This window comes from Desmodus rotundus, chromosome 7 (assembly GCF_022682495.2).
Source record: "Desmodus rotundus isolate HL8 chromosome 7, HLdesRot8A.1, whole genome shotgun sequence".
Classification (NCBI taxonomy): domain Eukaryota; kingdom Metazoa; phylum Chordata; class Mammalia; order Chiroptera; family Phyllostomidae; genus Desmodus; species Desmodus rotundus.
In genome coordinates, this window is record NC_071393.1 from 126,393,538 (window position 1) to 126,681,895 (window position 288,358).

Below are 288,358 nucleotides of genomic sequence, written 5' to 3' on the forward strand. Positions count from 1 at the left end.
TTCTGCCTGGCTGTTTAAATCCTGTATAATCCCCTCCCTGGAGTGTGGGCGGCACCTGTGACTTGGTTGTAGCTAATGACTATGGCAAAGACAGGGGATTTTGCAGATTTAATTAAAGCTCAAAATCAGTTGAATTTTGGAGTCAGGCCCTGGGTGGTCCTGGCTTAACCAAGTGAAAACCTTTAAAAGAAGGACCCGGTCTTCCCTGAGCCCAGAGGCTCTTTGAGGGCATGGATAAGTGTGCAGCCATTGGAGAAAGAGCCATGGCAAGGAACTGGGCAACCTCTGTGGCCTGAGGGTGACCTCCAGACAGGAGCCAAAAAAGAGCTGGGGTCCTCACTCATCAAGCTACAAGGAAATTGATTCTAACAACCTAAATGAGCTTGTTCCTCAGTCAAGCCTACAGGTGAGAACACAGCCTGCCTGACACCTGAACTGCAGCCTCCTGAGATCCTGGGCTCAGTTAAGCTGTGCTCAGATTCCTGACCCATGGAAACCACAAGATGATAAATGTGTGTGTTTTAAGGTGCTACCTGTGTGGGCATTTGCTAGGCAGCAGCAGATAACTAACAAAGACCACTTCAGGAATTAGTGGGTATGGGGGAGAAGGGAGACCTCTCTCTATGCTTATTCTGATGCCAAGGTTGTGTGTTTAGGAACAGGGGGAATTAGCTGCCATTGGCAGAAATAGGGACGTGGGGAGTAAAAACCAATTTGAGTGAGGTAAGGGGATGTGCTGAATTTGGAGAAAACACAAATGCTTGTCATTATTGGTAATTTCGGAGTAGGGTTTAGGTGAGAACTCAGGGATGATGGAAAATTTGGATATTTTTAGCATAGAGGCAAGAGTTGGAGTCCTGAGAATGAGTTCTCCAGAGAAGGTGATTCAAAGAGAGAGAGGAGCAGGAGGATGAGGATTAGGTCTTGGGGAAAGGCCACCAATGAGCCTCAGAGAAAGAAGTCGGAACTAGACCCAGGGGAACTAGGGCAGTTGTGGAGTCAAACAAAGGACTATGTGTGATGTATTGGTTCTATTGCACTGGATATTCTATTTTTCCTCCAAGTGTAATGATAATGGCAACCGCTAGGAGGCAGTCTCTATTTTACAGGTAGAAAAATAGGGCTCAAGAGTTTAAATATCTACAGGGAGATCACTTCGTAAAGTATACAATTGTTTAACCACTATGCTGTACACAAAATAATATTAAATGGAAACTATAATTAAAGAAAATAAAAATGTTTAAATATCTAGACTAATACATACTAACAGTAAATTGAAGGCTGGATTCTAATTCCAATCTCACACCAAAGCCAGGGATCTTCCCGCTTCACATTTAACTCATCTGTGTTTTCCAAAGGAGAGTAAAATTAAGTGGGACTAAGAAAAGGGAAGAACGAACAGCTCTCTCTGCAGGTGCTCCCCGGAGAAGCCGTGGTCCTACGCACGCCGCTGCTCTCCATGCTGCCAGCAGAGGGCGCCGGAGCGCAGGCTCTGCAAACCCTGGTGCGCGCAGGCGCAGGCACAGGCGCAGGCGCGCTTCACTCAGCTAGCTCGGGTACGCCGGAACGGTGGGGGCGGGTCACACAGACCGCGCAGCCAGAAGCGGTGGTGGCTGTGGCTGCTGGGCTGCGAGCTGGGAACTGGCTCCGGGTTCCGGCTAAGTGAAGAGCCTTGCAGTGCTGAGCTCGCTGCCCGCCCTGGAGCCATGGAAATCGGCACCGAGATTAGCCGCAAGATCCGGGTGAGGCCGGCGTCCGGCGGGGGCGGGAAGCCGGGCCTCGGCGGGCTCACGGTTGTCAGGAGTAACGGGGCTGGTGGGCCCGGCCTGGACGCCGCGGCCTGGTCGCTGGCGAGTCGTGCCTCCTCGGGCGTGGGGGCAGACGGAGTCGCGGCTGAAAATGTGGTCGCGGGGAAACGGAAGGGGCGTGGGGACCAGCGAGAGTCATGCTCAATTCGCTGTGAGCCGCTTTCGGGTGGTTGCGGGAGGGGGCCCCCGAGTACGGGGAAGGTGGTCGGGGAGACGGGGAAGGGGAGTGGGCTGGGAGGTACGTGGAGAGGCTCGGGGGGAGGGGGTCGGAGAGGCAGAGGAAGGGCCGCTTGGTGGCCTGGGTTTGGGGGTGGGGGCTGGGGAAGGGCAGGGGCCTCGGCGCCTACCGCCCCAACCCGGGCGCCCAAGGGGCAGGGGGTGTGCGCACCTTCCCAGTTGCCTCAGCGGTGCAGACTAGGTTTGTTTTCCTAGGGCTTCCCTTCTCTCACGCACGTTTGCCTTTTTTCCTCCTCAGAGTGCCATTAAGGGGAAATTGCAAGAATTAGGAGCTTATGTTGGTAAGTTGTGTTGCTGTTGTTAGTCTAATGAATTTAGAGTTTGCGGCTAATTAAGTTTCAGGGAGTGCATTTTTCCTATTATGCTTTTTGACTTTGAAGAGATCCTTTTCTGCTTTCAAATGCGATATTCCCTGCTTACTTCTTTTCCTAACCGGCTTTTTTTTTTTTAATCGAAAGCTTTGTATGCAACCTTTTTTTTTTAAACTCCCCTTCCCTTGTGATGTTTTGAAATTGTTTAGCTTCCTTTGTTGGGCACTGTCGTATTTTTCTTGTTTTTCCTATTTTGTTTACTTTTTTCTTGATCTTCATTTTTCAGAATTATTTTGCATGTGGGTTGCTTAATGTTTTCTGGCATTTGCTTCTGCCATGGTTCAGTGAGTTTTATTTTCAGATCTCTTTTTTTTTTTTTCCCCCTGTTTCTTTCTGTTTTACCTCCGACAGTAATGTGGAGGTAGAAGAATCCTTCTTTATTCCTTTGTGATTTATATAATTTGAGTGATTACTCTGGGCTGGGCACTGTGCATAACCCTTGTATATGCCTTAGGTAGTGATAATTCTCAGGAGGACACTGGAAGGTAAGTAGCAATATCCCCATTGTACAAGCAAAGAAACTGAGGCTTTAAGTGTTTACTTGAGCAAGATTGAGACCTGGGATGTTTGGCTGCACAGCTGGTGCCTCCTTTAAAAGTAATTGCTGTCACTTACGATAGTGGTTCTTAAGGTGTGGGAGACTCCAAGGGTCTCTGAAGTCAGAATTTTTTTCCTATTTTGCTGATGGGGCACTTACCATTTTCACTGTGCTGACATTTGGATTGTGCAAAAGCATTGGTGGGTGAAACTTCTGGTACTTCAGCCTGAATCAAGAAACAAGATCTCACACCAAACTCTAAGAGAAACCATCATAGTTCTGTGTCAAACCTACACTTGCAATTTAAAAAAAAAAAGAAGCCCATTTCACTTAAGAATGTAACTGATGAAGCGGTAAAAATATATTTTTAAAATCCTAGCCCTTGACTACAGTTTTAAATATGTAGTGTGAGGACATATGAAATACCTATAAAGTGCTTCTGCAGTATACTGAAACATGATGGATTAGCCACCTTTTTCACGGAACATCGTTTTTAACTTACAAGGACTAGGCTAGTTAGAGACCCTTGAGTATTTGGCAGACGTTTCCTTGAAAGTGAGCACAGGAAGAGAACGGATAGACTGCTGCCAGTGACATAAGTTGAGGTTTTCAAGGAGTTTGGAAAGTTTGGGCCTGCCTCAGTAAGTTTGACAGCTTCCCAGTACTTCAGAGCCCTTCTGATGAAATCAGTGGTGATGCTCACAGATGATTCTTTTATATTGTGTAATGGAATGCATCAAAAGGTTGTGTATAGCGCAGTGAGCTGATTTATTTTCAAATGACCAATGCGTGATGTTACAAAATCAAACAAAGGTAAAGGATCCATTAAAAGTCTAGGATGAAGCAATGGATTTTCCTGTAACAATGCAAAAAGTCACATCATTTTAGTTTTGATATTACTACTAGCCTTTAAGAAACTACCACTTGTTGAGTTTTGATGTAGTATCACAAAACAGTGTCCACATTACCTGCAAAAGCTGTTAAAATACTTGTTTTTCCAACTCCATGTATAAGATTTTCTTCATAGTCTTCAGTTGGAAAGACATAGCACAACAGGTTAAGTGCAGAAGCAGAAATTAGAACCCTACTGTCTCTTAACCCAGATGTTAAAGAGATTGATAAGAGCATAACTTATTTTATATTTTTGCTCTAATTTTTTGTTTTGGAATATTGTGTTTCACTAAAATATCTGTTAATATAAGTGGGTTTATTATTAACATTTGATAGGTGTATTTTAAATGAATTAGTAAATGCATTTTTTAAATTTTTTCATTTTTGAAAGAATTTTATTTACTGATCTTTTTTGGAGAGAGGAAAGGAAGGAGGGAGGAGTAAATGCATTTTTAAATTCTCAGTTTTAATTTCCAGTGCGGTAAATACCAATAGATAAACTCCCCTAAACGAAACCTCTTTGGTGGTCATCGGTAGTTTTTAAGAGTGTAAAAGGTCTGAGACCAGATAGTTAGAGAACTGCTGGTTTACCACGTGCTGGCCACCTTACATAAATGGTCTGTTGTTGAGACTTTTAACAGGTGAGAAAATTGAGGTTCACACAGTTAAAGATGAAGCTGAACCAGGATTGGTTTGTTATTTTATTCATTCAACACTTAATGGATGGCAGCTATGTGCCAGGAACATGTTTTGGGTTAAAAAGAAGTCCACAGAAGGTGTACGTTGAGAACTTCTTAATTCTGTCATGAGAAGTAACAGACATGTTCATGAGTATAAATGCAGTCTTACTGATGGTTGTTACCATTTATGAAAGTCTCAAGCCAAGAATATTGAGCCTTTTGCAAGTTTAGAGAAATTCAGTGTGATATGTAATTGTAGCCCTGACTGGTGTGGCTCAGTGAATTGAGGTGTCATCCCACAAACGGAAAGGTTCCCGGTTCGATTCCGGGTCACGGCACGTGCTTGGGTTGCTGACCAGGTCCTGGGTTGAGGGCGTGTGAGAGGCAACCAATAGGTGTTTCTCTCGCACATTGATGTTTCTCTCCGTCTCTTTCTCCCTCCCTTCCCCTTTCTCTAAAAAATAAATCTTGTTTAAAAAATGTAATTGTAGTAAAAGTATCATGTATTTTATTGTAGCTTTCAAAATGGTCTCTCACAGTTTAGTGTGTTCTAAACATGATGCTGGAGTGGGATGGCAGGTAGTGGTATTTCTCCCTTTACAGGGGAGAAAGGGAGACTTGGGAGGGCAAATGGAGCTGATGGGTGGCAGATTTCAGTGTTCTGGGTCCTTGATCATTTCTATTATGCTAACTGCACTTTAGGAACTAGGTGGGCTGTTAAATGGGTGGTGGTCACTCCTTATGCCCCACTAGAACTCTACGGAAATACATCCCGACGAGTAACATATTAACCCAGCTTCTCAACTTGTCTGCTTCTTGACTGGAAGTTTCTCTGAGGGTAGAGATTTCATATTTGTTTTGTCCCAGTGGCCTACCGGAGAACCTCGTTTTTCCATAAGTGTCTATTAAGTGGGTAAACAGGTCACCATTAATAGATTCTTTTTGAAATAGAAGTGCATTGTTTATGTTTACAGTTAGCTGTCAAATTGTTTGTACATTGTCGTCTTTCTGAAAAGGGTACTTTCTAATCCCTTTCTTTGTGCTAGAGAAAGTCCTGGAAACCTTTAAGTTTATTGAAGTTATCCTTTAATGGTGGGGACGTAAGCACAACATAGGGGATGTATTAGTGACATTGTAATAACTATATGGTGTCAGGCGGGCCCTGGAACTACCTGGTGATCACCTCATGCATGTCTAATCTTTGGGTTGTACACCTGAAACCAATATATTGTATGTCAACTGTAATTTAAAAATGACAAAGCATTTTAAAAAGTAAATATTTGACTACCTATTTTCAAGGCATTGGGCAGGATGCAAAGATGAATAGCCCTTTTTGTTAAGAGTGATATGGTCTCATTCAGCTGTTTAAAATGGAGCACTTCAAAAAGGTGGCGATTATAATTTAGTACAGTATTTCATTCACATTTTAGAGGTATGAGCTTACAGAAAGCTTCAAAATTTTTAGTTTTTTATCCATCTGTAGATTTCCAAATGAACTTGAGAAATCCATTAGAATTCTGTAAAAATGTATCGTGAACACATTAATTTTTCATTAGAGTCTTATTTCCTGTTTTGTATGTACTAAGAAAACTGTGTAAACTGCTAATAGTTTGTTGCGATGTACTGGCTGTACATTAAACTGCACACGTTCGAAGCGTGCAATTTGTTATGTCTTCACACGACTACATAATCAAGCTAGTGAGCATATCCATCACTCTCCAAAGTTTCCAGGGCTCCTTTGTATCCCTTCCTCCACCTTGTTTTCCTGTTCTCACCCTGTACCCGCTCAGGCAACCACTGATCTCATTTCTGTAACATTTTAGAAAATGCAAACTTAACATACAGTGACAGAAAGCACAGTCTCCGTTTTCATCACCAACATTATGAGGGAGAGAAACTGTCACACTGCCGAAGCGTTCCAATTTCTTTGTTGACTTTCCTGGGTTACCAGTGGTGGCCCACAGCAGGTACACTTTGCATGAATAAGCTACCAGGGTTATTTACTAAAGTTTTCAGAAAGCAGTGGGGGCCTTTTGATACTCTACAAAGAAAATAATCAGTGACTAGCTGCTTGTCCTTGTAGTCCCTCGCGTCATATCGTATGCTTCCATTGGACACTGACTGCTGTCCATTGGTAGAGCGGGGTTTCTCAATATAGTTGTGCTTTTGGTGAACTGGATTTTTGATATTTCTCGAAACAAATGTCTGATAGTACTTATGAAGTGAACCAGCATTTCTGCTTACATAGAAATATTATGAGTATTTAAGGTATTAAATCGAAAGAGTTTTTTGGTTAGAGATTAGAGTCCTAATAAACGACTTCTGCTTCCTTACCTCACTGTGGTGGGTTTTGTTTTTGCTGATTTGGGTCCCAGATCTCACCCTCACAATCACTGTGTAGGGGAAGGTGTTAGTATAAAACAATGAGTTGAAATCATTTAATCCTAAAATTGAATTTTTAAATGATGTAGGGTTTTTTGGTTTCAGTTTATTTGATGTTGCTGCAAGGCTGCTATCCTGAGGAATTGAAATTTACCAAGGATAAAAGTGTTTTCTTGAGTAACAAACATGAAACTAAACAAAACTAAGTTATTTTTGAGGAATGTCCATATGTTTTCTAGAAGCTTCTCTGAAATGAGCATTGTCAAAAAGATGAAGGAAATGTATGCACTCTAAGTTTGGTACTGTAATTCAGAATATCTTGTTTTGTGAGCATTCGTTATTCCAATTACCATCCTTCTAGTAATTTCAATACTTATAGAATGAAGGGGAAAAAAGCTCTACTGTCTTATTCAACATAATTTCACTAGAGCTAAGATATTAATTCTTAGAGCTGCATCTGTATTTTCAATCATGTCAACTTTAAATAGAAGAAAATATTGAGGAAAACATAAAGTTTTTATGTACTTTTCCTTTTAAATAGATGAAGAACTTCCTGATTACATTATGGTGATGGTGGCCAACAAGAAAAGTCAGGACCAAATGACAGAGGACCTGTCCCTGTTTCTAGGGAACAACACAGTTCGATTCACCGTATGGTATGTTTTTGAGTATTTACCCCTTAGACCAAAGCTCGGCGCAAGTCAGAGCAGGTGTTCTGTCTGAAAAGAGGTTCTTGATGAGCAAGTCAGATTCAGTGTGGAGAGGCAGGTTGTGAGCAGTGAGAGCACAGCCTCTGGAGCCAGGCTGCTGTGGGTGAATCCTGGATCTGCCTCTTGTCTTGGTTTACCCAGTTGTAAAGTGGGAGTGGTAAATCACCTTTATAGCATCTCAGTGAGGGTTAAGTAAGCTGGTGCATGTAATGTGCTCATAGCAAGTCCTTGGTATATGTTAACTGTCATTACTGTGTTTCTCTTGTAAACTACATTTTGTCATTGTTTTCCTCCAGTCTAAATCAGTTTCAGATGGGGTTTGTGTGTGTGTGGGGGGGGGGGGGGGGATTGGGGTGACTTCCTAAATCCTAAATTGCTTTTTTCTTAAGTTGAGAACTTTTTGAAGTTTGGAGTTTTATTTTTCAAAATTTTTTATTTTTAAAGAGGGAAGAGGAGGGAGAAAGGGAGAGAAACATTCATGCGTGAGAGAAACATCAGTTGCCTCTCACACACCCCGCAATTGGGGACCTGGCCCATAACCTAGGCATATGTGCTGCCCGGGAATCGAACCTGCAACCTTTCAGTCCCCAGGCTGGCACTCAATCCACTGAGCCACACCAGCCAGGTCTGAAGTTTGGAATTTTAAAATAGGCAACTTTGTGTTCATATGTGAGTCAGTGTTACAATTTTCAATGTCCTTTTTCAAACCACATAGCCCTTGAGTTTAGAATGCTGACTGAAAGCATAAGATTCAATTTTAGAAGGCAGGTCAGGTTCTGGTACTGGGTTTAAGGTAGACTGAGGGGTAGGGGAGGGCAACGATGTGGCTGAGCAGGAAATGTGGTGTAAGGCCTCTCACACTGGGAATGGCCGGTCACAGCACAAGTGGGTGATGGAGCAGAAGGCAGGGGAGCAGAGTGGCCGGCTTGATTTGAATGGCAGGAGACTGGGACAGGGAATGGGAGACACTAAGGAGGAATGTAAAGCTGGTTAACTTCCTGCCTTTAAACCAGAAGCTTGTCTTGAAGGTGTTTAGCCCAGCAGGTTAAATGTATGCATTATAGCTTTTTAGAAGCTTCCTTGAAATCCTCACAGAATCTGCTTTGAAGAACATGGAGTGCAGTGGTCAATCCTCAGATGTTTTGGTACATAAGTGTTTAGCACATAGTGTGTGTGACCTAACCCACTTGTTACAGTTTGTCCCCAAAATGTACCCCACTACTCCCCTCCCCCCGAAAAATATCCTAGTGTTTTGACTGGGGAAATTACTATTATCATCAGTACTTTTTTTTTTTTTAAGTCTTCAGCATTTCAGAAGTTTGTTTTATGGACATTTTTATGACCTGACTTCCTGGTTCAACCTTTAGATCACTTTAGTTTGAGTCCACTAATTTAATGTGGGAGATTGAGCCAGTAGATCATTTCTCAGATAACTTGGATGGAATGTGTTAGGCAGATTTCTTACATAAACAGAATGCTAACTGAATTTGAATTTAAAATCAAGTTAATTCAACTTTACCTTGCCATAAGTTCAGTCCTTACTATTGAGTGTCTGTTACATCCTATGGAGAACTTAAATCAGGCCACAGTGTTAAGAGCGCCTGGGTTTTGGTCCCATAAGCTCTTTCAAATGACCTATTAAATTCAGTCCTTTAACGTGTACTGATGCAAGTGACGGTGTCTCTGTTTTGGCACCGTGCTTTCCTGAGTTAAACATTCGCTGACAGCAGTCCCAAACAGACTACTCCTGATCCGTTGGAACCCTGCGGTAAGTGTGTCCTAGGTGACAGTGGCATGTGACTGCACTCTGGGTGGAAAAGAATGCGCTATTTCTGGTGTTTCAGGAGGCATGGCCTCTTGGAAGCATTTAAGGTAAATTTGCCTTGTGTGTAACTACTCAAATAAAATAGGTTATATTATAAGCAAGATTATAGTCTGTGCTTGTATACAGCATTAGTTTTGTAAAGAATATTTAACAGTGAAATGTGATAGGATATTTTGAGATTTTTAAGTTTTTTCACCTCAGAATGAAGTTTTTTCAGAAACCGTATGAGTAAATAAAATTAACTTAAACTGTACCTAAACAGTTATTATAGTAAGCTGTAGTACACGTTTGTTATATTTTATATTTTACCATAGGTTACATTGCATCTGTAGTCCTTATGAAACAAAATAATATTCTTTCTAGATAAGACTGTATGGTTGGATCATAGTATTGCTCTTATTTTTACAGAGGCTAGATGTTGAAAATAGTAATGAAAAAAATATGATTTTTGATTGACTCTTGGAGTATCCATATAAAGTCTTTTTTAAAAATGTGAAATATAATTTTAATACCATGTATCCATTATACCATTTAGTACCATTTATCAATATTTATCTGGAGATTGATTCTATAAGGTCATGAAGTTAAAGTGACAATTGAAATAAAATCTTCCGTGATTAAAAGAAGCTTTACATTTTTTTGTTTTTTTGTTTTTTAGGCTTCATGGTGTATTAGATAAACTTCGCTCAGTTACAACTGGTAAGATTCATAAAAATGGGCTTTTTTGGAATTTGCTATACATATGATTATTTTCTTTCTAAAGCCATTTAAACTGCTTTGGGGGAAAAAACCGTAAATTTGAAACCAGTTCACTTAAACACATTTTAGGAGGCACATATTTTTATGATTTTAAGAGCAAAAATTTTGGTATAATTCAAAGATAATTTAAATGAGGGAAGGAGAACTAAGCAATTTCCCTAAGGAAGTAATAGAGACTGCACAACAATTTAGTCTCAACAATGGTTCAATATTTTATAATAGAAAATTACTTAAAAGTCCAGTGATAGTAAAACTAATAAATTATGATATTATGTATGGAGTAATAGCCACTTAAAATGGTGTAGAATAACATGATTTGCTTTTAAATTGGTGGTGAACAATGGGAAGGATCAAAGTAATAAAGACAGTTGTAAAAGATCATGCGTGTTTCTCTCCAGACCCCTCTAGTCTAAAGTCTTCTGATACCAACATATTCGATAGTAACGTGCCTTCAAACAAGAGCAGTTTCAATAGGGGAGATGAGAGAAGGCACGAAGCTGCAGTGCCACCCCTTGCAGTTTCTAGCTCTAGACCTGAGAAAAGAGATTCCAGAATTTCTTCAAGTTCACAGGAGCAGAAAACCAATAATGTCAGGTGAGAGTCCTATGTAGACCTTCTGTGGGCAGATGGGCATGTATATGACATTCACATTAGTTTTTGTATCTTTAAATGGCCATTTTCAAAAATTTTTGGTCATGAGTAAATTTTAAAATAAAGAATGGACCCTTGCCCTGACCTGTGTGACTCGGTTGGTTGGGTGGTGTCTCACAAAACGAAAGGTCGTTCATTCGATTCCTGGTCAGGGCACACTGCTGGGTTGCGGGCCTGGTCCCTAGTTGGGGTGTGTAGGAGAGGCAGCTGATCAGTGTTTCACATATTGATGCTTTTCTCTCTTTCGCCTTCCTTTCCTCTTTCTAAAATAAAATAAAATCTTAAAAAAAAAAAAAGAACAGGCCCTGGCCTTGGTGCTCAGTGGTTGGAGTGTCATCCAGTACACCAGAAGGTTGTGGGTGTGATCCCCAGTCAGGGCACAAACCTAGGTTATTGGTTTGATCCCAGTTGGGGCATGTGCGGGAGGCAACTGGTGGATGTTTTTCTTTCATGTCAGTGTTGATTTCTCTCTCCCTCCCTCCATTCCATCCCTCCCTCCTCTTCTCTAAGAATCAGTGAGCAAAGATATCCTCGGGTGAGGATTAAAAAAGCAGGAAGAATGGATGAGACCAAAGTATGATGGTGTATCACAAATGCAGTAAATCAGTTTCAAAACAAAATGACATTTCAGAGTAGATTTCAATGCAATACATAAAGGGAATATTCAGACTTTTTAATTGCAACTTAAGTTTGACAATTTGAACGGGTTCCTCTAAATTGGTTATAATATGTGTCTTGTGTGTGTGTGTGTGTGTTTAATAGACAGACATACGATGATGGAACTGCAACCCGACTAATGTCGACAGTGAAGCCTCTGAGGGAGCCAGCGCCCTCTGAAGATGTGATTGATATTAAGCCAGAACCAGATGATCTCATTGATGAAGACCTCAATTTTGTGCAGGAAAATCCCTTATCTCAGAAAAAACCTACAGTGACGCTTACATATGGTTCTTCTCGCCCCTCTATTGAAATTTATCGCCCACCTGCAAGTCGAACTGCAGATAGTGGTGTTCATTTAAACCGGTTGCAATTTCAACAGCAGCAAAACAGTATTCATGCTGCCAAGCAACTCGAGATACAGAACAGCCGGGTATATGAGACAGGACGTTTGTGTGAGCCAGAAGTGCTTAACACCTTAGAAGAGACTTACAGTCCCTTCTTCAGAAACACCTCAGAAAAAATGAGTATTGAGGTTTGTATATACTTGTAAATCTTGGCTTGGTAGCTGAGAATTGGCAGTTCCTTATACTAAATGGTATGTGAATTGATTAAATACATATTGCAAGTTTATTTTAAACTTATTTCTGTGCTACTCAACATATTGGGTTGGCCAAAAAAGTTTGTTTTTTTCTGGTACGATGGCTGTAGTAGCCCTTAGTTGTCTTTAGGTTCTTTTGAAACAATTTTGTTACATTGTATTGTGACAGCTGTCGTATCAGCATGCATTTACAAAAAACTGATCAAAATTGGTGAATTGTGTAGCCATTTTAATGTTGAAGATGGAAGAAGATACGCAACATTTTAGGCATATTGCTTTATTATTTCAAGAAAGGAAAAAAGGCAACTGAAATGCAAAAACAGATTTGTGCAGCATATGGAGGAGGTACTGTGACTGATCAAATGTGTCCAAAGTGGTTTGTGAAGCTTTGTGCTGGAGATTTCTCACTGGAAGATGCTCCAAGGATAGACCTGGTGAAGTTGACAGCAATCAAATAGACATTAATTGAGAACAATCAGCGTTGTATCTTGCAGGAAACAGCGACAGAATATCCAAATCAATAAAGTTATTGGTCAAAAATGAAAAATGTGTCTTATTTTACAGAAGAAAAGTACAGGCTTTTTGGCCAGCCCAATATTACACCAATTAGACTTTCCTCTCCATGACTGACTTCTACAGAAATTTTACATTTTCTTTCCTGGGTTGCCAACATTGAGATAGTTTTAACCTTACATTATAGTTTTGGTGGGATTTTAGGTCAATTTTAGATTTTTCACAGCATTAACTAGTAAAATGCTTTATTTCCTCAACCGTGCTATATGCTGCTGTTTATAAATGAATATAAAGCACTAGTTTTTGTTTTCACTAAAGGTTGGCTATTAAGGATAATCATATTTTTATAAGAAACCAGGAAATAGCCCATGAATTTTCAATATGCCTGGCTTTTTCTTAAAATTCTGTAGTAAAACTTTGCTATTTTCTGAGACTAGGTAAGCATGAATTTATCTGATTGCAGGAGGAAAACTTTCGGAAGAGAAAGTTGCCTGTGGTAAGTTCAGTTGTTAAAGTAAAAAAATTCAATCATGATGGAGAAGAGGAGGAGGAAGATGATGACTGTGGGTCCCGGACAGGGAGCATCTCCAGCAGCGTCTCTGTGCCTGCAAAGCCCGAAAGGAGGTAACTGGACGTGTCCGTGAAATAATATTGAATTGATTGGTGGAGTATTCTGGGTTTTTTGAAGAGGGTATCATAAACATACAAATTTAATAGAGTATAAGACTTTTCCATTAGTTTTTGAGAAGAAAAATTTTTTTTAAAGATTTTATTTATTTTTAGAGATGGGGGAAGGAGGGAGAAAGGGAGAGAAACATCAGTTTGTGGTTGCTCCTTGCACGCCCCCAACTGGGGACCTGACCTGCAACCCAGGCATATGCCCTGACTGGGGATTGAACACGTGACTAGTTTGCAGGCTGGTGCTCAGTCCATTAGCCACATCAGACAGGGTGAGAAAAAAACATCAATGAAAGAAAAATTGCTTGAAATTTGGAGAATTGTAGAGGATATTAACTAATACGAGTGGAAGAAGTTGAACAGATTGATTATTGTTAAAAGTTAATAAGGTTTTAGTCTAGTTAGCCTTTCCTAAAATCTACAGCTGTGTGTTCCAAACCTAAGAGGAGGCTGTAGTAAAGGCATAATGGATGGCTAAGCATGTGAAGAACTCAAATCTATACTCAAAATATGTTTTTTAACTTTTTTAGACCCTCACTTCCTCCTTCTAAACAAGCTAACAAGAATCTAATTTTGAAGGCTATATCTGAAGCCCAAGAATCTGTAACAAAAACAACTAACTATTCTACAGGTAATTTAAACGAATTATGTTTTTATTAAGTAAGCGATTGCTGTAACCCTTGAGAAAGCTAGAAATGATTGCTCCCCGATGTGGTAAAATAAAGACGCCTATGCAATGCCAAGACCAAGATGAGGTGCAAAGAGGAATGGTTTTAACAGTAGATTTGACCAGTTTGAGAAACTTTCCCAACTCTCAGTGGAATTTAGTTCTTCGAGCAACTACAATGTCATTTACTCCTTCTGCCCAATGTGCATGAAATACATAATAAATATAAATTACTGTCTGTTTTAAAACAAAGGCGATGGGTCAGCTATAAGCTGACGATACAGAAAGCTCATTCTAAAATGCAAACCACATCATGGGTGCCGTGCTATTAAATTCTTTATTCTGTGCCCCACGTGCTGGAGCCATCGTGTGAAACTTCTGTTAATAAATTGAAATGATCACCCACTTTAAAATTTATTTTTGCTACATATTCTATGACCACTCTTTTAGTGTTGTTCTGCTTTTCCATTATTTTTTGCGTCTTTTTGTGGCTCCTTCCTAAAGTGAACTAAAAGCCATTGACTTTTGACCCTAATAGCCATCTTTGCCCCAGCTTCTCCTCATCCTGATTTAACCTGTGAACGTGAAATTTAACAGGTTTTGGCCAATGGGATAAGGGTTATTGGACCTGTACTTGACCTAACAATTCCTCTACTTTTATTCCCTTTTTTGCTCTGTCACAGTATTTGAAATGATAAGAAATTTAGAGAATTTTACTCACTGTGACCTTGAAATTTCTTGCTTGCCCCCTGGAGATTGCCGGGATCATGAAGCAGAATTGCATTTGGTTAAAAATGAGTACATACATGCTTCAGTGTACTTATGACGTGATTGAAAATGTATAGATGTTTAAATACGTGTTGGTATTTAAGTCAGGTTATCTTGAGAATATTGTGAGAAAAATGAGTTGGTATCTATGAACTGTTTCAAACTTCTTATGTTCAGGAGTGAAGGAGGTATTTACATTTAATATGACTGTTGAGTTTGATGTACTACTACATTTGCATTTCCATCTTTTTTTGCTTTTTTTTATAAAAGTCTCACAGAAACAGACACTTCCAGTTGCTCCTAGAACTCGAACTTCTCAAGAAGAATTGCTGGCAGAAATGGTCCAGGGGCAAAACAGGACCTCTAGAATTAGTCCCCCCATTAAAGAAGAGGAAACAAAAGGAGATAACATAGAAAAAAGTCAAGGTAAGAATTTAAATGAAATTTCATTCTTTATTACACTTTCTTCATGAGGCATTAAATACTTTCCAGTGAGTATTTATGAGGTGTTATAAAAAAAGGGCTCACTTGCCCCAAAACAGAATAAGAAGGGACCATGAGGAATCTCTGCCTACACTTTTCAGAATACTGGGAACCTTTCTATTGTGGAAATTTTTAATGTTCTCAAGAGTGGAAAGAACAGTGCGGTGAATTTCCATGAACTCTGTCACCCAGCTTTAATATCAAAATTTTGCTGGTCTTTAGAAAGTGTCAGTTTAAAGATTCATAGATACCTACATTACATCTTTACTTCTTTTTGTTAATTCTACCTCTGTTCTCTCAGATTTGAAATCTTACCTTTAAATCTCCCCTTTCTCAGCATCCTCTCTCTGTGACCTACCAGATACACCTTACTGTCCCAGTGACCCTGCTTTCTCCCCTAGTGCCTGACGTGCTATGTAGTTAGCTCCCAGCTGATCTGTGTGCTGCTTTTCTCTCAAATCCCCCAGCCTGAAGCCATCAGCTTGGCCTTTCCCCAGCATCCTTGTCAGGCCATGGGTCTGGCCAGCCCTTTCCCACCTCTCTCCACCGTTTGTTCTGGTCCCATTAGGAAAGATTCTACTATGATCTGAATTTGAAAGCCCCACCGAACTTACATGCTCATCGTGTTATTTCCAATTTATACCTTTCTAACACTAGAATACATTTTATTATTCCTCTTCTACTGTGTCCTTTAAATTGTTCCAGGTTCAGCTTAGGTTTACTTGTTTCATAAAGCTTTATGAGTTCATCCTATATGTGTCTCTTTGTTCTCTTTAAAAAAGATCTTTGACTGTATTGTGCTATTTTCCGTGTCAGCATTACGTGCAGTTCCAATAAATGTTGGACCTGAGTATAGGAACCCCAAAAACAGCCAGTAGCTAGCAACTGGAAACAGAAAAGCAACTGGGTTTGAGCTTCAGTAAAAGGGAATAGAGTGGATTGGAGCCATGATTTCACGATGATACTTTTATTTATTTTTACCTTTTTTTTTTTTCATGATACTTTTAAAGAAGTTGACCCTTATTGGCCACTTTCTGGAAAATAATAGATACTAAACCAGATAAATAATTGAGCATTTATGTTGTCTTTTCTGTGGTACAGGAGTTAGCACATATTTTAATAAATGAAGTTTTGTCGGAACTATGCCATGCTTATTCATCATTGAATTGTCTCTGCCTGCTTTTGTACTGTAACCACAGAATTGAACAGTTGCAACAGACCGTACAGAACCTACAGTAGAAGGTGTTTGCCAACCCTAGGTATAGATGAGGGAAGCATCTTTTAAACTCTTTCTAGCTAGTAAGTAAAAACAAAACGATAGAATTACAAGGTTTTTTTGTTTTTTTACAACTTATAGTGAATTAAAGAAACTGTTAGTTAATAGGTACTAAAACTTTTTAAAAAGTAAATACCATCCATTTTGTGTGTCCTGATGATGAAAATAAAACATTACCTTAGTGTTGCCAGAGGATTTGAACCTGAGTGAGCAAATCTCTGATTCAGCGTGCAGGAAGTGCAGTGGCCAGAGGACTGTGTTGGTTGTACTGTGCTTGTGCAACAGGCACAGTACAGTTTCTGGGAGCTCTGTAGGTCAGAAAGCCCCAAAATTTTAGATTAAAAGACTTAAAAGACAAATTAAAACAAAGGCAAAGTTAAGCTCTAGTGTCTAGAGGTTCCTGCTTGCGTGATAAAACCACAAAGAAACTAGGTATTACTATAAAAGGCAATGGTGATTGTCTTTGGAGAGGACTTATTAGGGTGGAGCTCAAGAAGGGGCTTCGGGGTGGCTGGCGTAGTTCTGTTTTCTTGTTTTTGCCTTACGAAAATTCATTAAGCTGTTACTTGTTTTGTGTTGTTTTCTGTATCATTGTTTGGTTTTAAAGCGGAACAGTTGAAGTGGTATCCAGTACCTCTACTGATGAGGACTATTACTACCCTTACATGGATTCATTCACTCGCGCACACACAGTGACACTGCGAACTGCCATCAGTCAGTGTGCTTGCTCACTGCTCTACAGCTTTGTGACACGTTTGTAAATTTAAGTATGCACATGTATTGGCACAGTTGTCGATAGTGTTCACTCATCTTTCTGGCCTTGTATTTTTACTAACCTACCCCAGCACCTTACTGTATTTGTGTTTTTTCTCTCTCTTTCTGAGATTAGTCTGTCATCAGAAGTTTTTTTGCCAGGCTTTTGGAAGACTTAATAATTTCGGCTTTATTGATTCTCTTTTGAGGGAGGGAGGTCAATCCATTTTATTGAAGGCCTTCTTAGGGGTAGTGTTGAAGGGCTGGGAGGACGAGATCCGGTGTCCTTGACTGGCTGGGATCTCCCCAGCTTCACAGGCAGTGAAAAGGGATTTTCTTTTGTGTCATTATTTTTTCTTTTTCATTAGTTTCTGCTCCTTTTAATATACCCAATTTTTAAATTCATTTATCTTAGTCTTTGTCTTTTCAAATGTATATATTTAAGTTATAAATTTCTCTTGTGCCAATTTTACTGTATTATCACAAATTTTGGTACATAATGTTTTCATTATGATTCTAAGTATCTTGACCTGTGAGTTATTGGGAAATATTTTTAATTTACAGTGTATGGAAATTTTGTTTTTGTCTTTTAAACTTTTTCTTTTTAATACTCCTGACTTAATTACTCTGTGATCAGATAATTTGGGATGTATTTTTGCAGATTGTTAAAGACTTAAGACAGTCGATTTTGTACATATTCCATGTGCATTTTGGAAGAAAGTGGATTCCAAATGTTGGCTTGAAAGTTTGGCATCTAGTAGATAAAGCTGTACACTTATGTGTTTCAGTCTTGACTTTGCTCAGCCCTTGGTCTGCTTACTAGTAATTGAGAGAAGGTCTTTAGGTTGTCCATCAGAATTACATGTTTATCTTAACTTCTCTGTACTTCTGTCAAGATTTGCTTCGTTTACAAGTGCATGAATGTTTAAAATTGTTACATCTTCCTGATGAACTAAATCTTTTATTGCTAACATTCTATACAAAATGATGCTTTTATCTTAAAGTCAGTTTATTTTTTATTGTTTATTAAATTTATTGGGCCCTGGTTGGTGTAGCTCAGTGGATTGAGCATGGGCTACGAACCAAACGGTTGCGCATTTGATTCCCAGTCAGGGCGCATGCCTGGGTTGCAGGCCAGGTCCCCAGGGTGGGCCACCTGAGGGGCAACCACACATGGATGTTTCTCTCCCTCTCCTTCCCTTCCCCTCTCTCTAAATAAATTAAATACATAAATTTATTGGGTGACCTTGGTTAATAGGATCATACAGGTTTCACAGTGTACATTTCTGTGGTACCAGATCTGTATATTGCACTGCGTGCCCAATGTTCAAAATCAAACCATCTTCCGTCACCATCTAATAGGCCCACTCTGTCCCTACCTGTAGAGTCAGTTTTTATTCTGATATTAATATTGCCAGTTAGTATTTGCCTCATCTGTTTTCCATGCCTTTGTTTTCAGTCTTTTCTGTCCTTACTCTTTGGGCATATTTTTCTCTTAAATGTCATAAAACTAGATTTAGATTATCGGGGTGTTGGTTTGTTTTTTTTAAGATTGTATTATTTTTAGAGCAGGGGAAAGAGAGGGAGGGAAACATCAATGTGTGAGAAGCATCGATCAGTTGGCCTCTCCCACGCCCCTATGTGGGGACCTGGCCTGCAACCCAGGCATGTGCCCTGCCCGAGAATCGAACCGGTAACCGTTTGGTTTGCAGGACAACACCCAACATGCTGAGCCACACCAGTCAGGGCTAAATAATTTTTTACTTGATCTGAGTTTGTCTTTTATTGGAGAGTTTGGACCATTCACATTTATTAGAATTATTATTTTAACAGAATAATATGTGTTTTTAATTCTTATCAGAAGAAAACTTGCTTGATCCATCTTGTAAGGGCACTTGAAATACACAGGAGTAGACAAAAGTAGGTTTACAGTTGTGAGTTGCAAAAAAGTTTATTTTTGTATTATTATTATTAACCTACTTTTTGCACTCCTGTAGTTACCAATAATACAACCAACATTCTGCTTTTACTTTTATTAGCATTTATTTCATGCCGAATATACTCCCAGGCTATAAATTTTCGTGTCTTCATTTTTTTCTGGGACATCTTTCTACTCTGTGCAACCTCTTCTTCTGGCTTAGGAACAGTCTGCTCCTTTTCAGTGAGGATCATCTCAGTGTGGCAGGAGAGCTCCTGAGTGGGTTAACCCGCCCACAAGCTCTGTAAGTTCTGCGCTGCATCTTGGGAACTTTGTTCACCTGGATTGCTCTGTGACTAGAGCATCTACATCTAAACCATTAAGTTCGTCATTACACTCTGCATTTTTAAGCATGTGCAACAAAAATTCAGCACTCTTTTGGGGATACTGACCCTGCATCCAGCCCCACTTTTGGCCTGGGCACACCTCCCAACTCCTCCACCATTGTAATGACAGAATGGCACATGTTGCTTCCGTAAAGTGACATCCTTCAGATGCTTGGTGGCTTTTCGGATATGCATACCCTGAAAGGCCTGGGCAGTTTCATGAGTTTTCTTAAAGTGAACTCAAAGATTTGAACCTCTCTTCTTATCTCTTAAGTATTTTTTTAAAGATTTTTATTATTTTAGAGAGGAAAAGAGAGGGAGAGAAACATCGAATGTGTGGTTACCTCTTGCACGCCCCCTACTGGGGACCTGGCCTGCAACCCAGGCATGTGCCCTGACTGGGAATCGAGTGGGTGACCAGGTGACAGCTTGGTTTGCTGGCTGCTCTCAGTCCACTGAGCCACACCAGCCAGGGCTGAACCTCTTGATTTGCAAGATTTTGTGGGGGTTTCTGGGTCAAGTGACTAGCAAACCATTTTCAGAGGTCACCTCAGGCTGCTTTTAGGAAGAGTTATTAAAATTATTGATGTAGTTGGACTAGTTACTGTCATCTTTTTATTTGTATTTGTCTGCTTTTGTTTTTTTCTCTTTTGCCTTTTTTAAAAGATTCATTAAGTACTATTGTTATTGTTGATTGTCCAGCTCTACCTTTTTTTTTTTTTTTTTTTTTTTTTTTTTTTACTGGTTTAAATTTAAACACTCCATTTTCTTTACTGGTGACCACTGAAATTTTATCAAGCAAATTTAATTGAATATTTCCAAAGTTAATATTCTGACCCCATTCCCAAATAGAAAATGAACTTTATTTAGGATTCCTCAACACCAGTCTTTACTCTCCTAACTTATGCTGTGTTTGCTCTTTCTAAAAATGTACAAATGGGGCACTGTTATGTTACTTTACCCAGGCAGTGTTTTTTTTGGACACACCTATGTTTATCATTTTTTGTTCTCTCAGATATCTCTGGAATGTTATTTGAGGATCATTATTTCCTAATATTTTTGAAGTATATTCTTAGGAAGTTTCTTTAGAATAGGTCTGTTGGTAAATTTCCCGAGAGCTTATTTACCTATAAGCATTTTTGTTTTTCCTTGTTCTTATGCAGTAGTGTTGCTGGATACCCACATCTGGATTAACAGTAGTTATTTGCTCTTAGTGCCTGGTGTGTCTTACCCCATTGTCTTCTGGCTCTTGTTGTTGAGTGGACTTTTGTCATTCTAATTGTCGTTGTTCCTTTGTAGGTGGTCTGTTCTTTCTCTGGCTGCTTTCAATATCTTCTCTTTGTCTTTGATGTTCTTCAGTGTGTCTAGGCATGGATTTCCTTTTATTATTCCTATTTGGTATATGTTGTATAAAAACATTTAAAACAAAATATTTTACATTATCAAATATATACTGATAGAATATTTGGAAAAATAAATAATTGTAATGCCTGCTGACAAATTAGTAAATAATCAAGTAGTATAGAGAAATTTAAAATAAAAAGCAACATTCCTTGCTTCATCCTTCTCACATTAGACCTCCCTGGAGGCCACTGCTTTTGAATTATTCTGTTTATGGCTTTCTTGTATTTTCTCCTGAAATAATTTGTTATACCACTGTTTCTTAATTCACCAACTACAGATAGTATCTTTTGATTACTTGGTATTTCAGGATCTAACTCACTTTTTCCTCCCTTCAAGTCTGAACAGTAAAATCACTATTTTTAGTTCATTTATTGGTTACTTTTACAGTGTTAAGAAATACAACTGAACGTTTATTTTTTGTCTGATTAACTATATTTCAGTATGTTTTGACTCCCCAATTTCAGTATATTTTGGCTCCCAAAACATAAAATATGTATGTCTTTTCATTTTTATTCACCTTTTCTCACTGCCACCTGCTAGATTTTGTCATCTCCTCATCACATGTGTGTTTGGTTCCGTTTCCGGGTTGAGACTACCGTTCTTTTAGGTTGACTCTGAAGATTGAGACCCAACAAGCATTTGCATTCTTAAAACTATGTAAATACTACTCATTACAGGGCCAAATTAATATTTTGTTCTCTGGTTCTTTGTATAGGGTTCCCTAGAGTTGTTTATTCCCCCGCCCCCACCCCCAAACAGTGTTTTGATTTCTTTCGGTTCTGTTTTTTTCCCCTTCTTGCTATTGCATACCTGTATTACAGCCTAGAGATCTGTCACTTTGTACTGTTAAATCTTTGGGTTCCCCTTTTTTCTTAGGTCCCTTCCCCCTAAATCTACTGTCCTCTCTCGCTCAGCTGACGGGGTTGCTCTCTAGGTGTGCTTCACCGCTGCCGTCCCAAGATGTTCTTTTCCTGAGTGCTCTGCACCCCCTCAGTCCATTTCCTCTTCTCAGTGTACCCTTCTGTTTCCTCACTGCGTCCTGAAGAAAGTACGAGAGCTGTCCGAGTGCGTAGAAATCTGAAGGTACCTTCGTAGTTAACTGATAGTGTGGCTACTTACAGATATCTAAGTTGAAATTACTTTCCTCAAAACTTTGAAGACGTGGCTTTATTATTTTGAGGCTTCCTTAGTTCATTGTAGAATACTTGGGAGTTTTTTCTCTGGAAGTTTTTCCTCTGTTCTTGATGTTTCAGGTTTACTGTGGTAAGTGTAGGTGCTAATTAGTCACTTTTGGGCTGGACACCTTATGTACTCTTTTAACTTGAAAATCCATTCTTTCCATCTGAGAAATTCTCTTACCTTACTTCTTTACAGATTGTTCTCTGTTGTCATTGTCATTTTCTTTTGGAAATTCTGTTAGTTGGATGGTAAACTTCCTGCTTTGATTTTGTCTCCTATCCTTCTTCATTTTGGACTTGATATTTCTATTCTGGAACATTTTCTTGCAATCCCCCTATTTTTTCCTTATTTAGACAAGCATATTTTTAAATTTCTGCAAGCTCTTTCTTGTTCCATTTTTCATAGTATCTTGTTTTATGGATATAGTATTTCAAGTTTGTTTGAAAAACGTAATCAGAGGCTTTTTTTTTTTAAGAATTGTTTTTTGTACCTTAATTGATGGTTTTCCTCAGAGAATGCTTTTTTGTTTCAGCCCTTTCATTTGCCCCTCTTTCCAACAATGTCTGCAGGCAGGTGGGTCCTAGTTAAGAAGAGGGTAGTATAGAGACTTACCTAGAATTGTGATGTGGGTTTACTTAGGCAGGCTTTGTTCTAAATAAAGCAGATAAGAAAGTGGTGCGATGGGCCTTGAAATTGCTGAGGAACTTTCCTGGGAGTGCTGATACTCCCACTGTCCACATTCTTCCCATTTGCTGAGTTTCTTTAGAAAAGAACACTTTTTAATAATTTTGTAAATTTTGTCTTTTAAATATCTATGACTGTAGCATTCCCAAACCTTGATTTCTGATTCGTATCCTTTGTAGTTGTCTTTGCTTATTGCTCCAGTCTCTCACAGTTGGATTTCCCTTTGCTCATTTCATCCATGTCAAATGGCATCTCAGCCTGCCAGCTCCCAAATTTATACCTGCAGCCTGGACTTCGTGTCGGAATTCCCGATTCCCATTTAAGCGCTTACTCTGTATTTCTTCCTGGTTATAAAATAAACCATTTTAAACTTGTCTGAAACCTAACCACTAACAATCTTTCCCTCCAGTCAGTTCTTTCTTCGGTTTTCCTTATTTTAATTAAGGCAGCTCTTACCTTTCTAGTTGCTCAGGCCAGAAACCTAATGCTATTTATTCTTCTTCCTTTCAAACTTAGGGCCATTCTTCCTTCTCTCTCTCCTTTCCTTTCTCTTTTTTTCTCTTTTTACCTCTCTCCCTCTTTTCACCTTTAGTAAACGCTGTCAGCTTTTATCTTCAGAATATATTAAAATTCACCCACCCCTCATCACCTCCAGCTCTACCATCCTAGTTTAAACCATCATCCATGACTTGCCTTCATGATTGGAACAGAGTTCTCGTGGGTCCAGGCACTTGCCCTCCTCCTACAGTCTCTTCCACACAGCAGCAGAGTGACCCTTTTGCAATGTAAATTAGATCCCTCACACGCCGAGAACCTGCTTGTGGCTGTCCTCTACACTCCCAAGTGATGTCAGAGTTCTCCCTGATCTCTTCACCTACCACCCTACCTCCCTCCTGTGTCCTCCTCGCTCTGCCTCAGACAGTGTTGGTGTTGCTCTCTCAGACAGTAAAGGCGAGCATGTCTGAAATGCTTTTGCCTTCTCCCTGAAATGTTTGCTTTCTGATGTCCACATAGTTCACTCAGAAGCCATCTCAGTGAGGCCCTCCCTGGCCCCACACTCCCTAATTCACTTTTCTGAGCTATAGTTTTCCCCATGGCACTTACTACCATCTAGTATAAATTTTATGTTACCATAATTTAGATATTTTTATCTAGACTCAGTACTTTAAATGTCACCAACATAAAATACGTTGTATTTTAATAAATCTGTGTTAGTTTCTGAGGTCCATCCTCTCCCTCCCTTCCCAACCAAGAATATAATATCTTTGGCCAGGGATGTATGTATGTGTGGTGTTCTTTTCTTTTCTTTTCTTTTTTCTTTTTTCTTTTCTCTGGTTCATTTCTTTTATTGAGCACACAGCAGTGCGTGGCATGGGTAGGAGCTCGGTAAATATGGGTGTTACTCCAGCCTTGTGTCTCACTTGCAGTTTTCCCAGGGTCTCAGTGGTGGTGGCCTTTCTCCTCTGCCTCACAGTCAGTATTTGCATATTTTCTGGTTTTCCAGAAGCTGGTTGTTGAAATCTCCCCTGCTGTGATCCCCATCTGTAAACCAGTGACGACCTTATTTTTGGCCATACAATTACAGATGTCATTTTAATCCTCACTGAGGTTCATGTTTATTGATTTTAGAGACAGAGGAGGGGAAAGAGAAACATTGATGTGAGAGAGAAATGTCGATTGGTTGCCTCTCATACATGCCCTGACTGAGAATTGAACAAGCAGCCTTTTTGTGTAAGGGAGGACACTACAACTGAATGAGCTACCCAGGCAGGGCTTGACCGTACAGTTTTTTGTATACTAAAATCATTTTTCTGCATGTACACTCAGTACATGTATTTTATTTATATGTATGCACACTGTTATTAGTGTGTGTGTTAGAACATGTAAGAATAGAACTGGGAGGAGGATGGAGACAATAAATACTTTTACTGTAATGTCATTTCTGATACTTCTGCATTTTAGTGGGTAATCTCAGAAACCTAGTTTGGAATCCACTGCTGAAAGTTAAAGATTTGTGCCCTTTTTAAGTTATTCACTCCATTTTTATGGACTCTTAAGAAGAAGAGACTATAATTGCATATACTGGATACATTGTGTTGGGCTAGAAGCACTGTGACAGAGTCTTAGTAAAGGAGGAGTTTTACTATTCAGAGAAGACTAGAGAAATCCCTCCCTTTGCTCTGTTCACTATCTTTCTTAAAGGTAAGCACTGCACCTGAAACAGTTCGGTGTGTATCTGTAGTGTTTTGGGCTTTTTTTCGTATGTATTGTATATGTGCACCTTTCCATATAAAGTAGAATTATATATATATTTATGTGCGTGCACATTATGTGTATGTAAAATAGGAATTACACCATGTGAATTTCGCTGACATGTTTTATTCCGCTTGATGTATCATGGAAAGAAGTATAACAAGATTGTGATTGCTTAGGTATTAATCCAGGTTCTGCCACTTACTAGCTAACATTGACCTGTCTGTGCTCTAGTTTCCTCAAAATATGTAAACTTCCTCTCCTGATGGATATTTGCATTGGAATCTATGGAAGGATCTTTGCTTATTGGGCACAGTGAGTGATAACAGGAAGCTTCAAATGAACTCTCTTTAGGCACCTTGTTTCTTGTGACATCCTCTGCTTTCCTGCTTTTCTCATTGAACTTGTCCACCCTCTAGTGAGACAGTGTTTTGCAGGTGGTACATGGCTCTTCCCAGTGTTTTCTATTGATGGCATCCATCATCTAGTACTCTTAAAACATTCTGTGTGAATCCAAGTCTTGTAAATTCTGAAAATTATTTTCTAGACAAAAATTTTGAAGAATTAGATTAATTTACAGATACAATAGAGAAATGAATAAAAATTCTTTCATAAACTTAAGCACTTTTTCCTCATTCTGTTGTGATCACCATCTATTTAACCAGGAAACCAAATGTTACAGTTCTTTTATTTTTTAAATTACAGTTTATTATTTATGCTGTTACAGGTGTCCCAGTTTTTCCCCCTTTGTCTCCCTCTACCCAGCCTCCCCCCAACTCCCTCAGGCAATCCCCATATCATTGTCCATGTGCGTGGTGGGGTTTGCATATGTGTTCTTTGGCTACTCTGTTCCCTATACTCTACATCCCCCTGACTATTCTGTAATTACCAACTTAGGCTTTTTAATCCATTCATCTTTTTTACCCTTCTCCCCGACCCCACTTGTTTTGATCTAGCAACCGTCAAAACATTCTTTGTAAGCATGATTCTGTTCTGCTTGTTTGTTTGTTTGTTTTTTAGATTCAGTTGTTGATATGTATAGATTGCCATTTTATTGTTAATATTTTTTATCTTAAAGAAGACCCTTTAACGTTTCATATAATACTGGTTTGGTGGTGTTGAACTCCTTTAGCTTCTTCTTGTCCGGGAAGCCCTTTATTTGTCCTTTGATCTAAATGATAACTTTGCTGGGTAGTGTTACCTTGGCTGTAGGTCCTTTCTTTTCATCACTTTGAATGCTTCTTGCCAGTCCCTTCGAGCTGCAGAGTTTCTTTTGAGAAATCAGCTGACAGTCTTATGGGAGCTCCCTTGTAGGTAACTAACTTCTTTTCTCTTTGTCTTTAACTTTTGGCATTTGAATTATGATGTGTCTTAGAGTGGGCCTCTTTGCATACATCTTGTTTGGGACACTCTGTGCTTCCTGGACTTGTATGTCTATTTCTTTCATCAAACTAGGGAAGTTTTCTTTCATTACTTTTTCAAATAGGCTTCCAATTTAGTGCTCTTCCTCTTCTCATTCTAGTACCCCTGTGTTGCAAATGTTGGTATGCTTGAACTTGTCCCAGAGGCTCCTTACACTGTCATTTGGGGGGATTTTTTTTCTTCAGGTTGTTCTGATTGGTTGTATTTTACTTCTTTAGGTTCTATATCACTCATAGGATTCTCGGCTTCATCCACTCTACAGGTGATTCCTTATAAATTGTTCTTTATTTCAATTAGTTTATTCTTTGTTTCTGACTGGAATTCTTTGCTGTTGAGGTCCTCACTAAGGTCCTTGAGCATTCTTATAACCAGTGTTTTGAACTCTGCATCTGATAGATTGCTTTTCTCCATTTTGCTTAGTTCTTTTTCTGGAGTTTTGTTCTGTTCTTTCATTTGGGCCATGTTTCTTTGTTTCTTATTTTGGCAGGCTCCCTTTGTGTGTTTTTATGTATTAGGTAGAGCTACTATGTTTTCCAGGTTTGATAGGGTGAATAGAGTAGCTTAATGTAGTAGGTATCCTGTGGGGTCCGGTGGCACAGCCTCCCCTATTACCCAGGCTGGGTACTCAAGGTGTGCCCACTCTGTAGGCTGTGTACACCCTCTGTGTAGTTGAGCCTTGATTGCTGTTAGCACATCCAAGGTCAGCCACAGCCTGTGTTCTGTCTGGGGTCATGCTGGATAATCTACAAAGTGAGCTGCAGGTGGCTGCAACTCATGCTGGGCTTGGAGGTGCCAGGTGAGGCCAAGCTGTGAACCAAGGCTGGTTGCTGCTAGAGCTGGGCCTGGGGCAGCTTAGTGAGATGTAAGGAGCTCCCTGAAGCCAGACGCTGCTTGTTTGAGAAAATTTAGGAAAATCTGAAGCATGAGCCAAGACAAGCCATTCGTATTGTAAAGCCACTGGAAACAGTTTGGGTGGGCCCAAAAGTTGGGAGAGGCAAGGCCTTGAATCACCAGGTCAGGGCAAACAGTGTGAGCTAGATTGATGGAGTCTCAGATATGACACCCGCCCGCTGGCCCTGTGGCTATGGGGCGGGGAGGGCTCAGAAAAGGATCAGTGGCCTCTGCCAGCACTTCCGCCTGGGAGAAAGCTGCCCCCCCAGCTCTCACCCTGATGCTGGACACTTCAGTTCCTCCCTGTATGTCTCCCATGCCTTTCAATCTGCCACCCTGGTGCTGGAGCTCCAAGGGAGTGAGTCCAAGTCAGTCTGTGTGCAGGCCCCATTAAGAAGAACTACCATGAATTCCAGCAGTTTCTATCTTCCACAGCATCAGTGTCGCTGGTTTTTACAGCCGTAGTTATGGAGACTTACATTCCTGGCACTGAAACCTTGCGCCGGGGGGCCTGGTATAGGGCTGGGACCCCTTGCTCCTGAGATATCCCTCCTGATTTTTATCCACCACATGTGGGTGTGGGACCAGCCCATCTGCATCTCCGCCCCTCCTCCCAGTCTCAGTATGGTTTCTTTAATTCCATGGTTGTAGGTTCAGCTCAACTTCTGATGTTCTGAATGATGGTTGTTCCATATGTTGTAATTTTGATGTGGTTATGTGAGGAGGTGAGCATGTTTACCTACCCTGCCTTTTTTTTTTTTCATTCAGTTACAGTTGTATGCCTTTTCTCCCCATCCCTCCACCCCACCCTAGCTGAACCCACCGCAACCTATGCTGCCATCTTAACTGGAAGTGCTACAATTCTTTATAAGAATTATCATTTTGGAGAGGCTCTGGGAAGTTGTGTCCACCATCTTGAATCTTTGTATTTTGCTTTGATGTCACTTTATATAGAACTGATGGATCTAATTTTTGCTTTTAGTTATGACATTTATAGCTTCCTAATTATTTTCTTCATCCTCACCTAAGGACGTTTTTTCATTGCTTTTAGAGAGAGAGGAAGGGGGAGAGGGAGAGAGAAATAGGAAAACATTAATGAGGGAGAAACATAGATTAGTTGCCTCCCGCACGCATCCCGACCATGGCTTGAACCTGTAACTTAGACGTGCACGCTGACTGGGATTGAAACCACAGCCTTTCAGTGTACAGGACGATGCTCCAACCAACTAAGCCACACTGACCAGTGCACACAGCTTATGTGTTGATTGACGAGTAAAGAAAACTAGAAATGGCCTTCCCCAAACTAAAGCCGTGGGAAGGCGTTCTCTGTTCACGGATTGGAAGACTTTAATATTTTTATGTTGGTGATACTCCCAAATTTACCTATGAATTTAACTCAGTCTGTTAAAATCCCTGCTGGCTTTTTTGCAGAAATTGACAAACTTCCTAAAATTCATACGGAAATGTAGAGGACCTAGAACAGCCAAAACTATTGAAAAATTTTGTCGATGGTCTTATATTTCCCCATTTCAAAAGTTGCTATATACCTACAGTAATCAAAACTGGTACTGGCATAAGAGCATATAATATAGACCAATGGAATCAAATTGAGAATGCAGAAAAGTACCAGTACAGCGATGATCAAATGATCTTTCAACAAGTATGCCAAGACAAAAATTCAGTGGAGAAAGAATAGTCTTTTCAGCAAATGATGCTGGACAACTGGATATCCACATGCAAAAAAAAATAAACTTGGACTGTTTGCTTTACTACGTATTTAAAATTAACTCAAAATGGATCAAAGACCTTAAATGGAAGAGCTAAAATCGTAGAACTCTTAGGAGGAAAAAAAAATAGGTGTAAATCTACATGAGCTTGGTTTAGGCAGGCAGTGGTTTCTTAGTTATGGCACCAAAAGGCAGACAACCAAAGAGATAGTAGATCATTTGGTCTATATCAAAGTTTAAAATTTTTGTCTCTGGCGCGGCAGTGGTCCCGGCTGCCACGTGCCACCTGGGTGTCTGGGCGATCCATGGGCAGCAGCGAGGGCCACGATGACAGATTACAGAGAGGAGCAGCACAACGAGCTGGAGGCTCCGGAGTCAATCTAACCCGACTCCTTCACAGTATTGTCAGAAAATCCTCCCAGCTTCACCATTACTCTGACATCTGAAGCTGGAGAAAATGATGAAACTGTCCAGACCACCATCAAGTTTACATACAGTGAGAGATACCCAGATGAAGCCCCCTTTATGAAATATTCTCCCAGGAAAATCTAGAAGATAATGATGTTTCAAGTATTTTAAAATTGTTAGCATTACAGGCAGAAGAAAACCTTGGTATGGTGATGATCTTTACATTAGTGACAGCTGTGCAAGAAAAATTAAATGAAATAGTGGATCAAATAAAAACTAGAAGAGAAGAAGAAACAGAAAAAGAAGCAGAAGAAGCTGAAAAGCAATTATTTGATGGCACTCCTGTTACAATTGAGAATTTCTTAAATTGGAAAGCCAAGTTTGATGCAGAACTCTTGGAAATTAAAAAGAAACGAGTGAAAGAAGAAGAACAAGCAGGAAGAAATAAATTAAGTGGGAAACAGCTATTTGAAACAGATCATAATCTTGACTCATCTGATATCCAGTTCTTGGAGGATGCTGGAGACAGTGTGGAGGTGGATGGGTCTTTGTCCCAGGAGATGGATAACTTGGAGCTGGACGATGAGGACGATCCAGACTACAGTCCCACTGACCCAGAGAGTGACTTGACCGACTAATGGACCGTCCCCATCTGTAGAGAGGCGTGACTGCCACAGTATCTGTGACTATGCTGAGAGGGTGTTGATTTTCCTTCCTTTTTTCTAAGAAAAAATAAGTTTCAGGAGAATATTCTTCTGAAAGCTTTCATCAATGAACTTAATAAAACTGACCTTAAAATTTCAAAAAAAAAAAAAAAGTTTAAAGTTTTTGTGTTTGGGAGAATACTATCAAGAAAATGGAAAAGACAACACACAGAATGGGAGAAAATCATATAATAATGGTGGTATATCAAACTAAGGCCAACTCATCATTTCCCTATCTTTAAATTTCCACTATATCTTTTTTAAAAATATTTTATTTATTTATTTTTAGAGAAAGGGAGAAAAAGAGGAAGAGAAATGTCAGTGTGTGGTTGCCTCTCGGGCACCCCCAACTGGGGACCTGGCCTGGAACCCAGGCATGTGCCCTGTGACTGAGAATTGAACTGGTGACCCTTTGGTTCACTGGCCAGCACTCAGTCCACTGAGCCACACCAGCCAGGGCTAAATTTCTACCATATCATATCAGCACAATTGAATTCTGTTATTACTACGCTTTTAGATTTGTCTGTAGTCATTATGGTCACGGGTCCAATTACCCTCCCTGCCCTCTGCCAACAAAGGCCATGCTACATAATTATCCTATGCCATTTTAATGGGAAATGAAACCGAAGATATAAACAGTGTAAGTAATCTGAAGGTTAAAAACTGTGGTTTAATAGGTGACAGGACAAAAGTATGCTCAGTTCACATATTCTGGTATAAAGTACTTAATGTTGTCATATTGCTTAATGTAGGCCCAAGATCTCCAGTACTCCTTGTCATGACGTAAATAATAGAAAATTCTTTGTGTGTCACGTGTCTGGTTTCAGCCAATCAGAAACCAGAATTCTCTTCTATGTAATAATAGGGCTTATTGTTTGGAGAGGAGCTGCAAGTAGGAATTTACTTTTGAGTTTTGACTCCAGAAATATATAACCCTGTCATTTAGTTACAGGCTTAAAAATGTTATTCACTCTCAATACTTATTAAAGTAACAGCCCTAATCAGTACTTTTACTCTTGATGAAACCATTTAATGGGCTGTGAAGGAAAATTTTTTAAAAATAGGAGGGAGAGAGAATTTTATGAAAATGTCTTCAAGAATTTCATCACCATCTTCACCAATTTTCTTGTCACCTGAGCCAGTTGATTTAGGTTCTGTATCAAGTTCCTCTTGTTCATTGAATGAGCTAGACAATATTTCCCATCTTTTAAGGAAAATATCAACTGATATCAATGAAATTAAAGAAATGAAAACAGCAATTTTGACAGTGGAAGCAAATATTTTTGATCTAAATGTTAGAGTGTCACAGAATGAAGCAAAAGTATCATCTCTGGAGGTTAAGATGAATGAATACGCAGTGTCAACAACCGAACGCAGCGGAGACTTCAGAGAGCTGCAAGAGGAAGTAGATTTTGAATCACAGTCCAGGACTACTGATTTAAAAATAATTGGCTTCCTTAGAAACATTGAGAAAGGTAAATTCTTAGTGTGTGGTATCGCTGTATCTTTTCCTGTAACTTGTTCTCATGATGTCAGTTTTCCATCGGCCTTCATGACAGGTTTGGGCTCTGTGTGGCTTAGCTTATCTAGGGCTCAGAGAGCTCCGTCCTCTTTAGTGTGTCTCTAAAACAGTGTTTTGAAAAGATGGGTGAGCACAGAGAGATGAAGCAAAATTTGAAATGGGAGAAAATGATCCCTCGTATCTTTCTTGTAAAATTAATTTTTAAAAGATTTTATTTATTTATTTTAGAGGGGAAGGGAGGGAGAAAGATAGGGAGAAAACATCAGTGGGAGAGAGAAACATGGATTGGTTGCCTCTGGTATGTGCCCTGACCTGGAATCAAACCTGTGACCTCTTAGCCCTGTGGGATGACACCCAACAGCTGGACCACACCCCTCAAGGTGTGAAATTGTTTTAAAATGTTTAAGTCTTTCCTTGTTCACTGTTTATGTTAAGGTGACCCGTGGTATTGGAATTGGGAGAGCACTTTTCCTGTAACCTGACACAGTCAGTTTCTCAGGCCCTTCTATAGGAACACTACCTTGACCAAAAGACGCGTCATCTTTCACATTCAGGGCCGCTCCTGGAGATTTACTGTGTTTTACCATGATAGTTTTGGAAGAAATTAATTTTTGTTTTGGCACATCACTAAAGAGTAATGTGATGTAAGTTATATTTTTAAATAGCTGATAAAATTTTGAATTAAGTATAGCTTTTAAGATTTAAAAACCCCTTTCAATGAAACTGGGTAGTTTGACAGTTGCATATTTGTGCTGAGCAAAGGTGGTCCTTGTGAAACGCCATTCATAGATACCCTGAAGTTAGCGTGTCAGCCCCTGATTAGCATCTCAGTGTGTGGAGCCCTTTCAGTCACATCGCTCCGTGACCGTGCTGTAACCCCTGTTTTAACCCTTCAAGTGAATGATGTGTGCTGACCATCGGGCCTGGAAGGGCCTCCGGTCATCCTTCGTAGTGCTCACCATCCAGCTGAAGACAGAGAATGTTGGTCAGTTCCATGTCGGTGCTTTGTTTTGTTTTGCAGTTTGACTGTAAAAAAATTGTGAGCCTGTTCTTAGCTGAGCATCTTCTTCTGGGAAATCCAAGTGATTATTTTCGTGCTTTGGTAGGACCTGGACTGCAGAGTGGAGAGTTGTACTTGTTCACCGTTCTCTTTTTTTCAAAAAAGAAGATTTTATTTGTTTATTTTTAGACGGGAAGGGAGGGAGAAAGAGAGGGAAACATCAATGTATGAGAGAAACAACTGGTTGCCTTTCGCATGCCTCTAACCGGGGATCCGGGCCACAACCCAGGCATGTGCCCTCACCGGGAATCAAACTGGTGACCTTTCAGTGCATAGGCCAATGCTCATTCCACTGAGCCACACCATCCAGGGCCACTGTTCTCTTTGTAGCCACCCAAGCCCATAGTTAGTCTTTTGGGAGCTCTGTAGCCAGATAACTGGAGTGTTTTGTTATGCAGGTCCAGGAGTGAGTCATAATGGTGAGAGCCCAGGTGATGGAGGGAGATGCTGCTTATGTTGGTCTTGCAGTTGGTGCAAGCTGTGGTACCATGCAGCACCTGCTGTTGGCTTTTCCCTTTAACTCCAGGCTTTACCTCCAATCCAGGAAAACTGGCCTCCTAACGGAGAACCAGGAATGTTGCACATGCCACTTCTGGTTTAACCCTGAGTACAGATTTTTGTGTCACAGACATTTGGTCTATAAAAATATTATGAAATTATATTATCTGGTTAGCCAAAAAGTCGGTTAAGTTTTTTCTGTATGGTGGTTCTAATAGCACTTAGTTGTCTTTAACTTCATTCAAAACAATTCTGTTAGGTAGTATTATGACAGCTGTCATGTCAGTGTACATTTTTTAAAAAACTTAGCAAAACTGATTTTAATATTGAAGATGGAAGAAGATATGCAACATTTTTGGTGTATTATGCTTTATCATTTGAAGAAGGGTAACAGCGCATCTGAAAACCCGAAAAAAGATTTGTGCAGTATATGGAGAAGGTGCTGTGACTGAATGAACATGTTGCAAGTGGTTTGCGAAGTTTCTTGGTACAACTGACATTTTTTGGCCAAATAGTTCTTTGCTGTGTGGGGCTGTCTTATGCATGGGAAGGTGTTAGCAGCACCCCTGGCCTCTACCCACTAGAGGTCAGTAGTGGGAGATAGCTGACATACTCAAAATACCCTAATCAATAAAGTTATTGATGAAAATGAAATATGTGTCTTTTATTTTACAGAAAAAAACATAATGGGCTTTTTGGCCAACCCAATATTTAAGCTTTATCGTATTTTGCCATATGTAATGCACACCCACGTTTTTGTGGGCATTTTGAATGGGATTGTTATGCCCATTATGATGCCATGGTAGGTAATCATTAAACCCACATATAATGCGCATCCTTATTTTTCCCTCAAACATTTGAGCAAAAAAGTGTGCATTATGAACAGCAAAATGCGGTTTGTTTAAGACTTTTAAGAACCCAGAAAGATTATTTTGGGCTTAATTTCTGGGACAGACTCATGCTGGTGCTGTATTTTTAAGCTTAGTTGAACTTTAAAATTTACGTTCTAGGAACTCCACAGAGACAGTTGTTATCCCGGCTGCAGATTGACCCAGGAATGGTAGACACTCTGGAGATCAGTCCAGGTTGGTAATAATCTCATGTTTTTCAATGTAACCCAGCATTTTTCAGTTGCTATTTCCATTCCTTGCACTTCATTTAATGTATCTTGTATCTCTTAGATCCTGCCCTAAGATACTATATGTAGATCTGTGAAAATATTTTAGGAGCAGGAGACAAGATCTGCATTTTCTTCATGTTACATGGTTTTTGTATTTTTTACCTCATTCAAAAATTCTCTTGTTGCCGTTTCACCTGGGACCCTGGAATTTGTTGGCTGCTCACTCCCCTGCTGTAGGGATGGCTTGAGTTCCTACCCTGCTCTCCTCTCTACCTGGCCTTTGCCATTGCCCCGAGCCGCCCTGAGTTTCCCGGGCCTGCTGAACCTGGTCCTCATTTTACTTCACTTTAAAATCTCATTGCCAGGGACACGCCTAGAACCTGTCATTCTTAGAGGCACTGTAACTTAATTGTTTAAGTTTCTCCCAAACACACACATGCGCGCGCACACACACACACACACACATGCACGATAGCTACTTCAGGACTGGGGCTGGTGCTTTATTTATCTCTCTGTTCCCAGTGTCCTTGCCAGATGCCTGTGTAATTCCTAATCAATGCCCGCTGAATACGTGGTGGGAGCCATTGGATACCTGCAGTCTTAAATTCAGAAATCTTACCTTCTCTGCTTCCTTCTCTTTCCCCTCAACCTGCCCTTTGTTGGAAGCTCTGGTGCCTTGACTCCTGCTTGTCAGCCCCTAACTGAACTTTCTTCCCCTTAGTCAGAATTCCACCGTCACCAGCCGTATTCCGACTCCTCCATGCCTCTTGCCTCAGAAAGACGTGCTCACGTGCTCTGAAGGCTCCCTTCCACCTGGGTGCCAGCTTCTGCCCCACTGATGAGCAGTCTCGTCGCCACACTCGCGTGGCTCAGTCTCTGCCACTTGTCCGGCTTCTCCCTGCAACCTAGACAAGGGTTTCGGGAGTCTCCATTTTTTATTTTGCCCTCTCATCTCCCAGCATTCCATCCTGCTTTCTGTGTAAGGGTATTTTCTTTCAAAATGTTTGGCAGCTAAGGTCTGTGTGTGTTGTATATGCTTAATCAGCTGTCACATACTCTTTTTGTTGCCTGTTGTCTTTATCTTTACCCACAGAGCCCGTACAGTTTGAATCATCAAATAGTTCTAGGAGGCTTATGAATGACTATATCCTTTGCCTTCTATAATTTGTTTAGAAACTTCCGAGAGCCCTTTTATATGTGTATATTTCCCACCTCCCCTGCCCTCTTTTTTTTTAACTTACTGGTTTCGGTTTTGTTTCATGTATGCAGTACTTAACTCTTCTCTGAGGATAGTAAAGGTAGTTCTAGACGTGTGTTTTTTTGTTTTTTTGTGGTCTTATTTTCTCCAAACTGTTTGTTTTGATCACTGTCTTACATGAAAGAGTTTTTCCTCGTGTCTGAGGGACCCTTGGTTGCCTTATATGTAAAAGTGTGGTGCTTAAGAAGCTGATCGTGTTCTGAGTTCACTAGTTGTGGGGGCTTTTGACGTCACATTTGAAGGCAGATCTGCAGTGAAGAGTGTTTTGTCCTGCCTATCTACTTTGGGGGCACCCTGACGACAGGGCCTTTAGGTCTTTCTTTCCTCTTAGGTCAGTTTCTCCAAGCGAGGTCTTTTAAGTAATGGATTGGCTGGGAGTGAAGCGGGAAAGGGGACTGGGGAAGCCTCCTCAACATTAATTACTGTATATTGTGTACTCAGCAACCCCCTTTCTGGGTTCAGTGTGGTGCTGCTTTCAACAGGGTTTGCATCCCTTGGTCCAGAGACGCTCTCTTTAGTTTTCAGGAGTCTAAAGCTTTGATTTCTCCAAGGGAGAAAATGGAGAAAGGTTATCAGGAAATAAAACTACTTTTAACAGTTTTAATGGTATGCATTTAGTTAATACTGTGGTAGCTCCTTTCTGTCAGAGACCACGATGCTTCATCCATAGGCGTCTCCAGCAATGGTGAATGTGAAAGCATATCTCCAATTATTCTAGGTATCTTCAGTGTGGAGGGAGGGGAATAGGTGCTGTAAGGATTAGACGCGAAGGAAGTAGAACTTAGGGAGAACTAACCGCGTCTGAAATGGACACTGAAACGCCCCGTCTGTATTGCCCTGTCCTTCTCTCCCCCTTGAAGGCCCAGGGTCCCCTGTGCTGGCTGACGGGCAGCCTTTGGGGAATCTTGGGATCCACTGTGGATTGCTTCATTGTTGGCTTAAGACTCAGCTTTTGAAGATCTGCTGTTAGTTTTTCACTTGTCAAATACGGTTATATCTCCTTTCACAATTATTTTCCATGTGAGGTTTTTTAAATAAACCCTCTATTGACATTTTAGTGGGGTTTCAGGAGGAAATAGAACATGGCCCGTGTTCTTTACCCAGTGTCACCATTCCATCTGTCTGATTCTGCCTGACCCGGGCTGCTAACATTAATCTTGCAGAAGTGACCAGTGGCTTCTGTGGCTCTGTTTTCAGTGCATACTTTTCTAAACTCCAGTCTGTGGCACTTGAATCTGTCTCCTCTTCAATCTCTGATCCTTTGGCTCCCAGGACTTTACTGTCTGTTCTCTGTTAATTCCTTTTCATTCTCCTCTATCAACTCCTTTCTTCCTCGACTGTTCCTTAAATATTAACTTTACCCCATGTCTTGCCCTCAGCATTATTTTCATCTCCTGTATTCTCCCAAGAGGCAAAGTAGCAGAACTAGCAGAACTAGCAGAACTAGCAGTTCTGCTATTAAGTAGTAGTAGTAAGGTGCAGGGCGGTGAGAAGGAATACAGCAGCCCTTGGCCTCATTTCTGGACTCTGCCTTTGCTAGCGTGAGACCTCAGTGAATTGTTAAGAGCCTGGAGTTACAAAGTGGTCATCTGTCACATGAGTGGATTCCGTGAGAAGATGGCATTAATGAATATGTACAGTTTATTGAACATTCTTATTTCCCCTTTGGTTTCGCTTCTCTCATCTGTCTCCCCTCCCTGCTACTGGTCAAATCTGAATGGCCAGCTTCTTCCTAAACGTGTGAGAGCCCCACAGAGCTTCAAACTAACGAGATCTGAAATTGAGGTTTGCCTTTGCCCCCTTTTGTTTTTATTTTATTACATTTATTGAGGCAACATTGGCTAATAACATTATACAGGGTGGGGCAAAAGTAGGTTTACTATTGTGAGTACATAAAACAGTTTATTCTTGTATTATTTACTATATTATTTTCCATACGAACAACTGTAAACCTACTTTTGCACCACCTGTATAGGTTTCAACTGTGCAGTTCTGTTGGGTTGGCCAAAAAGTTCATTTACTTTTTTCCATAAAATAAAAGATATTTTTCATTTCACCAATAACTTTAGTGATTTGGATATTTTGAGTATGTCAGCTATCTCCCGCGTGGTAGAATGTTGATTGTTCTCAATTAATTTCTCAATTTCATCGTTATCACCTTCAACTGGTCTACCTGACTGACCATGGAGCATCATCCAGCAAAAAAATCTCCAGCACGAAACTTCGCAAAACACTTTTGACACATTGGATCAGTCAAAACAGCACCTTCTCCATGCACTGCACAACTTCTTCTTCTTTTTTTTTTTTTTAGTTGTGTTTTTACCTTTCTTGAAATAATAAAGCATAATATGCCCAAAATGTTGTGTATTTTCTTCCATCTTCAGTATTAAAATGGCTACACAGCTCACCAATTTTGAAAAGTGTTTTTTACATGCACGCTGATATGAGAGCTGTCACAATACAATCTGACAAAATTGTTTCGAATGGAGTTAAAGACAACTAAACACTACTGGAGCCATCTTACGGGAAAAATGAACTTTTGGGCCAATCTGGTATATATCATCTGTATATTGCACTGTGTGTTCGCCATCCAAAGTTAGGTCGTCCCCGTCACCATATATCTGATCCCCCCGTACCCTCTCCTGCCTCTCGCCCCACTTCCCTTCCCTCTGGTAACCACCGTACTGTTGTCTCTGCCAGTGAGTTTGTGTTTGTCTTGCTTGTTGGTTTGTTGGTTTCAGTTTCACATCCCACGTATGACTGACATCATAGGGCGGTTGACTTTTTCCGTCGGACTGAATGTCACTTAGCATGATACTCACCGTGTTGTTGGAAATGACAGCATTTTGTCTTTTCTCGTGCCGTGTAGTATTCCGTTGTATACGTGTACTTCATCTTCTTTACCCAGTCATCTGTTGAAGGGCACTTCCATTGTTTCCATGTCTTGGCTGCCAGTGGCTTTTCCCCCTTTTAAATTGGCTCTTTCTCCTGTCCTCTGTTTCCTGTGTCAGTTTCCTCTTCCTCCTGTTCTCACTCCTAGGCTTGTCTTTACCCCTCCCACTGCCCCTGCTGGGGAGGGCAGGTGTGCCTCCTGGGATGGTAGTTGAAACGCAACTGCTGTGAGTGCTGGGGCTGAAGGGAGTGTGGTTAGAATAGGAAGAGGGGTGAGGGTCTTTAACTCAGAGCCTCGCCATCTCTCCTGTGCATCAGCCTCATACCTGAGTTCTGGTACTCCAGTCCATTCTTAACATTGTCCTTTTTTTTTTTGAAAATAAGTTTAAACATGTTACTTCCCTACTTAGAAACCTCTGTTGGTCACTTACTACTTCTGGACCAGAATACAACTCATTGACACAAGGTCCTTTATACCTCAGCCTTTCTTGCCACTCGCCTACCCAGCACACCACACACAGCCCTCTGGCCACACTGCATTTCTCACTGTGTCTCAGGTTCCTTGTGCCTTACCACAGCCACTGCCTTTCTCCACGCGGTGCTCTGTTCCCAGCTCTCTCCCCTCCTAGTTTATTCCCGTTGCCGTTGTTCATCCTTTGTCAGCTTTCTTCTCCCAGCTGTGGTGGTTCTGTGTTCTCCCAACACCTGTTTATACCCCTTTTAGGTCACCTTTTGGGTCATAGGGCTGTGAAATTGTATATGCATCTATTTTCCTCCTTCGTGTATCTACCACAGTATTCTCTGGTGTTCAGTTTTTTTAGTGACTGAGCATGAATGAAGAGTTTGTGAATTTTGGTCTCTGTTATTTGCCTGTTGACTTTAAGATAAGTGGACCTCATTAGCTCTAGTCAGTTGATTAGCAGCTGATAGGTCAGCCATCTCCATTCTGGGCTTCAAGGCTTGGTATATTTTATAAAGTAGCTGGGCCTAAGAAGTGCATTGCAGGTGATAAGAATTGTGGTTATTTGCACTGAAGGTCAGTGTGTTCCTTGCTGTATTTTTTAAAATCCCTATTCATCTTAAAATTCTCAAAGTAGTCTTTACAACCAGGCAGAAATTATGGCAGTTGAATACTTAACCATCAGGATGCGTTCATTGCTCTAAGTGGCACGCTGTGCAGAAAGAACAGAACAGATTTTAGATTTTTTAGCAATCCTTTTATCATGATTCTAGGGAACATGAGGACTTCTTAGTCTCCGTGTGTTTAGAAAATAGTGTTGTACTTAAAGTAAGTGCATGTCGTTACTAGTACCCAGTAGGTGCCTCACTGCGAACGCTTCTGTACTGCAGCCGGGGTGCTCATCAGAACCCCTTGGTTCCAAGTGCCAGATGAGGGAAAGACGCTGCTTTGAACGGATGCTTGGCCCAGAATTGCAGCCCTGTTCCTGAGTAGAACCACTGTGATTTTCCTTTGAAAGTAATTATAAATATGTAGACGATTGACGTTCTTCTCACATTTGTGATGTTGGGAATGAAGGTATATTCCAAAGTAAACATTTGTGGCCAATTTTTTTGGCTCAGATTACTATGACATGGAATCCATGGTCTATGCAGACACAAGATCATTTATTCTGAAGAAGCCAAGGCTGTCTGAGGAAGTAGTAGTGGCATCAAACCAAGAGTCGGGGATGAAGACTGCAGATACCCTTCGGGTACTTTCAGGACACCTTATGCAGACACGGTAGATGGTTTCTTTTTCTTGTGTAGCTAATTTGTGTTGATTAGACAGTGCAGGTTAACTGTTAGTTCCCAATTCCCTCCTCCCCATCCTAGCCCTCAGTGTAGAGTGCTTTTATTGATTCAGTAGGCCATATACTAAGCCAAATTCAGTTTTCAAATATTCCAGTTCATCCTTCTTGATCAGAAATCCATTACACTACACAGTAAGTCAGCATATGATTTAGCTGTTAATCAGATTCTTTTCACATGTACACCCAGGAAATGAGATTGCAAAGGCTAGGTGATCAAAATCAGGAAATCTTTCCAGAGAGAGTTAGCTAATTGGGTTGGGTTGATTCTTCACTTAGAAAATTGACCAAATGTTCTAACAAACATACAGATAATAAAGTCCGTGTAAATGTAGACTGCTGGCTGTTGCGGTCTGGGAATAGATGCTGACATTTCAGCCTATTTCCATGTGACTCTGTGGGGATCTAATGGATGGTGGGGGCTCAGGTTGAGCAGAGACTGTCCTTAGTGCAGCCTAGAGGGCGCTGGCGAGGATGCCACAGTGGTGGCGCAGCCATGGTGTGGTAGCAGGAGTCCACTGACGCTCACCTGGAAGTCCTACAGAGTCTGGTCTTTACTGAAGACACACACAGCCAGTTAAGGGAGTTAGGGATGGTTCTGCTGAAGAGCACATTGGGAGGCTCAGCTTTCTGTGTTTGTTCCCTAATTCTATGGTATTTTCTATCTATCTGGCAGAGATCTTGTACAACCAGATAAACCTGCAAGTCCCAAGTTTATAGTGACGCTGGATGGTGTTCCCAGCCCCCCAGGATACATGTCAGATCAAGAGGAGGACATGTGCTTTGAAGGAATGAAACCTGTAAACCAAACTGCAGCCTCAAACAAGGGACTCAGAGGTCTGCTCCACCCACAGCAGTTGCAGTTGATGAGCAGGCAGCTTGACGACCCAAACGGCAGCTTCCCTCCCGGTGCTGTCCTTGAGAAGGGAGTCCTTGCCGTGCTTGTTTCTCTGCTTGAGTGAATAGTGGTTGGAGGCCTTGCTTTCATCTATTATTCTCTAGTGGCCCTTTTTCTTTTTTCCAGACATAACAGCCAGTTACATTGGAGAGTCTCTCCTGTGTGTGTTGTGTAGATTGGCTGTTATTCCAGTCTAAACGGTGTTGAGCCATGGAAACCAAAAGAACACCTCTTACTATGCATGTTAATTATGCATGTTAAAGGGTGAACCATTGTTCCTGATTTCTGTTTGCCTGTTTTTAAAAAAGAAACCACTCATTACTTTCCTCTTGTACCAGCAGTAGTCTCTCGTAATTAACTTGACAGAAAAGTGAATTTGGATTTTGATGCTATTTCTACTTCACTGTAATTCCCTTGAGTGGAGTTCTTCACCTAATCTGTCAAAATACTTAATTGGAGGTTTAGAAAAGACCTTATATTTAAATTAATATTTAAGCATAGTATTTAGAAGTCAACTCAATTCAGGTAGCGACATGCTTTTAGGCGGATGAGCCTTTCTCCTCGTGGCTTCTTCTCGCTGGGTCCCAGTGGCGGGCACAGCCCTGCTGATCATTTTCATGTTCAGGATAGAGAAAAACCACGCTCCTCAGACCTTCTCGCATTCCTAGAAACACCTTCTTTGGCAGGGGAGACAATTACTGAATCTCAAAAATGAACAGTATTAAAAAAACACAGGTTTTGAAATTTTTCCAAATTTCTTGGCAGTGATAGGAAAATATATTAAATTTCTTTTTAGTAGCTAAAAATAGAATAGCCCTTGGGGACTTGAGTGACTAGAGATCATTATCATCTTGAACTGAAGGAGACAGTACTGTTTTGATTGGTGGAGGAAGTTGAAAATGTGACCCTGCTGAGAAAGGAAGAACAATTTTGAAATGGTAACGAAGGTGGTAAGAACTGCAATAGGCACCTTGACCTTGTGTTTTCTGTCTAAAAGTAAGAGAAGATGCTCGTGTTTGACTACTTTGGTTTTCTGCTTGGTAGCTTTATTTTTTGGTATGTTAGGGTCTAGTTTTATCTAAATGTAGACGTCCGTGTTAGGCTTTATTAATGTGTATGTCATAGCGTGACACTCCAGATACCATGCTAGCAGAAATTCTTGCCAAGGTTGCCCAAGTTACGGAGACAGCTGTAGTGAGTGGGAGCCTCTCTTGCCAGTGCTTTGCCCTGGGGCCCTCCATATTTCGCTGCTGCTGGAGGCTGAGGCCGGAGAGGGTCCTGAGTAACGGCCACAAAAGTCTGTGGTCTGTCTTGCTCTCCCCCTCCAAGCAGGGAGTTTGGAACTTCGTCATTGCTTATGGTGGCTTTCTGTTTAGTGTTTCAAGGATGGTGCCAACAGCAGCAGCCGCCGTTTAAGCCACCACCACTGGCCATTATATGGAAGTACAGATGTTATAGCTCGCAGTAAAAAGCGAATTTGCCTCTTTAAAACATAAACGGGAAAATTTTTAATAGCTTATGAAGTAAATGTGAGGGAAAACCAGTCATAACCTTCGTATATATGACTTCACATTTCTATTCAAAAGATATTTTTCTTGTAAAGAACTTAACTTCCTTAATATGCTTGTGAGTCTCTAGCCACTTCACTTTCCAGCCAGCCTGCGCTTGGCTGTTCTGTTGCCTTCTTTCATTGGCCTGGGTCGTCGTGTGTATACCAGGCTAAAGTCTGTTCTGTAGGAAGCAGGTAAGACAGACACATTTTGTCTGCAGGGGTGACGCAGAAACCATTTAAATTCTGGGAAAACAACTCTGGCCCCACCAGATTTTATTTGAGACCAAGGATACTTTTAATAATGATTTATTCATTTTTTAAAGCAGCATGGAAAGTTTATATATCAGGCATACTCATAATACCTCCCTGACGGTCCTGACCAGGCATCAGGATGGGACTTGTGCGCCTCGTTGTCCTGCACCGAGGACTGGAGTGGGGTCACTGGTGCGACAGTGCTCAGAACACCGGCTGCTGCATTGTTAGGTGTTGCATTCTTGTCTACCTTTAACCATAAACCCGAAGGGAGATGTTATTTTCTCTTTGCATAAGAGAGGAAACTGAAGTACAGGGAGGTCAGCTACACTTGCCCGGGGTGTCTGCCTCCCTCTGCCAGGAAGGTGCAGAGCCAGCTTCGAGCACCTGGCCCGGTGGGGCCACGGGTGTCATCGAAGGGCTGTCAGCTTTCGTGAGCACGAGTGTGAACAGTGTGGGTAATGCCCACGACGCAGACATGGGGGAGGCTAGTTGTCTTGGGCCAGAAGATAGGCAGCTCCTTAGGCCTATCAGGTGTCATTTTATTTGGTTTATTGTGTGTTTTAAATTTGAATTGGTTGCCAGCATTTAAAATTTAGATGTCGTGTGAAAAGGTTTTTGGCTTTCCTAGTCAGGAGACAATCTGGCACCAGGGGTCCCACTTTCGGAAGCCACAGTAACTGACATCACAGTTGGGTGGGGCCAGATGAGTGGGTGGCGGTGAGCCCGTGGATGGTGTGGGCATTGTCTCCAGTCAGCTCTCCCCCGTACCTGTTTGCTCCACGCCAGGGCTGTCTGCTGCTGGTCACCTTTACACCAGTCAGGCGCACTCTGTCGGGTGATCTGCTGGGTAGTGACATTTGTGGCCCATGTCACACAAAAATCTTTTCCTCGCTCGGTAGACATTGGTGTGGGTTTACCACCTGCACTTAGAAAACCGTGTGTGCCTCAGTGAACGGGGAGACTTTGTGTCTGGACCGCTGATAATCTTGCCTGAATGAGAATTAGTTCATATTCTTTATCAGCTTGTGCTTTCAATTGCCTTTCATTTTATCGGCTTGCTAGTTGACATCTTCCCTCTCCCGTATTTACTTCAGCCCCGAGGTGGCTTGGAGAACGGGAGTGCTCTCTGGGAGCACCTGGGCTTGAGCTGCAGCAGCGCCGTCCGCCTTCTTTCGCAGTGGGAACCGCAGTCTGCTTCCTGGGCATCGTGTGCGGGCTTCTGTTGCCCGTGTTGATCTGATTATCTGGACACATTTATTTCATAAGACTGTACACATAGAAGATAAGATTTTAAGGCTGGGTTTTGAGGGAAATTTACAGTTAATGAGATACTTCCAATTTCTCTCCCTGGGTAGCCGAGATGAGCGAACTGAGTGTGGCACCGAAACCAGAGAAGCTTTTGGAGCGCTGCAAGTACTGGCCCGCCTGTAAAAATGGCGATGAGTGTGCTTACCATCACCCCGTGTCGCCTTGCAAGTGAGTAGCAGCAAACAGATTCTGGTTCGCAGCCTAATTCCTGTTACTGGACGGCGTATTTTGTTTGGTTTTAATGGTCCTGAATGCAGTGGCACTGGCCAGGCCCCGCCCCCAAACAGCCTGCTGGTGTGTGTGTGTGGTAGAGGGTGGGACGGCAGCTGGAGTCTCCATGCCTCAGACTCAGGATTCTGTACATTTAAGGAGATGAGTGTATGGTGACTACCCGGTTTCTGTGTGTTGTTCATACACACACGTTTAAAGCAGTGGGGCAAACGTGTGATAGGAAGTGAGCAAACATTTTGGACTTGGGCATAATTTCTCTTTACCAGCTGGCTGATCAGTGGAATAAGGTCTGAGGGGTGGCTTTTAGATTTGTCCCGTTGGTGGCATCTGTCCACGCTTTAGGAAATTTTGATGTGACAGTCATTGGGTGTATATAGGGAGATCATGGGTGGGCCTCTTTTTTTGGTAGCGGTGCTCTGCACATGTATTGTGCTCACTATAGAGTTTACTTCATGAGGTATGATAAACACGCACCTTAATAACAGAGTAAGTGGTATGATTCTCATCAGGTTTGAGTTGAAAAGCTGTTAGAGCCCCAGGCGTTGGAATAGACAGTTGTGTCCTGTTTTGTTATATGGCCTCATTTAAAACTGGGGTTTCTTTTGTTACTTGTCTCAAAACAAGTAGTGATAGAATATAAGTATTAGGAGCCCCTCTACAAAAAACAAACGCAGCCCCGGCCAGGTTGCCAGGTGGGTTGGAGCATTGTTCCTGTACATCGAAAAGGTTGCAGGCTCAGTCCGCAGCCCGGGCGTGTATGGGAGGCAACCAATCAGTGTTTTTCTCTCTCACATCAGTCTTTCTCCACCCCATCCCCCCCCCCCCGCCCCCTAATCAATAAAAACATCCTTGGGTGAGGATTTTTTTTTTTTAATTATTTTATTGCTGTTCAAGTACAGTTGTCCGCATTTACCCCCCCCACTCCCCCCCCCCCCCCCCCCCCCGCTTCCATCCCCTCTTTGGTTTTGCCCACGTGTCCTTTATAGTTGTTCCTGATGGGTAAGGATTTTTTTTTTATGTTTTTTTAAAATAATTCATTGAGAATATTAAATGTGACTATGCTTTTTTTTAGAGCTTTCCCCAATTGTAAATTTGCTGAAAAATGTCTGTTTGTCCATCCAAATTGTAAATACGATGCAAAATGTACTAAACCAGACTGCCCCTTCACTCACATGAACAGAAGAATTCCAATACTGCCTCCAAAACCAGGTTAGTGACTTTGCACACTACTGTACTTGGGTAAGAAAAAATTAAATACGACGTTTTGTGACTATAAACTGAATTAAAAAGAAACAGGAATATTTTCAAAACTGTATCAGTTAATGTAACCAGTCTCCAAAGAGGAAGTGTACACATACTATAGTGTTTTTAAGTATTTACCTTGACTCAATGAATATATGTCTCCTCATTGTATTTTAATTTTAAAGTCCCCATAAAAACATCAGAATTCATTAAAAATCATTATACCAAGTAAATTTGATCAATGTTTGCCCTTATTTTTGTCAGCAGTTCTGACACCATCACCATCTTCTAATAGTCAGCTCTGCCGTTACTTCCCTGCTTGTAAGAAAATGGAATGTCCCTTCTATCATCCAAAAGTAAGAATTTTGATTTTCCCCAAAATGAATTTAGTAACGTCAGTGTGAGACCTGGAAGGTCCTAAGCAAATTGAACGTCTCCCCTGCCCCTCCATCTCATTCAGCTCCTTGTTTGTCAGAGTTAACTTGATGGTATTGAAGATCTTTAAGTTACTCCTCAGTGGCACTCAGCCCAGGTCCCCTTAGGCCGAGGGGTATGAAACTATTGAACGTTACTATCCTAAGCTCCCAGGAGAGTAGAGCTCACTTTTGCTGGTCAGTTTCCATTGTTCTCTGCCCCCTAAGCACGTGGGCGGGTTTGTTTGGTTTGTTTCTGCACCTCAGTTCCACAACTGAGATGATGAAGTCCAGTGGTGCTGCGTCCTGCTTACTACCACCCGGACTGACACTGAGGATTTTAACTGTCTGTGTACTAAAGGCTGGTTGATGTTCAGTTGCTCGGAGTGAATCATCTTCTGAAATAGCAGCCTGAAGGCCATACAAAGGCCTTCACTTCCCCGACTGCAGTTGGGCATGGAGGAGGGCACTCAGTGGAGAATATAAGGGTGTTAGGCAGGACATGCAGGGTGACTGTTGGCATGGATTAGAAGTTTATTATATGCTAACGTTCTTTTTGGAATTTGACTTGAGATTATTTGACTAGGATTGTGTGTGTTGGGGGTTGTTCATTTTTCCAGGTTTCAGCAGTAGTAAAATGAATGTTATACACCCTGTCTTTTGCCCCATTAATGTCAGGGTGGGCTGGTCATTGTCATCTCAGGTTGCTGTTTTTATCTTTATTAGCCTTGCACATGTTAAAACTCTGTTCTCTCTTCTTAGCACTGTAGATTTAACACTCAGTGTACGAGGCCTGACTGTACGTTTTACCATCCCACCATTACTGTACCACCACGACATGCCTTGAAATGGATTCGGCCTCAAACCAGGTAGTTAAAATTAGTTTTCCTAATGTCATCTCAAATACTATGCTCATGTGTCATTTCTTAAATTTATAAGCATACAGATTTGGAGTAAACTATCACTTGATTTTTCATTGATGTTTAATTTTAAAAGGGTCCAAAGGACCCTTTTTGTTTTATCTAGCAGTTGCTATTTCCCTAGCTCATCTCTGGATCTGATTTCTTTTATAACTTCTTAATATACAGTAAGGCCTTCAAGAGTTAGACTGCTTACAAGTCTGACGCCCCCTTTCTCACACATTAGTAATTGCACAACATTGAAAGGAAGTTTCAGGGCATTTTAATGTGGCCTGTAAGTTTAGATACATGGTATCTTTTATGTATCTTACATAATTTTTCTTTTAAAATCTGATATTTATATAATAATCTGTAAAACAAGTATTCATTGTCTGAAAATACTTAGTTAAGGTATGTGGTATATAGGGATGTAAAGCAGTTAATTAAAATTGTTGGTTTTGTTTATTTAGTGAATAACACCCAGTCCTACCTGGCAGAAGATTGTGACGTTTGAAAGTTTCCATCTACTGATGAAAGAGATTCTATAGAACTTGTCAAATCTTTGAAACTTGGAATATATTGCTTTCACAATATGAAGTTTATTGCCTCTCTGAAGTATCTAATTTTTCAAGTTTGTAAGTTTATTAAGTGGTTTTAACATTGGGTGTTTTGTTGTTGTGTGCCTTGTTTTTGACTACGGAAAGACAGTTTAAGGAAAAACTAAATTCTATTAAAATACATGGTGTGTTTGTACACTGCTGTTTCTAGTATCAGCATGTACAATGTGGTGATATTGTCAGTACTGAGAATCCAGTTTGGCCTCTACACCACTCTGTGTGCGTGTGCATGTGCGTGTGTGTGTGGGGGGGGGGGGGGAGAGAGAGAGAGAGGGAGGAGCATCCTTATTCCGAAAATTGGATTGCTGCTTTCACTTTTTCCAGGGATTAGAAGCTTCCATAGAAGCTTAATAACCCACTAAAAACAGGAGTGGCAAGGAGTGCTGAGGTGGCAAGAGTCCATCCAGCTTTTTAATTTTAAGTGATTTAAGTTTAAAAAGCATGATAATACAGGCTCCTCAGGTTGCTTGTTGCTTTGGTCAGTGGTTCCCAAACAGCTTCCTTCACCTTCTGGGTAAGGGAGTGAGGTGGGTGGGGAGGGTGAAAATAGCTAGAATGGCAACAGCAAAAAAAGAACAATTCCTTAAAATGTTTTCATTTACTGTTAACATATGCTTTTAAAATAAGTATTTTGGGGAACTACATTATCACAAAATTATACAAATTTTTTACAAGTATATATACATAAGTATCAGAGAACAGACTTTAAACTCACAGAATTATAGATATATATATTCTCCCATTCTGAAAAACAACATTCTCAGAAATAACTCCACAGAAAAATATGGTTACTGAAGATAATTTTTAAATGTAGAAATTAGATTTCAGTAGTGTATTTTAAATGACAGACTGTAATTACAGAGATCAGATGGATAAATTGCAAAATAGGACTAAACTTTTGGACTACTGAATTAAAACAGTTCTGTATGTGTGGTTTTTAAATTTTTTAAGGCAAGAAGTGTCAAATACTTCAGAATTAAACAGATCACTGATTTTAAAGCCTCAATGTATAGTTTTTAAAAAAGTAAAGCTAAAAGTTGTTTAGAAAAAAGATTAATGCAAGGGATAATAAAGACTCAAGCATTCTGAGGATCAAATTAAGCTGTAAAAAAAAACTCAGTGACTTCTGCAGTCACATACCTACCCAAGAGATAATAAAACCACGTGTCTGCTAAAGTCCGTGTCTGAAAGCCTGCAAGCAGCAGTCTGGTTTTCTATGGCGTTGCCTTTCCTTTGGGAGGAGGTTCAACCAGTCATTACACGGTGTTGTAAGGTGCACTTGGCTGTGCCGTTACAGGAAGGACAAAGTGCAGAGGGCTGTTGTGGGGTGAGGTGCCCATCCCACTGCGTCCTAAGACCTGTTCCATCGAATGTAAGGCATTTGTTCATTGCAGTGTTAGTTACTAGAGATGCTTTACATTTCTGCCTAAGAAACTCATTTTAAAATTCTATTTCCGGAAATTTAAAAAGACTTTTAGTATCGTTTCTACATGGTATATATAGCTGCATTGTCATAATTACACTATAAAGAACAGAAATGGGAAAACAAGGGTTCATCTGTTTTACAAGGGAATAACCTGCTAAAATTGAATTGTTTCTTGCTATTTAATAGACATTGCCTGGAAACATGTTTAAGAATTAATCTTTTCTTTCAGTTACTGAAGTTGACTCTAAAACATCTGTTGGGGAACTTGGTCTAAAATGAACCACCATCAGAAAGCGTCACAGGAAAGCAAGGGCCTGGCAGTGCAGTAAGACTGGAGGTGCTGGAGCGTCAGGTTACAAACTCAGGAGCCTTAGTCAGATGCTGCTCGCAGGGGGTCAAAAAGATCAACGAGTTACATGCTTTCCCCTAGTTTGACGGCAACAAAGCAAGGTGGTCGTGGGATGACTCCTTACATTCAAGGTGACCTGCACTTGTCAAAGTGACAACAGTGATTAAGGCTAGCGTATGAAGGTGGCTACTTGGAGGAGCAAACAGGCAATGGAAACAATTTTATCCTATGTAGTTTACTGGCTTAAGGTTAGTAGAGATTCTACCTACACTATAATGGAAATGGAATTTCTCTTCAGCCAAAAGCTAACAAAGTTGACTGCCAGCAGTCTCAAAAATGGAGGGGGAGGGAGAGGGTGTTTCAGGGGAATGTTTTTCCTTTAATTTATTGACTACCCCTTTATAACACACATGAAAAGAAATGTAATATTAGTGTATTCTAAAATTTGGCTTTATTTAGGAGAATATAGTCATGTGAATAACGAAGGAATATGATCTTATGTTTCAGGCTTCTTAAACACTTTTAATCAGTCCTGCAGACACAGCTATTCAAAGCTTTAAACCGACCAGGCTCAATCACTGGTCAGGCTTCCTGCAACATGATTTAGCCATTTCTGTTTTTAGTATTTACAAGGTATTGGATGTAGAAAACTGAGATTTCCAGAAACCTGAAGGGGTGTATTATGCTACAAACACATTAAAATAAATATTTATAGGACCAATAGAGCATCTTAAACTTCTTCACACTTAGAAAAATATATTTTTAAATATCAGTCTACATAATTGCCAGTCTTCAGGAAACTACAGACAGCCTAAGCGGTGAATTCCTGAACGGCAAATACCGATCTTTGGCAGCACGGTACATGAGTAGGAGTAAGGGGCTAAGGGCTCGGCCTCCGTCCACCGGAGAGGAGTCAGACCAGTTTTCCCAGTGGACTTGTGTGCACTCCCTCTGGAAGGTGGCCTATGGGGCGGCACACCTCTAACTCGATTGTGTAACTCTGTAAACCTAAGTCTTTACATGTTAAACAAACGTTTGAGACTACATCTTTAAATACTCAGTACTCTCTCCCAATTAAATACTATTGCTATCTAAAACCTCAAAAAACTGTACACAATTGAAAATGATTGTTCATCATACTACTTTTCCATTCATGAGGCTATAATCATTTTATTTTTTCAAATATAGAGATGACTTCTGAACATAAAGCTTGACAGCTCAAAAATGAAAAGTAGCAATCACGCACTACTTTATCAGTACTGGGAGAAAACTGCCCCCTCTCTACAGGGCTTTTGTTAACGCCTAGGGAGTAGTGGATCCTCCAGGGAAGCGTGTGTGTTTCTGCAGGGAAGACACTTGTTTGCCATTAAAAACATTCTTTAGGGTGATGGACTGTTTCTTTCCTTGTGGAAACACAGGATAAAGTATTTCATTAAACCATGACACTTAAAATGTAAATTCTAAAAGTTTTGCTAAAAGGATGATGAAAATTATCCAAGTTGGGTTTTTAAGGTTTTTGTTTTTTGAGGAGTGCTGTACCCTAAATAAACCTCCCTGGCAGGTCTGCCAAATTTGCACACTCCCCACAAATGGGGGTTGGCTCTCACGATAGAGTATTGATTCAATCCTTCCTTGAAATGTAGTTATCTGGCAGTGTATGGATCATAGACAGTCCTCCAGTGCATATAATAAATATCCTGAATGTACCAGTCTTCTATTTAGATGATTCTGGCGTATATCCCTGTTACCATCTTAAATTAGCACCACTTGACTTTTCCTTCTTCGGTCTTCTTGGATTCTCAAGGCTGTCGGTGTACTGTCTTCTCAGCATCCGTATCCTTCAGTGAGGCATATGCACACATCTCCACACAAATAAACTGCAACCAGAGGGAGAACTGCAGTGAGTTCATTACAGTGCCAGGTTCTCAGTCTTCCAGTTGAGCTTTCAAACCATACACATACAGTTTTCCTTGAACTCCTTAGCCTGTATTTAAACAGTATGCGACTCCAAGGAGCCACCTGGCTATGCTGCCGTACAGTGTTGGCTGAGTCCAGAAGCTAAAGCAGTAGGACAGTTAAATCTCTGAGTGATTAAGGCAGTCAGCCCTTCTTGGGCTCAGAAAGCTCTACTAACCTGCAGTCATCACCTCCAGCACTAACGACATGTCGATCACCACTGGTAAATCGAATATTTGTCACATGGGGTGAGTGACCCAAGAACCTTTTGTGCTTTGCCTAAAAGAAAAGAAAAGCTCAAGGTGTGTGATGCACACAAAAGTCGAAGGCTGCGGTGAGGACCCGTGAGCTCCGTCACCATGGTGTGGGGAGGGGCAGTAAGGGTCAGGCCAGTGGACCACTGCTCTTTCAGAGTGAGTAACGGACCTGCACTGAACACAAACCAGGGGTATTCCTCTCAGGAAAAGCATTTGAAACTTGGTAATAGATTGATCAAAGGTTTGCCGAAAAACAAATAGCTTTATTAGAATAGTTTGCAAACAGGGTTACTTTAGGGGATGTAATTTCTAATAGCTGTTATTTCCGAGTAAATAGGAAGTTTGGAAAAAATTTTAGGAACACAAAGTACTTCTAAGCAGGAGACAACATTTTAGCGAATATGTGGGGAAAAGTACTAATGATCAGGCATCTCAATTGGGAGTATAATTATATAAAGTACTAAACCAAACACTTACAAATTTTTCAGGACATGGGAAGTCAAATAACTTAACCATGCCAAAGTCATCTCCCGTTACGAGGCTGATTCCTGAATGAGACACACAGGCGCAGTTGACGTCGGCTTTCTCGGCGTGTCTCGACCAGATCCCCAGGACTTCATTCCCTAGAATACTGGGGGAAGGAGTGAGAGAGAACCCACCGTGGCAAACACAGACAGGTGTGCCACACTGAAAGGGCTTCTTGGTAATTAGCCTGTAAGTGGCTAACTCTTTATACAGGTTATACAGGGAGTACGTTGTGGCAAGGTCAATTATCTGGAGTCCTGAGTTTCACCTGGGATGGTAACCCTTAGCCCTTGGGGAAATTTTATAATTTTAAGGGTATATACACTAAATGCTTTAATAATTAATACTGTATCAGAGCTGGTTATAAAATAGATCCTTGTCCTATAGGAATTTGCTGGCAGTTTTCATTCACGTTGACGAAAAAGACGGATATGCGTGGTTACCTGTTCTACAGCCAGCAAATTTGAACACGTTTTGTAAGGTTTCATTTCTAACAGCTGCAAGATAGCATTCATTTAAGATAGAGAAATAATACAACTGCCTGACAGTACCCAATCTTTTTATTGCCTCTTATTAAACCTACTAAGTTAAAGGAGATATCAGGGTATCTTTGGTCATAACTTTGACTTCCTTTCAAAGAACTGATAGGCAGTCCCAGGGTGAGTGTAAGGGAAGAATTCAGGATACGGAGACAGAAAGGTAAACCTCAATTACTATTCCCTCGTGGGATGACCTGTTCAGAAATAGGGTTTTCCTAACTGCCCGTCAGGCACTCCCTCCCTTCTGGATATAGGAATGCTCACCTAGTCCATGTAGCCCAAGTAATTCTGTCGATGGCAGCCGGGTCCATCAGGTGTCTTCCTGAAGGCACTTCGTAGACATGCCGTTTATAGCAACCAGTGGAGACCTTCCATCACATGTTAAAGTGGAACAAGAGCTCCATTACGTGGGAGGCAAGATCCAGAAGTTCACAGTGCACTAGCAAAGTGCTACTTGGTTTGTATTTCTAACGTTACTAAGAATGTAAAAGATGACTACAAAACTTGTACAAAAAAGGGAGAAAAGGCCTGAAGATGGGATACTAAAGAATGTGGAGACAGTAAATAATAAATGGCAAAAGTTGGGAAGCTCTGGAACTTGAGTTTTACGTACACACTAACAAGATGTTGAAGAACTGAACTGAACATACAGTGCTGGTACTGTACCTGGAGGTACCTACTGTCTGCAGAGAAGTCCATTTGAACGACGAAGCTTGGAATGTCCCTGCAGTAGCTGATTCTGTTAAGAGTGGGGCCCAATGATAGGTCATAAAAATCCACTGAGTTCTCACTAGAACCCACTGCCAGAAACCGGGAATCTGGACTAAACCTGAGTATGTAAAAAAAACCATGTAAAAGATGAATTAGATGACATGAAACAGTATAAACATTTATTTGAAGACCTGTGACTTTCTAGCTCTCCAGTGTGTGGTGGATGGTTCTCGGGGTGCAGGGCCTGACAGGAAGCTTGCTGGCAGCGCTGCAGGGTCAGAGCCTGGGCCTTGGGCCACGTCGACAGACACTCACTTGCTGACAGCAGAGGACAGGAACCCAGTGATACCTGACCTTAGAGAGCAGGATGGGCAAAATGAAGAGGTGCCATCTACAAAGAGTTCTTCAGAAATTTTAATCAGGCATTGGGCTGTATGTCCCAAGCTGCTCCAGAAGCAGAGAACATGATCACCACCTGGGACGGTGCGGTGTGTACAAGGTCCAGGTAACGTTCGCCTCACGGGACTGCGGTCAGCTAGCCCAGAGAGACATGAAGCTGGCCAGCTATCAAAAAAGTAGCTGCTTCGGTGTGATTGATTTCAAAATGCATGAAAGTCTTAATACATCTCATGTACAATATATCTTGAAGGTGATTTACATGAACAAATTAAGTTGTAAATTGAGTTCATCATAGGATTTCACTGGTAACATGGAATCTAATGAGCAAACTGAACTAACAAGCCAAACAGGCAGGCTCAGAGCGGGCTACCAGATCTGGGGTAGTTAGCGGTGTGGGGGGACAGCAGTGGTGGCTGCTGGAGGAGGGGGTGGGTAGACGTAGAAAAGGGCATGGGGGGTAAATGGTATTGGGAAAAGAAGAAGATGATACATCAGTGCTTAAATATAATTTAAACTGAAAAAAAAACCGGCTCAAGCAGATTTATCTAATAGAACTGATTGTATATACTGAGATATTTATGTTACATGAAACAAATTTGTATTTTACTTCAATTTTAAATTGTTCCTGAACTTTAATTTCCTTTTTAAAAAATGCTTAAAAAGAAACACAATTACGTAAGTTTTAAGTTAAATAACTCCCTAAGATTCTCTCATCTGGAAAGATCTTAGCAAAAACACAGACCAGCTGAACTCGGGCAGGTTACTCGGAGCTCGGAGGACCTCACGAGGCAGAGCGCGGCTGCCCCGCGACCAGGGGACCGACCAGGGGACGCAGCGCTCGTCCGACACGCCCGAGGGCTGCTGAGGCGGGCGCCACCATCACTGTAGCGCCCTGGAGCTCCGGGAGCGTTCGTTTGTGGAAGGGTTTTGACAGGCCTGGGATTCAGTGATCTAACTCGATCACACAAAAGCCCTCAGTAAACAGCAGCCACTGCTGAAACAAGCTTAAGTGCTGAAAGGTTCAAGAGAAATTGCAGTTCAGATCCTGGGTCGTTGTGGATGTTCAGAGAGACGTGCACGAATGAGCTATACATTCGGTTGAAAGGACAGACGTTGGGGTCGGAGCGTTAGTTTTCCTGGCCGACAGATCATTCTTGGCAGGACGAACTCACTGGCTTGTCGCTCCTACCAGGCACGGGGGTTGGTGCCCAGTGGATTCATAATTTAGCAAGAAGTAAGTATACAGACAGCCGTGTTTCAGCATACAACTTACGATGTGAATTAAGGACATTTTCTCAAACCCAAACTGGGCCATTTGAGAGTGTTGGTGAAGAGATTAGCCCCCAAACAACACAACAGGAACAGACGACAGTGGAGCGGCAGCCAGAGGAAAAGGGGTGAAAGCAGGAAAAGGGGGACGGGGACAGAGAGACTGCGTGGGCAGGTGGTATTTGACTAGGTTTTACACTTGAAACCTGTACGGTTTTGCAAACCAACGTTACCCCGGTGAATTCAATAGAAAAGAAAAACAGGAACATAAGGAGCGCACTAGAAATACTAGGTTTGCCGACTGACCTGATGTCGTGAACTGCACATCGCCGGTCTCTCTTCTTTCCCCATATTTTCAGAGAGCTCACCAGTAAAATAATAAACTCTCCGTTTTTCATTCCAATAGCCACCATGTCCCCCTCAGGGCTGTAACACACAGCACGAGCAGCGTGTCCCAAACTCACTCTGTTCAACATCTTCTGCACAAGAACCGGAAGGGTTGAGAACTACGTTAGCTGGAGTACTTACAAAGTGAACCGATTTCTTCTCAAAACTCTCAACGTAACCCAGAGAAATTACAGCATCTTTTAAAAAGCTGTACTTACTTTATCGGCGATATCCCAGAGTATCACCGCCCCGTCTTCGGCAGCAGAGAGGAAAAAGTCCCTGGACGGGTGCGTCGCTAGTCCCCATATGGGTCCGTCCACGTGACCGTTGACCAGAATACTGCACGCTGCGTTTTTCTCTCCAACTTCAATTATTTCAGCATTCTTTGTCCCAACTAGTATCTTGCCCTGAAAGTGGGACCAATATATTTAATGTAATACTGCAGTTGCTCTTAAAAATATAAGAACCACCTTCTTGACCTGCATGTGGTTCTGCGATTTTCAGAAACTACATACTTGACGCAAAGAGCCGAAAACCCTCGGAATTTACTGCGCGATGAGAGCCACAAAGGTGTCTTGTTGTGTTAGTGAGATGCCCCTAGGACTCCGCCTGAGGATGGGGCTGGTTGCTAGGAGCCCCACCTTGTGCCCAGAAGGTGGCGACTTTGAGCTCCTCACGCCCGCCCGGGAGGGGCAGAGGGGCTGCAGGTTCGGGCGGCTGTCAGGGGCTAAGGACGTCGTCTGTCCTGACTGCGAAGCCCCCACAAAAACTCGAAGGTCAGGGTTTGGAGAGCTTCCCGTCGGTGAGCACACGATGTGGGGAGGACGGCGGCCGGGGGAGGGCGTGCGAGCCTCGCCCCGTGCGGTTCTGCACCTGGCTGGCCAGGAGCCCCGTCCTTCCACATGGTCTGAGATCTCTGGGTAAATGTTTCTCCGAGTTCCGTGAACCGCTCTAGCAAACCGACCGAACCTGGGGGGGGCTGTGGAGGGCCCCACAGGCAACCACCTGGACTTGAGACGGGTCTGGCGGGGGAAGGGGTGGTCTCCTAGGACCGAACCCTCCACCTCCCGATGCTGACTCACTCTGGGCGGAGCTGAGCTTTCAGACACCTGGTTGGTGTCTCAGAATTGCCCGAGCCGTGCGGGCTCCCTCCCACCCCGACTAGAATCGGTCCAGAAACAACCCACTTTCAGGGGGTCTTCTGCTCTCAGTCAACCCAGCCCTGGCAGTTCCCAGGACTAGGGGCACGTGAGTGTTTTACAATACGCTGGCTGGTCCAGCCATCAGGCTTTGGCTCTTAGGACAGACACTTTGGTCTGAAGATCTCCAAACGGGTGTAAATGCAGTTACATATAGTAGGAAAATATTGGATTTTAATTAAAAATAAGTATAAATAAAAGTAAGCTTAACTAATATTTAATATACAGACTGACAGGATATAATGACTTATAAATACATTTTTTACAAGTACATGCATGGTGAAATTTTTTATAGAAACCTGTGTTTTTAATAAAAAGACAGCGGCACAGTCAAAATGAGTCCGTTGGAAAGGGAAGCCCGTTCTGTCTACCACAGTTGAACCGACAGACTCGGGGAAACCGGAGGCTTCCACACAGCGCTGAGGCCGGAGGCGGGGGGGGGGGGCGGGGGGGGGGGGGGGCCTCCCAGCCCTACGCCCGGCCCGGTGCAGGGAGGCGCCTGCGCAGAGAGGGCGGCGGCCGGAGCCCGCGGAGCCCCGCCCCGCACGGCCGGGGTGAGTGCTGCGCTCCTCGCCTGGAGAAGGGGACGGGATCGCAGGCGCGAGGGCTCGCCCTGCCGCCGCCCCACAGGGGCCCACGGAGTAGCACGTACTTTGCCTCTGCACACGGAACGGACACAGTCTGTGACGCGTCCCGTCTCGAGCCGGAAGGCGCGGCACCGCCTCAGCTCCTGGTCCCACAGTTTCACGGCTCCTCCTTCTTTAGACCTACATAACCCAAACCAGCAGAAAGCATTTATTACTGGCTATTACAAATAATTCTTATTGTAACCAAATGCTAGATTATAAGCAGGATACTAACAATGGCCCAGGTTGTTTATAATTTACTTCGCATATTCTAAACTTTTTATGGCAATTTTAAGATACACTGGATCTGAGGCAAACATTCAGTTTAAGCAAAGTTTATTTTATTTTATGAAAATTCATTTTTCTGACAGCATAATTTTATTTAGCCCCACCCCCAAACGTATCCTTTCTTATCACCACCTCTTGATTAAGGAAATGCATAAAATGATTTGTAGTGTGAAGAGGATGATGGGAATGTAAGGCTAGAGAAGGCGATTACAGTCGTGCTATAGAGCATACTTTAAGGAACAAAAGAGAAGCACATTTTTTCTCTACCATTGTTTTTCAAATAGCCACCTGGAAACAAAACCCAGGAATAAACATACCTTTTATCTAATAAGCTTACCTACACACATATATTTAAAAAATATTCAGTCAATTGCATTTTCCTTTGATTTAGAGGCATCATTGAAATGTTCTACGTTAGTTTTGGCATTTGAGTAAGTTCATCCTATCACCTCAGTTACGAAACTATTAAGATTTTAAATACCCCACTGAAACAAGTCTGTAGACTACTAATGAGTAGGGAGGGGTTTGCAAGACTTGATGCCTTGTGGAAACACAGGTGTCAGAGTAACATTTTCAAACTATAGCTCTGGCTGGTGCGGCTCAGTGGATTGAGCGCTGGCCTCCGAACCAAAAGGTCGCTGGTTCAATTCCTGGTCAGGGCACAAGCCTGGGTTGCGGGCCAGGTCCCCAGTAGGGGGCTCTCCAGAGGCAACCACACACTGATGTTTCCCTCTGTTTATTCCTCCCTTCCCCTCTCTTTAAAAATAAATAAAATCTTTAAAAATATATAGCCCATTTGTGGTTTTTCTCTTGGAAGAACTGGGAAGTATATTGCTGTATTTTCTGTTAGGTGAACTGCTTGTCTTCGGGGGACAAAACATTCTCTGGCACCATAATACAACCTTCAGGAGGAGGGCGGAAGCTGCGGCCTCTGTGTTTGGTAGATGTGGGATCTTTCAACCCTGGACTGAAGTGCACTTAACTTCATGGTCACCTGACACGTTACCTTTTAACATGCATATGAGTATGTTGGTAGGAAATCAGTGACAATCTGGTTTCCACTGAAAGATTTGAACATCACTCGGAAAAAGGCCTCTCCTCAACTTAAATTTTGAGGTCTCGTATCAAACAGTTTTATCTAACAAGTCTGCCTTGGGCAAAACGAGCAAGGCAGAGTTTGCTTCTAGCATCCTCTCCCCCTTTTCTAACGCACCAGTGTGCATTTTACCCCTCAGTATCCAGTCTGAACAAAAAGCAAGCAGTCAAGATGATCCTGGGTTCAATGGCAAAGATTCGCCCATGAGTCACCCGGTAGTCAGCAAAAAAGACATCAAGAATGCCCGGCATACAGACATCAAGAAAAGCAATTCTTCCCTTGCAGGGTAACTACCTACCCATACCTCCAAAAAATTATCACCCCAGCTGTTGGAGTTTATCTACAATGCAAAATGAAAAATGGAAGCCATTTAAATCAGAAATAAGGAGCAAAAAGAAGGCATGTATAGGCAATAAAAGGAGGAGCGTATAACAAGGCCAGAGAAGATAATCCACATAGCCTAGAAATAACTAGAATAACTTAACTGCGAACCACAGGCAGATCACGATTCGTAAATATTCTGAAAGGCTATGAAGAGAGAGGACTCACGGCCTTTCCTTGCCACCCGTGACAATAAGTCCGTCCCGCAGGGTGGTGTACATGGCAAACACGGGCCCGTTGTGCGCTCTGGCCACGACTCGACACAGTATGTGATCTTTCCACACACACACATCTCCACTGATGGTACCTGTAAACGTCAAGTTACTCTGAAAAGGAGCGGGGAAGATAAACTCATCAAAAGTTCAGACAGAGTTCGAACATGCAATTCTCTATGTGAGTGTGCGCCTGTCTCACCGCGGACACGGAGCCCCTGCGGTGGGAGAGGCAGGGGGCTCAACATGCGGGAGGCCTGGAGTGAGGCTCGGCTCTCTCAGGGCTCTTCCCTTTCCTAGCTCTGCTGCTTATTAGCTGGGCAAGACTTTTAACCTCCACCAGTATCAGTTTTTTCACGTGTAAAACGAGGGAATTCAGTCTCTAAGCTGTCTTCCAATTATAAAACACTGTAATTCTAGTTCATATCATCCTTTTGGATTGCTTCCTTATAACTGCCCAAGAGATAAAGGCCAATAGTTAAAAAAGAATAAAAACAGGAAGTGAAAATAACTTTTTATTAGGTTTGATATTTTGTCATAGAAAGTAAAACTATTATCTATAGCAAAGTTGTCATTTTTTAGATTTCACTAACTCATGAAGTTAAAAATGAAGTTAACACCTGCCATTTCTTAAAATAGCAAAAGTTAATGCATTTCTGCAATCCAAAGTAAGATAAATTTGGTAAGGTACCAAAAGCTTATTTAGGCCACTTTGAGAATTGCAATCCTGCTATAGTTCCTTCTGCAGAAACCGGAGAAATCGAATCCTGTACCTAAATCCTGTGCTACTTTCATCCCATTTTAGCTTCACTTTTAGAGCAACTCATGTAAGATCTTTCACCCCAAACAATACGGAAAGAACCAATAGGAATATAAGACTTTAAATGATAACAAACTGAGATTTTCTTTTTTCCGCGATAAAGAGGTTTTTCTTTCATCTTACTGAGAATACTAGTTCGCATGTTTAATTTCCCTACAGTGTAATGTTACTGTGGATTCCTCAGCATTCACACTTACTTGCTGTAGCTCATGTTTGAGTAACAATTGCATTTGTCATCTGGGAGCATCATTCATTCATGCCTTATCTGCAACTAGCACGCAAATGCTTCTGGTGTAAACACCACTATTCTACTCCTGCTGCTTCCACAAGCCCCCAGCACACAGCTTCAAAAGGCTCAGCCTGAGTAGAACCCACCTCGCCATGAAACGAACGTTCTCCCTGAACGCACTCCTGCTTCAAACATAAAAGTCACCTAGGAACAACACTATAATCTTCAAGTTTATCTTCTATTGGGAACGGGCAACTAACTGCGTAAGGAATTTTATATATAAGAAGAAAGTTAATCTAAATGGGCAAATTAAAGGCCAAAAGGATTTGAATGTGGGCTTTCTTCTGGACAGGAATTACTAGTCTTATATTAAGAATCCCCAAAAGATTTAAGTTTGACATGGCCTAGTCAACATTTTCAATGGTGTTTTTCTCAAAACTGTAAGTGTGCTTAAAGGTTCTAAACTTATAGTTTTCTTCAAGTATTACATACCCCCATAAACACTTTAGTAAGGAAATCCACTTAGGTTTATGATGAACCAAAGGATTTAAAAAGCCTGGCCAGGACAGACCATAAAAGCAAAGCGACGTGGATTGCAAAACACAATCCCAGATGGAATGGGAGAGGGAGGAGGAAGTGGCTCTTGAACACTTTCTATTAAGACCAGGAGCTGTGCTCTCTCCCGTGAACGGGAGACACTGGCCCACAGGACTTCCAACTACGTGATGCGCAGTGTGCTAAGATGATAGAAAGCAAAGGAAATCCTAAATCTGTGTACTACCTTTTAAACACTGGAAAGCTACATTTCTTGTGTTAATCTCTTTTGACAACATTTTTAGGACCTAGAAGATTTAGGGTGACAATTATAAAATTAACAAAGACTTTTGAGAATGGCAATGGCCCAGGGATTCAGATGTTTCATTATAATCCACCTCCCTTGTTAACTTGCCCACTCCCTGACTTCTGAAAGTACCAGATTTGAAAAGATGAAATACATGCATGCCAGGACATATGTAATGACCAGCGGATTACAGTGCCATATAAATAGCATTAATGTGACTTAGCTAAGGCAAGAAAATTCAAAGGAGTCCAATCTCGGTAACTCAAAGTACACCACCACACGCATTTAAGAGACATACTGCACCAAACGCAACAGCGAGCATGGTCTGCATCCGGGCATCTTCCAGTGCGCTCAGGAGCCCTTTCTTGCTAAGCAGAGCCCTCCCTGCCAGAGTCCAGAACCTCACGTGTTTCACCCCCACAGAGACGAACTGGGAATCTGAGTCTGGTCGGAACTCTGCCACAAAGATACGTTGGTTATGGCCAGCCTTGCTGGCAATTTTGGCACCTGGTAAAAAAAGATACGACAAAATGATGAAGGTTAACATGAGAACTGAGCTAGTTTTTATAGGATCAGTTACTCGAAATACATAGTTCAAACAGCAAATGCTTATTTTTAAAAAAGAGGGTGTGCCCTCTGCTCTGCTACCTAGCACTCACATGGCAGGCAACTGCGTGCTTGTGCAGGGGGTCCTTTGAACAGTTTTGCAAGCGCTGTGTGTGGGAGCTTCTTATCATTTAAGGGGCGTTTTATTTATTTAGGGTTTATAAAAATTTATTAACATCGACAGTTGCTCGTTCTCTTATCCCATGAGCATCCGTCCAGCCGCCTTTATCTGGCTGGCTGAGGGCTGCTGTCCTCATTGAAGGGGATTTGAGACTTCATAAACCACACCTTATTTTTCTTCTAAGTAGCTCTAGGAATCTCACTTTTTCTAGTAGCTATGTATCTGAAAAGTTGTCTCTGAAGTGTGTAGGACCCTGGTGATCTTCCATTGTCACTTACAATACACTTCATTTCCATTCTTTTTTAATTTTTTAACAGTGGTTTTTAGACAGAGACAAGAGGAAAGGTAAGAGAGACGGAGAGAGAAACATCTGTTTGTTGTTTCGCTCATTCACGCATTCACTGGTTGAGTCCTGTATGTGCCCTGACCAGGGACTGAACCCGCAACCTTGGCCTATTGGGTCAACACAACGGAACTACCCAGCCAGGGCCGTTTCCATTCTTGATTAAGATCCTCTGTAACTAATCAAACATTAGCAACACACTTACTGAAAGAAAAGAGCAGCAAATCACTTATACTATTAATAACTTTCATTTACATTTTGTGAGCTTACAATTTCACTGGGTTTTTTAAGTGGGACACACCTACAATAGCACCAGCTGAGTACTGTGTACCGTGCAGGGCTGTGGGAATAATGACTTCGCTCGCCAAGTTAAGGCAAATACTAAATAGAGGATTCATATTACCATAGTATTATTTTTTTTAATCACAAAGAAGAAAGAATCCTACCTTCCTGCCATCTCCAAATGGTAATAGTATGTTCTGGATCTAGTCCCACAGACAGCAAGAGTTTGCCAGTAGCACTGAAGCTGACTGAGCACACTCCCTTTGAATGGTAGCATCTTAGTATAGACAAAGTCTGCTTGTTCACTGCATCCCAGATGTGGATAGAAGGAGCTGTAGCTAGATAAAGATAAAATCCAAAAGTTGTGATACACCTCTTACAAATGTTTCCATTTCTAAAGTTGAGGCATACTCATCTCTGAAACATGGAAAAACATACCAAAGAAAGGCTGTGTACTTGATTAAAAATGGTAACTATGACTACATTAAAAAGAAAGTAAAGAGGGAAAAAAAATACAGAATACTTTTCAGTCTATAGTCCAAATTGTACTTTTGAGAAAAAAGCATTTAGATAAGCAAATTAGGTAATCACAACTTTAAACAACACAAAAATAATGCATGTTTTAGATACATGTTAAATCTTTATATACTTATGTGAAGAAATCCATAAATATTACACAATTTACACAATTAAATGTCAGGGTACAGTCACTGCTTAGGTTACCTGAAGGAGAGAGAAAAAGCAAACGCAAACTGCAAAAAGCAACAGGCAGGAAACCCCGTGAAAGATCTCAAAGAAATCGTTAGCCATACAGACAGTGGCAAAATGCTGTGTCCGTATCACTTTCTAAGACGGTGTTTTTAAAACAGGATTTTATGGAAGGAACAAAACTAATCTTTTTTAAAAATTACATTTGTTGCTATTCATCTTGTGATAGCCTGTTTCTACTGCTTTAAAAATTTCCCAGTTCTCTATATTTTCTAAGTTTAAAAAAATCATAGTCTTGTATTGTCCTTTTTTTATGAATGACACCTTCAAGAAATGAGTAAGTTAATTCAGCAGCTAATTCAGTCTCAGATCATAAGTACTCAAAACAACCAAAATACTAATGTACATTTGCTTTCAATTACAAATCTGCTACAAATGCTGTATTGTAAAAGTAGAGAAATATTAAGTAAGACAAGTTACCTTAAAACCATTTGGTGCAGAAAGGAATTTTGGTCTCTAAAGAAAATATCCTGATAAATTTAAACTATATTGTACATACCATCTGCAATTTATGTTATACAATGGTAAATAAAACCTGATAGTTCCTTAAAGTAGTTACAATACGTTAAACCATGGATTTAAATTTTAGTATCATTAAGTAGAAATTGTTCAAAGATTTATGCAATTCTATTGCTTTCAAGCCATTCTTTTTTAACTTTTTTCAATGACAGGTGATATAAAATTTATACGACTTTATGTAAAAAAATCAAAACTAGCCCTGGCTAGTGTGGCTTGGTGGATTCAGTGCTGGCCTGTGAACTGAAGGGTCGCTGGTTCAATTCCCGGTCAGGGCACATGCCTGGTCATGGGCCAGGCCCCCAGTTGGGGGTGCATGGGAGGCACCTGATCGATGTTTCTCTTGCACATCAATGTTTCTCTCCCTCTTTTCCACCCCCCTTCCCCTCTCTCTAAAAATAAATAAAAATAATAATCTTTAAAAAAAATCAAAACTACATGGAAATAGACATAAAAAAGGTTTCCATGTTATAAAATAAGCTACTTAGGTGTTAAAAACTGACAATAATTTAAGTGTGGGACTAAAATTTGAGTGTTCCTCATTCATTAACAGTCAAAGGATATGGGAACTGTAAACTTAATACCAGGAAAGGTGCGTCATATGGTCCAAATTTAAAATGTAAATATTTACTGGTAGATCACGCTAATGTCTTGCTAGTGCTAAATATTACATGGGTCTGCTATCATATAGAAACATCTTTATAAGTTTACAAACAGCACCTCTGGGCAATTCATATACTATTATTTGCCTAAATGTTACGAGGTAGATAACTGGAATTTCAAGGAACATCACACAGTTATTTTTATCTCCAAATTTAATGTGCCATAAATTATAGAGTCCCAGCTGTCTAAAATTTAAATAGTGAGTCATCTTAGATAAGTTGAATTACTGAGCCTTTCCAACACTGGCAAAGAAGTAAATGAGACGGGAAGAAACTTCTACCAGGAATCTGTGCTCGGAAACATGTAATGTAACTGTGACCGAGTCACGGGCTGCTCCACAGTTACACTGTTGCAAACTCGGGCACCGCCAGTTAAGATCTAAATCACTGGAAATGCTCAAGGCCTAATTTAATTTACTAAAGAAGGATTAAGTTATGTTTATCAAGTACATTTAATTTTCTCCCCTACAGCTGTCATTCGGTTTCTCTGGAGGATTGGTACCCAAACCCAGGATGTTCTCGTCCCTCATGCAAAATGGCACAGTATTTGCATATAACCTATATTTGTATGTAGGCTACCCCAGTGTCTGCGTACATTGTTTTATCTGCGCGGATTCGGCATAGCGCTCAGTGTGTGGTAAATTCAAATTCTGCTTTTTGAGATTTTTCTGGGATCTTTTTTCTGGTATTTTGATCTACCATTGGTGGAGCCCATGGCTACAGAGGGCTGACTGTAATCGAAAGTCTGGGCTGCAGCCTGCCAGTGTCTGCCCTGGTGCGTGCCCGCCACTGTCTGCCCTCCTGGTGCGTGAGTGCCGGTGTCTGCTCTAGTGTGAGACCAGGAGAGCAAAGCCCTTGCCAGTTGTGTTGAATGAATTTGTAACTGAAGAGTCAAATCACAAAACCATGCTTTCTGCTGGAGGAGAAGAGGGCAGGGAAACAGATACAAATTACTTGGGAATGTTGTCTTATCGGACCACTACTTCTCACTATATTATGTAAACTGAGAGGTCAGCTGAAAGCCTAGTTATCGTGTATCTGAAAACAATGGACATACACTGTTCATCTAATAGCTTTTTAAACTCACAAGGCCATGGTCAGAATCACTAATAAAAATGATCTGTTGACCTAATATGGCAAAACTGGCATAGTAAAATTTAAAAAACATTTGTTTTCAGGCCGTAAAGTTTATTGATTAAGATTTAGTCTCAAACCCCCTCCACTCTTACCAGCTCTACGACCCGGCACGTTCATGCCCACCGTGAGGAACTCCCGTGACGACTACACAGGTAATGCCTGTACAGGGCTTACAGCGTGCTGGGCACACGAAGAGGTCAGAGATAGGTATCTGTACTCAAATACCGTTACTGTCAGAGACGGGCGCAGTATCATGGCGTTAAGATGATGTGTTCTTCCTTCTTTAAAATCCAAAATAGGTTCAAGTATCTTCTTATAAAAATTTGGACTATAGTCACTGAACAATATAACTAAAAGCAAAAACTGATTAGTTTTCCTTACCTGACATGTCTGCTGAATCACCTAAAATGGAAAAGGAGCAGAAAAATAATTATCCATGAATTAACAAATACTAAAAATAAAATCTGTAAAAACTCGATTACCATAAGATAGTGGTAATTTAAAAATAAATAAAGTGTCATATACAAAGTTATTTTTATGTGAAATTGAGTAAACTGTAAGTGAAGCCAACAATTTAAATTATGCATCATACAGATTAACATTCTATATATACAACCTTGGATCAATACTTTACTTTCTTTGTATTTAATAAGTTACATAAAATTTTAATGACTTTAAAATAATAAAAATGATATCATTAAATTGCCTCATTTGGGTTTACAAATGAATGTTAATAGACCCTTTCAGGTTATAATGCATCTCTACTTGAAGGGAAGCGTGATATCTACACCTACCGAGGAACAATGGCAAAAGTCACCACATAACTCAAGAAAGAAGCAGTTCTTAATTCAGGCCAGAAATTACCATATTTTGCTGTGTATAATGCACACCCATATTTTTGGCCCAAACTTTCAGGAAAAAAATCTTTTGTTTTAATTTTTTAATTCAATTTTTTACTTATTTATATTCAGATACTTGATTTTTCGTATTACAAAGGAATTTTAGCGTTTATTTTTGAACATATTATGGTACAAGAAATTTTACGTAACAAATATGAAATGTTAAGAACAGTTACAAGGTATTTCAGGTACTACCCATGTATAATGCCCATCCTTATTTTTCCCTCAAAAATTTGGGCAAAAAATGTGTGCATTATACATGGTAAAATACAGTAACAAATTTCTTAATTTTTTCAAACAAAATATTTTTTTATGAGTAAAAGATTGCCAGAAGGGAAAATATGAAAGCCTATGGCTCATTATTTGTGGTAGAGATACCTATGAAGCAAAATTTAGAAGCATAGGGTTTTAGCAAGAAAGAAAGGAGTAAAACTGTAGAAATCCTTTCAACACAGATGATTGCTTTGGGAGAGCCTTGCATCCCTGGGAAGTAAGGACTCGAGGACAGACGGAGAATGCCGGCCGCACGGCCCGGACGTGGAACGTGAGAGAGTAGCTGGCTCTGCTGCGCAGACTACTCAGGCAATCCCACTCGGCGTTCTGAACACGCTGTTGTAACAATCGTATGGAGAGAGGACTTCAAACTATGCCACACGAAGGATGGTTCAAAGACTCAGGGTGCTTTGTTTGGAAGTCGGGTTTGTCCCTGAATACCTGCAGGACCTGGGACAAGGTACAAATAAAGACCTAAACACTACAGGCCTAAGTACTTTCAAGTTATCAGTCAAGATAAATTAAAATATTTTATCTTATCTTGACAAGCACCCCTCTAAAAAACCCTAAAGGCCTGGTTTAAATTTAGAACTCCTCAGAATTTGGGTGGCAGGAGACAGCCTTAGCCTAGCCCCTTCTCTTCCCACTCCCTGCCTTATCCCATCCCACGAGAGCCATGGAAGCTCGTGGGGAGGACCAGCTGTGCGGGGGCAGGGTGGTGGTGCTCTGAAACAGGGTCAGCAGCTGTCCACTGGGTGTGCAGGCCCTGGGGTTTCCTAGGCGGTGCAGGCCAAGGTCAGCCCCCACCTGTGTTCTGCCTAGGGCCACCCTGCCTGAGCTATAAAGCAGTCTCAGATGGCTGCTGTTTGTGCTAGGCTTGGAGATTCCCAGGCAAAGCCAAGCTGTGAATCTAGGCTGGTTGCTACTAGCACCTGGCCTGCGGCTCACTGAGGCCAGCTGTTGCTTGTTTGAGAGGATTTAGGAAGTTGTGAAGCATGAGCCAAGGCCAGCCATTCACATGGAAAAGCCACTGTTAACAGGGGTAAGTTGGATGGGGCTGAGCCTCAGGGGGTCTCCAGGGCGTGTGGGGCAAACGGTGGTAGCCAGCTTGATGGAGTCTAAGATAAGGCATCCACCTGCCAGTGCTGGGGCTCTGTGGGAGGACGGTTCAGAAAAGGAACAATGGCCTCTACCCCCCTTTCTGTTTGGGAGAAGGCTCTCCTCCAGCTCTGGCCTTGATGCCAGCCACTTCAGTTCCTCCCTGTATGCCACGGGCAGCTTTCAAGATGCTACCCCAGTGCTGGAGCTTGGAGTGAATCTGAGTAAGTCCATGTTTGGGTTCTTTAAGGGGAACTGCTTGGGACTCCAGGAGTTTATTCTGCTGACTCAATCCCCCCTGGTTTTTGCAGCCAGAAGTTGTCGGGGCTCGTCTTTCTGGCACTGGAACCCTGGACTGGGGTTCCTGGTGTGGGGCCGGGACTCCTCAAGCCTGAGATGTCCCTCTTGAATTTTTATCCACATGTGGGTGTGGGACCAGCCTGTTCTGTGTCTGCGCCCCTCCTACCAGTCTGGATGGATGCGGTTTTTGTAATTCCGTAGTTGTCAGGCTTCCATTCAGCTTCATTTCTGATGGTTCTGAGTGATGGTTGTTTTAGAATTTAGTTGTAATTTTGATGTGGTTGTGCGCGGAGGTGAGCCATGTACCCATGCCGCCAATCCTGACCGTAAGTCGATACACCTATGATCTGTGCAGTTTTTAACAAAGAGAACCATAAACCCGTCTGGCATTGTTCTGTGCTTTGTGGGTAAACAGGCTTGGCGGGGGAAGTAACTACTCACTCAATTCTCTTTAGGTTCAGAATTGAAAAAGCCCCTCATTGTTTGGTCTCCTCTTGAATCTATCTTACATTTAGTAAGTCATCAGTAAGGAATTTTTGTTTTCTGTTTTGTGGGACAGTAGAAGTGGGGCAAGGCCCGGGGCTGCCTCTGTACTGCCTGGACTTGGACTTGAAAGGAGAGAGATGGGGAGGTCAATAGTCCTTCCACGTCCCCTATGGTGGCATCATTTTGACGGCATCATTTTCAAAATAGAAGTCTGCCCAGGGCCCGGCACTTTCAAAATAGAAGAGTACAAATATTGAATCATTATGTTGTACACCTAAAACTAGTATAGTATTATATGTCAATTATATCTCAATTTTTTTAAAAAAAGAAGAGTCAGATTTCATGAAAGATTAATTTGTCACCACATTTCTTAAAAGAGAAAACTAGAGCATTAATAAAGTTGCTTAACAGAGGGAAAGAAGGGGAAAGAAAAGGAGAAGGAACAAGGTTGGAAAATGAAACAATCATACCTTCTAGAACTTTGCTCACAGAATGTAAATTCCATTAAAAGAGGGGTGTTTTTGTAAGGTGCTTGAACCCCCAGAACCTAGACCAACACCGCCAGCAACGCAACCTAAGTGTGTGCCGAGAGGCACTGAACTGGGTGCTTTAGTGACGAAATGGTCGTAACACGGTCTCTCACTGCGTGCAGAGTAAAAACGCAGTTCAACTTCAAAAACTTGGCAGAAAAGGGGGTTAGACCTATCTATTTATATTCGAAGATTAGAATATTCTGTATTTAACAGGTGAATTGTCGGTCCACTTTGTTCCAGAAAGTAGAATACTTTACAGAAGAAGAATACAGAGGTCTTTGTAGCACAACTGTAGAACTAAGCAACCCAGAAAATAAGTATCTAGCAGATCGATTTAGTACTTGTGTGAAAACAAACATATTAAAAGCATAAATTGTTTAAGAAGAAAAAGACACCTGAAAAGCTGGCCTAGCAATTGAGGCCCACTGAGACCCAACAAACCCCATGGTGTCAATCATTTTTAACAACTGTACCAGAGTTGGGAAGGTCTGACTGACAAAATCTGTTACATGGTATTCATGGTGATTGCTGATTGGTAGACATGTCCTAAGGAGACCTGCTATGCTCTCATTTTCCTGGTGGAGTTACAGCCTTTGTTGAAGTTACAGTTCTACTGAGTTAGAGACAGCAGTACAGGTGAGGATTTCAAAGCAGCTGGCGAGTTAGAGTAATTCTAAGAAAAGAGAAAGGCTGAGGGGATTTAAGAGCATGGAACACACTCGGCTCCTTTCCAGGGTAACCCCTGCTTACGCAGAGGTTCTGCCCCCCTCCCCCGGCCCAGTTATTTCTTGGCCCCTCTTATTTACCTGGCCCTCCCCAAATTCTTCCTCTCTGCTTTACATGCTCTTAAATCAAACCTCTTTGCTGATCAGAAACATCTGCTAAAGGACTAAATCCAACTAATTCAACCACCATAAAACAGCTTAAGCTTATTCTTAATTCTGAACTGTTTGAATCAACTCAGATAACGGAAGTGAGAAAAAGCTACCTGGAAGTAAATATGGTAAAATTGGGTGTGTGCTTTATATGCAAATACATTCTGAACAGTACACAAATATATTTTAATTTTCACCCTAGGATACTGAATTAATTTGAACATGACAGTTACTTAAAATTGTTTCTTTTAAAATATACAAACATACCTACTTGGCCAGTTGCCACTATGTTGATAAACTTGGGGTGCTGATTTACAGTGAGGCACAGAATATCATCGTTATGTTCCTGATAAAAACTCTGAGCTCCTATGGAAAAAGAATTTGAGAATTAAGTGTGAAAACTTTGTAACAGCCCAGTGCACTTAACCACGGCAATAAACTGCTCTGTTTAACGTGCCCAATTAAACAGGCATTTTCGAGCATTTAATATGTGCACATCATCGTAAGGATGGGAAAATGACTCAGAAATGTGTATTTAGCAGGACGGAGCCCTGACAGGCATAAACTAAAGTGATACAGGACTGAAGGGAGCAAGTGCCACAGAGAGTTGAAGATCAAAGTGCTATGGGAATTCATAGCAGAAAAGTCTTCTTATCTTGGGCATATGACATTCCTGGATGGCCGGCAGGTTGTGTAAACAAGAAGGTGGGTGGGGAGGGACATTCCAGGTAGAAGAGCAGTGTAAGTGAAGGTACAAAGGCGGGAAACTACTGTGCATACAAATGGCTAGCTGGTCTGAAGTGCAGGGTCATAAAGCAGCAGCGTGAGCAATGTGGTGGACAGGCAAGCTGAGACTAGAGTTACAGAGGGTTTCAAATGCCATCCTGCTAAACCGCATGGCTACTCTGTCGTCAGTGGGGAGGTGCTGGGGAGTTGTGACGGAAGGCGGTGTGCGGTGCACCCAGTGCCGGTGCAGTGCCGGGCCCTGGGCAGACTGCGGCTGTGCAAGCGCGACGGACAGGTGGGAGATGCGGTCGGGATGGCAGGCCCGCTCCAAATTATAAAGCGTGATCAAAAAGCAAAGGTCCACCAGAAAGCAAAAAACAAAACAAAACAAAACCCCAAAAATAACTCCCAACAATTTAACAGGTCTAATATCCCTTTCATATTTCTCAAAGTGAAACTGCTTCGTATTTTCCAGGGCTGAGAGTTCAGTTAAATCAGCTAAATTAATAGATCTAAAGACCGAGGCTTCCTAGACTGTGAATGTAGCAACGTGTCCCCAAATTGGTGAGAGGCCAGATAAGTGTCCAGCCTCCCCTCGGCCCTGTCTTTCTATACCCATCACTAGAAAGGCGACCGATTACAAATCAAAAAAATTAAAACAGTAACAAATAAAGGGTAGTCAAACGTCGGACTAACGGCTGGGCCAATGACAGACTGCACACAGACAGCGAGCGGTTCAGCCCTGGAGGGCGGCTCAGCTGGTGACAGCGTCATCCCCATAGGTCAGGGTACACACAAGAATGACTCAGTGAATGCATAAATGAGTAGAGCAGCACATCAGATGTTTCTCTCTCTCCCTTCCTCATTTTCTCGTTTTCTAGGAACCAACAACAAAAAAAGACAGTGGTTCCAGACTATAATGAGCTTAAAAATTCCTATCGCCAACTGACACTGTAACATAGTGCAAGGCATTACACACGTGTGTGCTGATGCTGGTGTAACAAAGCTACAGCACTGCCGGTCATATAAAAGTATAGCACATACAATTACACACAGCACATAATAGATCGTTGATAGTAATAAATGACTGTGTTACTGGTTCATGTATTTACTGCACTACAATTATTGGCATTTTAGAGTGTATTTCCTACTTCCAGTACGTCTGCTGTGAAACAGTGTGCCATATTACAATGGCAGCAGCCTCATCAAGCTCACGTTCACTGGTTCTTGACTGCATCATTTTCCTCTTGTGTAGCCCAAGTGTACAGTAGTTTGCAGTGACGTCCTGCGCCTTCACGCTCACTCGCCACTCACGCACCGACTCACCCAGAGCAACTTCCTGTCCCACAAGCTCCATTCATGCGAAGTGCTCTATACAGGTGCATCATTTATAAATCTTGTATACTGCACTTTTTACTGTACCTTTTCCATGTTTAATGTGTGTAGATACACGAATACTTAGCACTGTGTCATCACTGCTTACAGTATCCAGTACAGTAACATGCTGTACAGGTTTGCAGCCTGGGAGCAGCAGGCCATAGACCACACAGCCTAGGTGTGTAACAGACCGTACCACCTGGACTTGCATGGGTGCGCTCTCCGGTGTTTGCACAGTGACGGAATCACCCACTTAAGCCTTTCTCAGAACGCACCCCCACCACTAAGCAGTGCGTGTCGGCACACACAGGAACGTGTATTTACACATTCGTCTCTCTCTAGCTTGTCTTGTCTTATTCTTCTCTACTCCCTTTGAAGGGTACACGAAACCTCACTTAAGCAGGATTTTCTTTCTAAGCAGTATTTTTTAAGTGACCCAAATTATTAAATTAAAAATTGGCACTGATTTCTGTGTTATCTTGGTGAGTCCTTTTCTTTAGGAAACCAGAACAGAAAAAGTACATGAGCGATTACTACTGACTACAGGAGTAGGGAACTCTGTACCTATTAAGAGTGAAGTTACCAGGAGGAAAAGTCAGAAATGTTTGAACTAGATAATCTCTATTTTCACTTCCAACTTTCAGACGTTATGAAGTTAACAATTTTTGTAATAAAACCAAATTCAAAATTAAATACTGAACGTCACTGGTAGTATTATTACATCATTGGTCTTCAGATGATGCTAAGAGAACTTTATTCGCATTTCAAAAATCCAAAAAGTTACATAAACATCAAGAAGTATTTTCTTACCTTCCTGAATCAAACGAAGGGCCATCAGCAGAGTCACAGGCAAGCCACGTTCGTAGCTACCTTCAGCGTCTTCCCAAAGCCTCAGTAAGAGCAACGCCCACCCCTCCCCACCCCACAGCAACTCACTCCCTCAACATGCTACTCTCAGTCACTCTCATGTCGGGGTTCGGGGAAACAGAATACAGTTACAAATGGTTTCACTATAAAACAAGGTTTCGACATACGGTAAACCTTCATGTCTAATGGAGACCTAGAAGCACTTTGCAGTATGAAATCCTTTTCTGCTGTTATGCTCTATGAAGACTGTAAATTTGGTTACTTGAAATATTAATAGACAATTCTACAGTATGAAATAGTTACATTCTGGGCTCACGCATTTTAAATATTTATAGTCATAACTATAAAGAATTTTAAGATACTAAATAAAAAATCCTAAATTTAAAAAAAGTAGGGATGAAGGATCAGGGCTTCCTACCTGTAGCAACATTGTGCAGAATCCCAATGGATGCAGTGTGATAGATGATATCATCACCATCATTTAAATAGTGAACATTATTTCTACAGTCTCTGCCTCGATAGCCAAGAACAAGCTCCAACACAAGGTCCTACAGTGGGGAAAAAACCATTATACAGTGCCTCATGTCCACATATGCACTATTTGTTGTTGTATACGGTACCGGGGTCTTCAGACCAGAGAGACGATATATTTTGGATGTTTTACAAACTGCAAACACAAAATTAAGCTAGATATACTTCTTTATGTAACCTGTGTTGGACACATTCTATGCTTTTCTACATAAAGTTCTAAAAAGAAAAAGGGAATTGCAAGGTCAACTGATTCCAAGAATTTCAGTTCTTAAGTTTTCATGTTTTCAAGTTTTCAAGTTTTCATGGACAAACACTGAGACACTTTTGTCCAAGAATATTCCGATTTGTGCGTATTAGTCAAAATATCTGATCTGCGTACGAAACTCAATATAAATTATAGCCGAGTATTGTACTTTTAAGGATCCAAACAGTACGCCGACATTGGTGCACAAAATGCAGCACACCGCCTCTGACGACTCACGCTGCAGTGTGCACCGCTCGCCCTGGCCTTGTGAGGCCGAGGGGGGTAGGGAGTACAGCAGTCACCCGCGCACAGTTTAACGGCTTGGTTTTGACCTGACTTAACAGTTTGCTTGTTGCTGCCGATACTGGGATTATGACATGCCTGGGAGAAGCACAGGATGTCAATCTAAACCTCAGACTTGACAGTGAAGCAGTCAATTTTTACAGCCAAACAAAAAAGATTATTCAATATGTTTATTTTCATTAAAAATAATGACAAGATTTGGGCATTTACAAAAGAAAACAGAATGAACTCAGGATACATTTTAAAGTCAAGTGAACAGTGGAGAACGGGTTTTCCTCACCTCGATGGGCCTCTTTTTCTTGCCAACATTGTTTGTCTGGAGTTTCTCTGGCTGTGGCGGGGCCCTGCTCACGGGGGGCCTGGAACAGGGAAGTGGGAATGAGGCGGGCACCCACCACGGGCACCCTCGCGGGGCCTCCCTCACCTGCCCTCTGGAGAGAAGTGTCTAACACACCTTCATAAAAGTCTACCCAATCTGTGCTGCTCACTACACTGTGCCCTCTGTATCTGGGTATCTTCTCAAACACGAAGGTAGAAAGAAAATATCAGAGCTCTTACTCATTTTACTTTTACTTTCTTTGGTGTATGTTTCACCATGTAAATACTCTACTGGTACAAGAGCACACTGCTCATAAAAAATATGCAAATGTTAGTTTTACATACTCAGAACCTTCTTGACGGGGTGCATCATCAACAAAGCCTGGGTTACTGCTCTAAAGTATCTCTATCACAGTCTTTCACACACAGCGGGTTCTCAGGATTCTTCTTGAAGTGAATTTTGAAAATTTCTATGAACTTTCTATACTGTTGGTGACAAAAATCATGTTCTAATCTAAGTTCCAATTTGTACTCTACCTGCAACTCTGTGCCCTCTACCTCCTCCTCTTCCACTAGTCCCTAGCACAGTTCCAGCATCACCATCGGTCAGGCGAGACGCCTTCCAGTGACAAAGCACGGTAAGCCACACGGCTCTCTGTAAAAGCTGGTCACTATTGCTATCGCCTCCAACTTCCCTTCCCGTAACCTCGCCGTTTCCTAAACACTTACCAACTTTACCTACATAGTAGTTCTCAAAAATCGAGGCCCTCCTCCTCTGTTCCCACTACTAGTTCAGCATCTATTCATCATGTTCCAGTTGGTGGATCGAGTTCCCATTTTTGAATCATTTAAATGTGGAGGCTCTTTCCTAACCCCTTTTTAAAAATCCAGATCATTTAGTTTTAACTGAGATAACCATTATTCAAATGTTTAATAATCTTAACACTGAATCTAAATCAATCATTTATCAACTTCCCCCCTCCAAACTTTAAGCTAATATTCAATTTTTAAAAACTAAATCGGGCCCTGGATGGTGTAGCTCAGTGGATTGAGCACAGGCCTGTGAACCAAAGGGTTGCTGGTTTGATTCCCAGTCAGGGCACATGCCTGGGTTTCGGGCCAAGTCCCCAGTAGGCGGCATGTGAGAGGCAACCACGCGATGATGTTTCTTTCCCTCTCTTTCTCCTTCCCTTCCTCTATCTTTAAAAATAAATAAATAAAAATCTAAAAAAATTATTAAAAAGTTAAAAAAAAAAACTAAATCGGGAAATGATACACATGAACTTTCCTATGAAAATTCCAGCATTTATGAATAAGTCCATAAAAATAAAGGCATAATACATTTCTATTTGCAAAATGATTTTCAGGGTATTTATCCATGAGAAGTAAACGAAGTGTGGCATCTGGAACATGTAATAGGAAGGAAGTGTGCACTCACATGGAGCAGTGGGGGAGTGTGCAAGCACAGCTGGTTGGTAGCACAAACCTTAAATGCCCTTACAAGACTAAATAGAGAACTTTGCAAATTACCATAAACTTTTTGGTTTCAAACCATTTTTGTATACTTTTAAAAATGCATGTAATTAACAAATCTTACTGAAATTTATGATATTTAACTCCACAATATTTCGGCTAGGATCATGTCAGAGAAGGGTAAGCAGCCTTGGCTTTGCTTCCCAGTCACTTTGCTGAACTTCAGTCAATGCTATCATTCAACAGCTTTAAGAAACAGGAAATTTTAAATCTATACAATCCTGTGTAAATTAAGCATATTTTAATTTCTGTAAATATAATTCATATAAGATGTATTATTGCTTAGATATATACAGCTTGTAAAATTACACAGGTTAAATGGCTAAAGTTTTAGAGAAGCAGTTACTTATGTGGTATGTGTGAATCCAGTAAGATGCTATTCATTTCAGAAATATTCATTTCGAAGAAGAAAAACATGAAAAACTGATAGGAGGTAAAGAATACCAAGTAACATAGCTCATTAATGGGGAATAAAAAAGAAGATAAAAATGCAAAATTAGGCCTCATGCAATAGCAAAGAAAGAGGATTACCTGGAACCTCTTTTTAGCAGCAGATTAAAAAAAGGGAAAAGATTACAACACAGACTGAATTTAAAACACTTGTAAAATACTTCCTAGAATAAAATATTTTTACAAGTTTAATGCAGATAAACTTCATTATACATGTTAAAGACCTACTCTTTTCATCTATTACTGCATATAGGAAAAGGCTTAAGTTACTCCATTAATGGCCGGGAAATAAGACAGACTGTGAAAAAGAAAAATAAATGAGAATTCAACATATTCTATGTTATAAACATTAAAAGTTGCAATTTTAATTTTTTTACTGGGCAATCTGAATTTCAAGCAAAATATCAGAGCTTATCTTAGTTCTTAGAAAAGGGCAATGAAACATTACCATCTAACTCAAAAGGCTGGTAACACTGGAGCTGCCATTAGAGAAACTGTTTGCAGTCTCAGCTCCCCCAGTGTGTGACCCAGGACTTCCGTCCAGCTGAGTAGGCGAGTGACTCACTCAGGACCCATGTGGGATTTGGCATTTTGATTGCAAAGGAGGTTAACTTAAAAAAAAAATCCCCTTAATAACATAATGACCAAACAGAACTGGAAGGGGTCACACAGGTCATCTGGTCCCCCCTCCCCATGAAACCAGGAGTCCTCTTTGCACGTCTAGAACAGCCCTGCAGGGCACCAGGGACAAATGGTCATCTAAACTCTGCACAGACACTGCTTGTGACAGGGAGGTCACGAACTGTTCACGTCCAAGGCAGCAAAAATCCCCCCACTTAGCTTTTAGTCTGAAACAAGTGATTCCTACCACAAGGAATTATTCCTCACGTGAAGCGGCCTTCCCACTTTCCTCCATCCTGAGCTTCCTTCTAGACCACTGGAAGCTGTCCACATGCCTTAAAAATGCTGAGGTCAGTCCTAAGTAAGCTGCTCAGATCTGAGGCTAGACCTGAATGTTTTATGTGTTAAAATAGTGTTAACAGAAGTATGAGGGCCTTTTTAGAAATTATATCTCACACTAGACTCATCTTCACACATGTCACCCCCTGCAAAAAAAACCCAGGTAATTGCTGCTGACTGCAAATTAAGGAGTGCCTAGTATTTGAATTTCTATACAATCTGGTTTCAAATCTACTTTTTTCATCCTTATCCTCCAGCATTTTCCTGATGATACCTTTTTAAAAAACTTCTAAACAAGCCTTGTCCACACTGTCCTCTCTCAGAAACTGAAGACATTTTCCTCTCACTAGAAGTAGCTACAGAAGTACCCCAGAGTCCTTTCCTGCACGTGTTTTATCAAACATACAAATACCATCATTGCCCTATGTTAATGTTTTATAATTAATAAAGCTATTAAACATGCATTAAATGACACCGGTTTATAAACTGAAAGTTCTTCCACTGATAAAAAGGTGTGGTTAGCAGATTGTTTTTATGAGCCTCTGAAACTTAAGGAAAAACTGGAACTATCTTAGCACCGGAGTTTGTGAAAAGCCGTTCGTAAAGCCAATGATCATAATAAAGACCCTGGTAACCACACTCGCAGGTGTTCCCGTAAAGTGAAGCTCTTTCATGGGACTTGTCCTGCCTACTCCATTTCCTGATTCTTTCATGACAAGTGTGGTTCCGTGTTGTACAGGGAAAACATACGCTTTTAAATACTCTAAAGACCGGGGTGGGGTGGAGGGATGGGGAGAAAAGGCACACAACTGTAATTGAATAACAATTTAAAAAAAAACGTAAAAATAAATAAATAAATAATAAATAATAATACTGTAAAAAAAAATACTCTAAAGACCAAAAGTCAATTTTTGAGTAAAGTATTTTCTTTAATAAAATACTTACCTTACAACCCCCTGCCTTCAAAAGGAGCGGAAGGGAAAAAACGTAAGAAACATATATGAAAACTAATGATGAAGAAAATGTACCAGTTTAATAAGCAGAATAAAAGTAATATGACAACTTTTAAAGAAATAAAAAAGTACTGAATTTTATGTCTCATTGTTTTGAATATTTTTATTCAAAAATATTAAAAATTTAATTGACAATAAACTAAATACATAAGATCTGCTTCACAAATATTTATAGAAAAAGAATAACAAAATTATTAAAGTCATTTAGGAAAAAATATCCCACAAAAGTATCAACCAACTAGACTAGTAATCAAATTGTTATCAGAAAAATTTTGCTTTTAAGTGGATATTTAAAATGTATTTAACTGTTTATAAAGTATTTTATTTCATATTTAAGTAGCAATATTTTATTTAAAATATGAAAGCAATTATACAGAACATTTTCTCTCCTTACAAATATATTCAAAATTGGTAAAAAGAAATATCTGTTTATTTTTATTTCCTTTGATTCTTTCACTTCATGAAAAGGAAGACTCCTAACCATGAATAACATCACTGGCTTCTGCCTCGACGTTTTTAGAAGAATTTACTAGAGCTGTATTACAATTTAAGAACAATATGCAAAGTAATTTCAAAAGCAACTCTAAGAGGTTAGTGTAAAAACGCAAGCCAACTGCACAGACCACAACTACGACACTGTCCCTCTTCACGAGCAGTCAGGTATTTCACCTGTCAGAACTGGGTCAGGTCAGTAACGAGCAAGGACATGTGCGTGTTTTACCATGAAAGATGGCCCACAGATTAAAATTAGGTCACACTGACATACCAACTTCATGTGATAAATGGTACTATTTTCCTTTAAAAATCAATATAATAAATGAAAAAGACTACGGAAACAGCAAGTTCCTTCTCCTTTATGAGACACTTTTCATGTTCCACGGCCTGGGAAAAATAATTTTCTTTAAGTAATACTAAGCAATATATTGCAGACATTCTAACTAGGACTATCCACATTTGCATTTTTAAATCTATTACTTTAATTCATAAGCATGTATCGTGTCCATTACTTTGTGAATATATAGTTTCGGAAAGTGTTTCTGTTTAACCAGAGTACTCCTCAGGTTACTTTGTCTTTCATTCCATGGGAGGGATGTCATCGGTAAAGACCTACTATCTAAACTCTTTATATACATCATTTCGTTTCGACCTTCGACCTTGAAATACTCCGTAAGTTAGAGATATCACGATCATTCTACCGCTGAGGAAACTGAGGCTCAGAGAGGATGAACGGGTTTTCTAGAGCACACTCTGGTGAAGGGTAAAATGAGTATTTTAACCCATTTGTTTGACTCCCAAACCACACCCTGTGCTCAGTGTGACTGCCTCCTCCCGAGTAGCTTGGACCTTGGACCCTGTGCAAGCATTCAGATTATGGCTCGGCCAGCTTTCTTCGAACGTTCTCTAGCTTTGTACTTTGCCTCTTTATACGTGATGACAACACTGGTTATCACCCGTGACGTGACTCACAGCTGCTATATTTGAGGTGCACCATCAGCCAGCAGGGACCTGAAACATGCTGTGAGGCAGTCTCCCCTCGACACCCACCCAGAACCCGCCTGAGAACTCGGGGTAAATGGCGAGTTACCCCCTTCTCCACCACTGCCATGCCTGCTACCCTCCAACTGCGCCCTTTCCTGAGTGTCAAACCACAGTGCAGCGCAAAGCCCTCTGCCAGGGCTTCCGTGCCGCATCCTTCCCCCCGCCCTCACCCACCGCACACTCGCTCGAGCCTCCCACAAGCTCTGTCCACTGTGAGGCGTTCCCTTTCTTCGACTTGCCCCTCAAACGTTCTGGCGAACTTCTCACGATCAAGTTCTCCTCGCCACGGCTTTCTACACAGGAGGTCACCGTTGTTTCCGCCCCGCACTCCTTGTTCCTCACTGCTGCTCTGGTTAACTTGTCCTTCGCCAGCTTAAAACCTCTTTGCTTCTGAAGTCCATACCCTTCACTGACCCATATGCCTCTTTATTGGTTTCTATCTTCCCTAAGGATTTTTAAAGCATCAGGTTCACAATTTCTCACTTGATCTGTCCCCAGCTCAGATACTTTAAAGTTTTCTCTCATAAAATTATTTTGTACATGTCCTTATTTTTTATTTGCTGATTCTAGACAAAGACCAATAATTCCCATTAAAAACAAGCTATAGTTTAAATTGCCTTTTGGACAATTTTTTGAAATAATGATTTTCTATCCTTGATTAAAGGCACATGGCTCAAAGGCCTTTTCAAAATCTAGTATCTCTGTTCACGTGCTTCCTAAAAAGTACCTGACATTGGAGTCAATTTTTCTTATCTCCCTCAACCCCAATGCATATGTTTCTAAAAGTTAGCAAATAAGATTCCTTTAATTGTGTAGACTTTATATGTGGCATCATTCCCTAAACTACTTTCAAAAACCACTGTCACCACCAAAAACTATTGAGGGAAAAATGTTTTCTAAGAGGTGCTGCAGACAGTGTAATGAAAGAGTGCTCGTGTCAGTGTTTGCACAACTTCGTTCCGTTAAACAATAAATTCAATTTTTAATAACAGTATCTTGTTCTTCATCTAGTTTTAAACTTAGCTGTTACCTCTCATCGACTGAAGGTTCTTTTTGTTGCAAGTGAGGCTTGATTCCAAACATTGGACGAATGTTTGTTGATAAGGCTCTGACGGTGTAACTGATCTCATTCTCCCTTGTAACATCACTGTCATAACCTATTAAAATAGAAGAATTATTTGTTAAGTGACAACAAGAGACCAAGTATGATTTTATAATTTGGATACAAGGATGTTCAACAACATGAAATAAGTTAAACTATATTATATCCCAATTATAAAATAATATAAAGCCAGCAACAATGATGTACAAGAATATTTAATGATATGTAGCAATGTTTTCAAAGTATTACTAAGTGTTAACAGCAAGCTACAAAAAAATAAGTTCAGTATCATGCCATTTTTGTTAAAAACATACTGGGTATATAAAATGCATATTCCCTTAATAATAGACTTCAAATGTTAATAGAGGTTGCCCCTGAGTGGTTAAATTATGGGTAATGTATTTATTATTTATGTAAAATGTGTTTTCCAAGTTTTCTATAATGAACTGGTATTACTAGTATATTAGGGATTATTTTAAAACATGAGGTTAGATACTGTAATTTTTTAACAGTACTTATTTAAGGATGATTATCTTACACTTGTAGATAAAGACTATCTAAGTCATCAGTACATGACAGTCAGTTATTCCTGAGTCACAAAAATAATTCTGGTGTTAAATAGAACAAATATACTAAAACCACCATCATTCAAACATTGTTACTATGCTTCGATTTCTGCAGTTTAAACCAGTGGTACTATTTCTTTCCATAGTTAAGATACTGTAAAACGACATACCCCCATCTTCTTCAGAATCTGCATCGGACTCTTCACTGTCACAAGGCCTTCTTTCTCTATAGCCCTCCATTTCATTTGTCCACACCATTAAAGACATATCCGCACCTCCTAACGTAACCAGCATGCTGTCATCGTAAGTCCAGCGAACATTTGTGACGTGTGCACTATGAGCCACGTACCTCTTAAACTTCCCAAATTTTCCCTGAAGATAAAAAGGTAAAGTATTTCTGAGAAAGTTCACTACTTGAAAACTCAGTTATAATTTTGAATTCCTTTTTTTAATACATGATTAGGAATTAATCATGATAAATGCAACTAATAAAAAATGAGAAAATACTGAAGTTCACTAGAATAAAAAAATAACAATTCCCAATCTGGTGAGGGCAGGATACAAGTAGTAGTTTTACACATTGCTAGCACCATGGACACAACTTTTTTAGAGATCAACTTGGTATTCTGCATTAAAAGTCTAAAAATGTTCTGACCTTTCACCTCCCAATCCCCGTTCTGGAGATGTATGCTAACAACAGGCTATGCACGACAAGGTTATTTACCACAGCATTTACTTGCAGCAGTGGAAAACTTCAAGTGTCTTAAAAGTTCATAAGAGTAATGCTCCCTAATTATAGTGTATATCCGTGGAACAGAATATATCTACTAAAAACAATGGCTATGTATACATTGTTAAAAATAGAAACAATGATTTATAAATCAGATTATAAATAGATATGTACAGGAAGGTCCTATTAGCAAAATTATCAATCATTTTGGTATATGCCCATGTAAATATCTTTTATCTTAATTCATTAGTGTTTTTGTTTGTAAGCCCCACACATGAGAATGGAGGGGCCTCAAGGAACATGTAGAAAGGACCCATGGACAAAGCCAAAGGGGGGCAGGATTGAGGGTGGGGGGTGGGGGTAGGTGGAAAATGGAGACAACTGTACTTGAACAACAAATAAATAAATAAATAAATAAATAAGATTAAAAAAGAAAAATACAAGTTCTAGATATGGGCAACTTTTAAATTTAGAACACTAGCATTACCAGATTACAGAGATAAATTTCAGGGTAATATATCATAAGCGGATTTCTGCTGGACATCTCCTCAAGGACGTTAATATAAGAAATGTTTTAAATATACAAAACATAAGGCTAGCTAAATCAGCGAATACGCTGGGAGTGAAGACTCTGAAGAGTTAGCTGAAATGACATGAAGATCTGCCAACAAAACACTGCAAGAAAGTAGCTTCCCAAAGAGTCTGGTTGCCACCGAGAGGTGGAGAGGAATCTGCAGACCAGTATCCCAGAACCTATTCTTAGGGCATTCATGCCATTTCAAAGCTGGAGTTAAAGTTTCCGACTAATAAATGTTTTACTGAAACACATTCTTATCAACTAAAGTTCTACCACTTGTGTGTATCTAAATCAGATACACTATTTTCTCAGGCACGTGAGTTGTCTATGAGACTTTTTAGACATGTGTTTTTACTTTAATGATCGAAAAATAGTAACATGAGCAATTAAGATCATCATGAACTAAGTGTCATAGATGATTTCAGAGCCCTATTTCAAACTGATGTTTACACTCGTAGAGGTGCCAAATTATATATATGAATTTGGGAAATTAGGAACAAATGCATCTAGACTTGATATATGAATTTGTCTTTTGTGACGTTCCCCAGTGGTTTGAGTATAGGAATGCAGTGAGAGAATCGAGTGATCACTCAGTAGCACAGACATACAGTACAGTACTCCAAAGAATTTGTACCCTTTGGTTTTAGCAAAATAACATCATTCATCACTTTAAATCAATGTTTAATTTTGTACGTGTATTTATAGCATTTATTTGATTAAAACAAACATTAAAGCAGTAAATATAAAGTTTTTAATTTAAAATAAACTTTATGTTTACTGCTAATGGTATATATGTAATCAAAAGAATACTAAAGAATACTGAAATTACTTAATATTAGGGATAAAAGGAGTATTTCCTTTAAAGGGATATTTACATTACTCAATACTGAGCAACACTGTACAATATAATATACAACGTAAGGCGTGGAATCATAAATTGCAATACTTCTAGATAAAAACTGTAAGTGTGATGTCAAGAATAGGAAACACAATTCTAACCCTTTCATATAACAACTTAGGTATGCAATATTCATATTTCATTGTTGCAGTGAGACAGCACATCACAGCTATGAAGGGCAACGAAGGGACATTACCTTAACCAGTTTTAATTATAATCATTAGGAAAGTTAAAGAAAAACACATACTTTAGCAGGGTATCTAAATAACTTCACAAATCCCAAATCATCCCCAGTAGCTAGAACCATTTTGTCATTGGTGAGGCAACAGGCAGTTACATCCGTGACTTCTCCAATTACTGGCCAAATTCCCTCACAGCATAAACCAAGCACACCTGTCCATGATGCCCAACTGATTTTTTCTACCTAAAAAGGAAAAAAAAAATGCTGTAAGTTTGTAATATCCAAACCTAAAAATTAATAACTAAATCTTAATATTTTTCTTTGTAATTCTATGTCATAAAATTTAAAAGTCAGTTAAAAATTATTAGTTGTCTTAGTTTTGTAGCTTCCTAAGTTGTCCAGTTCCTGCAGAAAAATTGTAACATAACATTATTCAAGATTATAGATCCAGTGTGTTCTGGATATGAGCACACTGATAAGCATGCAGTGATAAGAAAGAAGCAGCCTATTTCTGCTCTTCCAATAATCAAAAGACTCGTTCTTACCCTTCACATCTACATTGCTACTAACACATGATAAGCATGTTTTCCAATAGTCATTTTTGGAAATTACAGTCCCTTCCTTCTTAAGCCATTTTCATGTTACAATTTATTTAACCTCTCTTCCTCGGCCATGTCATGTCAGAAATTGTTGCGAATGTCAGCCACAAAACTGAACACACTTTTTTCCTTTTCTTTAAACAGGTATGTACCAATAAGTACTTCAGGCATATGGGTCCCAAAAGATTTGGCCAACATGCTGTTCTAATCTTAGATGTCATGTCATCTTCTTGCTATTGCATGCTTCTGTTGTCCTTGAGGAAAGTAATTGGAGTATATAAGTAGACATACATGCACTTTATTCCTTTTCTTTTTTTTTTAAATCCTCACCTGATGACATGCTTATGGATTTTAAAGAGAAGGAAAGGGAGGGAGAGAGAGAGGAAGAGAAACGTCAATGTGAGAGAGAAACATCACATTGACTGGCTGCCTCTCCTACGCACCCTGACCAAGGATCAAACCCACAACCTCAGCATGTGCCCTGATTGGGGATTCAACCAGTGAGTTTTTAGTTTATGGGATGATGCTCCAACTGAGCCACACTGGACAGGGCTTATTCTTCTTAACACATTGTCTCTTTACCCATCTATGTAGCCTGACTCAATAAAATAAATACCCAGAATGTGACTAATCCGAGAACAGGCTTCGTGTGTAAGCAACTACAGCGGGCATCAGTTTTGTAACCCCTTTCAGCCACATCAACAACGGTACGCGCGCTACTGTCTTCCTACCTCCGCACTGGGGACGGCTTGTCTTTTCCCCCGGGGAGCTTCGAAGAATAACTGCTCCTTAGCACCAGTGTTAACTTGTAAAAGCTTTCCTTAAAAAAGTGAACATACATACCCATATGTAATCTTACATTAATAATTTTATACTTTAATAATTTTATAATCTTAAAATAGGAAACATTATAAACATAACATGAAAACCTGAAGTTCTAAAGAAAACAATTTATTAAAATTAACTTTTACTGTATAAAAATATGAACCTTGTATGCTAAAAGAAAAACTACAAGTAGTTAATAAAAACTACAAAAGTCTATGATAACAAGTAACTTAGAAATGCAAATCAGAAGGGAGATGTACTTATTCACCGAACCATGGCAAAAAGTGAAAAAGATTTAACAGATCCCGTTGCTGCCGTGGTGCGCGAACCCTGATGTCGGGCACGCACCCTGAAACCATTGTTCTAGAAGGAGGTTTGGCATTTGAATAAACCTTTCAAATGTGAAAAAATTATATATATGTATATGAAATATAAATACATATACACATAGTATTATGCTTAGCTTTTATGGAAAAATTAAGCTTAAACATAAAAATCATTTTTCTCTGCAGTCAACATCTATTAAGAGCATTTGATTTTGTTAATTCTGATATAATTAATTAAATTAATAAGTGGTTTAATTTTTGTATATGTATACAAATAAAAACTGTTCCTATTGTTATGCATATAAAAAGCCCTAGACACTAATTTTGGGACTTTTAAAATTTCATTCAACTGTACTTGGAAAGACTTTAATTTACAACACTAGATGTACAGAGACGAATATGTGAAACAAAAATCCTTAAAACGCATTTATCCCAACTTATCAAATACCGTCACATGCCATGCATGGTGTAAAACACGCATATTCATTACCGACTGTACGTGAGGCAAATGTGACTGCAGTTTTAGGGAACGTATTTGTATCAAACATGGGGAAGTCACTTCAAAATTCTAACATACCTATTTTACAAATTCTCAGTGACTATGTCAAGCTTTTCTGACAATAACCAGGACAAATGATTAAAAATTTTTGTATAATATTCAAATTAAATTACTTTACCAATTAAAGAATTTGCATGTAATATATATAATTGGAATCATACTAGGAGAAATACTGAGAAGTCTAAACTCATGACATTCATCTTCAACTGTGAGAGCGAGCAGTGAAAAATAATTGAGAATGGTTTCTTTTCACAATCCTTTTGAACTCCTCTGTTGAATCACTTTTGATTTCTCTAAATTAGCAATACTAAATCCAATGACCACTCTATAAAATAGTAAGCTATTTAAGCTCTCACCTCTCGTGTCCCAGTCAATGTGAGTTATAGAACTCGCAGCCCCTTTGCACACTCCCACTCGCTTGCTGCTCGCGACATTGTAGATGTCTATGAAGCTGTCCTGGGACGCTACTGCAAGGTATTTTCCCGAACCTGGAGCAGGAACATATTTGCCTGAAATTTTCTACATTTAACAATATTTTTTACACTGTACAACTAGAGTGAATTTCGGTAATATTTTTTGGAAGGCACTCAGTCATTCTGTGAGTTATAACAAGATGTGTGTGTCAAACCCACGGACAGGGACAATGGTGTGGGGCTCAACCATGGGAGTGGGGGGAGGGCTGGGGGGGAGGGGAACAGAGGGGAAAAATTGGGACAATGTAATAGCATAAACAATAAAATATTTATACAAAGAGGAAATTTGATGAGGCAAGGACAATCAAGTTACCTGTACACAATAAAAATGACTTGTGCAAAAAAAGGGATAGGTTTGTCCAATGGTACAAGAGAAGGTAACATTTTAAAAGTATACTCTAGTTAACAATGAAATAAATGTTTTAGTAAAGTATAGTGGAAAACAAATGTCAAAAATTATATACAATGTAATTTTGAAACACTGTGCATTTAAACAAACTAAACGCTCTCTAAATGTAGGAAAAATAGAAATAAACCAACACAGGTTTACTTAACATTAGTTAATTCCTGTATTACAGTAGACTCTGTTATAGATAATCAATACTTAGAAACTGATGAGACAAAATGTAATTTCAAAGCTTTAAGATTAAAATGAAGACAATCCATCCAACCCCTTTACATTATAAATGAAGAAATTGAAACTCAGAGAAGTGCCTGGGCCCAGGTCACACAGAAAATCTAGTGACAAAATTGGCACTAAAGGTACTTTGCCACTGATTTCACACAGGACTTTTACCTCTCACCTTACTGCCTCTTCTAGCCAAAAAAGTAAAATTCTGAGATAAAATAACAGATAATAAAAATTACACATTGATATGTGTACTCGCTGCCAGACCCAGGTTCACAATCAAATGTGTTTTCGATGGAATCGTACCTGGTGAGAATCGAATATCTGAAACAGTGTCTTTTCTGTGGTGAAAAGACACAAGGTCCTCAAGAGTATCTGCATTTGCCAGTAAGAAACTTCCATCACTGAGACCCACCGCTAGAGCTTTCCCATCCGGAGAAAAACAGCAGCATCGCCCGCCTAAAAGAGAAGGAGAGCCTGTGTCAGGTGATTTTCTGTTATTAAAAACAAAGTATGTGTTTAACAAACCTTTAATTTCAAAGAGGATTCCTATATTTATTATACCCTCAAATCAATATTAAAAAGGAGTCAGAGATCCAGAAAATAAAGTTTTCTATTGAAATCAGTGGTATGGAATTCTAAGTAATAATTCATACAAACCTTTCCTCTTCTGAAAGTAACAAAAGCAAGTACTGATATTCACCTTCAAAAAATTAAATTGTTGAAAAAGTGAGTTTTTTAACTAACATAAAAAGCCAATGACATACACAGCAATTTTTTGAGGGGTGGGGTAGCTACCTTTATAGTTTCTACCCAACAAATGAGAAATTTAAGATATAAAGTCATCTTTAGGAAAACACTTTCAAATTTTTAAAAATCTGAAAAGAGGCAATTACTAGTTTAAGCTAGGAAGATCTATCTATGTATGTTGCAAACCCACACATGGAGAAATAATAATGTCACATTGTTAATTTTTAAAAAACAAGGGTTAATGCTGCATTGGCAAACACACAGGAATGGGCTTCTCCTGACAGCAAGGGATGCAGCCAGCATATTCAAAAACTCTAAAACTCTTGGCATCTTAAGATGCAGCATAAAAGGGATGCAGCATAATATTTGGAAAGGGAGGGATGGGGTACAGCTGTTACACACTGAGAAGTTATAGAATGGATTAAGAACAAGTGGTCCTTTAATTATCAAACATACAACAGAGAAGTCTAGATGTGATTTCTGAGACTTAAGAGCCAAGAGATGACGACCTGGAGCGGGGTGGCAGCAACAGAGGTGATGGGAAATGGCAGGATTTGGATATATTTTTAAGACAGAGCTGGCAATACTTTGATGAACTGGGAGTGGACTAAGAAAGATAAAAATCAAGGCTGCGTTTTTGTTTGGATGGTGATGCCCTCTACTGAGATGAGAAAAAACTAGAAGAGATACAAATGTTTGACTCTGTATCCATTAGGTTAAGGATGCCCACGAAAAATCCAAATGAAGACAGGGCAGAGCCAGTTTGCACATTAACACTTCTCTGGAGCTCCAGGGAGAAGAACAGGCTAGGGATATAAATATGGGACGTAGTAGCACACAGAGAGCAGTTACAACCAAGAAACTGCGTAAGAACTTATTTATTGCCTCTCAGCCCCAAATCCACCCCTCTTTTTCCTGCTGTGTGATACTGGAGCTGAATGCTGTAGACTTTTTTCCTTTGCCAGCTGACTTGATTTTGGCCAGCAGAAGTTGCTGAGGGGCGCCTACAAGGCAAAAACAGAAGGAAGGGTCTTCTCTGGGGCACTGAAGGGGGTGTCTCTGCCACCACAGCAGATCGGCCCCCTGTCAAGTTTCTTTTCCAACAGCAGGCTGTACCGCTCCTGTGGTGGCCACGCCCTCTCCAAAGAGATCTGAATCTCAGCCTGGGGGGAAAAGGGAAGGGTCCATCCTCTAAGTTCATTCGTTGTCCACTAGTCCTATGGGTGGTAGCAGCTTTCTGCAGCTGCTACTTCTATGCCCCTTAAGAATTTTCTTTTACCCAGTAATCACCTTTTATTAGCTAACAGTTCACATTAAATTTTTCCCGTTCAAATTACTGGGGTAGTTTCTGTCTCTTGACTGATACAGAATCGGTACTGATGTGGTCACAGAAGACAGACCACTGACGACCGGGTCTCTGGGATTAGTCTAGTCACATCTTAGGCTTGAGCACTGCGCTAAGGCCCGGCCAGAGGGACGTGGGATGCTGGTAATGCGAGGTGTGGACCAGCCTAACAGTTAGTTACCTCCTGCGGTTGATTATGACAAGTATGTACTGGAATAAGCGCCTTGGAAGTCCAAGAGGCTGTTGTCCTCGACCATTTCAAAAATAGTGATGGCTACAAAGACTGCACCATGCCAGTGAGTGCACAGAAGGGTTACACACAGAAGTAGTGAGCTCGGGTTCTTAAACTCTCAGCACGAGTCATAGTCTGGATGGAGAGAGAGCTTCCATGGCAAATCTAAAAAAACAAAATCTATGACAGGACTGATACTGCTGAAAATTAAATATAAAATTTAATTGTCAGTCTAAAATTTACAATTTAAAACCACAGTCTCATCAAGTGTCTTACGTGAAAGTTAGGGCACTGACTGAGAAGAACGGGAACGTGGAAACTTGGGAGTGGGAACACCTGGTTGAAATCAGACATAACTGAGAATCTGGAACTCATGCATTATTCCAAGTGTCTGGCCAGTGCAAACAACTTGCTCTCTTGTGAGGAGAAGACTGGCTTTCTGAGGCAGGCGCCTTGGCCAAGGGACACTTAACCTTCCCAAGAAGCGGCACAACTGCTCCTCTGCTGTCACTAGCCCCCCAGCTTGGATCAAATCTCAGCATGCTGGAGGGCAGAGGTTGGGAAACTCTTCCATAAAGGACAAGATAGCAAATATTTTCAGCTTTGTGGGCCCTATGGTGTCCTCAAAACTACTCGGCTCTGCTCTGATAGTGCAAAAGCAGACCTAGGCGATACATAAATGAATGAGCATGGCTGTGCTTCAGTTAAACTTTACCTACAAAATCAGGAGGTGGGCTGGATCTCGCCCATGGGCTAACACCTGATATAAGGAAAGACCCCACAGCTTAGGGAGGTAAGAATGTTAAAGCAGATTTTTTCACATGCAACCTACATCCCCTCAAAAAGTCTGGAAAAGAGTCCCTTCACAAAGGCACTGGGAAGCACCTTCACTAAGGGCAGCATCTGCCCCCTTGAAAAGTTCTGGACCTGCGCTCCTGTGCAGGTCAGGAATGGGGGGTGTCACCATTAACAGGGGCTCCCTGATTCAACCAGGATAAACCTGGAGAAGCAGAGGCCAAGAAGCATCACTTAACCACGTAAGAAAAGACGAGGTGGATTACTGATAACCAGAACATTTTGGCCTGTGGGGATTTCTGTTGGTGGCTAGTTTACCATGACGTCTCCGGAAATGAAACAGATGAGTGGGCTACTAGACTAGTGTTAGATCTATGTAATAGAAACAACTGCACACTAGGTATCAAAAATCCCTGACTCAAATCACCACAATGGAGAGTCAGACTCTCAACCACTCTCAGACCTGAGCCAATTCATATACTCCGAGCCCTGTAGTTAAAGGGAAGGCCAGGTGCCATTGAGGAAGAACCATGAAACACTGCCACAGGTACATAAAGTTTCTTCTAAGCAGCTGTGGCCACTTGTTAGAGTGACTGTGACTGATAAAAGGAAACATCCAAACTTCCAGGAATGACCACACACAAGCCCTGAGTTGACACTAATTCTGGAAAATGCAAAATGCTGCTGTGGTGCGCCAGTGGGGGCGGGGCTCAGGGTGACCCTGTGGTAGGCGGTGTGTCAGCCCAATTCTGAACCACAGCAACCCAGGCGGCCTACGGACCCTGCCCAATTCCTGAATTTGCATAAACACACTCGGCAGCTGGCTCTGGGATCCATGGATGAAGGTCATCAGGACAGGAAAAACAAAGTGAAAACTCTGGCAATTCATCTCTCTACCAAGACAATAAACCGGAAGCCAAACTGCAAGCCTGAGAACTCTAAAAATCAGAGACCACGACTTGAAACAGCAGGAGAATACCTGCCACACCATCGTTAAAACTTGCCTGTTGGGTCTGTGCTGAAATCGAAAGGGTTTTAGATCATAACTATGGACAGTAAATGTATTCAGGTAGTGACTCGATTTGAAGCTGCTCTTGCAGGTGTAGTCTTCTAGACCTTTACTAGAACAAATTAACACAACCCCTAGCACTTCGCATGCAGCCATCACCCTGGTTGGTGCTTTTTCCTCCACACCGATGTGAAGGAGCACCAGAAGCAGTTTGCTTTTACCTGGCTTGTATCTTTGACACCTTCAAAGCCTTGCCTCAGGGCTATTTCAACTCTCCTGTTCTTTGCCATAACACAGTCCACAGAGATCCTGATGGTCTGGACACGCCACAAAGCATCTCAATGGTCCACTACATTGGTGACATTATGTTGAATGGATCTGGGGAGCAGGAAGCAACAGTACTTTAGATGCCTTAGGAAGACATGAGTCAATCAAGAGAGTGGCAGACAATCCCCACAGAAATTCGGGGACCTGCCACCTCAGTGAAATTTCCGGGAATCCAATCATCTGGAGTATGTCAAGATATTCCCTCCAAGGTGAAAGCCAAGTTGGTGCACCACCCATCACCTACCACACGCAAAAGGAGCAAAATGCTTGGTAGGCCTTTTTGAAAGCAACATATAACATGTCCCAGTGAGCTGCTTCTGCCCATCTATCAAGTCACTTATGAGGCTTCCAGATTCCAGCAGGGACCAGAACAAGAAAAGCAAGCTGATTTTCTGCTTGGGCCTTACGACGACGCAGCAGATCCAAAGATACTCAACGTGTCTATGGTAAACAGGATGCTGTACGGGAGCCTTTGGAAAGCTACCAAAGGAAAATCATAGTGCAGAGCTCTTGCATTTGAGAGAAAATCCATGCCCTTCTTTACAGGTAACTATTTTCCTTTGAGAAGCAGCGTCCGGTTTGCTACTAAGTCTTGTCAGAGGGTGAATTCCTAACTGTGTGTCCAGAGCCTCCTATTATGCACTGAAAGTTCTGTGACCAACCTGACCATAGGTTGGGCGTGCACAACAGCAATCTATCAAGTGGAAACGGTGTATACAAAACCAGGGGTGGACAGACCTGGAAGTTACAAGTAACTTGCATGTACAGGTGGCTCAGAACCCTTCAACAGTAATTCCCTCTGCAATGCCTCCCCCCTGTCTCAATCTATACCTAGGGCCTCACAGGTACTCCTCATGATCAATCCGTTGGCTGAGGAAGAAAAAAATCCGATCCAGACTTACAGATGTCTGTACACAGCATGTCCACACCCATCTAAAAGCATTACAGCCCCACTCGGGGTGACCCCGAAGGACAGTGGTAAAGGTAAAACTTCCCAGTAGGCAGCACTTCAAGCAGTACATTTGGTTTTCCATTTTTACCTAAGAAATGACCAGATGGACAGATTTACACTTGATTCATTAACAACTGTTAATTGTCTAGCCAAGCAGTTTAGGACTGGAAGGAACGGGTGAAAGACTGGAAACAAGGAGATCTGGAAAGCAGATGCATGCATGAACCTCTCAGGGCACAAGCTGTGAAGACTTCTGTGTCCTAAGCATGCTCAACAAAGGGATCCTCTGCAGAGGAAGCTCTCAATATTCAGATGGACAAAACAATATGCTTTCTGGATATCAGGCAGCCTCTTCTCCTAGCCAGCCAGCACTTTCTCAGTGGGCCCATGGGGGCAAGAATGGAGTCTATGCTTGGGTTCAAAAACATGGACTTCTTTCCAAGGCTGATGTTGCTACCACTACTTCTGAGTATCTAACCTGCTAACAGTAGAGACCTACTGAATCTCTGACAGGGCACCCATCCCAAGGAGACCAGCCTGGTGCATGCTGATCACACTGGGCCTCATCCATTATGAAGGGGGCAAAGATTTATCCTCACTGGAATAAACATGAATTCCGGGTTTTTCTTCCCTACCCATATGCTTCTGCTAGCACCACCATCCATGCTTCTGATCAAGGAACTCATTTCATTGCAAAGAATGTTCAGCATTAGGCTCATGCCCATGGAATTAGCTGGCTTTATTACATACCTCCATAACTCAGAGGAAGCTGCTAAGAAGATGGAATGGCTTACTGAAAACTAATTTTTTGGCACCATTTGGGAACCAACATCCTTAAAGACTGGGGTTTCTGTCTTATAGGATTCAATATATGCTTTGAATGGCAGACCATTTTATGTAGGTGCTGCCCACCTCACAGCCAGCACCCATGGGTCTGGAAACCAAGAGGTGGAGGTGGGAGTGGCTCTTCTGTTACATCTAATTACCAGCTTGCACAATTTGTTTTTGCATCTTGGCAACTCTGAGCTTTGTTAATTTGGTTTTAGCTCCCAAGAGCAGGGAGAATGCTTTCACCAGGGGACAAAATGTTTCCACTGAATTGGAAGATGAGACTGCCATCTGGTCATGTTGAGCAACTTATGCCACTGAACCAACGGGCAAAGAAAGGGGATGTTACTCTCCCTGCTGGAATGATCGGTCCTGATTACAGAGCGGAAAATGAGTTACTGCTACGCAATGAAGGCACAGGGGACTATATCTGGAAACCAGGGGATTCACCGGTTTCCATGATAAAGCTTAATGGAAAACGACAGCAGCAAGAAAAAAACCAAGCAGAGATCCTGAGATTTCACATCATTCAGTAATGAAGGTTTGGGCCACCCTACCAGCTAAGTAACCCTACCCACCTAAGGTTCTGGCTGAGGGAAAGAAAGCATGGAAGGGGTGATGGAGGAAGAAAGTCACAGATAGCAAGCACAGCTTATAACCACTTTAGAAACACGGACTATACATAAATGCTTGTTATATGTATATATACACTAGCTACTTCCCTCTCCTTTTTCCCCTTAACATTTTATGCAAGCTCGTTGGTAGTTACCTTTCCTGTTTAGTCTTAAGGTAACAGAATATTTAGTAAGGCTGTGACTGAATTTCAGAGTAGTTACCATAGTCAGCAATGGATGCAATGACTGTTGGGACTAGGTGTCTTCTCTCTTTGGGGAGAGGGTGAGAACTCTTCACGTGTACCAATGGTAGCTGAATCTCATGCGGCAGAAATTTTTGGTAGAACATAAGCATAAGGTCAGTTCTGTGATTGTACTGAACTTCAAATGTGTGTATAAAGATGTATATGGATGCTGATTAGACACAGGGGTAATTTGGGCTAGTTATTAACTTATTACCTCTGGTCCAAATCTGCCATTCCCTGGGCCTTGTAGAACTTCTCTCTTCGGTCAGATGACTGATACCAAGCTTTGCCAATCTAGGGGGCTAGAGAGACACCACAAGTCCAAAGCAGGGAAAGGGGCTCTCCTTTCTGCTTCAAGGGCCAGGGCACTGGTACGCAGGGGACCTGGCCGCATTCCCCACAGTGGTGGCCCCTACCGAGGCCTCTAGCAAGTTTCTCCCCATCACTGTAGTGGACTAATGATTCTGACACGATCAGCAGGCTCCAGCAAGATGCTGTGCCCAGACAACAGCCTTTGGCCTGGGTTGTTTTTCTCCAGGCAGAGGTCCTGCCATCCAGCTCTGGCCTGTGCCCCCGGCAAGCTTTTCCTTCGCCTGGTGACCACTCTCACTGCCCCACTGAGGACTGCTCCCTCTGGCAAGCTCCCTTGCCACTGACAGAGTGTTCAGAGGGCAGCCGTGCCCTTCCCCAACTAGGCCCGGATCTCCAACCAGTTCTTTGTTCTCTCTCCCTCAGCTAACAAGGGCTAGTACCTGCTTCCATAGCTTTTTCAGCAGGTAACCACCTTTTACTGGTTAACAGTCCTCTTTATTACATTTTCCCAGTTTGCACGACTAGTATGGCCTCTGTGTTACGACTGGACAGCGACTGATACAATCACCTGAAGTGTGAGTGTGCATACAATAAAAGGAAACCCGGGGACAGATCCCTGGAGCATTTGTGCATGTAGAGACAGGAAGAAGAGGCAGAGCCATCAGAGGAAACAAAGAAAGACGCAGCAGATGGGAAAACCCCAGTATTCATAGTTCCTAGAGCCGAGTGAGGGAAGTATCTCAGAGAAGAGGGAATAATCGATTACGTCCACAGCTACTATGAGGTGACTGAAGTGAGGAGTGAGAGCTGACAGAGAGACTGGCAGCAGGTTCAACGGAAACAACCTAAAGGTCCACTGATGAATGAACGGATAAGGAAAACGTTTAACAACCAGTGGGATATTACTTTAACAGCCATAAAAAAGAATGAGATTCTGCCACATGCAACAACCCGATGAACCCTGTGGGCACAGTGCTAGCTAAAGTGAGACAAAGAGAGCCAAACACCACATCATCTCACTTACATGTGGCATCTAAAACAAACAAACAAACACACACCCGAAGCTCACGGACGCAGAGAAGAGACTGGCGGTTGCCAGAGGTGAGGGCGTGAGGGTGGGCAAAATGGGTGAAGGGAGTCAAAAGGTACAGACTTCCAATTACAGAATAAGCCCTGGGGGTATGGCGTACAGCGTGATGGCCGCAGCTAATGGTACTACATTCCATATTTGAAAACTGCTCAAAGAACGGAGCTTAAAAGTTCTCAGCACAATAAAAAAAAAAATTTTGTAGCTCTGGTAGTATGGTGATGGATGTTAACTACATTTATTGTGGTGATCTTTTTATTTACACATATAAATATCAAATCATTATACTGTACACCCAAAACTAATGTCATGTGTCAATTATACTTCACCTAAAAAAAAAAGGAAATCTGATGAATATTAAAACCATGTATGTTACAAACTTGACTGGTCGGGACTTCCAATGGCCCTGTGAAGGAAAGAATAACTGGTAAGATAGTTTTCTGTGTACAGAGAGGTGTGGCTGTGGTTTGGAATCCTTTTTAACCTTTGACATTGACAGTTCCAGTACAGAACCACTGAAATATTTGGTAAGTCTCTCTAATTTTCACCAACAAACAAACAAAACACCAGAGGCTGAAAAGGCTGGACACCAATAACTTTTAAAAAAGGGAGGGCAGGAAGGACAGTGAGTGGAGTTCTAGAGATTATGACTAGCTTCAGATTTTTAGTTAAGTATACATGGTAAAGTTTAACAGTAACCCCAGAAGAAGAGACAGACTCTGTAACTCAGTAGAAGGAAGTAAAAATAAATTAAATGGTTGAACTACAAATCCATGTTACATAACTTCAACCTGGCCCTTAGTCCACTAGACAAGTCCTTTCCTTCATCTGCTGATTCTGTCCCGTTTCTGAGTCACAATTCCCCACTGTTTCTGCCAGGGCTCCTTCTACAACATCCCCATGCCATAAAGTAACATTTCTTACCACCTCACTAAGAGATCGGAAGCTATCTGTGCATCCTCATCAGCCCCGGGACACAGTGACAGCCTTGCTCCAACTGAACCCTCTGCCCCTCCCAGGCTAGTCCCGTCTGCCTCCTACAAATGTGCCCGGCTGTTTCGTCCTAGAAGGTCCTCCTCCCACCAGCCCTGCTACCCTGTTTAAGTAAAGGCTTTCTTTCTCAGTTTTTTAATTCTGAACTACACACAATCCATAGTTATAACGGGTAGGAAACTTTGTTTTCTTCCTATGTTCTTTCTTCCAACGTGAGCCAGCTGAAAACTGGCTCAGTCGAGGCACGGTCACGGGCGGTCCCGTGAAGTGAGGAGTGGGCATCATTAGTGTCATGCATGTAGCATCATGAGCAAGTGACAAGGAGTGAATATTCAGTCTTTTTTTATACACTGACTATTGCTTTGTCACATCTGTGAGGGTCTTAAAATTGTGACAATCTATGTTCAAGTCCGAGAGCCTCTTACCCTTCTTCAGTTTCCGGACAGCCAACATACAGTGACTAGGAGACAGATCCCATATTCTTAAGGTTTTATCATCACTTACAGTAGCACAGATGGGCAGATAGGGATGTGTAGCCAAACCCCACACCTCTCCTTCCATGTGTCCCTATAAAGAAAACACAGTTAAGGTCGATTTAACCTAAAGCTATGTGTATTTAGAAAAAAAACTGGGAACGAAAACAGGGCCACATACTAAACCTGACCCACTCAGGGGAGGCCTGCACAGAGGCCTATGAACCCAGAGACCGAAAGTAGAACTTCCTGAACTAAACGCAGTTCATGGAGGGAGTCATGTGCTAGGCTGCCATCTTCCCCCAGCAAAGGTCAGTCTTTGCCTTAACTGAGCTTTTTTGCATATAGCATAACATACCTGATAACAGTAACTTTGGAATGTCAATTGCCCTTTTTCCAAACGCCTCAAAGCCCCACGCCAAGAAGAGACTACAAATGCCCTCACTGTTATTATGTTAAATGTTAAATGTTAACTATACTATACCCACCTACGTAAAAGAAGCATTCCCACCCTTTTGCTTTCTCCAGCCTCCCTAATACCCATTACACCTCCTCCTTTGATCGTAATGTATAAAATAAGGTACAAATCTGCCATTCTCTGGAGCATTTTCTCAATCCGTTGAGATTTTGCTTCCCAGCAATTGTTGTCAGTTTGAATGAAATAAACGCATAAAAATTCTTATAGGTTGGGTGTTTCTCATGTTGACAAAACTAAACACAACTTTTGATAATATATGATAATGACAGAATAATGCATAATGAGTAGGTCTACTGAAATTTTTATTTTTTGGAATGTACCATAAAACACCCTTGTAACAACTTGATCTCCACAATTAAAATATAAGCAAGCTACTGTTAAAATTAGCTTAAAACCCTAACACATTCACTGGGTGGAGAGAAGGAAAGCAGAAATTGGCTGCCCTGGAAGGTTACCAAATGCTGTGTAGGGGACCATCCTGCAGGACAGTAAGGAGCGCCACAGACCCCTCACCAGTAAGTGTGGTGAGAATAATATGTACGTTTATTTATTTTTTAAAGACTTTATTTATTTTTAGAGAGAGGGGAAGGGAAAAAGAGAGGGAGAGAAACATCAATGTGTGCGAGATTCACAACTGGTTGCCTCTCACACGCCCCCAACTGGGGTCCTGGCCTGCAACCCAGGCATGTGCCCTGACCGGGAATCGAACCAGCAGCCTTCTAGTTCACAGGCCAGCGCTCAATCATTGAGCCACACCAGCCAGGGCCAATAATAATATATACAGTTAAAGAAACATTTAAAGTCTCTGGAAATGGTTCCAAGGAGAAACAACAAGTGAGGAACCATTTAATCAAGAAAATATGAACTCGTTAAAAACAGCAAAAAGTCTGTGGTGTTTGAGCTGAAATCCACCCCTCTTCCCCATCTTCCTTTCTCATCAGTGTGGAAGCTCCAGAACGGCCAGATGACACCCAGAACACTCCTCTTCCTACCCACCTGGCTATAGAGGCTACCTTCCTAGAAGGGGCAGGCAGGTGCCAGCATTTCTCATCTGTCCCCGGCACCTGCTACTGATGCTAAATTCTTGGGGGATCTATCTCCCTTTTTCTGCCCACCCTCGTTCTGAAATGTTTCCTCTACTTTGGCTGCAGTGCCCCTGACAATACTGGGGCCTCAGTGTCAACCCAGTAACACCTGAAGCTACTGTTTCCTCCCCCACACCAAGCACGCAGTTTCTAAAGGAAGGTACACTCAGAAGGAGCACTCCACTGTCCTCACCCACAACTTGACAGCCTTAGATCAGAGGTTTTGCCTAGAGGAAGAATCAAGCCATAACTGTTCCTAATTCTTTCTCAAAGGAACTGACTTCATTTACTGAACAAATGTGGAAAAGTTCCAGCCCAAAGGGCTCTCAAAAACAAAGGAGGTGGAGGTGAGAGGTAATTGGGAGGCAACTGGTAGACCCAAGGGACACAAAGGCTAAACTGAAAGTCAGCTAGTTTGTCCAGGAGAAGCAGAGAAATCCCAGGGGTGGCTGGGAGAAGACTGCTTAAAAAGTCAAAACAAATCTCAAACACTAACCTAGGGAACTGTTCCTTTTAAGGAGCCTGAATTTAATTGGTTTAGTCTGTGGAGCAACTTATTCTCCAGGAAAATGTTGAAAACCATAGAGCTTTAATGGCTGGTGGTGATCTGGGAAACAGGCCATCAAAGAGGAGAGAACACTTCCTAAATCGTTTTATGAAGTCAGTGTTACCTTGATACCAATACCAGAGAGACATCACAAGAAAACTACAGACCAATATCCTTTATAAATATGGATGCTAAAATCCTCAACAAAATCCTAGCAAACTGATTCCATTATAGGATTATACACAACTAAATGGAATTCATCCCAGGAACACAAGGTTGGTTTAAAATCTGAAAACCAATTAATGTAACACACCACTGTGAGTAAAATCAAAAACTAAAACCACATGATAATCTCAAAAGACAGAGAAAAAGTATCTGACAATCTGACAAATGCTTTTGAGAAAAACATGCAACAGACTAGGAATAAAAGTGTAATTCCTCAACCTGACAAAGGGCATCTATGAAAAATCCACAGGTAACACTGACTCCTAAAATTAGGAATAAAAAGGATGTCTGCTCTCACTACTTCTAGTCAACACTGTATGAAGAGTCCAGTCTACCAAATTTTCGGCTTACTCTCTTGAACAGTCACTGTACACAGTTATACTACCTGCAGCACCGACAGTGCTGTTTCTAACACTTACACTTGCTGTCTGGTTTGACTACACTGGCTGACACCTCACACACACAGTGGATGATAACGGTGCGAAGTGGTATTCTTATCTTCTTCCTGATGTATAAGGGACAGTAGCTTTGAAATCTTAAACTCTGTAATAAATATAAAAATATGAGGATGTCATACATGACTCTTAAAAGTTTTAAAACTGTGAAATTGGGTGTGTTTTCAATGGAGCCATCTATGGATCCCGCCTTAAAAGCAGACTTGTCTAGTATTTCCCAAGAGACCCTAAACATGGTGATAAACGCCACGACTCCATCATCTCTGTAGTTCAAAGGAATATTATGTGGCTGAAATGAAAGAGCAGGACATGAAGTCTGACAGCTCATCTAATGTAAAATGTGTTATCTGCTTGCCAGTTCTCCTTGGTGCATCAGGATACTATACGCACACTGAAGTATGCGCAATGTCTCCATCTAAGTGTCCCCTTTGGTATCTGAGCAGGAGTGGAGTGGGGGGTGGAGAAAAAATAAGTCTGCATTAGAAAAGAACGTAATTTTTTTTCAGGGTAAGAGGCAAGCCCAAAATTGGTGTTACTGTATAGAGCTGCATGAGACAATTTGTCATGAGGGTAGACCAGCGATTTTCAACCGGTGTGCCGCAGGAGTTTTTAAAACATGCAACACCTGACTATTCAGCCAGAGACCTCTTTTCCCTTAGATTGCAAAATAAAAAAGTGACAACAGCCAACACAACAGCCATCCAGTGTGAATGAATCAAAATTACACCTGTTTTTTGGGTCAGATAGGCAAAATATGTATTTTTGGTATGCCGCAGAATTTTAGCAACTAGCTTGTGTGTGTTGCGAGATGACAAAGACTGAAAATTGCTGGGGTAGACCCTGCCTCACTTGGCGTGTTTTACACTATCAATTTATTCCCCTCCCTACTCTTCAGGAAAACATAACACACATAGGAAATTACATGTGAAAAATTAACACAGCATTCCCTGCTGTTTCATTGTACATTTCCACCACACAAATTTTTTGTATTTCTGGATATTTTGTTTTATTACTATACAGGGCAGGGCAAAGGTAGGTTTACAGTTGTGAGTATGCAAAAGTTTTTTCTGGTGTTATTACTTATTAATTATTGTATTATTTCCATCTAAACAACTGTAAACCTACTTTTGCCCCACCCTGTGTTTTCTTGGATGTTTTCAGCAATGAAGCTTTGAGATGCATTCATTTCTAATTTTTCAAGGTTAGCAACCCGAGAAAGAATGAAATAAAGTGCAGAGTTTCACAGAGAAACGATGGCCTTAGGCTTCACAAACGTACTTCGAAGAAATAAAATTAAATATGAAATAAATGGACTGGGTTAAATTAATTACAAATGGTTATTCTTTCTATTGGTTTGTTTTACAATATGAAATTGCTTAAAATATTGCCTATTATCCACATGATATCATGTACATTTGTTAACTGAAGCTATACATTTAGCTATAATAAAATTTAAATTTTCTGGTATACAGTAACATTAACAAATATTTCCCTACTCAATTTAACATTATTTTTCATCACTATCAACTTTGGCTCTTACGTATTGAATCAACTGTATATATACAAAGGGGGAAAAAAGAACATTAATATTTGAAATTACCTGGACCAGAAGTGTTACTGGACCACTTTTATCCACTTCTAGTATTTCACCATTCTTTGTGCCAACTAAAATATGGCCATGCCCTAACGATATGGCTCGTATAGACGGGTTATCTTCCAAGAGAAGACCTGCAATGTTAAATGGAGATGTTCTTCTAGGTATGCAGTTACTGTAATACAAGGATATATGTATATAGCCAGTGATGCTTTTTGGTAACGAAAATCACACTGCAAGATTGCTTTCTCTTGTATTTTAAGTATTCTAATAAATGCACTGCATTTTCCCCATTCAATTTACTAATCTTAAAAGTGCGTACCACCTGTACACTACCAGTGCATGATTCTCTGCAACCCCAGGTCTCCTACCACCATTCTGAAAACTGCTTCTTCTCTTATTTGTACCTCCTCATCCACCTCCTGACCCTGGAAGAGCATGTGCAATATTCTGGCTAGTGATTTTAATTCAACTCAATTTAAGATGAATTCATCTGTGCCTGCTGTGTCCCAGGCAGGCTTCAGAAACATGCTGGTGAGCATGCTCGAGCCGGCTCCTGCCCTCGCAGAGCGTGCAATGAGAACAACAGACCCTGTCTGTATGAGCAGCACACTGAAAATGAAGCACACAGTAAGGGAATTTCAGCTTTCCTTAGAAGGAGAATGGGAGGGACAAGAATCATCCCAGAGGAAGCAACGTTTGAGATCTGAAAAGTAAATATACGGTCAGGTACCTGGAGGGAGTTGGAGAAATGAAGGGGAGAATTCCAGGCAGAAGGCCAGTCGTGCCCCCTCCACAGGGGCTGTGTTCCACGACCCCCAGTGGATGTCTGCAACTGCAGAGAGTACCAAACCCTCTGTATGTATCGGGGTGCATCCAGGGACCCCAACCAAGACAGACTAGAAAAATACAGGCATGCTGGCAGATGTAGCCAATTGTGGGAGAAGTTGGAAATGAGGTTCCAGAGGAAGACTCATGCCAGGATTTAAACCCAGGCGAGGCAGCCATGTAGGTTGGAACCATGCGGTTTGGGGGGCAGAGAGGGGGAACCTGTTACCACATGGCTTAGGAAGCAGGAAAGCCAGATGTAGCAGCCATGAACAGCTCTCTGTTAGCAGTTTGGAAGAATGCAGAAGAGGCATTCAGGGAAGGAAAGAAGTGAAAGGACTCTTGCTGGTGGGCCAGGAGAAGGTGCCATGTGGGTTTGCATTAAGAACCGGAGATCCCAGCAACACAGCCGATAGTGCTGGGAACCACGGGAGGCCTGCCAGCTGAGCACAGATTACTGGGAAGAACCAGGGGCAACCTGAGCCATAGACTTCTATTTTTTTTCCTGAGAAATAGTACCCCTGACTGGTCTGACTGGGCAAGGGGGGTGGGGGGAGGACTGACTGTGTGTTTGTGGGTGTTTTAAGGGACTCTGAGTATTTAATGGCTATGTTCTCCCATTACTCTAAACCTGTACAACTTTTTGAATAAATAGTTCCTTCCCTTTTCGCCAAACTCTGGCATTGAGAGCCATAATTCCAATTCCTAAGGGTGGTGGGCAAGGCGAATCTAGTAGAGAGGGTCCCCAGGGGAGGGTTTCCATTTGGTAACAGTATCTGGTCCCCCACCCCTGACAGGTCCATTTTGTAACATATGTACTATATTTTTTCCTACACATACATACTCACAATGAAGTTTAATTCATAAATTAGGCACAGTAAGAGGTTAACAATAGCTAGTAATAAAATAGAACGACTATAACCATACACTGTAATAAAAGTTATGTAAATGTGGTTTCTCTCAAAATATCTTACTGTACTGTACTCATCCCTCTTCTTGTGATGTGAGATGTATAAGATGCCTTATTAAGTTGGGAATTTTTGCCTTTTCACTCAAAGGAAGCACTTTATGGCTTCCTTTAGGCACATCTGAATTGCCAGCATCACCGCTCCTGTGCTTTGGGGCCGCTACTAAGTAAGATAAGGCTTACTTGAACACAAAAACTGTCAAACCACAACCATAGATTTGATCGCTGTGGAGGCTAAATGACTAAGGCAGAGGGGCGTATACAGCATGGATACTCTGGGCAAAGGGAAGATTCGTATTCTGGGCAGGACAGAGTAGGACAGCACGAGATTTCATCATGCTACTCAGAACAAGACGCCATTTAAAACTTAGTAAGTGTTCGTTTCTGAAATTTTCCATTTAATATTTTCAGACTGCGATTCACCACAGGTAAATGCCACTGCAAAACTATGGCTTGGGTTGGGGGAGGAGGGCGACTATTAAAATAGCATACAGAAAGGCCTGGAGGTCAGGAAGCGATTCATTGTCTTAATCTGCTGAGGGGAAGGATAATGGAAAGAAAGGCCTGAAAGACTAGAGAGGCCGGATCGATAAAACACTAAGTTTGAAAACAAACTCCTGATTGGTGGTAAATGTGAGGCTCACATGGCAATTTTCTTTTGAAAACTATAAATGTTAAAAATTAACATTATGCCCTGGTTGGTGTAGCTCAGTGGATTCCACGCTGACTTGCGAACCAAAGGGTCGCTGGTTCGATCCCCAGTCAGGGCATGTGCCTGGGTTGCAGGAGTGTGAGACGCAACTACACATTGATGTATCTCCCCCCTCTCTTTCTCCCTTCCTCTCTCTCTAAAAATAAGTAAATAAAATCTTTTAAAAAATTAACATTACTAAACTTGTTCTTGGTTAATATTTTACCATGTGTATCACAGAAAATAGACTTTGAAAGGACAGCAGTGAGTCTAGCATTCAGTTAAGTAGCTTCTCCCGTTTAACTCTGATGCCTGTCTGGTAAAGAAGAAAAAATATATTTTACTGGTTCCCCCTCACTGACCACATGTGTTAATGAGCCATTAATCTTTTCTCCTACAAAGTGAATTAAATATCAAATCACCTTTAGATCCTGGGGCCAAAGCAGCTCTTTTTATAGCATAGGTCTTGAGACATCTTTCAAAGGAGTCATCCCAAAGAGCTACTATACCATCTTTTCCTCCAGTAACAAATCCCTACAAAAGTAAAAGTTTCAAGTTAATAAAGATCTAAATATTTTTAAAACAATAAGCTTCTTTGTATTGAAAATTCTAGGGGAAAGAACATTTATAGGCAAAAGTTACTGCTTGTAATGAACAGAAATTAGTATAAGAACCCATTGCATATTTTTAAACATCAATATGGAATCTGTAAAGATATTTACAATGACACTAAACACTCTACTTTTCGGACAGGACTTTAATAACCCAGTTTGACCCTGACCGGGTTGCTCAGTTAGTTAGAGCATTGTCCAAATACACCAAGGTTGTGGGTTCGATCCCCAGTCGGGGCACATAAAAGAATCAGTCAATGAATGCACAGATATGTGGAACAAATGAATGTTTCTCTCTTTATCTGTTCTTCTCTCTCTCCCCCTTTCTCTCTCTCTAAAGTCAATAAATTTTTTAAAAACTTTATAATTTGGAACCATAAGGCAGCTCCACTACTTTCAGCAAGTTACATATATTCTCCTAGAGGCTTCATAATCCCATCTTTTAAAAAGAAAGGATAATATCCGTAGCTACCTCACAGGACATAGTGATCATACATAAAGCACTTAAAACAAATTTTGACACATAGGAAGTGATTAACGAATATTAAGTGAGACTTTATTTTTTAAGCAGCAGACGCCTCCCTCTGGGTTCAGGAGGCTGAAGGGAGAACGAAGCAAGGCCAGGAAGTCCAGCGTATCACGGAGGGCTCGGCTAACCGATCACCAGTGCCCCAGCACTTCACAAAGTGCTCTGCCCTCCGGGATCTCACTGTTTAATGTGAATTATCTTTGCGCCACTTACTTTCTCCAGTGCGTGCATGCTGAACACTGGCCCATCATGTGCTTTAACTGTTTTTACAAGGAAGATGTCTCTCCAGATACACACATCTCCTGTGGACGTTCCAGAAAAAGCCATCTCTTCGGTCCAGCCATACACGGCACACATCATTGTGTCATTTTTCCCCAGCGCGCCTATGTAGCCTTTTCTTCCAATTAGTCCTCCCCCTGGTTCATAAAAAAGACTGTGAACGTACCACTCTCATAAGATATAAAATTACAAAGCAGTAAAACTTCTTTTCCACTGTTGTTGTTTAAATAGAAAGACATGTAACAGTAAGAAGAGTTAAAGAGAAAAACACGGTTTCGCAATGAGTGACTTGGGCAACACCTTGCCTGGCTGAGGCAGCCATACTTCAGGTTGCTCTCAACCTGATTAACAGCTTTTTGAATAAACAAAAGCATATCATGTCTTAAAGCAGTTTTAAGCAGTCCTCAGCATTTTATATTGTTTTTCAAAATGTTTATGATGACATTTTTAAGGTATTAAAAACAGCACAAAGTACACTTATATGTCTACTATCAACTCACATTAAATGACTAAAACAACTGATATGAGGCCAATCCCATCTCCCATCTTCACCCTCCTATTCTGAATGTGTCGATGATTCTCATGCATTCTTTATCATATCTTACAGCTTATTTATGAACTCCTAAGCAACACATCATATTATTTTTCTTGTTTTAGAATTTTCTGTAAATACCATTCTGTATGTATTTGCAACTTGCTTTTTTTCACTATTTGTTTTAGAGTTTTACACATGTTGATTTGTGCCTCTAGAAAACTCATTTTTATAACTACATAGAATTTCATTTTCCTATTAATAGGCACTTAAGTTGCTTCCAAGTTTTTGCCATTGAAAACAATGCTACTTTAAACATTCTTGTAAGGGCTTCTTCTACACAAGTGCAAGAGATTCTCTAAGAAAGCCTGGGAATGGCTTTGGGTATGTGCAATCGGAACAGCACACAGATGAGCCCAATTGCTCTCCAAAAGCGCCACATCAGCTTACACTCCCATTACCAGTAGAAGGAGCTCCTTCCTGCTGTTTAGGCACACTTGGTATTCTTAGACTGGGGGATGTGAAATACCAACTGAATTTTATTGTAGTTTTAACTTACACTTCTCTGGTTATTAATGAGATTTATCTTTTCCTATTTTTATTGACCATTCATTACCGATTGATATCTTTTGCCCACTTTTCCAATTGAACTCATTATTTATTTACTCATGAAATATATAATCCAGGCACTATTCAAAGTACTAGAAGTAGAGCTAGGAACAAAACAGACAACAAAATTCCCTTCTTTCATGGAACTTCCTGGTGAGAGGCAGTCAATAAATACGACAAATAAGTAAAAGGTACAGTATGTTAGATGCTGATGGATGCCATGGAGAAAATGTAGCATAGAAAGGAGATAAGGAATTGGAGGGGCCCATTTTAAGTAAGGTGGTTAAGAAAGGCCTCTCTGAGAGCTGGTATCTGAAAGAAGACCTGAAGAAGGCAGCAAGAGCAAGTCATTCAAGAAGAGTGTTGGAGGCAGAGAAATCAGCATGTGCAAAGGCCCCAACACAAGAATGTGACTAAGAACACCCAGGAGGCCAGTACAGAGTAGCAAAGAAAGGAAGGAAGGCAAACCAGAGACGGGATCAGTGAAGTCAAATGCAGCATCACAGACTGTTGTAGGAATTTAACTTTTACTCTACCTGAGATGAAAAACACTTGGGTGTGGAAAGACAGGATACAGCATATCATTTATTAACAGGTTCATTCTAATTTCTGGATTGAGAGTAAACTGAAGAGCAGCAGGGGTGAAAAAAGTTGGAAGGCTACTTCAACCATCTGAGCTAAAGACAAAGGTAGCATAGGCCAGGGTGGGAGTGTGGATGAAAAGTGGTCATATTCCGAACGCATTCGGAAGATGGTGTTTTCTGAACATGGCAGCCGGAGCTGTTAGTGAACCTGGAAGGGTGATTGAGTGGAGTGGGAAGGAAAACAAGAATAAGAGTGAGTTCTCTCAAGAGAAAGAAGGCAAACATAAATTTCCAAGTGAAAGGGTAAACCACTGTTCGGAGGTGTTTTAGTACATAGTAAGAAAAGAAATTAGTAACTGGAGGGTAGAGTTGAAAGGTGGTTTTTGTTCAGTTGTATTTATTTAAGACGGAGAAGGAACGCCACTCTTGTATGCTGAAGGGAAGGAGTCAGTAGGGGGAAACTGACGATGAGGAAAGAAAGGGAAGAAGAGTGGGAGTGATGTCCTCGAGTAAGTGAGAGAAGGGATCTGTGCAAATGCGGAGGGACTGGCCTTCCCTAGAGCACAGGCTGCGCATCTGGGCCAGTTGGGCAAACTATGGGCTGAGGGCCAAATCCTGCCACCATGCGCTGGGGCACCACACCCACTGCAGCAGCTTTGCACTGTGAGCTGCGGAGGCCACACCTGTTCCCTTCTCTGTTCCCCGAGCCTGCCTCCCTGGCTGGCGGCTGCCTACTAGCAGCTGCCCAGGGCTTCAGAAGGTGATCATCTGCAAGTGGCAAACTCTGCTAATGGCAACTGCTGGGCATCTAACAGTGGAATCACGGTCCAGGGGTTGCCCTGCCTCTGGCCAGCTGCCCAAGTTGAAAAGGTAGGACTCTCCAGGAGGAGCTGAGTGCAGCTGACCATGGTCCCCTCACCCCAACCTGCCAGTCTCCTTCACTGCAGCAGGCTGATCTTGGAGATAATGCCTCCAGTTCACGGCACTGGATGCAAACTGGTAGCGCAGGGCAGGGGTTCTCTCTCGTTCTGTAAGTACCAATGTAATACTTGATTTGGGGCCTGGAAAGTCTAATATACGAGTATTTACTCTCTAGCCATTTGCAGAAAGAGTTTGCCACCCCTGGTTTAGATACTCATTAGGTGGGTCTTCTGATCACACACAGAATTACAAGGTCATGTTGCTGTTGCACTCGAAAAGCTTTCAGTGGCTCGTCCCACCAGCCATGGAAGAGAGTTCAAATTCTTCAGAGGAGAGAGCAGTAATAATAACTTGGAATCCTCAAAGCCTACATGTGGAATAGGAGGTAAGAATCTCCGTCCCTTTTACCCTCAGGCTTAAGTCATCTTTAACTTAGTTCACATAAAGCTAAGCATTTAGAGGTTTAAATAACACTTAGCCTAATGAAGTGGTTACTTATTTCCCAGGTGGCTAGTAAACTCTGTGGACCAGAACCCCAAAAGTGAGGGAGGTTGAAATGCACACCAAAGTCTTACCATTTATCCTTTCATGGTTCAATTTCACGTCTACTATGTCTTATCAAACTTAAGGGAAAAAGTTAATGAATTGTAAACCTTGTCATTTTAAGACTACTTACTTTCAGCCCTGGCTGGTGTGGCTCAGTGGATTGAGTGTCAGCCTGAGAACCAAAGGGTCGCTGGTTCAATTCCCAGTCAGGGCACATGCCTGGGTTGCAGGCCAGGTCCCCTGTGGGGGGCAGTGTGAGAGACAACCACACATGGATATTTCTCATCCTCTCTTTCTCCCCCTCTCCCCTCTCTAACATAAATAAATAAAATCTTTAAAAAAAAAAGACTACTTACTTTCAGTCTCTTATTTCAAAAAAATGTTATAGTCTTTCCAATACAGAAATAATAAACATTACTTGCTTGGTAATTACAATTCCAAGTGACTTAGATATTCAAATTATAAGTTTTGTTTAAATATATAGGAATGAAAATTACAAATGTGAAAATGGTGCTCTTTACTTTGTAAATGTGTATACAGTATTATCTGGTGAGTTTGTGATGAAGTATTAAATCCAAGTCTGAAAACTCATTTGTGTCTTATGTGGTTTACAATTTGAAAGTGAACTTGAGAAATGCCTTCAAAAAGACTATTCTTCTCTAATATATGTTTCACTTCTTCTACGTTTATGTATTTTACCTGAAAGCTTTAAGAATACTGAGACTTTGATGTCAAATTGCTGGAATTTACAAGTACACTAATTGTGTGGAAAACAGACATTTTCCTTTTAATTATTATTTTTTAAAGATCTTATTTATTTATTTTTAGAGGGAGAGGAAGGGTGGGAAAAGAGAGGGAGAGAAACATCTATCGCAGGAGTGTCAAACTCATTTTCACCGGATCAGCCTCACAGTTGCCTTCAAAGGGCCGAATGTAAGTTTAGGACTGTATAAATGTAACTACTCCTTAATTAGGGGCAAGGAGCTCAGCGCTTCCACTGGGTAGAAACAAGGTGTCAGGCTGGATAAAACAAGGTGGAGGGCCAGATTCAGCCCGAGGGCCTTGCGTTTGCCACCTGTGATCTATCGGTTGCCTCTCACACACCCTAACTGGGGACTTGGCTTGCAACCCAGGCATGAGCCCTGACTGGGGATTCAACCTGAGACCTTCTAGTTCGTAGGCCAGCGCTCGATCCACTGAGCCACACCAGCCAGGCCTTAATGATATTTTCTTAAAGATTTTATTTATTTATTTTTAGAGAGCGGGGAAAGGAGGGGAAAGAGAGGGATAGACATCAATGCACAACAGAAATATCAATCAGTTGCCTCTCTCAGATCCCCCCCAGTGGGAACCTGGCCTGCAACCCAGGCATGTGCCCTGAGAATCGAACTGGGGACCTTTCAGTCTGCAGGTTGGCACTCAGTCCACTGAGCCACACCAGCCAGGGCAGCCATTTTCATTTTAAAATGTGAACAACTTCCACAGTTATTAATTTATAGTTAAAAATAACTAAAGTCAGAAAACATTCCATTTCTACATCATTTTATAACATATAAAATTTTTTTAGAAAATACCTTTAAGAGAAAAAAGGAGGATGGACATCACGTGGTTAATTTCATAAGTTAAATCCTTTTGCAAATATGAATACTACATCAATACAGCCAATAGATGATGATAAAATAAATTTTATATTTGTTTAAAATATAAATGTACCGAGGCAACTGTGAATCACTTTTTAAAAACTTTTTATTTTGAATAATTTTAGATTTTCATAAAAGATGCAAAGATAGCACAGTGATCTCATATGGTACTCCTGACTCAGTTTCTAACATTAGCATCTTACATTTTCACAGACTACCAAAGCTAAGAAACAAACGTGTAATAGTAACATATTACTACTAACTGCACTCCAGACTTTCTTCAGATTTCACCTGTTTTGCCACTGTCTCTTTTCTGTTCTGGGATCCACTTTACAGTATCACATTGCACTTAGCTAAATCACTTTGAAAAATAATTTCTTAAATTTCAAAAAAATAAAAAGCGCTATCTTACCTGCTCTACGCCAAAATTTCATGTGTTTAATTCCAGCTGTAATTAATTTATCAGGCACACAGGGGTTCATCTTTACAACAAAAATCTTATCCTTACTTCCTCTGAAATAAATACCAAAATGTTTTAATTCCTTTTTAAATTTTTTCAGAAAATAAAAGCATATTAGTGAAGACATGTATAAAAAATATAGTATAAATCTGCTTTCAAATCATGTCCAAAATACTTTGTTTTTGCTTTCAAACCTTAGATAGCTTTTTTCCACATTTTTAAATTGTTGTTCAAGTACAGTTGTCTCCATTTTCCCCCCACCACTCTCCCCTACCCCTACTTGCTACCCTTGATCCTACCCCTCTTTGGTTTTGTCCATGTGTCCTTTATACATGTTCCCAAAAACCCTTTTCCCTTTATTGCCATTATCCCCTCCCACCTCCCCTCTGGTTACTGTCAGTTTGTTCTTTATTTCAATGTCTCTGGTTATATTTTGCTTGCTTGTTTGTTTTGTTGATTAGGTTCCACTTAAAGATGAAATCATATGGTATTTGTCTTTCACTGCCTGGCTTATTTCACTTAGCATAATGCTCTCCAGATCCATCCATGCTGTTGCAAAGGGTAGGAGCTCCTTCTTTCCTTCTGCTGCATAGTACTCCATCATGTAAATGTACCATAGTTTTTTGACCCACTCATTTACCTGATGGGCACATAGATTGCTTCCAACACGTGGCTGTTGTAAATTGTGCTGCTATGAACATTGGGGTACATAGGTTCTTTTGAATTGGTGTTTCAGGGTTCTTAGGGTATAATCCCCGCAGTGGAATTTCCAGGTCAAAAGGCGATTCCATTTTTAGTTTTCTGAGGAAATTCCATACTGTTCTCCACAGTGGCTGCACCAGTCTGCATTCCCACCAACAGTGCACTAGGGTTCCCTTTTCTTCACAACCTCTCCCAACACTTGTTGGTTGTTGATTTGTTTATGATGGCCATTCTGACCGGTGTGAAGTGGTATCTCATTGTAGTTTTAATTTGCATCTCTCTGATGGCTAGTGATGTTGAGCATCTTTTCATACGTCTCTGGGCCTTTTGTATGTCCTCCTTGGAGAAATGTCTGTTCAAGTCCTTCGCTCATTTTTTAATTTGGTTGTTTGTCTTCCTGGAGTAGAATTGTGTGAGTTCTTTATATATTTTGGAGATCAAACCCTTGCCTGAGGTATCATTGGTGAATATGTTTTCCCATACGGTTGGTTTTCTTTTCATTTTAATGCTGTTTTCTTTAGCTATGAAGAAGCTTTTTATTTTGATGAGGTCCCATTTGTTTAATCCTTCCTTTATGTCCCTTGCTCTAGGGGACAAACCGGTGAACATAGTACTGCATGGAATACCTGAGATTTTCCTGTCTATGTTCTATTCAAGGACTTTTATGGTGTCACGACTTATATTTAAGTCTTTTATCCAACTTAAATTTACTTTTGTGTATGGTATAAGTTTGTGATCGAGTTTCAATTTTTGCATGAGCTGTCCAGATCTCCCAACATCATCTGTTGAAAAGGCTATTTTTACTCCATTTTATGCTTCCGTCCCCTTTGCCAAATATTAATTGACTATAGAGACTTGGGTTTACTTCTGGGCTCTCTATTCTGTTCCATTGGTCTATGTGTCTGTTCTTATGTCAGTACCAGGCTATTTTGATTACAGTGGACTTGTAATACAGTTTGGTATCAGGTATTGTGATCCCTCCTACTTGGCTCTCCTTTCTCAAAATTGCTGCAGCTTTCGGGGTTGTTTATGGCTCCATACAAATTTTTGAAACGTTTGCTCTAAACTGTGAAATATGTCATTGGTATTTTAATAGGGATTGCACTGAATCTATAAATTGCCTTGGGTAGTATGGACATTCTGATGATGTCAATTCTTCCAATCCATGAGCATGGTGCATGCTTCCATTTGTTTGTGTCTTCCTCAACTTCTTTCTTCAGTGTTGTGTCGTTTTCTGAGTACAGGTCTTTTACCTCCTCGGTTAGGTTTATTCCTAGGCTTTTTTTTTTTTTCTTGTTGCTACAGTAAATGGGATTTTCCCTAGTTTCTCCTTCTGCTAGTTCATCGATGGTGTACAAAAATGCCTTCAGCTTCTGAATACTGACTTTGTAGCCTGCTGTTTTGCCAGCTAATCAGTTAATCTGACACTTGACTATTTCCTACTTCAAAGAAATTGTTAATATTTTCATCATAAAAATAACATGGTCACTGTAGAAAATTCAGAAAATAAAAAGTATAACAAAAATCTATATAGTTTCTTTGTGATACACAAGTATGTATGTATCTTTTTTCACTTAAATATATAAGCATTTTATCATGCTTTCCAATAGGTATGTAATAGCTTAGCATATAGTTAGAATTCTGCCTATAAATGGATAATAGCTATTTCCAATAGCTGTTTAGTGTACACGACTACAATAGTCATATTGTAGTTACATTAAAAAGTGGTTCTCAAGGATTAAACTTACAAGTGAATCCTGGAATCATTTGTCTTTTTACCATGATTATATTACTTATTTAGTGATAAATACGGCAGCAATAGAAAAAGGTTACATGTTTGCTTGATTTCAAAACTCTTTTAATTTTTTTAAATTTTAAGTCAAAAGTAATTTCCGTGTTTTGAAATGCGATACCAACTTTCCCCTACCTTGTTACAGAAAGTTTCTCTCCTTTCTTCCAGTCCCACAGCACAATGGTGTGGCCATCGTCTATTCCCACCGAAGCCAGACGTTTCCCATCCGCTATAAAAATTGAGACATACTGACCATTAACATTCAGAAGATAAAGCCATTCAGTGCATATTATAAAACCACAGCACCATATTTAAAATTTTATAAAATAATATTAAATGTTAGGTGTGTATACAGCTATAAAAAGAACCAGACTTTATAGGTGCAGGAGAATTTTTTCTCAATGAATCCAAACATATCTGCTGACATTTTCTCTGACTTTATTTACCTGATTTCTGATATCCATCAAGCTGAGATAGGGGAAATGAGAATGATCAGAATAATAGAAAAAAGAGATTTAAAAAACAAAAAGAAAAAAACTAAGAAAGAAAAGATTTACTTTAATTAATTTCACCTTAAGAAATCTACTGTGATACAAAAACTCACAGTGATTATGAAAAGTTAATCAACTGAAAAAGACGTAGGTTACAACCACATATTGCTATTAATATAACTATTTTTAGTAAAGGCCAATTATTTTGTTACTATCATCAAGCAACAAGTAATGAACGTATCAGACCCGTGACTGAGGTCTAGTCACGCTGACAGGCGTGCATGTGTCTATTTTAAGTTATAAAGGCTGAAACTACAACAAAAAGTTTGTCACTCTGCCATGCTTTTTGAAAACCCCAATCAGTTCGTTATCATGACCAGTGGTATGTTTCTTGGTGACTCCCTTAGTTTGCCATTCATTCTCTTGTTTCTTGAGTTTAGCAGATCCTTGAATGCATATATACATTTTCCCCCAAAATCGCTACTATGAATAATTCACTACCACTTCAATGAGAGGAGACAGCACAAATTTACACTTTCTTAATATAAAATTCTCTATTAACAGTATTTCCCATTTCCTGATCCACACCCTAGCTTTCACTATAGATCTGCTCTTGTATTTTGACCTATCTGTAAGTGTGAAACTTTCGAATGCACAGTGAAGAGCTAACATGATCTGAAATTACTTAGATAAGACGGTTTGAAATTGTCACGTCACAGAAATGTTATAAAAGAAATATTTCAGGTCTCACCGTTTTCTTTCTTAGCTTTCATCCTAAACATTTTCAAAGTTTACTCTGTGGCTCTAAGACACATTGATCAGAATTTGCCCAAAGTGGGAGCTATATACCACATACAATAATTGAGGTGACTTTAGATGTTATGTAGACAAACATTTTTTATTTTAATATAAACATATTTATGTTAATAGGTATCAAAAACTACACTCATTGCCCTGGCCAGTGCGGCTCAGTTGGTTGGAGCATCATCCCCAAAACCGGAAGGTCGCAGGTTTGATTCCCATTCAGGGCACATGCCTAGGTTGCAGGTTTGGTCCCCTGGTTGGGGGCGAATTCAGGAGGCAACCAATTGATGTTTCTGTCACATCAATGTTTCTCTCTCTCTCTATCTCCTGTTCTCTATCTGGAATCAATGGATATATTCTCAGTGAGGATTAAAAAAAATAAAAATAAATAAAAATAAAACAAATTTCTAAAATTACACTCATCAAATTACAGTTATAAAATAACCATAAAACCCACATTTACACAGTCCCCATGTGTTAGGCTAAGAATATGTACATGTGACAAGTCTAGGCGACACTCACGTAGACTAAAACACTGAGCACCGCCTCTGCATTCTGATCATTCCTGCCGAGCCAGAAAACAGCCTTACCTGAGAAGTCAACAGCACAGACACCATACTGGTGGCAGCCCTTTAATACAGACAAAGGTTTAATGGTCTCTGTGTCCCATATGTGAATCGAGGGGTCCCTACCTACCTAAAATAGAAGAATTACAGAAGCCATTTTATACAATTAAATCATTTATTTTTATATCTTTTAGAAGAAAATAAAATGGATTACATAGCCCTTTTTTTTGTATTTGCCATTGACACTTACCAGTGAAAAATATAAAGCAGACTGTATATGTAACTGACTGGCTTTCTTGCATTTGTTGAAAAGCTAATGAGGACAGGCTCAGTGAGCCTAGAAACATGGCAGAACTATGTGACTCCCAACTCTTACCTTATACGTCCTCAGTGAAGATGACGCTTACCAAGCACCTATTACTGGCAGTATTCCTACGCTAGAGATAATGAGCACTGAGACATTAAGATAAATTTTGCAAACTCATTGGGAACAAGATGTTTTTAGTTAAATAAGAACATCTGGAGGAAATGGTTTGTGTCATTCTCCTTGAGGTGACATGAGAATACAATAATTATACATTAAGAAACTAGTCAAGTGCTGACAAACAGTAAGGATCTATAAACATCGGCCCTTGCCATCCTTCCCTCAGACTATCCATACGGACAGGTATCACTTAAGATTTCCTCACTGTTCTCTGTTTCGGTACCGCTGCTTCGTTCTTTGGTAAACCTGAGGAGGCGTCCTACCATGGTTATAAAACAAAAACACAGTCATTCTTTTTGTCACAGAACATTTGTTGGATAAGTTATGTTATTTTACACCACTTGAAACTGTATTTCTAGTCTTTGTTTTCTGTAACTTTTACTCACAGATTTTTAGTTAATATTATCCTCACAGAAAGAAGTCAGAGCTCTTTAGTTACAAAGTCAAATTAAAATAATAACAATAAGAAGAAAAACTCTAGGAAAGAGTTGTGGTAAATTTTATTTTTAATATGAAAATTAAATCCCACTCTAAAGAATTCTTTACTCCTTATTTCCTAGAATACAAAACATATGCATAGATTTTTTTAAAAAGTGGACTTATCTAACTTTAAAGCCAAACAAAGGTCAAACCTCTTTGGCCTGTTACAGTTTTTCAAAGGACCTACCTGGCCTGTTGCCACGTAGTCTTTCAAAGGATGAATAGCCAGGCAGAGGATATCATCATCATGACCCAGGTAAAAGCGCTGTGTGTTCTGCTGTCGATTATAAATGACACCCACCGCGGCCACGTGGTACACAATTTCACCAATTTGAGTATAAAACAGATTACTCCGACAGTCATAACCTCTGTAACTAAATATAGAAAACATATATAATATGAACTTTGGCCTTTCACCTGATAAATATGGACGATATAGAGGAGAAGCAGGTACCTTTGGGGTCATTCAATGTCTAGTTTTACAAGATACTAAGCCATTAAAACAAAATACAAAATCTCAAATCACATAAGCTTTTATGAATTGCTCTCATTACAAAGAGCTGAATCCAAGCTACCCTACTGAATGAAGAAAATCAAGGTGCGTATAAAGGTATGGAGCACCCTACCATTCGCATCTAAGCACAGTACTAAATCTATACACTATAAAACAGAAACAGGTGCTTCTTGTAAGTGAAAGGGCACGGAAAAGAACATATATTTGTACTTGTCTGTATATGCATAAGAATTTCTGGAAGGAACAGTGATTACTCTTGGTGCAGGGGAAATGATGGCTGGAGGGCAGAGGTGGGGACAGGGCTTTAAAGGGTGGCCTTTTAAACACACTGCTGAACTATGCGAATGTAAGACACAGTCCAAAAATACGTTTAAACAATAATTTAAAAATATTGTACTCATCCAGGAAAAAGTAGCCAAATCTTCTAAAAATGATGACTACAATTCCATTTATAGCAACCTTTCTTTGTACTTCAAATAAAACCAATTCATATAACATAACTGCATAGAAATACCACCTATTAATACTGGAGAAAAAAATACTTTTGCTAAATAAATCCTTTCTGAAATTCTTGAAAGCATTATTACCCAGGTAAGAAAAGATCACTGGGTGAGGAGAAAAAATTGTCAGACTGGAGAATCTGTTGTCCCAGGGTGATATGGGAGAACTGTATTGCCAAAAGTTCCAAGACAATCCAGAAACTCTATTTTACTGAAATTAAAATACGAAGGCAAAATGAATACACAATATCATTCCAAATTAGACAAACTTGTATTTAGAGGAGATGATAATCCCTTACATTTTATGTATTCATTTGTTTAAAGACAAGCAATCCAATTCTACAAATATAAAACTTTCATATGACAAACTAATTTTTAATTTAATTAACATCTATATAGTGCTTAGCACGCACCAGAAAATATTCTAAGTCACCACGACTATCTACTAATTTACTCCTCATCAGAACGCTGTAACGTAGGTTCTGTTATTTCCATTGACAGATGGGAAACAGAGGCACTGACGGGTTGCGTGACTTGCTCAAAATCACACAGCTAATAAACGTAAGGCAAAACACAAACATGGAAAAGAAAAGCACGTGTTTCACACCCATGAACGAAGTGTAATCGAATACTGTTTTCCGGAGCCCGCTCTCTTCTTTTAGAAGCGTCACTTTTTTGTTTCCCTTTGTATTGTTCTTTAAGCTGAGGTAGATCTTCTTTGTAAACCTTTAAATGATGTAGAGATGTTTTTAGAATACATATTAACAAAGGTTTCCACAGATTCCTAATATAACTTTCAGACATTGTGTTTACTAATGATCACTAAAGTTTTAACTGTCTTCAGTAGGAAAGTACTTCATGAAGTTTACTTCCTTGGACAGAACAAACTAATTTACATTTGCATTTTCTATGTATCACACTGACAAATATGTATTTCGTGTTCCATGATATTTTTGTACTTCTTAAGAGAGTATTTTAAATGGAATATAAATAGGAGTGTACTGTGACAAAAAGCTATGGACAAATAGAATACAGGCACACTTAGTATACCAAACACTTACTATCAAAGAACATTTCACAAAAGTGTACTTTAATTCAAAGCGGGAAATGAATGGCCACGTGTTTCTTAGAAAATTAAAAACCACAAAAGATAATAGATGAGTAAACAGCAGGGAGAAAGATGAAGAAGAAACTAGATTTTTTTCAGGGAAACATCATGTGATAATAAAAATTACCTGCCGGCGGTAAGTGAGCTGGGTCTCCTGTTCAATTTCAGAATCCAGTTCTGGAACATCAGACAGATCTGAATCTGATTCATCACTGTTAGAGTCAACCAGGCTCTCTGCGATTTTACAACATGAAACATTATTTGTTTAAAGATCCACTTTCAAAGCAGTGCCGTAAAATTAATTATTAAGAGCCGACTGTGCCAACTGACATGGAGACACGCCATAAAACAATCAAATGAAATTGCCTAGTCAAGCGACAGAGGTGTCACTGAGCTGCACCACCGATCATCTTCCTCTCCTCCCACTGCAAACTCAACAGCTCCTCTCCATCCCTCCACCGGCTCCCCAACGACCGCTACAGCAAATTATATGTCTGCACACATGTGAGTGAGTATAACCTATAATTAACATGAAAAATAGCTAGAAAATACTATGACTAATAGATGAATTAACATAATTTTCTTTGTCAAAAAACCCATATACGAAACCTAGATACTCGTCTTCCATCAAATACAGTAAATGTCTGCTCTGTTAATGTAACTGTTTGTTCATTCATCATTTGATGAATTAAAACTCAACCAAAAGTGACATCTGACTTTAAACATACAGACCTGATGTTTTAACGTAAAATTTCCACTAAGAAACTATACAGTTCACTTACGAGGCTAGACTACATTTCAACAGTAAAATTTTATTTGGGGGTTACTGAAGAGTTATTTGACAGAGAAATGATTTAGGGGACGCGCACCATGACTCACCTTGGGGCGCTATGTGAAGAGCATCTTTCAGTTTTCTTTCAGGAATGAATTTCCACTGGAAGACAGAGTGATCTGCTCCTCCAATAGAAATAACCCACTGATAATCATGTGACCATCTGACATTAGTTACATGAGCCGAATGGCCAATGTATTTTTTAAATTTGGCCCCTATAACAAAAAATATACTTTAAGTTCATACACAAATGCCAGCACACAAAAATACCACCTCAACAAACAATTCCTACACATGAACCAATGCATCCTGCTTCCACTATCTCAATCATGATCAAGGGGAAAACGTTAATTCAAAAATTTGTTGGAGAAACAAATGAATGAGTCCACATCGATGGATGTAAATTTTTGTTCCACTGACTCACAATATAATTTAAGAGGAACCACAAGGCTGTGAGGGAGGCCATGGTCTTACTGCTTTGAAAAAAGCCTGGGGGACCAACTGGTTTCTTATTAAGATATTTGAGTGCTTCGGTTGGAGGTCTTTGTTAAGTGACATTCCACCAGTCTCCTCCACCCCCCACTAGTCTCAGCACCAGGAGCCACAGGATCCTTTTAAAACTTTAGTCATCAACAAAATACTAGCACACTTAATACAGCAACATATAAAAAGGACTACGCAACGTGACCAAATGGGATTCATGCCAGGAAAGCAATGGTTGATTCGACAGACAAAAATCAATGCAATATGCCATATTAATCAAAATCAAATACACCCAGTGGTTGTCTCAACAACCGTCCTTTACAGTCGTTTTAAGATCTCTACAGTTTGTATAATGCCTTCAATATGCGTTTGCCTGATGTTTCTTCTTGATTAGATTCAGATGTGTTTTGGGCATAGGTGATGTGTTCTTTTGAGTACACTGCTTTAAGGGGTACCATTCCTTTTTTTTTTAATATCTTATTTATTTATTTTCAGAGAGAGGGGAAGGGAGGGAGAAAGAGAGGGAGAGAAACATCAATGTGTGGTTGCCTCTCACGTGCCTCCCACTGGGGAGCTGGCCTGCAACCCAGGCATGTGCCCTGACTGGGAATTGAACCAGCAACCCTTTGGTTTGCAGACCAGCACTTAATCCACTCTGAGCCACACCAGCCAGGGCTAAGGGGTACCATTCTATCACTAACCATGTTAGGCTGTATCATCTGGTTAAGGTGGTATGCACCAGACTTTGTCAATTGCAAAGGAATTGTTTTACTTCATGGTTTTTTTTTAAATCGGTGTGATAGCAAGCATTTCCGTAGTTCCAAGTTCAGAATACATTCTCCATGTTCTGCTTAGATAAACCTGATATTTGGCAACATATACACATCCCCGTTAAAGTACGCTGGATATATAATATTTGGCCTAATTTTGATAACATTTTTAAAGTTTTATATTAAGTTATAGAAAGCCTGCATGTCAGGATGACAAAGCTCCCTCTGTCAAAATCTGGAGAAAAACTCACCTTGGCCATGAATTTAGGGATAGCCATCTTAATCTAAGCATAAAAGATTTGACCAAAACTCATCTAAAATTACAATTTACTGAGGCTTAAGAGTAATGCTATTATTTTAGACACATCAATATTTTTTGTAGCTTAATAGAAGTCGGTAACTTTCTAGATGGGTAACTTGCCACAGTTCACCAAGCAAAGTCCGATAAGGTAAGATTTAGTCCCATCCCTCATCTATAAGAAGGAGTCACTTGCCTGCCAAGAGAACTCTGGCTACTGCTTCCTTCGATGGGGCCCTTTAAGGACTCTTCGACATTCAGAGAGTCTTTAAGAGGTAAAGTCAAAAAGTCCAGCAAATTAAACTCTAAGTTTTTAAGATGCACTAATTTCGCTATATTTAGGGCAAATGAAGAAGCATGATCTGAGCATCTACTCTAGCTGACTACATTGGGTGACAGTCCCAAGAGAGGTGTAAACTGTTCCGTAAGTCCCTTCCAAACTGTTTTCTCTGTGACTTTGCAAAGATCAATCCTTCTGAAAGAACTCAAGCAGCTCCACAAGAAAGTTGTGGAGTAAGACTAAGGGAAGCCAGTTATTCCTAATCAAAGAGATTGTGTTAATAACTATTTAATAACCAGCACTGCTTATCTAACCATGATAAATGGTATCTTCCACTATCCCATCTCTCATAAAAGTGACCCTGCCTCACCAGGACCAAACATACCTTCCTACACGCTTCCAGAATTCCCTGTAATTACCCGCCTTGTGATTATACTTACCATCCTGAAGTGTAATAGCCTATTTACTGGTTAACTCCTCTCATAACTGTAAGATCCTTGAGGATGGGGGTGTTACTCTTGTTTGCTATACATCCCTATGCCTGGGACACTGCAAGCATTGATTAGGTATTTGAAGAGGGAAAGACAGGAAAGCAAAGGAGAGAGACCACATTCCCCCTTTACTCTGCCTGTACACGTGGCCTGAAATGCTAGATTGCAGAGGACTGAAGAACAGTAATGAAGGAAACTGAGAGCACGAACACGACCCCAACCCTGGTAACTAACAAAGGAGACAGAAGGAAGATGCAAAGATATGAGAGCTGAGATCAGGAGACCAGAGCTGGAGTGTCAGCCTGACTGTCAGCAGAGGAGCTCGAGCAGACCCTTAGTTCCCTAGGGCTCCACCTCCACTTCAACCTAAATGGATCATAAGCTCTCAGAGTCCCTTCACTATGAAAACTCTGACCTATGACAGAAAATGACAAAATATTTAAGGCCTAAACAGTATGTTATCAATTGACTAGTATCTCAGAGAAAACATTTACCAATGCAAGCTGAAAGGGTCAGAAGCCTTCCTAATTTAAATAAGAGAATGATAATTCTTGTAGGATAAAGCAGTATACTAAAATATTAAGGTTTTGATGATCTCATTTATTTTCTTACTTGTTTTAGGGTATATTTTAACACAAGTTAATATGAGATAAAGCTCTTCAATCAATTGTACCAATATGAAAAAACATGTTTCCCATTTACTATGTTTTAATGTCCTTAAAACTTCTAGATATAATTCTTCCTCCCCAGGTATCTTTCTGACCCTACTAAAAGAGTTTCAGTAACACAACTTAATGTATTAAATAATATATATCTTCATAACCAACCCAAAAGACAGTTTTCTAGTAACACTGTTAAGTTTATGCAAGTATGTAAAGTCAGTAAACACAGAATCTTAAAATACTTCTATTAATCCTTTAAATAGGCAGTAGGACAGCCTAGCTTCTGTTCTAATTATCCACCCATACTCTCACGGTGACTCACAAGTGCCTAGAAATAAAAACCCTTACCATAAAATAAATTTCTAATACAAAGGAATAAAAGAGAAACAGTTTATACTTTCATCACTGAAGCAGTGACTGAACAAGACGGATTTTCCTAGACTCTGGAAGAATATTCCCACAGCAACTCAGAAGACTACTACACATTTTATAAATGATATAAGCCCTGGCTGGTGGGACGCAGTGGATTGAGCAACTGGCCTGTGAACCAAAGGGCTGTCGGTTCCATTCCCAGTCACGGCACATGCCTGGACTATAGGCAAGGTCCCCAACTGGGGGCATATGAGAGGCAACCACACACTGATATCTCTCCTTCTCTTTCTCCTTCCCTTCCCCTCTGTCTGAACAAAAATAAGTAAAATCTTAAAAAATAAATAAATAAAATAACCATGCAATAAAAACAGTCTTCCCTGTTGCAAAAGACAAAAATTGTCAATAAAACCCATTTGCTTCACTAAGAAAACTCAGAAAATGAAAGTACTTTTGGTTTTACATAGAGGTCAGTATGTGAAACAGTGACAAGCAGTGTCCAAGATTAAAATCATCACTGTTAATCTTACTGAATCTCACACCTTCTAACGGGGCAAGTAGCAACTCGAGTCACAACACGATGTGTGCCCTGTGCCTGGGGACTCTCGTGTGCTGTCTACGTATGCGGTGGGATCCAGAGGTGGGGTACTTTAATCACTAGAGGCTGAGCGAGCCTTGTTTAACTCACTTAGCGTTACTCACCGATGCACTTTCACACGCACCTAGGGAGCTAACACCGCACAGGTAGGGATCAGCCACATGGCGGGAAAACTGGGTCCTTAAGTCTGCCACCAATGGACTGCTTCTTTGAATAAAACTATTTCGGCTGTTTCCATAATCACCTTTTACTGAACTGCATTTTAACATTTGCCCAAAGCTTTTATCAACGACCATTCGAAAATTACTACTGCATCTATGCAGGTGTTGATGCTCTATGAATACCCTCACTGCCCCTAACCTAAAGCGCCATACTAGAGGAGAGAGCTCTTTGAAAACTAAATCTCTGCAGAAATGGTGATTTCCCTGAGTAGCAAGTATGGTTTTTAAAAAATTAGCTAAAATTAAAATTATTTTGTGCCCTGCTTTATTTTATTTTTGGTTTCCAGGAAGCTCAGATTTGATTGTGAGGTTTGATCACTGTTGTTTCCTTTTTCTAGTTTTAACACTCTGGTATTCCCCCGGTACTAATTCTCTATTCATGCAATTATTTTAGAACTTATGGACCTGTTATGAGCTGACTCAAATACTTCGTGTAACAAAGCATGAAATAAAGGACTAGTAGACCATTTTATTTATTCCCCAGAACTATTAACAGAATGAATGATATCATCATTTTAGAACAGATCCAAGAAAAAGAGGTTGATACATAAAATGTGTAGAAAAATAGCCCCTTAAATCTAAAAAACAAAATAAATGAACACACAGAACAGAAACAGACTCACAGATATTGAGATCAGACTGGCAGCTGCCAGAGGGGAAGGGGGTTCAGGGGCTGGTGAAACGGTGAAGGGGTTAAGAAGTGCAAATTGGTAGTCACAGGATATTCGGGGGGATGTAAAGGACAGCACAGGAAATACTGTCAGTAACACTGTAATAACTCTGTACCGTGCCAGGTGGGTACCTGAAATATCAGGGGGACCACCCTGTAAAGTACATGATTGTCTACCCACTATGCTGCACACCTGAAACTAATATAAAGTAATACTAAGCGTAAACTGTAACTGAAAATTTTTTAAATGACTCAATAAATGATGCCTTCAAAAGTTAAAAAAAAGAAAATAACCCCTTATATTTTCTTAACCCCATGGTTATAGAAAATAAATAAATGTTAAACATATATTCAGGATTTAAGCAAAAACACAATTCTCACATGTGAAAACAACCAACAAATGAATAGATTCCAAACTATGACCGGAACTTGTACAGCTCACTACTTCATCAGAATTATTGAGAAGGGACATTAGAGAAATATCACCTAAAAGGTGTATGTTCAACAAGTTAAATAATTGAAGACAACAAACCATAAGGAAAGTATTACTATCATTGCACAGTCTGACTATATGAAGTGGGGAGAAAAATGATTCTTTAAAAAGAAAGAGGTAAAATCTTAGTCCAGAATAATTTATGAATTCAGAAACAACTGTCTAATAAAAAGTTCATGTCAAAAATATAAATGTAACATGACAATTTTTTACTTAGCAAAATAAAAGTAGCTAATTCTGTTCATTTTCATGAAACTCTTTACCAAATAATCAATACATATATTTTCAAAAATATAAAACCTTTATCTCAAGACTAATTTTTGCAAGAACTTAGCTCCTTTATAAATAGTACTTTGAAAGAAAAGTACCTTTTCTTAAACAAGGATATCGAAATAATTTTACAACTCCATAGTCGTCAGCTGTAACTAAAACTTGGCCAATATAGTTTCCATCTACTGAATTTATATCATTGACATCTGAATACTTGGGCCAAATTCCATTTACTTCAAGGCCTGAAACACATGTCCATGAAGCCCAGTGAACACCTTTTATTTCTTCTTTATTTGTCACTTCTTTTCCTCCTAAAAATAAATCAGTCTTAATTTAATAAGTTATTCATTTGGTTTTTACTGAAGTATAAATTGTACTGCCAACATGGTAAACCCCCAAATTTAAATAGCTTCCTACTCCAGTTAAAATGGAATACATGAATAGGTAGGTAAATATGGTAAGGAGGGAAGAAAATTAAATGCTAGAAATTTTTTAAAAACCACAGTTACACTGATTCAGAGACACACAAAGATGTGATTATGATGTAGCTTAGTAGGTTCACCATGTGCTGAATAAAACTGAACCCTATTAAAATCAGGCTACAGATTAGTCACAACAGGGTAAGTTAGAAGAAAAAGTAAAAGCTATAGGCAAGTGGCAAGTGAAGTATTAAAAAAGAAACCTAAGAAGATATGTGGTCGACAAAAAGAGAACTTTTGAAAAGGACTGAGAAGGAAAGACAAGTGAGAAGTTATACATTTACATTAGGTAACAGGACTTCAGAGTTGATTCAATCTTTGATACATACAGATTGTTAATAAAATACTTTTAAGGAAATGTATTAATTTATGTATCTACTCTTATCAAATAAAATTATTAGAAAACAGTGACTAAATTCACTAAGAATCATTCCAAATAAAGTACTAAGAATATTTTGCTCTGGTTTTATTCTTTCTAAATCTTTGATGAAAACTTTCTCAAATTTAATTTGTTAGCTGTACTATTAATATTTGCAAAGTTTATTTGGGATAACCACAAAAACCCTAACACCTTATGGTCAGATATTTGTAGCAATTATATTTAATTAGTTCCGCCCATAAAAATGGCATTTTTGACTTTCTAACACATACATACAAGGACTTTACCATACACTACTCACATGATATGGAATTCAACATAAAGAAGGTTTTAGATCCTCTAAGCAAAGAAGTTTTAATTAAGACCTAAAAGGACTTCAATATAACAGGGCAGCCTTATAGAAAAAATCACAGTGCCCAAAATATTAGCTCAGATCTTCACTGATTTCCTGTTATCAAATATAACTTACTCGGCTTCTAGCGAAATCCTAAAATATTTTATAGGCACTAAAAATCTGTAAATTATAAATAATGTACTAGAACCTTTTACCTGGCATCCTATAGAAAAGTCTTCTACCATCTCCATCATTTGTCTGTAGACATCTGCTGTCGGAGGACCAGTCCAGGTGAGTGATGAAACTAAGGGATCCCACACATTCCCCGATTTTTTTATAACGCTGAGCTACTCCATAAATATCAACTGAGCCGTCATTGCATCCAACAGCAAGGTAAGTTCCATCTGGTGAGTATTTTAACTCATGAATTGCTTCCTTCCTATCTTTAATATGTACGACTTCTGTCATATCTCTGTAAAGAAAAAGAAATAGACCATATGAAAAAGTCACTACAGAATTAATTAAAATTCCAAATGTGTCCAAAATGACTGTGAGGCTATATCAAGTATTTATAAACCATAAAACAAATATAAATGAGACAAGTAGCATTAATTAAGAAATAATTATTTTTGCTGAACAGAAATATAGGAATATGTGCTGGAAATAGGGGAAAATGCTAAATTTCAGTTCCTACATTATTTCAAGTAGTTTAGAGATTCAGACTAAAATTTATGGAGCCATACAATATAGGAAATAAGTCTAAAATACTGAGTTTATGAAAAATGCTTCATTATTAACACCACAATTTTCAAAAAAAAGTATTTATAATGAGCCAAATACGCAAAATCACATTGAGGGGGAAGAAAAGGAAGAAATGATTTGTATTATTTCGGTAACACATTTGAATATATATCTTTATATAATTACAACTAGTTATTTTTATTTCAACCTCTTTGACCTTTTTTAACAGAATGCAAATTCTTCCCAATTAGGCACATGTCGACAACTGAATTTAAATATTTGTTCAATGATGCCTTGTAACTGAGTTTCCAAAATAATACAAGTATTATAAATAGCCACAAAAATGGACACACTTAGTTTAACACCAGTAAGTTTCCAAAGTTGTGGAGTTGGTGGGGAGGGGAGAAGACAGAGGTAGCCAGGGAAAAAGGGCAGGATGAAGCAAGAATTCCTACTTTCAATTAATGCCAGGGTCTTTTTTTTCCCATATAAATTTTGCATTATCAATGTGAAAAATTCCAAGTAGACGATTTCAAAACAGAAGAGTGAATGGACATTTTTATAATTTTTAAAGTTTCTAAATGGACTATTGAAAGCGATCAACCTCAAATTTCTTCCAGTAACACTAAGTGCTTACTTTGTTTTACACACATAAAACATGAACCCATCTTCTGTGAGGGATGGATACAAAGGAATTATACTTTATAACTGGTCAGATGTGGTGAGTGCTCAAAAGATACATGTGAAGTTCTATAGGAAATACTGAAAAAAGGGTTAAAGACTAGATTAAAGGCAGGTGGGCACTAGGAAGAGTGATAGATATGTTAAGTGTAAAAGCTGAGGAGTTGCCTGGGTATGAGAGAGGAGGGAAGGTCTTCCAGGAAGAAGACGCAGCATGAGCGAAGCATGCAGGCAATTGGCACAGAGTAGACATATAACGTGGACACAAGAATAAACAGGAAAGGTAGCAATTGTTGGGGTTAAAGAGAGATCAAATAAACTCCCAGAGTTTGGGCTTTACCGTGGTGTTAATCATGTAAAGACAGAGATGAGCTAGCCCTTTAGCTAGAGGAAGGATGAGATTACCCAGGGACAAAATACAAAGTGGGGAAAAAGGAAAAGCAGAAAGCCCAGGTCTGAGCTTGGAGGCATTCCAGTATTTATTGGGTAGGCAGAAGATAATTAGCCTACAAAAAAACGGAGCCAGAAAAGTAGGCTGAGGAAAGCAAAGAGAATTAATACCCAAAGCCAGGAAAGAGAATGTTGTGAGAAGGAGTAAGTGGTTAAGGGAGTCAAATACTGCTGAGAATTTTAGAAGAGAACTGAAAAATGTCTCCTGTCTTCAGTAACAGGATACTTATTAGTGAGGGTTTTTCAATGGAAGATGAAGGCAAAAAACTGTATTGGAATGGGGATGAAAGCTGATAATTGGAAGAAAAGAGAGTAAATTAGGAAGTTTTTCGAGACTTTTACTGTGAAAGAGGGAAAATGTGACATAACTGGAGAAGGACTTAAATCTTAGGTAGGAATTTTAAGATAAAACTTACTTGAACATTTTTTCTGGGGGGGAAGAGAGACAAAAAAAATTTGATGTCAAAAATAGACATATACAGAGAGTTACTTTTGTAAAATCAGGAAACAACTTTTGAAACTTATTATTCCCAAGAAAATGGGATAAAATATAAATAGGTTGAAAAAATTTTTTAAACGTGTGTGATTAGTTAGGGAAACCTATCCCAAACCTTTTAAGTTAGATATAACACGGTAGTGAAACTGTCGAGAAGAGACAAACGGCCAGCCACTGGTAGAATCTCAAATGGCAACGTTGATGTTTTTACAACTAGCCTACCCTGAGCCCCGCAGGAAACCTCACTCCATCTCCAGCACACTTCATTACCTGCTGCTTCTCAATCTCTTCCATGGAAGCCTCCCTAACTACTCACAGGATGAATGAATGAATGAATGAATGTCTCCAAGGAGCTTGATGTTGATAATGCAGCTCACCACAAATCAGTTTCGTGTGTCTGTCTTCTAATTTGACTCCGTGATATTAGTGTTTCATTTACTATAAACTTGTTAACATTTTTTACCACAAGGAAAAGAGATGGTCTGGGAAGTTATGTGACTTTGCCCTGACACATCACCTTGTACCCAAATTTAACCACCGGTGTGTTAAATTCTCATCTATTTTGTGTCCCTCCACTTGCAACATAACCTTTCCTGCAGGGGTACTTTATTGCTGCTATACTTAAGAACCAGCTTTGTGTTAAGCAACCTCAGGAGAAATAGTGACCAGGTAAATTTAGAAGGACTGAGACTATTTTGTGAGTTAGAATTTTGTGGTTGAACTACAAAGGCATTTGACAGTCGTCATAACTATTCCAATAATCCTGTCAGCAATTTTGGACTAAGTTGCTAAAATATGGACTTATTATACGTAACAACTAGCCAAGTTCTTGCAAACAATAATTAAAAGGCTAAGTCTTGAAAAAAATAGTGACTTTTAATGCAACAAGCTATATGATGGAGCTCTTATGTGTTTCATACGTACATGAAATTCCTGGTTTCAACACAAATGTACTTGATGCCACTAAATTTCACACTTTTAAAAATGGTTAAAATTTTATCACAATAAAATTAATTTAAGGGAAAAACCGCAGCAGATCTCACTCTAAAATCTTGTCCCAGAAAGAGGAGTCAGCCTCTATAGAAACTAAGAAGTATAAGAGAACATGATGTGTCTGAAAAAGCAAAAGATATTGAAAGAAAGAGCTTGAGGTAGAAATAAATAGGCTGGAGAGATGGGCACTACAGGCTATGTTAATTAAGAATTGTGAACTTTACCCTAAGGACAGTATAAGGCTTTTATCATCCTTTAGAAAGAGGAGGGATGAAAATGAAAGTGTTTTAAAAGGCATCACTATAGCAAGGGAGTGAAAAAGGTTTTGAGGAAAATAAACTGAGAGGTAAGGAGACCAGCTGAGATGCTATCCCACCAATCCAGTTAGGAGATGGCAGAAGCCTACACAAGAGTACAACTGTGAGCACAGAAGGAAGTAGATTAATTTCAGAGCAATTTAGGAAGTAGACACTTCAGAACTCTGTGATTAACTAGACAAAGGAGGCAATGTAAAGAAATGAATTAATGGTTTCTGGATTGGACAATTGGGTGGATGGTCCCACCATTCACTAAACTAGGAAAGAAAGATTTTATAAGTACTTATCCTTGGAAGACATGTGGATGTACACCAATTTTTTTTAATTTTTAAAATTGATTTGAAAAAGAGAAAGAGACAGGAAGGGGAGAGAGCGAGGGAGGGAAGGGGGGAAGGAAGAGAGAGAGAGAGAAACAACCACTAGTGATCCACTCATCCATGCATTCATTGGTTGACTCCTGCATGTGCCCCCCCCCCCCGGGGATGGGACAGGAAACCCTGGTGTAGTGGGGTGATGCTCCAACCAGCTGAGCTACCTGGTCAGGGCTATAGCAAATGTTTTAATGCCTGTATAAAATTCAGTTGAATGTACTGTATTATAATTCAACACTAGATGTTAATTGCTTTAACAAATTTTTCAAACTTTTGCAATGACCCAAAGGAAGAAAAGTAGGATTTTTTCCCCAAAATATAAAGCTACACACAACAAAATTAATGACCCATTTTTAAAGCCTCAGTGTCCCTCCACCCTAACCCCTTCAATGGCAGAGGATCATTACTGAAAATCAATACCTACCAAGGGAAGTCAGGACCCAACAAACTTAAAGTTCAAATTTTAGCCATAATCTACTAAGCATTCTTAATCACTAAACTAGGGTTTCCGAATTAATGTAATTTTCTGTCAAAGCCATTTTTATAAATATATTTCCATATTTAATAAAAACTAATATACATGTTAATAAAAAAGAAAGTGGGTAAAAGCAATGATTATATCATCTCACTTAGAAAAATCACTGTTTCTGTTTCTACCCTAATACCATACCTTACTCTAAGTACAGTGAACGAGCCATCCTTCATTCCAAGGGCAAGATGGATTCCATCTACATTTACAGCTGCACAACGAATCGGTTCTTCCATATTACACCTTGCTATTAATGCATGATCTACTAGGCTCCATATCCTGTAACATTTAATTAAAATAAAAGAATGGTTAACTAGTGTATGCTTAAAAAATGATAAGACTCTGAAAAGATTTGGTTAAAATAATCTCATTTTAAGATAAATCTAGATTTTTAAATGTATGCTTCGTGGCAAAGAATTCTTTTTTTTTAATTTTTATTTGATTTTACAGAGAGGAGTGGGGAGAGAGAGGGAGAGACATCGCTGTCGTTCCACTTATTTATATACTCATTGGTTGTCTCTGGTATGTGCCCTAACCAGGGATCAAACCTGCAACCTTGGCACATCTGCATAATGCTCCAACCAACTACCTACCCGGCCAGGGCCAAGGAATTCTTACCTGTGAGAACAGAAACACTGTTCATACTTAGTATGGCAATGGTTGACAGAACAATGTAATGACACTAATTTTTAACTTTTTCCTATCATTCACCTTAGGTAGATGATTTCTACCCTGATCAAAGGGGAGATCCAGATGTAGTACAGTGGAATATGGCATATACTACGTATATAGTCCTTTGAATTAAGACTGCAAATTCAGAGTCTGTTTCAGACTCTGATGTTAAACATTAAACATCTACAACAAAAAGGTGAAAATACCCATTGTTTGAAAATTAATATTATACTTCCGAATAACCTAAAACTAATGAAAACTAGTTAATATTTTCAAGTAAGCTATAACAAAACTGTTCATATCAAATCTTCTGGGATATAGCTGAAAAAGTACTTAGGGAGAACTCTGCAGGCATTATAAAATCAAGCTGACAACTTAATGAACAGGCAAAGATCAGTAAAACTACACTGATTCTTAACCATTTTTAAGGCACTATTTTTTTTGTTTGTTTGTTTCATTTTCCTTTTTGTTTTTAAAGCCTCTGAGTTCTATGGCATCCAGGAAGCATCAGAGAGACAGAAACGCCGTGTCTGTACACGCTGTAAAGCAACACCTAGAGGCACACCACCAATGAATGCCCCAGCAGCTCCACCAGCCCGACTGTGCCTGCCTGGCCTCGGCCGCACCTGTGGGCTCAGACGGGCTTTGAGGCGCTGGTCTCCTGCAGCTAAGCAGCACTGAGTGCAGACACAAGAAGCCCCCACAATGGGCACAGTCATGTGGCTGCCCTGGCTCCAGGGGGAGGTGTGGCAGGAGCCTGGCAGCAGAGCCCCATAGCACCACTTCAAGAAAATGGCTTTTGGGTAGAGGGAGACAAGCCACACTTTATGACACTAACAGGGTGAGTGGGCTGGACCACGTGGGTGGCGGAGGCCTGCAGGTCACACTACTCGTTTCAGCAGACACGGCAAAGTGGGGAGGAGAGCACAGGGCAGGTGGCCACATAGCAACATCTTCCAAAAAAACTATTGTGTATGTTGCTGTCTTATAGGAAAAATGATTTTGTATATTGTTTTTATATCCAAGAAAATTGGCTAAGTTCTTTTTAATTCTTTTAAGATTTTATTTATTTATTTTTAGAAAGGAAAAAGAGAGAGAGAGAAACATCAATGTGTGGTTGCCTCTCACATGCCCCCTACTAGGGACCTGGCCCGCAACCCAGGCATGTACCCGGACTGGGAATCGAACCAGCAACCCTTTGGTTCGCAGGGCAGCAGCACTCAACCCACTGAGCCACACCAGCCAGGGCAAGTTTTAATTTTAGTAATTTCTCTGTGTCTTCCTTTCAGTGTTACATATACAGTCATACAACTTGCAAATGACAGTTGTTTCTTCTCTTCCAATCCAAGTATCTATGTATCTCTTTACATGTAAACATACACATATCACATATAAATAGTATTTGGCCGTACTGTGCTGACAAAACTTCTAGTGTGTAGCTGAATATAGTAGTGAAAAACAGAATGGTGAAAGTGGAAATCATAGTCTTCTTCCTGATTTCTAAGGAAAATTTTTCATGTTTTAATGTTTACTGAAGACTTTCTATGCTCTCTCACAGGGGTCAGCAAACCACAGCCTGTGGGCCCAACTGGGCCTCCTGCCTGTTTTTCAACCATCTGCAAGCTAAGAGTGGTTTTTATATTTTATTAAAACAATAACATTTTGACACATGAGAGAATTCATGGAACCCAAATACATAAACCGAGCTTTACGGCCACACAGCCGCATTTGTCTGTGAGCGTATTGTCTATAGCTGCTTTTACGCTGCGGAGGCACAGCTGAGTCACTCAGTGAAAAACAGGAGGCAGACAGAGTGTGACACTGACATCACTTTGCATTGTTCCTTCGGCACACTAGATTTCAGTGACACACTGATATAACTTTATAGAATTTTGAGTGCCACCTGTGTTATATGGGGACATTTTATTAGGTTCTAGTACATACCTATCATGCCAAAAGAAAAAAAAAAAACAAGAAAAGTACATTTTGAATACTGTATCTTTTAAAGCACAGCAGAAATGAAATTACAGTTATTAAATGAGATGGTAAAGCCTTGTGCTCAGCATGCAATGACACTTTCTCTGTCCTAAAAGAATACAAATAGGCATTATCACCAGACTAAGCACTCGTCACAATATTTTCAACTCACAGGAAAGCAATGGTCAGAAAAATTAGGAAATTTAACACAAAGTATCTCATTGCAGCAGAATTTCTTTAAAATTTAAAAATTAAAATGAAGTTTCAACAAAAGTAAGTTTCTGGGTGGCTCATTTGTTAGCCAAGCGAACAAGGCTGTTTATTAGTAAAGGATTAACTAAGTTATTTTGAATTTCAGCAACTGAAGAAATATGTTCAAAGAAACTAAAATTTAAGACTATTAGCCTTTCGGTGAGAACAGCTGCTCAAAGAGCTGAGAGTACTGGGAACAACACCAACAGCTGATTAAAAAACAAGGCAAATAATTTTGAGTGGTTGGTTCTTCTTGAATCTTGATGAGTCAACAGATGTTATGGATAGTACTCAGTTGTTTATTTGAGGTGTCAATGCCAAGTTTGCAGTGAAGAACAAATGGCTTCTATGAATAGTCTGTGTGGAAAAACTACAGGCTAGAATATTTTCAAAGACATCAATGAGAAAGCACTAATCTAATACCAGGTAAAGTGAAATCAAATTGTGGTAAAAATATGTATGGGGAAAATGCCTCAGGCTAGTTTATAAAGCCTGTGAAAATGTAAGGTGTGGACCTTAACTTAAACAGACAGCCAGATGTTTCTCCAGGAAAATGGGTTTATTTGGAAAGAATTGCAACTGGGGATGTATGGTCTAATGGCAAACCACACAGAAGTCCAGACAAACAAGGGAAAGGGAACTCTTTAACAGAGAAGTTGGAGGAGTTATTAAAAAGAGTTCATCCTATCGGCCTCTGTGACCATAGGGCATGAGAGCTCCCCCTTCTGGCCTCCTGACTTCATTTTAAATGAGGTTTCTGTTGACTAATTTTTTTCTTAAAGATTGTATTTATTTATTTATTTAGAGGGGAAGGGAGGGGGAAAGAAGGAAGGAAAGATCAATGTGTGGTTGCCTCTCTTGTGGCCCCCACTGGGGACCTGGCCTGCAACCTAGGCATGTGCCCAGACTGGAATCGAACTAGTGACTCTTTGGTTCATAGCCCATGCTCAATCCACTGAGCTACACCAGCCAGGGCTCTGTTGACTAATTTTTATAAAGCCTGTGAATTCACTGCATTATTCTTATGTAGGTATTCTACTAAAAAAATATTAAATCATGTTTTTGAATCAACAGTGTTAACTGTGAGCTTCAATAGCTCTTGTGGATTTAATCTCTGTCAGTTCTGAATTTTTGACAGTAATGGAAGTTAAAAATTCTAACTTGCCATACTAAAAAGCAGTTCAATGGCTTAGCAGTAGTAAAGTTTTTTTTAAATATTTTGCTCTCACAGTCAAGAATAAAATTTTTCTGAACCATAGCTGCCCTCAACAACTATTATTAAGCACTGAACAGCTTTGGAAATTAGCTTTTGCTACAGACTTGATACTGTTTCTTTTCTTAATGAATTCAATCTAAAATTATAAGGCAAAAGCAGCCCTTTTATGTGCAACTAGTATTGTGATAAAATTACCTGGACAACAATCAATGCTATTTGAATAACAACATCAAGCTGCTTTATACACTTCCTGCGCTAGCAAAACTTGAAGCAAGAAACAAGATTTCCATTCCCACACACATTTGCAAGGGATATATTTTCAGAGCCTGATCTATAATTCTAGCTGGGTGTATTGGACTGCCTTCCGTGGGTGGGCCCCAAGTCCTAACTTCTCTGGCCCCCTGCCCCTGGAGAGAGTCATAAACAAAGCCCAAGTCTGTTCAACGGAAGAAAAATGCCGTCGGGGCAAAAGTGACTCTGGCCCACTGGTGGTCCTAAATTCCCATTTACTTCCATAATTTGGCTGACAGTTCCTTACTATCTTGACTGTTCCTTGAACATTTTTAAGGTGATTTGCATTTTAACCAGCATTCTTAGTTGTTTTCAATGGAAGAGTTCTTTCCCAATAACTTGCTCATCAATAACAGAAACAGAAGTCTGAGCAATTACTTTTTAAAAGACTAATTCCCCTTTTTCCAACAGCAATGCAGGAGCTGGTAAGAGCAGTCTGTCTAACATGAAAGGAATCACAGGATAGTTCACAGCAAAGCATACGGGTGAGGGTAACCCCGCAGCACCTCGCCGTAGGTGGACACTGAGCTATGGCATCTCCCACCCGCTAGAACTGGACAGGCACAATGGCAATGAACAGCATGACTGGTTAACGTACCATTTAAAAAATACAGTTATCTGGAAAGAGTTAGGTTGCATCCCCACCTTACGTCCTACACTAAAGTAAACTTTACACAGATCAGGAATTAAACATAAAACATGAAACTACTAATACTAGAAGGATATATTTTTAAAAATTTTAACTTTGAGGAAGATTATGATAGAAAACTCAAACATCATAAAAGAAAATATTGATAAATTCAGCTACATAGAACAAAATAACAAAAAAAGAACTTTTTGCATGGTAAAAAACCAACTAAGCAAACTAAAAAAGCAAGTAACAAACGGGTGAAAATTGTTTGCAACTTACATCACAAACAAAAGGTAAATAAATATCCATAATATATAAAGATCTATTAAAAATAAAGGACAAAAGATCTACAACCCTACAGAAGAAAATGGCAAGAAATGGGAGCAGATCAGGGAAAGAATTCTAGGGAACCAAATAATTATTTTTAAAACTATTAAATGGGAAAAAATTAAGCACTTTTCTGCTTTCCTGTACAAATTGTACCCAGGATAACCAAATAGATGCTGAGTAGAAATTCTCTTTAGAGAAATATGCTAGCTAAGAAATGAATAATGGTTAATGAATGATAAAGTTATAACCAAGTAACACATCTACATCATGTATTCTCAACAGGGGCAATACTACCTAAAAAGGTTAAAAATTAGTTCTTAGGGATGAAAATCTTAAAAATTACAGTGGTTTGTGGTTCTCTAAAGAGCCACAGTACAAAAATGAGTGTACAGTTCTTTGTGGTGTTAAAATTTCAAGGGAGATGTGATTAGGGAAAAATATGTCTAAAAAGTGTAAGAAAACAATAATTTAAAAAAGAAGGTTTAAAAATACTGATCTAGATAATAACCATCAATGGCTGCTAAGACAAAAAAAGAACTAAATACAGGGTGGGGCAAAAGTAGGTTTACAGTTGTAAGTAGGCAAAATACTGTTTATTCTTGTAGTATTATTTATTATTTATTTTATTACTTTCCATATGAACAACTACAAACCTACTTTTGCCTGACCCTGTATTACACACCATCAAGCAGGGATACACATTACCACCTATAAAGAATCTTAGTGCAAATTCATAACTGCATCTCATCAAACCTCTAGATCTAACTGTGCATTACAAAATACAGGCAACAGAGAAGGTGTTAAAATACACTATGAGTATGCAATTAACCAAATTCAGCACGTGAGGAACTCTAGAAAGCACATATTTTCTTCAAGAAATAAACTGTAAGAAAGGAAAAAAAGGAAAGGAAGCTATGCAATAATAAAGATTTAAGGGATCAATCAACAGCTGGAATCTATGGACCTTATATGGAGCCTAATTCTAAAAAGCCAAAGGAATGCTGTGTGGTTAGAGTATTGTGAAGATGTTTAGAAGTACCTTTCAGAGATATAGCTGGAAGTAATTACAGATGACATGGGGAACGAAGACAACAAAGTGGAAAAAATATCTCAACTCATGCCACTGACCAGCGGCGCTCAAACTGCCGCGTAAAGCATAGCCATCTACCTGGAGGGCCTGCCAAACCACACATTGATGGGTGTCTGACGTTCGGCCCTGGATAAGGTATGAGGATTTGCACTCCTTACAAGTTCCCTGGTAATGCTGATGGTGCTGGTGCAGGAACCACACTGTGGGAACCCCTGTCAGAGACAATGGGCTGATTTTTTAACATGCAGAAAGATTTTGTTAGACCCTATTTTAGAATAATTAGAAAAAGACCAATGAACTAATAGAAAATAGGCAAAGAGCTTGGAGAGGTCAGAGGAAAGGAAATACATATGTCCTCTAAACATATGAAAACATACTCACGCCCTTCAATGTGAGAAAAAAATTCACACTTTCAAATAATAGCACGACGTTTTTCACCTTTTGGAGTAATAGCGTTGGCAAGGGTATGGAAAATGCATTGCCATACACTGCTATAGGTACGCAAATTGTTACTGCCTCTAAGCAAGGCATTAGCTATCGAAATTTAAAATGCACATGTTCTTTCAACACTAAGAATTTATCAGAGATAATCATATTTACACAGGTACACAATGGCATAGGTATAAGGATATTCATTGGAAGTATTATATTTAATAGCACAAAACTGGAAGAAACTAAATTTACATCAATAATGCATTAGTTGAATACATTACAGCAATCTATGTAGTGGAATATTATAGGATTTTAGAAAGGTGGAGGTAGCTTGTACATTTTGATATGGAACAAACTCCAACTTAATTTTTAGTAGGAAAAAACAAATCTTATAGATAGTTAATTCTAATTATATTTATTTGATATACCACAAGTTGATAAAATTTAAATCTATGTATTTTTAAAAAGTTTTTCTTCTGTTTATCTAAGGACAAATTCCAGCCTACACAATTATTTTATAATTTGCTTACCTGACTGAACGATCATCGCTTCCGGTCACAGCCAAAGGCTTAGTAGGATGGATGGCGAGGGCCCAAAGTTCGCCTTCACAGTGCCCTTGCATAATTAGGAAAGGTTTACTTCTTTCATGCACCACGATTTCAAAAATTTCACTGTCCTGTGTTCCAACTAGAATGTGGTCACCACGCCAACACACACTCCTCACAGACAAACCTAGTCAAAAGTGAATTGTATTTAAGAGCAGTGCTGTAGTAACAGAATTCCAACGGCCTAAATCAATAAAAAGAATCCACAAGTCTGTCATCCACGTATCGTTTTTCAATTCTCTGTATTGTGTTCTACGTGGAGTGATACTTCTTTTTATACACCCAATCTCTACACATTTGTTGATACGCACTCTTCTTCCTCGTTGGACAACTTGTCATGGTTAGACCACTCCTCTCAGCCAAAATCTTCCAGCACAGTTTGCATCACCCAAAAAGTCAGTACTCAGCAACTACCTTTACAGAACAGTATTTATTCATCTCTTACAATAACCCAACTTTCCATGTGTCTATACTTCATTTCTTCAATCTGCCCATAAAATCTTTAAGAAAAAAAGACTTCTACTTTATCTCCATACTCCACAATTCCTTTTGGGAAAGCTAGTCTCTCTCAGGTTTCTTATCTATACAATCCAACCAACACAGAGGTGCTGTGTACAAAGGTTCCTCCAACACTCAGCACACTTGATTTTCACCAGTTTATTTGCTCCACTTACATCTAACATTCTAATAGTAAAATATTTTCAAGGTCCAAGGTTATCAAGGAAGTGCCCACCACCTCACCCCCTATAACAGTCATTAGACAAGCGACAGAATCCTTGTTGTAACAGGAAACCCCGTCTTTACACAAAATTTCTCCAGTTGAAGAGTTTCAATTAAGTGTACACAGTTTAAAGGGGCAATGTAAGTCTCATTTATATTTACAAAACACACGTTTATTTTTACTGAAACAGAGATAATCCTTGATAAATTTAGAATTTGCCTAGTAATGTGATATTTGTTTTATTACCTTTGTATCCCTGGTCTGTTTCCCTGAGATCAATCACAGTAATTGGTTTAAAAGTTAAATCCCAAAGACGAATACAGCCATCTCTGCCACCAGTAGCAAAGCCTTCTTCAGAAGCATTCATGCTAAAAATCCCTGCCTAGAAGAGGAAATAATTTAATGATATATACTTTTTAAGAAAATCTACTATACGAAGATAGAAACCCACTTTAAAAGATTTCGATATGACACAGGAATAAACAAATGTATCATAGAACACCAATGAAAATCTAGAAATAAGTCTATATAAATATATAGGAACTCAATATATAACCAAGCAAGTATTTAATGGTATGGGAATCACATAAAAGATAATAAAGTTAAGCTTTATACCATATAAAAATAAACTACACATAAGCATAAAATTCTAAATGTAAAACAGAAAATAAATGTTAGAAAAGAGGCAGAACACATGTAACCTTGGGCTGTGAAAAACCTTTTAATGCACGGCAGATGATCCACAAGCTATAAAGGAAATTTTTTAAATTTTCATGTAAGATATCACGAGCAAAGATGAACAGATTGGGGAAATACCTGCAGTGTATATGACTGCCAAGAGGTTAACATCCCTAATATACAAATGAATAGAGGAAAGAAAATCCAACAAAAACAACAAGCAAAGGATATGAAAAGCCAGTTAATAGAAAAGGAAATTAAGTAGTTGATAAACACAGGAAATTTCACAAATAGACAGGAAGCAGATTAAAACAAGAGGTTACTATAGTTTACCCAGTAGACAGGCAGAAATGTACAGAAGCAGTCACAGCCTGTGCTGATGGCCATGAGAGCAAAAACTACTATTTTACATATTGATGGTAAAAATGTGAATTGCCGCAACCTTTGTGGAAAAGAATCTGGTATTTCTGGTCTTTAGGCATTTTGCTTAAAGCAAGTTCTGTGTAAATGCTTCTTTACTATATTTAATACATAATGTATATTTAATAGTGTATATTTAATATACAATGCATATTTAATATGTAATGTATACTTAATGTTAATATTGGGTTGACCAAAAAGTTCGTTTAGTTTTTTCCATAACATAAAAGACACAGTTTTCATTCGTACCAATAACATCATTGATTGGATGTTTTGAGGATGTCAGCTGCTTGCCTCGTGGTAGAATGCTGATTGCTCTCAATATCTCAGCTGGATTGCTATCAATTTCAGCTGGTCTACCCCCCACTGTGGAGCATCTCAGCACAAAACTTCGCAAACCACTTTGACACATCTGATCAGTCGCAGCACCTTCTCCGCACTCTGCACAAATCTTTTTTTTTTTTTTTAATTTCAGTTGTGTTTCTACCTTTCCTGAAAAAATAAACCATGACAGGCCAAAAATGCTGCACATTTTCTTCTATCTTCAATATTAAAATGGCTACACAAAAATTCACCAATTTGGTAAGTTTTTAAAAAATTCATACAGATATGACAGCTGTCACAATACAGTCTAACAAAATTGTTTTGAATGAAGTTAAAGACAACTAAGTGCTACTGGAGCCATGTTACAAAAAAAAGCCAAACAAACTTTCTGGCCAACCCAATATACCCAATAGCTTTTCTGCGTGAGACCTTACTGCTAACATGTAGTGGCTCTGGGCGCTCCAGCTCCCTTCACACTATGTGAGGGACCTAACTACTAAAAAGCCCGAATCAAAAACACTAAAAGGTTTTAACAACAGATTTTTCCCTGACTTCATTATTTGTTAGTATGACAATCTCATGAAGTACAAAAATTCTTTTGCAACTCACTTAATGAATTAATGATATTAAAATTTTAAAGTTGTATTTTTTTCTACCCTGGCCAGTGTGGCTCAGTTGGCTGGAGCATCATCCCATAATAGGTTGCAGGTTCAAACCCCAGTACGGGTGCGTATGGGAGGCAATCAACGCTTCCCTTTCACATCGATGTTTCTCTCTCTAAAAGCAATGAAAAAATATCCTCAGGTGAGGATAAAAAAAAGTTGTTTTTTTCTAGAAGTACCCCAAATTTTCCACTAGTAAATTAGCCACAAGAGCACTAGTTTTATTGTAATGTGGTTAACTGAGAGTAGTTTTAGGTTGATTTTAAACAAGCTTTTCTCCAACTCTACTCTGAGAAAGACACTATACTAAGGAAATGGTTTGAACAAGATACTAATTATACTAATTTAATAAATACCCATGTGTGTAATTGCATAATGTTTCTTCATTGAAATCTTGAAAACAAATTCAGTTACATTTTCCAAATAACCGATTAGAAAGTTTGCTATATTATGTAATCTTTTGTTCTAAGATAAAAAGATAAGCAATTAACAACTAAAAGTGTTTGAAGTACTTAAATACTTACAGTATGGGCCCCCTGTATTGTTCGTATGAGATTGATTCCTTTCCACACATATATATCCCCACTGAGCGCACCAGAATATGTCAGTTCATCCCTTGCACAGGCCAGGCACAATATTGTCTGAAGGTCACCAGTCTTACCAAAGACCCCTCGTTTTGGGGTCAGAGCATTTCCACAGAAACTCCAGAACTAAAAGGTACACAGTACAATTAAATCACCAAAGGATGCTTATAAAATAAAGTAAAACACTCCTAATTCTTCAAGGCTGTATTAGAGCAGCAGACTAGACAGTACCTAAAAAATTCCCTTATGATACAATAGCACTCAAGGTTCACATCCTCACCCTAGTGTTGTCAATAGCTACGTCATATCAGGTAAGTCACTGGTGTCAAAGTCCTTAAAGTCCTTAAAGGGGGAACGAATTACATTTAAAATATGCTATGCTTCCATTAGGTTTCTGAAAAAAATCTACACAAAACTTGGGTTGAACAGTTCAGAATGAGTTAGTAATGAATATGAGGATAAGATACCATACACTAATAGGAAAAGGGACCAAAACTAATGTTCAGTCTCTGATAAAGATAGCAAAGACATGGAAAAATGAAAGGATTAGTGCACTGCTCTCACTGGTATTTTCAAGGCCAAGCAATTCCTTTACTTTAAAGCTTAAAAATAAGAAAGATACACACTTGGAATGATTGGTTCATTCTTGGGTAAACACAGGGAAGTCAAACATAAATCTTTGTGACCAGGGTTTTTGTTCTTTTATGTGGATTCGGGTAAATTGTAAAAGTTTGCAAAAACAAAAAACCAAAAACGGGGCAAGGCAAGAATATATATATTAAATACTTAATATACATATTAAATAGCTGTGCATAAAGAAATTAGGGCCTGAGAATAAATTCAACTTTATATTAAGTAAATTACTATTTAATATAATTTGTTGATATTATATACTTGAAAATCTTACCTGATCTTCAAGATCTTATTTTAAGACCCAAAGATCTTAATTTAAAACATGAAGCCTCAAAGAACTAAAAATTATGATGCTGATCCAACTCAAATAACTAATGAATGTTTTAATCAAAGAAATTTTATGATTTTTAAATTTAAAAGTTCCATAATTTTGTGCACAAGGGTAGCTGGTTCTCTTTCACCAAGTTCCAATTTCAATCTATTATTTTCTTTGAGATTAGTGATTCTCAATTCTGGCTGCACATTAGTATATCCTGGGGGAAATTATAAAACGTAGTATACCTGGTCCTCCACTAAGATAAACCGAGACAGAATCTCTGGAGAGTGAAGAAGCCCAGGCATCCAAATAATTCTAATGTTCAGCAAGAGTCAAGAACCATTGTTCTAGAATCCAGATCAGTGCTGCCCAATACAACTTTCTACGATGATGAAAGTATGTGTGTGTGTATGGTAACCACTTCACACAGGTGGCTCTTGAACATACTGCCAGTGTGACTGAAGAAATGAGTATTATATTTTATTTAATTTTAATTAATTGAATTTAAATAGCGACATGTGGCTACTATACTGGCTAGTGCTGTTCTAGATCATCTTTTGCCTGCAAAGACAGCTACCATGCTATTCGTTGCCTCTATCAAATGTAAAGAAAGATATTCATAGTAAAAAAATAGTTTGCTTAGTTTAATTGAGAAGATAGGTTTTCTAAAATCTTGAAAGTGGAAATTTCAGCTTTATTTACAATATAAAAGAGCAGTAAGGTCTCTTTGCGTATCAACTTGCCAACAATTTGTTAAGAATTTAATATAAACCAGCCCTGGCTAGCGTGGCTCAGTCCACTGAGTGCCAGCCTGCAAACCAAAAGGTCACTGGTTCAATTCCCAGTCAGGGCACAGGGCATGGGTTGCAGACCAGGTCCCCAGTTGGGGGCCTGCGAGAGGCAACTGATCAATGTTTCTCTCGCTCATCGATGTTTCTCTCCCTCTTTCTCCCTTCCTTCCTTTCTCTCTAAAAATAAATTTTAAAAATCTTTACAAAGAAGGATTTAATATATATCAAACATCATCTTGTTCATCAAAGATGAACAAGACAAAAATTTCTACCTTCCCAGTGCTTATACTACATACTTTAAACCTAGCACAGAGCCTTTTGCTATTAAATATTTACTGAAAAAGTAAAAATTTAATATTATCCATTATCAAATCAGTACCAGAATATGAAAACCAGAATTGCAGCTGCAGCTAAACACACTTTGGAGAAAATGTAGATGGAAGTGGGAGTATCAAAAGAATGTGCACACAAAACCTAATTTACGAGGAATTAACAGGTATAGGAGCTGTTACATCAGGGAAACAAGCAAGCATTTCCAATCTGCATCAGGGATTTAAAAGTAATGACAAACACAGAGTGACTACCACCGCTGACTACATGGGCTTTCCTATGCAAAGTACGCAGTGTCTATGGAAGGCTGAGAGCAAAGAAGAGAGCAAACCTGCAGAGAAGAAAAGATCACACTTTGAGAAAGCTGACCACGTGCTCGGCACTATGACACATGTGCTGCCTTACTTAATCATCAGCTCTGCCAGCTGGCAACAGCAGCCACAGTGTTAAGATGGGAAAGAAAGCTCAAAGAGGTTAAATGACTCATCCCAGTCATTTGGCTTTGCCACCAACTAGCTGTTTTACTAGCTGTTTGTTTATTTTCTATTCATACCTACCTCCCTCACATAGGTTCCTCACACACATAGTAAATGTTTATTAGATTGAACATTAAAAGTTTAAAATGCTGACATTTAAAAATAAGTACTGTCAAGGTCCTAACCCTACCCTGGATTGTAAATAGTGTGGTATGTACTCAGTGGCAGAGAAGAAAGATGACTATTACAAAGAAAGAACCTTCCAGTACCTTGATATGTTTTACACCACAGCTGACAAGTCTATTTGGCTGGTACAAATCCCAAGAAATGTCAAATATCTGTAAACAAATCAGATTCATGGTTAAAATACTTATTTTCTAAATCATTTAAGAATGTTGTCTGAAAGACCAAATAACCCCCAAACCCCACTTATCACAAAGTAATATTCCTCAACAAATAACAATCAGAATCCTACACTTCAAAATCTTATGGAAAATAAATACATAAATGAAAAGAAACAAAAACTATTTCTTAGTTTCTACGAACTTATGAAGCTACTAGTAAAATGACAATAAACAACTCTATTTTTAATTTTTTTAAAGGCCCTAAATAATAAGACTGGCTCAACACAACTAGGGTATGAGGCAGGAACCTGCATAATTTCTACAACAGCGAAATCTGAATGGAACATCCACTTACCACATACAGCTACAAATAGAGAACATTTTTATAGCTATCATGCAAAACTACTTACATAAAGAATCCAAACATTTATTTCACAGTAAAAATTCCATATTTTTTAGCTTTCTTTATTCTTTACAGGTCAAACAAAATTAACTTATACTGAAATTTTGGATATCCCCAGGCTTTGTTCTTTTCTAAGATTCCATAAATTCTATGTACACACAAACCATTTTTGTTACAAAAGCCAACAAGAAAAAAAAAGATGAAATCAAATAGTCATTAGAAACATGTACTTTAATAATAACTAAAAGAAAAATATTTGAAAAATAATTTCATAACAGAAAAGAAATCTGCTACCTGGTGGCCTTCGCCACGTGTCTTTGACACCTGCCAACACAGTCATGTAAAATGCTTACTTCCTCTAGACATGTACAAAGTGACACTCTTCAGTGACAAAGAAGTTTCATCTTATTATGTTTAACGACTCGCCATAAAACAGATTATATGAAAAACACACTGATACAACTTTAAAATACTAACTACAAAAATACTTTTAAAAGTTCCAATGGAAAGTCAGCATCATTTTTCGTAATAATCAGCGCATTTACTAAATGCAAAGGACTAATGTATGAAATTCTTTGCTCTCAGTCAAAATACACAACTGATAAAATATACTTAATACTTTAATTATCTAAATCATATCTATGTGTGTATAAGAGGCCTCTTTAAGAATCTGGTAGAAACCAAAACACAGATTCACACAAATATTTTCATACAATTTCTACATATTCATTCCCCGCAGATAGAATCAATAACTGTACCTCCTGTGCTGGTTTAGGATTTTACTACACACAAAAAAGCTCAGACATTTTTAAGAGTTTATGACAAAATTCTGATGTATGTTTATGAAAGTAGTATAATATTTAATTAAAAAGCTGACTACAAAATTTTCTTTATGTTAATTTTAAACATGTTGGAATATATTTAAAAATTTCAAAAGTAAAAATGTTAGGTTCCTAAAAATATTAATCCTAATAGATAATTTAAAATTCACACACAAAATATTTTTTTCACCTTAACTATGATACATAGGTAACAAATCAGTGGTAAACCAAACTAAACAGACCCCAGGCATGAACCATTCAATTTTTAAATTGAGGTTTCAATAACATAAAATTCACCGTTTTTGCTGAAGTAATTAAGGTAAGTTTTGTGCTAACAACACTATACCTACTCAATCTACAATACATATGCATTACATATGCATTCCAATTACAACTGTACTTTAAATGTTTAATTACATATGAACTACTTGTCAATAACAAACACAGAAACATAAACCCCCTGACACCCTCTGGCCCTTTCCCATCCTATGCCCATCAGAAGCCCCAAAGGGGAATACTTACTCTATCCGTGTGACCAGGAGCCATAGACAACATTTTTCCCCTTTTCCAATCCCAAATACAAACTGCATTTTTTGAATCGAGTCCAACTGAAACCAAGCGCTGATTTATGTCCAAGAAGTCCAGAAGGGAATAAACAGGCAAACAAATAAACAAGGAACCAAATTATACATGGCAAACAAATTCTACTCATGGGTATTATAAACATCAGAACTTGCACAGTCATATTTTGTAGATCTCATAAAGACAGACTGAATATATTTCATCTTGCTAATATTTGCACATATGTGTAGTTAATCACATTAAGAAACAGAAGATCGGCTTCCATGCCTAACAGTAAGACTGACAAATACCCTAAACATCTCTCCTGTCAAAAACTAAAAATGTTAGATAAAAATGTAAAAACATCTTTTAAATGCACTGCTGCGCTGCCAAAAATTAAGAAATCTAAACAAAAACAAAGTGGTTTCCTACGGGAATTTTGAACTGAAAGAGAGCTTCTATATCCACTTTGCTCTGAAGGCATCAGCTAAACCCTGGAGGGCCTGATTGTGTTCTGTAGGCTGAACAGGAGTAGGAGATGAAGTTTAGAACACGCCTGAGGTAGGGATATGAATCGCACACCTCTAACGAAAGCAGTGAACTCCTCAGAGAAGGGAAAACAAGAGACCACCCTTTTTAAAAGAGGGGTGGCAATGCATGAAGGGGAGAAAATCGACCCCGAAAACCTGTAGCCACCAGCAGCTTTCTTGTGGCTGTAAGGCCTGAATCCACATTAATCATGAATTCCTCGAGTGGAAACACTTTCATTCACAGTCCTCAGGACTGCAGAGCCTTCAAGCATCCTCCACAATGGTGCATGAGGCAAATATAAATCCTGTGCAGAGGACTAAAATTTCTATCCTCAAAGAATTCCTAAAGGTAGCAATTGACAAAAATAAAAAAATAAAATAAACAAACAAACAACCCCCGCCCAGTAACCACAGGAAACAAGGGACCTGAGTGAGAATCAGAAAGTCACGACAAACAGCAAAATCAGTCCTGCAAAACACCAGACACTGGAATTATCACGTCATATAAAATAAGTGTAGGACTTCAAAATACCTTCATATGAGCAGACAGGAGACCATAAAAAGTCAAGCAGATTTGAAGAAGCCAAGGCAATTTCCAGACATGAAAAGAGAAGTGAAATTTAAACCTGGTGGAAGAGTTAAACAGGCGATTTTGGAGGGTGGTAAAGAAAGAGGTGAGAAGGGGAAACGGTGAGATGGAAAGCAAGAGAGAGGTTCGGAAACAGGAGAAATGAACTCCTGGCTAGGAATGCGTATCAGGCTCTGAACTATTGCCCCCTGGAATAAACAACAAGAAAACTGTTCAAAATATATGACACAAATGTTTTCAGACATTCATAACAGGAAGTGAGTAAATTTACTCATGAATGAGGAGCACCCAAGTGGTAAACAGTTTGGGTTTTTTTAATAGTTTGCTTTTAAAACTAACTCTTCTAGGAAAAAATAACACATCATTATGAGATTTACAAAATATGTAGAAATAAAATGAATGACAACAATACAATAATAAACAAAAGGAGCGAAAGGAAACAGAAGAACACGTGTATTTTTCCATACCCTTTTCAAGTGCACATGATTCTTCATTACGATCACAAAATTTTGAATTACAAAATAAGCCTAAACAGATTTTTAAACATGAAAATAAAAAGTACATTTTCTGTATTTTCAAAAACAGAAATCAGAATAACATGAAGTTATTACCCTATGAGGTACTTTTATTATCCCCACTTAATATTAGTTTCTGATGAAAACAGAAATCAGGCTAATATGAAGTTGTGCAGAAAATCCTCTAAATACTTGGAAATTAATAATACAAACACTTACAAGTAACTGAAGGGTTAAAGAAGAAATTGCAAAGACCAACCCACAACACATACTTTGAAAAGCACTGGTGTCCAAAGCAGGGGTTGCAAAGGCTAACTCTCAGGCCAAACTGGAACACAGCCACACACTCCTTTACAAGCTGGCTACGACTGCCTTCACAGTACAATGCAGGGCTGAGTAGCTGTCATGGAGACCACATGGCCCCCAAAGCATCCGACTCGTTATAGAAAGTGCACCGATCTCTGCTTTAGATTCTGGTACCTGGCTGCCTAGATCTGAACACCAGCTCCACCTCGCAATAACTGGATGACTCTGGCCAATTATCTAGCCTCTCTGCACCTTAATTTCCTTACCTATTAAGTTGGGATAATATAAGTACCTCGTACGTAGGACCAATGTGAAAATTAACATACATACAGGATGGGACAAAAGTAGGTTTACAGTTATGAGTACACAAAACAGTTTATTTTGTATTATTATTTATTAATCATTGTGTATTTTCCATACGAACCACTGTAAACCTCCTTTTGCCCCACCCTGTATATAAAGAAGTTACAAGAGTGCCTGGAATACAGCTGTCGTTACATAAGTGTTTGCTACCATCGCCTTCATCGGTTTACCACGACCACAATCGCCCTGTCCGAATGAGAAATGCCATCTAATAGCCAGTCAGAAACAGTTTCTGCGAAGTGTAGTTACTATTTAAACCCCCAAACAGGTAGAATGAATGGCTCTCATGAAAAGACAGAATAGTTTATTTGGTTCTCCAGCAAATCACACTAGCACAAAGCTCAAAGGAACAAGAGGAGATAATCTCCTGAGGATTTGGGCACTAGAGGGTATCAGCAAATATCTAACTAAAACAAAGATATCTACCTCCTGCTACAGCAAACTGAGTAGAGATTAAAATCTCACAAGACAATGAGTAATAGAGGGGCTCCTTTCTACCAATGCCTCTTCTCTCTGGCTCAGCTCATCATTCGCACACAGCAAACCACAACTGGCCAAAAGGTTTAAAACTCCGTGTGTCTCAATAGAGCCTCAAAGCATCGAGCTCTGTACAGGTAGTAACTAAACAGACATGGGAGCACTTCCTCTGTAGCCATGATAAATATTGTCATGGCCAAAATCAACCTCCCTAAGCATACGTTATACAACAGCAGAAAGACAAAGCTAGAAACAACCAAGCAAATACTATCTCCTCTCCCAGCTTTTTATCATTTACTTTATCACTTCTTCTCACACTTAGCCCAGCCTATGTAGGTGAGGAAGAGCATTAAAGTTTTCCAGTGAAAGCAGTGCTTGAACCATATCCTGGAAGACAAGGTAAGAGACAGTTGGGTAGAAAAGTAAGAGAAAGTGCATTCCAGGCCAAAAACACCAAGATTAGACATATCACGGTGCTCTGAGGGAAGAGCCACTAAGCCAGTGCGGCTGAGGGAACGGGTGCCAACTGGGAAGTGGCAGGAGACAAGGCTGGAAAGGCAGGCCAGAAGCCAGGGGAAAGAGGTTATCTTTCTAAAATAGAGTTGGAATAGAGAGAGAATTCCGTTTTAAATGTGCAATGTATGGTACCTCTACATGACATTCAAGGAAGGTCTGTGGGGTTGAGGGAGAAGCTGGGGCCACTGTAACTGATGTGGGAGTTAAAGTCATGAATCGGGATAACCACCTAGGGAGATCAAGTACAGTGAAAAGACGGCTTACAGACTCCTAAAGAACACTGACCTTTAAGAAGCAAACAGAAGGAAGGGCTCCTTTAAAGATAACTAAGAAGTACAGTGAGAGAGGAAAAAAGAAAAATGAATTTTAAAAAAAGCGCCTCTACCCAGCTCCCCAAATTCCTCCCTGATTCTATTCCCAAACAAAATCTTGGTTGTGTCTATCAACTGAATTGGAAGTATTTAGTAAAAAGTTCTAGCATACTAAATAATCAAATAAGAAAAATATTCCAATGGCCACAACTAGACACACCCCATGTGTTCCTGCAACCGTGAAACATTTTCAAATAATGGACAATTAAACTTCAAAAAGACTATAGTTGGAGGATCCTTGTGATCTCAGTATTTATTATAAGAACTAATTGTTAGCTCTGGCTGGTGTGGCTCAGTGGATTGAGTGCCGGCCTGCAAACCAAAGGGTCTCCAGTCTGATTCCCAGTTTTCCAGTTTGATTCCCAGGGAGGGCACACGCCTGGGTTGCAGGCCACATTGCCAGTAGGGGGCACGTGAGAGGCAACCACACATTGATATTTCTCTCCTTCTCTTTCTCCCTCACTTCCCCTCTTCCTAAAAATAAATAAATAAAATCTTTTTAAAAAAAGAACTAATTGTTATAATGCTACAAAGTAAAAATCACTAATTTTGCAAAAGATGCAGAACTTAATGGAGTAAATATTGGTCAAATCATGCAGAAAGCCTTTAGAAGTTAGGATCTAGAAGAGCAATAGAGAAAAAAAACCCTCAAAAATAATGCTATAGGCAATTGAGATATGTCTGGATATCAAGAGATTACAGAAAGGCCCTTGAAAATAATCAGTGAACTCCTCTAATATTTTTGTAAAAATGACCCTCTTCACAATCATGTGCCAAAAGTCAATGGTAAACTAAAGCACATTTATTTTGTACCAGTATATAGTTGACAGATTAGGTTAAAAATATTAATACTTCATTCTTGGTCCATTCTATAAATTATCGAGTTGTAACTATAATTTAGATTTTGTTAAATATGGGAGATGTCCTTTTATCATTTTAAATCATGGTTATATTTTCAAAAAAAAGTACCAGCCTGATTCCCCTTCCTCGTATTCTTCCCCCATTTACTTTTAGTCTCTGTTTTATGTGGATTTACATAAATAGCCTTTTTAGGCCCTAATTATTCTCAATGAGGCAGACTTCCTTCCAGTTTTAACATGGATATTCAATCCATTCAGAAGAACCTCTGTAGGAAAAGAACATTCAGCATTACTACCAACAGGGAAACTCATTCATTGGATGAATCTTAATTGGTCATTTATAGTTTCAATTATAATAGAAAATGCAAAAATTATACAGTATTTCCTAGTTGGTATCTCATAGTTTATAGATATTAGTGGGCCGATATGTTCTAAAAAATATTTTAAACTAAAGCATTTTTTCATTAACATAATTTCACAGGTACTCTTAACATAATCTTCAATTGGCAGTGTTCCTTACAAGCTTTCACTGTACTTAAGATGGATAAATTCCTTCTGAAATATAAACAACCACCTCCTAAGTTCCATGTTTGGGGGGCAGTCGAGCACTGTGGTTAAAAACATGAGCTTTGGAGTGTGAATGACCTGGGTTCCTGCACTGGTCCCATTTACTAGCTGTGTAACCTGGGGCAAGTTATTTAACCTCTCCAAGCCTCAGTTTCTTTACCTGTAAAATAGAGACAATAGCAGGAGCTATTTCATTTTGTTGTGAGGATTAAATGAGATAATGTAGGCTTAGCACAATGCCTTATACTTAGTATGTGCTCAATGCCTTAGCTATTATGTTTTTTGTAAGTTTACATTTTTAAGTAACATGTTCTCATGAAGATCTGTGACAATAAAATACTTGTACCCAAGACTTTTCTTATAAGTTGCTTAAAATAAGTGACATTAAAGGCTTTCAACTAAGAAAAGGTATGGGCATAATTTCTCCATGTACATGTAAGAGAAATTCCTCAGCAATGCAGCATATTACATGTAGAAAAAGCAATTTTAAAATTAAAAAGAAAGCATCTATATTTAAAGTATACACAGTTAAAACATCTTGGACTTCATAATACCTTTCCTAAATGATTTTTTAAAACAACTTAGTAGTTTTGTTTCATAAAACATAATCTCCTGTAAAGTAGGTAGAATACAACTCTCTTCTTTTTAAAAAAGAGAATAAAATTCTGATATGAGGACATTGAGGGACTTGAAAAATAACAGCAAAAGTGCACACCAATTGAAGTTCTGTAACTGCCAATCACTGCTACCTGCACTATTAGACCAAGAAGCACATTTTCCCCCAAATTGGAGGTTCCAGGTAAGTCTTTATAGATCCCTTACCAGACTCTTATCGGAAAGTCGTATGTATCTATGCTACTCAAAGGAGTTATTCCTCAGAGTTATGAATAAAACATCTATGGCTACCATTTTCAAGGGAAGACAACACAATGTAATCTGTTCCTGTTAAATCTAGATCTGTGAAATTAAATTTTATGAAGTGCAGATAATTAAAATTTTTCCTAAAAGTGAAAATAATTTTTAAAGTCTAATTTTAACATCAAACCTTTAAAGACTTACATTAACCACATCTGCAAAATCCAGCTTCTTAAATATGTTTTAGGTATAACAAAGTCCACTAAAGCACCAGAAAAAAAGCCCTTGCCTTGGTTAATTTTTAAGAAATCACTGACTAAAATTAATAATTTGGGAGCTGATTAGTAAAATTAGTGGAATGATAATTATATCCTTTGTTTTGATCTTTGATTTTGTATAAAAATAGTTCATATAGGGACTGCCTCATTATTCTCAGTAAAAATTGTAATTTTAATAGAAAACTTTAAAAATTAAAATGTATGCAACTCTCCTTAGAGAAACTTAATTTCCCTAAGGTGTTTTCCATTTGTCTTGTCAATATACACAACCTGGAAAATTCTCTAAAACAACTAAGTAATAGTCCACAGAATCAGAATCTCTTTGGCTTTCATGGTAGTAACTTATTCAATTGAAAAGTTCTTAATAAAATAAAGAAAAGCTCCTTATTGTTCTTATTTTTTTTTCCTCTTACTTTTTATTTGAGGCGGGAGATGAGCAGTCAAGTATCTCATTTTGTGTTGATCTGTCATTTCACCCAAATTATGCAGGTCTGTTCTTATTTTTTCTCAAATACACCAATCACTCATTCCATCTACCCACCTCCCTGCTTGAACAAATATTTTTCAACAACTGTTTTCTGAGTTAATATTTATAGACTTATAATAATTTCTTGCAATACACATATTTAAAACATAGTTTAAAAAATTATCACATACCTGTCCATCTAAGTCAAACGCTAGGCAAGCTATCCCATGTGTATGAACATCCTTCAGAACTGATATGGTCTGTACAGTGTATGAATCCCAAACACAGATATAAGGCTCTTTCCCAACTTGTCCTGTTGCTACCAACACTCGTTCAGGATGCAACGCAAGGCTGCAAAACAAACAAACACTTAAAATTACTCACAGAGCTTTTGGAGTATTTTGCATATGTAACATATATCAATGTGTAAATAAGACTTTATCCATTTAAAATAATTTGGATTTAAAATAACTTTTATAAAAATCCATGCTAGTAGTTACTATTACAATTGTGTATGTGCCAAACAGTCAACGACAGACTTCATAACCCCTGTACTATGATATGGGGTGTGTTAAACTTCTCCAACAAAGGAGTCTGCACAAGGGTCAGCTGAACCACAGCAACCAATCAGCAGCAACCCTGCCACGTTCCATTTTCTCATTTGGTGTTCATTTGTTTTCAAGCCCTCTTTCCCATTTTACTCTTTTAGGGGATAAAGTTAGACCAAATATTAGTGTCCAAAAATAGTATTTAGTAGCACTCCCACATTAGTATTAACCTTAAAGTACAAATCACATTTTAACAAGCAGAAAAGTCACTAATAATTCATAAAAAATAATCTGTGAGTCTTTAAAAACAAGACAAAGACCTAATAGTAAGAATTTATGTACATCAGCAGAAGGCAGGGAATGAATATAAATTTTTCCTTGATAAATTTTTCTACAAGTAGATTTCTACAAGGGAAAGAGCGAAACATTGATGGGAGAGAGAAACATCGACTGGTGCCTCCCTTGCACTCGGACCAGGGATCATACCTGCCGGGACGGGGATTGAACCTACAACCCTGCTATGTGCCATGACCAGGAATCAAACCCACAACCTTTCTGCTACAGGATGATGCTCCAGCCAACTGAGCACACCAGCCAGGACAATGCCCAAAGTTTTTAAAGGGGTTTCAACACTTAGCAAAGTATCCACATTGTTACATTGGGCTGGCCAAAAAGTTCCTTTCGTTTTTTCCGTACCCTGGCTCTAGTAGTGCTTAGTTTTCTTTGACAATTTTGTCAGATTGTAGTGCAACAGCTGCCGTATCAGCATGCATTTAAAAAAACTTAATCAAAATTGGTGAATTTTTTAAAAATATATTTATTGATTATACTATTACAGTTGTCCCATTTCCCCCCCTCCACTCTACTCTATCCTGCCCACTCCCTCCCTCCCACATTCCCCCCCTATAGTTCATGTCCATGGGTCATACTTATAAGTTCTTTGGCTTCTACATTTCCTATACTATTCTTACCCTCCCCCTGTCTATTTTCTACCTACCATTTATGTTACTTATTCTCTGTACCTTTCCCCCTCTCTCTCCCTCCCACTCCCCTGTTGATAACCCTCCATGTGATCTCCATTTCTGTGGTTCTGTTCCTGTTCTAGTTGTTTGCTTAGTTTGCTTTTGTTTTTATTTCAGGTGTGGTTGTTAACAACTGTGAGTTTTCTGTCATTTTTACTGTTCATATTTTTATCTTCTTTTTCTTAGATAAATCCCTTTAACATTTCTTATAATAAGGGCTTCGTGATGATAAACTCCTTTAACTTGACCTTATCTGAGAAGCACTTTATCTGCCCTTCCATTCTAAATGATAGCTTTGCTGGATACAGTAATCTTGGATGTAGGTCCTTGCCTTTCATGACTTCAAATACTTCTTTCCAGCCCCTTCTTGCCTGTAAGGTCTCTTTTGAGAAATCCGCTGACAGTCTTATGGGAACCCCTTTGTAGATAACTGTGTCCTTTTCTCTTGCTGCTTCTAAGATTCTCTCCTTCTGTTTCATCTTGGCTAATGTAATTATGATGTGCCTTGCTGTGTTCCTCTTTGGGTTCAGCTTCTTTGGGACTCTCTGAGCTTCCTGGACTTCCTGGAAGTCTATTTCCTTTGCCAGATGAGGGAAGTTCTCCTTCATTATTTGTTCAAATAAGTTTTCAATTTTTGTTCTTCCTCTTCTCCTTCTGGTACCCCTATAATTCGGATGTTGGAATGTTTCAAGATGTCCTGGAGGTTCCTAAGCCTCTCATTTTTTTGAATTCTTGTTTCTTCATTCTTTTCTGGTTGGATGTTTCCTTCTTCCTTCTGGTCCACACCATTGATTTGAGTCCCAGTTTCCTTCCCATCACTATTGGTTCCCTGTACATTTTCCTTCGTTTCTTTTAGCATAGCCTTCTTTTTTTCATCTAATTTGCGACCGAATTCAACCAATTCTGTGAGCTTCCTGATTACCAGTGTTTTGAACTGTGCATCTGATAGGCTGGCTATCTCTTTGTTGCATTATTTCTGGAGCTTTGATCTGTTCTTTCATTTGGGCTTTTTTTTTTTTTTTTTGTCTAGGGCGTGCCTGTTATGCAAAGGGGCGGAGCCTTAGGTGTTTACCGGGGCGGGATAACACTGGTCCCTGTGCTGTGACGCTGTACGTGGGGGAGGGGCCGAGAGGGAGCAATGGCACTTGCTCCACTCTCTGCTGGACTTCAGTCACTCCCTCCGCCACCCACAATCAAACTGGGCCCTTCTGGTGCTGATTCCTGAGTGGGTAGGCCTGTGCACGCTTAAGGCCCCTGTGGGTCTCTCCAACAAACTCTCCTGTGAGGCTGGGAGTTTTCTCCTGCTGCCATATTAACCCCCACGGGTGTTTTCAATCAGAAGTTTGAGGCTTTATTTCCCCGTGCCGGAGCCCTGGGTTGCACAGTCTGCTTTGCTCCCCTGCAGTTCCTCCCGGTTTATCTATGCGCGAATGTGGGGCCTCAAGGTCTGCTAGCTGTTGCACTCCCCGTTCCACAATCCGCCACCTCGCTGGGTCTGCCAGCCACCACCTTGCCTCGAGTCCTCTCCATCTCGGCTGCGTCTCTGCCCCTCCTACTGGTCTGGATGAATGTTTCTTCTTTATCTCCTTGGTTGTTGGGCTTCCATACAGTTCGATTTTCTTTCAGTTCTGGTTGTTTTTTGTTTTTAAATTGTTGTTGTCCTTCTTTTGGTGTGGGAAGAGGTACAGTGTGTCTACCTACGCCTCCATCTTGGCCAGAAGCCCAAAATTGGTGAATTTTTATACAACCATTTGAATACTGAAGATGGAAGAAGAGATGCAACATTTTCAGCCTATTATGTTTTATTATTTCAAGAAAGGTTAAAATGCAACTGAAACACAAAAAAGATTCATGTAGTGTATGGAGGTGTTGTGACTGATCAAATATGTCAAAAGTGGTTTGCAAAGTTTCTTGGTACTACTGATATTCTGGCCAAATAATCCTTTGCTGTGGGGCTGTCTTATGCATTGGAAGACATTTAGCAGCATCCCTGGCCTTTATCCACTAGACGCCAATAGTGGGAGATGGCCCCCTCCCACTACTGGCTCCCGCTATTTGAGACATACTCAAAATATCCAAATCAATAAAGTTATTGGTGAAAATGAAAAATTTGTCTCTTATTTTATGGAAAAAACTAAATGGACTTTTGGGCCAATCCAATATTTATGCAACAGTAAATGAATAAATTTGGCTAAGCCCTGAGTTTTTTAAGGTCGACTTCCTAGCCCACCAGCTAAACATGGATTACTACTATATCTAGAGTAGTGTTTTTCAACCCTGGCTGCATATGAGAGTCATTTGGAAAGCTTAAAAATTAAAAACAGAAGGAAACAACAACAAAGAAACTATACTTGAGACCCACCTTAAACAAATTAAATCAGATTTGTAGGGATGAGACTCAGCCATTGGTGGTTTTGTTACGTTTGCTTTGTTTTAACTGTCCAAGTAACTCTAACATGCAGCCAGGGTTGAGAATCAGAAATTTAGGGCAGTGGTTTCAAACTTTATAATACATCATTATCACCTGGAGGTGATTAAAATGATTGATTATTGGGTCCCATACCCAGAGTTTCTGATTAGATCTGGGGTGAACTCTGAGAATGTGCATTCCTAACAAGTTTCCAGGGGATGCTAATGTTGCTGGTTAAAGGGTCACACTCTGAAAACCAGTGATCTAGATAGAGTGTGCTTTTCAAACTTCAGTATGTTTACAAATCACCTGAGAATGTTAAAATTCAGAGTCTAATTTAGCAGGTCTGGGTGGGGTTGGAGAGCTGTATTTCTAAGGAGCTGCCAGGTGACAGCTGAAGCTGCTAGTCTGAGGACCATACATTTATGTAGCAAGGCTCTAGCGCTGCCAGCCACGTGTAATTTTTTAAATAACCAAGCAAACTAGAAGCTGCTGGGACAAACCTTAAAGTAGGTCAGTTTTGTATACTAATAATAACGTGACTCATTTTGACGACATCTTTCTGCTCCCCCTGTTCACTTGATCACCTGAGCATACAGTCTCCTGGAGTGTCTTGTGATTATAGTACATATAATTATTGCAAAACAGCTAACATCTCCACTAAGACGAAACACTCCTCACTTTACTTAATACAGCTGATTACTTCCTTCTCCCTGAAATACTCTTTTCACTAACTTCCATGACCCCACACTCTTCTTTTTCTCCTCCTGCTTCTCTGGCCACTTCTTGTCCCTTCTTTTCCATCTCCTCCAGATTCAAATGCTAGCATGCCACAGCAACTCATTTTTTAGATACTTTATCTATGCTGCCTCAGTAGTCCCATCCAGATTCAAGGCTTTAAAAACGATCTATATAAGCTGATAACGCCCACATTTATAGCAGCTCAGATCGCTTCCCTGAATTATAGACACTGATCTTCAACTGCTTAATTTACAGCCCCATTTGGTTGTCCACGAGCATCTCAAACAGAGCACTTCTAAAACAGAGCTCAGGATCTCACCTCTCTGCCACACAGGAAACTTGCTCTTCCTACAGTCTTTCCCAATTCAGTCACTGGCAACTCCATTCTTTCAGTTGTTTTGGCCAAACACTGTGATGATCACTGACCTTTCTTTTCTGTCACAATTTACATCTGATCCACCAGTAAATAATGCCACCTCTATCTTCAAAATATATCTGAGCCTCTCTCACTACTCCCACGGTTACCTCTCTGGTCCAAGCCACCAATATGTCTTGACTGGGTCACGTAACAGTCTCCTAAATGGTCTCTGCTTCCACCCTGCCCCTCTCCCTTATTTGTTCTCAGTAGAGGAGCCAGAGTGACCTTGTTAAAACATTAAGTCAAATTACATCGCTAATTTGATTAAACTGTTCCAATAACTTCCAACCTCACATAGATAGGAAGGCTAAAATCCTCTGAAGAGCCTATAAGGTCTGACACTGCCCCCACACCACCAAATCTCAGTTCTTATGACTGTCACCCCAATTGACTACACTCCGACCACAGCAACTTTCAACTGTTCCTCAAACACCCTAGGCATTCCACTTCAGGGCTTCTGCGCTTCATGGCCCCTTTGCCTGAAGTATCCTTCCCTCAGATATCCATCCACAAAGCACACTCCCTCACCCCCAAGTCTCTACTGAAGTGTTACCTTCATCCTGTACAGTGAGGCCTTCCTGGCCTCCCTATCCAAACACCTATCTAAGCTCGTCCCAACAGTCTCTACTCACTCTCCTGCCTTTCTTCTTGGCCCTTAGTTATACATGGTGCAAGAGCTCTTTTCTTTTCTTCACCTGTGGCAGGCAGGTGGTGTTCTTAAGAAAGAAAATTGATCAAGCCTCACCATAATCTGCTAAAGAGTGGTTTTTAACAGCTCTGTATTTATGGTGTGGAAACTTCATTTATTCAACACAAGTCAAAATTTTAGCTGGAAAAGCATTTCAAAATGTATGATGTTTCCATGGTGGGTCAATATATTTTGTGTTAAATGGGTTCACGGTAGCAACTTCTTCGGGTCAGGCAGGAATTAATGTAAACTGACTTATCTCCTTAATGTTTCCAGATATATGGTCAATATTTCCCAAACCTGGCTGATAATCAGAATCATTTAAGGAGCTTTTTGCCAATTCTAGGCATTTCCTCAGATTCACTAAGTCAGAATCTTCTATGGCTAGAGCCCAGAAATCTGTTTTTTTTTTTTTTTGAAATGCCCCAGATGATTCTATTTGGGAAGCACGCTGCCAATCTGTATTCTAAAGCGCGCATCCTAGAATTCTTCTTAACGTAAGCAGTTTGAGAAACGTGTATAAACCCTCCCCTCTAACCTAATACCAGAATTTTCTTAAGCATTGTTTAATATCTAGGAGCAGTACTTCAAAAGGTAAGAGAATATATTCAGATTTAGTAAAATGTCCCTGTGTTTAAGTAACTAGAATTAGGTGAGCTTAACTTTCACAGACTATATAATTCTATTCCATGGCATTTCATTTTGTCTGAATATAAAAATATTATCATTATTTGTTTTTGAAATACTGCATAGTTTAAGGGATAAAATTAACAGATGTTTTCAGGGAAAGGTAGGAATTATCTAGAACAGTTTACACTGTCATAAATGTATATTAAATGTATATTTATTACTTAATTATGGAAAAGACAAATATTTAGATTTGTATTGTAATAACTATTTTCATTTTTTTATTTTTCATGTTGAATAGATAATAAAATACTTTGCACAGTAATTAAAAATAATATGAAATAATAAATTCTTAGAAGCTATTAGGAACTTACTGTTCTATCAAGGCCTTTTCACTCATCAAAGAAATACTTATTGAGCATCTGCTTTGTGCAAGGACCCCTGCCTTAAAGTATTCAGAGTTTAAAGACACAACTGGTCTGGTACAGAGTCAGTTAGAATACTACGTGTACTAGGGACAGCACTGGTGTACCTGTGGTGTGGTACAACATGGACACATAACAGTTCACACTGATGTTTCCTACTGAACATAATACCTCATCTGGGTCTTTAAGAAAAACAGAGAGAAACAGTCATCAGACTAAATGAGTGAAGGTATAGCATCCTGGGAAGAGGTAGCATCATATGCAGTGGCCTCTTGTTAAGAGAGAACACTTGAAAGAGTTGTCTGCACTATCTTTAGCTTCCCCCCCGCGAGTCGTGGCTCTACTCTAGTTCACCACAGCAGCTCTTGTCAAGTTCACTAATGACCTCCACATCTGCCATATCCAGTGGTCAATTCTCTGTTCTCATCTCTTTTCATTTTTTATTATCATTTGCCATAGGTGGTCACTCCACTTCTTAATGTGCTTCTTTAAGTGGTATCTGGGACACATGTTAGTGTAGAAATAGGCGTTTCTTTGTTCACTTATTCTTTCATCAAATATTTATTGATTACCTATTATTTGCCAGGGACTATTCTTAGCACTAGAGGTGCAGCGATGAACCAAACATGAAACTCTGAATCATCATGGAACTTGTATCTACTGTGGGGCAATAAACAACATAAATCTTATATGGATATATAAATTATGTATATAGTATGTATATACGTATTATATATACAAGGAGGGACCAAAAACCAGAATTTATTTATAAAAAATTGTGTATTCTTACGTGTTTAAACTTTAGTCACCTTCAAAGTACCCTCCATTTGATGTAATGCACCTATCAAGATGTTTTTTCCATTGCTCGAACAGTTTTTGAACTTGTCGATTTTGATGCCTTTTAGTGCTTTCTGCTGTTTTTGTTTCACCTCTTCCACATTGGCAAAACGTTCCCCTTTGAGGACATTTTTCATCCAAGGGGGAAACATCACTCAGGGCAAAGTCAGCTGAACAGGGAGGGTGGGGCACAGGGCTCATGCCCTTCTGGGTCAAAAACTGCTGACTATTCAGTGCAGTGTGGACAGGTGTGCTTGTAAATCACCCATCATAAAATGAGCAAACATGCTGAAAGTCTTCAAAAAAATTTCACTGAGGCCGAACACAGCCTCTCACAATGCCAGTGGGTCCACTGAAAACAGATGGGTTCTAGAATGCTCACCTAGCTGGGGAGGCCTGTAGTACAAGGGGTCCCGTCCTCCAGAAGATAATTCTGGGGTCTTTTTCATCCCCTCTCATATAGTACATATAAATATGTACTATATGTAAATATAAATATATACTATATAGACACATGAGTTTTCTTTCTTAAGAATATCATCTACCACAACTGAAAAAAAGAGCTACACCTTTCGTTTTGTCTAAAATTAAAAAGTCATATCTATTGTGTTGGCCAAAAAGTCTGTATGGTTTTTTCCATAAAAGACATTTTTAATTTTCACCAATAACTTTATTGATTTGGATATTTTGAGTATGTCAGCTGTCTCCCACGTGGTAGAACATTGATTGTTCTCAATTAACGTCTCAATGTGATTGCTATCAACTTCAACTGGTCTACCCGACTGTGGAGCATCGTCCAGTGAGAAATCTCCAGCACGAAACTTCACAAACCATTTTTGACATGTCTGATCAGTCACAGCACCTTCTCCACACACTGCAGAAATCCTTTTTTGTGTTTCAGTTGCAGTTTTACCTTTCTTGAAATAATAAAGTAAAACAGGCCAAAAATGTTGCATATTTCCTTCCATCTTCAATATTAAAATGGCTACACATAAACTCAACAATTTGATAAGTCGTTTGAATGCACGCTGATATGACAGCTGTTTCAATACAATCTACCAAAACTGTTTTGAATGAAGTGAAAGACAATTAAGTACTACTAGAGCCAGCTTACTGAAAAAAAACAAACTTTCTGTACCACCCAAAAGAAGCAATGAGTATTATTCTAACCTGCAACCATATAATACAGTTTACTTTACAAGGTAAAAGATGCCATATGGTTCAGATTTTACTATTCCATGGCAAATTTTCAGGAAACTCTTTTATTGTCATAAATTGTTTTAAGGGTAAATCCTTTGTATAAAATCACAACATGTATCCATGCATTGTCATTTAAGCTCATCTCCACTTGTGAGATACTTCCGCCATGTTTAGAAAAAAGCAACTTTGAATTCCATACCTCCATAATACATAAACAGTGGGCTCAGGCAGTTCAATGCGGAGGTTCACTCACCTAAGACAACCAACTATATTCCATCAATGGGCTTGACTGGTGATAAACGATTTCAAAACTGTCAATAATAACCACTACTTCAAGAACAAACTTTCGTGCCTCGGCTGGTGTGGCTCAGTGGATTGAGCATCAGTTTGAGAACTGGAAAGTCACTGGTTAAATTCGCCATCAGGGCACAGGACTCAGTTGCAGGCCAAGTCCTCAGCTGGGGGTGTGCGGGTGCGGGGGCAACCAATGGATGTTTCTTTCTCTCCCAGAGGTCTCCCTCATAGAGGTTTTCATCCCTTTCTTTCTCCCTCCCTTGCCCTCTCTCTGAAAATAAACAAAATCTGAAAAATAAAAAAGTGAACTTGTCAAAAATGTGTTGATGGGCAGTATCTAAAAAATAAATAAATAAATTTTAAAGCTATCATATCCTTTGCAAAAACAACTGGCAAAAGTTTCAAAATACAGACCAAGCTATAAATGTGCATCTTATACTAAAATCAGTAAGTAGTCTTGCATATTTTGTAAGCTAGTGTTAAACCTGTAATAAACGCTGAGAAATTAGACAATTTCATCTTTGCAACTTGCAACAGAATACAGGGTGGCACAAAAGTAGGTTTACAGTCGTGTGTATGTGAAACATTTAATTCTCGTACTATTTTCCATATGAACACTGTAAAACTACTCCCCCCCCACCCTGTAAAAACAAGAAAAAGTCGTCAATAAAAGTCCTGCATTATTTCTTACGGCAAAACTAATTTCTATATAAATCAGTACTGACAGAAATACAACTAAAGGCTAAATTACTAGAGAAGAATAGAGATGCACGGTAAAAGGAACAAGCAACATGGACAAAATGGTAAGTCACAAGGCACCATTAATTAGCAATACGAGATGTATTAAATTTGTGCCACCAATTTCAAGATGCCATATGATTCAGATTTTACTATTCCATTGCAAATTTTCAGGAAACTTTTTTATTGTCATAAATTGTTTTAGGGGTAAATCCTTTGTATAAAATCACAACATGTATCCAATTATGCAAACATAAGAGTAATTTGCCATTCTGTAATATTTTGAGACAGTGTACGTGTAGTGCAACTATATATATCAAAGGAAGGCAAAAGCACTACCTTCTGTAGAGTTCAATGACACAATGGTAAAAATTCAAGCAGTGTGACAAGTGACAGAGCTTCTAATTACTGCTGAAGAACAAAAGCATAGTTTACACCAGCAAATGAATCATATCTAGATTTAAAAAGCCCCCATACCATACTGCTCTCAAATACCAGGGAGTACGAACAACAGAAATACACTCTGAGAAGACCTCAAAATCCTTCACGCCTCCCCCACCCACTGAACTGGACGTAATAGACGACTAGAGGAGGGCTGCTTTAACCAGGTGCAGCTACTACCCCCCGCACTGTGGGCAACCTAACACAACACGTGGGCAATAAAGAAACTGGCAAGGATTTGTGAAAAAGACAAGAGAATTGGGGTCAAGTGTACTCTTGGGGTTAATAACAAACAAATGAACCCAAAACACCCAGACTCCCTATTCTACAACCTCAGTTCTCACTCAGCTTATCTTTACTCCACCTTACCCGACCCCCTGTGTGTCCTAGGCCTCCTTTTCCCCCTTACAGATCACGGATATGCAGACACACAATATTAAAAAAGAAAACAACTTTGTTATTTAGGGAAGTTAGGCTTCTTGCCTGTAAGACACCAAACTCTAATACTGGATTTGAAATGCCCAATTTAAATCCTGTGAAACATAAATAAGGGAATAAAATGGAGTAACCAAATCCAATCACAGAATTTCTGCTAAAAATCCAGAGGCAGCACACAAACACATTCTCAAAATATTTTACATATATGCTGCTTCTGTCAAGGACAAGTACGCTGTGCAGGAAGCAGTAATCAATGGCGTGGAACAGCGATTTTCAATCTTTTTCATCCCATGGCACACCAAACAATACATTTTTTGCCAGTCTGACAAAAAAAAGGTATAATTTTAATTCACTCACACAGGAAGGCTATTGTGGTGTTGGCTGCTGTTATTTCTGTATTTGACAATCTAAGGGAAAAGAGGTCAGTGTCCTTGACTAAGGAGTCAGGTACCGCATGTTTCAAAAACTCTTGCGGCACACCGGTTGAAAATCGCTGGCCTAGAATAATTTCTGCAGCTTTTAACTTTATTCGCCACAAAAGTTCTGCTGAAGCACTGACTGAAAAGTCCATTTCAAAGACAGCATTCACTAAAGAGATGTCAACGAGCACGAGGACCAACTTTAGGATACCGCCCAAAGGAGAATTATATAAAATGGGGAGAAAAATATGATTTAAGCAAGAAATACAAAAGTAAACTTATTTAGGAGTACTTTAAAGAAGAGGAGACAAGGGGACTGGAAAACGGTAGAATTGCTTTTAGCAGCTTCTTTCGGGTGAAACCTACCCCCAAAGTGCCTTTAGGAGTGCAAATGTTAATGTCCAATGAATTGCCTGAAGGCTGCCGGGGTTTCTTTTCTATCTGTTGGTAACAGCAGGCGGTGAAACCTGAACTAATTATTATGGTCCAGAGGTGAGTGCCCTCCACGATGCCATGGGGGCGCGCTCCCCAGGACCAGCCTACAGCGGGCGGTACTAGGTTTTGATCAGTTCATTAGGTGAAGAATTCCCCCCTGGCGCCCTACGAATTCGTCTAATGAGAAATCTCGGGCGGGACTGAGAGTGAGTGCATTGCTACCCGAATAACCTTTTTGCAGTACCATAAATTTGTTGGAGGAAGAAAGGTACAAAGACAAAAAACCGAGCGCCAGTCGTGGACTTGGTGTCCCGCTCCGCCCTTAGGGAGACTCTAGAACCCAAAGGTGGGGAAAGGCGTTCGTAGGGGGTGAACAGGGTGAGTTCCGGACAAGACACTTGCGGGGCTCTCTCCGGGGCGATGCTTCCTGCAGGACGCGGTCACCGCACCCAGAAGGTCGGGCCAGTGCAAACTCCGAGAACTGCGCGCAGCAGGGACCGCTGCCGCCCCCGCCCCCCAGTACCTGATGATGTCGTCGCTGTGGCCCCGGTAGAACTTCTGCCGGTGTTCCCGCGGGCTGTACACCACGCCGACGCCCGCCACGAAGTACACGATCTCCTTGGCCGCTGTGTAGTAGAGGTTGTTGCGGCACTGGTGGCCCCGGTAGCCGTACACCCACTCGAGCCGCAGGTGGCAGCTCGGGGCGCTCCGGGCCGCCATGACGGGGCGCCCACCCCGCCGCTCTGGCTCGCGGCGGCGGCCGCCAGCGGCGGCGGTCGGGCGAAGAAAGCCCTCCAGCTGGCGGCCGGGACTTGCCGCCTGCCGCGTCCTCTAAACCGCGCCTGGCAGGTGCATGTCGCTTCTTCTGGCCGCCGCCGCCTCAGCCCACGGGCGGGAGGAAAACCTTCGCCTCGCGAAACATGCTGAGAGCAGCGGGCGCCGCCAGCCGTCAAGTGGGTGCCGCGCGCCCTTCGCCCGCCCCGGCGCGCTCCGTCTCAGCCCGCTGCGCTAAGGCGGCCAGCGGGGTGAGCTAGGGCCCGCCTCCCGCCTCCACTCCCCAGCGGCCGCCCGCGCACCCGGCTCCCAGCCCGAGCCACCTGCGGCGTCCGCCCTGCGCCGCAGCCCCGTCCCGCTGCCCCGCGAGCCCGCGCCGCGCGCCTCGGGGCCGAGAGGAGCAGCCTCGCGCGGCCCCGCCCACTCGCCGGCGCCGGCGCGCTCGTCCCGCCCCTCCGCTCCCAGCGCGGGGCCGTGAGAACGCGGCGTGATCCCGGGAGCCCTCGCCGGGTCGCCGCTCCTGCGCCGTCGCGCTCCTCCGACGTCGAGCCCCGCCACCTGCGGCCTTGACGAGCTACCCCTGCGCCCAGATGGCGACCCTCCGGCGCGCGGGGAGCTGAGCCCTTAGGAAGACGACCAGGTCGCGGGCGGACCCTCGGCGACCCACGGCCCCTATTGCTGGGAGTCCTCGCTGGGGAAGCGCCTGCTAGTCTCGCAAGGTCTCGCTCCGGGCCAGGACTACATTCATGCCTGGGAGAATCAACACCAGGATACTAACCTCATTTTTTTTTTTTTTTTTTGAGACCGTGTGTGTGTTTCTTGCTGTTTCAATGTGCTCGCTACACCAGACATTGACTGGGGAGAACACCTGATTTCCTGACCATACATTTTTTCATTTATGTAGGTGACCTTCAAAGCTAAAGGAATTTAGACCGTAAAATGACATGCCAAATCTGATTTACTAATTAATAGCCATGGTACCTGAATTTTTAAAAAGTATTATTTTGAACGCCAATAAATTCTTGATACTTCTTGCATTTTAGTAATGGCTTGAATATTTTGATCCTGCAGAATGCAATGGATTCCTGGCTGTGTCAATTCCCCTGCCACTCCGTTTCCTAGGAGTCCCCTTCTCATAGAAATATGGCCAAGGTTAACCAGTACCTGGGAAAAATAATTTGAAATCCACATTTTAAGAGGTTTTAAGTGCAGGGTGGTAGCCACAAGGTTTACAACAAGAAATTCTAACTACTAACATGAATCCTCTGTGTCTAAAAATCACTGTTTTGGTTTCCCTGAAAAATACTAAAACTTGGAAATCTGAGAAAAGCTAGAATAAACTAGCATTCTTTTAAGAAAAGGTGACTGCTCAAAAGTGATGATTCCTATATGGTACCCGTACCTTGGAATGGATGTTGCACAGTCTCCACTTCCACGCCAATTACCAGTTTCAGACAGGAGGATACCTTTTCAGTTCTGGTTGACTTCCAGTATACATGGAGGGGAGAAGGGCCATATCAGAGGAAGGAATTTGCATAAATGTCATGAAAAGCAACTCAAAAGAAGTGAGATTTGGTGACCTCTGTTAGGAAAGCTGAAAATAGAAATCCAATTCACTGGAGTTCGCTGTTTTCATCTAACAGGGTAGTGAGGAACTATGATGCAGAAAAATCTGTAAGGACTTCATAAAATTCCCAAGGTTTCGGACATCCTCAAGTTTATTATTTTTGCAATTTTCAGAGTGATTAGTCATAAAACTCTTGTAATGAAAAGGGTCCTTGTCCTAATTTTCAGAAGCGCAGCCAAGAATTAGAAGAGGGTAGGGAGCAAGAGTGAGGGAAATACGCCCGACTCTACAGTTTGTCTTCCGCTAGGGATAACAAGAATCTTAGCAGAAAGGAGAGAAATGCAGATTGTGTTTCTGGTGGAAAGAAAATAAACTCAGGCCTGAGAAGTGGCTCCGCAGCCAGAAGACCATGGTGCCATGGTGTTTGTCACCTATGTTTGTTTTTTAATAAGGTTATATTTGCTAACTCACTAGTGAGTTCCTTAAACACCCCTGGTGAGAAAAAGAATAATTTGAATTTAAGCAGTGACTTTAGAAAAGATGAGTATTTTGTTGCTATACATTTGTGGTACATTAATTGCTGATTGGTTACTGGTACATGTAATTTTTATGAGATATAGGACGGTGAATACTTTTTTCTGTCTTTTAGATTTTTCAACACAATGTGTTCTGAATCCCTTGATACACATTTAAGTAGTCATAGTAATAACAGATTTAAATATTTTTCCACTATCATATTTTCCATTGTGATTTTTAATGACCCAAGGGTGGAGTGTGAAGCAAAAACATTCTTAATTAAACCATCCGCAACTGACAACCCGAGACCAAAAGAGACAGCTGAGGCACAAACGTGGCTGAAAAATGGAACATTCATGAATATTAGAGGAAAAAAACCTGATTAGTTCTTACTCCTACAACTTTATATAATCTATTACTAATGTCACATCAGAATGCTTAATCAAGTTTTTATTGCTAAATGAGACTCCACCATCTGTACTCTTTGAAAGTAATGGAAATGAGGATGCAGGAGGAAGACCCCCAAATTCTACACATCAGTAAGAGGACATGGGTTACACATTTTACATATAAGCTACAATACCCTTTGCTAATCTTTATCATGAAACTTGAGTTCTTAGGATGGAGTTTTCTCTTCCAGACATTTGAAATATCTCTGAAATTAAAGCAAATAAATTATCTGCTGGCTACTGATTTTAGCTACCCTTATATCTAGAAAAGAGAAATAAGGCAAAGTACATAAAACCTAAAAGCCAAAATTCACACTAACCTAACTAGCTAATTTGGCCAATTTAGGATTGTAACGATATTTTAATAAGCTCTCCATAAAACTATTTTTGTAACCACAGCTTCAATTAACCTGTTTTGTGTACAAAGCCTAACCCGGCGCCTGGCACTACAGTAGATGTTCCACACACCTTTGTCAGCCATTAAATATAAAAGAGAATACTCGTATGGTTATAATAGGATTCCTCTCAGTTTTACCTTGAATAGCTGAAACTCTTGAAAAGTTGAGACTTTTTCTGGTCTCCAATACTGTATCAGCCAGGACTTCTTTGGTTGTACATGACAGAGGCTCACTCAAATGGCTTAAGATAAAAACGAAATGTTAATACCTCATGGCACTGAAAGTCCTAGAATTGTCATCAATGTGTGTGGATCCTAGGGCTTAAGTGATGCCATCAGAACCAGGTCATTAGGATTAATTCACTCTGACTTTCCTTAGGGTTGACTCTTTTGCCACACCAGCAAATCAACTGCCAACGGCTCCAGGTCTGCGTCCTATCCTCTTTGCAATTCCCGTGGAAAGAGCATTTTTCAGCAGTTCCCCTGGGAACTCCTAGACTTCAGCCCCATTGGCTCTGATTGGCTGACTTGAATTAGGAGCACTAAGGCCACACAAAGGGGGAGTGGGAGAGGGGTGAACCTCCTAAGGAAAACTGAAGTGGGAATAGAAGAGTAAGAAGGAATGGGTGCCAGCAGTGCCTGCGTAGGGCTGGCTCTGATAATTTATCATTCTCCGACCTCGATTTATATAACCAAATATGCATAAAATCTAAATTTAAAAAACAGGTGCCTGCTACATAAATGTAGCTTTAAGACAGGACTTCTAACCACAGTGCCACCCAAAGACCCTTCTCTAAAAAAAATGCTAAAGCTAGCCCAGATGCAGGCAAGCCAAACAAAGAAATCGCAAACCAAATGATCTCCTATACACTTTACTATCTTCTGTTTCTATACAAATTTCCCCCAAATAGGCAGGTAGGAAAACTAGGCAATTGTCTTTGGTTCCTTACTGTTTCTCACCTCCCAATATCTAGTTGCTAACTCCTTTTGACTATTTTAGAAATATTCCTCAACTCTACCTACCTCTCTACGCTCACACCCTCGCAATCCTGATTGCTATAGCTCAAGTTCTAGTCATCTTTTCCATAGATTTTGCAATCTGAGTTACCTGTAAAAATCATGTGTCTTGATCTTACTGTCCCCTTTTCAAGAAACTTTTCTAGAAACAATTTAGCGCAAGACATCTTGAGCCTTGAAATATCATCCTCTGACTCACTAATTTCTCATCTAATTACCTGTTATAATATAATAATTAAAAATGCAGATCAAGATTTTTTAAAAGATTTTATTTATTTATTTTTAGAGAGGGGACGGGAGGGAGAAAGAGAGGGAGAGAGACACATCAATGTGTGGTTGCCTCTTGCGCACCCCCAGCTGGGGACCTGGCCTGCAACCCAGGCATGTGCCCTAGACTGGGAATCGAACAGGTGACTCCCTGGTTCACAGGGCAGCACTCAATCCACTGAGCCACACCAGCCAGGGCCAGATCAAGATTTATGTACCAAAATATTTATTATGACATAATTGAGGACAATAAAATTTAAAAGGAAACCAAATTGTTCAACCATAGAGAAAACTTTAAACTGATGTCAGCCCACGTGAAAAATATTATAAAACCATTGAAAATTAGGTTTTTGAATAAATTTTGGCACATTTTTAAAAAATCAGTATAAAAATGAGCCTCGTTATGAAACATATAAAGACTGGGACAAAAACTGCCAATGTTAACAGTTTTGTAATATGGATAATTTCATACTTTTATTGGTATGTTTCTGAGTTCTTTCAAAAATAATCATATAATGAGATAAGAAAATTTTATTTATCAGAATTCCTCATGGGAAGGCAATTACATTTGTTTGAGAGGGGAAATGTCCAAATATGTGCTTGGCACAGAAAATAAGATCCCAGAGGAGCCAAATGTAGACAGAACTGTTCTGCATGAAGATTGAGAAAGAATTTGTTGCTCCAGAAAGATGAGGAAGGAATTAAGTCAGAAAGATGGCAAAGCTTCAATTTGGGCATGCAACTGTCTTCAAAACCTCTCAAATCTTAAAATTTCTAAACTCATGAGAGGGTAGGTGGTCTTTTTTAAAAAATGGAAACTAGACAAGTGGGGCTTCTCATCTAGATTCCTACTATAGGAAGCAATACCCCAAGAAGAGATTTCCCTATATGGGCTGCAAGGACAACTTATGGCTTAGAGTAGTTCATGGAAGGAGGAAGAAAGCAGTCAGGAGAATTTGTTTATGCAGCACTCTCCCCTTCGCTCCCCACCACCCCATCTCTTCATTCCCATTGGCTAATACTGGGAGTTGGTATTAATGTCCACATTTCCAGGTTGCATCATCTACAATAGCTTCTTCTGTGATCTCTTGGTCACTGGCTCCCTGAGCCCCAATTCCCACAGGGTAATGCAAAGAGGGCCAGATAGTAACTACACACAATGAGCTCCATTACAGGAGAGGAATCTCAACAATGGTCAGGGAACCCAAATCTTTTGTAACGGGCAGGAAGCCGGACCTGAAGGACCTGAAGGGAGACATCCTCTTTATTATACTGGACAATAAACAAACTCCCTTTATCTTCCAAGGTTGTTCACTACACAACCATCCTAGAAAAGATAGGAAAAAAGGCAGTCCAGTCCTCTGCAAACAAGACATGCAGAAACAGGGAAGACCTGTGGAGCTGTCTCCTAACACAGATCCCACATTCAGCAGCCATGTGCTTTTTCCTCATTAGAAATGCTACCAACTTGTGATCAACATGTAAATTTTGTTTCTGCAGCCACTGAGAATATTGAGTTAAGCAGAAAATGCAACATGCTATTGTCAAAGGCTAAGCTGGACATTAGTTGAAAAAATGAGGACAGATTTTATTCAGTAATACTATATGGCAATAGGGAGGAGGGTCCAGAGTTAACTAAACTCAACTTCCCTGAAGCAAAGCTCTGGAGACCTTTTATAAGCTTGGTGTGCTAAGAGAAAGGCACCGCAGGAGTTCAGGGGCATTAGCCCATGTGACCAGGGCACCTGGATTTGTTCATTGGCGCTTATCCAGCGGAGAAATAAACCTCTCCTCTCTTTATCACAGGAGGCAGTGGGGCAAGTTGAAGCAAGGCAGCAACTGAAGTTAGGTGCTAGTCCTCCACTTAGCCGTGATCAGATTGAATTTTAGGAAATTATTTATGCAGACACAGGGACGGAGAGTGAGTGAATGTTATCTCCCTGAACATTTGCATTTCAAAGAGACAGCACTCCAGTCCTTGAGGAAACAGTTTTGGGTGGTCCATTTACATCACAAAGGGCAGAAGACGTATTCATGATTAATTGCAAGCTTTCTAAAGCATCTACTGTAAGAGAGAGTTCAGGGACCTATATGTCTAACACCAGGTTTTGGTTTGAACAAACAGTAAATTCTCCTGACAGCGTGCAGCTGATTTTCAGGCAGGCATTTTAAGGAGGGCTGAGGTCATTCCAGGGTCATGACCTTAAGCCGCTAGAGCCGCGATAATCTGGACTCAGTGCAAAGGTTTGGATGGACTTGTTAGATGCCAAGAGTTCTGTCTCAGCATAGCAGTGGTACAACTAGCTACCCATAAGAAGTGAAAAGCCTATCTTGACATCAATCTAAATAAAAGAAAACATGAGAAATTTTTGCTCAATGAACTTGTTTAAGAGTTGACTTGTTTAATGTTTTCCAGATGGGTACAAGCGAGGTCAATGGCTAGAAGTGACAGTGTGGTAGGGCTTGGCTAACAGCTAGTGCTTCAGTCGTTGAACAGTCTATCTTGGGAAGGAGTGAGGTTCGTCATTGGTTTAACATCTGCCAGGGCTGTTATCAAAGGGATTCTCTAAGGCTGGGCGTTAGAACCTCTGCCCTTTCATCTCTAAGAATTTTCAGGTCTCTGGTTTTAGGCAGATCCTGAACTCTTATCCACATGCATTGAACTCTTCTCCACATGCCTACGCTCATCCAAGCTGGGATCAAGCTGGGATGTGTATGCCTTTTCGGTTCCTGTTTGTCAGGAATTTGCAAAGTCAAATGTCCTCAGGGCCCAGATGAGGTAAATGAGTGAAGAGTTCTGGTTTTTCCAGTGCTGTCATATTTAGTTTTCAGTATAGGGGACTCTTGGTCTCAATATATATATTTTTTCAATCAACTTTTAACCGAACACCTTCAGGACAAGAAACAATTGTACTCAAACAGGGAGGAAACTGTGGCTGCTGGCACAGATACTGAGAGACATTATTATTAGCTGGAATAGTGATCATTCTGTAATTATTGTTGACTTGTTTCAAGTTCTCAGGTTTCTAATGCCTTCAAGTCTATCACCACAAATTCTATTCAAAAGCATGCCACAGGAAGACAAATGGTTAAGAGCCACTGCCGTAATCATTCCTAAACCTATATTCAGCACCCACATGTGAATCATTGGGCTTGGTACTGTGGAGGAGTAATCAAGGAAAATGAACTCAGTCTGTGCTTTGAAGAGTTTATGTATGAAAAAGGAAAACAAGAAAAAAAATAGGTGCCTTTAAAAATAAATGAAAAGAGCCCTGGCTGCTGCGGCTCGGTGGATTGAGCGCCAACTTGCCAAGCGTAAGGATCGCTGGTTTGGTTCCCAGTCAGAGCACATGCCTGGGGTGCTGGCTGGGTCCCCAGCTGGGGGTGCAGGAGAGGCAACCACACATTGATGTTTCTCTCCCTCTCATTCTCCCTCCCTTCCCCTCTCTCTAAAAATAAACCAATAAAATCTTTTTTAAAAAGTGAAAAGGTAAACAAGTGTATAATATATAAATATATACACATATTTTTAATCCAACTAAATACCATACCTAAAAAGTTATAAAAGGGTTACTAGAGTAAACATGATCTTATCAAAAGAGACTTTATTGAATTCTACTGGTCACTAACACCTATTACAGTTAAAAAGTGGATGGAGGAAAGATAAGAAGCAAAAGTAGATTTATCATAGTTGTTCATAAAAAGAAGCCTAGGTGCAAAGTATTTATGAAAATATTGGTCTTAAACTGATTTTGATGTAGGAGGACGTTTCCTGGAGAGGCCAATACAGTCCAGCTCTAGATGGTATGGTTCTACTAGAAAAAGAAGATGCGATAACTGGAGATAAGAGAGGATAAAGCCAAGACAGAAAAGACAGGACAGTAGTAGAATGCCATGTATGTTTTAAAGTCACAGATTTTTACTACATTGGGGAAGTACTTTAGTCAACAAAGGAAACACTGTCTCTAAGCAGTATCTTTACATTTGTAATGTGGAAGCAGTATTCTTTCAAATATAGAAAGGCAGTTGTATACTTTCCAGCACAAGCTAAAATATCACTTTGTTTTAGGTTGGATCTCACCTTGGATATCATGGCTATTTTATTTTGATATAAAGGCTTTGTTTTCCTCCATTTTTAAATTTTAACTTTGAAATAATTTCAGACTGACAGAAATGATAAAACAGTTCTTGTATATATTAATTTGTATCCATATTCCTGATTCCTTGAATACTGACATTTATTTTTTTAAGATTTTTCTTTTTTTAATACTTTTTAAAAAAGATTTTATTCATTTACTTTTAGAGAGAGAGGAAGGGAATGAGAAAGAGAGGAAGAGAAACATCAATGTCATCAGAGATACACCAATCTGTTGCTTCTTGCACGCTCCCAACTGGGTACCCACTCTGCAACTCAGGCATGTGCCCTGACTGGGAATTGATCTGGTGACCCTTTGGTTTGCAGGCCAACACTGAATCCACTGAGCCACACCAGCCAAATTTGTTTTTTCTATTTATTGATGTTAGACAGAGAGAGAGGAAGGGAGAGAGAGGAAGAAACATCGCTTTGTTGCTCCACTCATTTATGCATTCGTTGGTTGCTTCTTGCGTGTGCCTGACCAGAGATCAAACCCGTAACTGTGACATATAGGGACAACACTCTAACCAAGTGAGCTACCTGGCCAGGCCAGGTCCTTTATTTTATGGAATATTCCTCAGTTGGCTTGTCTGATGTTTTCTCAACATTAGATTTAGATTACACATTCTTTGGCAGTAATACCAAAAGCAGAACATCATATCCAGAGGCAAATGATATCTATTTGTAAGATACTGCCTACCAGATTTCTCCACTATAATTACCCACAACTAAGTAGTATACCGTCGGTAATTAATCATAAATTTTCATATAAAATGTTGATTCACAAGCATTGGAAAATAAATTGATAGTTAATGATTGCAGTTTGGTACACATAATCTTGTAGGCATGCTGTTCATGAGGAGCATTTGATGGGTAATAAAAGATCATAAATCACTGATTTAGAATGTCATTGTTTTCATCTCTGGTGATGAGAAATGCATGTAACAATATCTTTAGTTTGTTCACGATGTTCATTATGCTCTATAGAGAATTTTCTATGAAAGGCTCAAATAAAAATCTCACTCAGGGAAATTCACTTTGCTAAAAGGACAAACAACTAGTCTACTATATATTGAAAGTTTTTTAAAAAGGACACAATGAGGCATTTTGAATATTTGTGCATTTTAAACACATTCTTTCATGCAAATTAATCTTTGTTGTTGATCTTTTTATCCTTTTCTATTAATGTTTAAAAATCAGATAATACACAGGCTTGGAAATAGAAAACTTGATTATAGAAAGCAAACATAATGAATATCTCATAATTTATTTTTTTAATATTTTTTTATTTACTTCTAGAAAGAGGGAGAAAGAGGGGAAAGAAACATCAGTGTGCAAGAGATACACCAATCGGTTGCCTCTCGCACACCCCCAACTGGGTACCTGGCCCGCAACCCATGCGTGTGCTCCTATTTGATTCACTGTTGGGAATCAAACCAGCGACCTTCGGGTTCACAGACCAGCACTCAATCCACTGAGCCACACCAGCCAAGGCTGAATATCTCATAATTTATGTTGACCAATATTCCAACATTATTCACACAGTACATTATTAGATCCACAGGGTTCTGGAAGACTACAAGAAAAATAGTCTCATTTAACTCATTCTTCAATGAGTTATTTGAGTTATTCTGTCTCCTTTCCTAAGCAGGGCTGTAAAAAAATTAAAATTTGAACAGTGATTTAAAGCATTAGCCTAGAAGAAATGGGCACAGGTTAAAGTGGATGACTGGAGAGAAAGGGGGAAACTTAATAATGTTGAAAACAGATTATAAAATTTATTTGTAAGAAAAACAATGTTAACATTATACATCATACATGAAGAAAGTAAGTATTAAATTAAGAAGGCACATAAACAGTATGGTCGTTTTGGAAAAGAGTTGTGGAATACCCTTAAAGGAAGCAATGATTTGGCTAATTAATAATTCTCATCAAAACAGGAATTAAAAAGAACAAATAATTAAATTAAAATAATTCAATGGCATTGATTGCCCTCAGTTTGATAGACATTAGATGACCTTCAGCTGAGTTCCAATGAACTGGCAAATTAAAAAGGAGAGCGGCATCACAGAGGTATCCCATAATACTTATTACTATGTTATTGTCATTATCAGAGACGAAGAGTAAAGATCTGTTTCAATCAAAGTCACACACAGGGACTGGTAATATACCTAGACGAAAATCTGTGCCAAGGGAAGAAAGCCCGGATTAGTAACATAATCATGGGTTGTACCTTCTGGAATAAAGATAACAAATAAAAAAATGTGATGGGCTAAGTTTAGATTTCAGAAAAAGTGTCAGAAATCACTCTTTTAGGAAGTATTTTACTGTAGTTGGAAGAGAATATGAGATGGCTTTTAGCTACATAATCATAAATTAAAGGGTTTGTAGCCTTTAAACACAATGTACCTTTTGGAATAGCTGAGGAGGTATACTGCTGAATATTGACTTCATCTGATACAGTTTTAAATAATCATTGATTTTTCTAATACTTATTGCTCCATACCTTGTGAAATACTGTTTAGACAAATTATAAAAGATGTTGAGACATTATTATAAGAGTGTCTTAATGCATGTAACAGAAACACAAAACAACATTAACACTGGGAAAGTTAGCTGTCTTCTTTTTGTGTCAGCGGCTTAACGTGCAGTGACAGCAAAATACGTATTGGCTTTGAACCTTTTCCTAGAAAGCAAGCAATTTACTGACTGAACACTTACTTACACTTTTAGAGGCATGAACTCATACGTCTAATCTTATTTTTGCGTTCCAAATATGGGCTCATATGTTTTTCTTTCAAAACCTAAAATGTGTTATGACGGAATATTCATTCACTCAACAAATACGTATTGAGTGTTGGCTATGTCCTTGGGGATATGATAGTGAAGAATCAAAAATCCCTTACTTCATGGAGCTTCCACGGTAGTGGGAAAAACAAATAAGAAACATGTAGATATTTATCTCTGTAAAGAAAATAAGGAGATAAGGAGTATGCAGGTGAAGTTGCCCTTTTTATGTGACATTCTCAGCCAGGATGGCTTCATGGGTATGTGATGTGCATCCGTGATTGGCTTAATGCTCTGTTGCTGATGTCTTGAAATTATTAATAACTAAGGGCTCTGTATTTTCATTTTGCTCTGAGCCCAATAAATGATGTAGCTAGCCCTGGTGGTCAGGGATGACCACTCTAATGAGGTAACACTGGATGTGGGACATGAAGGAAGAGAGGAAGTGATCCACATGGGTGTCTGGGGAATGAGCATTCCTGATAGAGGAAAGAGGAAGTGTAGATACCCCGAGCTGGACTACGTTTGATCTGTTCAAGGAGTAACACAGAAGCCTGTGTGACTTGGGTACAATGAGCCAATGTAAAGTGGCATTAAACAAGGTCAGGGGGATGGAGTGGATGAGGGGGTAAATCTCGTAGTAGGGGTGTTCAACCCGTGGCCCACAGGCCACACATAGCCCAGGATGGCTATGAATGTGGCCCAACACAAAATCGTAAATTTACTTAAAACCTATTTTTTGCTCATCAGTTTTTGTTAGTGTCTGTGTATTTAATGTGTGGTCCGACACAACTCTTCTTCTTCCAGTGTGGCCCAGAGATGCCAGAGGTTGGACACCCCTGCTAGAGACATCTGGGCTAGTGTAAGAACTTTGGCTTTTAGCTCCACAGGTATATTCTGCAGGAATAAGTGAACACTTAGAGAGAAGAAGTAATTTAAGCTGGGCGAAATAACTGGTAGGCAGATAACTCGTAAAGGACAAAGGAGGATGTTCCCAGAATGTGTAAAGCTATTCAAAAGAATAGGAGTGCATATAGGGTGGAAGTGGGGAGAATGATTCTGAATTTTTAAATTAACATTATAAAAGTAATTTATGAATGTTCCTTATAACAATTAAAGAAATATTAAAAGTGTGTTTCTCTTCTGAAGAATAAATTTCTAAAAGCGAGATCACTGAATCAAAGGATTTTTGTATATGAGACTTCAGATTACTTCCCAAAGAGGTTGTCAGAATTCCCAATAAACCTGCAGTGGACGATAAGGTTGTTTTCCCCATGTTCTTGCCAGCATAGTTTTTATCGTTCTGATGTTTCCTAATCTGCTAAGTGAAAAACATCTGTTGCTTTAATTTTTATTTCTCCAATTAATAGGAAGATGGAGTACCTTCTTATATGGTTATATTTTGTCTGTCATGTATTTTATAATTTGAAGGCTATTACTTGTGCATTTTTTAAACTTTATTCCTACTTTCTTTTGCTTTATAGGAGTTTAAGATGTGTTATGTAGTCAAATAAGTCAGTTTTTCCAATGATGATTTTAAGGTTTTTATACCTGTTTGGCAAAGACCAGCCCAAGATTTTTTTTTTTTTTTTTAAGAAAGCTTCAGGCTTCTTAACTTTTCTCCTTTTACTTTTGCGATTTATTTTAACCAAGAGGTCTTTATTTTTGTATACTGGTGAGGTTGACTCAATTTTTTTCTCCAGCAGAGAGATAACTATCCCCTTCAATCTGCTTAAAAGACTATTGTTTCCTCAGTTTTAAATACATATGTTAAATAATCACATCTCTGCTGCCATTTCTGGCTTCTCTACTCTATTCCATTTATTCAACAAATAGTTTTTGAGCACATACTATGTGTCAAGCACTATTTTAGGCACTTGGAATATAGCAAAGTCTCTATGCTTGGTGTTTGCATTCTGGAGAAGGGGGTTTAGTGGTAGAGAAAGAAGATATTATACAGGGATTGAGGTAACGCCTGCTTGAGTGTGGTTGGTAGGGTACGTGAATATCTTGCATGAGATGGATAGCAATTTGAACATTTAACCTAAAATGTCTTATGGTGTGTTTGCGTGTGATATTGTTATGTTACAGAATTACATGCTTATGACTTTGTAATAAAAGATTTTGTAATAAATTGGGGGTGTTATTTGTGCCGGACCCTGGATACATACACACTTATGAAATATATCAAGTTGTAGTAAGCACTAGGAAGAAAAATGTGGTAGGGAACTGAGAAGGGGGCGGATTGCAGGAGGTCCTCTAAAATGAAGTGACATTTCAGTAGGGACCTTTATGAAGTGGGAGAAGTCACAGAGAGAAGCAGGTGGATGTCTAGGGGATGAGTGTGACCGTCAGCAAGCAGCAAGCACAAAACTGCCCTGCTGAGCCCAGTCAAGAACCAGAAGAGGAGGCCAGCGTCTCTGACCTCCTCTGACCTCCGTGTATAATACGAATCAGTGAGTGAAATAACCAAGTCAAGGGGGTGAGATATGGTCAGAGAGGTAGCCAAGAGCTAGAACCTGTGGGACTTTTAGGACTTGATAGGGAGTTTGGGTGTTGGTGTTAGAACATTCCAGAACTTAATGTTTTTAAGAGCAGTACCCTCGCCAAATCAAAGATACTTTCTTACTCACTGCCCTCTTCACTCATATGTGTCCTTGTGGCAGGTCAGAGTAGAAGTCAGGGATGTACGAATATAGTGTATATCGCATTATAAAAATCAGTACGCTTATTTCGCATTTTAAATACGTATACCAGGATTCCCTGTGCCATTTGATGTGTAGATTTCGGTTTGATAGAAATGCCATTATTTTACCTAAAACTTTTTACTTAAAAGAAAAAAGATTTCCAAAGAATCTGCACCCCTCTTACCAGAGGCTAGAAAATAAGGCATTCTTTCATACCACTTTCAGTCACATGAGGCCAAGGTGCAGCCAGAAGCGGGTGTCACATAAATAAAATTTATACCAACAGAGTTCTAAGCTTACTTCGGTTGTTGAAAATTAATTCATTTTCAGGCTTCAGAATCCGATTTTCAGAGTACAAGAAGCTTGATGGAAAAAGCAGTTGCATGTAATCAACCTCTCCTGACGTGCCTGCCTTCAAACTGTTTAGGCTGCCGTGTATAATGTGAATCAGAGGGATGATAAATAGTCCCAGGAACACTCTGGATGGCTCACCTTAGGTGGGTGTGTAATTGCCTATGAAATTCAGACCGAAACAAGCAAATTTAGATTAAAAGGGAGTGTTTAATAATTGTGTTTCTACTCTGTTGTGACCTTTGCCAGAATAACAGGTGGTAACTTCACTGGAAAGCGACAAGAGGAAAATGCATCCTGGCAGATGGTCAGTGTTTGGGGTGAATGTAATGTGGTGAATGTGCAGAAATTGAGAACTGTTTTATTTATTTTCAGGGAAGTCGCTGCTTTTATAGTGCCTTTTGCATTGGAGTTCACTATAATAGTAGCAGAATATTAAGGGATATTTCCAACCAGGGTAGGAAAATTATTGTTCAAGCATTTGAAGCCAGTAATATTGGATTGTGACAAACTTTTTAGCATAAAATAGTGTGTGTGTGTGTGTGTGTGTGTGAATAAGGATTCACATGAGTTTGAAGGCCTGAAAAAAAATGTGAATATTTGCATATAGAGTTACAGTAATTAAAACTGTGTTAAACATCATAAATATTGACTCTCCCATCCATGGCCCTGAACACACAACCCCAAAACAATATACATTCTATACTAGAATTTAGCATATAATGAAGGTAGCATTCCAAATCACTGAATCAGCATCCAATCAATCACAGAATACAAAATAAATATTTAAAAAACAGGAGCTTTCCTACATGACAAAATTCCCTGGAAAAACAGTTATCAGCAATTGGGAAATAATAATAATTTTGACTCTGCTTTTCCAATAACCAAACCTCTTATTCTGTTCAGAATTGACTGTAATTTTCTGAACAGACTCTCCATGGGGTAATCTTTAAAAATTTTTATTTATTGACTTTTAGAGAGAGAGGAAGGGAGAGACAGAGAAAGAGAAACATCAATTTGTTGTTCTACTTATTTATGCATCCACTGGTTGTTTCTTGTATGTGTCCTGACCAAGGATCGAATCTACACCTTGGTGGTTTGGAATGGTGCTCTAACCAACTGAGCTACAGGCCAGGGCTCCATGGGATAATCTTGTCCTCTCCATTAAAAAAATATATAATTATATCAAATTTTATCTCCACCCCTGACTTCTTTTAATAGCCTCTAACATGTGCCTATGTCCAATTACCAACAGAACACCTTCATCTGGCTGTCCCCAAAACACTTAAAATCATTAGACCCCAGTTGAATTTAATCTCTTTTTTTCTTAACTCATTCCTTCTCCTTCATTCTGATCTTGGTGACTGGTCCCTGTACCCATCCACTCACAACCTGGAAACCTGGGAGCTAGCCTAGCTTTCTCTTTTCTTAGCTAAATGCCCTCCACGTATCCAGTGTGTTTCCAAGTCCCACTGATCCTACTTCTTTAATATATTTGAGCCACGTCTGTGCACTCGCATTACTCCCCCCATTGTGCACCTCAACTCTTGCAATAGTATCCGAAGTGACCTCCCTGCTTTCACTCATAGTTAGTCAAGTTGTTTTTATCCTGGTAAATCTTCTCTGGTGCCTTTTCATTGAATAAGCAAACTCCGCTGCATGATGTTCCCCTCTCCACCTTTGCCTCTTCTTTCCTTCCTCATCCTCTTTCCTGGTCACATGGTTTCATGCTATTGTGATGGAGCTGCTGACTGCAGAGCTCTTTACCAGCCACCTTGTGCAAACGTAGAACCGCCCATCCTGTGCCTTCACTGCACTCATTTACCCTGATAGGTTCTATTGAACTTATTTGTCTACATGCATTATTTACTCTGTATCTCTTGCATCTCATAGGAGCATGTAAAAGCATTTTTGCATAAATGTCAGTATCAACAGATATTTATTAAACACCTCTGCAAGAAACTGAAAAAATATATGAACAACCTCTAATTTCCTTGATATAACCTTAAAGTGCTCAGTCTCTAGCACGAAATAAATGTTGTCTGACGGGAAAGTGAGGAGATTCCCTGGTTGCATACACTGTTGGTTCCTACCTCCATGTGTTTCTATTCTCCTTGAAAAGACAATATAATTATGCCTTATTTGAATTAAATTAATTTAATCTCCACAACCATCCCCTAAACTGTCACTACCATCATCATCGTTGTCGTAGTCATCATCATCATCCCCATTTTACATGCAGTGGGGAAATACTAGGGTGGCCTCTAAGTGTACAACCTGGCAGGCTATCCCAGAGGTCCAGGAACTGAAAGGCTCACAAACCCAATTAAGATGCTCAAATCACTTATTAAATCAATGTAAACCATATATTGAGAAGCAAGAGGAAAGAGGTAGCTTCAGACACGGAGTGCAAGCAGGTGGAAGGACCATGCTACCTGTGGGTGTTCAAAGTTCCTATGTCCTCTCTCTTTGTGTCATTTTCCTTCCCCACAGATGGTGTTGTTACAAGGAACAGAGTGGAGGGCAGGCAGGAAGTTTCGGAGAGGGAAGGTTTGTGGTGCTAATACATGCTTATGCTATCGGAGAGAGAAAGAGGCAAGTACACAAGACCACAGACCTAACCTGGAGCAGTAGTGTGTGTTTTAAGCATGAGACAAATAGGCTGCAGTGGCTGATACCAATGGGTGGTCAATTTGATGTAAATAAACCTGATCCATGCTTTATGAATATTTAAGGTTTATCTTGCTTTCCATCTTTTTCGATCTACAAGTAACCCTTGCTCAAGTAACCATTGTGCATGGCAGAGTCAAGGTGAGAAAAGTTAATAAGAAGCTAGGAAAATTCCTCGACAAGTGGAACGAGGGAAATGATGATAAAATAGTTAAATGGCTGAGCAATTAACAGCAAGCTAATAAATCACAAGACACTATCATTCCTAACCAAAGGTGCTTAGGAGCAGATGGTTTACGCTGCTCCAAGCAGAGAGCGAGTAGCTTAAATCACCCTGGTCAGGGAGATGGATAAGAGAGACTCAGTTGACACCACTAACGCCAGCCAAACCCCAGGACCGGTAAAGTTAGGGGAATAAACAACAACAACAAAAACCAGTGAGAGCTAGACAAATCCAGACAGAGGTGAAGCTAACCAGAAAATGATCCCAAACCCCACTATACTCTCATTTTAATGCGTCAGCATACTGAAACACACCCCTGAGAAGCTGATGAATATTCTGTTGAGATTTGAGCCCACCAGCATCTCCCATCCCTCAGGTGCATAATTCCACCTTCTTTCTCCTATGCTCCAAGGGCCTTCCTTTGCCTAACTTCTCAGTGAGGAGCCCAGCCTAGGCTCACTCCTGCAGCTGTGATCTTACTTCTCCTTCCTAAGCCTTTCCTCTGTTTCCCTGTCCCAAGTTTTAATACACATACTCTCAAAAATCAGAATTGTGCTTGAAGAAGTTACTCTGCACAAGTAAACATTTGACAAAAAGCAAGTGCTTGGAGATGGTGTTTCAAAGGCTCGTTTCTAATTTTTTTGCACAAATTATTTCGTTTGGTAAAAATGAATAATTTATAATCACAATCCTTACGGTGCCTCGAATTAACAAACAGTATTAACGGCCTGCAGCCACAGATTACAGCCCAGACACCTAACTCCATGCGACCTAGGTAAATAATTTTTATTTTCTCATCCTACCTCAGTTTCTCATTTGTAAAATGAATAGGTTGGACTAAGCAACCTCCAATTCAGACTTTGAGATTTGGTGAGGACTTCGAGCAACAGTCCTCACCAAAGGGTGAGGACTTTTGGAGAGTTTTAGGATTTAGGTAGGGCTTTGGATTCCAATAGGCAGGATGGTATTAAAAAAGCTCATCTCATGCTGGTGTTTATATAGAGTCGGAAGGGTAATTGACAGGGGTAAAAATACAGGAAGGAGGAAAAACGGGACAGTGACCGGTCCTGGGACTTTCCTCGGACGAGCAGAGTAAGAAGAGCGTTCGGCTGCTAGGCAACCGCCCTCCTGGGTGGTGGACCACCCCCGCCGCCCGGTCGAAGGTGTCTAAGCCACCGCCTCTTAATTTAGTCACGGTGCTTTCTTTTCGAAATTAATAAAATACGTAGCCTTTAAAAGTACACATTTTATTGCACCAAGCTTTGGCAAGACCTAGCTTATGGGCAAGCCCGTAGCTGAGTTCCGTTCGCGATGGTTTTTCTTCTTCCTGTTCTCAGGCGCTATGCGGGCTCCTCTCCGACTAGGCCCCTGTCGCCGCGCGTTGCCAGGCAGAGCTGGACGCCGCCCGCTCCTCGGTCCCCGCCCTCCCCGGGTCCAGCCCCGGTCCTTCACTGGCGGCCCTCGGCAGCCATGGGCTCGGAGATGGAACCGCTGCTCCTGGCCTGGAGCTATTTTAGGCGCAGGAAGTTCCAGCTCTGCTCCGATCTCTGCACGCAGATGCTGGAGAAGTCCCCTTACGACCAGGTACCTGCCGGACCCCATCAGCCCCCGTGGATCCCGGCGACGAGGCAGAGCGCTCTGGGGGATGCCCAGGCGCCCGGGTGGAGACTCCGAGGGGGAAGGCCCAGGGCGAGGTTGACCCTGCGGTCAGCTCTGGCGCCTGGAGCGGGACCCCTGGAGCCGTGGCCGGCGGGTGCCTGTCCGCTGCGTACCCGAGTCCGGAGGAGCCCACGATTTCTGTGCCGCGATCGCCCCTCCTCAAACTTTGGCAGCCCCTTTACTTCAGGGTCCCTGAAAGGAACACTTAAAGCCCTGCCTTTTGTCTTGTTGAGGAACTTTAATCATTTGTACTCGCATGTGAATGGGCCCTTAAGCTCTCTGCAGGCGCGTTATTTTCTAAAACAATTACATATAAACATAAAGATCTGTAACTTCTCATCTTCTGTTGAAATACCTGACTTGTGTCTTTTGGATGAAATGTATGATCCTCCCACTTCATCTTAAGACTGTATTTAAGAGTGAGGAGGAGTCTTTGGTTTAGGGGCATGACTTCAACTTGAGGAAAATAAGGCAAGTTAGAGGAATATAGGTGTGGAAAAGACACATTTACTATTAGGAGGGAGAGATGGGGGGAAAATTTCCCCCTAAAAGAAGGAATGATGGCATTGATTAAAAGAGATCTTAAATGAACTGCGATAATAGTTTAACTTCTCTTAAATACGGTGTAATATTACTAAGTGAGTGAAAAGGTCATATACTACGCATGTGAGTTCCAGGTCTGGTGGACAGGTAGGTTCTGGGAGAGGCAGAAAGGAGGGAAAAGGAGAATAGGAGCAGAGCGGTGGCAGTTTGTCAGTGCTTCAAGTAAATGCGAGATACAGTTCTTGTTTTCCAGATTTCCCTCTAATTCAAAAAAAAAAAAAGAAAATAATCGACAGGAGTTGTCAAGTATAAGCAGAGGCATGAGTGTCAACATTGTTCCCAGGCTCTGCCTTAGGTCCCTGCAAACTGTTGGAGGATAACCTACCCAGGTGAACTTTTTGGCCTTTAGGTGGGTAATACATCTACCCTGAACAATCCATGTTCGTGGAAATGCTAAGCTGTTTGTTATTTAATAGGTTTGTGTTTCTGTAGACAAGCATTTTTTCCAAGTGTGTTTCTTGGGACAGTAATAGCAGAGATGCTGTTCGAAAAATTTTTTTCCGTTATCAAATAGGGGACTCATGACAAAATACTGACCCATTTACATTTGTATGACAAAAATTAGTTACAGACCCATGATGTACCAGACATTGTCCTAGGCACTGTGGTTTTCAAGAACTTCACATTGCTGCTTCCGTTTTTCCATTGAGTTAGGGTAGTTTCCATTCTGTGTTCCAGACAACACCAATCCCAAGAGCTGCTCAGTGCAAGTTTCCTCATTAAATGCATTTGGGGAATTTATATGCCCTTCTTAGGGATTCAAGATTCACACTAAAGGCTCTAAGAAGTTCTGAAGAAAAGGAACTTAATTTTGCCTAATTATTATTGACCCAATAGTTCTGAAACGTATTTGACCACGGATTGATTCCTTTTTTGGCAGCTGGCAAGGGTCAAATGTCTTTACTGCCATCATCCCAGGGAGATGTTGTCATCCTGGGAAACATGGAAAAAACTGCAGTGTTTTTGTTAATGGTTAAGACCCTATAATCTTAATGACACATAACCGTAGTACATTCAGCACTGCATCTGTGAATTCCGATTCAGTTCGTGTTAGGCGCTGTGATCCGGACTTTATGTGTGTTCAATTTAATGACATTTTGTTGAGTGCTTACTGCTTGCCAGACGTAAGTTCTATAAATTGTATGTATTTCTGTGCTTAGCATAACCTTGCAAAGTAGGTAACAAGAATAAGAGCTAACACTTACTGAGTCTTTACTCTGTGTCAGGCTTGGTTCAGCGCGTTTTATGTGTCATCTCATTCAATCCTGAGCTGTTTTAGGAAGTTGGTCCTCTTTCCTCCATTTTACAGGTTGAGCACACTAGGGCACAAGGTAATTTATCCCAAATCACAAAGCTGGGAAACCCATTCCCTTTGTCTGTACTGTCCTGCCTCTTTGGCGAAACACATAATTTTTCAAAATTGTGTGTTTCTGAACTATTGTCAGTCTACTTGCCCATCTATTGGGCCTTTTTCAAGATTTTTGCTAAGAGGTCAAGAATTTTGACATATCTGTGTATTTGGTTGGATTAAAGGCTCTGAGAAGTCCTGAAGGAAAGAAATCTGCCCACCTTTTATTGTGCCAGTATTCTGAAACTTTTTTGACCACTGGTTCCTTTGTTGGGAGATGGGAGGTACACCTGTCCGCCTTGTTATCCTGGGATATGCTTTGGGAGATGCCGAGGCAAAGCAACAGTGTTTCTGTTAGTGGTTAAGAAGGGTCATGGAGGAGATGTTGACTTCTTTCCTCTTACCTAGACAGAATAGGACAAACAAAGTAAGTACTTCGTTTTAAAATCTCCCAAATTAGCAGCTAAACAAGGTACGATATTAGATGTTTTTATTTGGCTTCTTACACAGCTCCCATTAAGCCTTAGTGATTGACCCTCTTGCAAGATTAAAACTTGCCACAAGGTATGCTTTGAGGAACTGTGATTTTGATAATGATAATAGAGAAAAAACAAGACACAGGTTCATACTGAGAAATATTGCTGTTGTCATTAGTTTATCGTTACACATACTTAAGATCATTATCACAGTAGGTTTTGTTAGGTTCTGGCCTATTCCATTGGCTTATTTAAGTGGATCTAAAATATCAATATTTCACAATTTAACATATAATTAATTCCTAATACCATAGATACTTTTTATTTTTTTTTAAGATTTTATTTATTTATTTTTAGAGAGGGGAAGGGAGGGGGAAAGAGAGGGAGAGAAACATCAATGTGTGGTTGCTTCTCCCACACCCCCAGCTGGGGACCTGGTCTGCAACCCAGGCATGTGCCGTAGACTGGGAATCTAACCAGTGACCCTTTAGTTCGCAAGCTGGTGCTCAATCCACTGAGCCACACCAGCCGGGGCCTCATACCCTAGATATTTTTTTAAATGTTATTCTTCATTACTGTTTATTGTTATTGTTATTGTTGGTACATTCAGCTCCTACAAATGTCAGAGTAGGCCTAGGAGAATCAGTATCAGATCTACAAAAAATTTAGCATATTCTTTTCCTTTCTAATCCTTTTCACTTGTTTTGCCGAGGTAGTTTGTTTAAGAGGAACTATATATGTTGCCAGAACAATGATTAGTGTTTCACCAGGAATAGAAGTTTAACTTGATGTTGCTTCCCAAACTGGACTTTTGATACCTGGATAGGGCTGCCGAAAGGTTTACAGGGTTCACTTGTGTTAGTTTTTCTTTGAGCCAATCTTTAAACACCATGCTTTTGCACAGTATACTTTTCTTAGTACCAATTTAAGTAGTATTTTGGACCCAATTGTTATTTCATTTGGGGAATTTTTCCCAGTCTGATTTTTCCAAGCTTGAAGAAACCCTGCTTTTTTCCTTAATTCAAAAAAATTTAAATATTTATGTTAGAATGCCGATGCAATTAATGAAGAGCTTTCGGGAGCTTAAGGAGGTTCCTCGGAGTAAACACCTGACAGATCTGTGTGGTATGCGCAAAGTCCAGCACACAGGGGCTGTTGTGTGCTTCTGAATGAGTGCGTCGATCATGCTCATATGTGCGTTTTGGGGGCGTTACTCATGTGTGCCAGCTGCCCCGGCGTTTAGGAAGATTGTCCTAGGTGCCCGATGACCGTCTCTCCACTCCCTGCCTCTCATGCTTCATTCTCAGCTCCATAGGTTCTTAAATGTACGTTTATCTTTCCAAATAAGTGTAATTGCACTATGGACACACTTAATTCATTTCTTGTTAATTAGTCCAGAAAATTCCTCCTGGATTCCTCCAGGAGAATGTGTCTGATAGTATCTTCACTATATACTTAATGCTTATATATATATATTTATATTTATATATACACACTTATATATATTATGTAATAATATAATACTTAAGATAGTATTTCTGAAGAGCTCTCATTGTTTCAGGGGAGCAAGTTAAGTGGCGGCGAGAGTAGCAATCTAGGGAAAGCCAACAGAAATGTGACGAGAGCGGAAGTAGGTGGTCCCCGGCCCCACAGTTAGCCGCTTCATCTTCATGTGCTCTGTTAGCCTCCTGGGCTTTTGTTTTCCTCCTGTTTTGGAGACTTCCTCCTTTTACGGAGGAAAACTTTCCCTCCACAGTGAGCTGAATTACCATTCCTGTGCCACCAGACTGACTTAAGTACAAACGAGTGACTTCGAAGCAGTGCCGGGACACGTAGAAGAGCAAGGAAATGGAAATATTTCCCCCAAGTGCCAAATGGACTCATTTTTGCTCTTCCTTGTTTTCCAAAACGAAACAGATTTTGCTTTTGATTTTTTTTCCCACTTTTGATGTTGCTTAGTTTTCTCCCAGATGAGAACCTCTCTAAAGGGATTTGTATTTGTTAATCTTTTTATAAGCTTGACCAGGGAGCTTCAGTCTTCCCACATCAGCCTCTTTGATAAAGCCCACCTTTGAGACTGTTCCTTCTACATTTATTTCTCCTTTAAGAGATACCATTTTAGTATACTACGATAAAAAATATTTAATGAGTGCCTTGTGTTTTCTATTAGGACATTTGGATTTTATTTAATTTTGGTTCGTGCCAATCAACACTGGCGTAGTCACGCTGGCCAAAGAGGTATGCTACGCTACGCTATGATACAGCGCAGTGCCTCCTTACAGTAGCGCGTTTTTGTTTGGATGCAGAAGGACTGAAGGGTGGGTTGAGTATAATATCATGGTGGTTGATAATGGGGAAGGGTTGGTGAAGAACATGGATTCTGCACTGCTTTTCTCGGATGCAGAAGGGTGAGAAACAGAGAGCAGGGTCTGTGAGCGTGAAGGACATTAATTAAGGTTCTGGGGAAAGAAGGAAGAGAGAAGGATGACTGCTTAATGTGGAACACTTTCCCCGTTTGACAAAATACAGTAAGAACAAGCAATTCATAGGGAAATGTTGTCTTTTTTCAAAGTGTTCTTTGAGTCGTGACTGAAGAAGTAGTTAAAATGTATGAGATGTAAAAAGGAGAAGTGCAGAATGGTCTTCTGCACCCCAACCTGACCTAGAGGGGAAGGTGGCTTTTACAGCTCATATGGGTCATCCTGATTAGTCGCTTAATCTGATTACTGTTCCTTGTGTCCCATATGTCAGATTCAGGGCTTTAAACCCAGTCCTGATACTTTAGCTCCATTATAATTAAACAGTTCATAAAACCGGGAGGTTTTTCAGGCAGTGGGGATTTTTAATGACAGTGGGGTAGATTTCTGGTAGATTTCCAAATTATTAAAATTTGTGATTCTGGGCATGGGAGTATTAGCTGTATGTCAGAAAGGGGATAATTCACACTCTCCTTCCCCACCCCCAATCTCTGCTTGTAGTTAGAGATGTGGCAGAGAGGAGGGGGTTAATATTGAAGTTGGAGACAGGCTGAAAGCCACTGGCTTAGTTGAGAGATGGGGAACCAGGGTTCCCCATTGAGCTCTCTGTTAGTAGTTGGTTGAGACAATGATCTGGCGATCCAAGCCAAAAAACATCTTTCTGTATGATTATTTCCTCTTTGGGGCCATGGAGACTTAGCCACGCCTAACCTTTTGATTCTGTGCCCTGTGAAGCAGTTCCTTTTATGAATGATACAGGTCACATTCCCACTTGGCTACTTGGTCACTAAATCTCCCACACCTTCCAACATCCACCATCCATTTCTCTGTTCTCTTACATTTTTTTCTTCCTGTTAGTGTTAAGTTCTGAATAATAAATAACTCAGAAGAACAGATTCATTAGCCAGAGTGAGTGTTGGTGGCAATTAGGAAGTCGTATTCAGAACTAGCTGGAGATTTAATTCCCTGAAGTAATAGCAGCAACCTAAGAGGAAGCCCAACCGTAGGGAGGAAGGGAGGAAGCAAACTGATGTGAGTTAAAGTTGATGCTAATGAGTATTTGCTGGTTCTAGGCGGTGCCACTCTACTTTCCATGACCTCCCGCTCGCTTTGAAGGAGACTCTCAGGGAAGGTTTAATTTGATGTGCCATAACTGGGAGTTCCTTCTGAGCTCTGAAAAGGGAAGTAATAGAGTTTGGTGCTTTTCCGTTCATTATGTTAAGTGTTTATAGAGAAACTGTGATTGATTGATAACTCTTTGTTGAGGGTGCTACCACTGTATACTTCATTAACAATGATAGTATGTATGTAAGAATTCTGAAAATTATTAAACTTTCTTAAAAGTGCAAGGTTTTATGTTATAAAGTAGGCACCATGACTCCAATTTGAGAGGAGAACTAGGTAATGGAGGTTGCATGATCTGTTCAAGGTCATGCACCTAAGTGGCTCCCTGAGGATCAAGCCCAGGTCTTCTGACTCTAGGGCTAGGCCTTTCTACTCAACTGTGTGGATAGTTATGGAAATAACCTAACTTGTGGTTCCTAATGTGGTGGATTAATTGACATCACAAAGCTGTGATTGAGAGAGATCCAAAGATGTAGCTTCGGTGATTTTTAAAACGTTTTGCTTTGTCTCTAAATGACGACATCCTGAGTCTTTTCTGTCATAGTCCTGCTGTTCCTGATGGACCCCCAGACCAGCCATCCTTGGCCTTGGTCTCCCCGCACCTTACAGTAGTCTGCTTTCCAGCGTCGCTATGATCTCACGTTCTCAGCAAAGTGCATTCTGTTGAGCCAGATTGCCTACTTTCAGATACAGCCTGTACACCTTGACCTCAGAGTATTCTTATCTGTAAAATGGGGACGATAATATTCCTACTTCAAAGGGTTGTTGCGAGGGTCAGGTTCATTAACACATGGTAAGTGATCGAGAATGTTAGCTGCTGTGGTCTGCATAGCTAGAGGTATTTGCACGTAGGATTCTGTCGTTTACGCTTTTCTGAAAGGATTGTTGACAATCTGGAAACCATGTGAGAAAAGTGTCCAGGGAAATTGATGGTGGAGTGCTGTTGAATACAGTCCGTAGATCACTGGCACTCAGTAATTTCCAGAATAATCTCTCTCCCTTTTCTCTGACTAGCTTACCTATCGTGTGTTCTTTTCCCCCTCTCCATCTAAGTCATCTACAAATGGTCCATTACTTAAGTGTAGAAGTTAACATATTGTATTGTAATTCACCAGATTATGTGCTTTCTCCCAGAGCATGTTCTCAGCGCCTAGCAGAGTGCCAGGCATGCCGGGGAGTGTCATGGAATTCATGAGCTCTCTGCCTCACTCTCCTGTGGGCCTCTTCTCCGTCTTGCATTCATACGACCTCACCTGCCTCTGCATCTTCTCATCCTCCAGGCCTCTCGTTTTCCTGTCTCACTTTCTCATTCCCATCACTTTCCTTTGTGCCGTTTCACCTGCACGGTACATTGTAAACGTACCCCTGAGGGACAGTAGAGTGAGACAGAGGGAGCAGGAAGGCCTTCGCCAGCGCTCTGAGGCTGAGCTGGTGTGAGCTCGGCCACTGGGGGAATCTTCCTGCCCTTGGCTGAGGAACACGCCTCTCCTTGAGTTGTTTTCTTTTCCGTCTCAAGCAGCGTCTACGATCACCTCTGGTAAACTCCTCCCCCCCCTTTCTATAAAGTACTTTTCTTGTGTCTCTCCTATGCTTTACCCTTCAGTCCTACCAACTCATTTGTTATCTCCAAGATGCACTGGCAAGAAAAGCCCTGGCTTCTTTGTGTAACCGTGCACAGGTTACACGACATCTCTGAATTCGTTTTATTATCTGTGAGGTGGACAGTAACACTTACCTGCCTCTCTCAGACGGTTGTTGCGAGACCCAAATGAGATAACGGGTCATACAGACATGTATACAAATACATAGAAGAAAGAATAGAAGGGGTTACTTCTGATGTCTCATTTTCCACATTAGTGTATTTCTCTAAGGATGGACTGTGGGAAATCTGTACTCTTCCTAGATCTTTCTTATGCGCAGGAGAATTGAAACCCTGCAGTTGCTATGTATTCTTAGTTGCTGTTTTGTGCTACGTTCAGCTGATTTTAAATACTCTCTAAAGCCCACCCTCTACAGCCTGCATTGTCTAGCCTTGCGTAGCCTTTTTCTCTCGTGTTCCTACCATGCTCCATGCTAGAGAAACTGCTGATCCTTGCTCGGGGACCAGATGGTTTACACATTGCTTGCACACAGCATGTAGGGTGTTGTTTTTGGATTTTAGAGCTGTAGAAAGCAAGGCAAGCAAAGATTTTTTTTTCTTTCCTCTTTCTGTTTCTAAGCAGATTCCTCAATAAAACACGCTCAGGTATTCAACAGAGGCTGCTGACTGTAGTCATGTAAGTGTCGATGTCTTATAAATAAATTTGTTGTTAGTCTGATTTTTTAACCAGTGGATTTTTGTAATACCTAGTTTGGGCAGAAAAAACCCCTGAGTTATCAGCACCTGATATATATATATGTCACATAGTCTTTATAAAAGTTTCTCAGAGCACATTACAGTCAGAATTAATTTTTTATCTTCAGCCATTTTATAGTAGGTATATTTTCTTTCCCCTCCCAAAATGATTAAAGTATGAATGTTTTAACCACCATCAACTTATTTTGAATACAAAGAAATATCTCCTTGGTACAGTTGTCGAAGTATTTTTACTTTGGAGGGATACTGTGTCTCCATTAAACGAGCAGGTAAGCTAGGTTCTCTGTGCTGTAAATGAGATTAATTAAAATTTTCCAGTCATAGAAGATTTGGTACTCTTCAGAGTGTCTTAGTTTTATAGAACTTCGGAGAGCACATGTGGAGAAAAATTAAAGTTATTATTTTGATTTTTATTGAGTGAATTTGAGTTCACCTACAAATACTTGGCTAGTCATTCAGACTTTTTGTTTTAGAAACTGTATTTCTTAAAAATGTTTACTGCCTTCTTAATGCTTCCCAGGAACCAGCTCCTGAATTGCCCGTATCTCAGGTAAAGGTTTAGCTGCAACCTTTAGTTTAGAGAATACTTAATAACTGTTGCTTAGTTGTTGCTCTAGAGCAGAAAATTTGCTGCATATCTGCCTGTGGTGTTGTAAAGTTAGCCTTATCTATCAGACATTCTGTACCTTCCTATGTAAATAGTAAATTTCTGATACTTTCGTGTCTATGGATGGGTAGCCTTGTAGAACTCATATTGTCTGTTTATTGAGCCTTGGAGCTTAAGTAGAAATAACCAGTGTTGACCAGATGGGTGGGAAACATAAAGAAAGCCAGGGGAAGCAGGGGCTTAGAAAGGGAGCAAGAAGTTAGCAGAGCCTGAAAAGACTGTGACGGATAGGACTTGTCTTGATAAACAGTAGTCTGACTCTGCTCCAGGACTTGATTTTGGACAGAGGTTCCTGTCACACGTGAAGAAGAAAGGGAGGGACGCTGGCCAGACAGCTACGTCTACCAAACCAACTGGGCTGTAGAGGGGACGTGGTCAGAGAGGCCTGACAACTGGGTAGGACACAGGGAGGGAGGGGGGAACGCCTGGCCAGTGAAGCTTTTAGGCCACGTGGGTTTCCACTAAGTCTGGAAATGAGAAGGGAGGAAAGAGCTGCAAATCAGAGAGTTTCAATAGTGCCAGGTGTTTGCCCTGCCAAGTGAGAGAGAATTTTAAGGTTGGGTTTTTTTTTTTTAGGTAAATAAGCAATTTGAACCTTATATGGGGTTCATATGAATACTCATGAAACCTTTTAGAAGAAAGCAACATACAGAGTACACTTATGGAGGCTCAAACATCATAAATAGGTTGAAATGTAGTACTCTGTTCTTTAAACGTATGCCGTTTGTCTTTGAAATGTTTACAACCATGATTTCCAAATTGATAGATGGTGCAAAACTATTTTGTGCATAATATGTACAGGTCATTTAAGAAGGACCTAAATTATAACTAGAATAAGTAATGTGCTTTTTGTTCTCAGTAATTTTGGAATATTTTGATTAAAATTAAATTAAAATATCAATAATTTGCATTCTTTTTATGGTTTTAAAACCGTAAATGGCCTTTGAAAGTTTCAAGCTAGCAAGGGACTTCATGAAAGACCTGTGCTTAGTATTACTTTGCTGTTATGTGGATTTAATTATTCACTGGGTAGTGAGTTAAAAGAATAAAAAGGAACAAGGTTGACTGGATTCTTTTGAGCTCACTATTTACACTTTTTGCCTTTTTTCTTTCAAACGTTTTTACAACTTCAAAATAAGTGAGGCTTTGCAATAAATTAAATATTTTGTTCCTGTTTTCATTTTCGTAGACTAGGCAGTGCCAAATGTTACTGATTCTTACGATGTCAAAATCAGGTTAGACGCTGTTCTTTGGGTTTTATTCTAATAATAACCTTGCAAAATTATTTCTTACATGCTTTTAACTACTGGCCTTGCATTGTATATTAAGAGGAACAGAACACTTTAAACATGTTTTCCTCAGTCAGTATAATTTTTACCTTTTCATATGTTTATTTTTATAACTAACATTGGATTAACCTTACAGAAGGTGGAACACGTCAGTCAGTATTTTCCTGATGTCAGCCAGCAGATATTTGCCTCCAGAATAAAGTCCTGCAGACTGACTCGTTAGATGAGTGAGATGGGATTATGTTTCACAGATAAAAAGGAAAATAATTGATGTGATGATTGGGAGAATCTGTGCTTTTTCTTTAAAAAATGTTCCTAAGCATCTATTATTTCTGTGGATTTCACAGTGCTTCCAATATATAGGTGTTCCAATTATTTACACAAATTACATGACCCAGTCATTTTTCAACAAGTTAAACACACCTGATCCAGCTAATTTATATTTTTATTCAGATTCAAGGGGCCTTCGGGGACCACAGCTTGTGCTTTATTATGCATTTTATTTTAATCACTGATTAGTTTTGAACTTTTTAAAACAAATTTGAACAGACAGAGGATTTTAGAGCTGAAAAACATACTTGGCTTTTTTCCAGAATAAAATTTTTAATTGTTTTAAAGCCAAAGCCCCATCTGCTGTTTTTTATTAAAATCTCAGGAATTGCTCGCATTGCCAAGAGCAGTTCTTTGAATACAGTCTGATCTTCAGTCCAGCAATGGTATGTGATGGTCAAGGTCATTTTTTGTCAGGATGGAAGGAAAGTCAGGAAGATTAATATTCTCAAATGCTGATGAAATTTAAAATTTAATAATGGTTTAAGTAGATTGTATTACAGAGCTTTAAATATCAAAAATTCACACCGTTATTTTTACTTAAAAATTGGATTTTAGGAACTGAAACATATATAGCTCTATTTAGCTTTTTGAGAAAGTGAATTATTATGGAATAAAATTAAAAAGAATGTTCTTATTTGGTTTCTGAAGTTATTCATCTGGTGAGGGAGGGAGTAGTAGATTTATTTTCCTATGTTTGTTTTGCCTAATATAAAAAAATTGCACCTCTTAATATTTGAGAGGTTAGTAGGAAGATAGATGTCAAGAATCACGATGGATTGGACTCTAAGATAATGTCTGGACATGAAAATAATTTAAAAATACGTGCATGAATAATTAATACCCAACTATATAAATGATGCTATAGCAATAAAAACTTGGCTTTTAGAAAGTCAACACAGACTCCAAATCATTGTTTTGAAGCTTTATTAGCCCCTCCTCATCAGGATGAAAATTCCTGTTCCTCACTGCGGCATGCGGGGTCCATTGTCTGTCTGTCCGCTCCTGCCTTTTTCCCCAGCTTCTCTCTGACCGCTGCCTCGGCTGACCCTGAGTCTGCCACCGTATCAGCTCTCTTGGGGCTGCCAGACCTGCCTGCTTCTGTCCTCGTGTTGTTCACTTTGCCTGGCACAAGCTCTCCTCTGCAAACGCTCTCTACTCTTCCCTGTACCCCCCCAGGCAGCTGGGTGCCTTTCTCCTCCCACAGCTCCAGAGTTTTGTTATTACAGTTTCTACATAACACTGAAATTCTCAAGAGCTAGAACTAGGACTGAGGCCTGCTTATCTCTGTTCCCAGGACCTGGCAAGCAGTAGGTGCTCCTGAGTTATAAATATGGGAACCATCCAGCTGAACCAGTGAAGCCCACTTCTGCTTTACTGTTCCAACAGAAAATGCCGCAGTCCTTCTTCCCGTCCACCAGAGGGTGCTGAGCAAAGAATGCCCTTCTGAAAAATTGAAGCCGTCCGGTACTTGCAGGGCAGTATGAACTGTGGGAACTCAAACCAGGATTACTTATTTCCATCTCTGAAGTTAAACTAAGCCATTAGTCTAAGCCAGTGATTACTTTCCCCTGACCCCTAAGGATAGTTGTATAGATCTGGCAACTTTCCTGGTGTTTTATGAGTGAAAATCTCCAGTTGTTTCTATACTTCGGTGGTTTCCTCAGTTAGATGCAGTTCCAAATGAAACTGTTTTTTTTCTAACAAACAAATTAGTGTTTTAAGTCCATATTCCATTCATTTGATTCTATCAAATTTACATATAACGTTTGAAACATTTTATTCTACTTCATCTAATAAGAATCTAATAAACCTCAACCATAAGAGTACAAGCCAAAAACCCCAATCATCTAACAACTGTAATTTCACCTTAGGAACCTAAGTATATTGTGAAGATAGTCTTTATTCCCATTTCAATTACTTTAGCCCACAGAGCGATCTCTACTTTCTAATTTCTGTAGAACTATTTTCCAGACCACACACACTTGCACTGATTTGCCTTGCCATATGTTCCCATAGGCGATGAGCTCAGGGAAGTTAGGATCCATGGTTTAATCTCGTGTTCCTTCTTAGAACCTCGGCCATTGCTGTACTTGGGAGGTACTCAATACATGTGGACTGACTGACTGAATGCGCCTGGGGCTCCTTACGTGAGGGCTGTTTGGACCTCTTGCAGCTCTCACGTGCTCCTCTCTCAGTCCCTGGGCGTTCACTCAGCAGGCTTCACAGCCAGGTCCCTACTATGGTGAGCTCTAGCCCCACTCCAAGCTTCCCTCGCTGCTACCCCCTCTAGACTATAGAGTCAGTTCTATGCTGCTGCTTCGAAACCTGCCTTCTCCCCGTGTTGTCCATAGGACACCATGCTTTATTGTTCTGTGCTTCTATTCTGTAGTGAGGCATAGAGGTAAATGTTTCTGATAAAGCAGTTTTACGTGTTTAACAAAATGTTTATTGTGTATACCTTTACATCTAATTTCTCAAGGTACAGCAAGGCTATTAAGATATTTTCTAGATTCCTTAATTACCTTTTCCTCTCCTGCCCCCTTTCTAGCAGGTTTTCTACTGGCTAGATTACAAAGCAACCAAGATTGTGTCAGTTAGTTATTGGGAATAGAGAGAAGCTGATCTTAGTTAATTCAATGTTTTTGGAATGCCTGTTGTGTACAAAACATAACATAGGTGTTACGGAAAATTAAGATGTGAACAAGGTGAAAACAGCTATGTTCTGGGGAAGAAAGGGCTAACCTATGCCCAGACAATTACAGTGTCTGTCGGATATAGTAAGTACCTGATAGAAACATAAGGAGAACGCTCCGTGAGGCAGACAAGAGGGAAGCGGGTCGGAGCCCAACTGTCCGGAGGTCATCGCGGAGGACTTGGCCCTGGAGGGGGAAGCAGAAAGAGCACAGTGGTTGTATCTTTATCCACCTGTTTTCCAATTACCATTCTAGTAAAATTTTCTCTAAAGACCCTTCATTTATAAAAGGGCATGTTAGAAGTCCACAAGATAATTATCATACTTTTATTTATCAGGCAATTGATACATTTCATTGGTTGTCCCCTGATAAATAATGACCTTTCCTTCTTGTATGCGTTCCATGACATAGCCCTTTAAATTAGTATAATGCACGTGCTTACTAATCAATTCGATAATAGTAAAGGATGGCTGGCTTCCATAGGCTTTGCAGTATCTCTGATGGCGTTTAATATGCACTTCTTTTTATCCACGCTTTTTTAGGCAGCTTGGATTTTAAAAGCACGAGCACTCACTGAAATGGTGTACGTTGATGAAATTGACGTAGATCGGGAAGGAATCGCAGAGATGATCCTGGATGAAAACGCTATTGCTCAAGTTCCACGTGAGTGTTGCTTCTCCAGTTACGGAAGTGAAGCGCCCTCAGGAGGAGGAAATCTTGTGTTTATAAGATAAACACAAGACATTATGTACATAAGAAAACACTGCCTCAAGTAAATGGTCTCTCCTCCGCCTTAAGAGTACAAAGACTTTCCTTCCACAATTCAGTTATATTGTTTTAAACTTAAGGTGTGAGATGGATGTATAACAATCTTCAATGACAGCTATATCATTCATTTAAAAATATGTTATGAGAATGCATTCTATGTGAACTGCTTACCTAATATATCAGAAGATTGTTTATTTTGAGAGTCTAAACACAGGAAACATCTGAATAACAAGTGTTCTAAAAGGATTTTTTAAAGTGGTCTTCCAAAAACCTCACTTTCTTTTCATAACAGAAGACCATTTGCTCTAGTGCATGGCGTGAAGTGGTGGGGTGACTTGTTGGGCTGTGCCTGCGTGTTAGGGTTGTCACAGAAGCCCAGGCCCCAGCTTTCCGGTGAGCAAGTACCGGTGGTATTGGATGGTTACTATGACATATGGTAGCCTTGCTGGTAGTTTATTAGTTATGACAACTACTCGTCATTTGTATTTTTGGAAGGTAATAGCTATTTTAAAGCTTCAAATGGAAATTGAGAAAAACATATGTTTCGGATTAACCTGTTTTTTCCCCCATCATTTTGCTCCTTTTGAGTTAAAATAACCTAAATTCTGGATATTATGGTAAATGATCTTTTACTGGGAGAAATTTGCATGAAAAATAAACTATGCACATAAAACCAGCATTTGATGCTTTAGAGCTTCGGAGCCTGCTAGTCTGGAGCTGCGTCCCAGCTCTCCTAATGGTTGGCCTATTTACTCAACTCTCTAAGTCAGCGATTTTCAACTTTTTTCATCTTGTGGCACATGTGATCTAATTATTAAAATTCTGGGGCACACCAAAAAATATATTTTTTGCCAATCCAACCCAAAATAGATATAATTTTGATTCACACCAGACAGCTATTGTTGTGTTGGCTGTTGTCAATTTTTTACTTGATAATCTAAGGGAAGAAAGTCCACTCCCCTTGACTAAATAGTTACAGTATTGCATGTTTTAAAAATTCTCATGGCACACTGGTTGAAAATCGCTGGTCTAAGCCTTTGCTAAATGGGTTAATACTACCTACCCGACAGACTTAGTGTGAAGATTAAATGTGATAACATAAGTAGCATGATAGGTATGCACTAAATATTAGTCTCAAACACATTTCCCTAAAATATATTTCCTGTCGTTAATGTCTTTTTCACCAGGCCAGCACATTTCTGAAAATTCATTAGCTGACAGTTGTTATAATTTAGTAAATAATATGTAAATTGAATTTACCGTCTCACCTCATAGGCCCTGGAACATCTTTGAAACTCCCTGGAACTAATCAGGCAGGGGTGCCTAGTCCAGCTGTCAGGTATGTATTTCTATTTCATACCTTCCACTACTAAATATTGACCAGGCTGTTGGAGAATCTTTCTTTATCAATCTTCTTTGTATTTTAACCATGGGCCATCATCGCAGGCCACTCACTCAAGCCGGAAGACCCATCACAGGTTTCCTGAGGCCCAGCACGCAAGGCGGGAGGCCAGGCACCATGGAGCAGGCCATCAGGACTCCCAGAGCCGCCTACACCGCTCGCCCTGTGACCAGCTCATCCGGGAGATTCATCAGGCTGGGAACGGTAACTTCCGTCAGCTCTCCCATAGCCTTGTGGCGTTCTTAACGTTCTTTTTCACTGTGGTTGTAATGGAGGGTTAGGTGGAAGATTTTTAAAGGTGATCCTTTCCCCTTATGTGGTCTTTATAATTCTTATGCATACGTTTTTAATTTGGTTGATTTCAAGAGCAAGTTTTCTATTTCTTATATTATCACTTTTCTCCTTAGGCTTCTATGCTTACAAGTCCTGATGGACCTTTTATAAATTTATCTAGACTGAATTTAACAAAATATGCCCAGAAACCTAAATTGGCAAAGGTATGTACTTAAAATTATTTTATGTTATGAAGTAATGTTAGAAGTATTATTGTAATAACATTGTAGGAAATGGGTAAGAATTTGTGAAGGAAAGGCCATGTTTTGATTGAAATGGATATGTTTAATTACTGTAATAGGTAAAATTCCTCTAGGCTGGAGTTAAGGAAAGTCAATCAGAAATAAAGTATATCCAGTGTACCATTATTATAGGGAATTCTGTTTTTCCTTATAAAGAACAGTAATTTACAGCAAGGGAAGCAGGCAACAGCATCACCTTCAGGGAGCGAAGCTTAGGTCATCTGTGTATGTGTGTATTTTTTTCTTTTTCAGCTTGGTCTGTTCTCAGAAAAATAATTTTCTATCATTGAGGATTTTAGGACTGTCACAAAGAAGATAAAAAGCATGTACTCCTTCTAACTAGTAATTAATCAGGCATCTCAATAAGGATTACTCAAACCAGACAGTGACAAGCCAACTACACTAGTAATTCTAACTACTCAAAGATTAAATGCTGCTTTAGATTAAAGAGGGAGTGTTGTGTGTGTGTGTGTGTGTGTGACACAGAGAGAGAGAGAGAGAGAGACAGACAGACAGAGAGAGAGAGAGAAAGAGAGAGAGACATCAATGACCTTTCCAGTATAAAAAATCTTGCAGGTGAGTGTGGAGTAATTCAGAACTAGGAGCCCTTAGCTTCTGGAAACGGGTTTAAGCCGGGCTCAACATTTTAACTGTCATCTCTGTGAGTCTGTGCATCAGTCCTGAGCTCATTTCTAATCTCAGTTCTAATGGCATTTAACATATTTACAAACTCTCAAACACTCCAGGAAAAACCACAATGAACACAGGCCATACAGACATCAAGTTTAAATCAGGAAGAGAAATGCTGGTAGCTAGAAAGGAAATCGGACTGTAAAAATGCTGATGATATTTTCTTGATTTCTTACTTGACAGCAGTCCAGTCAACTTCCATTAGCAGAATCATAAAGCTTTTCTCATTTCTCTTTCCTGTATGAGAGTGGAGTATTAAAAGCAGCCCATGTGGAATATCTGGGTCCTGACCTTTTCGGGCCGATTACCTGGGGTGGCTGGATGGCTAGTTGATGCCAGCACTGTTTTCTAAGCAAGGAGTGCAGTCAGTGGGGGCGTTTTCCCAGTTAAGTGACGATGCTTGCAGGACAGACCTCCATGACTAGATCTCGACTGAACCAGGGTGCACACTTCCCCACTGTGCGGTAGAAGTAACGCCAGGGCTTTCTATCTTTGGCCCCCAACTGGCCTGGACTCCGCGGGACTCATTTCTAGCGCTGGCCTGGTGCTTAGGGTGTCTGCAGAGGCTCCCTGACACTGTCTGAGGGGCACTCACAGCTTTTTCATGGCGGTCGTAGTACCAGCTGCACTCTCTCTTTTTTTTAAGTTGTTTCCAAGGCTTCTCTGTTAGTAACCTTGACATCTTCCAGGGCGTCAGCCTCTTTACATGTGTAAATAATGTGACTATGGGCAAACGTAGTACTACCAACAGACAATCCAGTAAATGCTGATTTATCCAGATGAGTTGGGTGAAGGATTAAGATAAGGGTTAGAGTCATCCAAATAATAAGCAAAAAGCACCAAACTTTATACTTAAACTCGACTTTGTTTTGGAAAGAATGTCTAGGTTTTCCTATGTATAAAGTGTCATTTTAATATCATAATCACTGTAAAATATATGTAAAGTGTGTAAAAAATTGGTTGAACCTATTTTATGGCAATCCTAAAGTCAGTTTTTCCTTTGTCCCTTTGTATTAAACTAGTTTGTATAATATGAAAAAAATGTTCAGTTATTTGTTTCCCAGTTTGTAGTCTGTAAAAACAGGAATTAGTTGGAAATACCATATTTTAAAATGGATGATTATGACAAATGATGGAGAGACCCGTTACTTATAAATCCCATGCACATTAGGGTACTTTCTTATTTAGGTTCAATCTAGCTGTTGTCAACACTGCCTTTGAGTTTTGATATAATAATGGTGTGTTTTTGTTAAAATAAAATCTAATATATTTTTGGCTTTTTTTCCTTTTAGGCTTTGTTTGAGTACATCTTTCATCATGAAAATGATGTTAAGACTGTAAGTTTTGAATTCATGCTATTTTCTTTTTTTTTTTAATTTTCTGACTTTGGGGATTTAGATTCTGAAATGTTCTGTTTCTTTCCTTTCTTACCATATAAACAGATGGAATTATTAAAGATTGGAGAATTACTAGTACTTTCAAATCCATGATCAGTTTCAGTAGAAAAATTTGCGTAAATATAGAAGTGGTAAGAACTGTGCCTAATCTATAGTGTACATAGATCTCCATTAAGGGACAAATATAGATCATTGAGAATACTACATAATATGCTCGTGTTAAAGTTTATTTTCTATAGTCAGCATTGTTGATCCGTTTTTTCTGTAATCCGAATAGTGTATTAAAATAGGTTTACTAATACATCTATTTCTGGCTTCTTTGTAGTCCAACCCCTCTCCGCTATTAACATTCTATGATAGAAAATTTCAAACATATGTGCAACCAAAAGAAAAAATAAAAATCAAACAACCCTCAAAACAACAAAAAAAGAAAATCTCAAACATATAGAAGTAGAGAGAATAGTAAAATGAGCCTGTATCACCCATCACCCAGCTTCAACAATAACCACTCATCTTGGTAGCCTCTTCGTAGAGAATTTGAAGGTTATATACATATGACTTCTCCATTTGTTTCATTTTTGCATGTTAGTATGCAAATGAGCAGTAAGCTCACAGATTTTGTTAAACTGAATGTAGTTAATTCTGCAGTGTCTAATGATAGTATTTTCCTATTAGTTCAAGAAAGCAGCTTTATACTCATATAGTAAGTATTCAGGTACATAAAATTATTTTCCTCAATTTTGTTTTCTGCTGGCTTCACTCTCTAATCTCAGGGCCTAGAATAGCACCTGGCACACTGTCGGGACTCAAAAAAATATTGAATGAAAGAATAAATGTCAACCACTATGCTATGTACGAGGAAAACTAATAAAAATATGGCATTTTTCTGCATCTGCAAACCATGCAGTCTAGCAGAGGAAATGGCACTTGACATAATGAAACAGAAAGGTAATTGCCAAACTGTGACATTGTTACCAAGTAGCAAAGGGAGAAGAATATCAGAAGGGGTAATTTTAGTAATGATCCATACAGTAAGTAGGATTTTTTGGAAAAGAAGGAAAATAAATGTAAAGAAAGGGTAAAAACATGGTCAGGATGTGCAGTGAGAAAGACATAGGCCATTTCCTGCAAAATGAAAGTGCCAAAGAGACGTGTTAATGAAGTGAGTATCAGAACATGATAGCAGATTTGATACGGAGGGCCAAGGAAAGACACAGGTCAAATCTGCCTCCTAAAGATGCCATGAGAAGAATGGTTTCACTAACAGAAATAGGATAATTGAAGAAGGACGTCAGTTTGTAAAGAAGCTGAGTAATTCACCTGAAGGAGTTTTGAGTGTCAAATTATGAAAGGCCCTCCAGGTGGAGATGCCATTGCAAGTATTGAAAGATAAGTATAGGTGGGAGCCTGGGCCGGGGAGACCGAACACGGGAGTTATCTGTGAGGAAGTATTAGTGGATGTGGTCGAGAGGGACAAGAGGGAACTGGAGTTGGGGCATCTGAAAAGCCAGGCACGATTCTGTAAATAGAAGTCAGTACATGACGTTTTCACTCCGTGTCAAGCTGGTCAGAGGCTTTCAGTGTGATAGATAAAATCACATCCGTCACACTGACATTAAAAAGAAACATCACATACCATTTCATTTCATAAATGAGTAAATGCATCTATAAGTACTAGGGTACCATAAAGCTATATCTTGACTTTCTTCATTTATTGAAGAGGCATTTATTCTTTCATCCAGTGTATTTTGAGCCACTATCGTGTACCAGGCACTGTTCTAGGCCTGAGATTACCGAATGAAGCCCGCAGACAAAAATCCCTGCTCTTTGGGGGATTATAATTCTGATCTGGCAAGGAATAGAGACAATTAGCAAATTTTAAAATACATAAAATGTCACAGGATCATAAACAATTGGAAAAGAAAAGAGCAGGTAAGAGTAGATAAGGACGTGGGGGGAGATGCTATCTTGGATGGGGTGGGAGGTAGTCAGCGAAGGCCACTCTGAGAAGACATTGAAACAAAGACCTGAGTGAAGGGGGATGAGCCCTATAGTTTTATGTAGGAAGATCACACAGGTGGGAGAGAACCTTAACTGCAAAGGACCTGGGTGGAAGCGTGACTGGGCTGTTCACGGAACAGTAATGAGGCCAGCGTGGCTGGAGTGAGGTCTGCGAGCAGGAAGGTGGTAGGCAATTTGTTTAGGAAGCAGACAGGTCAAATGCTGTTTGTAGGTCAGCCACCGTGATGATGTCTTTATTAATAAATTCATGTCCAGGATGCTTCTCTACGCCTTGGCATTTACCGAATGTTGAGGAATACGAACTAGATTGAAAACGAAGATTTATTCTCTGCCATAACTGAATTTATAGTCTAATAGCAGACTTTAACCTTTACATAGCATGTAAGTATTATAGAATGCCTCTGTAGTTCTTTATCTACACTGATTTTAAAAAGTTGATCTTAATAGGGCAATGACATTTAAATTTTTTATATAAGCAGAAAACCTTTTTTTAAAAAATGAGATCTTACCCAGACTCTAATACATAAACAGACAGAAGTGGAGCTGCTTGAACTGAAGCAGAAGTAGCAGACTAATAAGAAACGTTAATGTGTTGCCTTTCACACACCTTCTACTGTGGACCTGGCCCACAACCCAGGCATGTGCCCTAGACTGGGAATTGAACCTGTGACCCTTTGGTTCACAGGCTGGCACTCAATCTACTGAGCCACACCAGCCAGGGCTACCTGGGGAATTTGAAAAGAATGGATTTCTGGTTCTATGCTAGACTTCTTTAATCAGAATCCCAATCTGGTAAATGTGTTGGTAATAAAATCTCCAAAGGCAGTGCTAGTTTTCAACCACGACTGGGGACTGCTACTTAGAAAATAGTATGAAAACCAATGCTAGGCCTTCTGATGTCGGAACACAGACCTGAAGGCCAGGGCTCTGTATAACAAACTAACAAACAAGAGGGGGCGTGTCTCCTGGCTCAGTGAAAGGAATCAACGAAATAAGAGAAAAGGCACAACAAAAATGACTCTCAAATTTATCTTCGTAAAGGCAGTGATACAAAATGCTGTTGAGAACTGGAGTCTCCATTTATAAATGTTATAGTTTTATTCTTGGGAACAGAGAGAGAGAATTAATGCACTAGAAACGAGCAACATTGAGCACAATTTTTGATTCTTTTTGAAATAGAATCTTATACTTTATTAAAAAAACACTGTTCGGAAAATTAGTTTAAGGACTTCTTGTAGACATTTGATCAATGAAGAAATTAAAAATATATATAAACCAGCAAACGACAGAATATTTCACAGATTTGGTTGGACTTACAAAGCAATCACACAGGAAAACAACCTGTTGATTCATAGATATCTCTATATGGTGCACAGGAGTAAAACCAAAAGTGAAATGACAATAGAAGGGGGAAATATATACATCAAGCATGATTTAAAAATATTAGTGTTTGTTAAATACAAAAGAGCTTATGTTAATTTGTCAGTACTTTCTTACTAACAATGAAAATGTAAATTAAAGACATTTTGGACTTGGGCTTTTGCATTTATGAACTTTGAAAAAATGCTGGGGGGAAATGGAATAAATTATTATATATTCTAGATATTTCAAATAGTATAATAATTTGGAAAATACTATGATAATATATAGCAGGTAGCTATAAAGATACTAAATTTTTTTCTGTAGTTTCACTCCTCAAGAAATTTCATGAAAAAGTAAAGTGCCATATTTGCAAAGGTGTTCATTATAGTGTTAGTTGTTGTAGCAGAAAATCTGAGAAACAACCTAAAAGTTCAATGACAGAAGATGAGTTTAGTAAGTTATAGTAAATTAAGCAATGAATTTTATGCAGCCGTTAAAAATCATAATCATAAAAACTAAGCAGAAACATGAAAAGTCTTTACTTCATAATGCTAAGCTATCTAAGTATACCACTTAGCATTTTAAATAGAATCGTCACTCTAAAAGAAATATTCGTGACTGAAACTACAAGGTGTTACCTAAAAATGAAAACGACTGTATTAGAGATTAAGACGAATTAATTCTACAAGCATTTGTGGAGTGCATGCATTGTGCCGGCAGCTTGGATTACAACAGTGACTAAAAGACTTACACCTGATGGCACTAATGGACATTAAGTCTAGTTCCACTTCATCCCCCCACCCACAATTTTCAATAATAATGTCATGGCAAGTTTCCGTTTATAAGTTTAGCTATAAGTGAGGGCCAGTAATGAAATGCTTATAATCACATTCTGCATGTTATTTTTATCTGCCTACCTCTAGTACATGTACTCTATCTTATAGAACTTACAGCAATTTGTTTTGTTTTTATTTAGTAAAGAGCACAGATTGGTGGCTCTTCTCTTTTCCTTTCGATTCACTAGGTTAGTTATTCATTTGCTGGGGTTACTCGTTGAACAAGGCGCTGCTGAGTGCCTCTGCATTTGGCCCGTGGTGTGTTCCGAAGTACTGCGGGGGACGAAGTCCTGTGTCTGTCTCCCACTGGCCGGGGCCTGACTTGTCGAAATTCTGTTGGGGACCAGATTGTGCCATGGAACTGTCGCTTCACATGTTCCCACACATATTATTTTCTGAGTGGAATAAGAATTTAGATAATGAACAGAAAGCATGCATTTTTTTATGCTTTTTGTATGTTTTGAAACTGAGCCAAAAAAAAAAAAGAATTCTGTTTTTTAACATGGTGAAGAAATCAAAGGTGCTTTCATACCAGTTGCTTTGGGTGGCCACCCATATGCATTTCTAAGCATATGATAGTTGTATGTGTCTTGTTTTTAAATTTCCACAGCTTGCAAGTAGAGATGTTGATTTTTCAAGTCTGTTAGACCCCAGCATGGTGACACCATTTTTTAAATCATTTGCATATTTGGGAGTCTCCCTTGGAGCAAGAGAAGATGAGGAACACCAAGAAATGTTACTACTAGCTTTGCAGCAGGAGATCCAAGGAATGTTTCTGGCATTTATTTCAGTTTGAAAAGAGTTAAGAAATGGACAATAATATGGGATACATTCTGAGATAATCAGAACTGAACATCTAAGAGTGACTTTAACTAAATTGTAGGCCATCATGATTACACTAGTACTGTCTAAAGAATAAAAGGTTTTCAGCCTTGTGAGAAAAAATAGTATTATTTTAAAAATCTGAATTCTCTTTTTAACTAATAACTTGCGTTTTTGTTCACCGAATCTTTACATTAGGTTTCTATGAGCTTCAAATTTGTATAAAGATCGGTTTGCTTTTCTCTTGTCCAAATGGTTTCCAATTCTTCTGTATAAAATTCTGGTTCCTATTTAGTCATTTCTTGTTGTGTCTTGAATAAACATGAGAAGGAACAAGTGAACTATAAGACATGAGAGCGATGGGGTAAACACATATAAAATACGAAAGCCATTAAGGAGATTGTTCTCAGTCTGCAGCAAAGGGAAGTCTGGCCCCTAGAGTTACTGGAACGTGAGGTGACATCAGAATAACGGAACGAAGGTTTCTGAAGATGGCAGTTACCCAAGTACCCAGCTTCCTCATGATCCCGTTTCCCAAACCTCTTTCCACCTGCTTTCGTGACCTTTTTCTATTTCTCCAGGTCTCTAGTTACAGCGGCGCCTGCAGTAAGGCCAGGCTAACACGCCAAAGGCCCGACTGCCGCTGAGTTTGGGGGCGTTTTGAATCATTAGACAGTCGATCCATGGTGGGGAGAGGGTAAAAACTTACGGGTTTTAAAATGTCAGTTTTGTGCCTTGTATGTTAAAATTGTATGCAAACATGCTGTACCTCGGCTTCCCTTTAATCAGCGTTTACTTCTCCGCTGCTGTCAGCCCTCCGGTCTGGAACGGATTGTTCAGGGAAAATTGGCGGGGCCATCTGGAAACACGAGCAACTTGAGCTGCTCTCGGGTTTCTAATGCATGTTGTGATTGATGCTAATTATATGGTTTATTGCATTATTTGCTGTTTCTGTTTATTGTTAGGAAAGAAAATCCTAACCTAACATGGCTTGTTTTCAAAGGCTTTGGATCTGGCTGCCCTCTCCACAGAGCATTCGCAGTATAAGGACTGGTGGTGGAAAGTGCAGATTGGCAAATGTTACTACAGGTAAAATTGGGGTGATCTGCGAAGGCCACATATTGGAGAGTTTCAAACCTGATCGTTTTTGAGGGGGTGGGGGGTAGATTTTTCTCATGAAGAAGTGAGAAAATCTTTGGCTCCCTTGAGAAAGCGTTTACTTAGCCATTACATGGTGGCACAAAGAACCGACACCTTTAGAATAATAAAAGTGTAGAGCTGGGAAGAGGGAATTTGAGGCCATCAGTCCGACAACCCTTTCCGGATGAGGAAGCCGAGGCCAGAGAAAGGCTGTGCTTTGCATCAGGAACCGGCTGGTAACAGGCCTGGGACTAGGATCGAGTCTGTTGATTCCCACTCCACACACAGCTCGGCTCCCGTTTTCATTTGCGCTGTTGCCTCACGGCACCTTGGAGGGAGGTGCTACTATTACCCCTTGTCCAGATGAGGGACACTGAACCTCAGAAAGGTGAAGCGATTTGCTCAAATTCATATGGCTGATAAGCACGTGGCAGAACAAGAATTTGAGCTCAGCATTTTGATGCTAGTTCTCTTGCCATTTGCACAATTCCATAGTGTTTGTCTAGGGTCTGAGTATTCTTTCATCAATTCATTTACTACTTAAGTACATTTTTAAGGTAATTAACTGAGAGAGCAGAAAAGTTCTAACCACGGTCATAAACATTATACAGCAACTGGTAAATAAGATGTGAGACTTGTTGCCTGATACTGAAATGTACCTGGAGCATTTGAAAAGTGGAGACAAATGGAAAAGTTGTATTTCATAAAGATACGTGTCTTTTATTATTCAAGAACAAGGTAGACCGGTTACTGTGAGCATCGTTCAATGTTTAGAAACTCCAGTTTTCAGGCAAATACTGTGAGGAAAAGGACATATATAAATCAAACCAAAGGGATGCTTTTTCTTTTACTGTTGAAATTAAGACTACTTTTTAATTAGATATTTCACATTGAACTCTATTTTTTTTTCCTACTGTTAGACTGAGGAAGTGTTTTCTACTAAAAGGTAATTTTAGACCATTATAACATTAAACTCTTATGAATATAATTTCCAGAGACAAGCTTGAAATTGTGAGCTTTTAAGCAAAACCTTCAGGAATCTTTAATAATTAAGGGCAAGCACAACTCAGATTCCTTGTGCCATCCGTATAGGATGACATTTAAATGAGCATATTTTGTCATATTATCATTCTCCTCTGTTTCTTAATAGCTTCTCATCTTTATTATGGATGTATTATTCATTTATTCATTCACTCACACACTCGGCAAAATGTTTAACGAGCAGCCAGAGTTCAGGGAGGGGTACCAGGCGAAGGAGCCCCAAGCCGGCTTCGTCTCCCTGCTCCCGCTGGCCCCTCCCGTGCAGCAGAACTTGCTCCCTCACTGCCCGGTACCGCCCTGCCCTCGTTCTAGCCTCAGTGTCTTTCGTTTGACTCTTACATCAGCTTCTTGTGTGAGTTTTCTGCTGCAACTTTATTTTTTTGCGCCAATCAGTCCTCCCTATACACACGGTCCAAGTAACTGTTGTGAAAAAGCAGCTCTTGCAGCATTCTTCGGTAAACTTCCATTACTTTCGGAATGAAGCCTGGACTTCAGGGGCGGTGTCCTCGATCTTGCCTCGGTCTGCACGTTCGCCGGGATCTCGCACTTCCCCCTTCCGCCCCGCGTCCTCCTTGGCGGTGAGATCAGGGCAACGCGGCATTCCCCGGACGCTTATTCTGTTTGCTTCTGTCTGAAGTGCCCCTTCCCTCCCCTCCCCTGTCGGTCAAAATACTGCCTGTCACCCCCTCCTTGAAGCTGTACGGGTTCACCCCTGCTCTGTGCTCTCAGAGCTCTTCTTTCCTCTCGGTCAAAATACCAGATTTATCTGTGAGCACGTTTCATCTCAGTCCTTGCTGGTGCCCTCGGGACAGGGTCGTTATCTCCGTTTTTGCATCTCCTTACCGCGGTGAAATGCATGCAGTTGGTGCTTCTCGGTGTTTCTGGAATCAAATGGCAGAGAAGAAGTTGGCAGTTGGTAGGGATTATCCCTGCACTCTGACTCTGTGTTCATGAACTTGCCTGATGTGTTCATTATACTCTCTTTGAACATGGCCCACTCCATTTCCTTTGCACGAGAACCCATGTGGTAAATCCCTTTTTGATAGTACTAGAAGAAATTGTCTCTTGAGGATGCAGTAATAAAAGACACATGACCCACCTTTCTTCTTCGGTTTCTGGGTAGCTCAATAGCTCTGATTGCTTTTTTTTTAAAAAAAAATTGTTTATCCTTCCATCTCCATTGTTTTTTAAAAAATCAGTTTCTGTTTTTATATTCTTGTTCTGTGTCTTTTGGTTGTAACCCCTTTTAAATCATTTTGGGAAAGAGGCAAGTTACTAGATAAAAATACACATTCGCTCGTGGGATATGAGGTGTTCATGGAAATCAGTGATGAGCTTCAGCCGTCACTGATTCAGCCGTGTTTTAGACTCGCATGTTTAATTGAAGTTGTTATATAAATGTGTTGTTTTCCAGAACTTTTAGAGTTCTTTCATACAGTTTTCTAAAGACTCCTTGTAAAAGTTGTGACACCTTTGAAGAGGTGGGGACTTCTGCCATACCGCACATCCTCTCATTTTAGGGCAGTTTTTGGGGGGTCACTTTTACCCCCTTTAACCTTATGTTTTTCAACAGCTGTTGGGAGACAGCCACACCAACGCTTGAGGCTTAGGTTAGGGAAGAAGATCAAAGCTATGTTTTCCAGCCTTTAAATGAAGGTAGCACAGTGGAACATACTGTGTATTGTCCTGACTTTATTTCACAAAATAAAAGCAACGTTAAAGTGCGTAAGTAGCTCTGAGAGGCTGGGGATGATTAGTTCTTAGAAAGCCTTTCTCCTAAGATTAGCCCGACAGACCTGATAAGGACCGGCTGCAGTGAGCTGTAGTGGTCGGTTTAGGGGTAACTGAGTGTTCCCTGGGCAGAAGGGCTGGGTGGGGACGCCAGGACGGTTATAGTTAGGCAAGGAACAAGTCTCTTTTGTAGATGAGGGCAATCAGTATCAGATACAAAAAAAGGGAAAGAAAATGTTTCTAGAATAATGAAATGGTATAGCTTTGTATTCAAGTGGCAATCACTGCTTATATTGAAATTGTGTAAGAATGGCTTTAAATATGAGATTTTGTCTCAGAGCAAAAGATGTTTTCCAAGAAAAGCCATCCTTCAGTTCTTCCAGGAAAACAGAGACTCTAAGCGTTTATTCAGGTCACTCGCCATGTGTCCTGCTGATCATAAGCCAGTGTGACCTGGCTCACCAGCAGCTTTTAGTCCTGCTGTGACTAGACTGCCACCAGACTCTTTACCCGGCACTTGAGGGCGAGATCGCGAGCATGGGAAATGGGCACCTTTTGGCTAAACTGTATAAACTGCACGTTAATATTAATACGTGTGTAGGACTTTACCTCCTAATTTATTACATGCTTACTCTTACAGATATAATCTGTCTCTATTCATATCCTCAGGGTATGAATAAATGCTACATAGTATTTCTTTTTAAGATGAATGCCTAATTTTTTTAATGGCTATTTTCAGGTTAGGAATGTATCGTGAAGCGGAAAAACAGTTTAAATCAGCCCTGAAACAGCAGGAAATGATAGATACATTTCTCTACTTGGCAAAAGTAAGTATTCGTAGTCTGAGTGAAACCTGCCTTCTCAGAATAACTGTTGAAACGCATGGGGAGAGTTGCCAGTTTCTTCAGGAATGTTTTGGCAGGTTAATGTGTTCAGACTTAACTCATTTTTCGTTTTAGCAAGGGAAAAGGTGAGACTGTAAGGAGAATAACTGTTTGAGGAGAAATTGATTGCCATGACAAATAAGAACCCCCCTTTGAAAGATTAACCGTTGGAGCCGAAGAAAATACCACGGGCTTCGTATCCCCGTGGAGACTGTTAGGTGGAAGATGGGGTGTTTCCTACAAGACGCTGTCTTCCTCCTAAGCTGACTGTACCGGACAGGATTGTGCTTATGTAGGTCCTTTATTTCTCGGCTCTGCCCTAAGAACAGAAGCAATATTTCCCCTTTGTGGGCCATCTGCTCAGGATGAAGTATTGCATCAGGTGTATTCCATACAGTTTAACCCCTGTAGCAGCCCCACGAGGTCGGGTTCAGTGTTTCCTTTGTACTGTTAGGGAAGAGGAAAGGTAAGGAGGGTGAGTAAGATTTCAGGGTCACTTGGCTGTTAGGAGCCAGCATTCAGCCCCAGGACTTGGTGATTGTAGCGCCTCCCACCCACTGGCCCATAGTGCCCCCCGACAGCCACAGCAGGAGTGAGGGGGCACCTAGAATTGTCAGCTTTAGGACAAAGTTGCTTCTTGACCCTCACCAAGGCTCTTTGATGAAGTGGTGGTTACGACGTCATCTGCCGTGTCTCTTAAGAATTTTTTCAATTAAAAAGTGTGGTACAGGAGTTGAAAAGATGAGATATGAAAGGAAGTGCTACTTCTCCCTAAACAGGGTATTAAAAATGAGCATCCTAAACGGAAACAAAACGAAAGCTGTGCTGTATAAACTTAGCGTGCTAACCTCAGTGTGTGTACAGGGGTTTTCAAGGATGCTTGAAGTTATCTGGTACCTAAATCTGCTATACATTATATATTAAACTTAAATTCTTAAAAAGGTTTCTAAGAATCACAGTAGTCTTACAGTTTTCTAACAGCTTGAAATTAAAATTCAGGTCACAGTACTTGACAATCTCTTGCCATATGGTTTAAAAATGTACTCTTAATTTTAACTATTGCTAAATACATGGTTTAACCTGTTTCTTCAAAAATTAATTTGTTTAAATCCACGAAATCTTCATATACAACATGTAGGAGTAAAACTATACCATCCTTGTTGGAAGTTAATCCTATACAATGTTTTCCTGTAAACCTAGGAGGTAATTTATCACTAAGCAATTATTATAAACTTGTCATAACAAACACTGTATTATTTTAAGAGCCAATACTTTTACTGAAATGCGTCTTGGTTTTAGGTTTACATCTCGTTGGATCAGCCCGTGACTGCTTTAAACCTTTTCAAACAAGGATTAGATAAGTTCCCAGGAGAGGTAACCCTGCTCTGTGGAATTGCCAGGATCCATGAGGTGAGGTTCCAGGTACTGCAAGTGGGTGTAAAACGGAGGGTACGTGCTTCTTTCGTCAGCCCGTAGTCTTGTGGGGTCCCAGCGAGGAGAAGAATTTATAAAACTGTGATTGTTGGCCTCTAGTCTACCAACGGAGTAAGCGATTTTAGTGTGTGCATTTAGTCAAGCTGACGTTTTATCGTGAAGATAGTTTTCCCTTTCGGAATATAATTTTGATAAGCATGTAAGTAGAAGACTTCGATCATTCAATAAAAATAGTACGTCAGTCCTCTGTATCTTTGAGTGACTCCACAGTGAACACGAACAGAATTTTGACCAAGAAGCTTAGAAAGGAAGGATAATAAAATAGATCATGAGCCCAGTGGCTTTCATGCATCATGTGGATCACCCCGATGCAATTGGAGCTCTTGGACCTCCTGCTCGGCCTTCTGCGCACTCAGTCCCTCTGCCGGTCATTTCTCAGGCCGGAAGTGCTGGCAGAGACCTAGAGAATGCCGACACCTTTAGCACGTGGTTGCCCATCTGTATTCCCTCCAAGCCTCCACTGTAGTCACTGCTGCTTTGGCTGGGTTGGGCCGACGCCCTGAGCAGATCCTGTGATCTGCCACCTTCTTCCTTTCCCTGCTCTGTCCTGGCTGGGAATAGGAGGAACCTACATTTCTGTAAGCGTACAGGGGAGGGCTTTGGGAGAAAAGTCGAATTTCACTTAGCACTCACAGGAAGAAAGAGGTAGAGAGGAAAGCAGCCTACCTGTGGGGACAATGTCATGTTCAAATGGGTGATCAGGAGTAAGCACGGACTTGAAATAGTCAGACTCCGCATCTCCCCTTGAATTTACAGTTAACTTCCCTTAGGGCAAAGCTTACCTACCACACAGAGATTCCCCGTGTTTCCTTTTTCTCTGCATGTGACTGTGGCTTGAGAGTTCATTCGTGAAGTTTGTTCCGACTGCATGTGCCTTTAGAGATTTTCTGTATGTACATAATACTTTTCTCTTTTCCCTTGTTATTTTCTTTTCATTTGTCACTTTCATATTGGCCTTGTGTCTTTTAAATCTTTCCTATTTAAAAATGAACACGTGCTGCCTGTTATTGCCCATTGCTTGTTTTGTACAGAAACTTGTTTAAAATGGTTTACCCTTGCTAAATTTATTTAGTAGTGGTTTGAATTTCTTGGGAGGCATTTTGTTTATGAATTCACAATGCAGGTCTTTATTTGAATTGTTCTTTGTTAAAAAGTGCTTGAAATTGGAAGCATCACCGTAGGAAATATTATGCTTGTGGTCCGTGAACTTGGTACAAAAATGACTTAGGGGATGTCCGAGGGGTGCGGTCCATTCTCTCCCTACGAAAGCAGGTGGATGCAGGCATTTGTTGAACAAGCGCACCAGGTGCTTCTGTGTTTTGCAGAAAATTTTAGCTACCTCTTCTCTTAAGGAGCTAAATCCTGGCAGGACTTTGAGTGAGAATCAAATGTGAAGCGTGAGTTTGGATCAACCTACGAATGTTTTACTGGGGTTTTATGGGACTAATAAGTAACACCCTGGGTCCTCACTCCAAGTTGAAAACCAGTTGAGAGGTCGATACAATACACAGACAAATAGAGGATAAACTATTAGCTTTATCACTGATAAAAGCAGAATTGGAGCAGGTGGCTTTAGATCTGTGACCCAAAGGACTTAACCTCTGAGTATCCTACCTCTGAGTTAAATGGACTAAGCCACCGTGTCTGACCTGACCGTCCGCCCTGCAGACCCTCTGCCCCACGGCAGGGCAGAGAACATGGGCGCCGTGCAGGCCGGCTGGCTCCCAGAGAGACCCAAAGGGGCCGAGACATCCATGCTCTGTGTGCCGCATGAGGAGGAGTGGGGAGAAAGGCCCCAAATATCGTTCTAATATCAGCATTTCTCAAAGTGTTGACCAGAGATTCCTGGGGATCCTGAGACCCCTTTCAAGGAGTCCACAAGGTCAAAACTGCATTTATAATACTAACATTGATGAGATTGGTGGTAATATTAATGGATGTAATTTTTGATATCGAACGATGAAATGCTCTTATTTTTATAATGACCCCTCAATTCTACTACAGACCTAACACTACTCAAAAAAAAAAAAAATCCTTAAGTAAAAAACAAAAAAAAACACCCAAACTGAAATCCATGGGGGTTAAAAAAATTCCATGAGATAAAAAAGCATTGTGTGGTGCTTCTTTCAGTCATTGGAGTCTTGGATGTATTAAAATATGTTATGATTAAAATCAAACAAAAAATATGAGTCCTTACGTGGTAAGAACAAGCGGGTGGTTCACACAGTAACTGCCCTGTCAGCTGAGAGGCAGAAGAGAGCTGTGTGAAGTGAGGGCTGTCGGGACAGTTCCACGAGGGATGTGGAGCCTGAACTGGCCGTGAAGGTGGATTTGAAAGCTGTGAATATTATTAGTAACATGAAATACATTTACTTGTGATTATTGGGGAGACTCCTGTTATCCTCGCTACTGTTCTTCCCCACTTTGGTGTATCCTGTGTGCAGCCAGCAAATTATTCTTTAAAAATGTAAAGACAATCGTGTTACTCTTCTGCTCTTAACTCTAATGGCTTTTCCTCGATTTAGAAAAAACCCTGAGGCTTCTGCCATGGCTACCAAAGCTCCTGGCTGCCTCTTTGGCCTCCTTCTGCGCCCCTCTCCCTCTGCAGCCTCACTGGCTTTTGTGTGGTTCTTACGCATGGCAGGTGTTCCCACCTGAGGCTGTTACAGTTGCCATTTCCTCTGCCCAGGTGTCGCTTCCTCAGTTGTGCACAGGTCTCGGCCCCTCCCTTCCGTCAGGCCTGCTCACCTGGCACCTGCGCCTGAGCCCCTTCTGGGGCAGCACCCGCCCTGTCCCCTTAGCCGGCTCTGTTCATCTCTGCACCCCTCCCTTGTCCTTGTCGCGTCACGTATGTTCCTTGGTTTGTCTTCCCACCAGAGGTAGCCTCCTGGAGGACAGTCACTTGATCTTTTTCTGCCTGCCTTGTGTCCCCAGGGCCTAGAAGAGAGTCTGGCACACATAGGCTCTTAGCGAATATTTACTGAATGAAAGAATGTAAGTCAGTCGGAATGAAGTAATATCTTGGCAATATTAATAAAGTATTGCTCCCCTGTCTTGATGGAAAGTAGGAAATGAACGACATCTCATCTGCTGCCGAGTGCTACAAAGAAGTTTTGAGACAGGACAACACTCACATGGAAGCCATCGCGTGCATCGGGAGTAACCACTTTTACTCCGACCAACCAGAAATAGCTCTCCGGTTTTACAGGTGCGCCTCGCCTTTAGTTTGTGAAACTACTTTCCTGTGCGATGTGGGTGAAACAGTAATAAAGATGGAGCGAAAATGTAGAGAAATAATATATAGGCCGTGTCTGTATGAGACTAAAAATTCAAACACCCAGATGTTTTACGAGCATTTAAAGTGACATCTAATAATTAGGAAATGCACAGGTATTTGGCATCGTGTAGAAACACACCTGGATCATCGCCTGAGTTTTTAGCACTGTGGCAGCGTATGAATTAGCCATTTTCTCATCGACCAGTAACAGCCGAGCAGTGACAAGCAGCATCTCTCACCACCTCTGCCTTCCTTAGTTCTGCTGTGTGTGACATAAAGACCCCGAAGCTGAAATGGTGATGAGATTTGCGGAGCGATAGGCCCCAGGTTCTGAGCCCCACTGAGGACCAGAAACAGGATCCCGGGTCTTGTGAAGTACTGTCGACTTTTGTCCAAATAATTTTTCCATCTCCATAAATTCCCTTCTCTGGTTCTCTTTCGAACACATACTCATCTTATCCTACAGTTAGTTTCTGGGTTAGTTTTTACATTTTGATTTCCTCTTTGGCCCTCACATAATATACAAGGAGGTAACTGGCAGCTGGCAAGAGTTCTCCTCAAATATAGTTGAAACATAAAACACAATAATATAAGTGCTGTCTTGTCACATGCAGCCTGTTCTAGTCCCCTGCCCTAAAGTGGGTCATGGGCTCCTCTGTGCAGCGGGGGTAGAGTCATTTGCTTACTTGAACTTGCTTGTCCTTTGGGATTAATGATGCATAGAAGCCAACTGGGCTGCTTGAGCTGCAGCATGAAAGCTAAGTAGGTAACACAGGGATCCACTGGCGCTCTCGTCTTCCTCGCTGGGAGCCAGCGGAGCTCAGTAGATGCAGCTAAACCACAGAATACTTGTAACCAAACAGGATCCAGTGCAGCTGAAAGCCTGGGGCTAAATGCTGAACTCAGTTCTCAAACTAGATCAGAGGGTCTTAGGAGTTTATCTACGGGCACCAAAGCTTTATGAGCCAAAAATATGTGGGTTTTACTTTACATGACTATTTTTGTTTTTCTTATTTTGGTTCTCTGACAAAGCTTTTGGGGGAAAAAAACTTACATAAGTTGTTTTTTGACCTTGCCTTTGGACACATTTTCCATAACTAGTACTGTTAAAAAAAAGACCTACTTTTGTATTTGCTTTAGCATGATTTTCATTGACTGCAATACTTTCTATTTATATTTGGGTGTGTTAAAATTATACAATACATTCATTTCTAAATTTGTGAAAATACATGTGTTTGACTATTTATAAAGTCAGTCTGACACCGAAGTCTGTGCGCTCTTTTCAAAGACGACTCCTGCAGATGGGGGTTTATAACTGCCAGCTTTTTAACAACGTGGGGCTCTGCTGCTTCTACGCCCAGCAGTATGACATGGCTCTGACCTCCTTCGAACGCGCCCTCTCTCTGGCCGAAAATGAAGAGGAGGCAGCTGACGTCTGGTACAACTTGGGGCATGTCGCTGTGGTACGTTGTTCCTCTAATACAGTGTCTGTCGGAGAGAAGGTAGCACAGGTTAGTCTGAAGCCCTTTTCCGGTATCGTGAATTCAGGTTGGGTAGCGGTCTTATGTAGCAATTCAGAGATGTCTAAGAGTCAGCGTCACTCATTTTATATTCCCAGGTTAAATCCTCTCACACACCACTCACGCTCGACTCCTGCGATGGGTACTCGTTGCTTCTCCTGCGGGAGCAGAAACGATTGATAGGAAGAAAGATGGGAGGAGATGGCAGGGGGAAGCGCGCGGGCTCGCGGGTGCGCAGGCACGCTTTTCCTTTGCAGGGGATAGGAGACACGAGTTTGGCCCATCAGTGCTTCCGGCTGGCTCTGGCCAACAACAGCAACCACGCCGAGGCCTACAACAACCTGGCTGTGCTGGAGATGCGCAAGGGCCACGTGGAACAGGTCAGTGAGCGCGAGAGGCCCCGTGGCACTCTGCTCTCTTCACAGAAAAGCTGTCACGTGTAGCACCTTCACCTGCTGTGATTGAACCGTGAGCTCCAGAGCCTGGCCAGCCTGGGTTTGAATCCCAGCCCCGCCGCGGCTTAGGGACGCGACCTTGCCCAGGTTCCCTAGCCTGTATCCAAAAGAGAGCACTTGATTTTGTCAGGACAAATCTGTACCTCCCCGTCTTCACTATTTTAGGGAAATGTTGCTCCATTACACCCCCCCTACCCCCACCCCCACCCCCACCCCCACCCGCACCCGCACCATCTGGCTGCTCAAGCCCAAATCCTCGGAGCCACCTGGGAGCCTTTTTTTTCCAGCCGCCTCTCCTGCTACCGCGTGTCCCCAGCGTGGCCGGCAAGCCCTTGTCAGGACTACCTCCAAGCCACATCCCGAACCAAACCCCTTTCCTACCCACCACCCTCTTCTCCAAACTGCTCTCACGTCTTGCCTGGATGACTACAGGGGTCTCCTAGCTGGTCTTTGTTTCCACGTAGATCAGCAAGTAGGTGTGCCCTAGAGAACATCCTTCAGAACACCTCAGGGATTTAAAGAAAACAAGATTATTTTGTCACTACTTGCTTAGCATGCTCCGAAGGCTTTCTCTTTTCACGTGGAGTAAAATCTGCACTTCAGACCTTGACCTACAAGGCCCCACCTAATGTGGCCTCTGGCTCCCTCTCAGACTACACCGTCATCACCACCGTCATCCCCCTTACTTACGGTTTTAGTACCCGCGCTCAGCCATGGTCCTAAAGTAGTAAACGGAAAATTCCAGAAATAAACAATTCATGCGTTTTTACTTGTTCGCCATCCTGAGTAGCACGATGAAAGCGTGCGCCATCATCCCACTCCCTGCTGCCCAGGACGTGAATCGTCCCTTCGTCCCTTCGTCCAGGGTGTCCATGCTGCCCTACTAGTCACGCAGTAGCTGCATCTCGCGGTCATCAGATCGTCATCAGAGAGAGAGAGAGAGAGCACGCATGTGTGACGACATTTATATAACTTTTATTACAGTATGTTGTCATAATTGCTTTGTTTTACTGTTACTGTTGTTACTCTCTTCCTGTGCCTGACTTATAAATTAAACTTCATCCTAGGTATGTATGTGTAATAAAGAACATAGACTGTATAGGGTTTGGCATTATCCTTGGTTTCAGGCCTCCACTGGCGGCCTTAGAGCGCACCCCAGCGGATGAGGGAGGACTGCTGTACACCGGTGGTACAGACTTCCGCACGCAGAGCTGCCTTGCTGCCCTGCACACGTGCAGCGACCGTCCTTCGTGCAGGGCCTTGGGAAAGTTCTTTCAGGTCCTGCGGTGACTTTTCCTTCTGTCACTGAGGCCTTAGCTTAGTTACCAGCTCCCCAGAAAGGCCGTCCCAAACATCTGTGTAAGGGAGCCTCAGGCACTGTCGGGCCTCCTGCTATTTATTTTCTTCACAGTGCTTATTGTTTTATCAGATATTTTCCTGTTTACATCTCGAGTGTCAGCTGCTTGAAAGTAGGGACCTTTTCTGGCTTCTAATTGCTATATCTCCAGTGTCAAAAACAGTGCCGGCCAGCGGTGGGTGCTCGGTCCCTGTTTGTGAAACGAACGGGTGATATGTAACTCGGGGTGGTAGCAGCACCCTGCAGTGTCTTTGTGAAGATTAGCAGGTGGCGCACACGAAGCACTTGTCCGAGTAGAAGCATAATATTGGGCACATGGTAGATGCTCAAGAAATTATATTATTATTATAAAAGAATTTTAAAATGCTAAGTACACACTATTAGTGGTAACCAAGGGGATATTGTTACATTCCAGACTTTAGAGGTGAAGACACAGAAACTCAAGGCGGATAAGTAACTCCCCAAGGTCACAGACACAGTGAGCCGCATGCCGCCTGCTCTGCTAGGCAGAAGGGTAAACTTCTAACTAAACCAGGAAAAAAACATTATTGGATGTTGCCTTTTTTTCATAAATTCCCCCAAAGTAAATAAGATGGATTTGTATTTTACAAACAAGAGCTAACACCTCGTTCTGTCCTGAAACTTTTCCTAGGTCCCTGTGAAGCAGGTGCTTTCTGTGATTTCCTTTCCTGCTTACTTATCATAGGTTCTCCAGTATCCAGTTGATTTGAAATGTTTTGGTAAAAGGTTTCATGATCCTAACCCCATTTTATTATTAATCATACTTCAATTAAAAAAAGAAAATAGCCAGTCATGAAACAAAAAATTAGTACTATTTATATGAACTGGCATTTTATTTTCTATCAAAAATAAAAAGATATACGAATTTGTCCTCAGGGTCCCGGGTAGAGGTTTTGGGTTTAGCCACAAGCTGGAGGGTGGTTCTGCGGCTTGGAATGCTGAGTCTGCAGTGCCAATGCTGAGTGTGTGAGCATCTGTCAGTCACGGCCCTGCAGCGTAGGGTCCCTCTGCGCCTCCAGGGGATGAGAAAATTGGGGTGGATTCTGTTTTTTTCTGTGCTTTAGAGAACAGAAAGCTTGTCATTTTTGGGTGCACTCAGTTGTCATTTTCAGGTCAGCGGTGTGATAAATGTTCTCTCCCTGTCATCCAGCACAGAACTCGGGGCTTTGAAATTTAGAAGCCCACTAAATCGGTCAACAGCAGAAAAACTAGACTAGCAAGACTTTTTTCTTTAGCATTGAGAGGATGATATTTTGAGTTGTCATATTGAAATATAAACTTTACAAGAACAGTGGTTCTCAAATAACCAAACATACTCTAAGTTTCCAATTTTCTTATTTTCTCCATATGTCAAAACACTTTATTGTTAACACAGTTTTGGCAAGATACAAGTATTTATATAAGTAAGTTGTATTTCATGAGGAATGTCATCTATATTCATCACAGGATCATGTTTATTAAGGTCCCTTCCTGGGTAAATGATTCTTTTCCCAAAAAACCCCAAAAATCCCAAATATGTGCTGATATATGCTCATATGCCTTTGGTTTTTCTTTTTTTACACAGGCAAAAGCGCTGTTACAAACCGCGTCATCTTTAGCACCCCATATGTATGAGCCGCATTTTAACTTTGCAACAATCTCTGATAAGGTATTCTCTTTCTTTATCAGCTTACCATCTGATCTGTTTCTTTTTTCCCCCCTCGGTTTCAAAAACAGTACAGATAAATAGGGACATTCTAACTATAACTTCCTGAAAGAAATGATTTTTTTTAAAAAACAGAATTTTTATATACACATATGTCGTCCCTTCAGGGACAGTTTAATAAACTTTAAAGAACTTGATCACTGAATATTGTTGACTAAACACCATTTTGGATTGCAGAAGAATTATTTCATGTTTTAAAATATGACAGCTAGTCATTAAAAAGATACTCGTTAAGTAACTTCTGGTTTGGGAAGGATTTAGTAACTGCTTTTACAGCAAGAAAGTCCTGTGTATTGTCTGTAGATTATATTGCCACCAGGCCTCTAGCGCGATTGCTGTAAAATTCGGGGTAGTGAAAGCCATTTTAGCTGTGAACACTACAGGGAAAATTCATCTGTTAATACTGTTATAAGCCAATTAATATCCAGGAGCTAAAAGGAGTCCTGTGCCATTTTTAATAACAATAAGAAAACCAAAGACACGTAATAACTAACTGTGGCTTGGAAACCTCTGTTTAACATGGAAGGTTGGTTTTGAGCAGAAGGAAATGGCTGGAAGCGTTCGCTGATGTGATGATCCTTTTTTTAGTGGACCAGGCATTATAAAAATGTCATTTTTCATAGCATGAGCTTAAAGCCACCCGCACTCTCATTTCTGTTTCGAAATTGAGGTAAGCTGTCACTCATAAGTTGTCGTTTTCGAGCGCTTGTGAGGTGCTAGCCACTATTCCACGCACCCCACACAACCTTGCCATGTAGGCATCCCTTACTTTCCTTACTCAATTTTGTTAATATAAATTAGGTTTTTTTTAAAAAATTGAGCCTCTGCTATGTACCAGGCAGTGTCGAAGGCACAGAAGATATGAACAATGAATAAGACAGACAAAAACCTCTACCTCATGCAGCTTATATTCCAAGGGAACCCAAGGCCTGAAAAGCTTAACAGGCTTCTCTAGAGTCACAGGTGCAGACTCACGCCCAGTTCCTGATGGTACCCAGGTGCTTTCCTCTGCGCTGTGCAGAGAAGGCTTGGTTACTCTCTTTCAGAAACATTACCGATTTTAATAATATGTAACTCAAATGAGATATTGCTTTAAGCAAAAGGTTATACTTCCATTAGAGAAAATAGTATGTTGAAAAGAAATGCTAGGATTTAAAAACGGAAACTTATGTTTTTAATGCACATACATGTTAAAAAACCTTCAAAGTTGAATGATCTAGATAACTTTGTGTGCACGCACTAAAAAGCTGTCTCTCTTTAGAAATGTATACACGAATCGAGATACACTTAGGTGGATTCAGATACTGTGGGTGTTTCTCTTTGGGACTGGACTTGAACACATGGTTTATTGAAATCAGAGACCCTCTTTACAAACTTTTAAAACCAGCAATTTTTCCAACATTAATGTGCTCTCACTATTTAAAACCTCCCAGAGCATGTTGTTTTATCCTAAATACAATAGTTTCTGCTTGAATTTCCTGTCCGTACGTAATACCCTAATCAAATGTGTCCTTGTGGCGCATTACAAATAGTTGTCTAACGCCTTCCCAGACTACCTCGAGCTGGCTGTCTCAGCATGCAAACGCTGTTTTATTTTTATAACACTATCAGTGACAGAAAACACAGGTTTATAAATCTGTAACTAGACAGCTGTAATGGAGCACCAATTATTTATATAATTGGTTATTATATTTTTCTCATAAATTTTTCAAGATTGAATTGTTTTCTCAGTGAAAGAATTTTCAAACCCAAGTAGCATAATGAAGCAATTTACCCTCAAGAACCCTTTGAGTTTGTACTGTATACAGAGAGTATGTCTTAGTTTGACTTCCTTACTAATTTTGGAGGTTTTCTTCTGTCGCCTTATTCTGGTATTTCTTACAGATTGGAGATCTACAGAGAAGCTATGTTGCTGCTCGTAAGTCTGAAGAAGTGTTTCCAGATCACGTGGATACGCAGCATTTAATTGAGCGGTTGAAGCAGCACTTTGCTATGCTCTGATTGTTCCTTAGACCAACTATTTATTTTTATGACGGGGCATTTTATACGAGAGAGGACCCCTCCCCACCATAAAAGGGATTATCTCCTGGAGGATGGGCCCCTTGTAGCACAGACTTCCCCCCTGGGTGGGAGTTTTAGGAACCCACCTGTATCAGTGCACCAGCTGGCCTTGTTGTGAGAGGCTGCGCTGGGCGTCAGTGAATTTTCTCTGAAGACTCTTTCAATGCACTTGCCCATTCATCATGGCTGGTTCCAAGCACATCTACTTACACTGTGCTGAGTATTCAGCAGTTTTTGACCAAAAACGGCATGACCCCTGTATTCCATCCTTCCTATTCACCCAATCTCACCCTGTGTGACTTTTTTTTGTTTCCCTGGATGAAAATAGTCCTCAGAGGGAAACACTTTGCTGATGTGGAAGAGGTGAAACAAAGTTGCAGAAGCACTAAAAGGCATCAAAACTGTCGTGTTCAAAAACTGAGCAATGGAAAAAATGCCTTGACAGGTGCATTGCATCAAATGGGGAGCATTGGAAGGTGACTGAAGTTTAAGTATGTGAGAATACACAGTTTTTAATAAATTTCTGTTTTGGGGGGGTCCCCCCTTGTATAATCATATAAGGGAAAAAATAGTGTGTGTGTAAACATATGTCGATGTAATACAAACCTGTGCTTGTTATTAGTGAAGATGACATGAGGGAGTTTAAATAAGGATGTAAATGAAAACTTTTGTAATAACTTTATAATATTACAAAAGACAGGATTTCAGCATTTGTAAGTAGATCATGGAGACTTTTCCCACATGACATGGTAGGTGTTTGGTTTTATGTTTATAAAACATTTTCATGAATTTCCTCACATTTTTATACATACACATTTTTAATGTTCTTAAGCTTGCCTTTGGCTATCATGTACCTTAAGAGGCCTGAAATTTGCCTTTTAAATTTCACTTTTATGGCTAAAAGTGTGTATATTTATCCTAATTAGAGACTTATGTAAAGCTTAAAAACTGTGTTTAAACTATTTATCAAATGCTTTGTGAGAAACTCTACATTTTCTTATGTATTATGCTTTAAAATAAATCAGTGCGTAAAACACCCTCACTCTGTTATTTTTCATGAGTTTTTGTCTCAGGTATATCAGATAAAACAAATCTTTCAGAAGTCCAGTAACCTTAAAAACCAAGTCGTTAGTTAAATGTCATTTGAAATGCCCCACCAAGTCGGTTTCTTCCAGAGAAGCTGTTTACGGGCTATCACCCTGTTAATATAAGAATATCAGGATGAGAAATGGGGTCGCAGGCCAGCAGTCCCACCTGTGCTCAGCCCCGGGCAGGGTGGGCGGGCTCGGTCCCCGTCCGTGCATCGCAGAGCCTGGGGAGGCTCTGGAACCGTCTCTCCCGCATTAAGGAGCTCTCCTCAAAGTTTCATACGAGGACCTGTGTCAAACAGACAGGACCACTCAAGTTCATATTTTGGACTTGGGGATCTGTCCATGTTATTTTTCATTCTTTAACTTCATGAAAACTACTTTACAGACGCTTACTTGTTTCGTTCAAATTTGTATAAATAGTGCTACTCAGCTGACAGAACAAAACAGTGTGAATTCAAGGCCCTACAGCTCGCTAGAGGCTGGAAGGAACCTCCGAGAGTATGTGGAGAAGCGCCCGGTGGTGCAGGCACACCTGGAACCCATGAACTTGATCCTGAGCTTTAGGCTTTGACCTTTCCTGGTTCTCCAAGGTTTGCGAGTGCTGGTTTAGCACCACCAACTCCTAAAAACTGTGGCTGATATTTAGATTGACATTTTATAATGGGAATCACTTTCAAATTGGAGCTAAGAACAGTGGCCAGCACATACTGAGGCTGTTGTATGTACCCAGCACCGTTCTAAGCGCTCGATGTGGACTGATTCATCTAATTCCCACTGCAGAACTAGGAGGTGCTGTGATTCCCATTTTACTTATGAGAAAAACGAAGCACAGAGAAGTAATTTGCCCAAGGTTATAAAGTTCCTAAACGACAGCTGAGATTTAAATACAGGCCGTGTGGCCGCGCCTTGCCGCCCCCTCCCCCCCAGTATGTGCTCTTAACCACTGCGCTGATCGCCTCTCAGTGTTCCTCCTGTAAATAAAGCTACTATCATTTCAAATGAATGTTATATGCATTCGTTATATGAATAATAAGGGACTATTCCTACAACAAAACAATAAATGAGTCAGTATTCCTAAGGGATATTTCTGTCTTGAATTTATGTTAATTCAATGTGAACGCCAATGCGAAGAATGAGTCAGGGTGGCTGAGGGCAGAAGGATGACATAACACTGCATCAGGAGCTATGCGCATCTTTGTAACAGAATTATTTCCGGACTGCATAATTTCTGGCTTCTGTGCCAGCATTCCTATAAAAGGAAGGTTAACAATTGTCTCTTACCAGGGCTAAAAAGGTATTCCATCCATATACAAATTGTTCAGCCAAAATTAACATCATTGAGCTTCCAACTGATGGAAATGAGATGTGGCAAGAAGGCTGCCTGCACTGAATTCTTGCTGAGGTTGGAAGTTCTTCCTTCCCAAATAAGTCACATCTGAGCCAGTCCACTTGGGCGCGACTGTTCTGGTGCATTGCTGAACGACATTTCCCAGGAGCAGAGCGCCCATCAGGATGTCACTTGTGGCCCAGAGTTCGGAAAATTAATCAAGATACCACGTCACTACTCTTTTAATGTAGTTTCCACCACCAACTATTAGCATGAGGCCTTTCAATCGGGACTGAGTTTAAGCATTCAGAAAAAAAATACCTACATGATTTTAGAAGTACTGTGGCAGGACTCAACCTTGGAATAGAAGGAACCCAGAAATTGAGTTTAGGTAAAAGGCCATAGTCGTATAGCTTTAAATTCTAGGGAAAAGGTAAATTGGAATGGTTCATGGATAGGTTCCAGAGTTCCAAAATAGTGATCTAGGCTCAGATATGAGGGGAAAATTTTTATTTAGTAATTTGAAAATAAGTGCAGTTTTACATTCTCCCATGTAGATGGCATTAGTTCTATTTTTGGCGGACTAAAAACATCTTTGAGATGCTGTCATTTTACATCTTTGATGTTAAAGTCAAAATTTTGAGATCAAAGAATAAAGATTAAATAAAGACTAATTTATAATCATTGGGGACTATAACATTTTTGGCAATTTTTTTTCCCTCCCCCGAATCCTGACTAATAAAGGTTGGTAAAAGGTAAATGACGGAAACTTGGAGAAAGCCACCACGTTACCTTAGGAAAGAAAAGGCCAGACTAGACATATTTTAGGAAGACATTTTTTTCCAACCTAAATCAGAGAAAAGATAGACCCTCATCCAGTGTTTGAAACTCAAGTTTCAACGGGCTTCAGAACTTAACCATTGCTGCCCCCTGCCCCACATCCGCTCTGATCTAACAGCTTCAATTTCTTTTTCTATACTAGATTCTCTCTCTCTCTCTCTCTCTCTCTCTCACACACACACACACACACACACACAATCCTTTTAAACCTTCCTCCTTTCTAGTACTACCCTCTTTGCCACATCCTCTTGAAAGGTCAGGTGACATTTGTTACCTACTTCCTCATCTCCCATTCATTCCTCTACCTCTTGAATCTGGCTTCAGCTCCTACCCCATGGAAACTGCTCTCATTGAGGTCACTGATACCTCCCAATTAGCATATCCAGAGGTTCCTTTTTTAAAACATAGCTTTTAAAATATATTATTCATATACCATACAATTCTCTCTAGTAACATTCAATGGTTGGGGTTTTTTTTTGTATGACATTCATAGTTGGTCAATCATCACTATAATCAATTTAAAAACATTTTCACCATCCCCCAAAGAACCCATGTCCCCACTAGCAAATTGTATTGAAACTGTAGACCTATTTGGGGGATATTGCCATCCTAATATTAAGTCTGTTCATGAACATGGGATGCCTCAGTGGTTCATTTTTAGCCTTCATCTCACTTGACCTTTCTCAGCATTTTCATGGACCACTCTCTTCAAGTTCTCTTCTCCTGTGACTTCTTGCTGGGTTCTCCTCAAACTTCTCAGAGCACCCCTCAATCTCATGAAAGACTCCAAACTGTCCAATAGTTTAAATCCTTTTCTTTGTCCTATCCTTTTAAATCTTATTGTTAGTCAGGGTTCCACTTTTCACCATTTTCAATTCTCACTCTTTCTCATTCCTCAGTATGCTCACTCTCCCAACTACCATGCCCAGGCCCGTGGTCCCCTCTCTGCGTTTAGGCCCCGTCTTCTCTCCTGACTCCAGGTCCTCGTTTCCACCTCTCACTTGGCATCTTCACTTGGATATCTCAGAGCCATCTCAAATTCAAAGTAAAAGTATTCATCAGTAGCCTCTCCAAATCTGATTCCTACCTTGCACTGCATACAAAAGTTAACTTAAATGGATGGTAGACCTAAATGTATAACTATTAAGCAGAACACTTTTTAGAAGAAAACATAAGAGAAATTCTTTGTGAATTTGGGTTACACAATTGTTTCTTAGCTGTAGCACTGAAAGCATATTCCAAAAAAGGGAAAAATTGATAAATTGGACTTCATCAAAATTAAAAACTTTTACAATCTAAAAGATATTGTTAGGAGAATGGAAAGACAAGACACAGACTGGGAGAAAATATTTGCAAATCTTACATCTGATAAAGAATTTGCATTCAGAATATATAAAGAACCCTCAAAACTCAATAAGAAAAAAAACTAAAAATGGGCAAATAATTTGAACATATACTTCACTAAAGAAGCTCTGCGTGGATGGCAAGTAGCGCATGAAAAGATTCTCAACAAAATTAGTCATTAAGGAAATGCAAATTAAAATCAAATTAGAATGGCTAAATGTAAACAGGTAGACTGTGGCAGTGTTGATTAGCATGTGGCACAAGGAGAACCATACATCACATACTGGGGTGGGACTGTGAATTGGTTCAACCACATTGGAAAACTGTGAGGCAGTTTCTTAAAAAGTTAAACTTCACACCTCCCGCATGATCCAGCCACTCCCATCCCTGGGGATTAACCCAAGAGCAATGAAAGCGCACATTGAAGCAAAGACTTGGACCTGAATTTTTTTAGCGACCTATTGGTAATAGCTCCAAACCGGAAACAATCCAAGTGTCCATCAAGGGGTGAATGAATAAACAAGCTTAACACATCCATACATAGAATACTATTTAACAACAGAAAGGAATGAACTATTGATATATGCATGACATGGGTGACTATCAAAATAATTATGCTGAGTAAAAGTGGCCAAAACACAAAGAAGTACATGCTGTATTATTCCATGTACATAAAATTCTTGGAAATGCAAGCTCATCTGTATTGACAGAGAGCAGATCAGTGGTTGCCTGGGAGCAGGAGCTGGGTGGGAGGAATGCAGGGAGGAGCTGGGGGAAAGGATCACAAAGGACAAGGAGCATGAGGAAACTTCAAGGTGATGGATACCGTTCATTATCTTAATTATGGTAATGGGGTAACTCAGGACATGGCCCTTCCATCTCTGTCCACCTCTGAAAACAGATGGCTGTCTGGCCAGCAGCCATAAGGAACGAAGAAAAGAGTCTCTCAAGGCCCCTGTCTCTCAAGGCCCCTGTGTTTATCACAAACCTGTAGCAGTTTGACAAGCTACCGTGGCTCCCACCCCGCTGCCATGGCTCCCTCCTGAACCCTGTAAGGAGCACCTAGGCTGGAGGCGGGGTGCAGTCTCTCTCCCACTGATCTGCTGCCATCAGGGCCCCCTCCCCCGCAATGTGAGGAACACACGGCACATCCACAGCATGTCCACCTCTGGTGGTCCTCCAGGTGATTTTTTTCAGAATATCACAAGCACGTAAGCACTCCCCGGCTTGGAGCTCCTGCGTCACACTGCATCAATGTCTACATATGCCAATCTTACCCCATTTTACAGTTTAAATAGGTACAGTTTGTTGTATGTCGATTATACTCCAACGAAACTTTTTAAAACAAAAACTCATAGAACTCGACATCCTCACAAAAAGTCAGTCGTGCTGTATGCAGACTATACTTCAATAGACTTGACTTTAAGAAAACACAAATATCACCATGAACCGAAGTGCCATACTATTTTTACAGACACAGTGATATAAAAGTTTAGGAGCTCTATAACTTTTTTATTGATTTATTTTTTAAATTATATTTTATTGACTATGCTGTTACAGTTGTCCTGATTTTTCCCCCATTGCCCCCCTCCACCCAGCATCCCCCACTCCCTCAGGCAATGCCCCCACCATTATTCATGTCCATGGGTCACGTGTATAAATTATTTGGCTACTCCATGTCCTATACTGTACTGTACATCCCCATGGCTGTTCTGTAACTACTCACTTGTACTTTTTAATCCCCTGACCTCTTTACCCATTCTCCCCCATACCCCTTGCATCTGGCAACCATCAAAATGTTCTCTGTATCCATGATTCTGTCTCTGTTCTTGTTTGCTTAGTTTGTTTTTAAGATTCAGCTGTTGATAGATGTGTATTTTTTGCCATTTTATTGTTCATAGTTTTGATCTTTTTTAAAAATAAATTCCTTTAACATTTCATATAAGAATGATTTGGTGATAATGAACTCCTTTAGTTTTTTTCTTGTCTGCAAAGCTCTTTATCTGCCCTTCAATTCTAAATGATAGCTTTGCTCGATAGAGCAATCTTGGCTGTAGGTCCCTGCTTTTCATGACTTTGAATATTTCTTGCCAATTTGTATCCTGAAAAGTTTCTTTTGAGAAATCATCTGACAGCCTTATGGGTACTCTCCTGTAGGTAACTAACTTCTTTGCTCTTGCTGCTTTTAAGATTTTCTCTTTATCTTTAACCTTAAGCATTTTAATTATGATGTGTCTTGGGTGGGTCTCTTTGCATCCATCTTGTTTGGGCCTCTCTTTGCCTCCTGAACTTGCATGTCTACTTCCTTCACCAAATTAGGAAAGTTTTCTTTCAATGTTTTTTAAAAATTTTTATTTATTTTTAGAAAGAGGGGAAAAGAGAGGGAGAAAAACATCAATGTGTAGTTGCCTCTCACGTGCCCCCAACTGGGGATCTGGCCAGCAACACAGGTATGTGCTCTGACTAGGAATCGAACCAGCAACCTTTTGGTTCACAGGCTGGCATTCAATCCACTGAGCCACACCAGCCAGGGCTCATTGTTTTTTGAAATAGATTTCCAATTTCTTGGTCTTTCTCTTCTCCTTCTGGTACCTCTATGATGCAAATGATGGATCTCTTGAAGTTTTCCCAGAGGCTGTTTATACAATCCTCATATTTTTGGATTCTTTTTTCTTCTTGTTGTTTTGATTGGTCATTTTTTGGTTTCTTATTTTCCAAATCATCGATTTGATTCTTGGCTTCATCCACTCTACTATTGTTTCCCTGTAAATTGTTCTTTATTTCAGTTAGTGTAGCCTTTGGTTCTGACTGGATCTTTTTTATGTTGTTGAGGTCCTCACTAAGTTCCTTAAGCATCCTTATAACCAGTGTTTTGAACTCTGTATCTAATAGATTGCTTATCTCCATATCGTTTAGTTCTTTTCTGAGGTTTTGATCTGTTCTTTCATTTGGGCTATGTTTCTTTGTCTCCTCATTTTGGCAGCCTCCCTGTGTTTGTTTCTATGTATTAGGTAGAGCTGCTTTGACTTTGTATCTTGGTAGTGTGGCCTAAAGTAGTAGGTGTCCTGTAGGGTCTAGTGGCACAGCCTCCCCTATCACCCAAGTGGGGTACTCAAGGTACATCCTTCATGTGGGCTGAGTACACCCTCCTCTTGTAGTTGAGCCTTGTTTGCTGTTGGCAGATCAATGGGAGGGATTTACCCAGGCCAGTCAGCTGCAAGGACTGGCTGTGACCACTGGCCATCACTCTCTGCCCTCTGTGGAGGATCAGCTGTGCAGGGGCAAGGTGGTGGTGTTCCAGTTTGATTTGTAGCTGTCCACTGGGGCACTGGCCCTGGGGGTTCCTGGGTGGTGCAGGCCAAGGTCAGCCCCAACCTGTGTTTTGCCTGGGGCCACCCTGCATGAGCTATAAAGCAGTCTGAGATGGCTGCTACTTGTGCTGGGCTTAGAGATTCCCAGGTGAAGCCAATTTGTGAATCTCAGCTGGAGGCTGCCAGTGCTGGGCCTGGGGCTCCCTGAAGCCAGCTGTTGCTTATTTGATAGGATTTAGGAAGTTGTGAAACATGATCCAAGACCAGCCATTCATATGGAAAACCAGCTTGGATGGGCCTGTAATTTGGGTGGGTCAGAATCTTTGGGGATCTCCAAGGGAGGTCAAACAGTGTTAGCCAGGTTGATTGAGTCTCAGGCATGAGACCAGTTTATCAGCTCTCTGGGAGGAGGGTTTAGCAAAGGGACAATGGCCTCTGCCCACCTTGATTCCAGACACTTCAGTTCCTCCCCGTGTACCACGGGTGCCTTTCAAGCTACTACCTTGGTGCTGGAGCTCAGAGGGTGTGAGTCTGAGTAGGTGAATCCAGGTGTGGGTTCTTTAAAATGAACTGCTTGGGGCTCCAACAGTTTCTTCTACTGACTCAATCCCCACTGGTTTTTGTAGTCAGAAGTGGTGAATTACCTTCCGGGCACTGGAACCCTGGGGCCTGGTGTGGGGCTGGGACTCCTGGCTCCCAAGATATCCCTCCCCAATTTTTACCCACCATACATGGGTGAGGGACCAGCCCATTCTGCATCTGTGCCCCTTCTACCAGTCTGGATAGATGTAGTTTCTTTAATTCTGTAGTTGTCCGACTTCCATTCAACTCAGTTTCTGACGGTTCTGGGTGATGGTTGATCCATATTTTAGTTGTAATTTTGATGTGGTTGTGCAAAGAGATGAGCCATGTCTGCCTACGCTGCCATCTTGACCAGAAGGTCACATAAATGTTTTTTAAAGAACAGTTATTAAGACCATATGAGAGAAATCACTGGATGAAGAGTGTTGCCTTGGAAGATCAGCACGATACTGACAACCAGAGAGGAGAGAGAGGCTATGGATAGGCATTCAGGCAAGACTCATGGGGCAATATATCTGGAGGCCCCGGGAATATGAATTTGGCTGGACGGGCGGTGGGCAATGGCAGCAGGAGCAGGCTGGTCATGAGAGCTACCCTTGGAGACTCGGGAAGGACTGCAACGTGGAAGTTTTTGAATCTCAGGTTAAGGAGGCTGAGCGTTACCTGAGGATTGAAGAGGAAGCACGCATTTTGTATGAATTGTTCTGGAAGCAATGTGTAGGATCTTTGGGAGAATATAAAGTTGAATATAGATTTTAAATAAAGTTTTCTAGGAAAATGAGTGGATTTCCACTAGATAGTAAATAAAAATTTCTCAACTGCATAGCATATGCAACTGATCACACAGTTCAGGCCACACTTCTGCTTGGTTACACCCCTTTCTCTTCCCCATCTGCACTAAAAGGCATAAAAATTTGCCTAGACAGTCCCAGCTCATGCAAAGAACACAATGTCACAGATGGTGCTTCAGTAATTACGGTTTGCAACAAATAGTTTTCCTAACAAGCTTGCTGGCTTTTTACAAATGCAGGGCTTCTAGTTATGTAATAATTTATATTTTACAGGAGTTTGGGGGAAAGAGAAACATTAATACTTATACAGTTTTCCCCATTTTAGTATTTGTTCCATTAGAATTCATGTCTAGGGGGAGGGCGTGGTGATTCTGATGTCCCTAAAATTTGAGACCCACTTTGCAGATGGTTTCTCCCATCCAAGTGCTAACCAGGCCCGACCCTGCTTAGCTTCTGAGATCAGATGACATCAGGCACGTTCAGGGTGGTATGGCTGCAGACTGCAGATGGATTCTAATAGCGCTTTCACTTCTAAATTCCTCAAAAGACACAAACTATTGAAGCTCCCTCATGAAGAATAGATCACCTAAATAGCCCTGTATCTATTAAAGAGTCTATTTAGTAACACAGCTTGAATGGGAAGTGCCCCAAGTTCCTTCAGAGAGCAGGCTTCTTTAAACTGAAGGACCCAGGCCATCTCCTGAGACCCTTGTGAAATACTTAGGAACACAGGTGGGGAGCGAGAACATCAAACTATTAAGTAATTATTATATATCAAGTATCTGCTGCTTGTAATCTTTACAACCCTCTGAGTTAACTTATGATCCCCATTTGCCTGGTTATAAATAACCTCGGAAAAGTTACATCACTCGCACAAGGTTACCCCGGGGAGTAAAATCTGCATCTTGGTGTACTGTGTTCAACCAGGTAGGAACAGATAAACTAGAAAAAGCTAGCTTTTCTGATGATGTAGCTCCCCACCTCATCAGAAAAACATTGAGATGTGACAGGGAAAAAATGGTTCACAGATGATGACATGTGCCCCCTCAGAATGGGACCTGTCGGTTCCCTGAGTTCCACTGCTCGCACCATGCTCTCACGGCCTCCTCTGGTTCTCTCGGCAGCCCTGCGGGGCGAGCAGTCTAGCAATTCACACCCCCATCTTGCAGATGAGCACATTCAGGGCGATAAGAGGGTTCACCACAGTCACACACCTGGAAAGAGACAGCCTGGGGACTTAAATGTGTCTTTTACTGCCCGTGACACTAGTACATCTCCACTAGCCTGGCCATGCAGCCTGTTAATGATACAGAGACTAAAGGAAAGGCAAAACTGAGTGTATTATAAATGTATTAAACTTTCCAGGCAAAGGAAAACTGCAGTTGGAAGCACAGTCACCTCAAACAGCTCTGAGCATGACTTAAGCACATTCCACTGGGGGTGTGTGGAAGGTGTTCCTCGGTTCCAAAGGATCCCAGGTGGCTGGGGCCCAAAATGGCCACATTCCATGCCCCACATTCTGACCTGTCCAAGCTTACAAAGGGCTCATAGTTCCTGGTAGCCTTTCAACCAGAAACCAATTCCTCAAGAACTTTGATTGAAAAGAATATAAGTTCTTAATACCACACTGCGTTCTTGACAGTGACTTCCCAGAACAGGGCTTCTTAGTTTCACATCCATGAAGTTCATGAGCAAGTAGCTTTTCCAGGTGTACAGTGACGTCACTAGCCAGGGCAGGCGACTGAGCAGAGAAAATCTGAGTCTGGGTCACCACCTAAAAGTCCACTGTGCACATGACGTTTGAGGGTGAAGCCTCCTGATTTTTCTCTCTTTATAAAAGCCACGTGGATCTTGCAATTAACCCCAAAGCAAGTCTGCATTTGGTTTAGTATAAAAGTAATATATTCCTCACATCTTTTCACAAAGCAGCTGCTCCAGGAAGAAGGTTTGTAATTTAGCCTGTAGTTTCCCCAGTAGGGTCTGCAATCTTTCCTTCTGGTTCTCAGCTCGAGGTAGAAGAATTAAGAGGGTACGTTTGCCTTGGTTAGGGCCTTTCTCTCCCCGCCGTCCTGTCCTTTCCCCGTGTCGGGTTCAGAGTCCTTCCCTGCTGGCTCAAGGGCATCCTGGTCTGGACCTTTGTGTCCCTTCACCAAAATTTGCCAGTCCTGGGTCTTCTTCCCTCACTATTATGCCAAATCGTTGTCCAATGTGCACAGTTTTGTGTCTTCTAAGTAAATACATGGCATTTCACGTGGGCTTTGAGGCATCATGGAAGACTTGTAAGACAGACATCTGGGGACCAGATGGGCTTCACAGCATCCCTCACCTCATCATGAAAGCAGCCGCCTCGGCAGGGATGCTGCTCTTGAAATCCCCATGCCATGGGAGTGCCCGGAGAACTTACAGCAGAAAGCCAGAACGTTTTAGGTCCTGTTGATCCAAACAGCTTTTCTGGGCTTTCACTATGGTATTGCTTGGACCTGTACTCAGTGTGGTTTAATTTTCAAATCCGACAGAGGGATGTGACCATGACAGAGGCATTCAAGGAAAGGCTGACCTAAGCCCATACTGGTCTCCGGGTTCCCAGAAATGGTAGCTGTACTTATTTCATCCTTTGGGTAAACCACTGCTCCCTGAGACCCAAATCTGTTTCTAGCATGTCCTGTTAAAATTCTCAGGACCTACTCTCCCAGGAGTAAAAGTGTTAATTACATTTTCAAAGCTGTAAACTCGACACAATGGTTTTGGGAGGCAGTGGGAGGCAGTGGGAGGATGAATAAGTGCCGGGAGACACTTTTTGAGCTGGCTTTGCTCACACATCCATTTCTGCCCACGTGGTGCCACACAGATTACACCTTAGGGGTCCTGTGGGGTATTCACTTTGTGTATCTGTGTGTGTATGTGAGTGCGTGTAGGTGTATATGTGGAGGAGATCATATTCAATTATTTTTAATTGCAAGGTAATCTGATCCTGAAAGTTGTTTTCTAGATACCATTTGGACATTCAAAATTTTCTAGTGCTTGTTTTGAATACAAAGACTGTCTTTATAGTCGTGGGGTCTCACATGAGCCTCATCAATCTATCAACTGTATGGAACAGACACATTTTTATGGTGCTGGCAGAGCCCATTGTCTTTCTCTGAGGCATCTGCTCCCTATCCACAGACACTGTTGAACAGCATCTTCCTACCCCACCCCCGCCCCTGCCAAGTGGAGCAGAAGCAGCAAGGGAGTGACGTGCGCTAGAACCGAAAGGTGCAGGGGAGTCGGGGGCTTGGAGGAGAGTCGGAGCACATTCCCCTTAGCCAGTCTCTATGGATTTGGAAGCTTCACCATCTCTTTCTGTGTTTTTTAGGAGTCATTCCTAATATTAAGAGGCATACGCAGTTTAAGTCTACATTAAAATTACCATTTCCACCCTTTTCCCGCATAATTCAAAACCCTCCATCTTAAATGTTAATATGTTTCGCGTCCAGTTCTTTAATCTAACCTTGTTGCTGTATCTCTCAGTATAGTCCTTTGTTACTTTTGTTGCTAACACTTGCTTAGAAGTACCTGTATGAGTACCAGTTTCTTTGTTCACCCCCCTTATGGAGACCAGTAACTTCTGGTTATAGAATCTCAGAGGGACTCACCTTACATTTGGTATGTGTGCATGGACATAAAAAATGTTTATTCCCTATATGGGAGATATCAGATTTTTTCTCTTTCTAATACACACATCACTTTATCTGTTTTAGTTTATTTCATTATTCTATTTATCTATGTCCTTATTGCCTTTTTATTTATTTTGTTTTTTAGAAAAAGATTTTACTTATTTATTTTGAGAGAGGGAAGAAGGGAGGGAGAAAGAGAGGGAGAGAAACATCAATGTGCAAGAGATACATTGATTGGCTGCCTCTTGCACGCCCCCACCTGGGAACCTGGCCTGCAACCCAGATGTGTGCCCTGACTGGGAATCGAACCGGCGACCTTTTGATTCACAGGCTGGCTCGCAATCCACTAAGCCACACCAGCCAGGGCCTTATTGCCTTTTTAATTTATTGAATTTGTCTGAGTCTTGAAAGCGTCCTAACTAATAAACCATCTCACAGGCTTTTGATTTGGATATTAAGTAAAACTGTGGATGTCTCCATATCAAGTATCTAGCTCAGTGCTTTACTGCTGAGCCTGTGTGTGCTTGGTCTCCTCTGTCCTTCTCTGTCCCCTCCCCTCGTAAGGGTCCAAGCCTTTGATGACCTGTGGCATTATGGTACAAAATCCAGACAATATTGTGATACCTCGATATAACTTGGGTAGGGGGGATCCTGCAGTGCTGGAAGCTGTAAGTCCAAAATCGAGGTCTCATCAGGGCTATGCTCCCTCTGAAGGCCTTTTCCTAGGTGGCTGGCTGTCCTTGGCATTCCTTGACTTGTAGCTGTGTGGCTCCAGTCTCTGCCTTCATTGTCGTATGGCTCCTTCCCTATGTGTCTGCCTGTGTCCTCTCCTCTTCTTATAAAGACACCATTCGTCGGGTTCAGGGCTCACTCTAATCCAATATGATCTCATCTTAACTCATTACACCTGCAAAGGCACTATTTCCAAATAAGGTCCTGTTCTGAGATTCTAGGTGGACATGAATATTTGGAGGATACTATTCAACCCACTACACTATGAATCATAATGGTCTAATTTTCTGAATGAAGTCTGTCACTTTCCATCACCTTTACTGGGGCCAGCCCTCCCTGAAAGAAGATTTTAAGGTAATCTTGGCAGTGAAAGTTTGGGTAGATTGCACAGGGTGGAATGTTGCTCTGGGCACAGGAAAGGTGTTCTAGTACCAGAGAGACTGAAGTTTCCTTCCGCAAATTGGACCAGCCCGGGCTGCACACTCTGCAGGGCCTAGAAAAATGACCCTCTCCGCCCCGTCTTTTCTGTATTCTTGTTCAGAGTTCTGACTCAGAGGAGGAATGCACTGCCAGCCAGGGACGATGCTGACGTTGTAGTGCACAAGGGAGTGACGAAAGCCTGCTGGGAGGAACGAGGGCTGTTGTATGCATGGCAGAATTAGTGTAGAGTCAGAACCCACGTCTTTGTGGGGGACACGTGGACTCAAAGACCTGGGGCAGGGTGACTGGCAAACAAAGGGACACTGGCAGGCAGTCGAGAAAGGCTTGTTGTTGGAGGACTGTTTAAATGGAAGTTAATTATTCATTCAACAAACCCTTACTGAAGGCAGGCTGTGTACCAGGCACTCTATTAGATTGTCTCCCCCCCAGTATAACTCAAATACCAGATATAGGCATATCACTTATGGTTATTTTCTCAAGAAATGTGGGAAAGCTCATATGGAGACTCCATAGCATCACTTCGAGCTGAGGTAACCGAAGCATGGAGTGTTAATATAAAATAACGAGGCTTTGGGCTCAGAGTTAAAATGTCAGGGTTTGTATGAGGCTCAGAGAGTCAGGCATGATCAACGTGAAGTACAGGGACGATGACACTCCAGTCTACTAACCCAGGATGGTTCCTTAGCCAGGGTCACAGCAGGTGTTGCGGAAAGGTCAAGAGAAAAGAAACAGTAAGCTTTACCAGATATTCAGGAAATGGTGTTGCTTCCTGGGTTTATGTGAAAACCAATTGCTAAAAGGGAAAACGCTGAAACATATTCCACTAAAACAAGTTGGTACATAGACCTCAATAGTTGTGCTTCTCTCCTGGATGATTTCCTTCATTTCAAAAGTGTGTCTTTTGATTAAGGGTCTAGGAAGCCCACAGAGGCCAGGGGATTTCTTTTTCTTCATAGGCGCCCAACCCATGTGTTCATTCGCTGGGCCACATTGTTGGAGTGCCCACTAGGAGCCGGGCACCAGCTGATCATGGAGACATAGCATCTTTAAGCCAAAGGAGCTCGCACAGTGTTCAATCCTTCCCTTTTATGTCTCAGAGGAGCACATTGCCCAGGATGCTGAAAGGCCTGGTCCTCCATCACCACTAGTCAGGGGAAACCAGCTGTCCTGAGCCACATTGGATGCCCTTTCTGCAAGGTCATTGTTATGGATTGAATGGTTATGCTCCCCGAAAATTCATATGAAGACGTCCTAACCTCCAATGTAATGGTATTTGGAAGCAGGGCCTTTGGGAGGTAATTAGGTGGTACATTGGTTTTTAGAAGAAATATTGACTTATAGCAGAGTAATTGCCATAGCAACCAGAGAACTCATTACCTGAACCGTATTCTACTTAATTTCATGTTTACTGTCTTCTGCTTTAAAAGATAGATCAGAGGGGAACCCCCCCCAAAGATCTGGGGAGTAAGTCATCATTTATTTATTAACACAACTCCAAGTCCAGAAACAGCCTGACATGACAGCTTTCTATCTGGGTTTAGGTCTCCTCCAGACAGCAGAGTGACAGGGTCATGGATCCCCTTCAACAGACCAGAGATGTGCCTGCCCCACAGTGGCCTCTTCAGGGACACACCGTCATTCTGCCAACGCTGCCTGTGTGTGACGGGGTGCGATCCCCAAGGGAACAGCTCTGAGCTAATTCTGTCTGAACCCTCACCTCATCAAGCGTGGGGACCCATGAGTCAGATGACAAGTCAGAGAGAGAAATAAAGAGGCATTTAGAATAAGTTTAGCAAGAGAAGAGAGGGGCTACCCTGGAACTCCAATGTCAAAACAAGAGAAAGGAGGAGGAGGAGAGAGAATATGAATTTTTCATCTTTCATTTGCTGAGACTGTCTGCAGTTCACTCCTGATAACGCAGTTTGGAAGAAAGCGCAGGTGACGGGCCTTCTGTTGCCATGGCAATTACTCAGCTGTGTGCAGCTGCCTGACGCTCCTCTAATTTCCCTACAGAAGTGAACACAAGGTCATCCGAGGGTACACAGTGCCTGTCCCAGACTCCTGGGGACAAAGTGAGTCTGCCTGGCCCATGGCCAAAATGTCTTTAAAATTCACTCCATTCCTTAAAATATTAGTGGCTGTTTTGACATAAAATAAAATGAGGCAGGTTGGAACTTTGGCATACAGGAAATAGAATTTTATTTTTACATAACTTAGTTATAATTTCTACCTTTATCTCAATGGAGTACCGGTAAGATCTAATCAGTCTCTAGGAATCACTCCACTTATGCAGGGTTGTGTGAAGGTTTTTTGGGGGGAGGGGGGGAGGGCCACATACTGCCAGGCTTTGGGACGGGACATCTGGGCCACACGTTGTCTCGGAGACCTCCCTCCTTTCTGTCCATGTGGCCGTCTTTGGTCCTGTCCCTCTCAGGCTGTGTGTCTCTCTGAGATGCTGTTCTGGGCCCGCTCTGCACGGATGCAGCAGGCAGACGGCCCCAGCACGCGGTCCTGATGCTCCCTTGGGGCTTGGTCCATGAGGTAAGGCACAGGTTTCTCTCTTCAGAACTCACCAAACTCTCTGCTTCATCATTTTTCTTCAATTCCCTCAAATATTTTTGTAGTTTGTGAGTAGGGAGGAATCCTTCTCCCTTTCAAATTTCTTCCAAACATTTTGTCTGCACCTAACCTTTCTGGTGCTCAGAGGCTTAGAATTTCAGAAACTCTAAAAGACTTTCTCTATTTCTGTGCCACCGTATTTCTCTCCTGAGATGCTCCTTCACGTCTTCAACAAATGTTTATTGAGCATCTACTAAATTCCAAGTATTCTTCTAGCCTACAGGGATATAGTGGTGAAAAAAAATCCACAAACATCCTTGGAGCTTATGTTCTAGCAGGGAGACAGACAATAGTCAATAAGTGTAACAACAAGTAAAGTACAGGGTGAGGCAAAAGTAGGCTTACAGTCGTTGGTATACAAAATAATGCAATAACTAATAAATAATACAAGAATAAACTGTGTTTCGTGTACTCTTGTCTGCAAACCTACTTTTGCCCCACCCCGAATAGAGGGTGTTAGGAGAAGCTGGGTGCTAGGGAAAAGCAGAACATGAGAACAGAGGTCAGGAAAGTGGAGGGGGAGCAGCAGTTTTAAAAAGAGAGGGTGGGGCAGGACTTATGGAGGTGAGGTTTGAGCACAGACCTAAGGAAGATCGAGGGAGTAAGCTAAGTGGGCACCTTGGGGAAGAGTGTTCCAGGCAGAGGAACGGCTCAAGCAAGGGCCCCAAGTAGGAACATGCTTGGAATCGTGCAAGGGCCAGCAAGCAGACCAGTACGGCTGGAGCTGCAGGAAGAGGAGAGTGTACAAGTGAAGTCAAAGAGGTGTGTGTGGGAGGGAGGAAGGGTGTGTGTCCATGTGTGAGCACGTGTATTTGGGGGGGTGACAGCTCATTGGGCCCTTGTAAGCCTTGCAAGGACTGCTTTGTTCCGAGTGAGGTGAGTGAGGTGAGGAATCGCTGGCGGGTTTCGTTTAGGCAATAACCTGACAAGTGTTAAAAGGGTCACCCTGGCTACTGTGATGAGAATAGACCATAAGGGATACGAGTGAAAATAAGGAGACGAGTTAGAAAAACATTGCAGAAACCGAGACATGAGGTGGACCAGGAGGTGATGAGACATGGTCAGCTTCTAGGGTGAAAGGTCGTGACCCTCTTCCGCCTCCATCTGCTTTTTATGTTCACTGAGTTTCTCTCCTACCGTCCACCCCACTCCGGCTAGAAGCAACTCAGCAAACCGATGTGTTTGTTACACATAACACGTGATAGGTTTGGCTGGAGCTTTGCTTCCTGCAAAACAAACAGAACACCCACCAGGGGTAATGCAGGTCATCGTCAGTGCTACGGCCCTTCCTGGTAACGTGGGTCATTTAAAAATGCTCTCTGGTAACTTGATTTTGTAAATCTCCTCACAAGTTGATTCAGGTGATCTCAACTTTACTAAATCCTGGAGGGCATGTTCCCATCCCACGCTGCACTGATTAAGCTCTTAAAATTATTTTCTTTTTCACTTTTGTGTTCTGTAGCAATTTGTCTCTTCTAACTGCTCTGTAACAGCCCAACTTTGATCTCTGGAGGCTTCCTATGACTTTTGAGTTAAATCTCAGCTATTTCCTGGGCATGTGTCCACATCCATTCTACACAGTGACTGGGATAATGTTGCTCTGGTTTAAACCACAGGAATGTTGGCAGTACTGGAGCAGCCTGGGCTAGGGATGGGCTGGCATCTTACTATTACTCCGGCTGTTCTTTGTTAACATTTTGAACACAGAGATTTCTGCTCAGGAGCCCATTTGAAGTGTAATTGCAACTACTCCGTACTTGAAAGTTTATCTTTTTATTTTCACTACAAATTCTTCAAGTAGTAGTCAAATATCTTTTTTGTTGTTGTTCTTCATCTTGTTTTGCAAGTCTGTTTAGTTTATTAGGTGCTGCGCCATAGGCTTGTCGGTTGTGAACAATAGAAATGAAGTCTGGGCGGAAGGATGTGAGCTAGACCACAGAATGGCGAGACAGCTAGAGAACCAGGCTCAAAGTATAGGTGGGAGCCAGGGGAGAAGGCGAAGGTCAAGGCCAATGCAACAGATTGAATGTCTGTGTCTCCCAAAGTTCATATGTTCAGAACCTAACCCCAGTGTGATGGTATTGGGGGAGGGTCTTTGGGAGGTGATTAGATAGTGAGGGTGGAGCCCTCAAGAATCAGATGAGTGCTCTAATCAAAGAGACCCCAGGGAGCTCTCCAGCCCAGTTTCTGCCGTGCTTGGGTGCAACAGAAGTCAGCAGTCTGCAATCCGGAAGAGGGATCTCAGCAGAAATTGATCATTTTCTTTGATGCCAATGGCCAATCTGTCACCAAATCCTTTTGATTTTTTGTAATGTCTCTTGGCACCTTTTTCATCATCGTTAATTATGGTGTCTTTGTTTAGACCCTAGTAAAACTCCTAGTCAGTCTCCCTGACTCACGCTTCTCCCCATTCCCGTTCATCTTACACAGTGTTTGCCAAACCCCCTGGATGACCTGGCTTTTGAGAAGTGCCGGCAGCAGTTCCAGCGCCAGGTCTTCAGCCCCTGGTGAAGTACCCCTCCTTCCATCATCCACATTTCCGCAGGTTTGTCTGCCTACCCTGCTCCCCTTCTCAGGTATTCCCTTTCACCCCTGGTCAGAGCCTTTCAATCGCTCCTCGCTCCCTGCAGGAATAAGTCCCTGCTCTGAAGCATGCACACGTGCCGATTACATATACTCTTTTATTCTCTCAAATAAAATGCCTGTTTTTACACAGACTCTTAGTCTTCCTTAGTTTTCAGCTCATTCATTTAGTCCACAGTTTATGAGCTCCTCATGTATGCCTCACCCTGCCTTGGATTTAGTGAGCTGGTCAGACAGGATTCCTGCTCATGAATTTTATGTTCCAGAATGAGAACACCAACAATGATTGGATACAAATAAATGAGGTAACTGCCCATGATGATAAGTACTTTTAAAGAAATGAAACAATATGTGCTAGAAAGCAGAGCGAGGGAGTGGCCATTTCTGCTGGTGTTCAGAGAAAGTTCTCTTAGAGAATGTGTCATTTGATCTGAGACCCAGATGAGAGGAGAAACTAACCAGGCAAAGATCAGGGGAGAAGATCACTCCTGAGAGAGGGGGAACAGAAAGTGCGGCAGGAAAAGTTCGTGTATCGGAGGAATGAAGAGAAGCCCAGCGTGGCTGAAGTATAGTGGATGCAGGGGAGAATAATATAGATGAAGACAGAGAACTGATAAGGGCTAGATCATATTATTTTTCATAATCTATAGAAAGGAGTTTAGATTTTTTGCTTCCTCTATCGAACCTTTCCTGACCTTCTTTCACTAATTTTTTTTTTTAATCACAATTGCTTGATCCCAAGTGACTCTACTACTGAGTACGCCTCGCTGGCCCCCCAGCATTCTCATCTGCACTTGCTTTGTGGATCTCTGGCCATCGTTTCACGTATTCTTAGAAAGCGAAACCAACTCTGTTTCTCTGTTTTAAAATGGCACCAGATGAAAGAGAGAGTATAATTGAAAAGGCATTGTCCTCTTGAATGTCAGAGGTCTACACTACTGTCACTCACCATCCTTAGGTATCATTGCTTTTCTATTTTTTCAGCTAAATTCTAAACTCCTTGGAAGGTAGGTTCTGTGTATAAAATTGTTTCTTATAAACATGTCCACTTCTACAAAGCACCAAGCACATGTCTGGTTTCTTGGCAGGTTAATCATTAAGTCTCTATTTTCACTTTGAGGATCTTCATTTACTCTGACAGAGGGATTGTCCAGAGCTAGTATTACAGTAGATAATGGTCAGGTTTATAACCATCCAGTATTTTGGGGGGGATTTCCCAAGCTAAAATTTCCTCCCCCTACTGACCAAGGTAGAAGCCAAACTTTCTTTCCCTTCTTCCCTTGCAGCTAGGGTACAGACATGTGACCTTGACTTCCCTGATCAGAGGCACCAATGTGCCACTTTAATTTCAAAGAAAACAAAAAGGATATAGCTGTTTCTTACGATCCAATTTCTGGATGACGGGGAAGCAAACCATCCAGCTTTCGATAGCGAGGAGGGAGAATTCTGGTGTTCAGAACCCGGGGTCAGCGGTGGGAGCCACAGTATCTGTATCCAGTGACGGCAACTATGCCTTTGCTGGAGCTGCCCTGCAGCTTGGCTGGCGTGCTCATCAACTCTTAGTCTGAATCTAGACCTGCAGGAATTTCTGTAAGTGACCTCATGTCCTTTAATAAGCTTCCTTTCTGTGTAAACTGCTAGAATGAATTCTATTTTTCTCAACTACAAACTCTGATTGATGCAGGCAAGGTAGAAGAAGCGGGGACACTTTCGATTAAGTGTTAGGGTTGAAAACGAATCAGGAATTAAAAACGAAATCTCTGCAAGTTATAATTTAAGCCAGTGGGAGCATGATAGCTGATTTATAGAAATGCAATTTTCTCACAACCTCTTGGAGAGAAAAACTATTGAAATAACATTGCTTTAAAACAGAAGGCAGGTATTTGGCAACTAGAAACTTATAAAGACACGTTGACCGTAAAGTACCCCAGGGGGATGCTGCAGAGACGTTTCAAATAAGGCTACTCCCTCACTCACACTTACACTGACACACTGCTGGATGGTATTGCATCCTCTTCCAAAACGAGCTGTTTTCCATTCGACCTGAGACCCCCAAGCATGTGTAATGGGGCACCAGGAGTGTTTCTATGTGGAGTTTCTGGCAACCGAAGGGGAGGTTTTGAACTACTTCTCAGAGCTGGTTTTCTTGTACAATCCCCCGTTCAGGTTCCCCCACGACCTGGACTGTTCTTTGTCTCTAATGTAATCAGAGGACTAGGTATGATCTATTTCTGCTAGTTGGGTTCTAGAGACAAAGCTAACATCAACCCTGAGCTAGACCCGGAGCTAGAACGAATCCTTACTTCATTCAATCAATAACCCGATAAAGGAAGCACTATTTCTCATGTTTTACAGATGATGAAACAGGCTCAGAAAGCTGATATCACTTCCCCTAGTACTTGGGTTGTGAAGTTAATGCGGTAGATCCTTGATTTAGTCCGTCCAGCTGCCAGAACAAAAGCATAGGCTGGGTGGCTAAAACAACCGAAATTTACTTCTTACAATTCCGGAGGCTGGAAGTCCCAGACCAGGGTGCCAGCATGGCAGGGTTCTGGGTTGCAGATGCTGCTTTTTACTGTGGCCTCACATGTACAAACAGAGGAATCAAGGGAGCTCTCTCAGGTCTTTTCCCCAAAGGCACTAGTAGTGTTCACAGGGCTTCATCTACGTGACCTAATCATCTCCCCGAGAGCCCCACCTCCAAATGCCATCTCATTGGGGGTTAGGATTTCAACATATGAATTTTAGGGGAATGCACACTTTCAGCCCATAATATTTACCAACAGCATTAAAAAATATAACAGATAGGGAAAAAAATCAGAACACAGTATTGTTCTCAGGGGTCTCATTTCATGACACTACGGTTCTAGCTGTTTATACATGCAGGTGTAAGTATTCAGTAGGGATATAAAATATATTGCTTAGTGCAAGCTGTGGTAAGAAACTGAAGGCTAATGATTTCAGGCTAATTGCTTCATGTTACTGGAAAGGAAACTGAGGCATAGAAAAATTAAGTGCGTCAAAATTACACGGCTGTTTAGAAGAAAAGACAGGTCTAGCAATGAATGAATTAGAATGAGCCCTAATCCAGGAAGACTTGTGTCCTTATAATTTGGACACAGACATGCACACGCACAGAGAGACAACCATGTGAGAACACTGGGAGAGGATGGCTGTCTGTAAGCCAAGGAAAGAGGCCTCCAAAGAAACCAGTCCTGCTGAGCACTTGATCTTGGACTCCTAGCCTCCAGAACAATGAGAAAATAAGCGCCTGTTATTTAAGCTGCAAGTCCATGGTATTTTGTCACGGCAACCTGAGCTGATCTCAGAGCAAGAGGGGAACGAGGTGAGGGGAGAGAGGCTCCAGGGGCCCAATCCTGCAGGCCCTTGGAGGTCATGGTAAAGGCTTTAGATTCTGAGAGAGGTGAAAAGTGGTCTGAGGGTTCTGCTAGGAGAATGACACGACTTTGAAAGTCTCATCCTGGCCATCAGGAGCCAAGGGAGGAATCGGAGTGTAGAGTGCAGCACCAGATCCTGGTGAGAAATGGCGGCGGCCTGAGTCAGGGTGGTAGCAGCCAAGTCAGGGAGGACAGAGCACGTCCCAGATAGATTTCAGAAGTGGAGGCACTGATGCATTGGATGTAGAGTGTGAGACAAAGAAGCAGTTACACAGGCCTCCCTGGCTTTTTGGTCTGAGCAATTGAGACATTTGATAGAGGGAAGAAACCAAGAGTCAAAATTAAGCTTGACATTCCCATTAGTCATCCAAATGGAGATGTTGAAGGGACAGTTGGATAAAAGAGCTGGGGGTTAGGATAGACCATTTGGGAATCATCAGTGAATAGATGGTATTTAAAGCCATTACATTGGATGAAATTATCTAGAAAGTAAATGTAGATAGAGAAGAAAAGATGTCTGGTGACTGGGCCCTCCAAACTTTGGAGACTGGGGAAAGGATGAGGCTGCAGCAAAAGGAGGCTGAAAAGTGGCCAATGAGTGGGAAGGAAGCCAAGAGAGGGAGTGGTGTGCTGGAAGCCCCATGGCTCACGTGTTTCAAGAAAGAAGGTGCTCATCAGTGTAAAGTGAGCCTTTTACCACCACACTGAGAGCTCTCTCACTAAAGTGACAGGGATGAAAATCTGACTTGTGGGGGATCAAGGAAGACTGGAAGGACAGCTCTGTCCATAGTAACAGGAGGGAAAACAGAGCATAAAGGCCCAGGCATTGCCACCTGGATGGATGTGTCAGTGGGAGCGTGTTACTTTCTTTCCTAATTGCTTCTATGGTTCCAGGGCAGTCAACAAGGGTATCAGCAGCTAAAGTGAGGAGAACCTGGAGGTCTGAGGAAAGAGGACAAAGTGTAAAATGATTATTTAGGGGAGTGCAAGACAGGATTGCCAACCAGCAGTCAGAGCCCCTTGGGGCTCAATGAGAAATTGAATGTGAGAACAGCCAGCATGGCATTGAACTTTTCTGCAGCCACATTCAGTGGTCTGGGTGCAGGAGCAGAACAGGGAGAGGGCTGGGGTTTTGCAAGAAGAGCACAATGGAGAAGGAGAAGGACAAAGGCAAGGGGGGTGATGATGACGATGCACTGTTGGATCTAAGCCTAGATATGGAGAAGGGAGGAGCAGTGGGGGAGGTGCAGGACCAACCCCAAGGGGGGTTGGGGTGCCAGTGGGTTGAATCAGGGAAGAACAACATGTAAGTCATCCTCCCTCTGTCAGCGGGGTCAGACTATTGGGCCAGGCTGATGATCCAGGCTTCTTTTATTCCTTCAGAATGAATCCTTATTCAGACCAGGATCCCTCCTGCAGACATGGGGTGCATCTGGGATCCCTGCTCCATATTTTGAAACTCAGTATATGCAGCTTGAAATTTCTGGGTGACATGCTACATCTGGATCTACCTTATGAAAATACCACCCCTGTAGCTCTAAATACCTCCTTACAAGCAAGGTGATTCACCTGAGTTGGCTGTCTTAGTTAATCAAGCTATTAAAAACCAAACTGCAGTGTGAAACAAGTGCGGGCTCAATTTAGGTGCCACTTCACTGAAAAATTGGCCCTTATGTATTATAATTAGGAGAGAAAGAGCCCATAACTGATCCAAATGGAATAAAGGAGCAGGAGAGTGAGTTGAGGGCCCAGGAGACGGGGAAGCGTCATCCACAGTTGCTGCCCCCTCAGAGGTGCTTCTTTTCCTTTTCCCCCTGTCACCCCAGCCAGTGGCAGCCCCTCCTCCCCAGGAGCAGCCTCCATCTTGTGGCCCCTCCATTGAAGCCTTAGGGTGCAGAGCTGGTGTGAGGGGGTGAGCCCGGGCCCTGTTGAAACCATAGGATAAATCATAGTGAGAGCCTCTCCTCCTCTCCCTTCTTCTCCTCTCCCTTCCTTTCCTCTCCCAGGACTTTGATCCAAAGCAAAAGAGGCTTCACTGAACATCAAGGTCAACCTTCAGGAAAACAGAAAAGGGAAGTAAAAAGCAATAGAGGTGGAGGTAGGAGTCTCCTCTGAGGCATTGCCCACTGCCATCCCGTAGGGCAGGCTCTAGCCACAGTCCCTGACATGTTTTTTCTAAAAGAAAGAGAAAATAGCGCTGAAGAGAAGCTTGCCTAGGGGCTGCTATACCCAGGGTTTCTTCTCAGTCCCCAGAATGGGGCTGTGCTTCAGGAGCACATCATGAACTGTGAGACAGCCATAGAGTGGAGTTAGAGTCTACTTACGGGCAGCAGCCACGTCCATGCCCAACTAATAACGATCTCTTATTTTTTCAAATCAATAATTACTAGAAGGTAAGCTCCATGAGAGTGCGAATTTTGCCTATTTTGTTCATTGCTATATCATGAGTGACTAGAAAATTATCTGGCTCGTGGAAGGTGCTCAGTCCACACTGCTTGAGTGTTGCCGATGGCTTTCTAACATCTGTAACACAGCACCGTCCAAGAGAACTCTCTGCAGCGATGGAGATGTTCTGTAAACGCCCTACTCAGTACAACAGCCACCAGCCACAGGTGGCTACTGAGCACAGGAAATGTGGCTACCGTAGTTAACTGCATTTTAAATTAAATTAAATTTCGATTAATTCCGTTCTAAATGGCCCTATGTGGCCCATGGCTACCGTTATGGACAGCACAGCAAACAGCTTGTCACTCAAGTTGTGGTCTATGAAGCAAAAGCTTGGCAGGACCTGGGAGCCTGGGAGAAATTCAGAATCTCGGGCTCCACCCCTGACCCACAGAATCCGAATCTGTGTTTGGTTCCCATGTTCCGGCTATTTCCACATCAATATCTGAGAAGCTCTGCTCTAACAAACATTAGCACTTCAACCTACTTTATTTCACCGGATCCTCATAAGATATTTACATTGTGTTTATCACTCTTCTCATGTATAGGTGGGGTTGTTGAGCCTCTGAAATATTATGTGATTGGCTCATAACTACAAAATGGAACGGAGACACTGGGTCTCCAAGCCCAGCACTTCTTCTGTTGTATTCTCTGTTCACACTGTCAGGATGGAAGGCAGCAGGCTCATTCCAGGTGATTTCAGTACCAGCCTTTCTTGCAGCACTGCTTTTAAATGGAATAAGATTACAACACTTCACTGCTGGAAAGATGAGCTAAAGATGTAAGTGATAGTGGAAGTGGGCTGTGGGATGGAATAGAATTGTAGGGGCAGGTAGGGAATTAGCTATTGGCTTCCAGTCTTTTCCTCAAGTACAGCTGAGTGAGGAGGGATTAAGACATGGCCAGATGTAATGTCAGGCTGCCTTTTACACAGAAAAAGTGGTCCCTTTGTTGCTCAGGATCTATTTCTATACATAAAGCAAGCTGCAGTTACCTGTTTTCTTTTGCTTCTTATTTTATCATGTGAAAATTTGGAGAGATTTTTTTTTAACAACTTGGAGATTAAATATTGATTGCCTTGATTAAAAACTTCCTTTGGGAAATCCCAGGAGTATGGATGAATGGCTGAAGGTGAGGTAAAATGACAGAGAGAAATGGATAGTGGCTTCAAATATGAATCCCAAATCAGGCAAAGGTCACAGGGACCGAGACTCTAATTTATAAGACTTGTTTGCTGTCTAGCATCCTACTGTGGAGGAGTCTCTCTGTAGAGAGCTCCAGGTTCATGTTAAATAAATACATAAATGTATTTAATGAACATAAATGAGTCTTCCAAGCAAAGTTAAGTCTGCAATAGGGAGGAGGGGGATGGGAGGAAGTGGAAGAGGGGATAGGGGGGATAAATGGTCATGGAAAAATACAATGAAAATAATGTAAAAAAACAGATTTAAAAAAGAAAATTCAATTAAAAAGAGAAGTCTGCAGTAAGTATGTGCTGGGCAGTCACTGAGTTTTCACTGGGGTCACTTTCTTCTTCAGAGCAACCTATTATCTAATCAACTTACGTGAGTCCTTTGTAGAACCCAAACCCTCAAGTGAAAGGCTTTGTTACAACCGAGATAGCTAAAGCTATGTGTATGTACTTCTGGCTTGCAAACCAGTAGTGAGAAAGAACAAGCAAAGGAACAAATCAAGTGATCATTTCTGCAAAAATAGAAAGCTAAGTACCAAGGGCAATCACCTATATTTCCATCATCCAGACTTGCCATATTTGCATTGCCTTTTATAAAATTATTTCACAGTACTAGATAACACCCCCTTTATTCATTAATTCCTCTCCCCATTCCCCTTCCTGCTCCACCAGAGGCAATCACCATCATAAGCATGGTGTGCACGGTAGATTTTATTGTTTTGTCACAATAATTTGTTGCCCCCTCATTCTGTTGTCCCTGGAGGTGGGACATAAACCCACCATAGTCAAACAGAACCTGGCAAAGTTGAGCCCACCTGCAGCCCTCATGACCAACCTTCAGCTCATGTAATGTGAGTAAAATATAAATATTTGTTATTGTAATCTACTAAGATGCCAGGGTTATTTGTTACACAGCAAAAGCTGACTAATTCAAAATATTTTTATGTATGTGAAAGTTTACAAAATGAACGCGAGTGTATCTATTGTGTTCTTTTTGTATATCTTGATATATATGTATGTACAAGCAATATGTGGTTATGTTTGGTTTGTGTTCTGAGGTTTACATTCTTTATATATGTCTCTACCTCTTGATTTTTATAGTCAAGATTTGTTTGGGATATCTCTCCATGTGGATGTGGGTGGGCCTAGATCATTCCTTTAAAAAAATTATTTATTTATTTAGAGAGAAGGGAAGGGAGGAGAAAGAGAAGGAGAGAAACATCAATGTGAGACAGAAACATTGATCAGTTGCCTCTTGCATGTACCCCAACCAGGGACCAGGCCTACAACCCAGGCATGTATACTGACTGGGGATTGAACTGACAACCTTTTGCTTTGTGGGATGATGCCCAACCAACCGAGCCAAGCTGACCAGGGCTAGATCACCCCTTTTAACAGCTGTCAGAGAAATCTTTCTAAGTCACACATTTGGTTCTGTCACTTCTCTGCCCCAAAGGGCTGACAGCTGAAGGCAATCATGAACCCAACTCCCAGAAGCTGGGCGACGAGCCCTTCCTGAAAGGGGACCTAGGTGAAGCATCACAGTGACTGTCATAGTTCAGTGGGCCACTTTCCAGGGTGAAACTCAGTAGAAGAAGGTTAGCAAGACAAACTAGAGCCCCTGCTGCTGTAGCTGGTCTTAGAATCACACATACTCATCATCTCCCTCTACCATCCACTCCAGTTTCTTTTGCCCTCAGCCACCACCTCTGCTGCCCTCCGTGGCTTTGCTGGTGTGTAACCCAGACTGGTATCCCTGAGGGCTTTATGCCTCTGGCCACCATGACCTTCTCAGGCTGGCCTTGCTACATTCATGCCCTTTCTGTCAACATGGTGCAAGTACCAAGAAGTGCTAAAGTAGATCACCTGGGTGTCAACCACATTCCTCTTTGCCCCCATTGCATGGCAGCAACCCAAAGGAGTTTTGCACAGAAAAAAGTGAATGAAACCCAGAAAGCTAATATCAACCTGTTTCCTGAGATAACCAGCCCATTAATTTGATTTCTTTTCCTTTGCCCAATATAGGCTTATTTAAAAATTTTGACTGCAAGGACTTCCAGCCAAGATGGAGGCATAGGTAGATACACTTTGTCTCCTTGCACAACCAAAGGAAGGACAACAACAAGTTTAAAAATAAAAAATAACCAGAACTGCCAGAAAATCGAACTGTATGGAAGTCCGACAACCAGGGAGTTAAAGAAGAAACATTCTTCCAGACTGGTAGAAGGGGTAGAGACTGGCAGCCGGGCTGAGGACGCATGGCAAGGCAGCGGCTGGTGGAGTGGGCAGTCCCACATTTGAATGTGGATAAACTGGGAGGAACAACTGGGGAGCAAGACAGATCACGCACCCTGGGTTCCAGTATGAGGAAATAAAGCCTCAAAACCTTTGACTGAAAAAAACCTTTGAGGGTTGAGGTGGCAGGAGAAAGTACCAGCCTCACAGGAGAGTTTACTGGAAAGACCCACAGGGTCCTAGAACATACATAAACCCACCCACCCAGGAATCAGCACCAGAAAGGCCCAATTTGCTTCTGGGTAGCGGAGAAAGTGACTGAAAGCCGGCCGAGAGCCAGGCTAGTAGCATTGTTCCCTTTTGGACCCATCCACCACATATAGCACCACGATGCAGCAATGTGGGTTGCCCTGCCCTGGTGAATACCTAAGGCTCCATCCCTTACAACATAACAGCTGTGCAGAGACAAAGAAATATGGCTCAAAGAAAGAACAGATCAAAACCCCCAAAATAGAACTAAGCGATGAAGAGATAGCCAAACTATCAGATACAGAGTTCAAAACTGGTAATCAGGGTGCTCACAGTAATGGTTGAGTATGGTTGCAAAATAGAGGAAGAAGTGAAGGCTATGCAAAATGAAATAAAGAAAAACATACAGGGAACCAACAGTGAAAGGAAGGAAACAAGGATTCAAATCAATGATTTGGACCAGAAGGAAGAAATAAACATTCGATTAGAACAGAATGAAGAAATAAGAATTCAAAAAAATGAGGAGAGGCTTAGGAACCTCCAGGACAACTTTAAATGTTCCAACATCCAGAATCATAAGGGTGCCAGAAGGACAAGAGGAAGAGCAAGAAATTGAAAACTTATTTGAAAAAATAATGAAGGAGAACTTCTCCAATCTGGCAAAGGAAATAAACTTCCAGGAAGTCCAGGAAGCTCAGAGAGTCCCAAAGAAGTTGGACCCAAGGACCCACACACCAAGGCATATCATAATTACTTTACCCAAGATTAAAGATAGGTATAGAATCTTAAAAGCAGGGAGAGGAAAGGAGAGAGTTACCTACAAAGACTATCAGCTGATTTCTCAAAATAAACCCTGCAGACAAGAAGGGGCTGGCAAGAAGTAGTCCAAGTCATGAAAGGCAAGGAACTACATCCAAGATTACTCTATCCAGCAAAGCTATCATTTAGAATGGAAGGGCAGATAAAGTGCTTCCCAGATAAGGTCAAGTTAAAGGAGTTCATCATCACCAAGCCCTTATTATATGAAATGTTAAAGGGACTTATCTAAGAAAAAGAAGAATATCAAGAATATGAACATAAAATGGCAACAAACTCACAACTGTCAACAACTGAACTAAAACAAAAACAAAAACAAAACAAACTAAGCAAACAACTAGAACAGGAACAGAATCACAGAAATGGAGATCACATGGAGGGTTATCAGCGGGGAGGGGGAGGTGGGAGAACAAGGGGAAAGGTATAAGGAATAAGAAGCATAAATAGTAGGTACAAATAGACAGGGGGAGATTAAGAATAGTACAGGAAATGGAAAAGCCAAAGAACTTATTTGTATGACCCATGGACATGAACTAAGGTGGGGGGAATGTTGGTGGGAGGGGTGTGCAGGGCAGAGGAGAATAAAGGGGAGAAAAAATGGGACAACTGTAATAGCATAATGAATAAAATATACTTTAAAAAATAAAAATTCTGATTATAATTGTATGTACACAAAGTGTCTATATATATATGTATATACACACACACACATATGTATGTATCTATATATCGTAGATCAGAGGCTACAGAAACATAAAAGGGATACCATAAAAACCACCCAGAATACCAACATCCAGAGGGAAATACTGTTATCCTTGTGATATCTTTGTTTGAAGTCTTTCTCTGTATATTTCTTTGATGTTTCTAAAATGAAGAAGTAGACATATGTACATAGAAATTATTATCCTGCCTCTTTTATAACATAGCAGTATATAGCTCCAAACCCCTCTATCTTTACAGTGTATTCAAAAAATGGCAAAGGAATCAGGCTTGTGTGATTTCTTCTAGGTAGCATTCTTCAAAGTAATTTTTTCGATAAGAACTGGTTGACTTAGTAGAATTTTTTTAAAAATGTAACAAAGCAACTTCTCTTTAGAAGGCAAAACGTGGCATACATAATACAGAGCACACGTATCAATGACTACCAGAATAATAAGTGCACTATCTCATTTGACTCTAAATCTGTTATGGGTTCAGTGTCTAGTATTACTATTGCTACAGATGAGGAAACTGAGACGGAGAGAGATGAAATCACTTGCCAATCACACAGCTAGCACACAGAACCGAAGTTCAAATCTGGGTTTCCTGCCCTCGAATCCCACACTGGTAACTACTGAAAGTGGTTCAGACAAGTGTCCGGGGCTGATGGAAGCCCAGAAGACGCAGCTCAGAGGGACAGAAGGAAGTTTGGCAGAGCAGGTGAGTCATGGCATCTGATGAAGGCTGGGACAGCCAGGGCTGTCAGTGGGGGTTAGCAGTCCTCATTCAGAGGGCTCACCTGAGGTCCCAGGAACTCTGGCCTGCAAGTGGGTGAAGCAGGATGTGGCAGCGTCTCACCGCAGGAGCCGGAGCTCCAAGGGGACGTCTCAGGCAAGCATATCCCCAGGAAGGCAGCCGCCGGCTGGGGTAAGGCAGAGCCCAGGTAGGAGAGAGGGGGTGGAGGGCAGTGGTTGGGAAGAAAGGCAAGTGGGGGCTAAAGTCAGGCAGCCGGGATTCCCTTTCCTTCCTTTTTATACCCTCCACCCGCTCTGGGTTGCCCCGCTTCACTGTGGTAAGGGGTGGGAGGCTTGTGAGAAAAGAAGGGAGAAAAAACAGCAGTACAAAACAAGATAGATTATACACATTCACCAAAGGATCAGAAAGCTCCTCACAGCACTGTTCAAAACAGCCCCAAGCTGGAAACTATACAGATGTCCATCTGACAGGATGCACGAATCAATGATGTTATAATCACGCAGCAGAATACTACACAGCAGCGAGAGAGACCAAACTACAGTTTCACCCAACAGTCGAATGGGTGAACCTTGCAGACCTAATGTCCTGTGAAAACAGACGCGGAGCCCAACATCCTGTAAGGTTCCACTCACGTGAAGAATCCAAACAGTCAAACTTAGAAGTGAGGTTCGGGTTAGGAGGTGGGGGAGTGCTGACCATAAGGGGTAACGAGGGGGCTTCTAGGCAGCTTGTCATGTTCTTTTCAGAAATATGCGTGCAGGTTGAATTTATGCATTACATTTTATCTACAACCCAAACAGGGATCTGTAAAACTAAGAAAGAGGTGGGAGAAAAAAAATAATGAACAAGAGCGGCAGCAACAACAGAATAACCCGATTCGTTATGATGAAACAATTTCACTCAACTTTTATCTGTGGGTAGAAAATGGCACATTTTTGGGCCATCGGTTTGTAGTTACCTCCAAAAGTGTCCCTGTCTGGTGAGCATAAGAGAACTGGCCAGGGAGAAGTTTCACGCTGTGGAATAATTTACAATTGTTCCAACTCACTTTGGAAGACCCAGAGCTCTGGGCTGCGGGGCATGGTTCCAGGTAGCTTTGAAGTGGTACTGCATTATTTCTAGGAAATGCAAATTGACAAGGCCTCCAAATTAGGCAACTAACTGGAAAATGAGGTCTGAAAGTCAACTTTATCAGCATCCAGGAATCTTGCCTAAGAAACTTCTGCTTGAGGTCGGGGCGTGGGTGGGGAGAAAGGACACTTGCCGGTGAGGAAATCAGGATGATAGAAGGAATGGGGAGGAGAAGATCAAGTGGAGAAGCCAGGGAACAGATCTGAGGTTGAAGTTTTTTCTGGGCTTTACTTAACAAATATTTACAGAGTGATTGATTTCTATGTGCCAAGCACTCTCTAAGTACCCACTTTATGAATAAACACTCATTTAACCCCCACAACAGACCTATGAGGCAGGGGCGATTATCATCATCTTCATTTTAAAGTTGGAAAAACTTAAGCATGGAGGGGTTAAATGACAAGGGTAAGGCCACACAGCACTAAGTAGCAGAGCCAGAATTCAAATCCAGTTAATTAGGTTCCCAGGCCCTTGTTTTTAGCACTGAGCGGTGCTGCTTATCACCCAGATGGCAGCAGGACTCTAAAGATGAGAACCTTGGTTTTTTCCACCAACTTCCCATTGGCAGACTTTGGTGGTAGACCTGACATTGACCTGCATGCATGACCAAAAGATTGCTAAGAAGCCACCCCCCTCCCTTATGCCACCAGCCTAGGTCACCTTCTATACTGTCCTATTGCTAATGCCTTGACTTCCATCACTGATATGTATTCTTTTGGGTAAGTGCTCTGTTTTCCCCAATGCTCTTTATAAAAGTGCAGCTACCCCTGCAAGATATCTGTGAATCAACATCTGCGTGTAAAACCGCACCTGTTTGTCCGGGAAGGGGCAAATGACAGCACTGAGGGCTTAGAGGGTAAGAACTTACCCAAACTGGTGCTGGGGCCTGAAGGCCAATTGCACTGACTTCATGTTCTGTCTCAACAAAGTGGGTCAGTTGCTGGCTAGGACACATGTCTTCATCATTCACTCGTTCCCTACATTTCGGTCCTTAATAGGTGCTACATTTTATTCTAGGTGTCATGTGGGATATAATGGCTTTATGATCCTTATCATCTCTTATGTGTTGCCCATTTTAATTCACAAAACCTGTTTCATGGGACCCTCCAGAGTCACCATTACGATTCCCCATTACCCATGAAAAGAATTAAGTTCAGAAGTTTTCCTGAGCTTCCCAGGGTCACTGTGTTTATGGACAGCAGCTCTGGGATCAGGACCCACGGCTTCAATTTGTGTCAGTGACGTAGCTGGGGAAGGAACAGGGAATCCTTTAACATGTGCTTCTGTTTTCTTTTGTGTGTTTGTTTTTATTGCAGTAAAATACACCTAACATAGAACTTACCATCTTAACCATTTTTAAGTGTACAATTCAGTACTTATGTACAGTCACTTTGTCGTGGGACCAATAGCCAGAACGCTATTGATCTTGCAAAATGGAAACCCTGCACCCATTAAATAATAACTCTCTGCACTCCACTCCCCCGCCCCAGCCCCTGGCACCCACCATTCTACTCTCCGTCTTTGGTGGTTTTGACTACTCTAAGTGCCTCATATAAGTGGAATCACAGAATACTTGTCTTTTCATGACTGGCTTGTTTCACCTAGCGTAGTGTCTTCAAGGTTCACCCATGTTGCAGCATGCGTTAGAATTTCCTTCCTCTGTAAGGCTGAATAACAACCCATTGCACACATAGGCCACATTTTGTTTATCCACTCGTCTATCAGTGGGCACCTGCGTTGCTTTACCTGTTGACAATTGAAACTAATGCTGCTATGAACATGGGTGTACAAATAGCTGTTTGAGTCCTTGCTTTCCATACTTTTGGGCTGAGTGTTAACATTATTAAGATTATCAAGCCTATGGTGAGGCCTTAGAGAAAGGCGTGTGATTGAACCTCTAGGGATCAGACCATGAGACTCACGGGGATGTGGTCAGAGCAAGGCGCCTTCCTTCTCTCTGTGCTGGTGCCGTCCCCTCCACCAGTGCAGTCCCCACCCCTGGACTTGTTTTCCCAGTGGCCCACCCGTTGCCTCTTTCCCTAGCTCAGTCTTCTCTGCTGCGAACAGTTTGTCCGTCTGAAGATATGATCTAGGACCCCAGTTGCCGTCCTGGACTTCATGGCTGCAGTCTAGTCCGGAAGACCAATTCTTTTTTTAAAGGTTTTAAAAACAGTTTAATCTTTTTTATCTCTCTTTTGAAATATTTTATTGCTTACGCTATCACAGTTGCCCCAATTTTCCCTCTTTGCCCCCCTTTACCCAGTCTGCCTCCACTCTCACAATCCCCACACTGTTGTCCATGTCCATGGGTCATGCATATATGCAGTTGGACTAATACCTTCACCTTCTTTCAACCACAGAAGATCAATTCTTGATCATCATTTTCAGTCCCTAGTGCCTTACCCATCACATCCAGCCTGGCCACCAGCCATGGTACCCAGTTGGGGTCATCCCCCCAGTAAAGATACCACAGAGCTCAGGCTCCAGATTAGCTGTGCCAAAGGGCCACCATCCAAGTGAACAACATTGTAGTAGAGTACAGTGTTGGCACTCTACGATGTTGAGCAGAGCCAGCCCTGGAAATTACAAGAGGAAGAGAAAGAAAAGAATGATTTCACCTCATCTTGTATTATCTATAATGGGCAAGCTAAAAAAAAATCCGTTAGACACACTGTGTCCCAAAACACAAGCTCTTTATGGTGTAATGAGCCAAAGTCTCACTTCCCATTCTTGCTTTGGCCATTTAGCTTGGCAGGAAGCAAAACACTTTTTTCATCATCGCAGACCTAACAGAGCAGCTTGATGGTCAAGGAGCAGGCCAGCCATGGTAAGGGCAGAGAGGGGGTAATGTGGATGTCTTGCCCACACGTGGAGGGAACTCCAAGCACACATTCTCCTGACAGCCAGGGGAACCTCTGTGACTTTAGGAAAGTCATTTGCTGGGACACACGAGTGTGGCCTACTTTGGGTAAAGGCTCTTTACTCCATAACCATTTGTTAACTTAGAAGGCAGGGACCACACCTATTGGACTTGTTTCATCTTGGGCAGGTTTTTTCATCTTATATCCTGATGAGACCTAATCTTTACAGCATCTCTGTAGCATCTCAGCATGGCAGATGGCCCCAGAAAGGACAGGTTACAGAGTGATTGCCTTTCGGTTCACAAGTCCCCAGCAATCACTTTTAGTGCTTGTCTTGATCAAGGCCTGGTCTTTGATGTACAAAGGCTGCAGAGTTGGGGCTCATGCTCAACACTTCCTTTCTCTCCACCTCCTCTAACGCTTCAGAAGCGGATCATCAAGATCTCTCTGCAGGCAAAGGAAAGCCTGCAACAAGGACAAGGAATAGGGGTGCGGGCAGGGGGGACTATCTAGTTATGGATCAAAGGAGTGAGGGCCCAAGGCTCCATCCCTCATCAGAACACTGGGCTTTGGGCCCTCAGTCCATCTCTTTGTCTGTCTGCCTGTTCTTTTATGCAGTGCAAATACAGGTCTTTGGAAACAGCGGGTGAAATGATGGGCTAGAGAAACACTGTTCCGAGTGGCACCTGTGCTATAGGAATGCGACTGTGACCCCCTTCTATGAAATCACCGGGGCTGTTCCGTAGCACCCCCCCCCCCCCAGCCCCGTGTCTGGTGCTCTCATTAGTCTTCTAATGTGACACGTGCAGGTGGCCGACATGTCCTGGATGTGTGGCCTCGCCGTCTCTTCTCAAGCAAAACAAAAGTAATGTTCAGGGCAAAGGGAGACGGGGCCTCTGCAGAAAGTGAGATTTAAATAAAAAACGGAAACAGATACTTTGAGAAAGGGCACCTTATTTTTGGAAATGGAATTAAGAGAAGATAATGGTTGCCGTGGCAACGGCAGAGCACTGCATATATTCTATAGGCCCAGCTTTAAACGTGATGCAGGGAGCAAAATGGATTCCCTGGTGACTCGCTGAGAAAATACAGACAGGAACAAAAAGGCTGCCCAGAAACAATGTGTCACATTAGTTCGACTGCCATTTCGCTGCCTTTTTATATAGGTGCTGCAGCCCTGCATTAACTTAAAAAGCCATTTTAATGTTTGGTATGGACTCCATGTTAAATGAGAGCCTCCATTTCTTTTTCCTTCTCCATTGCTAATTGTGCTGTAGAGATTGAACTGAGAGCAGCAGACCCAGGAGCCTGGTTTGGAAACTGGTGATTTTCCTTTTAAGTAGGGTGATGGTGCAGGCAGCGTCTGCAAGCTTTTGGAATGACCTAGAGGGACAAACTGACTTGGCTGCTCATGGTTAAACATCTGGAGACTGCACCTAAAAAAAATTCAAATTTCTGTTTTCTCTTAAAAATTGAGAAAAACTGCCCATCCTGGATCTTCCTTTTCATGTGGCAAAAATCAGCCACAGGTCGCTCACGTTCTCCATCACATGCCCTTCTGCCTCATCCCCTTTATGTCACTGCCTGGTCCTTATGGGCACTTGGTGTGGAGCCGCCATGAAGTTGCAGCCAAAGTCCTCCTTCCAGACCTGTGCTTCTCGAACATCAGCACGCATGAGAGTAACCCAGAGGGCTTGTTAAAACATAACTTGCTGGGCCCTACCCTCTGAGTTTTGGTTTCTGGGGGACTGGTGTGGGACCCAAGAGAGTGCATGTCTAACAAGTTCCCAGGTGACCCCTCACACCTGGTCTCGGGGCCGTACTTCTAGAACCACTGCTCTCGATGAATGCTTCCTGTACTGCTGTTAGCAAAGATTCCTTTTCTCGATGACATTCCTCACAGATATTCATATTAAATTTAGTAAAGCGAGAAAAAATTGTATTCATTGCTGTTCATCTATGTTTCACGGAGGGAAAAACATACAACGCTGCAGCTACAGCAGATGCTGGATGGACGGCCCGGCTGAGAAAGGAGGACCTGACACAGGGCTGGAAGGAGATGGCAGAGAGAAGAAAGCGGATTCTAGTGTGAAGTCGAGAGGAGGAGGGGTCCTGGCCTGTGAGTCCATCCTCGTGTCCCCCAAATCTCAGTGAGGTCAACGAAACCTACAAAATACATTGTGTGTGCGTGTTTGTGCATGCGTGTGTGTGTGTGTGTAGATATCGACACAGCCACTGGCTGGAGTCAAAAAGAAGGCAGCTCAGGAGCCAGAGGGTGAGGCCACCATGGGAGCCGAAGTCCCAGAGATGTGGAAACACCTCAGCGAAGGCTTTGGACTTTCTCACACTACAGGAGGAAGAGATTTGAGCCAGGTATTCTCCTATCTCAGAGGAGCAGAGAAGCCCTAGCTGACCTCTGGTTTCCATGGGAAAATTTCATTGGTGCTATGGTCTGAATGTTCGCATCCTCCCCGGATTTGTATGTTGAAATCCTATCCCCCAAGGGCGATGGTGTTAGGAGGCGGGGCCTTTGGGAGGTGATATTATTAGTGCATTTATTATTATTTTTTTAAAAAGGCTCTGAGAGCTCCCTTGCCCTTTAAGTTACGTGAGAGTACAAGGAAAAGATAGCTGTCGAGGAGGAAGGCCCTTGCCAGACCCTGACTCTGCCAGCACCATGACCTTGAACTCCCAGTCTCCAGAACTGTGAGAAACGTGTCTGTTTACAAGCCCCCCCCCCCAGTCTATGGTATTCTGTTATAGTCACCTGAATGTACTAAGACAATCTGAGTAAAACGTATAATGCATTTCGCTTGTTTTTAATCATCATGACATATAAGGCAAAGAATCTGAGCTCCTGCTCAACATGAGTTAACACCTGCGCAGACTTAATTCCAGACAAAGGCGACAGCGCTTGACCTTTTAGATGCCTGTGCAGGTCTATACAGAGGAAACTCTTCGTTGACCTTTTCTTGAAATGCCAGCCATAGCTCATGGGAACTCATTATTTCTTTTGAAGTCTTTTGGGGATATGGAGGGGCCTGGGAATTTTCCCTGGGCTGGTGTAAAGTCCAACATGGAGGAGTGTCCTGTGATAAGGGGCCCTTGGAGCACCATGCCTAATATGCAAAATGACCGGTTTATTTGGTGTTTCCAATATGCCTTTTAAATCATTATTGAGTCATATATGACAGCATTATATAGATGGCAACTTATTATTTAAATCTTTCCTTTATTGACCACTTAAGTGTCCAATGCCTTATGTGTAATTTTTAGTTTAATATTTCCAACATCTCTGAAAGATAAGCCCTTCATCCCCATTTTACAGAAAGAAAACTATACTCAGGTTTAAAAATTTCCCCCATGACATTCGGCTGATAAGTGGTGGAGTTTGGATTTGAACCTAGACCTGTCCAACTTCAAATTCCTTGTTTTCTTATAAACATCTCACTGCTCCCCCCTTCTCAAAGGAAAGGGGTTGATTTTCTTATTATTTCTACAGCTTTGGAATGTGACCAGCAATATTCTAGTTCACTTACAGTTGTTCAATATTTAAAATCTATTCCCTATTCCCAAGTAAAGCATTAAAGCAGGATTTCTACTGTATTCCTTTGAATGGTAACACCATATTCCAGAGCTTAAACCCTAAAGGGGTCTTCTCTGTAATGATGGTGTTTGAAATGGCCCTGTGTCCCCAGCCCCCTGGGGTGGCTCCAGCGAGCAGTTGCAGCAGAACACAGATTCGCTTTGCAAGTGAGAAAGTCCCACTTGGCTCCCAATGAATTTAATCTCTCAGATTTCCTCAGTTGTTTGGACATGCTGGAATGACATTCAAATGAGATGCTATGATAATGACCCTTCTTTCCTAGCCTCTCTCACAGCTGGGCTTCATTTATGTGCCCATAAACTAGCTCCTCTTGGCAACACGAGGTGATGAACTGGGAAACGGAGCTAAACCGAAAATAGCAGGCAAACCCTCACAGTTCAGCTGTGCTGTGTCCAGGCCGCCATTTTGTTTAAAGAAAAGGAATACAGCCCTGGCTGATGTGGCTCAGTGGACTGAGCATTGGCCTCTGAACCAAAGGGTCGCTGGTTCGATTCCCAGTGAGGGCACATGCTTGGGTTGCGGGCCAGGTCCCCAGTAGGGGACACGGGAGAGGCAACTACACATTGATGTTTCTCTCCCTCTCTTTCTCTCACCCTTCCTTTCTGTCTAAAAATAAATAAATAAAATCTTAAAAAGAAAATGAAAACAAGTCTATGTAGGACAAAAACTGAGGAGGGTGCTGTCCTTTAGTCATGAGATTTCTCAGGAGAAAGCTCTCTGGGGTTGGCCACTCTGTTAACCAGAACTCCCAACTAATCTGCATTCCTGCCCATCTAGAATAGACTACGTATAGATGCTAAGAATGTTGATCCTGAAGAAGATTTTGAAGTATTCTAACGGCCACCCGCCTGACTTCCTTGACAACAGTCTGGTCCCACACCACTTTTTCCTCAAGGTCACTCTCTACAGCTACCAAAGTGACCTTTCTGAATCCGAACCAAGTCACATCCTGGCTTCAGCTGGTTCCCTACAAAGTCTTTTACGTCCACACCCCTCCTGACTCTTCCAGGCAAGCACTAACATGTCGTCCTGCTTCTGCGTGCTGCGAAGAACATGAATTGGATCACGGCACTCCCTCGCTTGGAGTCCTGCCCCGCACATCCACACAGCGTCCCATGCCTGCAGAATGACGTCCCAGGTCCTTATACTACATCAGTGCAGGAGAACCTGTCCAGTTAGCCCCTTGCTGTTTCTCTAATGTCATCCCTTACTGTCTTCCTTCTCTCTCTCTCTCATTCTCCTCCAGCCATTCTGGTTCTGGCTTCTGCACTGTTCTAAGCTCACCTCGGGGCCTTTGCACTTCTTGGACCTGAAAAGTACTCTTTTCCCCAATACCCACATGGCTCACTACCTCGGCCCCTTCAGGTTATGGGCCGAATGTCAGAGAGGCCTTCCCAGACCTCGTTTTATGAAAACAGCAGCTCTTTTCACTCTTACCCTTTCACCTTGCTTTAGTGGTTTGTTCATTGTACCTGAGATTACATTATATGGTGCCTTTTTTTCTCACTGTCCCCTGCATGGAGATGCAGTCTCCCTGAGGGCAATATCCCTAGAGTGGAGACCCAGAGTAAGCCCCACCCTATGGGCCCCAGAGTAAGCGCCACCCTAGTGCTTTTTAAGTGAACGAGTGTCCTCTCACACTACCCTCAACACCACCCATTCTAGTCTCCAGAGCTCTTACAACAGCCAGGACTGTCAGGCAGTTCCGCAGCTCTGGACCTAAAAAATGCTTTTAAATCGAGGAATAACTTCAAGTAAAGTGCACAAACACTAGCCGTGCAGCTTGACAAAGATCTGCACTCACATATGCAGCATACGTGTGTCATCCAGATAGAGGTAGAGGGTTTTCCGTCATTTCTGAAGGCTCCTTTCCCCCATTGACAGTCACTCCTAAGAATACTCATTATTCTGCCCTCCATCACCACAGGTCAGCTTTGCTTGGTTTTGACCTTGATGTGAATACAACCATATGGCATATACTCTTTTGTGTCTTAATTCTTTCTTTCAACATTGTATACTGGTATTGGTAGTTTTTTCTTTTTGACGGCTGAGTAGTAATTTATTCTATGACTGCACCACAATTTATTTATTCAAGCTTCTGTTGGTGGACATTTGGGACTATGAATAAAGCTGCCATGAACATTATTGTCTGTCTTTTGGTGGGTGTAAGTACTCATTTCTGTTGGGTAGACATCCAGGAGTGGAATTGCTGGGTCATCGAACTTTACATTTAGGTTACTGGGTACTGTCCAAAATTTTTCAAATTGTTTGCTCCAATTTCTACTCCCAGCAAGAACAAAAGAAAGTTCCAGTTTTTCTACCTTCCAGTTCATACTTGATGTCACTAGTCTTACATGGTAGCCACTTAAAAGTGCAGTGGTATATCTCTGTGGTTTGACTTTGTTACTTTCACAGTGAAAATCAGGTGTTCACAGATATGACACCCCTGTGTTTTCATCTGCTGGATGGGCCTTCCTTGCCCTTGTCTAGTACTTGAGAATTTCTCACCTTCAAGACCCCTCCTAGACGTCATCCCGCCTGTGAGGCCTTTCCCGCCCAGCTCCCCACGCAGCCTTTGATGTGTGCAGCTGCTGCGCTGGGCCGTTCTGCTGTGGCAACACTCAGTTATGCGCTTGCCTCCACCTTAGGACTAGCGCATCTAGAAGGAAAGGGTCTGGGCCGTGTTCATCTGTGTAGCCTGTGCCTATCACTACGCCTGAAGTCGATGATTAGGAAATGTTGAATGAGTGAAGTTGAGAGCATCTGAATAGCTTTAAAAAAAAAAAAAGCCAAATTCCCTTCAGTGAATTAGAAGTAATCTGTTCTGAGAGTTTCCCTCTTTGAAAAATCAGTATGCAGACGACAATGTAGCGAAGGCCAGGGGATAAGGGGCCAGGAGTTGGGTAGAGGTGGGCAACGTGGGAGGAAATGAGGGACATCTGCTATAGTGTCAACAAGAAAATATTTTTTTAAAAAAAGAGGAGACAAATCATTGTGCAATGTCCATTGGAACCTAGTCACTTAGATGATAAAATGGAAGGCTTAGTCATGAATAGGGGAAGGAAGGGAAGGAAAAAAGCAAGGTGCTTCCACCAGAATATTCCTAAGGACCTAAAATAGAAAGTATCTAACCAGTTACATATGCATCGTTCTCTGCCTAGTCGCATCTCAGTTCGTGTCCCTCCCCAGTTTTATTGAGGTGTAATTGACATGTAACATTGCATTAGTTTAAGGGGTACAGCACGCCACGGTATTTTTAGCTCACACAGTTACATTTTATTTCTTGCGATGAGAACTTCTACCATGGCTCCCTCAGCAACTTCCAGATACGCAATGCAACGTGAACCACAGTCACCAAGCTGTGTGCGTGGCATCCTCAGAATTTATCAGTCTCACCACTGAAAGTATGTCCCTTTTGGTCCCCTTCACCCACTTCCCTTACCACTCACCCCACCTCTAAAAACTACCAATCTGTTCTCTGTTCCTACAAGTTCAATATTTTTAGATTCCACATATAAGTGAGATCATGCAGTATTTGTCTTTTTCTGGCAGCCTTACTTCACTTAGCCTAATGCCCTCAAGATCTATACATGTTGTCACAAGTGGCATGATTTCCTCCTCTTAATGGCTGAATAAAATATTCCATTGTATAATATGCCACATATTCTTTACTCATTCATCCATCAGTGGGCACTTAGTTAGTTTCCATGCCTTGGCTATTGTAAATGATGTTGCAGTGAACATGGGGATACAGATAACTCTTTAGATATAGTGTATAACCATTTCCTTTGCACATACACTATGCATTAATTCTTTTTATTATTAAATCTTTCAGGGGGATGTTGGTTAACAACATTGCATTAGTTCTTACATTCTTTCTATCAAAGTCAGACTTTTTAGAAGCAGTCACATGGTATGCCCGTTAAAAGCATAAAACTTAGAATCACGATTGATTTCTAATCCATCATATGCCTGTTACGTGACCTAATGTGGTCTTAATTTCCCCCCGCCTCTCCCCACAGTTTCATCATCTGTGAAGTAGATTGTTATAAGGTTCAAATGAGATAATGTATGAAACGCACACAATGCAGCCCCTGCCACTGAAAGCATTCCATACATGTAAAGTCTAGGGGGAGCTTCTTCCCCAGTGCTTCATTCACCATCTGCACAGATCAGAAGCTGCAACAAAGGCATTTTCAGGAAGCTTATAGAGTTATAAAATGATCTTTATGTTACAGTCCTTTCAAGTGAACCAAGGCCAGAGCTGACATTCATCTACATTCATTAGTTCAGTGATGATACAATTATGTGCGAGAGCTTTTGCTTTGTGGCACAGCCTATTAAATCCCAATGCCCATTCTTTCCTTCTCCCTCATAGTGGAGCTTGTTCCCACTCCCAGATAACTTTTGTGGGAGCATGTGGCCATCTGGAGGTCGCATTTCCCAGCCTCCTTGCAGCTGGATCTGGATCTGTGACTAAGTTCTCTTCAATGGCGCTTGTCAGCCATTCCCTTTTTCCCCTTTCTGTGGCTGAAACGCTCCTACAGATTTCATGGCAAATCAGCTGTGATCATATGGATAAGGAAAACACCCTAGGTTCCTAGGGGGGTGGCTGAGCAACAAGATGGAAGGAGCCTGGGTCTCTGAATGACCAAATGGATCAGAGCTGCCTATTCATCTTACACGGTTATTGAAGAGAAAAATACAAAAATAAATTGCTATCATCGACTTGTGCTTTGGGGATATTTTCTCATAGCAACTCAGCATCAACCTTAACTACTGCAAGCATCATAAATCTTTTGGGCTTTTCTCTGTGTGCCCTTGTCCACCTCTGCCAGAGCATCGTCCCTCTACCTTTCTACATAAGGGGCTTTGTCTTAATTTATACGTGCCATAGTATCCAGAAGAGCTCACACAGTTCACAGCATATCACAGGCAGTTAATAAATATAATCAATTTGAAATATCGTCAGTGTACCTCCTACCCCCATGGTAATATTCCCTTTGTCACTGTTCTAGAACACCAAGAACCAAGGGTCAAGCAAGGTCAAGGGCCTATCATGCTGTCGGAAGAAATGTTTTCTGTCTCCTAATCCCTCATTTTAAATGCCAGCACATCAGTGTGAGGCCAAAACTGGGGCTGCTAATTACACCTTATTAGCATGTTAGATGGCTAATAAAAGCCAGAGGATGGACTCAATATTCACTCTGGCCACCTATAAGAGCTCTGAGTCACTGGATGGAATTTGGTAATTTACTCCCTTGCTATCACTCTGCATCCAAGTTGACTGGTTGCTAAATATCTGGCCGTTCCAGCCTTTAATCACCTTTTCTCCCTGGCATTAATATCATTAGGACAAACCTCAAAGGGTTTTGACTAAATTATATAGCTGCCAATCTCCAAAATAAAAACATTTCCCTAGTGGTAAAATGTTGTTCATTGTTTTTGCTTAATCAGATGGTGTTTTATTCTAGAAGAAAATTGTTTCTTTTCAAGTCTAGGTCAACCAGGCAGTGATGGAAATTGATGTGGAAGGTCTCGTCTCCCTCCTGGGGCATCGTGAGGGAAGAAGCTGCAAGTGCTGGAAGCCGCAACACAATTTCTCTCAGCACTTGCCTACACATGTCATTTTTAGAAGAATGAGGCTCTGTCTTCCCTTTCATCTTCTTGAATAACTGCACTGCATCTCTGAAGAGCACATATAAATCAATTACCTTCCAAGTGGCCTGCCTTGGCAGAGTTGGGTCATATTTATGAAAACCGTTTTTATAGACTAAGAGGCTTTTCTCTATAATGTGCCAGGAAAGAATGCCACAGTATTGCCAGGAGAGGCTTCCAGATAACAACAGCACCTGAGTCACATTAAAAACATTTGAGCCCAAGAATTAGGTTGGTGCTTGCACTTGGCCCCTGTTGAAAGCCCATTTTCTGTATTATTGCTCAAGGGGAATTATTTCGGTAACTGAGAGCTCCCTGCTTCAAGATTCTCAGATTGCTTTGGAAGCATGTGAAGTGTGCAAAAACTGAAATTTCATTTGCATTTAGACCTTTGCACTGAGACTTTTCCCCTTGGAATTCCCAAGTTCCGTGAGAATAATAGTCTGTGTGTAACCCAGGGTCCAGAATGACTCAAAGGCTTCATGTAGAATCAGCAGTCCAGAGGAGGAGCCCACGAGGGTCATGAGTGGTCGTGGACACTGTTGGCTGCCTACCCAGGAGCAATGGGCTTCTTTCCCTGCTTTGTGTTTTAGGCCCTTCTGAAGATGCAGAGGATGGGTTTGCTTAGATTAAGCCAATCGATCATAGGATTCTGGCCCCTTCACCAGTGCGTAGGTGAAGGACAAATGTGTGACCCAGCTGCCACCACTAAGACAGAAGAAGGTTTCTCTCGATTCCGAAAAAGCTCAAGGAAGAGATATTCTCTCCCATTCGTGGATATTCTGTGTCAGGAACAGCTTGGAGCACAGAGTTCTGCATCCATAAAACAGGGAGGTCTCTTGCCCTGGGCCTTCCTCCACCCCCGCTCCTGTGTGCCAGGTCTTTTCCCCGATGTGATTCCATTTCGTTCTACGGTGACCATGTGACTGGGGTTGATCCCAGGTTCCTCCCCCTTCTGCTTGTCTAGGCTATTCCTTTCTGTAAGCAAAATACCTTTGAATGGGCCCAGGAGTCAGAACTGCCTGGGTTCCAGTTCTGTCCCTGGCACTTCCTAGTAGTGAAAGCTTGAGCTACTTTAACCTCTCTGTACCCCCATTCCCTGATTTGTAAAATGTAGGTGATCATAACAATAGCGCAGCAGTTGAGGTTCAATTAGAACGCAGAACCTCCGCAAGGGACGGGGAAGGGGATTACCTACAGGAATGAGACATTACACAGCGGTGGGAGAAGCTGGGAAGTGAAGAATGAAGGCTCAGAAGGAGGAGTTGGACCAGCAGGAATGGCAGCTTTCTGACGCATCAGGGCCAGTGCACAAGTTAGAGCTTGCAGGGAAATTGGAGAAGACAGGTTTGTCCTGCTGTCCAAGTGAGACCACAGAGCAGGGAGGAGACAGTTAGCCACCACGGTGGTCCTCAGCCAAGGGGCTGGTGCTGGGCCTGGGTGAGCAGGACCTGCAGCTGGCAGGAAGACCTGGGCATGGAGCAGAGGCCAGCAGGGAGCCATGGGAACCTGCCAGGCCCCTCTGCTTGGCATGATATCAGAGCTTTTCAGATAATCTAAATCTCACACTAATTGGCTAGTTCTAACCTGGGACTGTGCAGGAAAGAAGATTCTGGAAAACAGAATCTGGAAAACAGGTCCCCATTTAACCAAGTGGAGGTGCAGACCCACCACAAATACCTGCCTGCTGGGGTCCTGAGACCCCCGGCATGATGTAAGTGGAGCACCGAGTACCCACTGGGTACTTGGTAAGTGCTCAGTAGGTCCGCGCTATTACTGTAGCGTTGTTGCTGCGATTGCTGCTTTTGTTCATGGGGACGGTGAGTAAGGGAATACTGGCTGGTGGTCAAGAACGGGGGAAAGACTTTTTTTAGTCTGTGTTCCTGTCTGTACTATGTGAAAGCTTTCCCATGGGCATGTGTTACTCTGAAAATTACAACTTTAAAAATCAATGAAAAATAAAATGTTTTGCAGTTCAGGTAAACATTCTTACGCTGTCAGAGAAGCCCTGAAGCCAGAAGTGCGGAGAGTTTCTTCCTAACTTCAACAAATGGCTTCAGATAACTCACAGCTCCACAGCGACATCTCGCCCGGTCTCTCTCCTGACGATGGAAGCAGGTGGCAGAGTGCTATTTTCAGACCAGGCAGGGGTGCACCACGCTGTTTAATTGATTGCCGTCACTTTATGAGCAAGTGTTTATCTAATTTTATCCAGCTCCATCAGCTCCAGAGGATAACAGGGAGAGTCCATGGGGGTGCTGGACTAGGCGAGAGTGGTAGGCTGAATAATGCCCCTCCCATCAAAGATGTCCACTCATTGGCCCCCAAAGCATACATGAAATGTGCTCCTCATGCCTTCCCTCCCCTGTATCTCGCCTCTCACCCTGTCTCTCACTCCATAAACTGTTTCTTCAACCACAGCACAGTGCCCTCAAGGTCCATCTGTGTTGTTGCAAGTGGCACGATCTCCTCCTATGGCTGAATAGTATTCCATGGTGTATACATACCACGGCGGGCATTGTATCCATTCAGCTATCAGTGGACACTTAGGCTGCCTCCATGTTCAGAGACTGGAAAGAAGGCTGCAATGAACATGGGGTGCAGATACCTCTTCCAGGTAGTGCTTTTGTTTCCTTGAGAGTTACATACTCTTATATTTGCCTTTGAAACTAGCATTCCACGGTATAAAGATGAGTATTAAAATTCATGCCAAAATCTCATTTTCATTTGTATTTACTTAGAATGATATTGAAGAGTGAATAAAAGACACCATGACAACTTGAGAGAGTAAACCAGGGAAGAAAGAAAAATGCTTTCTATTTTAGAACTTTTAATGGTTCTTCTCCCCTACTTTTTGAAGAAGGGGCCCCACATTTTTATTTTGCATGGGGCCCCACAAATCATGTAGCCAGCTCTGCATCCTGGGGGGTGACTGTGACCTGAAAGGTCTTAATTGGCAGCACATTCATTTGTTTGGGGACATGCCCAACCTACTTTCTCATTCCAACAGTAACAACGCACACACCCGACCCCGCCCCTGGAGTCCAGTCTTCTGATTTGGGTACAGTGTCTCAAGGAGTCTGGTGTCCCCAGTGTCTGGCATATCATGCAGGACTGGGGGGCCACTGGGGAGATTTCTGTGACACACCATGTCTGTGCTCTCAGAGGCTTCCCTGTGAGGTTTTGGGGATCTCCTAATTTTCCACGCATCTTGATTGAATGAGCAATCTGCCACCACCAAGCAAAATCACCACTGCTTCCCTGTCATTTGCATTTACTGTATCGAGCTCCCACTCTCTGCCAAGCTTTATGCTTTCATGAATTGGTTTCCTATCAAACTCACAACAATCCAGAGAAGCATCTTTTGTGAATGCAGATGGGAAAGGGAGGCTCAGTGCCAGTATGTGACTTGTCTGGGCCAAACACTTCCTTATTCCAGAGACAAAGTCCTGATTTCCCAAGTGTTTGCTCAAATCTCCCCTTCTCCACGAGGCCCACGCTGATCACTCTGCTGAATATTGCAAATTACTCCTTGGCTGGTGTGGCTCAGTGGATTGAGTGCCAGCCTGAGAACCAAAAGGTTGCAGGTTCGATTCCAAGTCAAGGCACACGCTTGGGTTGTAGGATAGGTCCCCGGTCGGGGGTGTGCGAAAGGCAATTGATTGATGTATCTGTTGCACATCAATGTTTCTCTCTTTCTCTTTCTCCCTCCTTTTCCCTCTGTCTAAAAATAAGGAAATGAAATCTTTAAAAAATATATTGCAAATTGCATCTTGCTGGGGGCCCTCCCAGGCCCTCATGCCCTGCCCTACTTCTTCAGTTTTTTCCACAGTGTTTATTACTGCTAATCCACTATGTAATTTACGTGTTTTATGTTTGTTGTTTTTCTGTTTTGTTTTCTATTTTTAATGAGTTTATTGTGTATAAAACAGTGTTGTGTGCTTTTTCTTTTGTTCCCTTTATATTTCAGCTTTATTGGGGTATAACTGACAAATAAAATTGCATGATACTTAAAGCATACAGTGTGATGATTTGATATAAATATACATTTTTTAGAGGGGGGGAGGGAGGGAGAAAGAGAGGGAGAGAAACATCCATGTGGGAGATTGATACATTGATCGGTTGCCTCTCGCACGCCCCCAACTGGGGACCTGGCCCACAACCCAGGCATGTGCCCTGACTGGGAATCGAACCTGCAACCTTTCATTTCACAGGCTGGCACTCAATCCCCTGAGCCATACCAGCCAGGGCATACATATACATTTTGAAATGGTCTCCTCTATTTGGTTAATTTACATATCCACCACCTCACATATTTATCTCTTCTCTTAGCAAATTCTACTTATACAATACAGTGTTATTAACTATAGTCACCAGGTTTTACATTAGATCCTCAGACCTTACTCATCTTAGAGCTGAAAGTTTGTGCCCTTTACCAACCTCTCCCTGCTCCTCCACTTCAGCCTGTGGCAACCACTTTTCTACCCTCCATGTCTATGACTTTGGCTTTTTTCCCTATAGATTCCACATATAAATGATGCTATGCACTACTTGTCTTCGTCTGTGTTGTTTCATTTAGCATAATGCCCTCAAGGTCCAACCATGGTACCAACGGCAGGGTTTCCTTCTTTCTCAGGGCCGAGTAATACCCACGGCTTACACTGCAGCTGCTTTATGCAGCCGTCCACTGGTGGGCAGGTAGGCTGTTTTCTGTGTATGTTTATTGCTAATATACTGTATAATTTCATGTATTTTATGTTTATTGTTTTATTTTTATTTTCTATTTTATTTTGTTCTTTTATTTTCTGTTTTTAAGTTTATTGTATATTTCTGACAGCATATAAGCAACTCGAAGGGAACTTCTTTCTCTGTTTTGTTCGCTGATATATCACAAGTGTAGGGTAGTGCCCGCCTCATGGTAGATATCTGATAACGTTTATTGGCTAAGTGACTGAATATCAGTTCCAATTCCTGCGATACGGGAAAACTCTTCACACCCTTTCACACACACGTGCCGTCTTCCTTAGTTCTTAGGGCAGCCCTGTAAGGGAGGCACTCCTTGTTTCCACTTTCAGACAAGAAAACGATAGTTCAGCAGCTTGTGTTACAGTCACAGAGCCAGCAAGAATGGCAGACGAGGTTTAAATGCAGCCCTGTCAGTAGCAAAAGTCCACACTTTCTCCTTAGTGCCCTGTGTTTGGTTTTTACTTGAAAGTCAAATTCTATGCTCAATTACTAACTTGGCCGTGGTCCCCTGTGCTGTTAGCAGGTCTGCTGGCCTCAGGTCCTCTGCCGCAGTGCATGGAGAATGGCCTCCCTGCTGCAGGGATGCTCTTGAGCATCTGAAGGCCAGACCTCAAGGTTAAAGACACCCCTGGTGCAGCCATGAGGAAGCACCAGCATCTCAGACCCCTTCCGATACATCCTTACTCTTTCATGTCTGAGGCAGCAAATCGGCATCAATATTTCTGAAGACCTGCTGACCCTTTGCAGGAGCCAAAAAAGGAAAATGAGACTGAATCCTGCCCTCAGGATCTCACATATAAAAATAGCGAACAACACAGGCAGCTCGCGCTGTGTGAGCACTGGAGACTGTTTATCCGATCGCCTAGTTGCCGGTCAACACCAGCCTCCTGAGTGTCTAGCGGAGGGGTGTTGGCTCGCTTCTCCCGTGAAGGGCCAGATTGTAAGCATTTTCTGCTTTGTGGGACAGATGGCCTCCATCGCAACCACTTGACCCTGTCCTTGGAGCGATACAGAAGCCACAGACACAGGCTGGGAGTGGAGCTAACGGGGTGGGGCTGGCGTAAGGGCACAGAGTTGCAGCTGTAAGATGAATTGGTCTGAGGATATAACGAACAATATGGTGAGTATCGTTGGTAACACTGAATTGTATAATGGAAATTTGTTAAGAGAGTACAACTTAAATGTTCTCACCAAAAAAAAAAAAAAAAGACTCATCATTCTCTAGGCGCGTGCACACACGTATTTGCACACACACACACACACATATATATATATATGAGGACATGTATGGATTAATTAAGTAGAGAGAAGACTCCTTTCACAGTGTATACATTTATCACATTGTATACTTTCAATATTTTACAATAATTTTGGTCAGTTATAACTCAATAAAGCTGAGGGAAAATAAGCCACAGATTACATATAGATGAGGAAGCACTGCAGTGTTCCAATAAAACTTTTTTATGGACACTGAAATTTGAATTTCATAATTGTCATATATTATGATATATTCTTCTCTTGAACTTTCCCCCAACCATTTAAATATAAAAACCATCCTTAGCTTGCTGGCCGCACAAAAGCAGGCAGTAGAAGTCCATCTGGGGGTCAGGCTCTGGGCTGGGCAAAAGCCTATAGCAATGACTGAGACACAGTCCCTTTGGTCACAAGCTCACTGTCCACTGGGGGAGCAGACCAGCCAACAGGCTGAGAATGGGTGGTGGGGAGAGGAAGAGGGGTTCTGAAGGTCAGGGCAGCTGGGGAGAGCTTCCTCAAAGCGGGAGGGGAGACCCAAGCCGGTGGAGTCAGAAACCCTCCCAGGGCTGCCTTCCTGGATTGGAGCTTGAAGGTGAGCTGCCCTCAGTGGGTGACACGTTTCCACCTGAAATCCCTCTGAGCCCCTGCAAAACCTCCCCTCCCTCGGGGGTCTGTCGAGCCCACACCCTGTGGCAAAAGAAATGCAGTCAGGACTGGTGAGGGTCGTTCTGGGCAGTCCGCTCTGTTCCGCTCCACACAATAAGCTTGGGGGAGGCCTTGAGGGCACCCTTCTAAATAAAGCCAAACCAGCAGACCGGTTCTCTAGGCAGATGTGGGGAGGTGCCACATCCAGTGGGCCACCACCATGTGCTTGGCAGCAGAAGACCTTGGCTGGTAGGGGCTGAATTGTGTCCCCAAATTTTATAATGAGGTTCTAATCCCCTGCAGCTCTGAGTGGTACCTCATTAGGAAACAGGGTTGCTGCAGATGAATTAGTTAACATGAGGTCCTAGTGGTATAGGGTGGGCCCTTAATCCAATATGACTGGTGTCTTCATAAAAAGGGGGGCAATTTGGTGGCAGATAAAGAAACATAGAGGACACTATGTGAAGACTGGAGCCACGCTCCCACAAGCCCAGGAGCATCAAAGACTGCCAGTGAACCAGCAGAAGTGAGGGGATGGCATGGGACAGATTCACCCTCAGCACAGCCAGAGGGAAGCAGCCACACCCCTGCTCTCAGACTTCTCACCGCCAGAACTCTGAGACCGTGCATTTCTGCCGTTTGAGCCTCCCAGTTTGTTAAGACTGTCCTAGGGGACAAATACGCGAGTCCTGGCCAGGACACACAGCACCTCAGTCTGTGTCCGAGTGTCCCCCCTACACACGGCAAGGGCTCCCTGTTCCTCGATTCTCGCCAAGCTGGAGCCCAGGTGGAGCTCACCTGTCCGATGGAGTGTGCGCTCTGCCGTGTAGGTTTAATGTAGCAGCCAACATAGAGGTGGCTTTTCCAGTATGGATTTCTGTCTCCTCACTGGGTTTTTTTGTTTGTTTGTTTTGTTTTGTTTTGAACACATTTTTTTATTGTTGTTCTTTTTATTGTTGCTCAAGTACAGCTTTCTGCCTTCCCCCCACCAAACCCAACACTCTATCCCTCCCCACCTCCCTCCTGTTTCCACCCACTCCCGTTAATCGTTCATGTGTCCTTTATAACTGTTCCTGCAAACCCTTCACCCTTTTCCCCTGAAATTCTCTCCCCGCTCCCCTCTGGTCACTGTCCTCGCTGGTTTTTGGCACTCGTAGACATCTTCATACTTTGAATGGCGCTTACATTTTAGAAGGGGAGACAGTATACAACTAACAGAAGGAATCACAGGTCACGATGATTCAAAGGAACAGCCATAAAGAAGAGTAAGGGGGAAAATATCTTTCTGACAGCCATTGTCAGTTCAGTGTTTTAATATGTTTCTGCCTTGAAGGGTTTTCTCCTTCCACCTGATTATTTCCAAGTTTCTTGGCCTCTCTAAAAGTCAGCACCTTGAGGCTGAGGGTTGGCAGCTAACCCCTTGCATATTGCTGTGCACATGGGAAGCTCAGAAATTGTCACTGAATGGAATACAGCAAATCCATGTAACCATAAATTATTCAACTCATTTTTATTGAACACTATATTAATTTCCTATGAATGCTGTAATAAGTTATTGCAAATTTGATGCCTTAAAACAGCACGAATTTATTCTCCTGTAATTCTGGATACCAGAGGTCTGAAATAAAGTCCCACTGGGTGTTGGCAGCCTCTGGGGGCTCGGGTGGATCTGTGTCTTTGCCTTTTCCAGCTTCAAATGGCCGCTTGTGCTCCCTGGCCTGGGGCGTCCTCTCCATCTTCTGAGCCAGCTGCGTGACCTTTTCCCTCTGACCCCATTTCCCTATGTTTCCATCAGGTGGGCCCCTTCCCTTCTGTGTCAAGTATCCCTCCGCGTCCCTCTTAGAAGGACCCACTGTGATGGCATTTCGGCCCCATCAGGGTAACCCAGGAAGATCTCCTCATCTCAAGGTCTCTATTTCAACCACATGGGCTCTGTCTCCCTTTGTCACGTAAGAACGCTCACAGATTCCAGGGACAGGGGCCTGGATATCTCTGGGGGTCTTTAGTCAGCCTACCACGCATACCTACATTTCGCCAGGTTTTGTTCTGGATGCTCGAGGATCAGTAGTGAGCCAGGTAGGCAAAACCCTATGCTTAGGAGACCACATTCCTGGGGGAGTGATTGACCATACACAGAATGATACAGATTGTGATTCAAGTTTTGAGAGAAATAGAGGGGGTGCTGGGGCACAGAATGACAAGGCACCTGAATTAGGCCCTAGGGGTGACATAAAGTTGGTAGTTGAAGAGCCAGCTGTGTCAAAAACTTTAAAGGCTGGTCCTGCCCGAAAGGACAGGAAGAACAAAGAAATAAGAATGTTCCAGGTGCTCAAGGGAGGCAGCTGTGGTTGTCACCTGGGTGGCGAGGGAGGAGTGGCAGGAGAAGGGACAGGGGTGGGAGGAGGGGCCACTCCTAGAATGGAAGCAGATTTAATTCGAGTGCAGGGCCCTCTCAGCGACCTGACACTCATTTTTGATCGAATTGCTTGTCATCCTGCCCCTTGTGACTGTTTTTCTGTTGTTCCCCTTGCTGCTGAGCGCAGGCAAGTACCAAGACCTCCCCCGTGAGTGTAGTCATGCAGACTCTCTGAAGGGTTCTGTGCTTGGTTCAGTGCCTGGGTGATGCCGTCTTGGAATTCTTCATCCTTATTGAACAGAGGCATGCCTTTTTGTTTTGTATTGGGTCCTACAAATTATGCAGTGGATCCTGGTGGTTATATCGACAAGCCTGTGCAACTAGCCACCTTCCTCTCTGAGGCCCCTTTGAAGGGCCCCAGCCTACAGTTCAATCCTTGTGTGGACAGTTCAATCCTTGTGGGGCCTTGGGGAAATAGTCCCTTTTCCATTGGTATTATGCATCAGGAAAAAACATCCCAGAAAGAGGCTGGAGTGGCATAGGGTTAAGTAGAAATGCAAGGTTTAAATACTTAAAAGCTATATTAGGAATCAATAGAATGTCCTTGTAATTTGTAAAGGTGCATTTTGGACAGTAAAGGCCATTTTGCAAAGGCTAATGGGGACTGGTCTGAACCATCGCTCAGGCCAGGCACAGCCAGAGAAGACCAAGGAAGGGTCTACCCCAAATCTCCAAGGAGAACCAACAGAGAAAAACTAGAAAAGGAAGAACAGGCTGTATAGAGCCCCCTCTGTATGCCAGGGGCTGGGCAAGGTTCCAGGGAAGACGGTCATGCACAAGACACTGTCCCTCCCTTCAGGGGGCATTAGTAGTGGTAACAATGACAGTAGGAACAAGCAGACATTTCCTGAGAGCATATAAAAAGCCTTGACATTGATCATGTCTTTGAGCTCTTACCACAGTCCTATGAGAGAGGTGCGATTCTTATTCTTATCTTTTTCAATGATAAAACTAAGGATGAGTGACTTGTTTAAGGTGCCTCTGCCTAGAGGGGGGCAGCCAGGACAGGCCTAGGATCTAAGTGTACCCTAGCACTTCTCTGTCGGGGAGCAGAGAAGAGGGCAGACCATAGGGTGCAGTTTCCTGGCTGGCCTTACACTCGTGATACAGGGCACAGAACAGAGTGACGAGTCTCACCCAGCTCTAAACTATGGGAGTTTGAGGAAAGGAGAGGAAGCCCAGGCTCCCAGATAACCTGCAGGAGTGAAATTCAGAAGAGTTGCTGAATTTAATCCTGATGAAAACAGAGTTGCAAGTGTGTGGGGCGGGTGCTGAGAAAAGAGGTGGAGACAAAGTACGGGGAATTGAGTGCCTGGCAGATGCTCAGTGTTCGCATCAGTCCCCCTCCCCTATCCCGCCCTGCACCCCCCACCTCCCGCCCTGGCACTGTATAGATAGGGGTGTGGCAGACATCAGGAGGTGCTTGTTTTGAAACATGGCTTCAAATTTCTCAACAAAATTCCTCCCATCAAGTGATGGGGTCTGTATCCCCTTCTCCTAAACCTGGGTGGGCCTTTGTGACGGCCTCTATGAATGGAGCAACACCTGCGTCCCATAGGAGGCTCAGCTAGAAAGGCCACATAGCTTCTACAAATCTGTCAGGCCCCCAGGGTGCCAGTTAATCCAGGTACTTGTACAAGGAGGGAGGAAGAGAGGGGTGGAGGGAGGGAGGGAGGCAGGGAGGATGAGGAGCAGCAGCAGGAGGAGGAGGAAGATGAGAAGGAGGAGGAAGAGAGGAGATGCCCAAGGAGCCCCAGCTGTTCCCGCTTCCGGCCCAGGTGCCAGACAGTGAGTGAAGAAAGCCCATGAGATGACCCCATCTGACGTGGCCATCTGACTGTCACTGCGTGAGACACCTCAAGTGATCACTGCCCAGCTGTGCGCAGTCAATGCCAGATCAGGGAGCAAATTCAGTGGAAAACGAACCAATCAGCAAACCCTCACCGCACACCTGCAATACCCCCACCTCAGCCACCCCCCTTCCCATCCTCTTCTCCCTCTCTCTCAGGTCCTGAGTGCAGCCGTGTATTCTCCAGACCCAAAATGTACCTTTATGGTACTTTTTTCCGCAAAATGTTTGTTGTTGACATAGAAGAACACGTGAAAACCAAAGAAGGAAACAAAAGCCACTTGTGTTCCCACCACTTATTTTAAAAGCGATTTTTTTTTTTTTACGTGAAAGGCATTATCCTGTGCATATTTTTAACCTGAGTTTTCACTTAACAATCTGCCGGGGAAGTTTTCTTTTTTCACGTCAAAGACATTCTTCTGCAACTTCCTTTTTAATGACCGCCGAGCATTCCTTTCTCTACGTGTTCAGCAGCGCCCCTCTCGTCCAAGGCCTCAGCAGCTGCTCGATTCACACAAAAAGCTGGCGAAATGGCCGAATCCTAGGAGATTTTACATACATGCCCGTCATATTTTAGTTCCAACAAAAACATATAAATGTATAGTCATTCCTCGGTCTTTTGCATAGAGCCCGGGGCTTCTCTCTGAGATTGTGGGATTTGCAGCCTGTGTCTCGTCTAAACCACACCCAGAGGCATCACCTACATCTCCAGTTTCTGTGTCTTAAAAGTGGGGTGGGAACTGAAAGGCACAGCCGTGTAGTCCTGGTGGATTTCTCCCAGTCATTTATAGTGATCTCAACAGCATCTCCTTGCATAGGAGTTCCTTAAAAACTCTGACATAGGAAGTCTTTCCTGGGGACGTAAGGTAGTTTTCATAGAAACAAGTCTCTCTGTACCATATTGCATTGGTTTGCATAATATTTAATTATGTCATGGGGTGAAAATGACAAGTATTGAATACGACAGCTATGAACTACTTTGGGACAATTTTCACAGGCTCTTACTAAGCACACACCTCAGCTGGTGGGGCCGGAAGTACTGAAGGCACTCAGAGCCCGCTGGCCGCAGGAGGGACCATGGTCTCAGCCAGCGGGTTTTATGGAGGAAAAGGTCGGTTCAGTTGGGTTGGATAAGAGAGCTTTCGCCCTCCCCTTGCTCAGACACTGTGCACACCAGGAGCCATCTTGGGCCATGGGGTGCCTGAAAGACGAGAGTCAGCACTAGGCCGATGGAACGAAAAGACGGGTCCTGGGTCCCTGACGCCTGGAAAGACACCCTACCAACACAGGCCTGCCTGGTTACGGGTTTTTCTTAGGTGAGTCAGAAATAAAATTTTCATTTTGTTGAAGTCACTCTTATTTGGGATTTTCTAATAAAAGTGCTATCTATCTTTCCTTGCAGCACTTCCCAGAACTCTTCAAAGATAAATCTCAGACTCATCCTATTTTTTAAGACAGATCATCCCCAAAATATTCTCCAAATGTAGTGAAAATCTGTCTCAACACTTCTGTGTGATGTGGCAACCAGACAAACATTTAATTTTACCTATGTAGTTGTGCCTTTTGTTGGAGGCCGCATCCAATTGTTTTGGGGAGGGGTAGAGTATAAGTAAATAAGCAACAGTAAAGGGGACCAAAGTATAAAAGTATTGCCAAGTGGTAGTCTCCTTCCACCTTCTTTAATGAAAATATTTAAAAAATTGAAATCAGCATAGTACTTGTTTATGAAAGAAAGTGTCTAATGAATATTCTGTCGAGGATACGGAATATCCCCATAGGACTTATGATATCATTCACCTGCAGAGAAAAATCACTCATTCAGAAACTGAAACAAGATAAATATCAGCCCACTCTCTGTCCAAAGTATCATCAATTTTGTATTAGTGAACTAATGAGATTTAATAAAAATCTCAATTAAGTCTTACAGTACTTTGGAAAGAATCTGTCTTTTCCTCTCAACCCTAGATCTTTCCACTCATCTTCAAAGGAAGCATTAACAAGAAGCAGTGAATCCCAGCATGATTGTGATTAAATTTCATGAATTAAACAGAGGTACTTTTGCAAAATGGTCAATTCAATCAGTAGAACAGATATTTTTCTTTCTCAGCCAAACTAAGGGCCAAATTTGTGTCCAGGCCTTGACATAAATGATGACATTTTTATTCTTCCTATAAGTGAGTATGTTTTTCAGTACCTTCGAGAGTAAATTGCAAAGTCATAATTTGTGCCTTTAAAAAGAGGGCCTCCCACTGTCTTTCCTTCCCTTCCTTCCCCATTGCCATTCCCACCCCCCAACACGGGCATATAAAGGTGGCGGCCATTGGACACATCAAAGGATAATCACGGATCTCGGTGTGGAAGGCAGCTTTAAAAATCTGGATTCTCTGTTTTAAGTGAAAAGCAGCAGCTTGGAAATAATTTCTCCTAGTCACTGTAAGTTTTCCAGTGTCTTGGCAAGAAGGAACAGGAGCTTGCTGACAGCATTTTAAACGACCTACATTTGTGTGGAAATCCATGTGGTCCAGCCCAGCAGGCTGAGGGACGGGGGAAGATGCCCTGGCACTGGCTGCTGATCAGGACAAGCCAACTCCAGACTCTTCCTGCTTGGTGTCTCCATCTCACCATCTGCACAACTGCTGATTCATTAGGCAGGTGTCTCTCCTGCTGCTGGAAGGGACATTTGTTCCCTATAATTTGCCACTTTTCCAAATGGTTAAGGGAAATTGGACTCACTGCTGGATACCAGAGGCGGGCAAAGCTGGGAATGATGTGGGTGAGGTAATGCCAGCCCTTCTTCTCTGTGTAAATGCCATTTTGAGGGTCAAGGCTCAAATGGCGAGTGTTTTCTCAGCTCACTTGGGAAAGGACACCCTCAGGAACAACCAGCCACCATCATGATATTTGGTGAACAGGCCTAATTTAAATGTTGCATCTTGTGGTCCTCATATTTACCAGACTGTGTATTTGAATTTTGGTTTGGAGAATATTGTCACTGTATTCAAGGTTTAAATAGATTGCTCAGAGCATGTCCAGGCAACTACAACTCCAAAGCCAGGAGGTCAAAGGGGGCAATTCCCACTCATTTCCAAAGAGAGCTCAGGACCAAGACTAGCTTACATTCAGCAGGGTCTAAGACACTACTTTTAGGTCCCTTTTTCCTTTAACATGAGCCAAAGTTCTCCTCTTTGCTCATAGTTTTATTTCTGTCCACTTTCTGGTCCTATATCTCCTTCCACTCCCAGACACAAGGACATGACTCAAGATGAGCTCCAACCATAGCACCTCAAACCCCTGGACATAATAATTGGATTCAGAGATGGCCAAGTTGAGACACAGTCCTTGTCTATTGCATAGAGAAGCTATTCCTTTATTTGTAACTGTTTTTTTTACAAAGCCTCCACTTAGAGAGAGGCACTATTCTGGGTGCTGGGGAAGTAGCCATGAACAAGACGGATGTAATTCCTCTCTTTATGGAGTTTACATCATGGGGGTGGGGGTGGGGGGCGAACGATAAACAAATAAATGAATGAGATGACTTGTGAGAGTGCAAGGGTTATGAAGAGTGTAAGCCATTGTGATAGCAATAACGAGCCAGGCTAACACCCAGTGAAAAGTGGAGCTTGGAGGGGAAGGAGACTCTAAGGGCATTTGAGTCACTGGTTGTCTGTGTGCCATGAGACCAGTTCCACCCTTGCTTTTCCTGGGTTTTTATATCATGAGCCAAAAAATCCCCCTTTGGATTCCAGGCCAGCTCAAAGTCTCCATTCATACAGCCCTTACCCACTCGCCAACACCACCACAAGCCTGACTCCTGAATGGCCCTTCCGTCAGCAAGTCTGCGCTGTGCTGACTCGGCACTGACTTAGCTGCGGGAGGTGTCAAGACCAGCAGGTTATACTCATTCTCCCGAGGAGCTTTTCATTAACGTGGGGCTGGGCAGTGGGCACAGAAAAACAACAGTAAACTGTGTGTTGGCCACAGCCTTGACTGGCCTAGTTGCTTAGTGGCTGCAGTGGGAATAGTTCTTTGGAGAAGATGCTGAAGTTAAAATTGCATTCGATTTCACCCTGACTAAACTCCATGGTTGAATAAGAGAACACTGAAGCACAGAGAAATGCAGATAAGACCTCAGATTTGAAACCATTCATTCATTAAAAGTATTTTCAGCTTTTTGATTAATTGATTGATCAATTAAGGGCAACTATGGGAGAAGACTGACATGAGATAGAGACTGGGCTAAAAAGCTACAGGAAATGGGGAAAAGCTACTTTTTAAAATCCCTCCTTATGCTCTTCCTCAGGGATTGATCTGCCGGAAGCTTTCATTACAGCCTGTATGGCAATTACTCCCAAACTTGTATCTTCAGCCCAGACCTGTCTTCTAGATTCCAGACTTATGCATCCAACCTTCTTGACATTTCCACCTGAAAGTCAAGCTTAACATATTCAAAACTGAACTCTCCATTTTCCACCCTCCACCAACCTGTTCCTCCCTAGCCTTCTGTCTCAGTAAATAGGTCCGCCATTTACCAGGTTGCTCAAGCCAGAAATCTCGGAGTCCTTCCAGATTCACATCTCTCTTATCTCCCATCTCCAATCCATCAAAACTCCTTGAGTTCATCTCATTGTCACCACCCTGGTCCAAGCCATCTTTACCTCCTACCTGGACTATGGCAAGAGCCTCTCAACTCCTCTGGAGGAGTCACCTTCCTCAGAGCCACTTGAATCTCCAAGTAGAAATTGATTGCACTAGAGGAGGGGACGATGGCAGCTGCTAAGTCATCCATTACACACATTCCTCACTGAGCCAAGCAAGCCACAAACTCTAATGCATTCTTAGACCAAATAGAAATAATGCTTAGATCTTCTAGTGCTTTTGATAATTTGTGATGAGACGCTCATTAGTACAAGCATGGTTAGGGCTGAGATTACTTGATGAAATCACTATGAGGTCACCTGGACCCACTCCTTCATGCTACCAGTGGAGAAACTAAACTGCAAGGAGGCTAAATGACCTGAAATCACCATAATCAATTAATTATATATATAATGCCACATTTCAAAATGGATTTCAGAAACATCTGCGATCTAAAAGATGATATGCATCATTCTTTTTAAGACATCTTTCATAAATATTATTCATACAAGTTAGGCTTATGATAAAAATCAGGTATTAGGGAGTTCAAGGGCATTCATGATGAGCACTGGAGAACGTGTAATATTATGGCACGGATTGAGTGCTGAGCCATATGCTAGCTCTTGAGGAGGGCGGATATCCTTTTGTAAAAACGGATACTTCCTCACACCTCACTCGGCCCAGGACATGGGCAAGATTTTCCTTAGAAAACATCTCTGGCCCCATACTATACTGGGCAGATGAATGATTGAGGGCTTAGTTTTCTGCTAGGGAGAAGTTCTGTTCTTTTAGGCTTGAAGCTACTCAAATTAGTACCATGCCTTGATTATCTAATGTTAACCAGTTAAATTCTGTCAGATAAATTAATTGCAGAATTTGTAAATGTGCAAATGAGTGAGTTGAGTTTCTATTTGGAGTAGACAGCTATAAAACAATTAAGGTTGGAAGGAGTCTATTCTAAATGAGAATTTTTGTTTTGAAGTAGTTATTTTTGTCATCGTTTCCATTGATTTGTCTGTGGGACAAATAATTGTCCTCTCTGAGCCTGCTGACTCTCCATACAATGGACCGGTGATACTACTCATGCTACAGGGCTGTTGGGAGGAATAGATGAGATAATTCATGTCAAGAGTTTAACATAGTTCTCAATACAAGTTCATGTTGTATTGTAGAAGAGCTAGTTTTCTGTTAAAGTCACTCTTCTCTCATGGCAATAAAATCTTGCAATCAGTATACAGAAGTTCGGGGAGGAATGGGAATGCAGCTAACTCGTGCAATCAGTATACAGAAGTTTGGGGAGGAATGGGAAAGCATCTAACTCGTGCTAAAAAGTCTAGGCACTGAGCAAGCTCCAGTCAAAGACAAGACGAAAGCTAATTATGTGAATGATGCAGAATGTTTGTCATCAGCTCAGCAGTATTGGGGTGACAAAGCTGTCTAGGACACCATCCTTGCTTTTGTTGTCCTCCCGTACAAAAGGAAGGTAACAGATGAGCAAATAGAGGCCTTTCCCTACGGAGAGAGTTTTCTTAATTGAATCGGATAGTGACCATAAGGTCGGTGAATTGAGAAACACAATTTGCATTACCCTGATTGACATTGGTACCAACAGGCTTGTCACTGGGGATTAGTCTTTGATGAGCAGGATGACAGGCACTAAGGACAAAGGGCCCGGACACACAGTGATGTGTCTCTTCTTTGGTACACCTATTCATCCTTGTGTTCGTGTTTCCTGTGTGTTATGAATTGTGATGCCAGCAAAGGTGCAAAGTCAAGGCCAAGGTGACTGAGGTTTGAAAGGCTCATGAATGAGTGGCTTATGAGGAAAATGAAACATTTGGGTTCATTTTTGCCTTTCTTGATCAAGCAATTTGATAGTTTAGCTTGTGATTAAATATTCTTACAGCTATAAAGCACCTTTATTATTAAAAACCCTGCAGGACCACTAACTCTGTTCCGCAAGCCTCAGACACCCTGACCTCAACCTCCTTTATCTCTCATTGAAGCAACTGGTTTTGTAAATCAATTTTGATAAAGTAAATTTTCCTGGGAACCCAATGATCTTTTTATAGCATATCAGGCTGTATAAAAATATAATGCAGGAACTGCTACAGCAAGGGGATGCATGAAAGAGGATGGGAACCCAAAATAATTCTGCCTTGGGGTGTGTGGGTAGGTAGAGGGAGGCTATGAAAAAGAGGTGACATTTGAGTTAGAAACTTAGGAATAAGTAAGTGCCTGTTCCCCAGGTGGATGGAATGGGAAAAGCAGTTCTTGGTGAAGGGAATGACTTGACGTACGAAGCCTGGGGAGGGGTTAATGTGGAACGCAGGAGATGGTGGCTAATAGCATTTGCTTGACAAAGGTAAGTGAGTGTGTAGCAGGTGCAGTGCTAGGCCATGGCCACTGGCTGCAAGGAACGGATGACCTGGAAAGGCAGACAGGAGCCAGGAGAAAGCTGGAAGACCTCGTGCCTCATTGCTTTAGAGTTGGCCTTTGTTTCTGAGTCCACTGTGGTTTTTAAGCAGAGAAATGGTGTGATGAGAATGACGTATAGAGAAAAGAAGCAAACAGAATCATACGGGATGGATTAAACAGAGTGACTGGAAAGATATGTTCTAATTCAGGATGGATGGGTGGGGGGCAGTAGCGATGTATGGTGTGAGGGAACCCCACTGACATACCTGTCCCTATTTCCGGGCACCCACGAGATCCATTCCCCCAGCTTCCCAACTCTTTTTTGTTAGCACCTGCTCTAATTTGCAAGGAATTAAAAAAAAAAAACCCAACAACCTAGAAAGCTAAATTGGACTCTATCTTTCTCAGAGCTGAAATTACTTTAGCAAAGATAATGGCTTCTTTTAGTTGGCAGGGTCTCCTCTTCTCTTCTAAAGGTTAAAAATAGAAAACAGATTAAAATCCTGAGTATGTATCCTAAAAAGGATTTCTGCTCCCTCCCTGCGGGGTGATAAATTTAAAGGGCTGTGGGATCTGGAGACTGCCTGCAAGACACTCTTTGGCTACACGCATTCTTTTTTCAGTTGAGCCCACAGTCAAAGACGTGTTCGTGTGCTCTTTTACGGAGCTGGCCATTGTTGGGAAGCAGGTTTATTCTGTTTCGCAAAGCAGACCTGCTACTAATTGTTTCTATTATTATTTCAGGTTAGTGGGGGTGGGAGGTGGAGATAGTGAGAAATGAAAAAAGGAAAGCCTGTTTTAGCCTTTGCTTCAAAAATTAACTTGGGTCCCACCGAAGACGTCTATTCTATTAGCTTCCTTCCCTTGGGGCGCTCCCAGAACAGCAGCATCGCCTTTCTGCTCCCTCAAATGTCCCTCTGCCCTAGAATTGCAACCCACTTGGTGCTGCTGCCCTCGCCGCAGGACCCCACTCTGGATTCCCAGGGGCGCCCCAGGAACACCACTCAGGAGCCCCTGGCTGGGAGCCCTAAGTGGGCCTTTAGGCTCTCATTGGGCCAGCCAACTAATCCGGCCTGGAAATAATGAAACTCATCCAAAAAAGCTCTCCTAAGCCTTCTTAGCCCTGGACCCAGGGATATTAACTGCAGAGTAGGGGTGGGGAGAGGGGCATCAGAGGCTCTGGGCCAGGGAGCCTTGGTGGTTATGTAAATCAGAAAGCCAACCCCAGCACGCACCAATGCAGGGGGAACGGAAATGGGGCGGGGAAAGGGTGGGTGGATGGTGGCTCTGATTTCTTGACATCTTCATGAAAAATATTACCTTGTGCTAAAGGTGACAAGGCACAAGTTCAAAGTCTCCCTTTTCACTCTTTCTGAAGTAGCTGATAAAATCATAAGTTGTCATTGTCTGTTATCTCAGAAAGGTGTTATTTTATTTAAAGATTTTATTTCCTTATTTTTAGAGAGAGGAGAAGGGAGAGAGAAAAAGAAGGAGAGAAACATCAATGTGTGGTTGCCTCTCATGCACCCCCCCCCCACCGGGGACCTGGCCTGCCACCCAGGCATGTGTCCTGACTGGGAATCGAACCAGTGACCCTTTGTGACTCAATCCACTGAGCCACACCAGCCAGGGCAGTTATTTAAAAATAAGTATTTTTTTAATTTATTTTTTATTGTTGTTCAAGTACAGTTTTCTGCCTTTTCTTCCGACAGGGGGAGGTTAAGAGCAGTATAGGGAATGGATTAGCCAAAGAACTTATATGCATGACCCATGGACATGAGCTAAAGGGGGCAGGGATGCTGGAGGGAATGGTGGGTACCAGGTGGAAGGAGGCAAATAGGGAAAAATTGGGACAACTGTAATAGCATAATCAATAAAATATATTAAAAAATAAAAATAAAATAAAATAAAAATAAGTTGCCATTGACTTCACTTTCCAAAACTCTTCA

The 288,358-nt window shown here is 41.2% G+C and overlaps 3 protein-coding genes and 1 pseudogene across 19 annotated transcripts; 3 read left to right on the top strand and 1 right to left on the bottom strand.

Moving 5' to 3' along the window:
• Positions 1-1,544: 1,544 nt before the first annotated feature.
• Positions 1,545-47,777, top strand: ZC3H14 (zinc finger CCCH-type containing 14). Of its 10 annotated transcripts, none has more exons than XM_024568389.4 (17): positions 1,545-1,742; positions 2,284-2,326; positions 7,449-7,563; positions 10,101-10,141; positions 10,600-10,795; positions 11,615-12,044; positions 13,087-13,247; positions 13,832-13,932; positions 15,007-15,162; positions 34,315-34,389; positions 40,156-40,315; positions 41,059-41,291; positions 44,443-44,563; positions 45,699-45,835; positions 46,133-46,224; positions 47,044-47,150; positions 47,651-47,777. In XM_024568389.4, the coding sequence occupies exons 1-17, from the start codon at positions 1,707-1,709 to the stop codon at positions 47,655-47,657; spliced, it is 2,211 nt and encodes a 736-aa protein (XP_024424157.1). In that variant the 5' UTR covers positions 1,545-1,706; the 3' UTR covers positions 47,658-47,777. The 10 variants fall into 10 exon arrangements, with proteins under 10 accessions (XP_024424157.1, XP_024424158.1, XP_024424161.1 ...); XM_024568390.4 differs by having other exon boundaries at positions 46,136-46,224; XM_024568392.3 differs by having other exon boundaries at positions 1,546-1,742; positions 41,059-41,219.
• Positions 28,969-30,379, top strand: LOC112311915 (RWD domain-containing protein 1 pseudogene; annotated as a pseudogene).
• Positions 47,778-50,345: 2,568 nt separating the features above from the next.
• Positions 50,346-165,836, bottom strand: EML5 (EMAP like 5). Of its 3 annotated transcripts, none has more exons than XM_053929019.2 (43): positions 165,180-165,836; positions 153,167-153,326; positions 146,244-146,342; positions 144,423-144,491; positions 141,548-141,733; positions 139,186-139,321; positions 138,144-138,345; positions 130,864-131,001; positions 126,360-126,616; positions 125,051-125,263; positions 119,395-119,562; positions 118,643-118,749; positions 118,015-118,133; positions 116,581-116,767; positions 115,454-115,559; positions 113,704-113,797; positions 111,027-111,127; positions 105,717-105,919; positions 104,786-104,897; positions 101,884-102,011; positions 97,446-97,587; positions 87,838-87,990; positions 86,787-86,918; positions 85,452-85,540; positions 84,188-84,364; positions 81,906-82,107; positions 81,098-81,224; positions 78,461-78,475; positions 74,535-74,613; positions 73,595-73,724; positions 70,474-70,572; positions 66,124-66,144; positions 62,824-62,997; positions 61,606-61,814; positions 59,374-59,531; positions 57,467-57,581; positions 55,834-56,022; positions 55,535-55,707; positions 53,516-53,678; positions 53,114-53,217; positions 52,263-52,416; positions 51,707-51,807; positions 50,346-51,449 (listed from the first exon to the last, which is right to left on the bottom strand). In XM_053929019.2, the coding sequence occupies exons 1-43, from the start codon at positions 165,374-165,376 to the stop codon at positions 51,413-51,415; spliced, it is 5,925 nt and encodes a 1,974-aa protein (XP_053784994.1). In that variant the 5' UTR covers positions 165,377-165,836; the 3' UTR covers positions 50,346-51,412. The 3 variants fall into 3 exon arrangements, with proteins under 3 accessions (XP_053784994.1, XP_053784993.1, XP_053784995.1); XM_053929018.2 differs by having other exon boundaries at positions 115,454-115,555; positions 116,577-116,767; positions 165,180-165,791; XM_053929020.2 differs by lacking the exon at positions 78,461-78,475.
• Positions 165,837-183,833: 17,997 nt separating this feature from the next.
• TTC8 (tetratricopeptide repeat domain 8) lies at positions 183,834-225,124 on the top strand. Of its 6 annotated transcripts, XM_053928447.2 has the most exons (17): positions 188,666-188,820; positions 190,133-191,721; positions 192,407-192,460; positions 193,061-193,090; positions 198,065-198,185; positions 199,566-199,629; positions 199,737-199,896; positions 200,100-200,189; positions 202,250-202,294; positions 208,400-208,485; positions 212,048-212,135; positions 213,492-213,602; positions 216,755-216,894; positions 218,252-218,426; positions 218,741-218,863; positions 221,881-221,964; positions 223,906-225,124. In XM_053928447.2, the coding sequence occupies exons 5-17, from the start codon at positions 198,101-198,103 to the stop codon at positions 224,020-224,022; spliced, it is 1,368 nt and encodes a 455-aa protein (XP_053784422.1). In that variant the 5' UTR covers positions 188,666-188,820; positions 190,133-191,721; positions 192,407-192,460; positions 193,061-193,090; positions 198,065-198,100; the 3' UTR covers positions 224,023-225,124. The 6 variants fall into 6 exon arrangements, with proteins under 6 accessions (XP_045057672.1, XP_053784420.1, XP_053784421.1 ...); XM_053928446.1 differs by lacking the exons at positions 188,666-188,820; positions 190,133-191,721 and adding an exon at positions 183,978-184,080; XM_053928449.2 differs by lacking the exon at positions 190,133-191,721.
• Positions 225,125-288,358: the final 63,234 nt, after the last annotated feature.

What these genes read in the sequence shown, in the direction of transcription:
- ZC3H14 (XM_024568389.4), top strand. Translation starts at nt 1,707, where the DNA reads ATGGAAATCGGCACCGAGATTAGCCGCAAGATCCGG. An exon ending in AAACGGCAGCTTCCCTCCCG is followed by an intron (nt 41,292 to 44,442) that starts GTGCTGTCCTTG and finishes CTCCCTGGGTAG; the next exon opens with CCGAGATGAGCGAACTGAGT. An exon ending in CACCCCGTGTCGCCTTGCAA is followed by an intron (nt 44,564 to 45,698) that starts GTGAGTAGCAGC and finishes GCTTTTTTTTAG; the next exon opens with AGCTTTCCCCAATTGTAAAT.
- EML5 (XM_053929019.2), bottom strand. Translation starts at nt 165,376, where the DNA reads ATGGCGGCCCGGAGCGCCCCGAGCTGCCACCTGCGGCTCGAGTGGGTG. An exon ending in CAGTAACACTTCTGGTCCAG is followed by an intron (nt 97,588 to 101,883) that starts GTAATTTCAAAT and finishes TTTTCTTTATAG; the next exon opens with GGACACATGGAAGGAGAGGT. An exon ending in TGTCCGGAAACTGAAGAAGG is followed by an intron (nt 87,991 to 97,445) that starts GTAAGAGGCTCT and finishes CTTCTCTTTTAG; the next exon opens with GCGGGCGATGCTGCTGTTTT.
- TTC8 (XM_053928445.2), top strand. Translation starts at nt 183,967, where the DNA reads ATGGGCTCGGAGATGGAACCGCTGCTCCTGGCCTGGAGCTATTTTAGG. An exon ending in CTGAATTGCCCGTATCTCAG is followed by an intron (nt 193,091 to 198,064) that starts GTAAAGGTTTAG and finishes ACGCTTTTTTAG; the next exon opens with GCAGCTTGGATTTTAAAAGC. An exon ending in CGCTATTGCTCAAGTTCCAC is followed by an intron (nt 198,186 to 199,565) that starts GTGAGTGTTGCT and finishes CTCACCTCATAG; the next exon opens with GCCCTGGAACATCTTTGAAA.